General features: G+C 48.7%; 3 protein-coding genes across 26 annotated transcripts in view; all 3 read right to left on the reverse strand.

Moving 5' to 3' along the window:
* Positions 1 to 4,901: 4,901 nt before the first annotated feature.
* MACF1 (microtubule actin crosslinking factor 1) lies at positions 4,902 to 234,155 on the reverse strand. Of its 21 annotated transcripts, none has more exons than XM_039511257.1 (100): positions 233,972 to 234,141; positions 165,092 to 165,153; positions 161,529 to 161,618; positions 155,822 to 155,899; positions 153,600 to 153,692; positions 139,801 to 139,967; positions 138,593 to 138,705; positions 138,394 to 138,500; positions 137,584 to 137,703; positions 137,377 to 137,472; positions 136,825 to 136,952; positions 136,601 to 136,694; positions 135,264 to 135,418; positions 134,683 to 134,959; positions 134,009 to 134,137; positions 132,788 to 132,865; positions 132,085 to 132,246; positions 131,317 to 131,421; positions 130,582 to 130,677; positions 130,025 to 130,150; positions 127,438 to 127,590; positions 126,776 to 126,930; positions 125,424 to 125,550; positions 124,455 to 124,638; positions 123,881 to 124,050; positions 123,040 to 123,218; positions 122,277 to 122,415; positions 121,499 to 121,692; positions 120,770 to 120,932; positions 119,671 to 119,754; positions 119,022 to 119,129; positions 118,279 to 118,377; positions 116,532 to 116,684; positions 116,214 to 116,302; positions 115,264 to 115,399; positions 106,347 to 111,725; positions 105,699 to 105,848; positions 104,782 to 104,997; positions 104,513 to 104,662; positions 103,079 to 103,306; positions 101,444 to 101,593; positions 101,119 to 101,352; positions 100,256 to 100,483; positions 98,871 to 99,392; positions 98,080 to 98,256; positions 97,736 to 97,859; positions 96,762 to 96,970; positions 95,929 to 96,246; positions 95,057 to 95,223; positions 91,645 to 91,801; positions 90,443 to 90,560; positions 88,136 to 88,198; positions 87,128 to 87,369; positions 85,704 to 85,833; positions 84,686 to 84,885; positions 82,898 to 83,393; positions 80,798 to 82,269; positions 53,525 to 53,686; positions 53,154 to 53,324; positions 52,077 to 52,243; positions 50,389 to 50,548; positions 49,693 to 50,019; positions 48,346 to 48,430; positions 47,134 to 47,375; positions 45,190 to 45,396; positions 43,112 to 43,231; positions 40,426 to 40,533; positions 39,804 to 40,022; positions 38,548 to 38,751; positions 37,684 to 37,692; positions 36,274 to 36,505; positions 35,841 to 36,067; positions 34,673 to 34,795; positions 34,466 to 34,567; positions 33,851 to 33,952; positions 33,563 to 33,736; positions 33,292 to 33,447; positions 32,938 to 33,135; positions 32,098 to 32,226; positions 31,342 to 31,515; positions 30,318 to 30,473; positions 29,950 to 30,156; positions 29,686 to 29,805; positions 29,220 to 29,389; positions 28,690 to 28,849; positions 27,140 to 27,334; positions 25,957 to 26,085; positions 24,911 to 25,054; positions 24,297 to 24,485; positions 23,770 to 23,887; positions 22,936 to 23,099; positions 21,386 to 21,548; positions 20,828 to 20,982; positions 20,452 to 20,526; positions 19,154 to 19,171; positions 15,704 to 15,821; positions 10,194 to 10,405; positions 9,384 to 9,494; positions 6,010 to 6,133; positions 4,902 to 5,476 (listed from the first exon to the last, which is right to left on the reverse strand). In XM_039511257.1, exons 1-100 carry the CDS (start codon positions 234,063 to 234,065, stop codon positions 5,220 to 5,222), a joined length of 22,416 nt encoding a protein of 7,471 aa, XP_039367191.1. In that variant the 5' UTR covers positions 234,066 to 234,141; the 3' UTR covers positions 4,902 to 5,219. The 21 variants fall into 21 exon arrangements, with proteins under 21 accessions (XP_039367191.1, XP_039367190.1, XP_039367196.1 ...); XM_039511256.1 differs by having other exon boundaries at positions 103,073 to 103,306; XM_039511262.1 differs by lacking the exon at positions 233,972 to 234,141 and adding an exon at positions 210,590 to 210,656 and having other exon boundaries at positions 103,073 to 103,306.
* A 32,344-nt stretch (positions 234,156 to 266,499) lies between these two features.
* NDUFS5 (NADH:ubiquinone oxidoreductase subunit S5) lies at positions 266,500 to 273,866 on the reverse strand. The gene is made up of 3 exons (XM_039511960.1): positions 273,712 to 273,866; positions 269,088 to 269,305; positions 266,500 to 266,873 (listed from the first exon to the last, which is right to left on the reverse strand). The coding sequence occupies exons 2-3, from the start codon at positions 269,301 to 269,303 to the stop codon at positions 266,769 to 266,771; spliced, it is 321 nt and encodes a 106-aa protein (XP_039367894.1). The 5' UTR covers positions 269,304 to 269,305; positions 273,712 to 273,866; the 3' UTR covers positions 266,500 to 266,768.
* Positions 273,867 to 277,674: 3,808 nt separating this feature from the next.
* AZIN2 (antizyme inhibitor 2) overlaps positions 277,675 to 288,358 on the reverse strand; it is an 11,369-nt gene continuing 685 nt past the window's right edge. Inside the window, exons 3-11 of one of the 4 annotated variants that reach the window (XM_039511946.1) lie at positions 286,651 to 286,821; positions 284,832 to 285,005; positions 283,637 to 283,809; positions 283,228 to 283,362; positions 282,050 to 282,215; positions 281,724 to 281,886; positions 281,200 to 281,312; positions 278,373 to 278,578; positions 277,675 to 277,969 (exon numbers count right to left, since the gene is read on the reverse strand). In XM_039511946.1, coding sequence (XP_039367880.1) covers positions 277,825 to 277,969; positions 278,373 to 278,578; positions 281,200 to 281,312; positions 281,724 to 281,886; positions 282,050 to 282,215; positions 283,228 to 283,362; positions 283,637 to 283,809; positions 284,832 to 285,005; positions 286,651 to 286,749 — 1,374 coding nt within the window. In that variant the 5' untranslated portion in view covers positions 286,750 to 286,821 and the 3' untranslated portion in view covers positions 277,675 to 277,824. Of the gene's footprint in view, positions 277,970 to 278,372; positions 278,625 to 281,199; positions 281,313 to 281,723; positions 281,887 to 282,049; positions 282,216 to 283,227; positions 283,473 to 283,636; positions 283,810 to 284,831; positions 285,006 to 286,650; positions 286,822 to 288,358 lie in introns of those variants that run through there. The other 3 variants (XM_039511948.1, XM_039511949.1, XM_039511950.1) reach the window with 3 other exon arrangements.

Raw genomic sequence — 288,358 nt, forward strand, 5'->3', positions numbered from 1 at the left:
GAATTAGAGGGAGCTAAACATTTTTCCACCACAATTTTCTTACAAAAATGCAGATTTAGGGCATGCACTCATGCCAGCCACCCCTCCCCCTTCTTTTTTTTAAATCAAACCTTTTGGTCTGACGGTTTCAAAACAGAACATTTACAGTTTTTATTCAAAAGGGCTTGTTTAAAAAATATTTAAAAATTAAAAACCTCAGAATCAAACTGAAACATTAGGTTGAAATGAAGTTTCCGTCCTCCTGAAACAATTTAACAACAACAAAGAAATCGGTTTGCTGAAAGTTTTGCAAACATGGCTTTTTAGGTTGACTCAAAACAAAAGTTAGTTAGTTATTAGTACAAGCCTGCAACCAGAGGGGGAAAAGGTTATTTGCCCAGGTCTATATATAACGTAGTTCCAAACGAGAGAATGTGTAGGTGAGGCTACCAACGGTGAGCAATATGGTGCTTTTCAAGCCTACCAGCTGGTTGTCATAGGAAGAGTTCCTGGGAACCACTGGATTTCTGTCCGTGTGTGTGTTTTGTCTACAATGCGCACACAGGACAATCTGAAATGATGTGGTGCAAAGTTTCACCTGTAGAATAGTGTTCAAAAAGTGAACACTGGCCATATCCAAGATCAGAATCAATGGTTGTCTTAGACAAGCACATTTTGGATTGAACTGCAGCCTCGTTTTACATCCTGTTTCTGTTGCAGTGACCTTTGCTTAAATAAAGAGATTTTAAAAACGTGGCAGGTGGTAGTGACAGGTACTGCTGAATGCAACAACAGTCAATAGGCAAGGAACAACATTTAAAACACTAACAATTTCAAATCACCCCATTTTTTAAAAATATTGCTTTGCTTGTAGTATCCCTGACGCTCAGTAATGCAGCACTACTTATGCTATTGCACTGGTGGTAGGTATCTGAAGTGACAGACAGACACAACAGGGAAAAAATGCAGGTATGAAAATAGTAAACTTGAAAAGCCATTTCCCATTGCAACTTGTGTAGCATCAAGCACATTGTCACTTAAATAACAACATTTAGCAAACTTGGCTTCGAAGGGACAATGAGCACATTAACTGTGATATCGATGTAACAAACACTTCAAACTGGATTAGTTACATAGATTAGAGCAGGGTTCTCAAACTGGGGGTCGTGAGGTCATTACATGGGGAGGCAGGAGCTGTCAACCTCCACTCCAAACCCGGCTTGTCTCCAGCATTTGTAACAGTGTTAAATATATTAAAAAGGGTGTTTAATGTATTGGGGGGGGTCGCACTCAGAGGCTTGCGACGTGAAAGGGGTCACCAGTAAAGTTTGAGACCCGCTGGATTAGAGGAACTAGCCTGGAAGAATTCTGCTCGGTAGCTGCAGGCTCATGCAATCTAATGTACATTTTTACACACACTGACATCTGAAAATGAGTAGCAGGTCCCCAAAGGTTGAATTTAGGGAATTACTGAGTTTTCTGACAGCGCTAGCCAAACGTATTAATATTTTAGAGCCCATGTGTGCAAGGAGCCCCTCAGTTAACACTGAGCCACATCCCTGCCCCAGGAGTCTGTAATATAAATTATGGACCTGAGATATACTATAGGTGAGAATGTCACTTTCATTAGGAAGCACATAGGTTAGATATCACAGCCGATGTAGCAAACAACTTTGATGCAGGTACACTGCAGGTGCAGTGAGCTCTATGATGGGGCAGGATCTTGGAGTTCTCAAATATTCCCTTGACAGAATTCACTTTAATTTTTTCCTTCAACACATTTTCCCCCTTATATGATAAACCTTTCGTACAATCTTTCTGCAGCACAACATAGCACAGATTTACATTCAGCTAGACAGTCCCTACATTCCAGTACAGCTGGAGATGTGGGAAGGAGAGTTGCAGTAAACTGAATGGCTCATGGAGTAGGATGCGTAGTCATTAGAGACAGGCCCTTCCAGGAAAGTCCAGGAATCAAGAGTGCCTTGTTCCTGTTTAGCTTAACCTGCTTTGAAAACGGGTTCAAATAAACAGGAACAAGTCACTTTTACTCCAGACTGAGCGCCCACAGCTGGAATTAGTCAAGAATAGCTATTGCACTTTAAATTTACACCCTACCTTAATCGAAAACCACTTTCACGCATAGACAAGCCCTTGAAATGAGATTTGACTATAGGAAACAAATTAGCCGGAATCAGGGGGTTGGGGGCAGATGTTAAAGGCAGCATTTGCTACTTGTGATGAGGAGAGAGAAGGAAGGAATCTGGTATTTGAGCACCACTGTAATGGGAGCATTAGAGAGCAGTTTGGAGAAATATTGCCCCTTTTCCTTCCCTACTAAATCCAGGGAAGGCCTTGGAGACTTTTGTACTAGAGTCGGTTGGAGGGGAAGCCAAGGAAGACTTGTGGGAAACAGGAGCAGTAAATTATACCATACTGAGCTCAAGAAACAAGCCAATTCCTTGGAAAGTAGGAATGACAGGCATTGGGAGACTACAGCAGGAAAACACGCTGGGGTGAGACAGGGTTAAAAGAAGTGAAAGGAGTTTTGAGTTGAGTGCACCTAAGCTCCTGCCACTAAGGGTAAATCTGGAATTGGGGGTGCGGTGGGGTGAAGTTTGGGATGAAGATGGTTTGGTTACGACAGATTTACCCCTGGCATTAGTTAATTCCCAGGCTTGTAGCAGCCACATGGTCAGCAACAGTGCATCTTACAAGCACCTGCACCACAGGGTCTCACTCCCTGCAGTGCAGGTGTAGGAAGAGGGAATGTGACAGGAAGGGGCAGAAAAAAACCTTGGTTTTCCAAGCCAACTTGATCTAGATTTTACTGTTTGCTCCCCTAGGGCTAGTACTGACTTTACACAGCTTGGGCTAGAGGGACTTCAAAATCCAGTACGTCCTACAGCAGGATCCAAAATGCATTATTTCCTCTGGTCACATGCAGCAGTATGGCCGAGTGAGACTCTTGGCAATGACAGGCACGTTAAGCCAGCACATTGCTTTACTTCCCATAGCACGGCCACATGCAGCTTTTAAACTGGAGCAGGGTTTGTCTGGACCAGCTGTCTAACCTTCGATTGCTCCACGCTGGTTCTTTTGCTTTGCGAGCCAATTTCCCAGAGCGTTCACTTTCTATGGCTCACTTTCTATTATTAAGCTGAGTCTTTAACGACTGCACGTTCTTATGTATTGCTCCACCGTGGAACCGACCACTTCTCTCTCCCCAGACAGTCCAGCATTACATAATAGAGTAGATTAGATTAGCCTGCTTCCCTGGGATATACATGTAAAATCCCCTGGAGAGGGAAAAAAAAAAAGAAATGGAACTAATAAGGATCTCAAGACCATCTTTTGCAAAGTAATTAAATAACCCAAACCATCAAACATCTTCCTACCTGGCAAGCAAGCAGCTCGTTCCTCTTAAATGTGGACCCTGCACCAGTTATCCAGACCCTCAGAAGCTCCAGGCTAAATTAGTGCAATGCACTTCACCTGGAGTTCACCCAGAAGCTCTTGGCAGTGCAGAGCACAGCTGCTTGCTTTGAGTGGTGGAGGATGGTGTGAATTCATAACCTATATCTGTCTCTGCACTGATTTCTATTCACTTGATACAAACTCGGTAGGTTGAGTGGTGGTTAGAGTCCTGATGTCTTATGCAATAGTTATTGGAGAACCCACCACAGCACGTGGTTTGATTGTGAAATGCCTAGATGGCAAAAGAATAGAAAGCACAGGAATTAAAGAGTGGTGAACCATAAATTCTAAGCCAATCTCTGACACGTTCTCTCAAAAGGCAACTTTTGCTGCATTATAGATCCATTCAAAATACATTTTTATACAGCCACGCTGCTTTTGCTTTGTAAGAAAATGTTTCACCTTTAATACGGATGTTTATAAAGCTAGCCCGGTGGAATAAAATAAAAAGCGAGGTGGTTATTACTGCAAGCAATTTTAATACAAAAAAACTGTTTTAAACAGTTCATTGGTTGAGCTTCAGTTTCTGCCTCAATTAAACCAATTGAGAGAATCACACAGCAATATGGTCAGAGCTGAAGAGGAACAATATTTAATAAATACAGGAAGTCCAGATAGCCCCTCCCCAGACCCACCCTCATGGTCACTTGGTCAGTTGATTTTATCACAAAGAAAAGTCGCATACAAAAGCGAGATAGGACTTGCTAGCAAGTGCGCTGGTGAGACTCATTTAAAGGACAAGCAACTGTGCATGTAAGTCCCAGGTTTCTTCTAGGAGTAGAGGTGACGTAAATCTCAGCCTGGTTTGAAGTAGAATGACCAGTCAAATAATAAATAGGAAAAGAGGTGCAGATAAATAGCAATTCTGTAACAAACAATGTGTGTCAGTCTCTTATGCGAACTGACTGGGTGGCCATCCTGAAGTGTCTTCTGACTTGTAGGACAGGAAGTGACAGAAGCACCTTTTTGTCCCATCCTCTAAAGGACGTATTTGTAGTGTTGCCAACCCAGTGCTCTCTTCTGGATGACTTTAAAGTTCTACCCCCAAAACCCATCACTCTTATTTGCTCGTTAAAAGCGTTAAGTGCTGGGACAGTATTTTAAAGACAGCATTTGTAATGAACCCCTTTACTGTAGCATGTGCAAATTTTATTAATTCAAACAAACTCCAATTTCTTCAGGTAAAATCACAGAACCTTTAAAAAAATGGAAGCAGACGCCCAAATCCCCTCACCTCACGTTTCTCTGTTTGAGGTATCCATGATTTACAAAAAAGAGTTCCTTGAACACTGTAGGATTCAGGGTTTTTTTGTTTTTTAAATATAATTTATCTCGCTGAGACAGCAAGTCAAGTTATAAAGATGCATTTAGGAACAATCCTAAAAGATAAAGCAGGTTCACACCCTGCACCGCGCAGAAATCCTATTTATAATTTTTTTCTTAACTTTTTTTTTTTTTTTTTTTACACTTTCACATCTTGACTTTTTTTCTTGCTTTCTCTCTCCCACATTTCAGTTTTCTGGGCCCCGTTGTGAATAGGGGTGACCAGGAGGCAAATTTTATCTACATAAATATTCACATGAAAATAGTAACTTACAAAAAAGAAAAAAAAACCCAAATAAGGCAGCTTCATAACACAATTGTTCTTTTACACTTTTAACAATATAATTTTTCCCGTTGAGAATAAATATACATCCAATGTACGTAGCAGGGTTAAAAATTGGACACAGGTTTGTTTTGTTTTAGGGGGTGTTGGGACAGTATTATCTCTTGGGGCCTGGAGTTTTGGGGGTGGCCGTGGTAGTTTTCTTGGACATGGTTGGGATTTTGGAAGGTTTCGCCAACCCCCGTCGCGAACTGCCTTGACCCCCTGCCGTGCTGCTTTCTGAAGTGTCCGAACAGGCTGACTGAGTTTCCAGAAGGTCAAAATCGGAGGCGTCGCTTCCCCGCCGGCTGCTGGCCCGACTCCCGGCCCGGCTCCCGGCGCGACTCGTGGGACGACTGGCTGTTTTTTTAGGATCTGAAATTAAATCCAGGTATTTGTGACCACGCTGAAGTATCTCCCCATTCTAACCCTTAGTAAATGGACCCCACCCTCCTTCAGTACCGCCACCAGTTTGCAGACCCAACGATAGCAGCAATGTTATTAGAAGACTGTGCAATAAATACAGGATCACTGGTCGCTCTATGATGACAGTGAGCAACTTTGCCTAAAACTTTAAGACTCACTGGAGAATTTCACAGCTTGTTTCTGGCTGTTTTCACTCCAGGCTCTGGGAGACAGAGGGTCTGTGGTATGAAGCTTTTATTCTGAACACAATTTAAAGGAAACCCCTCTTAAAATGCATCCCAAACTACTCAGGGTCAAGGCAATCCCTGAAACATCTCTACAACAAGTGGATAAACAGACCAGCCTGTAGAACGATGCCCTTTACAGATGGGCAGTTGCTTCTCCTTTCTCTTGATTGGAATCCATAGACAGGGACAGCTATGAGAGGAGGTAGCACTTATTTTAGCACCCATTACAGGTAAAACAGTCAGCTTAGGACTTACCAGCACGATTGGTTTTGGCACCTGTAGAGACGGGAGAGGAACTATTACTGGTATCACCCGCAAGAGAAGTTCGACTAGAGTGAAAAGTCGGTCGCTTCAGCTTGCTGCCTGCAGATGGCGTCACCTTTGGATAAAGAATGCACCGAGAGCCTTTTAGAGGTTATGGTATAATTCACTTCGTACTGGGTTAACATCAGAGGTAGATCCCGGCAACAGGATTCCAATATATAAATACCCCCATCATCGTAAAGGTCAAGGAGAACACACACAGGGATTGTTTTATTGCTAAACCAAAGCCTAGTCCCTGAAAACATTCACACCAGTGGTGGTTTTGGGCCTTCAGGATAGCACTACATGCTAGTGCTTTCCCCTTCAAACCCATTGTTAATTATTTTGTTTTGTTTGATATCTGTATCTATCCATCTCTGACTAAGCTATAGATCTATTTCAAAACACCTGCCAGCTGTAGTCCACCTTAAGGACCAAGTACTGGTTTGGGTCTAAAAGCCACACAAAAAGTCACATGAAATCCTGGGAAATGTTTAGTATTTAAGACGTCCAGAACAATTGTAAAGGTTAATTATTTTTTGGTGAAAATCTGTTGGGTTTTTTTTTTTTTTTTGGTGAGTGTGCCAAATTTCAGTCCCAAGTGACTTAATAGAGCCAAGGGATTTCAGCCTAATGTATAGAAATTGGGACAGACAACCAAGAAAGAGAATTTTAAATATTAAAAAAAAAAAATCCAAGACATTCGTTCAAGCACTAGTGGTGAATGAACACATGAAATGCAGGCCAGAAGGTCTCTATCATAACTGAAAGCTTCTCAGTGAAGCTTTAGATGCTACTCACACTCTGGTTTCTGTTACACTGTGTGTTCCGTGACCTTTACGATGTTGCAGATAAACATTAGAGGAAGCAACACAACACAAAGCTTTCTCCCACTGTTACTTCTCTTGCCACAGAAAGAGGGAACGGAAGAAAGCGTGACTAAGTCAGAATAACAGCTCTAATGAAGAGAGGACTCCTGAGTCCAACTGGAAAGAGCAGCTCCAAGTTTCTAAAATAAGCCTAGTGCTGGTTTTAAGACAACATAAAATAATTGCAGGAAAACAGCCACCCAAGGTTACAGCCAATCTCGCAGGTACTGGGATTCTGGCATTTTATGTAAGAACAGCCAGACTGGGTCAGACCAATTGTCCATCTAGCCCAGTATCCTGCCTTCTGACAGCGGCCAATGCCAGGTGCTTCAGAGGGAATGAACAGAACCAGTAATCATCAAGTGATCCATCCCATCGCCCATTCCCAGCTTCTGGCAAACAGAGGCTAGGGACACCATCCCTGCCCATCCTGACTAATAGCCATTGATGGACCTATCCTCCATGAACTTGTCTAGTTCCTTTTGGAACCCTGTTAAGAGTCTTGGCCTTCACAACATCCTCCAGCAACGAGTTCCACAGGTTGACTGCGTTGTGTGAAGAAATACTTCCTTTTGTTTGTTTTAAACTTGCTGCCCATTCATTTCATTTGGTGACCCCTAGTTCTTGTTATGAGGAGTAAATAACACTTCCTTATTTCCTTTCTCACCAGTCATAATTTTATAGACCTCTATCATATCCTCCCTTGGTGGTCTCTTTTCCAAGCTGAAAAGTCCCAGTCTTATTAATCTCTCCTCATATGGAAGCTGTTCCAGACTCCTAATAATTTTTGTTGCCCTTTTCTGAACCTTTTCAAATTCCAATATATCTTTTTTGAGATGGGGCGAGCACATCTGCACGCAGTATTCTAGATGTGGGCGTACCATGGATTTATATAGAGGCAATATGATATTTTCTGTCTTACTATCTATCCCTTTCCTAAAAATTCCCAACATTCTGTTTGCTTTTTTGACTGGTGCTGCACACTGAGTGGATATTTTCAGAGAACTATCCACAATAACTCCAAGATCTCTTTCTTGAGTGGTAACAGCTAATGTAGACCCCATCATTGTAAGTCTAGTTGTACGTCTAGTTGGGACTGTGTTCTCCAATGTGCATCACTTTGCATTGATCAACACTGAAATTTATCTGCCATGTTGTTGCCCAGTCACCCAGTTTTGTGAGTTTAACAGCACAAAGGGCAGACTGATTCAACAACAGCTGGACATCCTTTTGTAATTTTCAGTTCGTGTCACCGTAGAAAGAAATGCCTTTTAATAGTTGGAGAGTCGCTGTGGAATAAATCTTCTGACAAACAGCTGGAGAGAGATTTCCTCAAACTCCCTCTGATGTGAATTGGAGAGATTTTAATTTCTTTCTGTCTCGTGAAGCTACAGCAAAGGGAGAGGAAGCAAAGGGAAAGTCAAGAAAGAGGATGGAGGCCTCGTTGGCTACATGGCAGTTAAGTTCCATCAACACGTTTTAAAGCGCTGGACAAGCCTTTGAATAGGACCAAACGCAAACGGTGGAATGAGGTTTTAAGAAATTTGGAAGTTGCTCCCTCTACGTGCATTTCTCTCCGGCACTTTTTTGTTTTGAGAGTGACTCTTTTACATCGTCAGTAAATCCTGGAGCTTTTGATCTGGCCCTTGATCGGACTTTATAACAAAATTGCAGTATCTTCCCAACAGCTTCCCAAAGCCTTTCTTATGGCAACAAGTGGATCATTTTAAACATTTCAGGAATTATACCTCACTTTTTGATAACAAAACTTCAGAAACTATTTTCAAGGGAAGATCAAGTATGGGAGACGTGACAAATTGCCGGTAAGTTAAATCACCAAAATCTACATTAAAATTCTGAAGCACCACCAATTCCCAGAGATCAGAAAATTCTAAGTTCAGGCTGGAACTTCAGCCTCCAGCCTGAATTCACCCCGCTGTATCTGAGCATTGCAGCGGTCTCGCATCAGTGTGTGATGTTATCGGACATATCAGATATGCCGAAATACGCTGATGGGCATATGTACTTCAGAAAACTATGGCAAGAGTGGTTACTGTGCATGCGCTGTAGCTGATTTTCAAGTGCTAACTCGGCGATTTTATTCCTAGTTTTAATATTAAGAGGCCCTAGTTTTCATTATGGTCTTTTTTTGAATGCTAAAAAAAAAAGTGGCCGAAGCCAGGAAAAGTTATTGGGTTTTGCAATTGGATAAGTTACCGTTTTAAAATTGCTCAAAGGGGGGTAAAAATGGATTGCAGGCATCGTGCACGTTGAGTTTCATTCTCGTGTGAATTTCTTTTGAATCCGAGTTAGGACCCCCTGAAAAACGCCCACAGTCTTAGCGTTAGCTGTGCTAACAAGCGCTGCTATCATAAAAGAAAAGCATTCAGCAGACAAAGGAAGCAGCCGCGTTCCTTCCTTTTAACAGGTCCTTCGACTAGCAGAGCCATACTCTACCTCGGCGCTGGACAGGTGGGAGTCGGAATTATCGAAGCCCCTGTGAGGGGTGCCAGCTTTACTGTTTACCAACCAGGGTTTGTCATAACAGCGAGAGAAGTGATGTGGAGTCTGTGAAATGGAAAATCCAAAGGAAGGGGAGGGAGAAAGGAGGGAAGGGGGGGGGAGGGAAGAGGTGAAAAGTGAGTGAAAATGGAACAGAAAAGTATCCGAAATGGGAAAAACAAACAGAAAAATACATAAATTCTAAAAGAAACAGACGATAAAATAAAATGCACATTTGGCACGATGCGGTGAGAAGGAGACACAAAAAGGCAGCCACTTCCTCCTTCGTGCTAGCCGGCTGCTTGCGTGAACAGTGATGTCCGAAACAAGTCTGCTCCTATCGCACAGAGAGATGGGAGGGGAAATCCTGCCTTGTGGAAGACAGGAGAATCGGGAACGGTCCCATGTGAGAACATAAAAATAAAAACAACCTCCATAGGCAACTCAGCCTTTCCTGAGACGTGTTTATGTTCTCTCTACGAATGATCACCTACCTGCGGGTGCAGTGTGTACAAAGCGAGAAGAAGCTTGTAGCGTGAATGATTTAAAAATAGCGACTGTACAATCAATGGGTTTATCCCTGCCTCAAGTATCAGTTTAAACCAGGCTCTGCCATTCAGGTGTCCGCCAATGAAGCCTACATTAGCCTATTTTCTGAGTCCCCCCACAAAAACCTCTCCGACCTAATGCTTCAGCTCCTGGTCTCCTTGGAATGGGGTCTGAGTGGGTGTGAGCAGCAGGAGAGCAAAGGACTATCAGCCGTACCTTGGTTCCACTAGCAGGCGCTGCTGGAGAGGATGGCATAGAGGTGCAGCTGTGATTACTCTGGCTCGCACTAGAGCTGGACCGCGTTGGGGAGGCAGCCCGGGAGGAGGGTTTTGACCTTCGACCCCGCGACCGGAAAGGCGTCATTCCTTGCGAGGCCCCCTCTGGTAAAATAAACTTCTCTCTAAGTTCGAGGTTGGTCCTTCCTCGTGCTGAAAGAGGAAACAAAGCAACTCCTGAAAAAAACCCACAGTCCTGAGGAGTTTCACCCAACTCCTGCTTAGCCCCAGGAAGACATCCTTGCAACGTCTTGGAAACGCCACCTCTGACCTACAAAGGATGTCTTGCTCTCATCCCGCTCACTGCAGAGCGAGACCTGCGCAGCATTCTCGCTCTGTTGCGACGATGTCACTTTGCTGATTGGTTTTTGAAGACTTGTGATAGGCAAAAGAACCCTAGAGGTCCAGGAGTTCAAACAGAATTATGCAACTTTTTATGCATGTCCTGGGCCTATGATACAAGTCTAGTTAAAATTAGCACAAGCAGCTGATGACATTCTTAGGACAGTTTAAAAATGCTGAACAGAACTGCTCAGAAAGGTTGTACTCCTGCTCTCACACCCAGCACACAGCTATGTGGAGCATGATCCATTTCCCAAGCTACAACAGCTCATATCAGAGGGCAGATGTAAAATTTGGATCGGAAAGTCCCAGGAACTGGAGGGTTTCTCTGCAACGAGCCATGGGGTAACAATGCAGCTGGAAGTTCTATGTCCTGAGATAGTAAGATCAGCATAGGTCAGTATCTCAGAAACTCACCAAGTATATACAGAGAGCAAATTCATTAAGTAGGTCGGAGCAAGGCCATGCACAAAGCCTTACAGGACAAAGGAGCAACATTAGGTTCAATGTGTTAGACTTGAAAGACAAAGACGCAATTGCAGGGTTGTTCTCGGAACCCCCCGTAGCAAAGCATTAACAGTGGAGACGAAGCAGCAGCGTTGCACTAGTAAATTCAAGAGCTTACAGAAAGCAAGCAGCACCGCTTCCGAATCATGCTGATTTCGGCAACAAGGCCCAGGTGACAGAAGCAAAGAATATTTAGCACGAGCTTCAAAAGATAATCAAAAGCAATTAAGGTCTCAAAGACCACGCTGAGATCAAGGGGCGTATTGACTCCTACCCGACCTAACCTGTTTCACATAAGGAAGAGACTGTAGTGAGTAAGGCCTGTTAGACATTTCCTTTTTTCATTCTCCCAGAGGGCTGGGGTGCGGAAAGACCGTTTCCAGTCCCAGACCCCTCACACAGACACACACTTCACTCTCCCTGCCAAAGAAGTCCTTGTGTTGCATTTGCTTTCCTTCAATGGGCTGGAAGCGGTTCGCCTCTGGAGTCCCAACATGCATCAGTCACTGCTTCCCTTGGGAGAGGATTTCACATTCGAACAAGCCTTGTTCTTGGGAACTTGTTCTCAATACACACTCTCTATTTGCCTTTATATTTCTCCACTCGATTATGCCCTAAACAACCCTCCTCGCTCCTTGATGCTTACATCTTCTAAGCAATATACCTGCTTATTATGGCCCTTACTTAATCAAGATCAAGCTATCTTATTTTGTTAATTCCTTTCCTCACAAGTCAATTCTTCCAGCCCTTTAATCAGTTTTACTACTCTTCTATGAACTCCTTCCAGTGGGTTGACATCTATCTAATTACCAACATGCCCAGAACCACGTGGCATTTTACAGGTAGGCTCCTCGGTGGTGCATAGTGGAACTAACGCATCCCTCTTACAAGATACAATGTACCGCGGCCAAAAATATCATTGGCTTTTTTTTTGCTGCTATAGATTTATACGTTACAAAGGCCAGAAGGAACCACTGTGATTGTCTAGTCCGACCTCCTGTACAACACAGGCTGTCGGACTTCCCTGAATTGATTCCTGCTTGAACTAGAGCAGATCTTTTAGAGAAACATTCAGTCTTGATTTAAATGTTGCCAGTGACAGAGAATCCATCACAACCGTTGTTCCAATGGTTAATTACCCTCATTGTAAAACAAATACATGCTTGAATCCGAGTCTGAAACTGCATCTCACACTCAGTGGGGTGTGGCTCATTCCCCTTTCTGAGAATCCCAGGAGCCCAATGCTGGTCGCTGCCAGGCTTCACCGTGGGCCTCTCTCACTCCCCACACTGAGCTCTCCGGAAGAGGAAAAATGGAGAAAACAGTTCAAGTCCCACTTCAAGCAGCAGCACTATCTTTTAAACAGAGTTTTAGCGACATGTATCTCAACTGTTGCTCTGCATGATGTGGTTTCCGGTGGTAATGTGCAGACATTCATTGCTCTCAAAGGTCCTTTAGGACATTTGAAAGCCACAAGCGAGAATCACAGCAGAGATTCCTTTAGTCCACATGGGGAGTTCTCCAGCTTACGCAAAGAACACCAAAAAGAATAATGTAACGTGCCAAGGCAAAAAACACACCGGCAACAAAAAGGCCCAGGTTGACCGTACACAGACCTGGCCGTTCAGCTATAAAATACATGGGAGTCAGATTTTTGTCCTGAGAGAACATCCTTTATCCCTTGCAAAATTCTTCCTATCTTGAGGCTGGATTTAACACGTTTTCATTAACAAATCCGTCACGTAAGATGGTTGGCACTGGACTGGGAGACTCAGAAGACCTGGGGTCTATTCCCAGCTCTGCCACTGACTTGCTGTGTGACCTTGGGCAAGTCACTTTCCCCCTGGGCTTCTATTTCCAACCCTCCCGTTTGTTTTGTCTATTTAGGTTCGGGACAAGGACTGTATCTTTGTGCACTTGCATAGCACCTAGCATGTAGGAGTTTCTAGGCACTATTGTAATACAGATTATTTTTTTAACAGGAAGATGCCCTGAAATGATCTGTAAAAACGACTCACTGCAATTCACTTCAAGACAGGTAGCATCTGGCCATAGTACATTGTACACCACAATCACAAGCCGCTTCACTGTCTGCACAGAATAGCAATACATTCGGTACAAGGCTAGCTCCCAGGCTGATCTTCTACACAGGTATCTGAAAACTAAACCCAAGACAACCAAGTGTTTTCAAAACTCACTGTGGAGTGGGCTTTTGAAAGACCAGCCTCATGTACCATCCCCACAGTCCATTTTTACATCTAGAAACATCTACAAAGGAATAATGGGAGCTGATATACAGTATGGGGTGTTCAGGGCTTGGCATGGGAACGTCCATTATTTTATAAATAGAAATAACTATGTAAACTGAAGAATTGGTTTCATTTTATTAATTTCAAACGAAAGTCCCACATCAAGCCCAAATGGACTCTCTCTTTATCAAGACCTTTTAGAGAAGGACTGGCTGTGATTAACTCTGATCTTTTTCTACCACGAAAAAATACTGATCCAGGAGAAACTCTCACAGATGCAACATTTCAAAATGCAGAGAAAAATCACTGACTCCAATTTTTCCATGCAGTACATGGTTCAGTTTTCAGGTCATAAAAAATTTAAGCTTCCCTTGTTTATTTCCAAATGTTTCTGATAAAAAAAAATCAACTCTTTTTGGATAAACTGAAATAAGATCCCTGGGAGCTGAACTGAGTAAGCAAGGAAGGATGGCTCGGTGAGTAGGGCACTAGCTTCGGACTTAGGAGAGCTGGATTCAGTTCTCAGTATGGCCACAAATGCTCTGACACACCTTGGTCAACTCACTTAATCGATCTGCCTCAGTTTCTCATCTGTAATTGGGAATAATATATTTACTTGTGAGGTAATGTAGTAGTAAGATTGTGAGTGTTCAGATACTGCGGTAACAGAGGCCAGAATAGTATCTAAGAAAGCACAACGATCAATATGTCTAACTATGAATCTAAGCCCTGGTCTACACTGGCAGGGGGGGAACGATCTAAGTTACGCAAGTTCAGCTTCATGAATAACGTAGCTGAAGCTGACGTACTTAGATGGACTTACCATGGTGTCTTCACTGCGGTGAGCCGACTGCTGCCGCTCCCCCATCGACTCTGCCTGTGCTTCTCGCAGAGCTGGAGTACAGGAGTCGACGGGAGAGGGCTTGGGAGTCGATTTATCGCGGCTAGACTAGACGTGATAAATCGATCCCGGCGGGATGGATTGCTGCCCGCCAATCCGGCGGGTAGTGTAGACATACCCTGAGTTTGAACAGATTGTGATTGTGAGTGTGAGTGTGTTCCAGTTTCTGACCCGCCACTCGAGAGTTGGTTTAGTTAAAAACTGTTTTAAAATGTCTCGACCAGAAAATTCTTGATATTGTCAACACTGTGTCTCAGCATTCACAAAGGCAGCAGATGTGGTGGGGCAGGCAGGCTGGTTAAGAAGCAAAGCCATTCTTAATGATGGGGGGTGGGGAGGTTTGCCGGCAAGAGTGATAAAGTAAAAATAACGCCAACCTATCGGAGACTGACTGGCAATCGAAGAGCTGGAATCAGAGCGCTTTATTTTACTTCCAGGGTGGTGAACTAGAATAAAGAAAAACACACACATACAAGGAAACGGACAGAGCAGGAGAAAGCAGAAACTGGTCAAGAAAGAAATGCACAGTTGAAGAACAGCTCTTTTTCACCCCATGCGGCCCTGCCGTTTTGTTTGAGAGGTGGGGAAGGAGGAGTTGGTAACTGGAATCTTGCAGGACATTTTTTAGACACAGACACACACACACACACACACACCCCCTTCTGGAAACAGCACCATTGTCCCTAAAAATACAATGTGAGCATTTTCTTTATAGAGAGCGCAGCAGCACATTAGAATCACATTTATCAGCAAGAGAGATTATATTCTTGTCTAGAGGCGTCTTACATCTGATTTTGCCTACATTTGTATGGAATTGGAACAGTTTTTATTAGATTTCTCCAACACACTGGCCAACTATCAGCACACTGGGTTTGTAACACTAACACAGCGGAATCCACACTGACAACTGTTTGTTGTAAAAGACACACAAGTTCACGAAGGCTGGAGTTCTGCTGAAATCGGCACATGCCATCAACCCAAAGGAAAACACACACAAGACACCAGCTTTTGACCATCGCCAATGAGCGCAGACAACAAATGAGGGGTTTAAAATCAAAATGAGAGGTTTAAACTACAAAAAAGAATACACAGAGTTCTTTTTATTTGCTTTCTGATTTTTGAACCTTCAGGTGCACTCAGATCACATTTTCAAGCTTTTCTCAGCAACCAGGAGGGCAACAAACCTGTCTGTTTCCTTCGAAATGAAAATTGAGATTCTCACCTATTCACATGACTCCAGAAGCTGGGGCTTTAACCAAATATTGAGAGACTTGCAATAAAAATCACACTAAGTTTTTGGATTTTTTTTAGTTTCTATTTTCTCCAGATCTTCCTTTATTTGCACAAGCCCACAGATTGATGAGATCTGCTTCAATGAAGCATCTTGTGCTACTGGTGACTTCACGACTACTGTGGAGATGAAAGGTCCCTGAGAAACAGGTTCTTCCTTACCTCTGCAAGGGTCATTTTTCACTAAAAATTCATCCAGGGCCATCCATCCTCCTCCAACTCGAACCATGACAGTGCTGCGTAAAATACGGACCAGCCGCAACTGCTGGGAATCACCAAACTGTGGAATCAATAGAGAAGCAGTTCAAATAACAGGGCTATAAAATGGGGAGACTGCTCCTCTCCAAAACAGACTGCGCCAGGGTGAGTAATATCACTACACTGAAATGCTACCTGTAACCTGAAACATTTTCAAAGCTCTTATCAATGTTTAGGGCTTCTCCAAATATGTCAAAAAGTTACGTTATGTGGGAATCAATTCACTTTGGGGTCAATTTATGAGAATTTTTTCATCTAAAGAAACTTGCAGGACAATGCTATTAACAGGATTCTCTAGGGCTAATGCCAAAAAAAAAAAAAAAAAAAAAAAAAAAAAAAGCTGAGAAATTCAAATGCAGATCAAAGGATGGCCAGGTAGCAAATTATTTATATTTTGATCTTTTGAGGGTTTTACCCATAGAAACAGAATTTTATTGCTCTGCCTTTCATTTCATGAATACTACTACTTAGCTCTTACGTAGTGCTTTCATCAGTAGATCTCAAAGCACTTTACAAAGTGGGGGGAGCACAGCACCATTGTCCCCATTTTACAGATGAGGAAACTGAGGCCCAGGGAGAAGTGACTTGCCTCAGGTCACATAGCAGGCCAGTGGCAGAGCCAAGAGTAGAACCCAGCCACCGTAGTCCTGCTCCCAGTGCTCTATCCATTAGACCGCACTGCCCACTGACACTCCTGATGCAGTCCGCTTTGAAAAGAGACACCTGACATGTCACTGAAGGCTGGCATAGCAAACGCTAGCAGTGCAGCATCAGCACTGAGAATGAAACCTCTTTACCAAGTCTGAGGTGCAAGCATTTCACTGAGCCTCAACCAGCAAGAGAGCTCCTACAGGAGAGTCACCCCATTATAGTGAATCTAGAATGTAGAAATCCAAAGCTCAAGTCCCAGAACGTTTATTAGTGATTATAATGTTCATTTAGGAATTTAAAATCTCTCCAATTTCAAACAATTATCAAGTGTGTCCCTGAATCAACAAAATCACACAGCTCTTTCCAGTCCCCCCGTGCTATCATACATAACCATTGATTAAAAGTCTCCATCCACCGCCATGCACGTGCTTCTCTTCATATTTACATGACACTCAGACATCTAGCAGAACCCCACCTGGACTCCTGTGAACAGTACTCGGCCATAGAGCAGCAAAGATACCACCCTGTCTCAGGAGCTTAAGCAATGAGGGAGAACTAAGGAAACTGGGTTGACTGCCTTTGAAAAGGGGGATACTTCAACATGATCTAATAGAGGATTTCAGAATTATGAAGGCGTTGATAAGTGAGACCCTCTTTTTTTTTTTTTTTTTTTAAGATGGAGAAGGAATTAAAAAACCAGGAGACACAATGGAAACCTTAGGAAATGAGAAGTAACCAGGGGAAACTCGGGCAGAATTGTGCTAACGATGCTGAAAACAAGGGATAACTTACTGGGGAGGTAACTGAGGTAAGCAAAATGACAGATGAGTTCAAGACACACCTAGATTGATTTCTGCAGAAAGAGAGTGCTAGGGGGCACAGGGACAAAGCGGGATTAAGGGTTCCTTTTCCTGCCCCAAACATCTCATGTGCCCCCTTCTCTCCTGAGACTACCTCTCTCCCCTGTTATGCACAGCCCTTTCTCAAAGAGTTCCATGCATGAGCCTCTTTTCAGATGTCCCCTTTGCTATCGGGCGTGGGACCGAGCTGTGGGCATCTCTAGGGCTCTCTTTCAATCTGTAGCTGCAGGCAGCGTCTGTTCATGAAGGGATCCTGCTTCCATGCTCTCCCCAGCAAGTGGAGGCTGGAGTTTAGTTAGCTTTAGAGCGGTAGGATTCTCAGCTCTGCTTCCTGGAGAACCAATGAGCCACAGGATGGAAGATCTTTAGCGCTAAGCAGTCGGGGGCCGGAGTGCTCGAAAGGTGGGCTGTCTGGCTTTGGAGACAATGATTTTTGGTCTTGAAGTTTCTAGGCTAAATTCTCAGCTGCACCTAGTATGTGCTGCTGGGCACACCTGAGGCAACACTCCTCTCCTGGTGCAGCTGCTATGCCAACTACCTATAGCCAGAAAGAGCTATTTATGCCCGCTGTGGCTCACTGGAGGGCAAGGGCTCTCTGGCCATGCCCCTTCACTGCACTGGTTCTGTACTAACTGAGTAATTCCTCCATGCTAGGGGAATCCTCAGCTAGCTGGATACACTCATTTTGCAGCCCCTTCACTCCAACAAAGCAGAGTGGAGAATCTGGCCTCCATGGTAAAAATACAAGTTATACAACTTGCTCCAGTCTTGTAACATTAATTACAACTTTATTGTAATAATTAGATAGAGTTTTATAGTGCCCTTCAAAGATTTGTCTGTAGTCACCTAGCTAGAAAAAACGGGGAATTGGTTTCTAGCCTTTTCTTCACTCAAGAAATTCACATTTCCTTCTTTCATGGCACCACATTTAGAGTCCATCTCTTCAAGTTAAAAATCCTCAGTAGTTTAAATAAATGGATTTCCTTCATTGTTCAAATGGAGGCTGTATTCTTGTGATGAAAGACATCACTCCAGTCCCATTATCAATGGAATTCCTGTGTTCTAGTCAGCCTTCAGTTACCATAATGTAAGAGTAGGTACATGCAATTTTTCATGAACTTTCTTCCAGTTACGAGTTACTCAAAGTCGGTGAAGCAGGGGATGAGGGTTTAGTTATTGTTACCTAAGAGACTGATCATGTGAATACAGCATTTTCATTCCATAGTGACCGCGTTATAGTCAAACCTGTCCAGATCCTGGTATACAGTCTGTGTTCAGAAAATTTCAGCCTGTATATATTTTTGAGGAGTGTTACAATATAATACTTAGTCCTGCCTTGAGTGCAGGGGACTGGACTAGATGACCTCTCGAGGTCCCTTCCAGTCCTATGATTCTGTGATTCTATAATTCCTCCAGCAGTAGAGTCAGAATCGTGAGACAATGATCTTTTCAGACAATTCCACCATGAGCATGGGTTCCCCTGGTACCTTACATGGAACTTACGTGTTCCCTTTCACATGAATGATGCCATAACCTCTAATACCACTAGGGCATCAGAGGAAGAAGCAATTTGGAGGCTAAATCTCTCCATCTTTGTAGATTTCTGATTTTCCAATTAAACTTTTTACTTCTTTCTTCCAAGTAGTTTTGCCATTTGGTATCGCATTTCCAGGCAAACGTCACTCTGTATACCAGACTCTGCCAAGTAACACAACGAGCTCTAACACAGCATTCTTTAGATCACACCTTCCCACAGCAACAAGAGAAAGATTGGTATTATAAACACACACCAAGCCACGTTTGTTAAAAAGAATGAGAGACAGCATTGCAAGGCACACTGTACCTGATTGCCGAGGAAGAACTACGGAGAGAAAGAATTTGGGTGGGGAGAAGATCAGAAGGAGAGCAGAGGAAGAGGGGGAGAAAAACAAGAAAACATTTTATAGGATTTAACAATGCAACAATCATGAAAATCTTAGTTAACCACAGGTAGTTAAAAATCAGGGTACTTGATGTTATTGGACACACGAATGGTTCTTCTCTGTCCCTACAGCGGAAGTTGTAATTCATCGCTTCAAAAGTCACAAATAAGGGCTCATTTACACAACCGTGGGACAAAGCCACCCCCCGAGCGACGTAAGTTACATCGACCTGAGCGCTGTCCACACTGGTGCTATGTCAGTGGGAGACATAGCTTCTGCCTCTCATGGAGGTGGACTAATTACGACGATGGGAGAGCGCTCTCCGATGTAGCGCGGTAGTGTAGACTTGCCCTAAGTCTTATATTTTAATGTGTCTGATATTTGAATGTGCTCAAGTGTTGCTATTTTAACTCCTCCAAAATGCAAGTCTGCAGGTAACCTGGATGGTTTGCTGTCAGTCCATCCCAGTGAATAATTTGAAATGAAAACATGAAGTACCTTAAAACAGATCCATTACACAAATATTTTGCATACCTTTTTAGAAATGAGCTACATCAATTGAAGAAAATCATAGGTGTAAGGTACACACATAAAACTTTGAGGCCGTTACTGTCTATAGTATCTATAGATACAACATCTTCGACAGCGAGCAGGCCAAGCTCTCTCAGAACACTGCCACATCTATGTTTGTCTTGTCCTTGGGCTATTCGGCATATCCAAGATTTAATGCACCAGGAGAGCAAGCTCTCCATTACATGCTCATGTGATAGAGAAACCACTTGCAAGCTCTCCACCAATAGGATCATACAGTTATGATTACTATCAAGGAATCTGTGTGCTCCATTAATGGTATATTGCTGCAGTTTCCCCAGAAACTCTCGTCTCCAGAGACCCTCAGATCAACTTGGGGAAGAAGGAACTAATCTCTAAGATCTTCATGATATTCCCTCACTGCAGAGCCCAAGATAAATCTATGTCTCAGATTCCTGAGTGCATGTTATTGGTCTAATCTCTGGACTTAATTAACATCTCAGAAGGTAAGAGGCTAGCATAGGTAAAATTTCGGATTCACTCTTTTAAAGAGTAAAATCTCAGTATGACAGAATCAGATTGCTTCAGTAGAAGTTAAAACGGACACTTCTCCCTGGTAGGATCACACATGAGCTAGGAATTAAGAGAATTTGTGCTATTATGGCAAATGTGGATGTCTTCCTCTTACCCGATACTTATTCTCTCCAATCTGCTCCACTTGAAATCTCTTTGCACACTTACACTGGGCCACCTGCCTTGTGACCTGTTGCAAACAAGAGGGGCAGAGGTCAGGGATCAGTAGTTTGCATCTCTTGCACTGGATAGACAGGACACAGTATATTGCGCATAAAATACAGATTATAACAACCGTCACTTGAAAATGTTTTGAATATCCAAATACTTGAACACTGATCTCAGGTCAATACCGCTGTGATTCTCTGGGTGCTCATCATCAAAACATAGTTTTTCCTCCTTGGATAGGTATTTGAGAAATTGACCCATTGAAAAACTGAAGCCCTCCATAATACCCACTAAAATACCCCTCTCCTTAGAATCTCCTTTACCTCATCCTCAATTTTGTCGGCATCTGTGGTTGGCCGGTAAGCATCTTTGTTAGGATGGAGAGCAGCCACAAACTCATAGTAATCAATATAGCCATCCCCATCCCGGTCAAAGATGTCAGCCACAGCAGTCATCTCTAACTTAGTGGTGGGGAATTCTGGAATGAAAAGCAAAAACAAACAACGGAGATGTATTACAGTCTGAGAACAGAGAACTCTCACCATCTGTGCAAAGAGCACATATTCTCTATCGCCCCCTACCCACGCTTCCATACCTGGCATCTCCATCACAATAGTCACAGGAAAAGAAACAGGCTACATAATTACTTGATTTTCAAAGTATAATATAGATTCCAGGCCTCAAGCAACGACAGCTGCTTGGCATATTGCAACAACAGCAAATGTGTGGGGTGGGATTGCCATGCTATCAGTCCTCTCCTGACAGAGGTGCAAGAAATGTGCCTTTCATTTGCCTCGTAAAGAGTGGGAGCAAACAAAGTTTCTCGGAGATGGGTTTATTGGGTTTTGCGTTAGGATGGGATGAAACACATCAAGACTTACTAGATGCTAAGATTCCATCAATAAACTCCTGCCGGGTGATTTTTCCATCCTGATCTTTGTCGATGCGCCGGAAGAAGTCCATCACCCGTGATTTCTTGTGATTCATCCAGCGCATGTATTTCTTTCTCCAGATGTCAAAGTCAAAGTTTGCAAACTCCTTCAACTGGAAGAAGACCAATTAGAGTCAACGGGAGTTGAAAGTACAGACAGAAAACTTCCCCTGCTCTACAAAAGATCTTGCTGAACTAAGATTTCAGCGACTAAGTCAAATTGTGCATAGCCTTTGGGGGCTGTCACTTTCTCCTATTCCACACCTCTTTAAAGCAATACTTGGAAAAACAGGCATAACTAGGCCACTCCTCTTAAAACCATAGCCATGGACACAGAGTTTCCATAACAGAACAGGGGACACAACGCATCTGACAGCCACCATGTAGAATGTGTGTCACGCACTCAGACACAGAAAAAAGTGAAGTATCCTCCAAACTTTTAAACATACACGTATGCAGATATAACATAGACGTACACACACACACACACAGAGACACATACAAATATAATATCTTTTCAAGCATCTAAGAACAGGGTTCTCTCCCCAGGCTTGTCCTAAGGATGCCCCAGTGCCTTTATTTTTGAAACTCCGATTCCTTTCCCACTCTGCACATCTGCATTGTTCTAGCTAACTTTTTGCCTAAGCAGCTGAGAACAGAGCTCCTGCTTGGTTTCTTTCCAGGAAGGACAGCAGTTTCTCCTCTGAGGTGGACAGCAATGTTGCTCCATGGATAAACTAACAAGTAATGCTTATCCAGCAAAGTCAGCCTGCTTCCCCCCACGCACCAGCTTGACTCTTGATACATGACACCTCTGCGGATCCAAAAATGCTTCCAAATTCAGTTCTTTGGAACCGCAGTGCCGAGATTACACCAAGACTAGCTTAAATCACTGCTCATGAGAAGACTGTTCAGTTACGGAAGCTGAGGTTTAGCACATTTAGGACTGATTTTCAGGAGCCCTTCAGCTAAGAAGAGCTCAGAGTGACTCAAAGCAACAACATCTTAGTGCTTTTAAAAAAGCCCCCGAGTTAAAAGTAACAAAGAAAAACGTTCATACAGATAAACCGAACTGACCTACAGAAAAAGCAACAAAAAACAAAAACACTCACTTCTGGGCATAGCTGCTTTGTTAAGCATAAACAAAAACAAAAATCACATTAGAGGTTTCGAAAAAATATATACATAGTAGCACTATATTTTTAAGAATAGTATTACTACTCCCAACCAGGTCTGACCTTCATTAGCAACAGACGTACTGACTTTAGTAGCACAGAGCAGTCCGGTTAACCTGCAGTTACTATGGAATATGGTTTTCAGCCGCACAGTTTTAGTGGAGACGTTTCTTGTTGGGGTTTTTAGGACGAGGGCAGTCATTACCCATGACACGCACAATGCAGCTCAAGAGGCAGCTCTCTGCCTTTCTCTCTTGGGAGTCCAGTAAACGACACTTTTCCACCACAAACTACCCCTTGTTTAACAGCACAATGGGGTCCTTACCTCCTCCAGCCTATCCAGAGTGTCGTTGAGCTTCCGCTGGCGCTCCAGTGCCAGCAGCCACACCTGCTGCCAGCGTGCAGAGAGCTGGTTAATCCGGGGGTTCTTCGTTTCCGATTGGGAGAAAACTGGCATGGGAGGAGGGGCGGCGTGACTCAAGGATTTCCCTAGAGAAAGAAAAATATGCCACATGGGATATTGCAGGATGTGGGGTTGGGATGATCCAAAAAAGACAACAGCTTTTTGTTTGTTTCTCAAATAGAAAATCTCTCACAGGTTTTCCCATAAGGATTGAGCTGGCAGCTTTTAAAAAAGAAAATACGAGATTAAGAAATGTTCAGCACAACAGTACTGGCGGTTTTGCAGTTTTACAGACACCAGTAATCTGCAGTCCCCACCCCTAGCAACTCCTGTGTTCCTTTCCCCTTTGGTTTCATCTTCCTGAACTAGAGCGAACAGGGCTTTCTGCTGCAAGAATCATACATGAGGAAACGGTCACGCTAGAGCAACTAGAATCAGAACGGGAGCAGTTAACTACAGCACCAACTTTTCAGCACTCTGAAATAAGCAAAACCCGCTGTAAACTCAAATCAGAGCCATCAGGAGTCTTTGGATGGCAGAAAGGTGAAGAATAAATAATAATGGCATGTGTCAGCCACTACTGCAAATGCCACCTCATTCCCTGGCAATTCCCAGCCAATTCCAAGTGGTTGGCAAAGCAGGGTGTATTTCTAATTGAGAACTAGAGCCAGACTAATGAGTTTCCTGTGTGTTTTCCCCTCCATCTCAGAATGCATTCCTGCAGAGGATGCACATCGCAATAAGCTGCACACATACTGCTGCTGCGGGATTTCTCAATGAAAGGTCCATGAGCTGGTTCTGTGGCTTTCCTCTTGTACGTCTTAGTGACCCGGTCCACGTCCGGCTGTTTTCGTGTCATCTCCTCCATAAAGGACTGTTAAAAGGCAAAAGGGAGAAGAGACCTGTAACATTTATCATCTTCTCAACTTCAAGCTGCTGGCGCTCTAGATTCTTGCTGAGAAACTCCAAGCCCATAGCAGATGCACAAGTACATACTGAACACTAGCTATGTGGATTTGTGGTAAAGTTATTCCACACCTGTGGCTTTGATTTCCAGTCTGATATTTTGCTCCCTGAGCTGAGTGGAACACAGTTCCTAGACTTGTTTAAAAGTGACAGGTCTGGATGACTAACATGCGGCTGTAATAAAAGTAAACTCATCTTCTTCCCCAGAAAGGTGGTGGTTACAAAACGTTCAGCCTCCCTGCTGCCTGTCAGACCCGCAATCCCTGCCCCAGGAGCAGGGTAGACAGGAAGTTGGCGGATCTCAGCAATGGAGTTACCTGGTGTTCGGAGATGAGGGCTTTGACCTGCTCGATATTTTGTGGCATTGGTTCTTGATCCCGCTGGATCAGTGTGGTCTCAGCCCACTGAATCCACGCTAAGAGTTCCTCCAAGAGCTCCGCGTTCGCCACCAATTCTGAAAGCGCCGTCTCGAGCCTTTGCTGGTGCTGCTTTGCCCAAGTCAGAACCTGATGGAAACATCCACAAGACTAGCCATCAGCATGGGAAACAAAGGCACTTACTCCGTGACGCTCTCCCTCAGGAGAAGGAAACCAATACCCATAAGGAAAACAAGGCAGCCAGCACTCTTACTGGTTCACTGCCTGATGCACATTGACTTGAGAGAACTGATCCAAGCAGCCAGGACTAGGACATCTATAATTCAGGAGAGTAACCCATTTACATGTCCTGCTGTTTCATAGGTTCCAAGGCAGGAAGGTTCCACTGTGATCATCTTGTCTGCCCGCCTGTATAACACAGGCTGGAGAACTTCCCCACAGAGAAACGTCCAAAAGAAGACACTGATCATTGATTCTATTACTGGCCCGATTTCTCAGCAGTGATGAGAAAGACCTTCCCTCTGCTCAAGTAGACAGGGTCCTCTGTGACTCACCTCCTCGAACCTGGCTCGGATGATGGTGATCCAGTGTTTAATTGTGGTAATGCAGTCTGGGTGGCACGCAGCCAGGATAACTTCTCCCATCCCCACCGCCGCGTTCACATCCACTCTCTTTTCCTCCACTTTCTTCATGAACTCCTAGACAGCAGGATTCCACAGAAACAACAACGGCTGTCACGCCAACAGAGACAATCTGGTCCCTTTAACCCAACCCTTAAAATCCCCCCATTTAAACTCAAAAATAAAGTGATTTGAGAGTTTTGGATTAAAATTATTTTCATTCTAGGTGAATAGAACACAGGTAATTTTCCCTACCCACCAGTGCCTGGTATTACAACTCCAGCCCAACTCAGGCCATGTAGCTATTTAACAAGATCCAAATCTCTTGTTTGGAAAATATCCTGCCCAAACGTCTCACTCCTGCTGTCTAAGAGTGAGACGTTAGTTACCGCCCTTTGTTCCTGGCACACATCTCTTCATTAAGGGCCGCTCTGAATACATCAGCACAGCAGCGTAAGCCCAGGGTTTGAACTCAGGCTCAAGCCTAACCCCCATTCTGGTGACACACATATTGTGCGAACCCAGAGCTTGGACCCAGGACCCAACGGGGGAGCAGAGTCCAAGCCTGAGTCAAGCTGGGACCCAGGTTCAAGCCCTATTGCCCCGCAACACAGACACAGCCCCGCTGGACTCATGCTCTGGGAGTCTGCTAAGAGTATCCCCCAGTCGCACGGACTGACTTTCTTTGTCCTCTGGACAGTCAAGTTTTCCCACACTGCACCACAAAGAAAGGCTAGAGTAGCCACACCTTGGGAGGGCGCTAGGAAGTCTGGGATACTGGGGGATGGACTCGGGCCTGCATAACGTTGGAGCCCCAGAAAGGGTTCAGCAATTCCTAACCTGGGGTTACAAATGAGTGGAGAAGCTCAAGCCCTGGGTTAACAAAGCCAGGGTCTGCTAACTCGAAGCCCTGCTAACCCTGGCAGTGTCGACACACCCGCTAAGTCCACATGTTCTCACATTCCTGCGCGACTGGTTACCTTGTGTATGTCAATGAGTGACTGCAACGCTTCAGCATCATCAGGCAGAGCTCCCCTAAAGCGCAGGGTCTGTTCTGCCTCGGAAAGCCACTCCAACAGCATGTGGACTGCAGTCCGGAACTCCTCTGCCTGAAAGAGCACCAAGAGACGGATGCAATGAGTGACCCCTGGAATCTCCACACAGCCCGAGTCTCTACCCACCACTCAAGAAGCAAGGCACAGCAGTGTCTCTAATAGGAACAGAGGAAATAAAAGACCAGACTGTCTTTGCTTTGTGTTTGTACAGCACCTAGCACGACGAGATCCTGCTGCATGCCTGGGGCGTGTAGGCGCTGCAGTGACACAAACAAACAAAACAACTGGAGTTGGTCACGTAGTCTGTTCCCTTCCCTTTGTGTTAGCTGCACTGAAAAGGCAAAACTAACTCCCTTTTAAAAGCTATTCGTCTACTCTGCTCATTTTGTTACCTTTGGTCATTTATTCCATATACTAAGTACTATGGATCCAAATGCCACCTCAGCATCGTGTTATCCTTCCTAGCCTTAAGTTTAGCCCAACATCTCATATTGTTCATATAGCTCTGAATAGTTTCTTATCACCATTCCCTTCTGATTTGCCCACACTGCATATCAATGCAGCCCTTTCTCCAGCTCTGCTTTTCCAATCAAGGCTTTTATTCTTCTACTTTTTTCTTTCTGACTAACTGAGACCCTCAGAACAGCTCTCTCATTTTGACTGTTATCTGCTGGACCACTCCAGTTGCACAATAAACACTGGAGGTTGAGAATTCTAATGATCTGTACTCTCCCAGTGAGATGATCCCATGACAGTGACTCTAGATGTTAATTGATCCTCACAACATTCCCTGTGTGGTAGGGATGTACTATCCCAATTTTACAAAAGGGGAACTGAGACAGAGATTAAGTGATTTGCCACAGGTCACACAGGGTGTCTGTGGCAGAACTGGGAACTGTACCTAGATCTCCTGATCTAATCACAGTGGGGCAGAGATCGTGTCCTATAACATTTCCCCCCGGGAAGATGGCAAATGCTTGTACAGAGCTCCAGAACACAGATTTCTGGTTCATTTCTTGACAAGACTCACCCTTTAATTTGTACAGGTTCAGAGCCACATATAAAACCCTGAAAGCGAAAGTGAACTTGGAAGCCTCTTTCTCCGTACCTGCTTCAAGGCCTGCTCCAGCCGGGTTTGCTTGGACACAGACAGCTTACACACGGTGTCCCAACGATTGCTCAACTCTTGAAGCTGCCCTTTAACCCAGGTAGTGTCATCCCGGCTGTTCTCGATGAGCTCCCGGCCCGAGCGTTTGAGCACCTGCACGGTGCCCGTGCGCTTCCCCAGTTCCTTCTGGAAAACCTACCAAGGGAGAAGAGAAAGGTCCATCATGGGTCTTCGTATGGAGGGTTTTTCTCTTGTTCTCCACAGAAAAGGGGCAGCACAGGCTTGAAGCGTTTCAAGTCTGACAATACAGGATATATGAAGCTGAACTGGTGGTTGGCTTTCTTCCACCAAACCCCACTTGAAATGCTTCAATTTTGGCATTTTTCTTCTAGTATAATTTATTTTCCTTGAAACAGAATTGGTTATACATAGATTCATAGGCGCCGACTTCTGCTCCCACTGGTGGGTGCTCAACCCCCCTCTGCCCCCAGCCCCGCCCTGCCCCCTGCCCTGCCCCCATTCCAACACCTTCCCCAAAGTCCCTGCCCCAACTCTGCCCTATTCTGACTCCTTCATCAAATCCCCACCCCCGGCTCTTCGCGCTGTGTTCCTGCTCCTCCCCACCTCCCAGTGTGCTGCCAAAGAGCTGTTTGGTGGCAGCAAGGCGGAAGCACTGGGAGGTAGGCGGAGGAGTGGGGACATGCGCGTTCAGGGGAGAAGGCAGAGGAGGAGGTGGGGCGTGGGGGGGCTTGGCTGCAGGGCACCCATTAATTTTTCCCGGTGGGTGCTCCAGCCTCAGAGCACCCATGGAATCAGCGCCTATGCATAGATTATGTAGGCACCATAGATTATTGTAACCCACTGGTGAGTGTAAGTTACAGATCCACTCGCACTCAGGTTACACACGCACAGTGGGTTACACCATAACACACTCACACCGTCAGCAGTACACCACCCAAAGCTGGAGACAGCTGAGCTTGTTTTACTGAGACTGTCCGCCTGGATACCAAAGTTATCCTCTACTCTTTCTGAGAGCAGTATGGGAATCTTTAACTTGCATCTGGGCAACCATCAGAGTGTCGCAGAAGGAATCATGGTTTAATCTCTGACTTGAAGGATGGCATGTTTAATAGGACATCACCATTCACTCCAATACAGTAGCTGTTTGGAACAGGAGCCCAAGTTCTAGCCTGGGATTTGAACCTCTGACCTAACCCAGAAGTGAAAGCACTCACAGCTGAGACCTCCTGATGAATACTGCCAAAGGGGAGCTTACAGAAGCATAGAAACTTTACCCCCTTCTCGAAAATCCAAGGTGGAACAGAGCAGAACTGAAGGTTTATGTTACAATTCCAAAACAGCAATATCATTTTTCAAATCTGTCTCCCAGGCATTTACTCAATGGAAATCAAAGCTGCACAGCAGAGTATGCAGTGCTACAGCACACATCTTGCCGTGATGCTATAAGCCTGGTACTTCTGTTACGCAGTGGATGGGGAACTAAAGTTACTTTCACTTCCCAAAGGGCAGCTGGTAAACCCCACTCTTACCTTATGAGCATCCATCAAGTTCATGACCAGATCCAGATCACCATGGACTGGTTGGTCTTCAGCCAACTGGGGCTCCACCTTGTACAGCCAGTCCACCAAGGCCTGAAGCGCATCCATAAATTGACCAGAAAACAGCAGGGCTTCTTCCAGCTTGTGCTGCCTGCAAAGAGAGCACCAAAGGACATTTGTACGAACTTTCGGTCCAGAATATCCACGCTGCTTGCAGTTAAATTGGAAAGTGTTTCCTTTTCCGCCCATCTTTCTGATGTTATCATCATCATGGCAACTCCCCGAAAGACAAAGCCTCCTTGTAGATAAACATCACCTGGATCGATCTCCTTACGGAGGTCTGGCTAGACTTTCAGTTTACATTTCTGATGCCATTCCTGTCGTCATCTCTGCTCTGGGGCCTACGTTCATAGTCTCAACAGCACATTTACAGTATGTGATATAAATCAAGCTTCACAGGATCATCCCATTTCTGGTCCTTCACTGTTGCAACAGTATTTTGCAACAAATGTTCTTCTCACCTTTCCACAGATTTTCCGCAGACTGTGTCCCACTTGTCCCGCACTTCTCCAAGGAGGTTGTCCAGTTTCTGAGTGTCATCTGGCAACACAGCTTTTTCTTTGAGGGCTCTGCCCGTCCGGATCGTGGTATCGTAAACGGGCTGTTTTCCACCGAGGGTCTTTTGGAACTCCTGAGTTTTACAACCAGAGAAGGGCACAAAGGAAATGTCTTTAGAATGCATAAAAACTTGTGAGTTAATAGCTTAGTGGGTTAAATGCCTCTCTCGTACAACTTTGCAACTATGCTGCTGTAACGTTCAACTAAAGCGTGGAGTATGCCGTTCCTCTTACTGGATCATCTCTCCCCTCAGATTGTAAAAAAGTGACTGTGTTGCACTGCTTTGACTGAGAGGTGGTTTCTCTTCCCTTCCAACTAACCCACACTTGAGGGCATTCATCACAGCTGGCATGAAAACAAACTCTCTACCTTGTGCTTGGAGAGCTGCAGTTTGATTTTGTCTGGATCATTGGAAATCTCCAGCTCAGAGTCCAGGTGATTCTCTGCATCTTCCAGCCAATCAACCAGCTTTTTCCAAGCTTCGTGGAACTGAAATTGCACAAAAGGGGAGAGCAGTTAGAACTTGGTGTTTGTGTCTTCCAGGCCTTCTGAAGGCTTGAGACACTTGGGTTCTGAAAGCTAGAGGATAAGCAATATCGTCAGGTCCTCTACAACCGTTTTCACATCCCTCACCTGTTTAGCCCGTTTTCTTGCATCGTCAAGAGCTCGGCCTCTCTCCACGGAACGCTGGACGACTTTCTCCCAGCGGGACTGGACACTGACCAGCAGGTTCTTTATCAAAACCACATCTTGCTTTTGACTGAGGAACTTCAGGTGGTTCCCTGTTTGATCCAGCTCAATGATCTGGTCCCGGTGAGCATTGACTTCATTGGCAAAAACCTGGAGTAACGAAGATTTACTCTCATTTAAAGAAAAAAAACATAGAAATGTCTCCGAGTTTCTTCCATACTCAGAAAGCACTTCAGCGTGGCTTACAACAAACTTTTGCTTTGTAAAACAGTATCAGAGTGTGACACAGAACTCCAGCTCCCCCAAGTTACCTTGTGTTCATCTATCTGAGACAGCACGGTATTTAGGATAAGGCTGGGTGGAGTGGCAATGTTTAAACTCTGCTCTGCTAGGGTCAGCCAGTTAATGAAGTCCTGTAGGGAATTCTGGAACTCTGTTGCCTGGTTGAGAGCGTCTTCCAGCTTCGACTGCATTTTAATAAGGGGGGGGGGGAACACAAAGAGAGCACCAAGTTCACAATGTGAGGCTTTGCAGACAAAGATATGTATTGTACTCTAAGATGAAATGAGCTCTCTAATGGGAACTCATCAGTTCAAGCAAAGAACATGACTTGTTTACCAAGAAGAGGAGATTTTGGTGAAAGTGGCTGTTTCAGAATCAGCTTCTTCTGAAACAAACGGACAGGAATTGTACATGAAAGAGGAGACAGCTCGATAGTCAACACACAAGTGGCTGTGTCAGAGCTTCCTAGGAAACAAGTCTCCATGAGAGAAGCTGTTCTGCGGAAGGGAGACGACCCTTCAGTGGCGACAGCTGCAGAGCCAGAAATTCAGCCTGGGTAGAGGCCAGTCATTTTATGTGAGAACTTATCGCTGACCAAAGTACCAGTGCAATGGAATTAGGTCGGCAGAGAATTTGGCCTGCTGTCTCTTAAGAAGCAGTGTATCTTTGCTTTTCAGAACTGGATAATGCTCTTCATAGCTTCTTTTATTTCTTGTATAACAGCCTCTCTCTTATGTTCACTCACATTTAATTTTACTTTCATTTTGTCTCTAAGATTTACCCTGCTCTGGTAAGTAGCCATACAGTTAACACTTTGATATCAGACATCACTGATAACACCTATGTCAGAAGGCATGCTAAGCATATGTAATCAGGAGAGAAATTATCTAAAAGCACGGATCTTGGGTGTCTGAAGCACATTGCAGATTCGGCTTATTGCAATAAACCTGCGTTCTGGAGACAGCATTACTGCAGCAGGGAACTAATGGCATTTTACTTTCAAGCCATATCTTTCATAGTAAACATGGATCACATTTTGGCTCAAAACATTACCTTCCTCTCCTCCATCTTGGCGCTGACCAAGTTCCATTTCTGTTCCAACAGCGTGACGCTCTGCTCCGTCTTTGAGCCAGAGCCAGAATCATCGCGGCTTAGCAGGATCAATCGCCCCTTGGCCAACAGCTGACTGTAGACCTCTTCGTTGGCTTTGAGTTGGGCATACAGCTCCTACACCAAACCACCATCGAAACGTTAGAGACAGAGATACTGTATCGGGGATTTGCAGTTCCCTAGACTCCAAGTTTGTGGAGACACTGGGGTTAGGAGACACAGCAAACTGACAGTGAGATATTTATCATCATGCTATCAGTAGAGATGAGCAGTTCATTCATTAAGATAGTGTGAAATTCTGTCCATAGCCATCATCTGCAAACCTAATGGTCCTCTGTAACCCTGGAGAGAGAAGTGGCAAAAGAGACACTCATCCCATTCCCCATTAGACTACACCAGGGGTTCTCAAACTGGGGGTTGGGACCCCTCAGGGGGTCACGAGGTTATTACATGGGGGGGTCGCGAGCTGTCAGCCGCCACCCCAAACCCCACTTTTCCTCCAGCATTTATAATAGTGTTAAATATGTTAAAAGTGTTTTTAATTTATAAGGGGGGATGGACTCAGAGGCTTGCTATGTGAAAGGGGGCACCAGTACAAAAGTTTGAGACCCACTGGACTACACCATGCGGCACAGACATGTTTCTATGCTGACATTTCAGAGGGAAGTTAGTTGAATTAAAGGCATTTGAAATCTTTACCATATGGGCATTGAGTTGTTCACGGGCAGTTTCTGGCAAACCTCCTGTGGGTTTTGATGCAGACAGCTGGCTCTCCATTCTTGTTAGCCAGAGGAGGAAGTCTTCAATCTCGCCATGGAAACCCTGGGCCTGTTAAGGAACACAAGATCAGCCAGAGATCGGATGAGAGCAGCAACCATTGCCTGGCTTTCAGGTTTAACACTGGGGTTCCTGACATGGTGGATGAGGTGGCAGAGAAGAGTTTCACAAGGCCCTAAAAAGAGGGTGTATATTGTCATTTTTTTTAAACAATATAACCATTTCAGCAAGTTCACACACACAGCTGAGTTCTCAAAGAGAAAAGGCTCGTCCTAAAGAGCAGGACTTCCCCTCGGAACGAACACACCTTTGGTTTGGAAAGAAGTGACTTGCTATTTACAGACTGTTTGTGCCTCCCGTCTATGGCCTTGTCTTCGCGGCTGAAAAAGGCGTCCTTTTCACCGGGCTGGGGGTGGGGTAACTAATACGTGTGAGTTATCCCAAGGTTAAAAGACAGCAAAGATGAGGTACTTTATAGTTCCATCATGAGGTAAATGAGGCGAGGCTAATCCCAGGTGGGGGCATAGTGGTGTCCTCACCTAGTTTACCTCAACGTAAAACTAAAGAGCCCTGTCATCTTGGGACAGCTCACATGAGTTACTTACCCTGAGGTAGCACCACCTTTTCTAGCAGTGAAGACAAGACAATACATCACCTCCTCTACCCTTCACCCTGGAAAGAGACACCAAGCCAACTCGGACACCCTCTGCGGATCTCTTCTACAAGCATGAACATTTCTGTCTCCAGAACAAGCTCACCGACCTGCTGAAGCGTTGACTGCAGCTGCTGCTCCCTCTCCTCCGTTTTTTGCAGGACAGACTCCCAGCATGAATTCAGCTTCTCCAGCCGGTTCCGCAGGCTGCTCGCGTCGTCTCCTGCACTGGATTCCAGGAGCTCATTGCCGGCTTTATTTACTGTCTCCACCGTTGCTTGGTGAGCCAACACATCATTCTTAAGTACCTGCACAGCGTGGATTGGGTAACGTTACGACACATGCCTCTAAAATGTTCTGCTAACCCCAGCACTATCCCAAAGAAACAAATCAATGCAAATAACTTCCCGGGAGCCATCATCCCCTTTAAGGCCAGATGAAAAGGCAGAACAGAGACTACGTACGTGGTGTTTGGCAAGTTCTACTTCAATGACCCTTGGGTCACCATTGATTGGTCTTTGCGCATCTAACAACTCTTCCGTATGGGTCAGCCAGGCCATCAGTTCTGCTAATGCATGCTGGAACTGACCAAGTGCAAGCAGAGCAGTTTCTAACTTGTGCTGTTCAAAGGTAACAAAGAAAACGTTAATCAGGAGGGAGCAGGAAGAGGACGACAACGCTGACGACTTAGGTTTATTTTCAGCCCTGGGTATTGGCAGCCCACCCTCACCATACCTGTCTGTGAGCAATCTTCTCGCCCAAGTTCTCCCAGAGATGTTTCAGCTCTGTCAGCGGTTCCCTGATGATGTCTCTGTCTGTCTCATCCGTCGCTTTTTTTAGCATCAGTTCGCCTTGGTGATTAAGCTTCTCCATTTCAATCTGCTGCTGGTAAACCTCCATTTTAAACTCCTGCCAAAGCGTGGAGGGGGAAACAAAACAAAAAAATGAAACAAACAAACTGCAGAACTCTGCCTCCAACACAGAACAAGCCCTGGAGAACCGCGTCTAATGTAGACCGTTTACCTTCATCTCATTCAGCTGCTCCTTAACAGTGTTGAGGTCAGTGCCGACAGGTGGCATGTTGCACAGCTTAATCACAGTGTTATCCAGCCAATCAAACATTGCCTAAGAGGAACACATATACAATTAGGAGAACCAAACCTCCACAATCATTGGACAAGGCAAGCCACACCCGTTCCACAGGCCATCAGCCGAGCTTGGGGGCAGCCTGTGCCATGCTTGGACTAATCAACAGAACTTCTCTTTCAAGGCAAACAGATGGGTAGTTTTCATGCTCAACAAGCACACTGCTTAGTGATCTCCTTCCTTCCACCGACCGCAGCACAAGCAGCAGACTAGGATCAGACACATTTCCCCCAACCCTTGCCGCCCCCACCCAAAAATGTACAATTATTTGAGAGGGTGAACGCAGGCGGGGTCAATTTCAAATTGTCACAGGAGAAGCAGAAGAAATGCTGACTGAATGCTCTGCTTTCAGCAGGTCATTGGACACAGGGCCTAACTTAGATTGTCAGTTCTTTGGGGCAGTGACTATCTTTTTGTTCTGTACTCATGCAGCGCCTAGCACAATGGGCTGCTGGTCCACACCGTATGAATAACCACCAACAGCTGCCTCACCTGCAGCGTATCCTGATACTGCACAGCAGACTGCATAGCCTCCTCGAGTTTCTCTAGCCTCTCCTTCCAGGTTTTGTTTAGGTTTTCCCATGCATTGTTCATCTGCAAAACACAGGATTGCCCCCAAATTCAATACACTATTCCATCTGAACCAACACTGCCTTTCACGTGGCTTTTACCTGAGTTCTGAGCTGCTGGTTTTCCTACCTCATCAATGCTTTTCTTCACTTCTGGTTTCTCAGTTTCACCACAGGCCATAATCAATTCAGCTCCAAGCACACGAATAAACTCCAGTTCTTCATGCACGCCATCAGTTTCCTCTTTGATCGTCTATATTCAGAGAGTGCAATGAATTAAAAAATCGGTTTAGTAAATGCTATTCCAAAACTCCATTTGACGGTGCATGCCAGGGGAGCTAGAGTGCAGAGATTACACCCGTTAGCTAATGTTTTGCATTCTGGTTGAAGACAGAGACTAATTAGTCCTCAACCCAACAGGTGCATCACATAAAGAAGCAGGTATGTGTTTTCATTATCTACCAAGGTAACTGAATCCAATCCACACTTCTTACATTGTCTGATGCGTGGGATGCCGTCACCATTTGCAAACAGAGGGGAAAAACGAGGTAAAAACCACATCTGCATTTGTCTGAACTGGAAAGATGGTGACCCTATCTGCAAGTTATATAGTTTTCAGAGTGTTTTACGAAACCAGGAATTAAACAGGCTGTCAGAGAGCCAGTATTTCTAAACCAAAGTCAGACTAGTTATAACGTGGGAGTGGCACGTACAAGTACACCGGGGTGAGATGTATACATACTAAAAAAAACCCTGAGTCAAACTACGGTCAACTATGCAAACATCCAAAATGGACTCTACCACGTGATTCCAAATAGAGATGAGTGTTGCTGTCCATCCACTATTATCGTTTTATTCTACAGTAGCTTTCAGTCGAACTGGAATGTAATCTGCATCTCACAATCTAGACAGGTCCAGCCCACATTAGGAGCAGCACCATGGGAACAATTATGCGCTAAACAGGGTGGCGGACATCTCTGAACACTGGCTTGACAAGAGTTTTCCCCAGCGTAGTTGCAGCTAAGATGATTTTAGCACCGTTTCAGTCTCTGATAAAGGCCATTATTTTTTCCACTTGAAACAAAACAGTATCTTGAAATACTCTCCCCGATCCCCACCAAATCATGGCTCTCCCATGGCTTCCAAACAAAACGACAGCATGATTTGTAACCATGTCGGGTGCTCACAAAGCTGGGGTACAACAACATTTGGCCACATCTTCATTTGAGACCCAAACACGGTTACAAGCTGTAGCACCAACGGGGCCTATGTGGAATGACACGTCCACAAGTCCTCACCTCTGCTGCCTCCACCTGCTGCTTGATGATTGATGGGTCAATGCCTGGGCTCTCCAGGTCGTGAACAATATCCTGTGTCTCTTTGACAGTAGTCAGGAGGGTTGCCATTTCGTACCAGAATTTCTCTGCGAGCTCCAGGACATCGAGGAACTTACTTTCACGTCCCTCTGCCTGAGCCTTGATGTCTTCCCAGAAAAACACCATCTGATTCAGCTTATCCTGGATTTCTGGAGGCAGGAAAGAAACAAGTCAGGACTCTTTATTCTTACCCTGTTCTGACGGCAAATGCGCCTTATTGCTCTATCAATACCAATCCCCCGATAAACAAGACACATTGTGGTTATGAGAGAAACTTGCCATCCCAGATACGCTAAATATAACCAACTGCCTCTCTGAGCGGACGTGAGACGTCTCCGGCACCTCCGTGCGATACCTTTGGCTGCCAGGTCCTTGTCTGCCCCCTGCGATCGCCCGATCAGCTCTTCCCCACGGCGTTTCAGCGCCTCGAAGGTTGGCTGCAGTTTTTCCAGCTCCATGGTGGAATTTTTGTTTTCACTGATGCACTCCCTGATTTTATCAACTTCGGCTGGGATCACAGGCGGCATGCGCAGGCGGGAGGAAAGGTTCTCCAGCGTCTCCAGCATAGGCTCGATCTTATCATGGAACTGAACAAAAGCAAGTCCATCAGGCAGGTTAGAGGACTGTACAGTACTGAATTACTCCAATGTATGCAGCACAATGTTAAGCGCATGCGAAGTGCTCTCTTTTGCTAAAGAGAATTAATGTTTCCTAGAATGCCCATTACACCTGCAGCCTCCAATCTGATGTCTGTCACTGGGTTTTGTCACTAACAACTGCATTCTGGTTGCAGGAGTTTGCAGTTAGCGAAGCCTACAGAGAGGGCACAGGAAACCGCGAACCAAATGCAGCAGCGGCTTGTTATTGTACCCAAACCCACAAAATTCAAGTTTGACTGACATCCCCTTCCCTCCAAAGGGCAGTGCCACAGAATGGGCATAGGAAGACTCAGTCACACTAGTCCTGATCCAGGTGCCAACACATTAGCTGTAACCTGCGTGGGTTTGGCTCCACTGGGGCCTCAGCTCAGGGGAGCCTGGCACAGAAACCATCTCAACTCCCAACCCGACTGCAACCACCTGGTGGAAAGCACGTGTGTCTAGGAAAGGAGAGAGAATGGGGCACTGTGCTGCTTGAGCGTCAGGTTTCTGCTGTGGCTTTGGCTAATCTTGCTGCTAAAGGAAGGAGATCTGGCATTGTTAAAGTTAGCATTAAAGATAATCTAGTGTTTACAAGACAGAATGAAGGGCAATAAGGGAAAGTTTGTTATAACCAGATGTCTGCCCACGGAACTGGACCTGCTACTCTCGCACAGTAAGAGAGGCTCTTGTTTCCACTGAGTTTCACATTATAACGGCAGAGAAAAAGGAAATAGATTCTAGGTGCAAACTCTATCGTCACTAGACTGTCTTAAAACTAACAAACGTGGGTGAACCAACCACTCACACCTGCTAAGGCAGGATATGCTTCAGCGTAGATCCCTTTTATAGTAAAATGTTTTTTCCCTACAGAACACTTTAATTCTAAGCAGAAGCTCACTAGAAAGTGGAACTTCAATTTGCACATTGCAATAAAACGAAAGAGTTAAGGACTTTAATTCCTCAACCGAAATGGAATTTCACTGTGTCTGAGTTTGTTCTTAACAGGTTCCATTGAACTGCATACAGAAATATAATACAGTAGAAATCTGGGTATCAAATGAATCAAGACTCATCTAGCCCAAAGAATGAGAATGTAAACAAACAGCTAACGTGGGGAGGCTTACCTCTGCGATCTGCAATGGCGGGGCGCGGTCAACACAACAATGAAATGGGACCATGTGGGGAAGACAGGAACAGGCAGCAACACACAAAGATAACACATTCCACAATGTGAGTGAGAGATGAGACGGAAGGTGTGTGTGGGGGGGAAAAACTTGGAGTTAATACAAGTGCAAACCAAGAGAAGTGACTAAACAACGCAGGAATAAATAACCCAGACGTGACGACAAAACTGTGCTGCGGTAAATATTAGCTGAAGTGAAACATAGCTACAAACGCTAATCCCAATTGCATGCATCAGAAGTTCTTCACATCCTTTCTCCACTTCAATATGTACAATCTCTGCCCTTCCTTTCACATAGGTCTTCCCTTTTAGGACTCCTCCACAGAGTCTATATACAAGGGAAGATGATTAACTCTCCCATGTAAATGATCTTGTAGTTGTTCATTATATGTACAGTAGTTTCCTGCTTATCGGAACAAGATCCAGTTCTCTAAGTGCTACTCAGTCTCGCCAGACCTGTCCATCATGGGCAGATGCCAAAAAGCCCTTTTAATGAGGAACATTATTAAGACTGTGAACATTTATTACCCTGTTTACATCAGGATTCAATCTCTTTCTGTACCGCTTTTGCAAATCTATCAGCACCAGCCTTCCCAGACGCCCCTGAACAGGCAAGCACTATGCAGCTCAACCCACTACACACCAGCCTGCCAGCAAATGGCTTCCTAGAACAGATCTGAACAGTAATGGGGTTTTAGTTATAAGAAACGGTACAGAAGTAAACTTCAGAGCCCGCCGTCCCCAGGGAGCTGTGATAAACACGAACACAAAACTGCGGCTTCTTTGTGCGCAAGGAGAAATGTACCTGAGTGGATTGTGAAACAGCCTCATCTAGTGCCAGTGCTCGCTGGCGCACCTCCTCTTTAATTCTGGCATACATGGTCTCGGCAGTCAAATATTTCTCCTGTACCATCGCCCCTTCCTCAGGGTTGAGCTCCTTCAGCTGCGGTCCAATTTTCAGCAGCTTGTCAATATGAGGCTTATGTTCTGCTATAGACTCTCTTAGTTGCTATAGGATGGAAAAAATAGATGTGCATTCAAATTCACAGCGTATTTAAGTCATGCCATCAATTTCCCAGGCATCTCTTGGACCACAGGAAGGCTTTCCCACTGACCTTAGCAGTATTTCTCCACCTTCAAACCAATCCCCCAAGGAGCTGATATTCCCACCCCCCCAAGGTGATAATTCTGATAAAGAGCTGCTCTTTCTTTGCGCATCTGTTCTTTTAAGGAGAACACACACGCCCCCTATGGCATCATTACACCCAGAGGACAAATATAAAGACAATCAATCTCCCATGGGTTTACATTCAAAATTTCTATTTAAAATACAAACTCTTAGGGGTGTGACAAGTACCTGATCTGGATTAGATTTCTACAGATGTCATTGTGACAGACAGGTGGAAACTCCAAAAACTGGAGAGTTTAGATAGCTGCCTGCCACCTAGAGGTCTCCAAACTACACTCATCAGTATGGCTAAGGTTTTGTTACAGAGGTCATGGAAGTCATGGAATCTGTGACTCCAGAGACCACCGTGACATTTTTGCTCCTGATGCAGTGGAGTTGGAGTTGTCAGCTGGAGGGGCCTCCCTGCAACTCCCAGTCACTGCAGGCAGCGAGAACCCCTGCAGCTCCCAGCTGCTGCCGGCAGGTGCCAGCTGCTGTCGCAGGTGGATCCCGCAGCTCCCAGCCGGCACAGGTGATCCTGCAGCTTCCAGCCACCATGGGCAGATCCCACAGTTCCAAGGTGCTGCGGAGGCAGGGGGGACCCCGTGCTCTCAGCCACCATGGGTGGGGAGAACCCTGGAGCCCGCAGCAGCGGTGGGTGCTGGACCTTTTTCTTTCCCCATTTCGTCACAGTTATTTTTAATAAGTCAGGGACAGGTCACTGGCTTCCGTGAATTTTTGGTTATTGCCCGTGACCTTCTGGGACTTAAAATACCCGTCACAAAATCTTAGCCTTATTCATCGGCCCTTTTAGCACGAAGCCTCCATTTTGTAGAGGGCGGAATCAATTCTACCTGGTGCAAATGATGCAAACGAAAACCTCTCCCCCTTACCCTCATATCCTCTTGCTGCTGCTTGAGCTGCTCATGATCAATAGCTGGAGGCGGTAACTGTGCTATAAGTGCCTGTGTTTCTTCAATCCACGGGCTGAGCTCTTCGTACGTCTCCCAGAACTGGTTCACCAAGACCTGGGCCCGCTCCAAGCAGGCGTAGCGCTCCGAGTTGAGTTGGCTAACAGCATCATACTGCTTCACAAGCGATTCCGTTTTCTCCTAGAGGGAACAGGAGGAGGGTGTGGAGTTGGTGACGGACGCAAGGGCAGAGCAAATGAGCCAGCCGCATGCTGTGAACGGAAACAGTGGAGTCCCGCGACTGCACGCTGTAACGCCCGCCAAAATGGTATCTGAGATCCCAACAACTTTCCCCTTATAAACACTGCAACAAAAACTAAAAAGTTAATAAATGGGAAACAACTCCCCTGGGTATTACTGATTGGCACGATTAGAGACGGAATAATTTTAAATCAAGGAGAAAGATACAAGGAAACAGACGGATGCAGGAAATGTGCATGCTGCTTTTCTCCCTCCCGTATTTAATCCATTACTTGCCAGGAGGAGCTCTGCTGTGTAAGACTCTCTCTCATGAGGTGTACATGTATCAAAGACATGGAGATACCTGGAGCAAAGCTTTCTGTTCTTCTCCACATGTGCCAAAGATCTCATTACGCTGGCTGAACAGCTCATCCATAGAATCTTTGTGTCGAATGATGTCTATGGAGAAAGCCTGTAGGAAGGAAACGTTAAGAATGAGAAAAATCAGGATTATCTCCAAGCCACAAAGCTTCTTGTCTTCCCACAGAGCTTGTACTGAGGGGAATGGATTTCTGAAACTCTCCCCAAATGGTCAGATGACAGGTGAAAATGACCACCAGGTGGTGAAGTAAACCAGAGACACTAAACACTCAATCAAATATCCTGGGACACATCCTTGTAATCTGACTTCACCTGCAGCTTATTGCGTTTTCTTCTCAACTGTGTTTTGGAATTTCACTCTTAATAAATTAACGTCTCTTTCAGAAGCCTGGGAAAAGCCAGTTGAAATTAGAGACTGGTTCAGACTTGGAGCAGCTCACACATCAAGTTCATTTTTACTGTTCATGAACCCAGCAGCGCCTCACTCCTTACACACAAACTCCAAGATGGCGACAGAACCAGTAGCAATAGACCAGCCTTTGCACCCTACAGAAAAGTTAGGGAACTATTCCAAGCATAGGTGCTGACTCCGTGGGGGCTCCAGCCAAAACTGGTGGGTGCTCTGCACCCACTGGGAGCTCCCCCCCGCCCCAGCTCACCTCCCCTTCCCCTGAGCGCAGCGCCATGTCCTGCTTCTCCCCCCTCCCTCCCAGCGCTTGCGCCACGAAAGGGCAAGCCTGGGAGGGAGGGGGACGAGGGGAACGCGGCTTGCTTGGGGGAGGAGGTGGGGCCGGGGCAGGGATTTGGGGAGGGGCCCAATAGGGGCAGGGAGGGGCGGAGTTTGGGCGGGGACTTTGGGGCAGGGATGGAGTCAGGGCGGGGCTGCGAGCACTCACCAGTGCAGAAAAAAGTTGGCACCTGTGATTCCAAGTTCTGCCACTAATTTGCTGTGTGACTTTAGGCAAATCACTTCCCCAGATCTGTCCCTCGGTTTCCCCACCTACTACTGACCCACTTCACAAGGGTGTTGTGAGGCTGAATTACATTTAAAGCACTTTGAGACAAGACTGTTGATGAAAGGTGCTGTAATGCAACTATAATTTATTTTCCAAACGGCCATATGATTAACAATAGACCTACAATAGCTAAATGCCAAGCTTAGCTCGATGTAACTTCACATGTGACGGTTCACTTCCTCTCTTTATGACAACACTCATTTTTTCTTTCCTTTTTTTTTTTTGCAAAAGCCAATGAGACTTTCTATTTCTATTGCTGTCGAGTCTGGGGAAGGATACTAAACTCTTTATTTAAAGCTCCACCGGAGGCAGCTGTTGTTAGCTTATTTATCAATCAAGTCTTTTTTCCTTTGCAATCTTTGTATGACCTCAATTGTGTTGTAGTGGCCAGCTCTTATCAACGATACAAAATCCAGTACGTTTTTGCCCCAATTATGGTCACCAGGAGGGAAACCAAGGACACCAAAGATGATTTTCCACTGAAGGGAACAGTCAATGATATGCAGATCTAAAGTATTTACAGGTGGCCTTGTTATTTGAAGTTCACTCTTCTCTAACGGCATTAACTTTGCAGTGTTTCACGGCATTCATTCTTAGAATGCCCAGGTGGTTATGTCTATGCTAGAAGCTCCAAACTGACTTGTGTGTTGACAGAAGCTTAGAAGCCACCATGATCTAACCATGATTTTTAACGTTGGGCACCCAAAACCAAGTGGTGACTAAGATGTCTAAACACTCTGAACTCACAGCTCAGGAGTATGAGCTGGCACCAGACTGACCATGTAAAATTTACAGTACATGGTATCAAATCTAAGCTAGATCTGAGAATGTGCAAAAGGAAAAAACCTATTCCACGTTCAGGTGAGAAAATGTTTGCTAGCAAAACTGTGGAAGGGGATGGAAACTGGCTACATATACCTACACGAACTAATTACAGCTATGATTTAAGGTGGGCGACAAGGGAATCTAATAAACCAATGAAGAAAATGTGGGGAAAATCATAGCTTCTAAGACATCTAAAAACATGGATGTCTAAACAACTGAAAATTAGCCTAAAGTGGAGCTGGAGTGCTGGCAGGCCTGCAGTTAGAGGGCTAGATACCTTGATATGAAGAGTTGTTTGTCTGTCTAATTCAGCCACATTTTAAACATGCAGCTCTTGTGGTATCTTGAAAATTCAGGCATATCTTGTCCTGGAGGGATCATTCTTAACTCACCACCTCAGTGTCTCTCTGACTTAAAAGCCCAGCTGAACTGCTGTTCTCTGGATAGGTCCAGTCTCGGCTCTATAAAACTCACGCGCCTCCCTAGAGAAAGATCGTGCTGTACCCTAACCAAGAAACTCTCCATCCCCTCACCCAAACGACTCACCCCCATGACTGAGCTTTACCCGTCCTACTCTAGCTCATCACAGCCATCTGCAGCTCAATCCAAGCGAATAAATTACCACCTTCCTCTCCTACACGACCAATGATTTGCCCTACTCCAGGCAAATGAATTAATATCACCTTGACATACCAATTAGCTGTTCCACTTCACTCATCACCTCTATTCAAGGAGCGATTTTCTTCTCCCCGCTGCTCCAGACAACGAGTAAGGTCTTGCCCATCCTTTTACCCAACAAGCAAAGTAGTGCATGCATATTGCACGTACCTTTTGGACCTGCAGCTGGGCTGTTGTCTGGTCTTGCTCCAGACGAATTGGACCAAGTGCCATCAATTTCCGTTTGGTCTCAGCAACCCAGGCTAATTCTGCATCAGCAGCTTGCTCATACTAGCGGATAGGGAGAGGAGACCGAGCGCGACAAGTTAGCGACACACACAGAGCAAGGACAGCATTTACACAGATGCACAAACCAACACGCCAGCAACAGCGACACACACACACACACAGATACACACACGGACAATGGTCTCATAGATACATATCTCCATACTCCAGACAGCAATGTGGACTCACAACTGGAACAAGGGAAATGCACAGCAATGTGCAAAGGTGATAGGCAGAGACCCAACAGGCCCGAGGCTACACATAGCCAAGGCCAAAGCCGACCCAAGGAAGATACAGCCAGACAATGAGACGCAGTGACACACGTACAAAGACAGACACGGGAAAACAACATAACCTTAACGCCAACACACACCAGCAGCTCTTATTCCACGTTTGATTTGAGGAAAATTACCAGGTTGTTTTTTCGGATTTTTTTAAAAGAAGCTCCCCCCCACCCCATCCCCAAATTGAAAACAATTGCAGTTCTGCTCAGAGTAATGTGGCAATAATTGCTCAACAATCTGGAGGCAACATTTCCACAGAGATGCCTAGGAATAGGCTTAGCAGAATTCACTTTTTTAATAACGTTGAGGGATAACATCTATGTTTATTTTTAAGCAATTATGGGGAAAGGGTCAGGCAAGAATTATTTAATGACCGTAGACGTTGAGATGTATAAAGTGAAGGATTTAAAACTTACAACACAAACGGTCAACATCGAATACAGATGAAGTAAACAGCCTTAAATCTCCCTCTGATCAATTCCGAGGCAGAATTTTTCTTCCTTTGCTTATCTTAAATTTTGATGCTCATGGATGGAAATAGTCTTCATCAGTTTGGGTGCAGGGTGAAATTGACGTTTGCTGACATTTACGAATAAAAATCTAATCCTTCCAAGCCTACCTATGCAGCAGCAGATAGCTGTCCTAAGGGACACCATCCCTTTCAACGGCTATCTGCTCTGGCTCGGTGGCGACCCCAGCAGAGAACACACTCTTTTTTACATGGTGAAAGTGAAACGACAAGCTACATCTCCCCCGCTTTTAGCAAACATTTAAAGAGACCGTACCCTTTTCTGCAAGAGAAATAAAAACAGCCCTGGGTTTTATACGCAGGACTCCTATGAAACAGGCCAGCAGTGGAAAGAGCTAAACAGACACATGTATCTGAATACTCATGGGATTTAAAGCGTACATTCTCAACTTCGCTAACCATGGACCGATACGTTGGTCAGCGTAGTCCATTACACGCTGGGTGTTGACGAATAGCTGCCATCCGTTGACATGATTAACACATCATTGCCTGGAAGAGGGTACTGGCTTCTTCAGCAGGTTTTAAAGCACAGAGCAGCATTGCAACTAGCAAATTTAGCGCTACAGAGTATAATGAAGCAAGCCCCTTAAATGCCCTTTCTGTCCACAGGAAAAGAGACCTCTCGTTCACACCACAGTTTTGTTTGGATGAGTTCTGCTTGTGCTACCTGTGCTCAAAGCTTTAGGTGAAAAGTTTAGCTACTCACTATCCTCCTCGATCCCCAAAGAATAAGGTTTTAGGAAGATTCTTATTCTGGAATAAATCCGCGGGCTGGCAGAATTATGGATTACGTTTCTGGGCCTGAGAGTTCACCTGTCACCAGTTTTAGACACAATCCACTAGTGCCGTAACCCAAAAGCCAGGAGCACTAAGTTAATACAGAAATTCTCTAAGAGGCACCGAACTATCACCAAAACCATTATAAAATCAGACTGTTCAGAAACCAGCTAGACTCGATCCCCAATTCTATCACACAAATTCCCCAAACTGGTCATTTCTCAGCATTAGTCGGTGCTTCCTCACCATGCGATTCTCATGTCTAAAGCCATAGTTATGCTGCTGCTTAGAGGGAAGCAGCGGTGAATCGGCTGGCATGCAGTCCCCGCCAAACCCTCTCCTGAGCGAGGCACAAGAGATTACAAGGTTACCTGTTGTGACCTTTGTATAGCAGCATCTATTTCGTCCACTCTCTGCCTGATAGTGTCACTGACCATCTTGTACTGTTCGTTGGTATCCGACACGAGTTTGTCCAGCCCTTCGCGGGCTCGCCAGGGCACCAGTTCCAAGAGGGCACGGCTCACCTCATTGACAGTATCCAGAACAAGCCTGTGCTCCATAACCTCCTTCTTAAGCTCCTGAGGAAGACACATAGCGAGAGTACAACTCAGTTAACATGCTCGATACATTGTTGGCAACAGTCCCTTCCTGCATCTGAATCGTTAATGGTCCTGCGGCCAAGTTCCCTTCATTCTTTTCACTGGTACAAGATCCCCAGTGGAGCTGTTCACCAGCATATGAGTAACGGTTGCCGTTCAGCAGGAATGCCCCGTTTGCCAGGTACTGTTTGAACCCACAGGGGATAAGGCAGCACTCCTAAGAAGGCAGATACATGCAATAGCGAGGTGCACGTCTTGATGGGTCCAAGTAATTTGAAAGGGCTTTTTCAGCGGAAGGCTGGCATCCTTGGGGGAAACTGCCAGGGACAACATGAGAAGAGACAAAAAAGATTAGAGTCTGAAGATCTCTTGATGCAGTGTGCAGGTCAAAAAAAGAAAAGCAAACAGGAACAGGGGAATAGGAAAAATTAAAGAGAAATAGAGAAGAAGACTAATAGCTTATATATATTATAAATCCCTTATCCCCATGTATCGATACCTGTGTGTATGATGTGGTCTCACCTCAAAAAAAAAAAAAAAATCTAAAAAAGGCAAAAAAAAAGAAAAAAAAAAGAGAAAAAGAGAGGGTTTAGAGAGGGAGGAGAGAGAAAGAAAGAAGAGAGGAAAGGAAAAAAAAGAGAAGAAAAAGGGGGACATGATAGAGGTATATAAAATCATGAGTGATGTTGAGAAAGGTGAAGGAGAAAAAAGAAAGTTATTTACTTATTCCCATAATACAACACCAATAGACCAAAGGGGAAAAAAATGGGCAGCAGGTTTAAAAAAAAAAAAAAAAGTTCTTCTTCTTTGGCGCACAGTCAACTTGTCAAACTCCTTACACCTGAGGAGAGAGGAGGAGGCTACTACTATAACTATTTAAATGACTAAATAAATTCATGGTGGCTAAGTCCATAAATAAATGGCTAGCCAGTAAGGGGTAAGAATGGTGTCCTAAGTCTCTGTTCCTCTAGGAGGGAGGATGATGGGAGAGAGAGAGAGAGATCATTGCCTGTTTGATCTTCACTCCCTCAGGGGCACTGGCATTGGGCCACACGGTAGACAGGAGACTGGGGGGCAGATGGACCTTGGGTCTGACCTGCACGCCTTTCTTATGTTCTTATGAGAAGAGACAAGAGTGGAGGAGCAAGGAGGAGCAGCTGTGAAGGGCATTGAAGGCAAGGCTTGAATCTGATGGGGTGAAAACCGGGGAGTCAGTCAATAAGAAGGATTCAAAGGGGGAGCAATGGGGTCAAAGTGAGGGCAGGGAAGATGAACTTGACATCTGTATTTTGTATGGAGGGGAGGGGGATGATGTGGGTGCTAGGGAGATTACAAGCACCATGTTACCTTCTGCTTTGTTAATATATTTTTAATCTTTAAATGAGCTTTGAGATTTCTGAGTTGCAGCCTCCCATAAGCCGAAAAAGGACGGTGCCTCATCTGCTTCTTAAAGTGAAATATTGTTGCTATTATTTGCATTACTGTGGTGCCGAAGAGCCCTCGTCACGGACCAGACAGATATTTTCCCTTCCGTTATCCCCTGCTTTAGGCATTATGCTTTAAGAGCAAATTCTCTCCTATACTCTCCACTATACCCTCCGCAGTTCACTCTTAATGCAATGCGCAAGGTCCCACGGCTCATTGGCTCTAGTGCATTCCCTTGTAAAGATCCACCCCAGCTTTTGCCACTGAGCTCAGTATTTCACAAGTTCTGACCTTCTGCCTCTGCTGGAACTGGGGTATCTGTTCTCCAACAGGTGACTGCGCCCCACTGGACATCAGCTCCTCCTCCACCTCACTCATCCAGCTGGTTAGTTCCTCATGTGTAGACTGGAACTTGCTGGCCAGCTGCCGAGCCTGCTCTAATGTCCTGAGAGCCTTCGAGCTAGTGGCTGTGATGTCCGAGTAACGAGTCTTGATGCCATCCAGTTTCTCTTGGATTAGCAACACCTCTTCCCCTGTGAGATGGAGACGCAGTTAGTTATGCATGTCCTAGGTTGGTTTTCTTTTAAAGCAGCCTGTTTCCCTGCTTTCTGATTTAAATGGCTACTTTCTGAATCCCTTTTTGTCAAGTCAATGCAAGCAAGAAGCCGTTTTCGCAACCATGGAGCTACTTTTGCAACTGATATTTTCCTTCCAGCCAGGGAAAATTCCTCCTTCTTCCCACCATGGAAATGAAACCAGCAACAAAGTCTTTTCTGCTTGAGGTTCCGAAAAAACCCTGAAGTTACCAGTGCTTTGTTCTTGACTAACGTGAGACACCGCTGAGAAAGAGGGAGCCATTTCTGAGAGGACAGGAAACCAAGGAACTGGTTTTTGTTATATCAACTTTTCTAGAACATTTGTTCATAATGCAAACTACCTCTTAGTAAACAGACTGCCTTAAGCACCACTTCTCCTCCCACTCACGAACGGCTGACATCCACATGGCAACTGCAGCAATTGCTTACATGGAAAGGAATATTAGGGAAGTGCTTGGCGTATTTTTAGCCTCTTTTAATGTGATTTAGCAGCTGGAAAGGAGGAGTAGAGCCTGTGCTGGGTTGCAAGCCAGGTCTGTGGAGACCACTGAAAAGTGAACCACACAGACCTCTATTTGGGAACTTCTGCTCGACAGCAGTCGGCATGTTTAAGGGGAGGGGCGCGTCTACTGCTCTGTGTTTGTACTGTGCCTACACAGCGGGTTGACCCTTAGGCACCACCATAATAAACATATTAAATACTAACTCATAGTCTACTACGCAGAATGAAAGTGCGTGGAACATCATCCGGCTCTGCAGCATCTTAAGAGTAGCCAAGATCAACCGCCTGCTCTGCACAAATTATTGCAATCAACAACAACCAGGCGTCTCAGCTAGTCCAAAGCTTGGCTGAGGGGAAGTGCCTTTATCAGACCAGGCCTAGCAGCCTGTTCGTCTCTTCCGATACCTGTGGTTTGTTTCAGAAGCGCTTGCCCGTTTTTAATGGCTTGGTCCACATTCTTCTTTCTGTTCACGATCTCCTCGTTCAGGGCCTGAATGGAAAGAACCAACAGCAGTTACCATCTCCATGAAGGAGGCCCTTCAGCTGTGCAGGCAACCAAGTGCAGGAGAGAGAGGAGACGGACCCCAGGGGAAGCCTAACTTTCTCTCTCTATTCCCCAGGGATCGGAACCAAGTATGTGGCATGTCCTTCCTGCTCCCCCACCACTACACTTCCCTGCACGGCTTAAGGTCTTGTATCTCAGGGCTAAGCACATTTCTTTACCACCCTCTGCCTTTGGATCTGTATTAATGAAGAATCCACTCTTGTATTAGAAATTAACCAATGCATAATAAACGAGCTAATTTAGACTCACTTGAGAGTCTTGTTACAGGCTGCGGAGCTGAAATCACTAATACCTGTGGGACAGTGTTTCTATTGCAAGAGACTGTCCAGTGTGCACCAGCAGAGAGGCTCCCGCTCTAGCAGCTGAAATCACTGAGAGCTGTGTCAAGAGCGGCGAGGGAGCAGCTGGCAAAGACTGGCGGGTAGCAATCGATCTATCGAGGATCGATCTATCGTGTCTTGTCCAGACACAATACATCGATCCCCGAACGCGCTCCCGTCGACTCCGGAACTCCACCAGGGCGAGCAGCGGAAGCAAAGTCGACGGGGGAGCCATGGCCGTTGATCCCGCGCGGTGAGGACGGGAGGTAAGTCGAAATAAGATACATCGACTTCAGCTACGCTATTCCCGTAGCTAAAGTTGCATATCTTACATCGACCCCCCCCCGCCCAGTGTAGACCAAGCCTCCCAGACAAAACCCTGTCAGCATATGCTGCATCCACACTGGAGGGCTTTGCTGACATGGCCTATGTCTACACTACAGAGCTTATGTATGAGTGGAAATGGACGTTGCCTCTCAGAAGAGGTGTTCAATGCTGGAATACGGCACGTTCCCTGGCTCTTTAAATTCACTCATTCCAGTGAGAAAGACTGGAAGGTCTAAAGAAAAATCCTGGCTGCTCTGGTTTACTTAGTCTAGGAGTTGGATGCAAAGCATCTGAATAATTTACCATCTATGGGACACCAGAACACCTTTTCTGGGGGGTGGGTGGGAGGGATTTGAGGGGAGGAGAGTTGTTTTTAATAAATGAAAGAAGTTTATTTTCTCCAACCTGAGAAAAGAGAGGCCTGTTTTGATGTTGGTTAAAATTAAAGTCAAACAGAAACAAAAATGGAGCAAAACAGTTGCTATATAGCTAAATAAACAAACAAACAAATAAATATGAAAGAACAGAAAATGGCAATACCAGCTGGTCGGCATGCTGCTTTTGCAGGACGTCCCGTTTATAATCCTTTACGAATACCAAGCTGAGCTTGTCCTCAACCTCGGCCAGCCAGTTGAGCACTTCCACCTCATCCTCCCCAAAGAGCCTAGCGTTGGACAACGCCTGATCAAGCAGGGCTGCCTTCCGGCAGCACCGATCTTGAACCTCGCTGTACCGGGCCCGCAGCGAGTCTAGCTTCTCTGCCAGCAAGCCCTGTTCAGCTATGCAACTCAGGGAGGTGAGAGACTGCCCAAGACTGACCGCCTGATTCACGGCAGTCGCGCGACTCTCTATGTCTTCCGCTAGTGCCTGAAAATCCAGGGTGACAAAATGGACAACAGAAACAAATGGTTGAAAATGGAATAAAACGGAGGGGGGGGGAACTTAAAGAATGAATTTAATTCATGATCAAACAAAGTAAAGACAAAACCTACCAAGAAGGGCACATGCTATATCAAATAAAAGGTTTAAGTTGGTTGCAAAAAGCAAAAGACACAACTGCTACATTATGGCCAGAAGCAAACAATGGGCCACCCATGTTGTGATTTCTCACGTTCTCTATTTCAAAAGTCTGTGACAGCTGTCCCCATCGCCATGCAGACAGCTTTCTGCACCCTATGTGTAACAATGGCCGTCTTCCATGGACAGGGCTGTGTTTGCTTGGGGACCATTTCCTACCTTGTGACGGGTGATCTGCTGCTGGATTTTAACTGTCTGAGTACCAATGGGCTCAGAATTTGCCAGTTTCTTCTCCGTCAAAGATAGCCAGTCTGAAATAGGCTCAGTGGTCTCATGGAATTGTTTAGCCAGAACCAGGATATCTTCCAGTTGTTTTTGCCTACATCATGATAACAACAAAGCTGCTAATTAGGCGTTAGGTCTTTTTTTTTTTTAATTAGGACAGTTAAGCAACGTAATGTTTGAGTGCCACCTTAACCATAAAGATTGTATTGCACTCTGAAGCTTTTAACATGCTGCAGTAGCTAAAGGTCTGAGTGCAAATGCCTTTAAACAAAGCCATAGAAAGAAGGAATAGACACCTGGACTGAAAAGAGGTGTTTAACATCTAGTCAGGCAACCAGGAAATGCAAACACACACGTTCCCTAGCAACTGCAGAACAATGCCCTTTTCACTGATGTTGTGTAAGGGTCGAAGACAACTCCCACTTAAGTCAATAAAAAAGGCTTCCGTTCTACACTGTTAGATTTTCGGCCATCAACAGCACTATCATAGAAATCTCCTGAAACGATAAGGGGCATTGCTAAAATCCTTGAATGTCAGGTTTGTAAGGACCATTAGGTGCTGGTGAAAGGTTCCAGACTGACAGTCCTTGAGACTGCGGCCCATTGATTCAGCTGGAATTTCAAATACAGTAAACTGAGGTTGGCCCTTATGGGTGGCTCGACACATCATTATACGAACTAGACCATGCAGCAAACTGCATCTTGTAAATGAGATTCGTGCAGCAGAAAGGTGCAAACAGTACTCTGGAGCTGAAGCTGAAAGTCAAACTAGGAGGAATAAAAATAAACCCACACTGTGAAGAGAATTAATTTCATCTAAGCATCTCCACAGCATTACAAAACTGTGCCATCTGTTTCACCCTCCCAACGCACATTTTAGTTTCGCGTGTTTTCGGTTGACACTTGCTGTTTCCAGGATATTCCAGTAAAGGAATCTCGCTGAACTTCCCAAGTGTTGCTATCTGACGATTACTAACAGCCCACAACAGCGTCCAGTGGATTAACACTGGCTGCAAACCTGAAGTGCTGTACTAGCAAGAACTATTCTAAAGATCTGATTGACTGACTGCTGGATGGCCAACCAACGCATACTGAAAACAGTTTAAAAACACACGCACAAATGCTTCCGTCAGTCAGAAAGCAGCTTGTAAGTGTACAGTGTAATACAAACTTAAACAATAATAAACTGGTCTTTGTCTAAAGTACACAGGGCAGTGAGCTCTGTAAACAACTCCAAAATACTGATCATTGATGGACATGGGAGAAATTGCCACTACACTTTGCCAATGTGCCAATAAGATGATGAAACAGATCATTGCGTGACTGGTAAACAGTATAAGCCAAAGTCTGGGCCTATTACATGGCTTTACAATGAAGGAGGAAAATCACAGATTCTCAGGCTGGAAGGGACCACTGTGATCATCGAGTCTAGAGCAGAAAAGAAATTCAGAAGTTTTCCAGTGACAATATGTTTACTGCTTGTTCTCCACCCTTAAACAGGCAGCATATTCAACCAGATACATTGGTGCAAAGAACACGTTTCCTGCTGGGCACAGAGGAATTTCTCCGCTTTCAAAGCTGAGAGAAAATGAAGTCACTTCCTTCCCACTTCTCTTCCTTACCTGGCTGCTGCCCTGCCAAGCAGTCCTGACCACCTATTTTCAAGACTCTCCAGCTGGCAAACAATCTTCTCTCGGTCCGTCGGCTCGGCCGACTGCGCTATTCTTCCGCCCTCTGCCTGAATCATCTCGACAGTGGCCTTGCGATCATCCAAGAGCCGCTGGAGCAGCTTTTGCACAAACATTAAAACAAAGATAAAAAGTTACCAAACTGAGTCAGCAGAGTTACTTCTGCCTCCCAACACACCAACCCTCTAATTGTGTTTGAAAACCATTAATAAACACTGGGCTGCATCCAAACCCAGCTGAGCAAATCAACAACAAGATTTTTTTTCCTCCCAAACTCGAAAGACAATAAAAATGCCTCAAACAAATCCAAAACACTTGATTCAACAGAGAAACCTGAAACTTGCTCCACAAATTGTAAAAATTATGTTTTAACGTTCGCTCGACTCTCCTACTAAAAAAAAAAAAACTCACCGTATGTGATGAAGTCTTGGGGTTTTTTTAAAACTTTGTTTTACCATTATTAACATGTATGAACGTTCCATCCGTTAACAAGTCTGATTCATAACCTGTCCGTGTTACTTAAAGACCAATTTGTGTTTGGCCAACCCTCTTCTCTGCGTTTTTATTTTGTTCAAATTCCAAAACTGAAACCATACGCTACAAAATCTATTTGATCCTGATACAAAATAGCTGTCAGCATGAGAAAAACCAAATGTGCTGTTGTTGAAGAAAAATAAACTGGCAGCTAATTTCAAGACAGTACGATAGCAAAATAATACGTGAGTTGTACAGCTAATCTGCCCACTCATTATTAGCCTGCTAAGATGGCAGGTATGGGTAACAAGACCAGAACCCATACAGTATAATGGTAGAATATAAGAAAGTCGGAGCTGCAGAATGGTTGCCGTAAACTAGTAGAATTACATGAAATCACAGTTGTTATTTATATTTTTAAATGATCCAAATGGAGCAGAGACACTTGTTCGGCTACTAGCAGTGCACTGTGCTCGTGGCCTCTACATCCTTCCCTCCTGGATATTGTCCAGCCTCCACTATGTCCAGCTCACTTACCTTCTGTTCTTGGATCTGAGCTTTCACCACTTTGTATTCAGCCGAGGGAGGTTTCTGATTGGAGATGAGCTCCTCTGTGTCTACCAACCAGCTCAGCAATGGCTCCAACGCATCCTGAAACTTCCCACAATGCAACAGGGCCTCTTGTAGCTGTGCGACTCTCTGTGCCACCTGCGGTGAACATAGACACACATCACTAGAGGCGCAGTGTTCTCAAGTTACACTAGGTGACAACAGAGCAACTGCTCATCGTCTTTGGCACTGTTACAGTGTCAATGGCTCTGCTTCAACTATAGATTCGGCTCCCTTTACGTCAGCTGCCTCACCTGAGCCAAGATAACGTCTTACTGCATCAAGCAAGGGAGGCTCACCTTTTTGTTGAGAGTGTTCCATCGGGCGTTGATCTCCTCCATGTCATGTTCCAATCCCTGCACATCGCAATTTTTTCCTGCGCTCTGGATGAGTCCCTGGCCCAGCCCGTTTACTTGCTGCAGTTTTACCTGAATGGGATCCACTTGCTCCTTTTGAAACATCTGAACAAGAAGGGGGAATTGATTTATAACCTTCAGTTCTCTTGCGCAGTACCGCCCCATCTGCTAATGGATACACTTTAGACTACAGTTCCCAACCTTCTCCAAAGAGCAAGCAGAACATTTTCCTTTTGCTTCTTCTGGTGCAGTTATTTTTATTATTTTTTAAAGGAGTTTTTTTTTGGTTAGTTTAAATCTCTCATCTGCCCATATCCAGTACAGTCATAGAATCATAGTTACTGGAAGGGACCTCCAGAGGTCATCTCGTTCAGTCCCCTGCACTCATGGCAAGACTAAATATTATCTAGACCAGAGGTAGGCAACCTATGGCATGTGTGCCGAAGGCGGCACGGGAGTTGATTTTCAGTGGCACTCACACTGCCCGGGTCCTGGCCACCGGTCCGGGGGCTCTGCATTTTAATTTATTTTTAAATGAAGCTTCTTAAACATTCTGAAACCTTATTTACTTTACATACAACAACAGTTTAGTTATATATTATAGACTTATAGAAAGAGACCTAAAAACGTTAAAATTACCGGCACACGAAACCTTAAATCAGAGTGAATAAATGAAGACTCGGCACAGCACTTCTGAAAGGTTGCCAACCCCTGATCTAGACCATCCCTGACAGGTGTTTGTCTAACCTGCTCTTAAAAATCTCAAGTGATGAGCGCTTCAAGTATCTGCTAGTCTCAGGTATAGATTAGGTCTCAGATGCAGCCATATATGCTTTTTTAATCTGTAAATCCCGTGGAGAAGCCCCACCTAGATAGCCAAACTGTGACTTGCACCAAGCCCCAGTCAGATGCTCAGTAACAGAAATCAAAGCAAATCTTATCATGGCAGGTGTTGAATTGGGATGGGCAATACACCACATGAGTTTTATCAAACGATTGAAACTTTAGACACTGGGAAGCATACTGCAATTGTAAAGACCAAGGGAACAAGAGAAAGGCGACGGAAGATTAATGTGTTAGCTGTTTATCTGAGATCATCCCACGTATTTGGCACAATCCTAGTCTGCAAGTCCTGTGAGGGAAGCATTCCAACCAAAAAAGGGGTTTTGGAAATGAAGGAAGGAACCTTGCTGTTGAGAGGAAAAACAACAGGGAAAATCCTGGTTTTTGAGGCGGTAAGTGCCTTTATCAAAGACTCAAATCTCTGTAATTAGCTGATGACAAGCCAGACCCTAGCAGTCTGTATTCATTTCCTTTCCACCACAATAGTGTCATTCAGCCTCAGAGACAAGGCAGCCAACCAAGGCCACATTGTGCAGGAAACACTGGAACATGAAAAGCAAATTCTGAGCAAAATCCAAGAGGTAGAATCAGCTCTGCTTCAACATAATGAAGAATACAATCCAAAACAGGGATGGATACATTGTTTATACAGGGCCTTGGGCTGCTGGCTAGCACAGATCATAGGTCAAATGCTGACAAATAGAAGAACAGGAAAGATTATCGTGCTCTCTCTGTATCTCCCTCGGAAGGGAGCAGGAGATAAATGCAAAAAACCTCTCTCTTTCTTTTTCAAGTATGCTTGAAAAAAAACCATGTAACCAAGGACATGGAAATTGACAAAATCTAAACATTTCATTTCAGATAGACTTGTGCCAAAAACTCCTGAGAAGCAAGCACTGGAGTAATGTTTGGAAAAGGTTTCTGGTATCAGACAATTGCTTTATCTCTGAAGGGATGAAATTCAGTAACACTCTGCCTGGGAAAGACTGCCTACCTTCTGGCGCTTTGTCCCATTTTCAAAGAAAAAATCTTTTCCTCCCCACTGAAGTTCAGCAGCTTGTCTACACAGTGGGACTATGCCAGGAATATTAACTCAAGAGCGCTGGAAGACACAGTCCAGAGCTATATGCTTGTGCAGAATTACTCTATGGTTATAAGAAGTGATGGTGACATGAAATAGCTAATTCTCCAAACACTTCTGTTACTGCTCTTATATGGAGTTGGCTGCGCAAGGCAGCCAAACACATAAAAGGACCAGACTGATAAGTCAGGCATGCAAGCATTTGACTGGAGCACAGTGCCTCTTCCAGTGCACTCTGAACTGAGCCTTAAACATAAAACTGGACTTTAAAAAAACAAAAACACTAGAAGCTTTAAAACTTCTTTTTTGCAGGATCCAAATGCACAGCTGCTGACCCCCGACAATGAATATCTGTAAGGTACCTACGCACAATCCAGAAACCAAAGCCCATTTCACGAGGATCATTTAAAACGCAATCACATGCATAATCGCATTAAGAGTGAATACTTCTAACACAATTATTCTCCAAAGCCAGTATGCATACACAAGACTCCAATGTTTTAATTCATTAACCTTCACTGGGACTCAAATTTGAAACAAATATTTAATGTGCAATCTATCTGTTACATAGGAAAACGTGATGAGTGAGGTTTCTGAAAAGCTGTATTTGGTGAACTGCATGGACTGCCATTCTCGACTAAAGGCACTGGATCTGTTTGGGTACCTCCCTCTCATTTTGAGAACCACCTTCCAATGACTCTCTTTAAATTCTACTTTGTTCCTATCATGGATGACTGCATCCTGTGATCTCACTCCACTTCTTAACCCTTTTATTGCTGAACACAATACAGCCATCATTTGCTGATTTCTGTAGAAGTGCCAGCATGCTGTTGGAACAAATAGTTCAGAGGGAACGTATGAGAATGTGTGTTGCAACATTGGAAGTACATTTTTGCTTCATGCTCCTGGTACGTTAGACATAACTCAGCTGGTTAATATTAAGACACTCAAGTTACAAGGCAGTTTCCTGATGCAAACCTAAACCTATCAATGGCTCGAGGCATCACTGGTTCCAAAGGGTTAATAACTAGAAACATTTAATATAAAATACAGTCCCAATAGAGAGGCAACAATGAAACGGAAGCAGTAAATCCCAGATAATAGCCACATGAAGTCAGTACCTTGATGTCTATTTTTCTTTCCTAATTTACTGACTGGAACTTGGTTTGGTAGTGAAGGCTGCACTTTAAGCAAAAACTCAGTATAAACGGATTGCTCTCGCCTTGTGTTCCCCTCCATTTCAAAGCAGTTCTCTGACACTGAGGTGGCTGTGGGTTTTTTAAATGGGTGGCATAGCGCAAAGGATGAGTAATTGCCACTGAATCGGGTTTATGTGCTGGGCAACTGGTAATGTCTTCCCAATGACTGTTCTTCTAACCTAAATGGCTGATCAATTAGGAATCAGATATGGAAATACCATGCATTAAAGAAAACCCAACTGATACTCTTTATAGCACTTTTCAAATTTTCTTAATACAAATGTTGTTAGTAAAATACTGAAAAGAATTACACTTATTTTTCTCCTGATATTTCAGAACATCTTTGCCCCTCTTTCTCATTTATGAAAACCTTAAATGAGTGGTTATTGTATCGCATGTATGCATTGTGTTCACTCAATTTGCTTTACAGATTCTCTTTAGTAAACAGCATTTTGTATTTGAAATGGTGGATCTACTCCAGCAAGAAAAATCCTCCCATAGCAACCTCTAATTTACTTTTGAGTAAGCGTAATGTATTTGAATAAGTAAGTCACCTGAAAAGTTTAGGGAAAGATTTTCCATAATCTAACCATTGTCATATTTTACCTCCCATGCTTGCAAAAATACTTATTTCCCACCCCCAAAGCACTGGCCTACAAAATTCAACTCTTTTTAATTGGGAGAAGACAGAAAACTGATATGACAGAGGGGAAAATTAGTGCCGTTGTACAAACGTGTGAGCAAATTGTCAGCTAGGTAGGAGTCAGGACTTCCTCTCCCCACCCCCACAAACGAAGGGATTTCCTGTCTGACACACTTGGAGTAAGTAACTGAGTAACAAATACCTCATTATCTGGAACAAATCCATCTGATACAGCAGGAGCCCCTTCCGCCACAAGAACTGTGATAGGAGACCCTTCTGTGTCAGTCATTGTGCTAGCCAACGCTTTCACTCCAGATGCTGTAGAAGATAGTTCTTTTGCTAGGAGGTGTGAGAGAGGAGGGGGGTCTTCCATTTCCAACACAGCTGCAGGAAGCATCTGTGTGCTATGCTCTGAGGCACATGATGATCTGGGTGCCTGGCCAGAGGCAACGGGCTCCTTCAGGCCAGATGATGCAGTAGCAAGCTCCTCCATGCTGCATGGCAAGGCCGTGGCCAGCTCTTCCATCTCTTGTGGGGATGCAGCATGCTCCTTTGTGCTGGAAATTACAGCAGTGTTAAACTCTTCTGGTCTGGCTGCTGTAAGGGCAGGAAACCCTTCCATACCTGGAGTGTCAGTGGGAAGTTCCTCCACGCTGGATGCCATGGCAATGGTAGCATGTTCCTCGGTATCTGGCAGTGCTAGTACAGGCTCCTTTGCAGCTGGCGGCGCGGCATCGGCGACTGGCTCCTCCGCAGCTGGCGGCGCGGCATCGGCGACTGGCTCCTCCGCAGCTGGCGGCGCGGCATCGGCGACTGGCTCCTCCGCAGCTAGCGGCGCGGCATCGGCAACTGGCTCCTCCGCAGCTGGCGGCGCGGCATCGGCAACTGGCTCCTCCGCAGCTGGCAATGCTGTAGGGAGCGTCTTCGTGCTATCTAGATCAGTGGGGGCTAGCTGCTCTATACTAAATGGAGCGGTGATGGCTGCAAGCTCCTCCTCAGCGGTTGTGACCACGGAAGCACGCTCCTCTGCACCAGCACACACGGGTTCCACGCAAACTGGAGAGCGAGTATTTCCACGCACAAACTGTACACCAGTGACACAACTCATTAAGTTATCTGCCCAGCTGTGTTCAAACAGCCAGGCCAGGTCTCCTGGTTCCCAGATATCGGCCTCCCCTGTGGAAACATCCAGCATTACCTGTCCAACCATTTCTGGCACGTCCTCCTGAACAACGTGGGCACTTGGGAACTCTTCAACAGGAGTAATCCCTTCCACATGCAGCAGCTGACCCAGAGGCACTGTTTCTTCTGACCGCAGGTCCTCAATGGACTCTGTGGACTCCACCCATGCCTCAGAGCCCTGCTCGGATATAGAATCATTTGGAAAAGGTGCTTGAGAAAAACAGTGAGTATCTAAATGTTCAGTTCCATGAATCTGGCCCTCCAATCGATTGCTCTCTTTGTCCAAGTCCGTGACTTCATCCTCAGACGCTAGTTCTGAGACACCCCAGTTTGAGAATTCAGTCCTTTCAGACAGTGGATGCTCATTATTTTCAGAACTATTAGTCCCCTCAGCACTGACCTCATTTTTCAGCCAGTAAAAATCCTGCTGGGAATGCAGTTCCTTAGCACTTGTGGCAGGAACGAATGGCTGACAGTGGAACGAATGGCTTGAGGACACTCTCCTTGTATACTCTTCAGAGGTCCACTCCACTTTACTGTAGGTTTCCAATGAGGCTTGATCTTCTTGCGGCATTAACAAACAATGATGAGGATGAGGAAACGTTCCTTCACAACAGGACATTTCACTTGTATTTGCCTCAGGAGACACTGTCCCTTCACAGCTCAGTATTGCTCCTACTAAACAATCTTCCACTGGCTCTTGATCTGTCAGCAGGTCAATTTCACATCCTTCAGCATCCTCTAAGTGACTTATTGGCAAGAGCTGCTGTGGTGATATTGTCTCCTCTGCAACCCTGGGACTGGAAACCCCCACTTCTTCAGAGTCTGTCTGGGTGACAGAGGAGGTTTCCTTTTCAGAGTAAGGTTCTGTAGTGGGTTCTATTGTACTCACCACCTGAGAACTGTATGTGACATCAAAGTCCTCAAGATCTGACACAATAGCAGAGTCTGCAGCACTGACTTCAAAAGGAGCTGTCTGCTGACACTCTTCTGTTTCAGCCTCTACAAGCTTTTCTGAGTCTGTTTGTGGGTCCAGCCCTTCTGAGCAGGTCCCAGAGACCGGACCCTCTAGATCCACTGAAGAAGCTCCATCTCCTTCTTCACTCAAACACTGCTTTTCTAGTTCAAGGAACATCTGCACGGAATCTGTGTCAGAGAACTGCTCTGGGACAACAGGACTGACACCGCACTCTGAATTTGGAGTGAAGTCCTCAGCTTCAAATTGAACTGATATGTCTTCAGTATCACATATGTTATCTGTAAAAGCGCAGTTTAAATCCTGGTATGTTTCCTGGGGAACAGAAGCTGAGCAGTTATCATGCAGCTGTGAGTCATCACAGTGCACTGGGTGGTGAACTGGGTGGTTAGAGGTCCCCAGGACACCAGCAGAAGAGTCTGTTGTCTCTATTGTCACTGCTGTAGCAGTTAATTGTTCCCTTTCTTCAGAAATATCTGCCAAGCAACAGTTCCTTTTCTCATCTGTCAATAGAACAGTCTTTCCTCCCTCTGACAGCATCTCCTCCTCCCACTCCTCCTCAGCCTCCATCATTATCCATCTCTCATCCTCTTCAAATCGCAGCTCAGACTCAGTTTTTTCTCTAAGGCTGGGGGTGATGAGAATATTCATTCCTGAATCTAGCATCTCTTCACTTAGGCAGGGAGATAGCTGTACGGTTTCTACAGTGCAGTCTGCTTGGGTCGCTTCCAATGTTTCATGATGCCCATCACTAAGGCTTCCTTTGATAACATTTCTCCTTGCTCTTGGCCATGTTGCACTTGAGAGTTTCTGGTCCCGTGTGATAACCATGGATGTTGCAGGTGTATCTTCTGGTTTCAGAAGGGGTTGGCATTCATCCTGGAAACAGTCTTCACTTAGCTGTTTCGCCTCCTGAACTTCTGGAATGCCAGACGATTTGGAGACATGTTCCAAAGTTAGCGATTCTGACATAGGTTCCCTGTGGTCTAAATGTCCAGAGTTCTCAGCTAACATGGCACCTGACTCCCTTTTTTCTTGTAAAGAAGAATTTGATGCACCAGCTTCTGAGACCTCACTCAAGGAGGCCTCAATCCTTTCTGCAAATTCAGGAAAGTTTGGTGGCATAAAAGATTTCCACGATCTCCTGTTTACATTCTCTTTTCTTTCCGGGTTTGGCCTTCTTCTGGGTGGAGCTGGTGCTGACTTTGAGACATCACTGCTGAGTTTCAGCGCATCAAAAATTACTCTTTCATCTAACTTTTTACTTTCCGGTGCCCTTGATTCAAAGACATTGGATGCTCCTAAAGTCCCGTTGCTAGATATAGTACTGGCATCCACCTTATCTATAGTGCTTTTGGAAGGCTGATTAAGTTTAGATCCCTGATCAATCTGTTCATTTATTCTCATTGTGTCATATATAGACCTCTGGGGGACATAGCAGTCCTCTATATACCCATCCTCTTCCTCCCCTTTCCCCAGGCAAGTGGGATTCTGCCGTAAACAGTCTGGCCTGCTTAGTGGCTTGCCCATACTTCCTTAATACAGGAAGAAACAACCTTGTTAACTTTTTATCCACAACAAAAAGAAACGCATTCTGTGCAAGTTAAAATCCCTTTCGATTTTAGACTGTAATCCTAAAAAGAACTCTGACGCTGAAATTTGTATTCCACAGGAGTCAAATGGCAATCCACACAGAAGCAAATCTCCATTGTAGTAAGGCTCCCACAAAGTCGCATTCCATAGCCCCTCCCGTAATCCTGGTGGACCCAAACTGATAAACAGCACATCTCTTTAAAAAAATCACTAGCCAAATAATTCCTTCTAGGGGTTGCTTTTAAGGTAAGGTTCCTTTCTCCTGGCAACTCTGTCAGCAAAAACCATCCGAGTATGACAGTTTCTATTCAATAAATACTCCCAATCATTATTTCCGACAGAAGCTGCAGATGAGTTTGAAGCTGTTAATTTATACCGAGCGTGCCCTTCTTTAATAACAAAGGCAATGCTTCTCCAGTCTCTTCATGTATTGCAGCCCAGGCGCCAACAGATTCCTCTCATTTTCTTCCCAGCTCTAGTCCTGTAAAGTCCAGCTGGTCTGAATTAGCCTCTCCCTCCACAACTCTAGTGTTTTCATTTGAATTAAGCTTGTGAGCGGATATTCCTGCAAGTTTAAACACAGGAAGTTCTTCATTCAGGGCAAACTCTGGGTCTTCCTGTCTCAAAACCATGATGGCACTGCTGTTCCTTTTACTCAATAGGGCTGATCAAGCCATAACTATCTGAATCAAAGAAAATGACCCAAAAAACAGCTTATCGGTGCAACATACACGGCAGATTCCTTCATCGGCAGCAGCTTTTTATTTTTTAAAATGGCTTTAAAATGCACCAAACACGGAAAGGGGGTGGACTCAGCAGATCTGCAAAGATTTCCCAAGTTCCCGACAGCAAACGAGGAATATTTGGGGGATCCTCCCCAGGAAGGAAAGCGAACAGCAGAGAGGCCAAAGGGACTAACTTTCCCAGCTCCTGCCGATAGCAGCCCATGGCTTTCCCAGTTTCCTCTCGGTTCCCGGAGAGACTCCCTTCGGGTTTCCCATGCTGCGTTCCCGGGGAGGCTCTGGAGAGGAATCCCAGCTGCAGAGCCACACAATCCCCTCTAGTATCCCAACTCGGGGGACCGGGGACTTTCTCTCCTCCCCTCCCCCGAATGCAGGTGGCCGCTTTGGAGAGGGGGCTGCGGACAAGTCTCCAGGAAGTTAGTTTCCTCTCCTCCCTCTCGCCTTTTGTGTGGTTCAGCTCTGGCTGGTGCGGCGGCGGCGGCGGCCGGGCTGCGAGCGGAAAGCGCCCCGCCTCCCCCTCTGCGAGTCCCCGGCCAGCGCTGCTCCTCGCCGCCGCTCCGTGGGATGCATGTCAAGCAGCCGCCGCTATTCTCCTCCTCCTGCCTTGCCCAGAGTGGAGGCTGCAGCTGTCACGGGCCTTTGCGCACAAACTTCTTGCCGGGGGAACAAAAGGCTTCGCGGGAAGGCCGGGGCTCGCCGGCAGCCCCCACTCGCCCTCTCGGCGGGTGGGTTCAGGGAGCCTCGGGAGCCATTTCTCCCCCCCCCCGCTCCCGGGGCAAAGCCGCGACCGCCCCCTCGGAGCCCGGCTCCTGCGGCAGCTCCCCGGTGCGCGGGGCTGGAGACGGCGCTGAAAGATCGCGGCTCCCAGCGAGCTGCCAACTCTGGCGAGGGGGCGGGGGGCTGGCTGGGAGGGGGGCGGGGACCAGCGGGGTGGGAAGGACAGGCCGGGAGACGGGAAGGGAAGGCGGGGACGCGGGGAGGGGCCGGCGGGGAAGGGAAGGCGGGGAGGAGGGTGGCCCGAGCGCGCACCGGGCTTGGAGACGGGGGGTGGCCCGAGCGCGCACCGGGCTTGGAGACGGGGGGTGGCCCGAGCGCGCACCGGGGGAAGAAAGAAACGCGGCTCGGTAGCCAGATAAAGGCGAACCCTTCCCGCGGGGCTGGGGGCGAAGCTGCGGCCGCTCGTCGGGGCTCCCGGGGCCACCGTGGGCTGAAGGCGACGCCGGGCTGGGCTGGGGCAAAGCGACACGGCGGGTTTAGCGCCGGCTCCCGCGGAGGAAAATCCCAGGCGCTCCCCCCCTTCCCTTCCCTCCTCTCCCCCTGCCTTGTCTCGGGTAGCTCCTCCTCTCGGGGGGAGGGGGCACAGTGCAAATCCCCCGACAAAGAGAAGCAACGCCCTGTCTCTGTGCCTGTGGCTGGGCCCGGGCATCCCCCTTCCCCAGCCCCGGCGCGCACGGCACGGCAAGGCACGGCACGGCGCGCCCCGCCAGCCCCTCTCCCGCTCCGGCCAGGGGTCCTGCCCACCGGCGCCGGGAGAGGGAATGCGCGCCTGGGGGGGGGGGGACTGCCATGAAACCCGAGCCCAGCCCAGAGCCATTCCTCGGGGGTCCCTTCGCACGGCACAGGAGTGTCCCGCCCAGCCTCCAGGTGCAGCCATCACCTCCCGTGACCACCGTGCACCGTCCCGGCCTCGGGGATTCCCTGGCCTGCCCCTAGCCGCTGAGCTGCACCATGGCTCGGGAAGCCTCCCACACGCACCATGCGAGCGAGCGCTGGGAAACACCCACTGTGCTGCACCCAGCTGCCCTGGGGAGCCAGGCGAGGTGACCCACGAGGTCTGCTCCAGTATTGTCGTTCTCTCCAGGCTCACCCTCAGCCCCCCCCCCCCCGCCCCTTGACTGTAAGGGTCGGAGCACACGTTGTTGCATCTGCTCCCCCCACAGGGGAGGGGGGAGGATCCCTGGTACAAGTAAATCTGTTGGACCCACAGGTTTGTGCCATCTCCCCGTGGACCATTTGAAAGGTTTTAATTGCTGGCTGGCTGGATTTTGGCAGAAGAGGACCAGAGGGGATTTAATGCTCTTACAGACCCCCTCGATAGTTTATTACAAGATGTCACTGGGGAATCTTGCAACCTAACTGTTCAATAAACTGCGGTGAGATCTTGGCACACCACCACAGAACCCACTTCTTGTTTACTGACATGCATTAAAAAAAATGCTATCAGCGCGTCTTCATTAACAACAAGAGGCTAATCAGACTATATATTTCCCCGTAATTATTTTATGAGCCACTTTATATTAAAGTTATAGTCATATTTTCATTTCAGGTTACCCTGAAACAGCATTCAGTTCCCAGCACTACTAGCTTTCATTCCAAAAACCTGTGAAGTTTGTCAGTACTGGGTTTAGGCTGCTTAATCCTAAAAAAAAAAAAATGACATCATATGTTTTTCATTTTTTTTCTTGAGATTATGGATTCCTGCTCCACAACCTTTGCATCACAGGTTGACCCCACCCTCCCTCTTTCGTTCTTATTTTAATTTTTGATTTAAAATGGTTAAATGGGGCAAATTTAAAAAGTCCTCTGAGGGGTTGAGAGGGAGGTAAGCTGAATGTGTGACTCACTTAAGGTGACCAGACAGCAAGTGTGAAAAATCAGGACAAGGGTTGGGGGTAATAGGAGCCTATATAAGAAAAAGCTCCAAATATCAGGACTGTCCCTATAAAATTGGGACATCTGGTCACCCTAGACTCACTAAGGAGAGGCCTGCTAAGAGATGTGGCAGGCTTTGAGAGAAAACAAGAGAGTTCTGAAAAAGCTTCAACACAGTTCTCAGCAACATCCAACAACCCAGCTAAGGCCTGGCAACCCCACAAGACACACGTCCTTCTGGGTTTTATGGATAACTTAGAAAATGGCCTAGAAATTAGAACATGGCGATACTAACAACAGGGGGTGGGAGGACACCAATGCTACTAAACTATATTTTATATAGGTCTATTGCATTCTACTTACTTACACCCATCACCATGGTATCAGAGCTTCACAAACATTCACATACTCATAATGCCCTGGTGAGCAATCACCATTTTACAGAGGAGAAACCGACGCAAACATTTTCAGAATTTCTGCACACCCACTAACCACCGAGACCAGACAGAGCTGTAGGTGTCCTGCTGAAAACATCTGGACTTGCCCAAAGTCAAAGAGACAGCTTGTGGCAGGGCTGTGAGTTGAACTCAGATCTCTAGCCCCATACTTTAAACACGCCTCCATCTTTCCACTTTGACTGAGGAAGTGGCACCCCCTCTTTTCGAGCAGACCCACATGTCTAACACTTGTCCTCGTCTCCCAAGCAAAAGTCTATAAACAATCCTTAGCGCGAAGGCTAAATGACAACGAACACCAACTGCATAAATCATCCTAGGAAACCATCCGCAAGAACTTGTTCTCCTTCTGAAAAATGAACGCGCATTTTGCAAGGGTAAGTTTTCCACATTTATGAACATCAAAAACTTGTTACATAAGAACATAAGAAAGGCCGTACCGGGTCAGACCAAAGGTCCATCTAGCCCAATATCTGTCTACCGACAGTGGCCAATGCCAGGTGCCCCAGAGGGAGTCAACCTAAGAGGCAATGATCAAGTGATCTCTCTCCTGCCATCCATCTCCATCCTCTGACGAACAGAGGCTAGGGACACCATTCTTACCTAACCTGGCTAATAGCCATTTATGGACTTAGCCACCATGAATGTATCCAGTTCCCTTTTAAACATTGTTATAGTCCTAGCCTTCACAACCTCCTCAGGTAGTTCCACAAGTTGACTGTGCGCTGCGTGAAGAAGAACTTCCTTTTATTTGTTTTAAACCTGCTGCCTATTAATTTAATTTGGTGACCCCTAGTTCTTGTATTATGGGAATAAGTAAATAACTTTTCCTTATCCACTTTCTCCACATCACTCATAATTTTATATACCTCTATCATATCCCCCCTTACATTTCCTATACTGTCCAGTTGAGTTGGGTAGAGATGAAAGAAGCCTTTGGGGGAAAAAAGTTATTTCCATTCATAAAATAGGTCTAAGTATCATTCTGAGAAGAGGGGGAAGGAGACCTGACAGCCAAACCATGTCTGAACCTTGTGCAGACAAGACACCCTACTATGGATGTAGTTGGCAATCTGAATTAATCACCCAAGAGCTCCTTTAAGGAGCAGAATATATCCTGGGCTGCACCATTCACTCAAAAATATCAACCCTCCGACATAGACCTCCAGAGAATTAATATGGTTGGCACACATCTTGTACCCAGCTTGGTCTGCCAGTATTTTTTCTCTCTCTCTCTCTCTCTCACACACATTCCAAGACCGATCTAGCCCATCTCTGGCTCTGTGCGTAAGCACAGATTTTACAGTTAAGGGAGAGCAGGTCTTGGTTTACTTTAATAATTCAACCCAGCTAAAACAACACAAGAAAGGCCGGCCCCACCGTTTCACCAATAAACCCACTTTCCCGCCCCCCCACCTTCACTGTGCAAACTCTCTCTGAGTGGGACCGTTACATACTTAAGGGCCCCATCTGCAGGAGGAATTCTAGGAATCCAGGCTGGGGGTGCTGAGGGTTTTTGTTCCATTATAAAGAATGATCTCGATGTGGAACTGCCAGCTTCAGAGCCAGAAATTCTTTTCCTATTTCCTCACCAAGTCACGTGCCCAAAGCAGGTCAGTTATCCTCCATCACATCCCCTATCTCTAAAACCAGTAGAAAATCAGACAGGTATTAAAGCAGATGCAGCTGACTACAAACCCACCATACTGAGCTTTCAACGGAGGTTTGGGCTCAAATATTATCAGGTCCTCAAAAGTCATAATCAGACTGATCCCGAAAAGACTCTAAAGCAAGGCTTGACAGGTTCCCGAGTGTCATGCAGTCGGGAGTAGTCCTGGAGTTGAAGAGTCCTAACTGAGAGAGACAGCATTTCCTAACTCCAATGGCCCTCCTCCAATTTTATATTTGTTATGTGGTATGTGAAGGGGAGGGAGCCTCTGGTCCTCTGTCTGAATTTTTGTCCTTTCAGATTTCTCTCAATGGTTTTGGTATGTGGAGACCTGCCAGCAGCAATCTCTGTTACTGAAATAAACATCTGATAGAGCTTCCAGACTCTACCCCAGAGCTCAAAAAAAAAAAAAAAAAAAAAGGGGGTGGGGGTGGGGGAGGCGGTGTTCATTTCACAGCTAGCTGGGACCTACAGCCTGTTTTTTAAAGAAAATGTAGCAGAGATGGACTGGGAGGAACCTGAAATGTGATGTTGGTTTAATTAGCAAATCTGCTTTTACCTGCCCCACTAGGAACACGCATCTTAGCCAATTACAAAATCAGTTTCCAGGCAGCAGGTGAACAAGGAGTATTCATCATCATCATTCATGCCCGTCACCCCAACCGGGGTATGGGCCGCCAACCACAGATCTCCAGAGTATGTTCTTTGTGAATTCCTAGAGAGGAAGAGGGTGACCAGATGTCCCAATTTTATAGGGACAGTCCCGATTTTTGGGTCTTTTTCTTATATAGGCTCCTATTACCCCTCCAGCCCCAGCCCCATTTTTCACATTTGCTGTCTGGTCACCCTAGAGAGGAATGAGATGCCAACTCTCCCTTCAGTGACCCTGCCCTCAAAAGACGAGCCAGTCGGGGTATATTAGCCCTCTTCTGCCCGCTCCCTGCGACAAAGCCCAATAGGACATTACCCAACCCTACCCAAAGTCATGGCAGCTCTTGGTATGAGTATGGGGCGCTGGGGTACAGAGCAATGCCAGTGCTCAGGCACTGATCAGTAGCTAAGAATTTACGTTACAGGTTTGCTTTATGCTTAATTCTTCTCAAAATGTTTTGTCCTCCCCTTCAAGACCTTTTGCAACCAAGCTTCCACCTACATCTCTGCCCATTTTCTCCTCCTCTCCCCACCCCTTCACTCAGGATATTCCTCCCAATCTTCTCTTCATTGCCACTTTTCTCTCGTCCTCCTCCTCTCATTGAACCTGTCCCCTGGGTTTGGATCAGTCTCACACTTCCTTCCCACCAAGTGTTCCCTTTTTCTTTCAAATCCCTCGAAGACCATTCTACGTGGTAGATATCTGAGAGCACCCAAGCTGAGCAAGGTGCGGTGAAGGCCCGCTGCTCTGAATTACCGCTTTTTCCTTACTGCTGAGTCCTCTTCCCGATTTTCCTTACCCACGTTGCTCTGTGCTTTGTCTAGTCTTTATTATTAAATTGCAATGCACTCTCGATATTCTGTGAAGCATCATGCGCGCTGGCAGTGCTGTATAATGATAATTTCCTACTAAGAAATGATCTCTGCTAAAATTCATTCTGAGGGTTGTTTCAGACTTACCGAGAAACAGCTGTGTTTAAAAAAAAAAAACAGCTTTGCCAAGAGCCTCGTCTGAAGCGGGAGCACCTGCTTTTGGGACTTTAGGTCTGTGGTTCTCCAACCTTGCTAACACGGACTGCATTTTCTCATGGACCACCTACCTTCTCGTTCACAATTGCATGGGTTCCATCGCCCGATTTTGCAACTGCATACCCTCCCTCTGGCAACTACAGAACTTGCTTATGTGAAAAAGTAACATTAGGAAGGTGTTTAGTATATTTTTAGCTGTCTTTTAATGTAATTTAGCAGCTGGAAATAAAGAGTGCATCATACGACCAGCTAGCTCGCTGTCGACCCCCAAGTTGGCCACCTATCAGCTTGAGACTCTCTGATCCAATGAGCCCAGAGTACAGTCTTTGAGAGATTTTCTCCTGCTCCTTTACCAGACTCCTTTCCTCTCCTCCACCTCAGCCTGCTAGTTCCCTCCTGCCCCCACTATTCAAGCCCTTTTCTATGCTGGTTGGTTTCTTTCATTCGCTCACTTCCTGGCCGAAGCGGGGAGCTGAGTGCAATCCAGGGAACGCTCCTTGCTCTAGTATGTGAGCACTCCTCTGAGATGTACTTGGCTCCCCACGCTGGCCACATGTTTCGGGCAGAGCAGGGTGATGACTGGATTAACTGAGGGAGAGGAATGAGCCAATGGATAGAGGATGGTCCAGTAGTCAGGGAATTAGCTTGGTATTTGGGAAACTTGGATTACATCCCTTGCTGTGCCACAGACTTACCGTGTGACCTTGGGCACGTTATCTAGCCTCTCTGTGCCTCAGTTCCCCATGTGTGCAATGGGGATAATAGCATTGCCCTACCTCCTGGGGATGTGCTGAAGATGCACACATTACAGACTGTGAAAGGCACTCAGATACTACAGTGATGGGGGGGAGAGCAAGCAGCATTCCTATAAAGCCACCAGGACTGGAAGGAAGGATACAGGTTCAGAGAGAGCAGGAAAGAAAGCAAAGTCGGAGGACCAAAATGCAAGCCTCCCTCCGGGATTGTGCAAACTTCCTATAACCTTCTTCCTGGAACTTGGCAACCAGGGCCAGCTTTAGGAAGTGCAGGGCCCAATTCGAACAGTTTTGACGGGGCCCCGGCAGGGATGACTATTAAAAAAATATATATATATATGTGTAAAAAAAACACATGGGGCTTGTACTCACCTGGCGGTGCTCCGAGTCTTCGGCGGCGGGTCCTTCACTCATTCCAGGTCTTCGGCAGCACTGAAGGACCCGCCGCCGAAGTGCTGCCGAAGACCCGGAGCGCCGCCAGGTGAGTAAAAATTAAAAAGGTGCCTCTAGCCAGGAAAGGGATTCTCACTGGGCGTGGGGCCCTCTTAGGCGCGGGGCCCGATTCGGGGGAATTGGTGGAATTGGCCTAAAGCCGGCCCTGTTGGCAGCTCTGTCGTTTTGAAATGATTCATCTTTTTGTGGGTCTTATCCTGTCCCGATGGACAGACTTCATTCAGGAAATTCAGCAGCAAGAAATCTGGCTCCAAACCTGCAGTGGAGAAGGCAAGTTCAATTCCTCCTGCAGGTACTGGTAGCTGCACATCACCACTCTGTGCGGGGTGTTCGGGAAGAGCTGTGGTCTCAGGGTAAAAGTGCTGTATAAATGAATTACACTATTTCCAACTTTACCCTACACTGCTGCTCTAGGTGTTGACAGGATTTTTATGGTGGGGTTTTTAGGCTTCCTCCCACCCCCAACCAAAATCCTAGGGGATTTAGTTATCTCTACTCCATTGCTGCCTCTTTCCTCCTAGATTCACTGGTTTCCCCAAATCTTGGAGACTGACATTTCTGTGTGTTGCAAGTTTAGTGGCTCTGTGTGGTTAAACCCTATACTTGGAGCACGTTGTAGACAAAAGCTGTGGGGATAATCTGATCCAACTGTGCTGTGGTGGTTGTTCTTTTATCCACTTGGCTTACAGCTGACTTCAAACTGATTTCAAGTCGGACCTCAGCCAGCAAACAACCCCACTCTTCAAATCAGAAAAGCTGGTTCCATTTATAAAACAGGGAGATGGTCCCACCAAAGCACCTATGCTAGAACGTACATCCCCCTGAGAATGCAGCCTCTAACACCTCTACATTTCCTATCAAAGTTTGCAAGTTCCATTTTAACTATTTATTTGCATGGCAGCTAACAAGGATCTGGCTAAATTCTTCTTTTAAAAAAAAAAATAGAGCCAATAGCCTACACAGTATAGCAGCGATTAATGTGCCAAATACCATGGCACTTCTGTGCTTAATCATTGCGAGAACTGGCGCTCCCACAATGCACTATTAATCTTCCCACCTCCTTCTGTGGGTGAAGACACACCCTGAAACAGGCATAAGAATAAACCTCCTATTTAAAATGGCAGGTTCAAGGTAAAAATCCACCTGCTGGAATGGTATGTCTCGATGGCTGGGAGGGCGCTTATTTTTATAAAAACTTGCCAAATGCCATTTTTGTATATAACAACCGCCCAGCTCCCCACAAAACCTCCTGCTCGGCTCACAGGGAATCTCTTTGTTCCAAAGTGCATACGCAGCATACAGGACTGAACAGAGATTTTAGTCTGTCTGACAAAACAACACCGAGACCTCTTCACTATAAACAACTCCTGCTCCCAGCTGCTGACAAGGCCCATGCCATTCTGTAACACGCCCTGCAGGAAGCCGCCCAGCTAAACAGCTGATTGATTGTCACAGCAGGAGAGGCACAGCGGGGTGTGGTAGAAAAGGGCCAGGCAGCAACCAAGTATCCCACTTATAGAGGCTCCGTTTAGGGTGATCTGAACAGTGTCCACTCGGGGGTCCCAAATCTAGACACAACAAAGGTACTACCACTTTTCCCCTGGAGATCTCAACTCTCCTTAATAAATCACCCTGGAAGGTACATAGGTATTAACCCTATTTAACAAACAGAGAAACTAAATTACTTGCTCAGTCACATAGTGAGTCAGCAACTTAGCAGGAGCCCCAAAGAGATGGGGCACTATTAGCTGCCAGCAACTTTCTTGAGACTCTAGGAAGTGAGGTAACGGTATTACGGGGATCCTTTGGCTGGACGGAGGATTGGAAGGTCATTCGCTTCCTTTTAGTTAGGAGTGGTAGTTAGTGGTGGTTGTTCTTTAAGTGCCAGGGATAAATCAACTAAAATATCATCAGCTGCTCTACAATACTGAGTCTTCTACTGGCGACCGTCACACGCACCCTTTCCCTTGCAAATCTAATAAGTACCACTGTTTTTTTGAACCGTCAGATCACACAAAGTATTGTGGGAGAACGCAGTCAGAGATGGCATGATGAACACACACATGCATGTAACTAAGTACATGCTCGATCTCACACTTCTCCATGCATCTGCACAGCGCTGGCAAACGGAGAAGCAAATCTATCCTCCAGACCAGCAATGCCCAACACCTTCCTTTTCTGCTCTGCCAGTTTTAGACAAACCTCACCCCCTTCTCCCTCCCTTCTCAAAGAGCCCAACATTCCTGGTATTAGTGGAAGTTGGTATTTTTAGCACCCCCTGGATCAGGGATGGACCATGGATGCAGAGTGTTTCATTTCAAGTATCAATACAACCAGGTTAGGAATATTCCTTTGAAAGGGAGACATCCCATGGCAGTGCTTCCCAGAACAGGACAGCTGAGGCCCGGCACACTGATTAGTTTACACAGCATGTGTGAGTGGGAGGGTTTGGAACAGTGACCCAAGCTGACTCCCAAAAGGGACTCACTTTATTACTGAACCAACAAGCCAATTACGACAAAACCACCTCAATATTACTCGATTGCATCTCTCAGCAGCTTGCAGTTCAATTACTCCACTCTCAGCTTTCACTTGCACATGATGTTCTGCTCAAGAGAGACCAAAATGCTTTCCCGACTTTCCACTGACCGGTCAAGGTCACTGCTATTCAGTTGTTTTTAGATGAACAATTGCAAGCCAGTTCTGCTCCAAGTATCTCTAGTACTCTGAGTACCTATTTGCTCCTCCTCTGCTCATGAGGAATGAGAACATTGACCAACACAAGGGCCCCGAAGACTCACGTGTCTCTCTCTGCAAACAGATTTATTTACAATACTCTCAGATTACCAAATCAGAAGTACACAAGAGCTATGATACTTCTCCACTACCCTCCAGCACCTCAACCAAGGCTGGTCTTACTCCCCTAGTAACGATTACCATAGATTTGTAACCATCAGCTCTTACCTGTCATGTTGAAGTCTACAACGTGCAAGGCACGAAGCTTATCTGAGCTTTCTTCCTAGTTTTCTTGTTCCCCAATCTAATATCACTTCCCCTCAACGGAGACGTTGTGCCTTTAAGATGATTTAACAGCTGTGAAAGAGGAGGCATTTTTGCTTGTGTTGCTGGTGCTCAAAATACTAGCCAGCAATGCTTTAAGCAGGTCTGGAAAGTGTTCAACCAGGAGAAAGCATTGCCCTCCCTCCCACCCCATCCCCACCCAGCTGCTCGGAGAAATATAACTGTAAGGAGCCACAGGCATTCCTTTGGGGTCACATAAGGGTTAAAAATACCACCAGCTGGACTGTGAGATGAGCCAAGGCAGGAGAACGAGACAGATTGTCCCCTCCCCGTTCCATTAAAGATACCGCATTCTGATGGGACATTCATACAGGAAGTTTACCTCCCCTGTCCACCCACATCCCAAAGCCACTGACCAGCGAGGCACGCTACAACTTGAGTCCAAAGTTATGCTGGGGCTCCAGCAAACGATCAGGTGCTGAACCATCATCACAACAGCTCGCAGACTAGCACAGGAGGAGGCTCTGAGGTTGGGCTCTGGAGATGGTATCTTCAAGCACAGAAGCACATTCATATATGGGGTGCTGCTGCTAACACGCTACCTCAAAATAATATTCACAGTACGTTGCATAAATATTTTGACTCATCATCTAACAAACTCATTTCTGTTCTCGGGTTAAGACTTGCAATCCTGAAAGGGGTGTTGATTTTCCTTTCCAGTGCACACCCGTAAACCATCCTGGAGATAAGGGCTAAAACCAGCTCATAAAGAACTAGAGAGCAAATCCTGCTGCTAATACTTAAGGGGTGAAGAAAGAGTGCAGATGTCATCCTTGTGAGATGGGGAACCCTCTTCTGCATGCTACCGTAGAGAGTTTATTCAATAAAGGTGATAATCAATAGCAGAATAGGCAATAGGGGTGAGGAAACACCAAGATTCAATCTTTCTGCAGGTCATGTCACTGAAATGCTATTTTACACTGTTACTGAACGGTACTTACAATCGATCAACTCCCCCCATCTAGTCCCTTTCACTCTGTTCACCATAACAGCAGCTTTACTGGGTAACAGTTTCCCCTTCCTCTCCCAAGCATGGCTTCCCTTTGCATTCGCATGCACCTGATGCAATGTTGGTGCAGTCAGGTATGCAACAGGACCTTTCTATTCAAAAATTCACCCTTTCACACATTGCTATTTTGACAGTGGCACGCTTTCCGGCTACGGGGAGACAGTGAGCTACCTTTTTGGAGACTGTCTTCTGTGTTGCACTTAATCTTCCAAGCCACATAGTGCAGTACTGGTGCTAAAACATCTAGAAAGCATCATAGTGACGTTTACCTGCAGCTTTCAGACAGGTGTCTTGGGCATGGACTACACTATAAAGATTTGTCAGCAAAGCTGTCGGGTAGGAGTGTGAAAAAAAAAAATCACACCCACAGCTGACTTTGCTATGCCGGCAACCCCCTCACTGTAGGCACAACTATTACATCAGAAGAGTGATTCTGCTGGCGTAGCTAATGTCATTTGGAGAGGTAATCATAGAATCATAGAGTTCTGGGTTGGAAGAGACCTCAGGAGGTCATCTAGTCCAATCCCCGGCTCAAAGCAGCACTAACACCAACTACATCGTGATGTAGCTATGCCAGTGCAGTCCGGCTTACGTCTAGGGGGCTGGACCAGCAAAGGCTCCATAGTGTCGACATGGCCTTGATCTACAGTAAATGCTAACTCCTTTGGGTGCCAAAATCCAAATCCCTACACTTGCATGAGTCTTCTCTCTCTATAAAACAGCATCATCTTGGGCAGTGGTCCTCAAACTAAGACCTACCGTATGACATCTAAAACTCAGAAAGTTCTAGGTATGCCACCTTCCTGATTCTAATCAGTGCAGTTATAACAGATTCTTCCTCGAATACTACAGTTTAATCCAATCTACATACCACTTGGTTGTGGCTCTCATGCCACCAGTGCCACGGATTGAGATCCTCTGGTCTGTGGCACCAAGCACAGGGCTAAAAAACCAGACCCAGATTAGAATTCAGGCATGCTTGCTGGAGAATTCACTTAACCTCTATAAAAAGAACAGGAGTACTTGTGGCACCTTAGAGACTAACAAATACGAATACAAAAACGAGGACTCCTGTTCTTTTTGCGGATACAGACTAACACGGCTGCTACTTTTAACCTCTATGTGGCTCTGCTTCCTTGTTTTTAAAATGAGGAGGCTGGGGAGGGGGGAGTAAGGGAGCTATTCCTACTTATTCACTTCTGGGGGGGGGGGTCACAAGGGCTAGTAAATGTGTGTATTGCACTTGGTATAAAAGTGCAAAATATTCTTATAAACAGTGGTGCTGTTGACAGTGTCATGGAATCAGTCACCCTCCCCAAAAGTTGAGAGAATAATACAAAGAAAACCACCACTCTTTTCACCAAAAGCAGGTTTGTGGAGTATTTTGTGGGGGGCGGGGGGGAGGTTTCCTTGATGTGTTACAATGACAGATTTGGCAAATATCTCCCTTTACACAGGGCAAGGGGGAGGTATTAGAAAGAGCAGCCTCTGAGTGAAAAGGTGACTGGAATGGTTTTATTCACTCCCTCTGAGTGCATCATGAATCCTTCTGGGGTTTTTACAGCCAGAGAGGGTGCCAGAGCCATGAAGGATCTGTGAGCCTCTGCTCTGTAAAATAAAATCAAGCTGTTGCTTTAGTTATTTCTGTCTAGGGATTTCTCTCTGTCTCTCACATGCTCAAGTTCAAGATAATTTTTGGCCTGAAAAGTAAGTATTGCCGAAGTTAAAGAATACAGGATATTGGGAAACTTGGGTTTCAAATAACCCATCACAAGGATTTATTCCATGAGGACAAAAGTTACAGAGGACGTTTTTAGGGATTCACACAATAGTGTTTAGATTTACCCTAAAATATAGTCTGATTATTATAATTTTATCTACAAAATTTGAAAATAGGTGGCAGAAGTCCCATCCCTAATGCTCCGCCAATTCAGAACTCAAGGGCTGTACTCTTGCCATGATTGACAAGTGACAGGCGCCAATGGCAGCATGTCATTTTTGGCTCTTTTTCTTTGCTTTTCCCACCCCGAGCTTAATTCCTCTAGTGCTCACTGTGCCTTTACAGGAACTGTTCACGGCAGGCTGGCATTCCAGGTCTAGGTACCCTTCGTTTGCAGTCTTACACTACAGATTAGGGGGGTTTGCATGAAATAATGTAGCTTTCAGCTTCTTTAATCTACGCACCTTGGTCTCTTGCCTAGTTTTTGGGTGGAAAGTTTGCAATTCAGGATCCTTTCAGTTTTGGACTGCTGGTGCCTGAGGGTGCACAAAGAAAAAACCATGACCTGTTCAGTATGTTTCCTGCATCTCCAGTGTGCAAGTCTGGAATGACTCGCCCTGAAGAATCCGCTGCTTGTTAAAGCTTAGCTAGATCAACTGTTCTGTTTATCGACGTTTTAACGAGCGCTTGTTTGAGTTCAATCGTTAGCATTAATACTACGGAAAGTTTCATCTGAGAAACCCGAGCTGACAGCAGAAAGAGCCGAGGAAAAATGCCAATAACTGAAAGCTCATATCAGCAGCTGCCATTGGTGGATGTTTCCTGTCAATCTTCCTGTTGAAAGAGTGCAACCCATCAGTTTCACACTGGTGGAACTGGAATGCAGAAAAGATATTAACAGGTTGCAAAGTCTCTTCAGAATGAAGAAAATGGACTCCACAGAGAGGCTGGGCGTGATTCTGCCAAGCGGGTCTGCCCTTCTCTAAAGTAGATTCATCCACTGTGTTTTCCTAATGCTGTGCTCAAACCTTTTAGACAGGGCTGATGTTTGTTTGCCCTTTACAAGATGGCCACAAACTTCCATCACGCTCATGTGCTAGACGCGATATAGTTATTATAATATGAATGATGAATCAGCTGTGTCCGTATGTTCACAGACTCGTGACACCACAGATCTGAAGACACAATTCTCTAAGCTAAGGGTATGTCTTCATTGAAGCGGGACGGCGTAATTTCCAGCTCGAGCAGACATACCTGCACTAGCTCTGATTGAGCTACAACCCTAAAAACAGAGCACAGCAGCAGTGGCAGGACTGGCTAGCTGCCCCAAAGACAGTCCCATCTGAAACCCTAGGCACACGCACCGGCAGCTAGCCAGTTCTGCCACCATGCCTACACTTCTAACTTTAGTGTGCTGGTGTGATCAGAGCAACCGTTCCTTCAAGCTGGAAACGACATCTCCTGCCGTAGAGCAGACATACCCTGAGTCTCCACTTTCTTCTTTCGAAGAAAGAAGGCCTGTTCGTAGCTACCATCAAAGGATGCTAGTGACACGAATAATTCCGAAAGTTGGGAAATACTCACAAAGATGACCTTTGGTGCCTTCAGTCCTCTATTCCAATCTCCCTCCCTCACCCCACCAAAAATACTTCTGTGGTAAACAGCAATTCCTTCGGTCAAGATCTGGCAGGCGCTTTTCAGCTTCTTTACTGGATTTAAAACAATCTGGAAATGCTGCATTCAGATTAATCTCTCCTAACTCCTATGTTGGTTGTGGTGTGAAACTGGCAAAGGATAGAACAAAATGGACAAGGAGCACGGGGACTGGAAAGCAGCAGCATTACAAGTTTTTTTGCAGCCAGTTCTCTTTTTGAACAGGTTTGGTGGATGTTTGTTGGGAAAAAAAACCTTGGGAAGCCTCAGGTGTAAACCTTCGTTTGAACCACCTGTATGAGGTCCCTGAAAGTCAGATTTCAATATCTCTTGTTCCTTATTGGAACCACTCTAGCCCTGGCCACACTGGGGTCTGGAGTGCCTGCCTTTGAAACAACATGGGCTGTGCTGGCAACCTGCCTGGAGACCACAGGCAGATCATTTACATAGATGTTAATAAAATTAATGCATTCAGACATATCTGCTTGTACTTGTGTCTTCTGGACAGATAAATAAAAAGTGTTTCTTGGTGCTCCAGCAATCAAACCCTGTAAGCGATCAGCTTTGTTCTCTACATTCAGGAGCCATCTGGCGGCATTATTTCATGATGCTAAAGGCTGCCTCTGGCCCCCAGGCCACACACTGCACATCTCTCTGGTCTCCAGTCCAGAGGTGAGAGACTGGTTTGATATTGTGCATTGAAAGACTGCAGCCTGTTTTAAGCACCAAAAAAACAAACAAACATTTTTTCCCCCAAATTGCGCGCACACGTTTCTGGCTTCCACCTGAGCACCTCTAAGAGAGCATTTTCAACAGACTCTCCTGCAGTCAGACCAAACCTCTCTGTTTTCTGTTTGTTAGAAGCTGAGGCAGCCTTATGATGCGTGACCCCACCACGAAGCTCTGGGTGTGAGTGCAGATAAATCTGCCATGCACTTCACGTTGCATTTTAGCTCAGGAACTAAACTCTTGACCCATGGAAATGAACCAAAATATTGTTACTCGGTCTTGAGAATGGGGCCCGAAGAGATTTCCCTTCCCTGACCCTCTAGGGTGTAAATATGGCTGACGCACTCAGATTCTTTCCTTTCATTGTTTTAGCTTCCCATGAGCTCAGCAAAAGCTGGACCCGTAGATCACCCTTCCCCCGCTGCAAAGTCTGGCTCCAAATCACAACAACATCAGCAAGCTAGGAACTTTCAAAAGGTTTGCTAGTGCTGTAGAAGTTTCTAGTTTGGCTACACCACTCTCTCCCCAAAAGGGAACATTCACGACTTCAGCTCAATTGTCTGCGCTGTTTTACAGATCAGCTGTGGGGCAGGCGTCCAGGTTCATTTCTTTCTGCTCAGTTCACACGGACTGGATCACGGGGCAGGGTGTGCACTCTCTCATCCCCCCCTGCCAAGTTCTGTAAAGCCTTGAGGGAGGAAGGACACTCAACGCTGCAATGTGAACGGACAATTTATGACACATTTTCCTAAAAGCTTGCTCTGGACAACCTGATCCTCTCTTCCCAATTCCCATTACGGATGCACAAGCCAGGATGTGTCATTACTCACTCCAGTTGGTGCACGTTTAATGACCTAGAATGTTTATGCCTGTGAGATCATTCAGTGTCCAGGCTGACACGTGGGACATCTCTTTTCCTTAGAGGCAAATCATAACGTTAGGCTTGAAAATGTCTGCCATGCAGTAGTCACCGTCGATGCCAATACCATTGGTTCTTTAGATCAGGGGTTTGCAATCTTTTTCTTTCTGAGCCCTCTTCCAAACATGCTATAAGCCACGGCCCACCTGTGCCACAACAACTGGTTTTCTGCATATAAACGCCGGGGGGTAAAAGTGTTAGGGGGTAGCAAGCAGGGCACTTGCCCAGGGCCCCACGCCACAGGGCTCCTTGTGGAGCTACATTACTCAGGCTTTAGCTGCAGTCCAGGTGGGGCTTCAGCTTTCTGCCCTGGACCCCAGTGAGTCTAACGGTGGCCATGCTTGGCGGCTCCCTGAAACCTGCTCATGGCCCCCCAGGGTCCCCGGACTCCTGATTGAGAACCACTGCTTTAGGTGAACAGTTTATAGGAAGAGTTTCCTCTATGTAACTATGGTTTCTCCACCAGCCTTCATTCCCCACACTCCCCAGCTTTCTTCTCTTTTAATTTTTACACAGAAGAAAGCTAAAATAATTCCTGCAACTTTCATTTTTAAAGAAAGCTTCTGCAAGCAGATATTCCAGCCCAACAGAGTCCCAGGGACTATGAGAACAATCAAGGACTCCTGATAAGGATGCTTATTTCCTTCTGTTGCAGTACCTTTGGCTTTGTTCTGTAGCAGCCACAGATGTCTGGGAGGGCTATCTTCAAAGTCATTGAGATGCGGACCATTGATAACTAAATATCCTCTTACCACCACCGTTCCAGGCTATCCATGCCAGTCAGGACATTCCATTTGAGCTCAGTTTCACTCCATGCATCTGATGAAGTGGGTTATAGCCCATGAAAGCTTATGCCCAAATAAATGTGTTAGTCTCTAAGGTGCCACAAGACTCCTCATTGTTTTTGCTGATACAGACTAACACGGCGACCCCTCTGAAACCTTTCTAATCAAAGTGATTCAGCCAGAAGTAATGTCTTCACTATAGGAAAGTTTTACCAGTTACACAGGTACAGTTTTACCGGGTCTAACCTTCCTTATGGACATTCTTATTCCAGGATACAAGTGGCTTTTTTAGGATTAGCTTAAACCCTTTCCCAAGTGACATAAACTAAACCAAAAAAGCCACTCTTACCCTGGAATAAAAGTGTCCACACAAGGGTTATACCAGCATGACTAGATTGGTTTAAGTTCACACCTCAGGTTATACTGATGAGGCCCAGGGGATTGAGAGGACCATAATACTGCGATGGTGTAACAGAGGCATTAACTGCCTGAATGAGATCAATTAGCTATGTGATGAAAAGTAAATGGTTCACCCTCTTATTGCTAGTCACCGAGCAGCAAAATGTAAATCAGACCAATCGCTAGCAGTGGAGCGCATCAGCAATGGAGGTTTCACAGCATCATCATCTCTAAGCAGTACTAATGTCATTAACGTAGTGGAACAGCATGCCCTGACACCACAACACTACATACAATTTAAACACCTTGAAAACCTTCTCTTTTTGGGCTCAGTTAAAAGTTTTGCGCACATATCTTGATGGTCTCCAGCGTTTCTCCACTGGTAATGTGAAAATCCTGTAGCAAAAAACTGATAAGACAAAGGGAATGACATGCCCCCACCCCCAGCCCCAGCTGTAACAGTTTAATACTATCTATAATTTTATCCAAGACCCAAAAACTGGAGTGATGCATCAGAGCCCAAGGTTCCTGAAAGACAGCTGGGGTTCTGGGGTTGAGCAGACAGGCCTGCTTAGCGGATACACTGATGGATCTGCACTGGACATCTCAGGAGATACTGAAAATCATGATTTAGATAAGGTTAAGGAGCGAAAACACCCCTCTTCCCTAAAAAGTACTGTACTGAAAAAGCCAAGAGAAGTTCTGATAGTCTAATATTGTGTGCAGTATGGGGAGTCGGGGGTAGGGGAGACGAGGAACTTTTCAAACCTGACCATGAGAGTTATCAACTCTACCTTCCAGGTACTCAACTCTTAAACGGCAGAGACCATCTCTGTATCAAACAGCACGAAGCACCCTGACGGCATTTCAGCAATAAAGTTATATGAATTCTGCAAGGAACGCACTGCTTAGAATAGCACAAGAGATCAGGTCAAACTGAAGATGAACCTTTAACCAGCAAATGCCACTTAAACAACCCCGCAACAGGCGCGCTCACCTTGAAGTCTGCCAACTGCTGGTTGATGGTTTCCACCTCTGTCCCTACAATCCATTGCAGGGCCTCATTCTCCTCTGCTGCACTGGACATGTGATTCAGCTCCTTCAGTTTGCTGTAAAAGTCTTCGACTCGAGAGAGTGTCGTTTCTACTTGCTCTTGGCGATTTTTGCCCCTTTCCGTCAGCTTGCTGCACTGTTTATTTAGAGTCTCTAGTTCACGTTTCAGTCCTAACAAGTCAGGGCTTCCTTCATCCTCCAGCATGTGCCTGCATTCCTCTTCAGAGGCTTCAATGTCTGACTTCAGCCCCTGAAGTCTGCCCAGGAATGTACGAACATCCTCGGCTTGAGATTGGAGGCTGTCAATGTCTCTCCCGATGGCACCCATACCATCAAGTTCATCGTCTAGATCTGCCAGTTGAGAGAACATCTCCCGGACGTGGTTATTAAACTGGCCGATTCCTTCAAGCTTGGTCTCCATCAGCGTACAGCATTCGTTTACTTTTTGTTTCACTATTTTAAAGTCCTGCTGAGAATCCTCAGCTTGCTGTAAGAGCTGGGAGCAGTCAGACCCATCTGGAGCATCTTCCACCAGACCTTGTGTGAAGTTCTTCAGATAATCCACCTGCGGCTCCAGGGCCTGGAGCACTTCCTGCTGAGCCCTCAACTTCTCCAAGTTCTTATTGCTGCAGGCTTGAGGTCCTAGAGCATCATAGATTTCTAGCTGATGCTTTGCCCCTTCCAGCTTCTTCTCAATGTTCTTAAAGTTTTCTTGGAACTCCTTCAGCCTTTGTGACATTTCTTCAATGCACCCAGTCTTGGCTTGCAGCTCTTCTGTAATGGCATCCATCTTCTGATTGATGCCTGCTTTCTCATCCCGAACCTCATCCTCGTCAGTTTGACAAGCATCTATCAAGATGTCAGCAGCACTGTTCAGCATCTCCAGAAGGGAGCGGCGCTTCTCCACATCACTGAGCATAGCCTTTGACCTCAGAAGGGCTGCCTCCAACTGCACAGGGTCCAGAGTTACGTCCAACTCTGACATCTTCGCCCTGCAGTCCTCTACCCAAGGAAGGAGGTCTTCCATGTGCCGCTGGTATTTCTGGGCCTTCTGCAAACAGTCCTTGAGTCTTGAGTTTCTGTCTGTGACCTGCTTGCTGAGCTCATCCCAATGTGTTTTGAGGCCGACCAGCTGGCTTTGCAGGGCAGTCTTCTCCTCCCCAGGCTGAACCGAAAGAAGCAGAGACTCTCCCTCAGCCACAATCATCTCATAGGAGCCACTATGCTGGTTGAGACTCTTCTGGAACTCTTCTTGCTCCTGGATTTGACACTGCAGCCTCTCCAGTTTAGCAGAAATAGGCCGGCTCTGGGCCTGCTGGCACAGTTTGTCATCCAGCCAGGTCCTAAGCTCGTCAAACATGTGCTGGAACTGCTGGGAGCTAGCGAGCGCAGTCTGCAGTCGATTCATCCGGTCAGCTGAAATGGAAATAAGATTAGAATGTAACAATTAAGTTGGAATCTAATAAACGAGGTGAAATTGTTTTTTAAAAAAATCTTGAATGCGCAAGATGCATTCTGATTAACAGGAACGAATTCCTCCCCTGGCACATCAGCAGCCTTTTGCTCATCGGGTCATGAATAACTTCAGAACAGAGTTAGGAGACAGTAACAAAACAGAGAGGTGGTTTTTTTTGGCTATGAGGCCTCTATATGCAACCCACTTGGGGAGCGAAGATGCCACTCAGATGCCCACTCTCCTCTTCCTAGATAGGAGACTGGGGCCAGATTCTTTTCAGACCCCGTCAACACCACTCTTAAAATCGGAGAGCATAGGGTGCTGAAGGGCAAAATGAGCCCTACCCTTGTAATTAACGGTCACCCCTCTGCTCAACCTCCAGCCCTTGGTGGGAATCAAAACTATACCACACGCTTGGCACTGCTCAAGGCACTTCTAACTAGGCCCTTTCCGGAATGGTTTTCAAATTTAAAAAACACGGGAGATCCCTTCCTTGCTATTCTTAAAAACACAGTGACCGCATAACTCTTTCTTAAACAGGAGGCAGAGAAGCTGAACTCCACAACCAGCTGCTTCATGGCATCTCACCTGCGAGGTCTTCCAAGCCTTTGAGAGGGAGAGCCACCGTCTCCAGGCGCTTTCTCAGCTCATCCTTGAGGTACTGCTCCCCAATCAGAACAGACAGCTCATCACACAGCGTCTGAGCCTCCATGATCTCCTCTTCCAACTGCCCCAGGTCAGACCGGATCTCGCTGGTTTCCTCCAGCTGCTGCTTCACGGCATCTGGCTGGGTGCTGACGGCAGATTGGCTGCTGAGTCTCTGCCCAACTGCCTTAACTTTCTCAGATAAGTCCTGCAGCAGCTCTTGGTATTGGGTGCTCTTGACAATGGCTTGGTCGATCTGGCTGGAGCGGGAGTTGAGTCTTTCCGTTAACTCGGTCCATTTCTGATTCACACCTTGGAGCTCGTCCCACACCTGGTTTGATGATGGAGAACCATCTCCAGGGCTGGTTAGTATCCCCTGAGCTGCCTGGTTCAGCTGTTCGTGCTGCTGCCTGCGAGCTTCAAATTCTTTCAGCATAAACTGGAACAGAAATAACACAGAAGTGTTTGTATAAGAGTGACAGCACCGAATACACATCGTCAAAACAAAACCGAGCTCCAGTAGCTTTAAACTATCCACAAAATCACTGGAAACAAACCAGGAAATCCCTGGGACAGGACTACAAGTAGACTGCAAAGATCTGTTCATCATAACATTTCAGCTTAACAAAATTTGGAAGCATCTGTGATTACATCCATAAAGTATTTTGCTTCTCTCCCTTATTTGTCCTATTAGTGTTCAACACAGTGTAAACCAGTGACACAAAGAGGTATAATTATATTAACTGGGATATTTTATTTTGTGGTTTTGCTGGTCACAGACATATCAGCAATCTGATTTGTAACTAGAGGTAGACACACAGGGAGGAGGTAGATCGGAAGGTTCTCATGCAACATTAACAGGACCTGTATAGTATTAACATAGGTCTTTGTAGAGAGTGGAATTGATTTTTTTTTTTTTTTTAACAAAGGAGTCGATACTGCAACCCTGTGCACAGAACAGAGATAAAAAATTACACCAGTTTCAGTTAGGTGGAGTAGTAGCCACACCCAACATGTTCTGACATCTCTGTGAGAAGAGGGGTTAGACCAATGTAGTTGTACAATGTGGTGTGTGCAGGGCATTTCTGCTACATCTCTACCCCGATATAACGCTGTCCTCGGGAGCCAAAAAATCTTACCGTGTTATAGGGGAAACCGCGTTATATCGAACTTGCTTTGATCCGCAGCCCCGCACTCCGCGGAACGCTGCTTTACCACCTTATATCCGAATTCGTGTTATATCGGGTCACGTTATATCGGGGTAGAGGTGAACAAACGAAATGAGTTTCAGACAAGGGCTTGTCTACATGAACATTTAGACTTCAGCACGCTGGGGTGTAAAACTACCCCAAACTCGCCTGCCTTGCACTAAGCATCTGTGTGGACTCCACTGATGTAGACAAGCGCACTTTGATCTCCCCAGCTTTGAAACAGGACTAGATCAGAGCACACTCAGGGATCATTAGTGCCTGTCAGCAAAGTCCACACAGCCGCTTAGTGCCTGGCATGCTAGCACAGGGTAGATTTACAGCCCAGCTTGTTTGCACAGACAAGCTCTAAGGGAGCATGTTCGGTAGCAGGAGAGTGTACACACAGACACAAACAGGCTCCTTGTAGAAACTATACACAAGAATTTATCCATCACAACAGGAGTTGTGCACAAACTGGAACTGCCCAGGCCTCCTCGTCCTTTAACCTACAAAGGAGGCACAGATGCAGCCCCTTTCTCACCTGGACCTGCTGCTTTTGCGCATTCAGCATGTTGGGGTCAATGGAAAGGGGTCCCAGCACGCTCATCATTAGCTCCTTCTCCATCAGCCAGGGGCGCAGCTGGGCTTCAGCTGCCTGGAAGCTGGCCAGTTGGTTCGCTGATTTCTCCAGCTTCTGCTGGCGCTCTGCTGTCACCTGATTGGCTCTTGCCCACCTGGAGTCTGAAGACGGGAAATGAAATAGCCGGTAATTTTACTGCTATTAGGAAACCTGCCACTTGATTTTGCTGCTGTTTTTTCGTTTCCTTATTACTAATTTATCAATGGAAATCTCCCCAGCTTTAACTGAGGACTCTAATGCGATAGACCAGTGTAATGTTTGATACACACTCAGTCTAGTAATATATTTTCCATTTTTAACTACTATGGTACTGTGGTTAGGACAGGAAATGTGGAATCAAGCCATCTACATCTAGTTGCAATTGTCACAGTCTTGCCTGTCCCTCGGGCAAGTCATTTAACTTCTCTCTGCTTCGGATTCCATCTTTCAAACAAAAATAACATAACGCGTATCAATTTTTGTCAAGTACTTTGAGAGCTTTGGATGGAGAAACCCTGTACACGCACTTTATTTCTAGCAAGTTTTGAAATTTTCTTTTTTAAATACACAAGCTTGTTTAATCATGTAAGTAACTAAAGTATTTTAAGTAATTATTAGAATTTTACTTTGACCAAGGAAGCTTTTACTCAAAAAAAAGCAATCAACTGATTTTATTGCAGGGTATTTTTTTAAGGTAACTGAAGAAAGCAAAGTCTCTGAAACATAGAGCCATCATGCAGACGTCATTAACTGAAACAATGCTCATCCTGAAAACATCCTAGCATGCCAGACAGTTTGAAGGCATGGTCTCTATTTCCTGAATTCAATTACATGTAACTCTGCTTCACTCTGACTTTTGGAATTGTCCTGGAAACTGGAATCATCCTCAAGGGATGTTTAGAGACATCTAAAAATCACGCTAAGTCCCTAGGGAACTTACTGAGATCATCCAGCATCTTCTTCCAGTTTGCTGCTTCTGGAGAGTCAGGACACTTCTCCAGCAAGCCAGAAAGTGCTTCCTTTACTTTCTGGATCTTCCCTGAATTCTGTTCCAACTCAGCCAGGAATGCCTAGGAAGAAGAACATTTTGGACATGCTGAGACATACAACAGAAGATGTAGGGTTGTGAGTTCAATCCTTGAGGGGGTCATTTGGGGATTGGTCCTGCTTTGAGCAGGGGGTTGGACTAGATGATCTCTTGAGGTCCCTTCCAACCCTAATAATCTATGATTCTATGTAATTCAAGCACAAGAGCGATACTGAAATGGGCGACAGTTTGAAGGAAGAAAGTAGCTACACTTGGAGTTGCATAAGGCTTTGTCTTTGGCCTTTCATGCAATCATTTCATCTAGTTACTAATACTTAGAGCTCCCTTGGGCCTTATGAATAGAAGAAATGAAAAGTTCACCTTTCTCAGTGTAACATTAAACTGCGCGTTGCTTTCCCAATGAATTTGGAATGACCTAAGAATTGGTGCTAAACATTATCAGCTTTTTTCTCTGAGACTACTGCCTATACAGGATAGGTCTAAAATATCTAAAAGGGTGAAGCTCACCACAGACTCATAGAATCACAGAAAGTAGGTGGGGAAGCGACCTCAAGAGGTCATCTAGTCCATTCCCCCCACGCTGAGGCAAGATTAAGAATACTAGACCGTCCCTGACAGATGTTTATCTCGCCTATTCTTCAAAACCTCCAATGCCTGGGATTCAAGAACATCCCCAGGTCACCTGTCCCAGGGCTTAGCTATCCTTATAGTTACAATGTTCTTCCTAATACCCAACCTAAATCTTCCTTGCTGCAAACTGAAAGGTATGTCTACACTTAAAATGTTACAGTGGCAGAGCTGCGCCACGGTAGCACTTCAGTCTGGACACTACCCACACTGACAGAATGGAGTCTCCCATCAGCATAGGTAATCGACCTCCCTGAGCGGCAGTAAGTTGATGGAAGAATTCTTCCCTTGGCCTAGTGCTGTCTATATGGGGACGTAGGTCGGTTTTATGCCACTCAGGGGTGTGGATTTCTCACAGTGACTTAGCTATGCTGTCCTAATCTAGCGCGGACCAGGCCTTCGTCGCTTCCTTCTCGTCCTACCCTTGGTGGACATGGAGAACAACTGAGCACAGTTCTCTTCATAACAAACTTTGACATGTCTGAAGACGTATGTCCCCCCTCAGTCTTCCCTACACCGTGCTTGTTCATACTACATTGAACCACTTGCACTCCCAAAATGAAATACTCTCTTTAGAAACAGGCTATCGTTGGTTCCTCCCAACCTAGTGCAGTAAAAGCACGTCTCAGAGAATGACCTAGTCACTATGATAAACTCGGCCCTTATTCCTGCTCAGAGAGACAAGTTACCTTGTTATGCTCAGCCTGGGCTCTCATGGTCTCCGTTTTTGTAGGCGAGGAAGAAGCTTCGAGTGCTGACAAGGTCCGTTCCTTTGACTCCAGCCACTTCAACACTGAACTTGCCTCCTCTTGGACTTCTAGCATCTTCTCCAGCATGGCTGACAGCTGCTCCTGGCGTTCCCGCAAGGCCATCCCAAGTCCCTCGTACTGCTGGTTCACATCAGACATGTCGCACTGGATCTCAGTCAAATCTAATGACAAAGAAACAAACCTGAGCGGAAGGACGGCAACACGCCTCCTACATAGGCTGCTGGCACTGAGAATTCTGGGCAACCCTCCCGCAGGCTGCGAGTGTCAGGGTACCAGAGGCTACGATCACTGTCCTTCCATCTACTGAAGACCCTAAGGTGTCAGGTTATCACCACCTGTCCTGCCAGAGACTTCCTCCGTTGCATCACATATGAAGTTTGGCAGTTTGCCCAACAAAGCAAGTCACTTCCCATTAAATCAGCCTCCTGCATGTTGTACCCCCATATTAACAGTATCATATTTAATCCACCTCTCACAGTTTGAGTTCAACTTTTTACATCTGTTATCTCGTTGAACCAATGAACTCACAGCAGCTAACGAGTGATTTAAGTCACACTTAAAATTCCAGGTTAAGATGGTGTCAGAATCTTCAGAACTAATAACCTTCATTGCATTTCTTAAAACAATCTCCCACTTATCAGCTCTCTAACACCAGCTGATTGGGGTCAAGCTATTGTCACTTCTGGAAGCTGGATTCCCCTCCTGCCATTTCTGTCCTACATCACAATCAGCTGCCCATCCCATGGCCCCATTACTACACAGTGCTGCAGAGAAATAGGGTTTGCTATAGGATTCCGACAGTGTCACATTGCAATTTTTATCTCCGGGGGGAACATCCGTACAGACTGCTGTTATCACGCACTGATGGAAACATAAATGAACACACAGACACCACTTTCTATTGCAACACGGAGTTGGTGATCTCACCTTTGCAGGTGTGGTATCCATTTACACTGCCTACTGACACTCCTAGAGCGGGCAGCACAGAACCTGAGCAAGGAACAGAGAGACAAACAAAGGCCAAGACAAACATGTTAGGAATACAGACATATTACCAACGAACGTACGCACTCAGCACGGACCCAGCCGTTTCCGGCTGTCCACTGTCGACGACAAATCCTGAGCATGAGCAAATGAACACAGCACAAGACAACAGAGCTCTCCACAAGACGAACCACGTCAACCACCACGCACATACATGTCATTTTGAAGTGGCTTATTCTTTTCATCCCAATAAATCCGCAGACCCTCTTAATGCTAAGGGATCGGCACCAGGAATTCCCCACTCCTCACATCTCAGTGCCCAGCTGGGACTCCCAATCAATTTTGCTTTTAATCTGTTTATTTTACCTCACTCTCTTCTAATTCCAAATAGCTGAAACCAGAAGAGCTGTGAGTCCCTGCAGCCAACACCCCCCTTTTCCATTTCTTCCAGCCACTCCTACAGGGACAGTTTAGAAGTAGCTTAGCAGTTTAGGAGTAGCTGTGCAGTTCCCCAGAGCCCACAACAGTAACTCCGCTTGTGGGCACGAAGTAGATACCAGCTCCCCACCTCACACAGCAAGCCCGTGACCACTGTATATATTTTGCATTCGGTGGAGGTACCAGCATTCCCACAGGAGAACTAATATCCATGAGAATCATATTTAGAATAGAGATTGATATTGCAAGAGCCAAAAGACCTTTACTGAAGATATTAACTTCCTTATATTCTTCTTTTCTTATGGAATGAAGCTCTTAAAAGAAACAGACCTAAAAAAATAAACATCTTTTCTATGCAACTGGGCCCTGAAAATTATTCCTCAGAAAATCCTTCTCTTGGAATTCATTTTGGGATGATCCCAAGTCCATCCACATTCAAACCCGAATTCCCTGGAGATGTTATAGATCAGGTTTCGCATTTGCTAAGCAGCCCGAAACAGTCAGCATCATAATCATTATAATGTCCATTTATATAGGAGATTGCAACATGAGAACCTCTCAAAATCTTTCACCGGGTATGTACAAGGGACTGCTCTCCTATTACTTACATTCAGCTACCTCTCAGGAGGAACAGAGTAGCTATTCTGTGTCAGCAACACTATACAACATGTTTGAGGATGGGAAGCAAAGGTTAATGTCTCCAGATGAAATGCCTGTCAAGGTGTTAGGTAATTCCCAATTTAGAATTTAGTCCAGAAGTTGGAATTAAGGTCCCTAACTCTTGCCCTGGGATCTTAAATGGCCAGAAAAGCAGTCGACACATCCAATGAGCATCGTATGTGAAAGCGAGCATCCTCCAGCATTGTCCTAGCACCATGGCGGTGAACTGGTTCAGTCCCGATTCTTGGGCTAGGTCTACACTCTGAGCGAGGGGCGGGTCGAACTAGCGCGAGTATAAATAGCAGCGTAGCTGCGGCAGCAGGCTAGTGGCAGCGGACAAACGGCCGAGCCACGCAGAGCATAAACCCGCCTGAAACAGTGGGTATGTACTCGGCACGGCTGAGCCAGGCCTCCCCCTGAAACAGTGGGTATGTACTCGGCACGGCTGAGCCGGGCCTCCCCCTGAAACAGTGGGTATGTACTCGGCACGGCTGAGCCGGGCCTCCCCCTGAAACAGTGGGTATGTACTCGGCAGGGCTGAGCCGGGCCTCCCCTCTTGCTCCCTGTGTTACTGCAGCCGCCCTGCTACTGACACTCAAAGCAGCTCAACGAGAGCTACTGTAGGAGCAGGGGAACCACACCCCTAGCTCGCAGGGTAGATGTAGCCTTAGAGTGCCACCTGCTGAAGCATCAGGACTACAGCCTGCAGCCTTCTCCTAGGCGGTTTCCCGTCCAAACGCTAACCAGGCTAATAACCCTGCTTCGTTTAGGGGCTGCGATCGCACGTGGGTGGCTGTTCGCTGAAGTGCTAACGGCACATCCTCAACAGGAGTCAGTCTCGCAAGTTGGAAAAGAGCCGGTTGGTATTTATGTTCATTTCCATATCAGACAGACAGACAGACAATCTCGCCAGAGGCTGAGCCCTCAGCCCCTAAATGCCTTGGAGCAAGGCTAAGCTACACAGCCTATTGCTGGCTCCTTGACTTTTGTTTTGTAACAAGTTTAAAGCCATTTTCTATTTGATGATGGTTTAAATAAAAGTACCTAAAGAACAACAAAAGCGAACGGAGTGCAGAAAGTCACAGGGCTCCTCTACTCCTCCTTCTCCAAGGACACTCCAGGTGTCCTCTGGGCAGCACGGCTGGAACTCACCTGTCTTTGACTGAGCATCAGGGGCTGTGATTTCTACAATCAAATTCTCTAATGCAGTCCCTTTGCGATTGATTTCCTCCACCTGGGCCCCCTTTCCTGTCCATTCCTCCAGGAGAACCTATTAAAAAACCAGGATCAGATACCAGCATCCTACATTATATATTTCCGACACCAGAGGGCCTATGATTGAAACAAAGTGTCACTGCTGCTTATGCTCAAACACATTCTGCCGCTGAGAATGCCGGGTGTGCGTTTGTGTGTCTGCTGTCTAGGCACTATGAGTCCTCCTCTAATACCCATGTAGGATTCAGCTTTAGCATGCTCAGCTGTCTAATTCACAGGGTGGCTCACCGACTCCCAAAGAATAAACTGAATTATGGTTAAACAGCAGATTAAGAGAGTATCTCTATACTGGGTCAAAGAGGGAGGTTTCTTTATAATGAACCACTTACAGAGCATCAAGCAGGAAATTAACATTGCCGAACTAGTGGGTCTCTCTTCAAACTAAGGTTCTGAGGACCCTCCTTCCTAGCTATACCCCCAGCCCCCTACGGTATCCAGCACGCTATACTTGCCATGTGGACCTTGTATATATCAATAGCTCGGAGAGCTGCTATATTTCTGTCTGAGATAAGACAGCTCCAGGTGAGCGAACAGGACGTTGCACTCTCTCTGAATCACAGCCCTTGACACATCTTGATTTAAGATGTCATTTACCCCAGAGAAGAATGAGAGCGCTCAAGTGACCGGATGTAACCCCTGATGTCCAGCACAGGGAATTTCACTGCATTCGAAATAGACTAGCACATGGGGGTTCCCCCTCCCAAATTCCTCTGAAAAGCAGAGGAGCATTTAAAAATGAATACAAGACTGCACAGATTTCACTATGCATTGAAAGTTTGAGAGCCCACAGCTAACAGTGATGTGTATGATTGCTAGCACTGTCTCTCGACAGTCCCACGCAGACAGGGGCTTCAGACCTTCAGCGGTGCCGTTTTCAGAGCAGGAAAAGGCTCACTTATGAGAAACCATTGCACGGACATACAGCACTGCACCCCTGCACGTGAGCACAGGGAAGCCCAGGCGTAGCTGGATTAATACAAGCATAAAACAGTTCCCAGTATACCACGTCCTGCAAGTCATGACATGCTCCTTTGGTTTCCACACCAACTCCTCAGAGCGTTTCAGCTTTCCCCGCCCACCTTGATTTGCTGCATGCGCTTCTCCAGTTCTTGGGTACCCAGGGAGGTCTCTGCAGATGGCACATTCCCTTCGCTTTCTTTCAGCCACTTCTTCACAGCTCCGACCAACTTTCGGAACTCGTCCAATTGTTCCTGGCAAGATGATGCATCCCTTTCTCTAAGAGTGAAAAGGTGGAGAGAGTTAGCAGCTCGTGCTTCGCTTTGCAATTACCATACCCTGAATTGAGGACACCAGGGTCTCTGTGATCTTGTTTTTTGTTGTTGTTGCTTAGCAACAGCACTCACTAGTAGCCAAAAACGTGGCAATAGCTATGCTGCATCCCTGCTTGCTGGTAAAGCGTGCTTAGTCAATGACCTTGGTGCACAAGTTCAGTGTCATCTTGTGCCCTAGAGACCTAGATTCACATTCTTGGTAAAAGCGGCAGAGAGTTCTGTGGCACCTTATAGACTAACAAACGCATTGGAGCATGAGCTTTCGTGGGTAAATACCCACTTTGTCGGATGCACCCACGAAAGCTCATGTTCCAATACGTTTGTTAGTCTATAAGGTGCCACAGGACTCTTTGCCGCTTTTACAGATCCAGACTAACACAGCTGTCCCTCTGATATTCTTGGTAAAGTCCCGGTTAGCAGCTCTGAAACAACTATCCGCACAGAGCACTTGTTAGCAGCCTGTAGCGAGCTGGCAGGTCACAGGGTGGTTGGATTCACTTCCTTGCTATCAGATACTTGGACAAAGGTTCAGGCTCATCATTGGAAAGAAGAGCCTGGATGTTTGCAAAAACAGCTGGAAAAAAGGAGGAAGAGTTTGCCTATCTACTTCTACCAGCAGCCACTGCTCCATAAGAGAATAAGGAGCAACACTCAGGGACAGAGATACTAAGAAACAGCTACAAATAATCAAATGCTTTGGGACACAAAGGCACCTTGGCAATGGGTGCCCAGGTCTCTGCAAACAACTCTCATCTCAGACCTGACAAACTCACTACATCAAATACATTGCTCCTAGGGTATCTATGCAGACTGGGTAACATGTAAGGTCTCTACTGAAAGCTTGCAATTTATCAACATTCATAATCATGGAGTGATGTGCGTACACTGACGGAATAAGGTCGCTATACTGACGTTTTGCCCTTAGGGTCTTACAGTTAAGGGGAGTCACCAGGGATTAGCTACCTGGTGGCAGTTTAATTCATGCAGGAGGGAGTTGCTCTCTCTCCTTGGTTAGCTGGTGATGTCATGCAAGGTTCAATTGTCTCGCTCTGCCCTATCACAGATCAGTCAATGGAACACCAAAGAATACACGTGCAAACAATTGAAACCACTTGGAACAGGCAGGGTATCACCCTGTCTGTGAACAGAGACAACAGACTTTCAGTACAACACTGAGAGGGGAGAGGCCTCTGCATCCATTCACTCAGGAGACATCTTGTGGAGCAGGGGTGTTTTCATGACAGTTTGGATCCTGGTTTCTGTGAAGCCAGCAAGCTCTGCAACAGACTGACATTTTTTGGGGGGGGAAACTATTATTATTAGGTAGGAAAAGGAACTATTAATAAGCGTAGGCCCTAGTTCAGGTTTTATGATTTTGTTTGCATCGTAACCATTTGTTTTCACCACGCTCCCTTGTTCCTGGTTGAATCTCTATTCTTTCTTAACTAAACCGACTTCTTTCTTAATGGCAGCGCTCACATGTGCTGTGCGTTATACAGGAGCGGTGGTTTAAGGTAAAACTAGCAAACTCATAGACTCATAGACTTTAAGGTCAGAAGGGACCATTATGATAATCTAGTCTGACCTCCTGCACAACGCAGTACCCGGCTCCTTCGGGAGCAGAGGCTCTGGGATTACTGCGAGTAGCCGACGTTGGGGCTGGGAGTCGCAGGGGAATAGTTCAAAGGGACTTGAGGAGCAGCTCTTGGTCAGCTGCAAGGCAAAGACAGGGAGCTAACAGCCAGCGGCCAAATCCACCTCTCACTACAGCCAGGGGGTAACAAGGTGACCCTCATTCCTGGGTACCCCGAGAACCGCCACATGCTTCCTTTAATACTTCTCTTCCACTGTTGTGCCGTCACCATTGGCATGTTGCATGCTAATGAATGGAAGGGCAGATAATCCCTGTGGTCAGATATGCCACATGATCATGACTGGGAGAGGAGGCTGAGGAGAGAGACACTATTAATCTGTGGCCCACCCCATGACTTCCTGGCATGGGGAAGCAGAGCGGTCGGGAAAGTGGAGCTCGTTCATATTGCTCTTGACCTTGTAACAATCACTTCTTGCTCCCTCCTCCGAGAACAGCTCGCGTTCAGGGAAAGCGGGGAAGCTCGGCAGGCTTAGGGTACGTCTACATGGCAATCACGGGGCGCGACGGTCGCTCGTACAGACAGAGCTGAGCTAGTGCTAACCAGCGCGGGTACTAGAGCAGTGAAGGCCCACTTGGAACCCTGGGTAATTACTCGGGCAGCGGCTTCATTGCTCCCGTTCTTGAGCTAGTGACATTCAAGCTCGCTCAGGTATGTTTACACAAGTGCAATCAGACGCCCCACGGCTGCAGTGAAGGCAGACCTTACCCCTGCCTACCACGTCACCAGGAGCAACACGTGGCGGGATTTCTGTGGGAGGCGGTTACAACAGCACGCACTTGCAGTGGCTCCCTATGTGCAGTGCTGCGTAACCCATGAAATCCATTGCCTTCTTCGCTGCCCTTACGGCAGTGCTGAAATCACGGTGGAACTTGAAGACAGGAGACGGCCTCACACTTTAGAAGACAGCTGCGGTTCCTGGGCGTTCTGCTATTCTGTCAGGCACCATCCGAACGGGAGTGAGGCTTATAACATCGTGTAGCAGTTTATTTCACCCATCTCGCCGCTCTCCATTGTGAACGAGGTCTCATGAACCCTCTTTAACTTAACCCTGTTTTAAATGCTGCCTGGTCTCTGTAGACAGACCCTGCATTGTGTGACACTGACACACACACACCCCCCTAGGAAAAACGAAGAGGCTCCTTCTGCAGCTATTATCTGTCGCTCCTTCGCTAGCCAATGAGCCTCTGCCACAATACAGCGATCTGCTCCTCGGGGGGAGCAGGAGTGGGTTTGATTCGTGGCAGCCCCTGCATGCTGAGAAAGCACGAGGCAGAGGCTCTTGCAGCACACCAATTTTCACAACGCCTCCGGCCGTGCTTTTTTAAAATGTCAGTGAGAGATGACGGCATTAAGTTGTGTGGTGTAGGAGGACAGCAGAGGTAGACGTTAACGTATGGTCCCCAAAGCAAAAACGAACCTTAGTAGGCTCTCTCCCAATTGCTAAGTAACTTCCATCATCGGTGAGAAGCACATCCTCCAATTTTTAAGAGCTGTCTCCACCATCCAGCCCCTGAAGGACTGGAACAGGTGATCTCAGGTCTTACCTCTCCTTTGCTGCCTTCTGCAGCTGCACAAAATCCTGTTTTAGGCTGTCAACCTTCTCTTGGTGCTGAGAGGAGCCTACTGGAAAACCAAAGGAGCTCAGCTCTGTGGTCAGACCCTCTAAAGTATCCAGGTCCTCTTGGTGCTGCCGCATTTCTAAATTCAGCTCCTGCCAGGACAAACAAGAGCGGGGATGAAGTTCCTGTGTTTGTTCAAACACAGACACAGCCCTTGATACTGACTAGGCACGTAGTGCCCTCTACAGGGAAATAAGATGAATTATCCCTGAATCAGATCAACTTCTGAAACTCCCACACATCAGAATTGGTAGAAGGGCTGCGGGGAGGATCTAGGGCAGATACTGTTCCCAGCTAACAGGAACCCTGGTGTCTCCATGAGACCACTATGATTTTGTCCCATCCAGTGCAATGGACCCAGCCCTGCTCCCTAAACCACTGTCCTAGGGTAGCGATTCCACTCACTGACACCCAGGCGTTTTGCAGTATTAACGGATGGGATTTTCAGCCAGTGAGGTCTTGCTATATTTGCACTGGGTCTCATCAAACTGGTCTGAGTTCACTGCTTTAGTTCGCCGCCGCCAGCCAGCTGGACTGGGCAGAATTGTCTTTCTAGTCTAGCACTGCTGCTAGACTGTTCACACAGGGCAGTGAAACAGCAATGAGCTGCAAAGCCCCCATCTTCTTCCCTTTCTCCAATGGCGGAGCAAACAGCTACTGTAAGTGCAGGTCCCAATGGCCTAGGGGGTTATTTACTCTGCACAAATCCCTCCACTCTGCCTGCAAAGGGCTCCTCACAAAAGCTTCATAGTCTGGGCCTCCTTCCTTTTTTAGGCACAAAAACCCCTGCTTCTCACCTGGATCTGCTGGGAGAAGTGAGCGATGTCACGATCCGGCTGGTTTCCAGAAGCCAGCATGCGAGCTCTGCTCTCCGTGAACTGCTGCAGCTTCTCGGAGAGGTGCTCATACTGCTCCACCTTCGGAAGGAGGCCCTTCAGCCCGTTCTCCTTCTCCTGCTGCTGCCGGCACAGCTTGTTGAAATGCTCCGTCACCTCGGCCAACTTGCGCTGCAGGGCTGAGGCTGTGGCACTGTCGGCCGTTTCCATGAATCGAGTCACCATTTCTCGGGTGGCTTCTAGGCTGCTCTTCTGCCTGGCAATGTCCTGCTTCAACTTCTGTTGTTAGAACGTACCCCGAGAAAAGCAAAGTGGCATGAGTTGGCTGGGGTGACCTTTGGAACTAGACCTCTTAAAGCAAATGACATTTCTAGATAACCAGAAACATTCACATGGATTATTTTCACCCCCCAGTCCCTCCCTGTGCCTTCCTTCCCCACTGTGTCTGACTTTGGCTTTTCCCTGCCTCTGCTCATGCTTAACTGTCAGTCTATCCTCGTCCACTGCTTCTGGACAGGGATTTCCTCCCCAGGCTACGTTAACGTCTCTCAACGCTGCTCATTAGCTGAGGAGGCAGGTAAGCAGTTTCAGTGGCTCTATTTCCTAGTTCAGCGAATTCAGGTAAAGGATGGATTTAATGCTCCCTTTTTAAATGGGTTTACTGACTTGAGCATTCAGTACAATTAAAGCACAGACTGTTTTAGGACGTCTGCACAATTCAGACATTGGCGAGACACAGAGGAACGGTCTACCAAATGCAGACTCTAGGGAAGGCGGTTAAGTGAACATCTCACAGTGTTCGTGGCGAGTGACTCCTGGATGGAGAGAGACGAGAGGGAAGACAGCTGCTCTCCTTCCAGGCTCTTCTCAATCTCAGCCATCGACTGCAGAAGATTCTCCAGTCCTTCTTGAACGCTCTGGGACTGGGCGATGGACTTCTGCAGCAGGTCCGAGCGCTCTGCCATCTGACTAGAAAGGCTCTGAAAACGGCTCACGATGGAATCTGGGGAATTCAGCACAGGCTAAAATAAATGACCAATAGGGGACGAGTGATTGTCACCTCTGGGATTATCCCCAACTCAATATCTAGCCAAATCACCCAGAGGGGCAGGAGCTGCGAAGGTTAGATTACCGAACTCTTTAGCGAGAACAGGAAAAACCTCACCAGGGAAACAAAAGAGAAAGCAGCAGCACAGGAACTGACCCAAGCTCCATCTATTCCAGTGTCCTGTCGGCGACAGTGGCCCACACCAGATGCTACGCGGGAACGTGTAAGAACCCTGCAGTAGCAGGGGTGGGGTAATCTGCTCCCACTCTAGAGTTGAGAGACGTGGGTACAGGCTAACCAGAAACATAAACGAAAACACAGAACCATGGTCACCCAGGAGGGCTATGATAAGACCATTTCAGTGGGGTCTACTGTATTGTCTCGACATTAAAAACAACAGGTCTCTTTTCGCTACTTCAGGCAGAAGCTGCCTGTTGCTCAAGACGTCCCTCCTCCCTTGTCTTCTCAACAGAAGCAGAAGTGGGGATCCTCCAAAGGAGACAAGCAGCCTCAGGAGGTGTCTGGGAAGATGGTTAACTGCCCTATTGGCATGTGCGTGCGCACCCAGGGATTGCAGACAAGTTGCTATTACTGCAGTAGCTCCTCTGCTTTGATCCCGTTCTCCCGAACTCGTCTGACTTGGGGACTTACGTCCCTTTTCAACTGTGGTCTGTCTTCACACTCGCACATGCGAATGGACACAGCTGCTTTGCCCAGTACCTGTGGTTTCCTGAATGCGACTGCGATCGGGGGCTGGCTCTCCTCCTATCTCCAGCAGGGAACGTGCTGCTTTCTGCAGCTTCTCCACAGGCACCTGATGCTCAGCAAGATCTTCCTGTAGATGCTGCTCCAACACAAGACCAGACCACTAATGTCAGCAATAATATACACCAAAGAGACTGCGACACACTGGTGAACTGGTCTAGCAGGTTCCATCCTTAATTTAAACAGGCCCCATGTAACCCATATGACAGGAGATCGAAATCAGGATTTTTAGGGTGAGGTGTCTGGCCCATGAGGGACATACTCTCAGCCTGGAGAAAGACAGTCTGAAGGTCCTTTACCTTGGCATTGGTGAGCTGCTTCTGCAGAACCGCTGGGTCTGAGGAAACTGTCTCAGAGAGGACTTTTGCTACAGCTGCTTCACTCTCCTGCAGCCACGACCTGAGAGTTTCTGCCACTTCCTGGAATTGTTGGTAGCGATCCAGCAAGGCGTTCAGATGGGACCCAAGCGTGGCACACTACACAGGGAAATAAAATCCAAGACAAGGATATGAACTATCACGGTCCATGGCCTGCTCTTCCATGCCCCCTTTATTTGAAGAAAGTGGGGGAGAATTCACCGAGGGCTTGTCTACACCGCAGGTTAGTGCATGGCAAGCACGGGCGTGAACGAACAGAGCGCTCGCCTGCCATACACGAACTTGCGACGTGGATGCTACTATCGTGCAGTAACGATTCCAGTTTCGAAGGGGAATATGTCAAAGTGCACTAGAGAACTTTCAGCGCATTACAGCGAGTTAGCAGACCGCAAGCTAGTGTGCTGTAGATTCACGCCCGGCCTGCCACGCACCAACTTGCCATGGAGCCAAGCCCCGAGGGAGAATTCAATGGGTGGAAGAACCATATAACACGGTCCCTGCCCTTTTCTGAGCTCACACCTTTAAGGTGTTCGAACAGTGTAAGTGTTCCTGATGTAGGAAGGTGGAGAACGGTCAGAGAGACGGTAATAGGGCAGATCTGACAGATAAATTCCCAGTTACCTGCAGTACCAGCTCCCACCATCTCTACAGTGCCTCACAGAGTAAACGCCCTAACAGTGTTATCCTGTGGAGCTGGAAAGTGTTTCCTGTACCTTTGAGTGGAGAGCAGTGTATCTTTTTGTTGCATCATCCAGTTTGCTCTTGACTAAGTTTCCTGAGGCTAACGGCTCAGGCCCTTCTTCCTTGGCCGCTCTCTCTGCGTCCAGCACCTTCTGTCCTGACATGGTAACAAACCGCAAATCCCCCTTGTGGGAGATCACATCTTCCGAGAAGCTTCCCTGCCGGAGAAGCATTGGTCTCAGCGATTCAGGGTCGCTGTCCCCTTTGTGCATCCGCTCCAGCTCCTGCTCCGCCTGCTCTAGCCAGGCTTCAAACTCCCCGTGATCCCGCAGAAATTTCTGCAGCTCATCCCGCAGCACCTGCACTTGCTTCAGCTGCTTCTCCGACTGTGACAGGTTGGCTGCGTATTGCTCCTTCAGCTCTGCCAGCCTCCCCTGAAGCCTCTGCCTCTCCTCCGGTGCTAGGTTGTGGCCCTGTTTGTCCAGGAAGGCCTGTGCTGTCTGTGTAGCTAGAATGACATCTTGCTGTTGGGAGAGCAGCTCCTGATGGCGTGCCTGAAACACACACACAACGAACATGCTGCCTTGTGACCAATCTAATGTCTCTAAGGACTCATCTACCTGGGGGGGAAGCCCTCAGTAGCTGGTGTGGACTAGCGACTCCGCACTAACTCCCAGTGCGGACACAGAGAAGGCCTCTGGGCACTTTGTTGTATGCTGTAGCTGTGTCGGTCCCAGGATACTGGAGGGACAAGGTGGGTGAGGTAATACCTTTTACTGGACTCAAGCTTGTCTCTCTCCCCGACAGACGTCGGTCCAATAAAAGAGATTACTTGCCCACCTTGTCTTTGCGCACGAGCTTAATGCACTTTGGAAGTGTGCTAAGCTAAACTGCCTGGGGGCATTCATAGTGCGCAGGAAGTGTTCACCTGGGGAGTGGGTGTGGAGTCAGGAGTGCACTTTACATTTACTCCTAGCTCACTCGGCACTAACTTCCCCATGCAGACAAGCCCTTCGCACCAGAACTACTGACAGATCCCTCTTCGCTGTGCTGGCAAACAACTAACCCCTCCCCTGTGTGTTACCCTGCCAGCATCATCTTGCAACCCTGAACGTAAAGTGCTCTGTATTACGGATCACACCACTAATAAATTCACAGCTGAGGCAGACAAAACACACGCCTCTCTCCACTTTCACATCTCCATGTCCTCCCGTTTGCTGCGCCAGGAGGATCCCGCAAGTTCCAGGGTCTCCCCTTTTAGAGCAGCTGAGCAATGATGCCCGGTTACACTGGAACACAACTGCGTGGCAAGGTGAACACACCCATGCCTTCAGCGCCACTTCCGGGTGGCAGGGTCGCCGTGCTTGGCAGCACTAAGATCTAAGGCAATATCGGCCAGACATGGCGGCATTCTAACCTTCAGCCTCTCATACTGCCGATCGAGGTTCTCTTCCACTCTGTCCACTTCCACTAAGTGACCGTCGAGAATGTCCTGGGCGCTTTTCCCCTCGAGTGCTCCCAGAGCTTGTTCCACTGGGCGAGCTCTGTGCTCAGAGAGCCCCCCCGTCCGTTCTAATGATGTCACCCAGTTCAGAAGCGACTCAATCTTACTCCTGTTCTCCTCCAATTCTTTGGCAGCTTTCACCTGAAAAACAACAAATATTCCGGATGAGGAGGGCTGTTCCCTTTGTATTTGTATAAGCTGCTGTATCAGGCGAGGGAGAATCCTGGCATCTGATTGATTTTGTGAGTCTCAGCCCAGCACCACACATAGTCCATAGTTTTACTCAGCCAATACACGCCCCAAATTGGGCTTCTGATATAGAGTGCGTGTACGTGCACACGGGTGGCTCCTTGAGGTACACCCCTGCGGCTTATCTGGGGAGGCTGAGACACTGCTGGATTTTCAGAGGCACCAACTTACTTCAAAAGGTTGCCCTGGAAGCTGATTACCAATTCCTGACATCAGAGCAAGGCTCCTTTACTCTGCCCTGTGCTACTTTACATTACTACGATTATTGTATTAGTACTATAAATACCCAGCACTTCTAATCCATAGCTCTCCAAGTGCTTTACGGAGGAGTCACTACCATCATTTTACAGATGGGGAAACCGAGGCACAGAGTGGCGACACGACTTACCCAAGGTCACCAAGCAAAAACAGTTGCAGGGCCAGGAACAGAACCCAGGTTTCCCAACTCCCAGTCCAGTGGCGTACCCACTAGGCCATGCTTCCCCCCCCATTAAAAGTCCCCCCTCCGTTCGTTCTTCATGTGTTACCTTTTCCGTCTTCTGTTGTACTGCAGCAGTCACTGCACTCTCCAGTTCTTTCTGGGCCACTTCAGTCCTCTCCTGCAGAGACTGGAACTGCTCCTTTGCGAGGCGGAGTTTCTCTTGCAGGGCTGCCAGCTCCCCGGGGTTCATCTTGGCCCTGTTCTCCTCTAAGAACTCTTCGGTTGCTTTCAAGACACCCGCGAAAGAGGCGGCCCGGTTCTGAATGTTCCTCTGCAGGTCCTATGAGCATTATGGAAGAATCGTACAACTTTTCTGTGCCATCTGGGCAGCTGGCACCTCTTTTGCCCCCCACAACTATCCTAGCACTGACCTTCACGTCACTTTGCCTCTGCTGCAGCATAGGTAGGTCCCCTTCATTGGTTGCTCTCTGCTGATCTGTCAGCGTGTTCTCCACCTGGCCCAGCCAGGTGCAGAGCTCCTCCAGCTTCTGACTGCGCATTGCTTGCTGCTCCTGGAGAGTCTGTGTTGCGGGGAAGAGGAGAGAGGAGGCAGTTTAATGCACATCATTCAGCCAATGCCACCATGTCTCTGAAAAGCAACGCAGAAGAGTTACATCTGAGCACCTGACGGGATAGGAGGCAGCACAGAAAACACCTTTTGACGCCCTCTGCTCTCAGTCAGTCAGACAGGCTGCATGAATGTGTATCAGAGCCCAACAGTATTTGAAGGAAGGGAATCTCTTTAAATACACATTTTTCTATAATTCAAGCTGTCTTCTCTCCTCTCCTCTTAGATGGGAGACCATGCCACAAGTGTTTAACAATTCCATAAACCCTCCTTGGTACAATTAACCAAAAGTTGCTCTGGCTTTTTCCTTGCTCTCAACCTCCAGAAATTTAAAATATACCAGCAAGCCGCATAATGCCATCTCTAGAAAGGCTGGCCATGCGTAACAAGATGGCATCATGCAGCGCTGCAGCTTTGGAGCATTGACTGACCCAAGTCAGGTTTATTTTTGACACCGGGGTTGGCGTGAGAGCCTAGGGGAGACAAAGTGTTTCTGTCACTGATCCAATTCCTAAGGTTTGCCACTAGTGCACAATACAGAAGCGCCTGTTTGAGCAATTGAGCATGATGTGTGACCCTGACAGTCCTCACAAAAAACTTCTCTTTGCCAGCAGGGGAAAAAAAAGTTTCTTCTGATGCTGTAGCAACTAAACATACAAACTTGTGCAAAATGCTGCGGTCATTTCTTTCACTCTTTAAGATAAACAACAGAAGCAATTCAAAAGAGCGCTCTTAAGAGCTCTTCAGCTGCAAAGCGAGATCTTCCTGGGTTAGGATGGGTGCACACTGAATCTGAAAAAGCAAAGCAAACTGGTTAATACACACAAAGAGACGGCATAGGCAGAGTGTTATTGAGAGCAACTGTTAATAAAAACATTACAGTATTAATAGTGTCTGGAGTGAAAAGGTCCATGCGGTTATGTGGGCTGCAGGAATACAGCAGAGAACCAGGAGCTTGTGTGGGTGGCTGCTGTGTGCCGCGACATTTACATATTATTCAAAGGGCTGTTCTGGTGTCTACAGACCATTAACTGTGCAAGGAAAATGAGAAACCAGCAATGCTGGTTATCATTTGGGTTGAACACTGCCAGTTTGTGCAGTTATTTTCTGATGTGGACCTTATAGGAGCTAGGTTGAGTCCACTAAACCCATGCATGTGTGATCTCAGCTAGACTCAGGCAGGTTCCAGAGCTGAAGGCCAAAGGGATTGACTAGAGCCCTCCAGAGGGAAGGCAGAAACTCACTCCCTTGAAAGATGGGATGGGCAGGGTAATAGAAAGGAGCAATGGAGTCTTTTGAAGAAACTCCTGCTGTGCCACGAATCATTACAAAGGCACGCACCCAATACCGGACCCCAGAACAGCAAGTGTTTCACTGCATGTTCTTAAGGTTGAAAACATCTCAGTTAACAAAGCACAACCGGCCTCATGACCTTCACCTCATCCGTCTGCTCCACTTGCCGGAGACAGACCTGCAGGACCTCCACCTGAGCTGCCACACGCTCAGAAAGGTCCCGGAAAGACTTCTGCAGTTCGTTGAGCAGCCTCAGCAGCTGCCGGCTCTGTTGGGGAGTCAAGTCCTGAGCGTGCTCAGAGATAAAGAACTGAATGTCGAAAGCGGTTGCATCGAGCTCAGATTTGGTGTGAGCAAGGGGCAGTTTCAACTCCTGAACAGAAGAGAGAAAAAGCTCATCAGTGAAGTGCCTCTTGTCTGTGTGCACTTTCCTACGCTGCTGGCTTTGGACAAGATCCATGGGCAAAGTGAATCCTACGGCTCGGAAGCAGAGAGATTCCAGCCAGATCTCCATCAAGAGAACAAGATAGTTCAGGCACCCAAGTAGACACTAAGAGCTTGTCTATATGAACACTTTGTTCGCGGCATGCTGGGGTGTAAAACTACCCTGCACTAGCCTGCTGCACACAGTGTCCACGTGAAGCCTCCTGCCAGGCCCTAGATGTTCTGTACTGTGCTTTAATCTACTCCCGTTCCAAAGCGGCTTAGATCAAAGTGCACAGGCAATTTTTAGCATGCGGCAGGAGGGTCCACACAGACACTTAGTGCATGGCAGGCTAGTGCGAGGGAGATGTACACCCCAGCTTGCCACCACGTAAGTGTTTGTGCAGAGAAGCCCTAACAGAAGCACGTACAACAGCACATGAGTAACACGGTGTGTGGAAAGCACTGTTTTCCCAAGTCTCCTCCTTTCTCTTTATACCCGATCTCCCAACGGCTTTGGAAAAAACCCAACCTCCTGTCATTGGCATCCTAGTCACAGACCCAGTTTCTCTCAGCGTGTGCGGTCCAGCGCTGGAGATGTACCCAGATTCAGAAGCGACTGTTTATATGCCAATCACCCCTCTCCAGCTTCCTTGTTCTGCAGATCATGTTGGAGAAGCAAAAGCCTCTCCTGGAGCTACCTCTTCTCCCAAGCCCTTTCCCCCGCCCCGCACTGCTGGGGTCTCAGATGCAGAGCTCTGGGAGCCGTGAGCACAGCCTCCACTGCCCAGTCCGAGCCCCACTCCCAAGAGACTGTGGCGCTCTGTAACGGCTCCAGGTAGCGCCCTGGAGGAGATCGCTACTTATTTTTGTATTTATTTCCCAATGGTCTTTGAAGGGCTGAGCAGCAATACGACGTTTTACTTGTTGCTGAGACAAAACGGGGAAAAAAAACCTTGGCTCTTTTCATTAGTACTCATGCTCCCAAGAGCACAAGGACTAAAAAACCAGCTAGAATATCGGCTTCTCCTTGCACAATAATCGACAAAGGGAAAGCCACAAAGAATCGAGAAAGGCTGGATGAAAAGCACCACCTCCCTTCCCTGGAGGAGGCCACAATTTTATCTGTCAGGATTAGGGGTGTTGCTATGGCTACCTTATAGTGTTGGAGGCAGCGATTCAAGCTGTTCCCGTCAGTTGCATTGTGGTAATCGCTGCTGTCCAGAGATAATGTGGTATCGCAGACCCAATTCTGCAGCTCTTCCAGTTTGCCCTCAAGCCTTTTATGCCGTGTTAAGACTTTAGCCTTAAAATGAAAAGTACACCAATTAAAACCAGGACACTAACGAAGGAATGAATGCAGAGATCCCTCAGTATAGGGCTGAAGCAGCATAGGGAGGACAAAAGTCTGTTTGTGAGTTGTACCTTTTCAGTTTCTGCAGCACTGCGCAGGTTTAGCAGCCAGGCCTCCAAGGCATCGCTCACTGAGCTAAAAGACTTCTGGAGGTTCTTCGCATCTTTCTCCAAGGCTTTCAGCAATTGTTCAGGGACTTCTTGGGGCCGGTTGGCCACAATCCACTTGACAGATTCCAGCTCCTGATTCACTGGAGAGGACAGATTCTTCAGTTCCACATCCAGGACCTGAGGCAAGAGAGTGTCATTAAGTCCAAGACCCAGTGATTTCATACTCTCACTGCCAGCATTCACAGGGTACGCCTACACTGGGAAAAAAAAAAGACGATGACTCAAGCCACTGAGTCTCAGACCCTGGGTCAACTGACTCATGCTGCGGGGACTAAAAATAGCAGTGTAGACATTTGGGCTCAGGCTGGAGCGAGGGTCTCAGAGCCTGGCTCCAGTCCTAACCCAAATGTCTACATTGCCCGAGTCAACTGACCTAGGCTTTGGGACTCCATGCCGTGGGTTTTTTCTTTGTGGCGGACACATAGCCACAGTAACACAAAGGCTGGAAGAAACTGGATTCAAACAATATGTCTGTCTGCTATAATGATTCATTACCATCCACCAATTCCTCCAACTATTCTCATCTGGCCAGGTTACAACAATTCATTCCAGACAGCAAACCTAACTGTGAATTAAATGAATGTCTTGTCTAAGCACGGACAAAGACCTGAGCCAGAAAGAAAGTTGGAGAGACAGACGCTCTGTGTTTGCATTTCAATATCTTTTGGATCCCAGACTAAAGTTCCTCGTTGTGCTCACACGAGACAGTGAGCAGCTGCTAAAGCCCAGTGACCCTGTGCATAAACCACCCTAAAAGAACTAACCCGGAGAGCAGAGCATTGCTGCTGGACTCATTTTAGTACAGTGGACCCCCTGACCTCAGCCTGATGCAGCAGGTCTTGCAGCGCTTCTAAGTTCAGCTCCGCAGGTTGAACCTGTTTAATTTTCATCTCAATATCTCGGAGCATGGACAGATAAGACACCAGCTTCTCATCGTGTTCCAGGCACAGCTGTTTGCTGACCACAGCCTGTGGAGTCAAAAGACAAAACATACTTCAGATTTTGAGAGCAAAGTAAATCAGAATGAGATCTTTTAAAGGAATCTCAGCATTCTCTCTCTCCGCAATTTTCCACATTAGGGCCGGCTCACTTGCTAATCTTATCTACAAGATTTACAACGGAGAAATAAAACGTACTCTTTTCCCAACAAAACTTAAAAATAGCAACGAATCTGCAGTGTTATCATCCAACTGCTAAACAATGGGCTTATGGATCTGTCATTTGTAAGTAATGTTCGCATAAAATATAACTGAGATTCAAATGTTTCCCCCAATACGTCACAGTTTCATTTGCCAAGTCAATTCCAGTTACTACGTTCTGGGGCAGCAACTCCCAATAGGTGCCCGACATTCACTACATTTATCCTTCTTGCTGTCAACTTTGTCCAACATCATGCTCATTTATATCAAATATACATAAATACCCAGAAATTAAAAAAAAAAACAACAACAACAAAAACCATTTACCTTGGCTGGTTTTGTAGATTCTCTTGAAGGTTCTTGCCATCTCTCCCTGTCTGCCATAGTTAAGCGTGATTCTTGATCACCGATGCTGTCCTCTCTGGTTATTTCCTGGGGTGTCTTTCCTTCTGATTTGAAGGTTGTAGAGGACCCTGCTTCATCCATGGTGAACTCTGTGGTTGTTTCTTTCAGAGTCTGTTTCTCTAGTTCAGGGATTACAGAGGATTCTAGATCACCTGTGGATTCCTCTCTGGTAATTAACTCTGGTGGTTTTTTCTCTGCGATACATACTGTGGGGGATACCAGATCTCTGGTTTCCTCTTTGGTGATTGCTTGGGGGATCTTTTCCTCCGATTTATCTATTACAGAGGTTGCCTCGCCATTTCTGACCTCCTCTCCGATTGTCTCTTGGAGTGCATCTCTCTTTGGGGCAATGCTGAATTTCTGATCATCTTTGATATTCTTTTTCAGGCCCAATGCAGTTGCTTCCTTTTCTCTTTCAGGAACCTGTTTCTCGCTAATCTCTTTTTGCTTTTGTTCAGCTACACCGCTCAGCAACCCACCAGCTGTTTCACACACTGATTCCTGAATACTTGAGATCAATTCCTCCTTGATCTTTCTCATCAAAGTTTCTTTGGAATCTGGGATAGGAAGAGACTGTTTTTCCTTGGAAGATTTCCCTAGTTTAGTGGTTTCTCCTGGGATACTGATCTGCTTTGACTTCTTTATCTCAGTTTTCTTCTTTCCCATGGGTTTTAGATCAGCCTCACTCAACATTTCTGGAGCACCAAGACTTCTGATCTCAGTAATTTTTGCCTCTGGTCTCTGTGGTGTAGTTTCAGTATGCGTCACTGTTATTTCATCTACGGATTTGTCTTCAATATGCTTATCACCAACTGGGAGCCTGAAGGATTCCTTAGCATTTATGGAGACTATTCCTTCCTCTCTTTGATCCACAGACACTGATTCTTTTGATGCTGCCTCTATTGCTTTTGATCCCTCCGTTCTCTCATCTAAGCTTCTCTGACCTACTTCAGAAGCCGTTGCCTTAGCTTCTGTCTTTCCCAGAACCCCATCTTCACTGAAAAAGGCTCTCTCTATTCCTTCTTTGTCCCCAACACGTTGATGCATCATTTCACCAGCAAATGATTGATCTCTCCCTACCTCCAGTCTCTCTCTTTCCTCTTCTGTCTCCTCAGCTACTTCTACTCTCTCCCTCAATTCCTCTTTCCAGGGTTCCTGTGATCTGCTTTGCCTGATCTTTTTTTTCTGGGTCTTAAATGCTGCATCTGGAGATACAGGTATTGTGCCTAATACTAAGGGAGGTTCGGGGGACAATACAGCCTCTCCTAAGAGTTGACCCACTACACCGTCCTCTGAAGTTTCAAGAGGAAGTGATTTCAGCACCTCTTCTTTCATTATACTCATTGTCTTATGGGATCGGTCAGAATCAGCATCTGCAGCATCTCCTGCTGCGCTGTAGCCCATTGCTTCGCGTCTAGCTTTGTGTTCATCATCATCATCATCAGTCATCTCCGTGGCAGGACTATGCATGGCCAAGCTTTCCTCTTTGGGTGCTGCATTTTGCAGTAGCTGCTGGGAGTGGCGTTTATATTCTCTCCACTCTTCAGGATCAGATTTGTCATTGAGTATCCAAACGCCTTCCTGCATGGCCACAGCTAATTTTTGGCTGACTGATCCTCTTTCAACAGCTTCCTTTAAAGTCACTCTCTCCCCACTATTAGTGTCAACAATCCCTCCAGCCATCATCTGGTTCGATGCAATGATTCTCACCATTTCTTCATCCACCACTTCCTGTTCCAAAGCAGACATCAGAGACAGTCTTTTGCCCGTGGCACCATCCATTATGCCACCAGTGTCTGCTTGAGCCTGCAGTACTCTCAAGGTGGGCAACAGGTCTACCTCCCCCAGCTTCACAGCCTGAGCACACGTCAGAGCATCCCCTGTCACCTTGTCCTTGATTGCTTGAAAGGGAACGAGCTCCAGATACCTTTGTCCAGATTCAATGTCAATTTTACATTTCTTTATAAATTCTGAATAGGGAATGATCATACAGCTCTCAGGATCTACAATTCCGTGTTTCATTTCGGAAGACAACACTGCCTTTTCCACAACTGTCTCAGATAACAATCCTTCCTTTACAGCTTTAGACAAAGCCATCCTCTGGCCGGAAACAGGGTCAATAATGCTTCCACTCAAAGCCTGTATTTCTTGGACTTCATCATGAAAGTCCAAGTTAATTGGCCCTAATGACACTGCCGTGGGTAAGGATACAAGTTCCTTTCTTTCTGGATCAACACACTGGTGCAGACACACACTTTCAGACTTTATGAGTTCTTTGCACAAGTCTTGATCAATCAATCCATGTTTCATTGCATTATTTACTGAAAGCCTCATTCCAGACATGTGGTGAATAATTCCTCCGTCTGCTACCTGTTTGGTCAAGAGTTGAAGGGCTTTCCCCTTACTGAGAAGCCCTTTTTCCACCAACTGGACAATAGTTAAAGGTTCTTTGGTTTTAGGATCCATAATTCCACTTGTTTCAGCCTGTAATCCAATGAGCTTCTGTCTAGTTTCATCTTCAGCATCTTTTCCTTTAGAAGCTTTCTCTAACTTTATCAGTTCCTCTTGACTGGAGGGCTCGACCAAGCCAAGATTTGAAGCCAAAGTGACTGATATTTTTTTGCCTCGTTTCAAGTCAACAATTCCTCCAGTAACTACTTGTCCTTCTAAAATTCTCAATGCTGTTTCCTCATCTAGTAGGCCAACCTCAGCCGCATCCTTGACTGAGTAGACAGTATTACTACGTGGGTCGAGAACACCACTGATAGCTTTATCAGATGTGAGTACCTTGTGCAGAAGTTTCTCATCCATCAGACCTTCACTAATGACTTCTTCAGTGGTTAACGATTCGCATGTGTGAGAGTCAAAGAAGCCATTGAACATTTTCATTTTCTCCATCAGTTTAACAGCTGTGTGGCTGGACACTACACCACAAGCTATGGCTTCATTCAGAAGAAGATTCTTGCCGGTCTGCTCATGGTATATACCCCCACCTTGGAGTTGAGCCACCAGCATTGTTAAAGTGCAGTCTTCTCCCAGTTCCATGGAATGTTTGGGTAGCATAGAAGTTTCACTAATACTGAAATCAACTGATAAATCTTTCACATCCCTTTCTTCTACTTCCAATACTCTTGCACTTTCAGTTTTTTCTGTTTCTCTTTCTTCCATTTGCTCCTCGTCTCCAGTTTTAAGAGGCACAATTTCCTCTCTTTTCACTGATCTGTTCTTAGCTTTTTCCTTATTCAACGAATTCTTATCCGTAACAGCTTTTCTCTCTACTTCAGATTCCACCCTTCTCGGAGTTTTCTCTTGCATGATTTGTGGTTTCTCTGTATTCTCTGATTCATCCATAGATATGTAGGTTTCTTTTCTCACACCATCTCTTACCATTTCAGGTGTTCTATCTTTGACTTCGCCTATTAAAAGTTTAGCAGCACTGGAATCTATCCCCATCTCCATCAGCATTTCCTTTGCTTCTCTGGGCTTTAGCTCAAAGCTGATTCTAAGGGGGTCATTCACAGATTCTCGCCTAGACAATTGTATTTGATTTCCATTCCTGGTTACAGTCAGCCTTTGTTCTGTTGCAGATTCAGCATCAATTTCACTCAGAATGGGAGCTCGCTTTGCAGAAATCTCTTTCGGTTCCTTCAGATTCAGAGTTTTTTCTTTATACTTTGATGGAAAACTTCCAATTTGTATCACTGGATTTTTGTCATCTCGAGAAGTATTTTCTGGCACTTCTTTCTCTTCTTCCAAAGAGGCAAATTGAAACTCAAGTTGCTTCAAAGCCAAATCATTACAGGGCTCCCTTTCAGTACTTGCACTCTCCCAGTCTTCTATCTCCTCAAGAACTTCCAGACCTTTGTAACCATCCTTGTTAACATCCAACAGGTGAGTACTTGAGCCATTTTCTTGAGCTTGTAGAACGGCTTTAGTGAGATCATTTAACTCCCCATCTACTAGGAGCAGCTTGTGGCCATTGTGGATGTTGATATAGCTGTGGGTCATCAAATGGAATATCAGCCTATCATCATCACTCCTTAGGAGAGGGTGACTTTGGTCTTCATGACTCCTTCCTGCAGAGCCCATGCTCAGTTTGCTTCTGGCGGCAGAGCCTGCCAGCTTCATACTGGGCATCACATCAGGTATGACGGTAGATTTTAGCTTCTTGGCAACATCTCTCTCCAAGATGCCATGCTCTGCTGCTTTCTTCCAGGTCAAGACCTCTGTGGTTTCTGGTATGAAGAGAGCCTTGATGAGTTGCCTGTTACTAAGAATCTTATGAGCCAATTCAGTGGACAGAATGCCCTGCTCTAGGGCATCTGCAACTGGGAGGATCTCGCCTGATTCAGGCCACAACAGCCCCATAAAGGACCAAAGGGATTCCAGGATCACCAGCGCAATCCTCGAGGCTACTAAATCTCTCTTTACTGCTTCATCTATTGTCAGTCTCTCTCCCGTGACAGTATCTATAATGCCACCTGTCTGAAGTTGTCGGATCAAGAGTGCACACGCCATATCCTGGTCAATCAAATTATGTCTCACTGCCTCGTCCACCGTCAGTCTGTGCCCCGTTCTGGGGTCTACAATCCCGCCAGCAAAAAGCTGGGCTTCCAATAGCCGCACAGTCACTTGCCTATCTATTAGCCCCTCCTGGACAGCACGGAAGATGCTCACTTTCCTCCCTGATTTCAGGCTCACCATCCCACCTGCCAGCTGCTTGACGGGCAGCAACCTCAGGCCAGTCTCTTGGTGAATGATACATCGCTGCATTAGCTCGGTCAGGCTGATTTTCTTGGCTGTGTTGGGGTCAATCAAATTCCTGCAAGATCTCAGGCGAGATGCCAGTTTTGAATGAAGCTGAGTAGTTATGAGGCCTTCTTGAACAGCCTTTTCCAAGCTGATGCAGCCCTGACTTGAAGGGTCTCTAAAACCCCCTGTAACAAGGTGAACTTCTAAAATCTTCAGTCCAACTTCCTCACTGATCTTTCCCTCTTCTATTGCTGAAACAGTGGGCAGAAACCGTTTTCCTTCAAAGCTCATTTGACGTATCAGAAGAAGGGTATCCTGCAGCTCCTGCAACACCTGGAGAGTCCTGGGATCCAGGATGTTTCTTGCCAGGCCTTCTGCCAAAGAGAGCTTCTCGTTGGTCTCCGGAACGACTAGGCCAGACGTGATAACCTGAGCCTCCAGCAGTACAAGGCCTGTGTCCTGGTCTATGAGACCTTTCTGCATGGCACCCAAGATAGGGAATATTTCCATTGTGCCCAAGTCTATCACTCCCGCAACTGTGTCACATCCCTAAAAATGGAGAGAGAAAATAAAAATCAGATCAGAACCACAGAGGCTGCTAAAAGCAAACCATCATTTCGAGTAACTACAGCGCATCAAGTCTAGGGATGTCTCAGTTTCCAGGGCCCAACGGGTATGACATGCAACTCCGAGTGCATCTGAGTGAGACGTTCATGTAAACAGCTCTATATTTTCTAACTTGCATGTTGTTTTAGAGCTCATCTAGTCTCCCGGGTGGCAGCACTGAGACATTTCTGACACCCATCATTACAATAACGCAGCAAAGCGGCAAGCAGCAAAACCCCAGGTTTCTAATGTCCCACTGAACGACCAACAGAGAGAGAGAGACACACATTTAGACAAACATGCACTTTAGCCTTTCAACATTTCAATGCAAAAGGGGACGGACAATACAAACCCCATTTTGTGCTCCCTACGAGGCAAAAGGACAAAAGAAAAAGCACCCCCAGTGATTCAGAAATCTCCCACTGGTGTACTTGCTCCCACAGTGCCTGCCATGCAGATCTGCAGTGCCAGCCACCAATAGGAAAGAGGAAACCCCGTGGCAGATACCAGCTCACCAGCAACAGCAGACCAGCCATGCACCAAAGGGCAGGGAAGTCGCCTCTGCCCATGCAAGTAGGCTCCAGTGCAGCGTTCTCTGGCACCGCCACCACAACTTCCCTCCCTGGAGTATTTCAGAAATGACCAACTCTCCAGTAGCTAAGACCAGGCCTCGGGAAAAACAGAGCTCTAGACTACACTAGGTGCCAGGGTGGAAAGCAACAGGATCAGGACCGAGGCTCCGAGAATAGCACCCGCCTCAGGTATTTCTGGGAGGTCTTTTTCTTGGTGTTATTAGCGCAAGCAGGGGAACGCTGAGGAGGGAGCAGGATTCTCAAAGATGATGAAATGGGAATAAGCATCCCCTACAGTACGTACACCAGAGCTGCTGGTTTCTACACTCCCGTTGCTCAGGTACGAGAGCCTGGGATACTGGGAGATACCCCAGAGGGAATCCTACACAGAGGGGAAATATGGGAACCTGGATTTTGTGAATACTACAATCAATTCAGTTCAAGACGCTCAAATTTCTCTTTGCAAATGTGTCACGAGAACGTTCCACAGGACGTGGCAGCTTGGATATGGTGCCCACAAAACACCCAACTTCCAGCGAGTTGGTCTGGATTTACCCTCATGCTCTTTTTTACAGGGTGGAACTGGAAGGCTGGCAGAACCCAGCATGCACGTTCCATACTGAACAAGCCACAGAAAGACAGAGGAAGAGAGAGGGGACATAAAAGGCTTTTACTTACCAGAGTTGCAGGGTGTGCCCGGAGCAGTTAAAGACAGAGCCTTATGGAGCAGCTCAGCCGTGTCACACACACAGTGTAAAGCTTGGTGTTAGCGTCCAGCATGCGACTGTTTTGTTTTTTGCAAAAAAGAACCCCACACGCAGGTCGTCCTCTTTTCGCTTTGCGTGGGGGTTTGTGTTTAAAATTCCGGAGGGTTAGTTAAACTTGTAAGCAAGGATGTCAGTTAATCGTAACAATACTTGACATGAAACACAAACTGTACAGGGACACATCATGCTCAAAATAGCGCGAGCTGCAGTTTTGCTTTGGTTTCCTCTTTTTAATTTGATACCCTTGCACTGAGTCTCGGATGTTTCCAGCAAGCAAATGTTAACACTTTTTCATGTGCTCCCTTCTACAATGAAGCAACCGTACCATGACGCTATGATAGCCCCAAAGATACTCCCTCATACGAGCCAAGTGTCCATAATAGAAACCCTAAAGTAGCCTCGTATAAAGAGTTCTAATCCCATCCCACTTCTGGGCTTCACAGAGAGTGCCAGCGACTCTGCTCTCCGTGCTAATCTCGGTTAGCTGAGAGGCCACAAATCTGGGGGCCTGTCGTAATTAGGAAGCAAAATACACCCCTTTCTGCAAAACAGAACTGTAAAAGGAAACTGACACCCCCAACATATTTTCATGCTGTATAAATAAAACACAGCGAACTGTAGGGAAGACTTTTGCATGAAAGCATTTTCCTTTCTGTGGGAGGAGCAGGGAAAGGAAAGAATGGGCATCCCACACGCTTTGGACCTGCAGGGCCATTTTTAGCTTCTTTTCTGGCAGCAGTGAGGTAGGTGGCATTAATGACATGACAATGAACTGGGGAGATTGCTACCTCTAAGCTTGGAGTTGTTGCTGTAATGTCAGCATGAGTTTTCTGCTGCTGGCAAGTGTGATAAAATGACCTGCACTTAAAAAAAAAAAATCACTGGGCCGAGACACCTGAACCATGATAGCAATACGTCTCTTTCGATAGAAATAGGTATGCTTTATTTTTATGCATACAGCACTGAAAGGTTGGGAGTTTAAATGCAATGGCCTTGCCATCCTTTTCTCTTGATCCGCTGGACTGGGATTTCACTCCCTGACCCAATTTCAGTTTTGGCTATCATAAAATCATGTCCAACTTGGTCAGTGCTTCAAAATACAGGGAGCTAGCAAGCAAACACACAGATATATCCATTGGACACATATATATACATTTACATACACATACAGGTATATCCATGAATGACTGAAGACAGCTAACACCAATAACAGAGGTGATAGGAAGGAACTTCAACCCTTCCCACCTAGCGCATGAGTGTAACATGAAACGGAGATTGACAGGAACATTATCGGATGCAAATGGGAGATGGACAGGGGTCCAGCTACTCAGTCAGTGAAGGTCTCGCAGATTAGCTGAGGGTCTATCAAGGTGATGATGCAGGGCTGCATTCCACACAGAGAGGAACTTAATTTCCTACCATTCTAGGAAAGTCTATTTCTCACTAGTGCATTCCACAATTTACGCATGGAGGTGTGAATAAAGTTGCCCATACACCAGTGTCTATGCAGCTGATCTTCTGGCAAGAGATGCAATCAAAATATCCTTGCAGGCAGTGCTTAATGTGTGTCAGGACTGAGCCCTGGCACCTCTAGGCTTGGCAGTTCAGAGCCCCGGCACCTCTGGCGCTTGCTGCATCAGTTATGCTAGAGCCCTGCCACCGAATTGCTTGAGCCCTGGCACCTCTCGTTACAAATTAAGCACCGCTTGCAGGTCTCACCCAGGTCCTACATGACTGTGGTCTGTCTATTTTAAAAAATTGAAAGGACACCCCATGGCCACTCTGTCTCCTTATTAGATCAGATGTCCACCTCCCTTCTTTCCCATTACAAGATTAAGTCAACTCTGTAGCCTGGGGAGCAGCCCTGATTAACAGCACAGCAGAGGAGAACCATCCCTTAACAACCTGGAACAGAATACAAAAACCTCTTCTACTTGGCCTCCAATGACCAACTCAGCCTGGACCCCCGAGTGCAATGTATGGGACAGCATGGAAGAGTGGCTGATCACGTGAGATTGAGGACAAAGCAAACAGGCTGTGAATGGCTGGTGGTCATGAGACACGCAACCAAGCAAAGCCTCTTTCACGCTCTGAGGAAAGGTAACTCAGATCTATGCGAGAGATGGGATGGGAAAAAGGTACCTTATGCTCCGTCTCCTGGGCCAGATGGCTCTGAAGCTGTTGGAGCTGTTCCGCAGAATCGCTGCAGAGCTGATGGTAAGTCTCCTTTAGGGCACTGAGTTGGGTGGAAATTTGTTCCTTCTCCTGGTCAGAAAGCCTGCAAGACAGGACAGGAAATCTCTTCATGGAGTCCGAGAAAGTGACATGCAGCTCCATGTATTTCAGATTTTCTTCGCCAGACACAAAATGGCAAGCGCACAATGGAATCCCCTCCTCACACTGCTCATGTCTCAGCTGAAGGGTTAAGTGCACTGTCATGCCAGTCACCCTGTGCCGAGCGCAGTGACTGAATCCGGAATGAAACTAAGCAAAATAGCTGAGGTCGTAAATTAGCAGGATGGGGTGAAACAGTTACAACAAAATTAACTGGTTTTGCATTCCATTTCCAATTCACAAAAATGGTTCCATTTTAGGGAAAAAGTGAAAGTATGTCGGTTTCCTATGCAAAAATGGGCCTGTTTTCATTCACATGGTCCAATTTTCAAGCTAAAATCCACTAAATTATCAAAGCTCCTAAATTCTGTTCTGACTGAGATGCATTTGTATATTTAAACACACAAGATTTGAATTTTCATGCTTCGGGGCAAAACTGGTCATTTTAGCCAAAAGCAAAAGTTTCTGGGTTGTAAAATCACCTGGAACAAAATTGGGAATCTCTATTGGGGCGAATTTTTGGCGATAAAGCTTGCCATTTTCACATGCACCTGGTCACTATTTAAATGGTCACCTGGATTCAAAGAGATCCTGCCCACCAATGGAATCTCAGCAGTGTGGTCGAGTAATCTGGCCATTAGAATAACTTGAGGTTAATTTTCTTTGTATTTATCGTCACCTTCTCTTCTGACAAAGAGGTGTAACTACCCCTCCCCAATCTCCTCTCCCTTATTCACCACTACTTGTACTGTACTCACTTGTGGCTATGTTTTGCAAGGAAGATCTGTGCAGTTTTGATGGCCTCTGAGACCTGCTCTTTCCTTGCAGCCAGTTCCTCATTTAGAGCCTGTTGAGAACAAGAGGAAAGCTAAATTCCAGGCTGGAAAGAAAGGAAGCAATTCCCCTGAGGTTACAGCACATGCTCAGTGTTACACAGGAGGCATCAAGGTTGCTCTCCTTTTGGAAAGCTCAGTTAGAACTAGCAGGACAAGTATAACAGCAGTATGAAAATTCCTATGTGCGTGGTACTTGTACCTATCAGAGAGAGGGGGAGGGACACAGGCCTCTGGATTTACCTGCTGCTCCGAGATGGATTTCTCAATGTCTCCCAGCTCTTTGCTCTTGAGTGGCCCAGTCCTGACTTGCGTGCTCTGTTTCAAACCAGAGACCCAGCCCAGGAGTTCTTTCACCTTGTCCACGTGCTCCTGCTTCTCTTCCTCTACTGCTTTCTACACATAGGGGAGACAGGAACGCATCCCGCATTAATGTACTGAGGGGCCCAGAATTACCGCAGCCAGAGCCCAGCACCATTCAGTGGAAGGAACTGAAATATGCTCTAACCAGGAAATGGGAAAGGGGTCTGAAGCAGAGGAAGAATCACTGGCAGAAACTGACGACTGGGCCTGGGAGTTCTGAATGTGCTAATTATGAATTCAGAATCACAGAATCATAGGGCTGGAAGGGACCTCGCGAGGTCTTCTAGTCCGGTCCCCTGCACTCAAGGCAGGACTAAGTATTATCTAGATCATCCCTAACAAGTGTTTGTTTAACCTGCTCTTAAAAATCTCCAAGGATGGCGATTCCACAACCTCCCTGGGCAATTTATTCCAGTGCTTCATCATCCTGACAGTTAGGAAGTTTTTCCTAATGTCCAACCTAAACCTCCCTTGCTGCAATTTAAGCCCACTGCTTCTTGTCCTGTACTCAGAAGTTAGGGAGAACAATTTTTCACCCTCCTCCATGTAACAACATTTTATGTACTTGAAAACTGTTGTCATGTCCCCTCTCAGTCTTCTCTGCTCCAGACTAAACAACCCAATTTTTTCAGCCTTCCCTCAGAGGTAATTTTCTAGACCTTGAATCATTTTTGTTGCTCTTCTCTGGACTTTCTCCAATTTGTCCACATCTTTCCTGAAATGTGACACCCAGAACTGGACACAATACTCCAGTTGAGGCCTAATCAGCGTGAAGTAGAGCGGAAGAATTACTTCTCCTGTCTTACTTACAATACTCCTGCTAATACATCCCAGAATGAAGTGTTGGGTTTTTTTGGTTTGTTTGTTTGGCTTTTTTTGGCAATAGTGTTACACTTTCATTCACCTTTAGCTTATGATCCACTATCACCCCAAGATCCCTTTCTGCAGTACTCCTTCCTAGGCAATCGTTTCCTATTTTGTACTCCACTGATTGTTCCTTCCTAAGCATTTGTCCTTATAGAATTTCATCCTATTTTCTTCAGACCATTTCTTCAGTTTGTCCAGATCATTTTGAATTTTAATCTGATCCTCCAAAGCACCTGCAGCCCCTCCCAGCTTGGTATCGTCTGCAAACTTTATAAGTGTACTCTGTATGCCATTATCTAAATCACTGATGAAGATATTGAACAGAACTGGACTCAGAAGCTATGCCTGCGGGATCCCACTAATTATGCCCTTCCAGCTTGATTGTGAACCACTGATAAGTACTCTCTGGGAATGGTTTTCCAACCAGTCATGCACCCAGTGTATGGTAGCTCCATTTGGTTGTATTTTCCTAGTTTCTTTATGAGAAGGTCATGAGAGACAGTATCAAAAGCCTTACTAAAGTCAAGCTATACCACATCTCTGCTTCCCGCCCTCACCCACCCCCCATCCACATGTCAAAGAAAGCTATTAGGTTGGTTTGCCAGGATTTGTTCTTGACAAATCCATGCTGACTGTTATTTATCACCTTATGGTCTTCTAAATGCTTGCAAATTGATTGCTTAATTATTTGCTTCATTGTTTTTCCGGGTACTGAAATGAAGCAGACTGGTCTAATTCCCTGGCTATAAAATATCCTTACTTCTTCTTCCTCCAGCCGCCGGAGAGCATCACTGATGTACTTTACGTGCTGTGTGGTTAACGTCACCAACGCCGTATAGCGAGTCCGTAGATCCATGAACTAAAAACAAAAAACAGAAGAAACCAAAGCCCCATGCGTCAGTTGGAACTCTGGCTGACACAAGCACAGTACTTTACAGGGTGAGAAATGGATACAGCACCTCTCATTGGGCAAGATTCCCCAAGCACTTCACAGACTAGATACGTTACAGCACCACTGAAATGCAGCAACTCGGAGACGGAGGGTGGCAGCCACCTGACGCACGGCATGCTGCACAACAGTCGGGAGGGAGGGGAAGGTTTGGTCGAGGACACTGGGGCAAACCTTCTACTCTTATAAAAACACCATGGGATCTTTAATATCCACATGGAGCAGACAGGACCTTGGTTTTTACAGGTCTCATCCAAAAGATCCACACACAGTATACTGCATGGTACTCTGTTTATTTACCTTGGAAGGCTGAAGGGCTGAGTCGACCCTGTTGGGATTTGAACCTGTGGTTCCAAGGAGTCTAGGTATTTCATACCTGATGCTTAGAGCACTAAGCCATCCTCTCTGGCTAATAAAAAAAACAGTGAGGGTGGAAATTTTTATATAAGAGTTCAGCAGAAAGGAGCTTGTCTGTCTTCTAGGAGCAGAGGAACCTCTCCCCACTCCTCTCCCATGCAAGGCCAGGCAGGCAGGCAGGCAGGCAGGCTGCTTACCTCTTGGGTGATCGCATCCGAGGAGGAAAGCATGCGTCTGCGTTTCATGGGAGATTTCTGCTGTGATTCCACAAACGCCCTGTATGTCATGAGCTGCAGCTCATAGTCCTGGAAATAAAAGAAGGCAGGGTGTGTGTGTGGGGGGAAGGATTTTGAATCGTTACCTATTTATTCTAAGATTGGCATTTTCAGGTCTCTTAGGGTACGGCTATACTACCCGCCGGATCAGCGGGTAGTGTTCGATGTATCGGGGATCGGTTTATCGCGTCTCGTCTGGACGCGATAAATCGATCCGCTAATCGACGCCCATACTCCACCTCGGCAGGAGGAGTAAGCGCAGTCAACGGGGGCGCCGCGGCAGTCGACTTGCTGCCGTGAGGACGGCCAGGTAAGTTGAACTAAGATACTTCGACTTCAGCTACGCAAATAGCGTAGCTGAAGTTGCGTATCTTAGTTCGAACTCCCCTCAGTGTAGACCAGCCCTTAGCTGCTAATTCCCGCTCTCCACATATAAAGCCAGAACCACCAAAGCCGACAACAGAGGAGTTTTGCCTCTCTCCTGGCTTAGGAGAACGGAAGATGCAGGCAAGGACTGTGCACTTGACACCGAGCCCTGTGTTCGCCTCGGATTTAAGATTTGTGTCATTACCTTGACAGCAGCGGAGTATTGCTGTGAGAATTTCTGACACTGGTCCAGCTTGGCCTGATTTCTGTCGATTACCACAACCAAAGCCTTTGACAAAAAACAAAAGAAAAAAAGATTTTTCCCCTGCCTTTTAAATGAAATTTTCCTCTTATTTCTCTTTGACTCATGACCATGTCACTTTCATATTTAACTTGTTCTCTAGAGACCCTGAGCAACAGAACAGGTCACATTCCTGCTCTTCCATCTGCCCATATGTTAAAGAGACACTATGCAAGGTTTGTGATCCTCTAAGACTGACCTCCCGTATAACAGACCATAGAACTTCCCTAAAACAATTCCCTGAGCAGATCTTTTGGTAAAACAGCCAGTCTTGATCTTAAGCTTCTCCCACAACGTCCCACCAACATGCCTCAGCACCTCCAGGAGTGGAGAAGATAACTCAGCCTCTGTGGCCGTTTTACGGAGATGAGAAGGGAGTATTATCTAGATCTCTCTCTTCCTTAAGTACTGTATGTAGTATGAGCGCGTCACGGTCTTTAATGCATTTATTCTCAGCACGCCCCTGTGAGGCAGGACAGTGCTACTATCCCCATTGTGGGGATGGGGAACTGAAGCACAGAGAGGCTAAGGCCCAGATTAAAAAAAATATGTAAACCCCTAACTCCACTGAAATCAATGGAAGTTACGCACCTAAATACCTTCAGAAATCTGGGCCTAAGTGACTTCACCAAGGTCACCCAGGCAATCTGTGGTGGAGCAGAGGCTTGTACCCAGGTCTCCCATGTTCCAGGCTAGCACCCTAACCACTGGCCCTTTGTTCCTCAGTGCCTCTGATGGGACCACTAGGTGCTACCAGGAGACCAAAGGTGAATGAACTGCTGACAGTGGTAACATTCAGTTATTACCCTTCTGAGGTGCATCTGCTCTGGTAAGCTACAGGTGAATGCACATACCTTATTGCAAATCTCATGAGTCATTCAGTCCTTAAAAGAATAATGATTTGAAGCTTGCGAGACAAAACATTTATTTAAAAAAAAAAAAACTTGTCCAACTCCTTTCAACAACCCTATTCCAGTTAGAAGAGTGCCATTTTCTCTCTTACCGTCTGCTGGCTCAGCTGTTCAGAGAGCACCCTGCTGTCCTCTGCTTGCCCAGGTTTCATCAATTCCTGCTGGGCAGTGGTCTCCTCAATCCACTGGATCAGCTCTCCGTGACACTCCCGGTAATCCCTCAGCACCTCCTGGATACTCTCCAGATCTGAACAGCTGAAAGGACCAATGCAAAAAGGAAACCATCACCAAACTCAAATCATCGTGTCAAAACAATGGTTCAAGACCCAGCCACATGCAGAGAAACCGCTAAAGCCGATGCTTCCCTGGGGACATTTACAGAAGCCACACGTCCAGCTCTGCCGGACAGGGAGCATGAGGGGGTGTTTCCAGCCAAGTTATGGTTTGTTAAGGGTGGTAATGTCTGCAACCAGTAAAGATCCAAAGATCCAGATCAGAACTGAAAGGCGTTCCATAGAATCAGCCTGGTAAAGGTTAGCAGCTGCTAAGGGAGCCTGTAGAATAGGCAGGGGGTGTTAAAGCAGAGAAAAGGAGTCAAGAACTCAAAAGATGGTGTTGGAGGAGGAGGAGAGAGAAAGAGAATGAAGTTCTGCCATTCCCTCAAATGGGAATAGTTCCTATATTTAATGGTGGCATTTGTCACCCTGGCTGCTAGCAGAAGTTACAGCTGGAAAAATGCCATTGCTAGTTCCAAGCCTGGCACAAGCTTCCATCAGAGGCCCTGCCGGCAGAGCAGCAAGAACAAGAAGGGAGTGTCTCACCGAGTTTCAATCTGAGAGCCAACTCTCTGCCAGCGATCCCACAGCTGGGCTCCCTTCTCCTGGTACCGCTCTAGATCTATGCTGCGCTCCTGCTTCAGACGATACAGCTGCTCGCCCATGCCTTTAGCCTTTGCCATATCCTCTTCCAACGTAGAGAACACAGCGTCCTTGTTCTTCGCATCACTGAGCCATTGCTTTAACACACAACAAGACAGCTAAATTCATATCACCAAGACCAGAAAGTTTAGCTGAAGTTGCTGGTGGGCATATACAACATGGAATTCTCCAATCAAACGTAAGCATCTAAAAGTACAGAACAGTTAAGACAGGACAGACAAATATCTAGCTCCGCCTTGCATTGCCCTGTGGAGTTTAGGAACAATTATCAGCTCCATAATCTCCACCATCTGGCTGAATCTAGGACCAGGAGGTGCAAAACGTAGGGATCTGTAGCCCAGCTCAGAGCAAGTCATGATGGTGCATTCAGCATCGCCGAGTTACGCACGCTGCGGCTGCCAAGTGCAATGAGCATCAGCCGTGCAAAAAAGCAGAAGCGACGGTGCCTGCCAAGGCAGCTGTTCTACCTACAGTTCACAAAGCAGTAAGGATCATGTCGACTCAATTAAAGCCTCCAATCACTCACCAGCGAGCAGAGGGGATGGACCATAACGCAAATTCAGTAAGGAAAGGGGCGACTCCAGTTCAACGAATGCCAGAGCTCATGCCTGGAGTGATTCTCGTTTCTACTGGATGCTACTGGAAGCATAATGTTACCAACCTGTAACGTAGCTCTGTGAGACTGAATAGCTGTTAGATCCGCAGGGACTGCCTCCTCTTGGCTCAGTTTCACTTCATATCCTTTGACCAGGGACTCTGCTCCTTGGGTACTACGAACAATAACATCCACCGTCTTTAACCTGTCGTGTAAAGACAAGAAGAAAATGTGACTTCTCGAACCGAGGACCTTCTGCCTTGTAAAGTCATTTGGAGCATAAGCAGCGGAGAGGAACAGAACAGATCGCTCTGGCTCATACCCAACGTTCACATTTGAGCAGCAGGAAGAAAAGGCCGTAATGGAATCTAGATTCTGAGGGGAGAAGCCTGTAAACATAAGCCCCTATATATGCCCCTGAAATTCTAAAACACCTTCAATTAAAATGGAAGGGATCAAACAGAACTGAACACAGAAGCAGCATAATCTAGTGGTCTGAGTTCTAGAATGAGAGACTGGAATACCAGCGTTTAACCCCAGTTCTAACAGCAACTCCAACAAGTCACTTCATCTTGGCGTTCCCATCCCCAAAGTGGGAATAATTAGTCACCTCAACACTAACACTCAAATATTCTGGAGCACCACAGCCTGGCACCTCTTGGAGCTCTTGAATTTACAGCATCTCCTAGACATTCCTAAGCCCCCTTAAGAAGCATGAGAGCAATTCCTACCCTCACCCAGTTTCAGAGAGGGTAGCCATGCAGCATAGCTAATTCTGCCCATATAGAATTCTCTCTCAACTCCAGAAAATAGGCATGTTCTGACTCACTTATCCAGGTAGATGGAAGAGAGTCCATACACGTGATCCATCTTCTCTACCAGTAGACTGAGCTCAGAACGCAGGTGTGGGGCACTGGACCCTGTTGGAGACTTGTGTAGGAAGCTGTCACATCTCTCAGAAATGTCGTGCAAGTCAGACTTCAGCTGCCGTAAATCCTCCTGCATGCGCTGTGTGGAGGCAGAGAATTAACATCAGAATAAAGTGCAGACACCCAGGAGACGGAAGCAAACGTGAACAGGATAAGATGCAAGGAGCGCCCGGTATCAGACATTTCCAGCTTAAAAGTCTATTTAGCAGAATCATTTGAAGTCTAAATGGGGCTTGTAAATTCTGCAGATTTCACCATTTTCTTCGTTCCTTTCCATTATCAGATCGGGATGCTCTGGTCTCAGTGGTGGCAAAGGCCACCTGCAATCAGTGCTTTGGGAACTGTTGCTTCTTATAACTTTTTATTCAGATTTCAAGAAGGAACACTTTCTGCAATGGACGTTTGCCCAGCCAGCCTGGGAAAAAGGCAATATGTGCTAGTCTCAGTGGATTGAGGGATAGGCTCAGGCTATATGACAATAGACATTTTCCCCTTGGGGATCTGAAGCGAGGAGACATCATGGGGTGGGCGAAGGTATAAAATGCAAAAAGGCGGCGAGGCAAGAGAACAAAGATACCTTCATTGTCTTTCTGACCTAAGAGTAAAAGGTTCCCTCTATGGGATTGCTACGTGAAGCAGCTGAGTTCCCTATATAAGATTTATGCCAGGGTATCAATGCCCTGTGAAGCAGCTCTCTTTAGACCAACAGTGGGTTCCCTCAAACCTGCAGGAAGTACTGACCTCCTGCTCTGCAATGCGGAAGGTGTTCTCCTGGATAGTATCACCGTCTGTTCTGGTGCTGCCTGGGGCCTGGATTCGCCTCACTAGTCTCTGTTCGCACTCCTCCAGGCGCAGACGGATGTTCTTTAGCTCAGAGAGATATGTCCTGGCAACAGTCTCATCTTTGTCCTCTGTTAAGTCACAAACATACCAAAAAAAAACCACCTAGGATCAGTCTCAATTAGGAACCATAGACCCAAGTGGCTGCACTCTTCTGCCCAGAGAAAAGCGAACACAGAGCTCTCTGCTCAGATGGAAACCAAATTTGCCCAAGTCCAGTCAAGAGCTGTGAGGACCTAACGTTTAACCACTGGCAGCAGAGCAAGGACCCCGCTACCCAGACCTAATCGGCACCATTTGCCAGCACTATTTCTCCTCAACAAAGGCCGCATTTTCGAATGAACAGCAGGGAAGAGAACAGCCATTTGCAAAGCTAACACTCACAACCTCGTCTAAAAATTAAGAGCACCTGTAGATCCCACATCTCTATCAGCCCCAACAGCTCCACATTAGTCTATTACCCCTCCCAGCTCACCGTTCTCCATGGACTCCAGCAGCTGTTGGAAGTGCTCCTTGCTGGACTTCACTTCGTCCTCCAAGCGCAGCCGATCGGCCCCAGAGAAGAGCTCCGAGTCCCGGCTGTCCTGCAGGAAGTCCTCATAGTGCGCCTGGAGGCTCTTCATGGCTTGCTGGCACTCTCCTTGGGCCAGAGATCTGAGCTGTGGAAAAGCAAAGACTAACAATAAGGAACCCTGCACCAAACTGCCCTGACCAAGGTCCCAGTTACTGCGAATTACCCAGCTGCGTCTCCCATTTCTCACGCACACCTGTAAGCATTAATTCACACGCTCCTTTCCTAGCAAGACACCCGTTTTTTCAAGGGTGACCACCACTGCCAGGAGGCAGATTCTAGTGAGTCTCCCCTTCTCGGACAGGACAGCTCTTTTGGTCACGCTATGACGCAGCACTGCCTTTAGGGGCCAGCCGTCGTCTTGCCTGGGTTTTTATCTCGCTCCCCCCATTACAATAATCTTTATTGCCTGAACAGAGCTCTCCCACGCTTTCAAGGAAAGAGGAATGACATTATGAGGCGTTTGGCTTCCCTGGATCTTTCCTCCCCTTCCTCATTCCACTCACCTCCACCTCTGTTCACTCCTAAGTAAAAAGGAGCGTCAATCCTACGACACCTGAGCTGATTATAGCTCAGGAGCAAACAACTGATGCCAGGGTCACTGCACCTCTCTTTCTTCGCTCTGAACCCCCCAGAGCTCAGACTGTCTCAGACTGTGCCCCTCAGGCTGATCCCTCGGTCGACCTAACCCTTCACCCTTGAATCATCTCTTACCATTTTCCTTGTATTCCCTACCCAGGCGAGGAAGCCTTGGCATCATTTCCAACTCCAACCAGGCAGCCAAAGCAAGTGAGCTTTTCCATTGCTGGAGAAGACCAGCCTACACTGCAGTGACCCGGACAGGTGGATTTGTTGGGAAGCTTTGTACAGTACCTTCTCCATATTCCAGCCTTGCACCAGGGCAATGTCCTTCCGCAGGTAGTTCCAGGAGATCAGGCTCTTCGTGTTCACATGGAGCTGGTGCCAGAGGGCCATCACCTTCTGGTACAGCTGTTCGACCCTATGAAAGGACAGCAGTTCCATGACAGCCCAGGTCCCCCAGCATTCTCAGTTACAGCATGGAGCCAGGCATGTGCATATTCAAATTCAGCCTTTAACTTTTAGTTCATTATGATAACAACCCAAGGTCAAGCCTAACTGAGTAGAGCCAACGGTAAGGCTTGCAGAATGCCCTGATCAGAATCAGACAGGAGCCTTATCTCTCTCCCATTCACATGCATTAGATCCCCACTGGGGAATCCCCTCTCCTGCGAGCTGCCATCTCCAACCATCCAGAAATATAACATCAAACGTTCTTGTGAAGTCAGCAGCAGGAGCACTGCAAGAGCCGCCTCCTCCGCCAGGCAGGCCAGCCAGACCCAGGAGGCCCCAGGCCCCTCTCCAGGCAGGGCAGCCACACCAGGACATTTGAGCAGCCAGAAGGGGCGTTCAGGTTTTTCCCCATTCCCATTAATTTCATTGTTTGTGAAGTTACCAGTCTGGAAGCACTAAAAAACAACTCCTTGTTAGCCACACAACAAGCTGGGCAAGGGAACCAGCCCTACCTAGAGACCAGAGGGTAGTTCAGTTTCCAGACCCACTTAGACCTTGTCCACCCTGGGTTTTTTGCACTGGTGTGCACGGCATTGGCGCAACCCCCCCGTGAGGAAATGCTGCACCGTGAGTTTGATCGTTTGAAGCCAAGATAAGCAGCACAAGTCATGATTTATAGTGGTGCAGGCACGTCTAACACCAGAGACTTGCACTAGTGCAAAAAGCTAGACAGTCTAGACGGGGCACCCTTGGTCTCCCTGCTGATACTGTCACAAGGGAGTCAATCACAGGAACAGGTTTCGTGACGTTGGTCCACTGGGAACTGAAACAGCAAACCCAACAGCCACCAGACTAAGGACTTCTGGGTACAGCTCACCAAGCCTGGATTGCAGCTCGTGACCAGAAGGCTCCATACCACCACCACCAATCCCCTGAACCTTCCCCATCACCTGTAACTGAGCCCCACCACAACAACGAGCTAGCCACCTGTTGCAATTAATATTAACAACATGAAGCCCCAACTCCCAGCAAGGATGAGGGGTTAAACTTTTCCCCAAGCAAAACAGATCTGGATGGTCTCAGTATAAATAACCCAGAACATAACGAACAGCTAGAGGCATCTCTTGGTCATTCTAGCTTTGGAATTCCAACCCACAATGAGCAGCAAGCAGTGAATTGCAATGCTTAGTTACCTGTTAGCAATGTCAATTGCCTCTTTGTTAGGAGGGGGGATCAGGAAGCACACAGATGGGACCATGGCCTCATTGCCAGTAGGGCTGATCACCTTCCATTTGGTCCTCTGGGAATTATCTTCCAGCACACACTCATCATTCTTACAGATGGTGATCTACGTAGGCAACAAAAAAAAATTGCAATCCAACACCTGACCCACCAGTGCCTTCTGTTGTGGCCAGATCCCTTTCTGGGAGACTCCAGTAGGGCTACTTGAGGAAAGGAGGCTTTCCGCCAACTCACTTTAAAATCGAGCAAAAGTGAAGTAAATTGCAAATCACCTCAGAGAGCTGTCTGGAGAGGAAGGGAGGAGAAATTCAGTGATGCTAGGATGCTACCCGGGCAAGTCTTTGGCTAGAAGGTATGGGAATGGAACCTTTGCTACTGCTCAGACAAAGATCAGGACCATTGGAGAAGCTATTTCAGAAGAGGCAATTGTTCCATCCGCCTCCTTATACATCCCCTCCCTACCTCGCTGTTGTTTCTTACAGTCAAGTACTATAGAAGTGATCCAAGTTTCTCTGTTTTCTGCTTCCCCACTATTCCCCCAACCCTCTGCACAAGCCTGGATTCTTCTCCTCCCTTCGCTCCGAAGCCTGCAGGCTCCTTGCCGTCAGCTCACCTCGATCTGGCGATAGTCACAAACAGCCTTGACTGAGATGGTGCTCTTCAGAACATGGTCCGGATTTCGTGGCTTTAGCTGAACGATGGTTTTGGACCGCCCAACCAAGCTGGCGACGGAGCTCTTCGACTGAATAAGCTGCTCCTTTTCATCCTGGCGAGAATGAAAGCAAAGCGCTGCTAGTGCAGGTGGCAAAAGAGAACCACTAAATCCCTTAGAGTTGTTGCAAAATCCCTCTTTCCCCCGGAAAGGTGAGGGTCTTCCAGGTCTGGACTGGGCTCTCAAGGGCTGACTGGATATGCCAAGAGAGTCCCTCTCACCCCAGCTGTGAGGGAACACACCCCAAATCAGGGCTGGAACCTTCCCTTTCATTTTTGTGCCATTCCAGACCACTCACTTGCTTCCCCCACCCCCACCAAGCTGCATGCAGAGCATTAATTTCTTTTGCTCTTAGAGACAAGAAAATAACAGTCTTCTAAAAAATGTAAATTGCAGTGTGTATAAACCAGTGACCAGCAGGACACACCCTCACTGAGGAGACCTTTCTTTTTTGCTGCTTTGGGAAGGCTGCAGAACCCTGTTGCATTCCTCACTTTTCTAAAGCAAGGAATGAAGGCATGTTTAAAAACAACACTCAGGATGTAGGTGCAAAGAGTTAAGAAGATAAAACATCCCAGAGAAATGGCTCAGAAACATCTCTTCACCTAAGAGACTTCTTTCCACTACGGTGAGTGGTGAAGCGATCAGAGTTATTAGATATTTTGATAGAAATTTGCCAGGTGGGGTAAATGATATTGCATAATTGGTTTCTATCAGTCACTGCTGGTCTGATGCTCTGAGATCACAGTGGTTCTCCATTTTCAGAGCATCCTCAAAACAATCTACAGCCATTCCAGTGTAGAAGTGTGGGTATCGTTACATAAATCACAGCCTGAATAATTTATTATGGTCCAGCCCACTTTGACTTATGAAGTTAAAAAAAAACATCCAACAGAGAACTTTAACACTCATGCTTTTCACTCTGAGCCCATTAAAGGGTCAATTAGTGCACTAGGAAGGGTGAACGGTCTCAGTTATTTAATGGTTAAAAAAAAAAAAAAAGAATAAGTGCTTAAATAAACTACCTGTGCCTGTCCCAGGGAGCATGATTGGAAGAAATACAACTTTAACTCATTAATTACCAAAGAATAAGAGCATATGTCAGGGAGATAACTGGACTTCACCATTCCTGAGATGTTGGCTACTTTTCAAAACAAGGAGTGAACCACTATCATGCCAGAATCCTAGTACTTGTGGATATAGCTCTAAGAACCTGCAGCGAGTACAGCTGGATTACGAAGAGCCAGACAACCTGACACTGGGAGAAGGGAATGCGACACTCGGACCCTTAAGAAGAGAGGATAACGAGTCCAGAGGATTTACCCTGCCTGACTGCCCAATACCAGCACCCACGTTTTTGCTGCAGAACCTCTGGGACCAAAAGAACTCCATAAGAAAGAGATTGCATATGACAATGGGATTTCATGCATCTGAGTTTGTGAACCTCCACTAATAGGTTCGTACTTAATCAGTCCAATCTGAAGTACTGAACGAGTGTATAAATGTTAACATTTAAAAGGCTTTGATTAGCATCTGGCCACTAATCTTTATCAGAGGATTAGCAGTTAAATACGTAGGTAAACCCGCACTCATTAGATATGCCAGATCAGTAGCTGGTTGACACTTCACTCCTTTTCTTATTGTGCCAATTTGCCCTGAGTGGTTATAAAGTTATCTTATTGTTTGGACTGCTCTATATTATTCCAGTTGCATCAGGTCATGTGACTTAAAGATTAATCTGCCAAAGTTCAGCCTACTACTGCTGTCTTGATTACTGAATATAGACATACACAATTATCCATCCACTCGCTGCTTTGATTTTATCATTAGCCACCTTGTAGACCTGGCATAACAGATTAATGACAGATTTGATCTGGATTAAGAGTGGGCATTTCCTGCCATCCTTCCCTGCACCAGCTAAGCAACCAACTGGATGCAGCCTCCAGCTGCATTTGACCAGATCAGAATAACCATCTCGGACAACAAAACTCACCCATCACCGTATTTCTACGCACAGAAAGATAGTGTGGTAGATAGTGATGGTGAAGAATCAACTCTGGACTTCATTTTCCTGTGGTACACAAGGTCTCTAGCCAGTCTTTTTGCACAGCCGGCTCCTCTTCCCTTCAGCAAGGGTGCAGGGATACAGAGAGAGCATTGTGCTCTATAAGAGTCCTTTACTGCAGTCACTGATCTTCCATTATCGCTATTAAATTAAAATCAGATTAGTGTAGACAGTGTTAAATCAACAGAAAGCGACACAGTAAAGGTCACGCAGCCTGCACTCCGACACACACAATCAAAATGCAAGGAGTGGCCTGAGACAGGATAGGCAAAGAACATTCAGCTTAACTGGGCTGTTGTAGGAACAAACAAATATACCCATTTTCCCTTGTGACGCAAAAGCCAGCAAGCAGTGCCGCTCCACGGTATTGATTGTGCATTGCACCCAGAGCCCATGATGTTGGGGCTTATACAGAACACCCACCATGGAATCCTGCAGCAGATCTTCCAGGCGGGTCAGGCTGGTGTTCTGGTCACAAGAATACTTCCGTTTGATCGAGTCCTGGAGATTCCGCAGGTACGTTTCTGACTCTCGGGCGTCGCTGAAGAACTGCAAAGCCAAAAAGCATTACAGAAAGCTGTGTGATACAACACACCACAGGCTATTCATTGCCACAGGCAACACTGCAAGGGACCCACCAAAAACCTCATTGGGCAAGTTTCTTCCACATTTCTCTCCATCTTTGTGCTGCTGGAGCGGTAAAGCACCACCACAGGCTTGGCCTGGGCTATCACGAGAAATCACATCCCACCATATAAAGTGCACAGGGGACACGGCAAAAGGGAAAGAAACAAATGAGGAAAAACTCAGAAGTCCTTCATTTAAAGCTGTGTTCAGGATAAAGCCTCTATTGCCCTGCAAAAGGACAAGCACGTTGTGGGTCAGTTGATGCTATACCATAACCACGGTGCACAACCAGGTGTGGGTCTCTGAACCATAGGTCAGGGACAGAAACGCAGGACTGTCCCTCCCTACTATACCTGGAAGTAAGCCGCATTCTCCTTCACATGCTGGTCTACACATAAGCAGAGCTGTTTGATCCACTGCCACTGGGACTGGACAGCTGCGCTATACGCCTGGAAAATACACGTATGCAAAGAAAACCACGAGTTACAACAACAAAGGAACAAGGTGCATCTGCCAACAAAGGGGGTTGAGTCAGTGTTCAGCCAGTTCACTCAACTAGCTGACAATGGTCACATGAGGAGGAAGGATTTGGCTGCAATGAGATGTCGTGGGGAAGTGTCCTGGAATAGAGGCCAAAGGAAATACATTAAAGAAAGGAAGCACTTCAAGAGGCACTTCCAAGGTAGTTTCCTTCCACCCCCTGGAATTGGTGGAGGGGCTTGTCAGTAAAAAAAAACCCTGCCCCGATAACCCTTTGCTCCACAGACATGTTTGCTCCATCAGCCTCATAGCCATGAATAATTCAAAGAAAGCTCAGGGCCACTGGCTCTCTTATCTTCCCACGGGACCTTGGGTCTGGGCCTCTCCACACAAACATTTCTCTTTATCATCTTGGGAAGGGCACGCGTAGAAGTGTCTCCCTTGTCCTTCCCAAGAAAGCTGTTTGCAACGACTTGGAGTTGGTAAGAGCAGTTCAGGGTGGAGGTGGATGTGTGGCCGTCTATAGCTTGTCTCCCAATGATATTTCTTCAAGGGGGTAACTGGGCGTGAAACCCCCCAGCGTATACGCCCTTCCACCGATCAGTTACCTCTACAGTCTGTTTGGCTGGGTGATTCTCCAATGAGAGCAGCTCTGCTGTATCTTGTAGAGACCGGAACACATCCTGTTTCTCTTCCAGTTCCATTGTCAGCTCCTGAGTAGCAGACACCAGCAAAGACTCAAATCAAAATCAGTCGTACATTTCTGGGGTAGCTGTACTTGAGTCATTACGTCTCCAGGCCAGGCTGAAGAGGAGCAGGGATGTGGGGCAGGGTTGAAGCTGGCGTTGGAAACGGCACTGAGCATTTCTTCAGTTCCGCAGGTAGGTTTCGAATGAGATCACCTTATTACTACTGTCTGAAGGGCAGTCTCCTTAACCTTAACTGAGAATTTCTGCTTTGCAATGTCCTTAATTCTGAATGGCTACAGACATAAACAAACCCTTATTCAGAAGGTTACCATTCAAAGCCTAGATGCTAGGAACTGAGGGAATTCTCAGCCAAGTGTTCAACTCCAGCTTTAACCCTGCCCCACGGTATGTTTATTACACGCTCACAAAACTGGAAAACCTGCTAAACAGATTTAGCTTTTCCCTTTGCATTCTACTCAAGCCACAGTTCATCAGTGGTGATCGTGACTGCGGCAAGCGCTGCAGGCTGAGCTGTAGGAGCTCAGAGTCCTGGGAAGCCTTAATTTGAGAGCTTTTAAGCCAGCTGGAGGTTTCACAGCAATTTAAAAGCAATACCAGTATAATCAGTGGAGCTTGTAACTAGGCAGCCCTGTTCAGACGGGTGCCCTGTGCCTGCACTATACTCACTGAGAAGTAATTCCTTTTGGCTGCAATATTGGGGTTGTTATCACTCCAGTCATACGCCAGCTCCTCTTCCTCCTTTTCATTCAGCCAGATTAACTCAGCGGTGGCTCGGGACACAAACCCGTACAGGCTCTGGAGATGCCGCAATCGGAAGCTCGATGTTTCCTGCATACAGTGAAATAACCACCCCTCTCGTGAGCCATAAATGGATGCTTCCCAGACGCTTCTCTCTTCCAGTGCCCCTGAAAGGAGCTGTTACGAAGAAGTCTGAAAAGTGTGTAAGTGAAAACCACCCGCCCCCTGAGAGGATGACTCCAGCCGTGACGAGTTGCTCCAAACTGGGAAACTTTCTCATGGTGTGTAAGTCAAGCAGATAAGAATAATGAGAACGGCTTAGGAAATTCAGACCCTTTGCCTTGTACACTCTGGGTAAAGCCATGGCCTCCATAGCACACAGGCCAACCTTGCCAAAAGAACCTGGTTTGCCATGAACAGGTTTCCTCTGAATTCTGAGGAAGACACTAATAACGTGGCTGCTCTTCTCTCCGCTCTCAATGATTGCTACTGTTCCCTCTCCCCATCCTCAGCACCAGCAGAGTATGGACCCCGTATTCTGCGGCCTGTGCCAGGGGAATATGGTGCTGGGCAGAGGGGCGGGACTCTCAGGCAGCAGAGCATGCTGGGGCCGTGGGTAATGCCTACTCACCATCAGCTTGCAGTACTGTGTCTCCAGCTTGCCGAGCGTTTCTGTGTAGCTAGTGCGGAAATTCTGAGACATTTTACCCTAAGAAGGAAAAATGGTTCACGTTGCCAGTATATAGCTTCAATTTCGGAGTATCGCACCCCATTCCAGCCACTTCCCCTGAGTTTTCCATGAGCAGTAAGAACCAGAAGCGGAATGCTAGCCGTGGCAAGTGGTCTCTTCTCTGGATCGGGGGGAGGGAGGGAGGGTAATCAGGCAGGGGGGAGAAAGAATCTTCCACTCTCAGTGAAGGAATTGGGCTCCAAGAGAAAATAAAAGGAACAATTTACAAGAAATTGGGCTTCACACAACAAATCAATGGGGATCAAATCTGGAGAGTAGCCGCAGCACTTAAGCCTCTTTGTCTTGAGCTTTGCCTGCAGAATAAGCTAATGGTGATACATTAAAATCCTGGTTCAATGGGACACACGTTAGATTCACAGATTCTAAGGGCAGAGGGGACCATTGGGATCATCTAGTCTGACGTCCTGTACAGCACAGGTCACAGAACTTCCCCAAAGGAATTCCTAGAGCAGAGCTTTTAGAGACACACCCAGCCTTGATTTAACAATTGTCAGAGATGTGGAATTCACCGTGACTCTTGGTAAATTATTCCAATGTTAATTACTCACACTGGTAAAACGACACTGCCTAGCTTCAGTTCCCAGTCATTGGATCGTGTTAGCCCTTTCTCAGCTCCCCTGAAGAGCCCATTATTAAATGTTTGCTCCCCATGCAGATAGTTATGGACTCTATTCAAGTGACCCCTCTTTATTAAGCTTAATAGCTTGAGCTCTTTGAGCCTATCACGAGAAGGCAGGTTTTCTAATCCTTTAATCATTCTCGGGGCTCTGCTCTGAACCCTCTCGAATTTATCAACACCCTTTGGCTTGTGGGCATCAGAACTGGACACGCTATTCCAGCAGCAGTCACACCAGTGCCAAATACAGAGGTAACATAACCTCTCTATTCCTACTTTTAACGAGTCTTGATAGTTCAGAGTGCTGGGAGAGCCTGCTGCACCATACACCTTCAAAGGTGCCTCACTGCAGCAGCCTCAAGTATATTCACCCTCCAAAGCCACCAAACACTCACAGGATCTGATGTCCTGCTCCTCCTCATCACCCCGAGCCTTGGAAAACTCTAGTGCCCTCAGGTCTTCTATCAAGTCTGTGTCCCCCTCACCTCGTACATCCTGGCCTCCTTCACGCTGGCGCCCAGATCCTCCACGCTGGAGTGGACGTGCCGCTGCGTCTCCAGCTGAGATTCCACACTCGGCAAATCACTGCCCCACTCCGCCCGCTCCAGCTTCATCTGAAACAGCCACCAATAGGCACAGTCAATGTTCGCCATCCGAAAGAGCATGCTCAAAAGCACAGGGTCCTGGAGGTGACGGCACCTCCTAGCTCACTACTGAAGCAAGAGATGCAAAGCGCAGCCCCGGTGCAGTGTGCTCGTTAAGAGACTGACCCTAACGGTGCTCGGGTCAATGTCCAAACTCACATTGACTTCAGGGGCAGCTGGCTCGAGCCCTATGCTCATGTCAAACAGGAGGAGCTCGTCAGGCTGAATTAGTCTGGAGCTCTGCTTTGGAGACACCCTTCCATTATTCCCTGCAAACAGCAGGAGCACCGTATGGGAAACCAAACCCAGCTCAGGACAAGAGGGACTTCTCAGACACAATGGCATTCCCTGAGCACCAGGGACCAGTTGCACCATCACAATGTTTGTGGTTTAAAGAAAAAAGACAGAACCCCCCCCACACACACATTTTTCAGTTTTCTGACTTTTTTTTTAGTGCCAATACATGCAGCTGAGTCAGCCTGTAGAGCTGGTTAAAGCCCAGGGCATGCACCCACCTGCATCTCTTCCACCCAAGACAGCAGCTCATACACAAATCGGAGGTTGCCTTCATCTTCAGAAGAGGAGATGGCCACCAGCTCCGCCCGGGTCATGGGCTTCCGGAACCAGGAGGCAGAGGAGGTGTGCGTGCCCTTTGTCAAGGGCTCTGCCTTCAAGTGTGTAGTGGTCAGGGTGGACGGTTGTACCAGCTCCAAGGTAGAGAAGTGACCCTTCCGGTACAGGTTAGTGCATTCCAGCCTCAGCGTGACCAGCTCATCTTGCAGTCGGACGATCCTGGAGCAGAGAGGGGGAGGGAAGACAGAAGCCTAGTTACTGATGTCTGGACTCCAGCAGATATATGGAACGACACCTGTTCTCCACAACGATCCTGCTTATCAGGGGTTTGTCTATCTTCTTCTATAACCCAAACTGAAGGAATCCCACCTCACAGGAAGCACATGGAGAGCAGGACACACTCAGCTAGGGCAGAGCCATTACCACCAGGACTCGCATACCTTGCTACTTAATGCAGCATATTCATGTGTCTCGGTCCATATCCCCCAGTCAGTGACGCTTTCTCATACACACAGCCCCTCACCTGAAGACCAGCTCCTCCAGCTGGTAGTAATTCTCGTCTCGGAGGATCTGCACATCCACCTGCAGCTGCCGGATGAGCCCCTCGCACTCCTGCAGGTACATGACCACATCGGATTCGTACTGAACTGGCTGGCCAGACTCCAGGTGAGCAGCATCCTGCAGCGAGAGGTCAGAGTTACCAGGGAGATGTGTCATCCCCACTGTACTGTAAGGGACACGCAAGGCAAGAGGAGTGTGTTCTGGTTCAGCCGTCAAAGGAGTCATAGACGTTACGGCCAGAAGGGACCAGTTATGATCATCTAGCCTGACCTCCCGCGTAACACAAGCCAAAGAACCTCACCTACTGGCTTGTGCATCAAGCCCTTAACTTCTGTTTGAGCCAGTGCAATGTCTTTTAGGAAGACATCCAGTCTCGCTATAAAGACTCCAAGTGATGGAGAACCCACCCACCCCTAGGCAAGTTATTCAAATATTTAGTTACCCTCACTTTAAAACGTGCACCTTGCTTCCAATCTGAATATGTCCCGCTTCAACCACTGGCTCTGGTTACGTCTTTCCCTGCTAGCTTAAAGGGCCGTCAATGATCAGAAATCATTTCCCGCATAGGTACCTATACACTTTAGGTAGGTCTACAGTGCAATTGGATTGTGACTGCAGCATGCGGAGACAAACCCGAGCTAGGTCTGAACCAGCTCAAACGACAACAGCAGCGAGACCGCAGCAGAACAGGCTATTCAACCAATCCAGGCCCCTGCATGCGTACTCCAGCAGCTAACCTGTGCTGCCACAGCGTAACTGCTATTGTTATTCAAGCTAGCTAGACCAAAGCCAGCTTGGATATCTCACACTTCTGATTCCACTGCAGACATACCATATCAAGTCACCTCAGAACCTTCTCTTGGAGCAACAGAATAGATTGAACCTCTTAAGACTCATTATAAGGCAGGTTTTCCAGACTGAATCCTTCTCGTAGCTCTATGCTGAACCCTTTCCAATTTTTCAGCATCCCTTTGGAAGCATGAACACCTGATTGGACACAATGGCTAGTAAGGATCTCATCGATGCCATACACAAAAGTAACACAACCTCCACACTCCTCCTTGATGTTCCCCTGCTAATACATCCAACGACCGCGTTCACCTTCTTAGCTACAGCACAGCACTGGGAGCTCCTGTTCCACCATGAACCCCACGCCCTATTCAGAATAAGCTCAACATCCCAAGGGTGAGGTGCTGAGGTCTAAGCAGAAAGGCAGCTATGCCAGGCTATAGAGGCGGGTTCGAGGGAAGGAAAGAGGACAATAGACATGAGACATGGGAGACTAACACCAACACTCACGGCTTGCAGTGTGTTCCTTGCCAGAGTGAGTTTTTCTTCACAGCTCAGAGCACCATTCTGAATTTTGTTAGCGATTTGTAGCAGCAATTCCAGCCTGCGACAAACGAAATAAAATCAGAGACACGAGCCTCTCCGGGACACCTTCGGCCCCCATAGTGGTGGCAGAAGAGAAAATTCTCAACAGGGACCCAGTAAGCTCTGCGTTCCCACAGTTCAGTACCAACCTCTCCACTGCTGGCCGCAACGACTTCTCACGCTCCAGCATCTCTACGATCAGCTTGCCCCACTCCTCCTCCACGTCATTGGGGTGGTAACCTTGGGGCAGCTTGATGCGGCCGAATTCAATCCAGGCCTGGAAACACAGTAGCAGAACAGCTTCTCTTACCCTGCTCTATTACACGGCTGACAGCAGCTGAGTGACTTATTCCACTGACATCTATTGGGAGAGGAGGGCACCGGTCTTCTTGGCTATAACTCTGCATACCCCTAACCTGAATGGAGCTTCCTCAACGCCGTCCTGAGAGTGGCTGCCTCTGTCCTCAGACCACCCTCTCTGAACCACGCAGCCAAGGGGCTAACACACTGCTGGAAGGTGCTTGGATACCACAGTGATCGGAGCAGCGGAAGAGCTGCTCAGCAATGCTGCCTGCTTTATGATATACCCTCAGGGTGATTTTTGTTTCTCTGTTTCAAAACAAATCCAAACTGAACGTACGGTAAAGCTTGAAAAACAAAATGTTCCCAGCGACCAGTCACGCAGCTGAGAAGTCTCTTACCTCTAGTAGTTTATACAGCTCCTCTATCCTCCCTTTTTCTTGTTCTTTTGTTGGGATTTCTGTTTCTTTGAAGTGTATGTACTGATTATAAAGTGCCTGCAATGGGAGACAGCTGTATCAGCACACAGCCCTCGGCACCACCTTGTGCTACCACCAGTTAAGCCCAAAGCCAACAACTGGCACCAGACACGCCAAGGAAACCCTCACCTTTAGCTCAACGGGGTTCTGGGGGAAGGATGTGTCTGACATCAGTATCGTGTGCTGTTTGATCCAGGGGATGAGGGAGTCCACGCGGTTCTGGTACTCTAGCCACCTTGAATCCACCTCCTGGGAGGAAAAGGGGGAGCCATTTGAAGGGCTAATACTGGAAAGCAGCTACAAAAAGCAACAGGCAAAATATCGCAGCTGGGCCCCAACACGTTGCCAGCCAAAGCAGGGGAGAGAACAAACAGAACGTGCATCACTGCGACTCAGAGTGGCAACATCTGCCGCACAACCCAAGCTGAAAGCGCCTCCCCTTCTTGTGATGCAGTTTCACCGGCACAGAGGGGACAGCAGGACCTTGCTATAAGCTCCTATCTCCAGGGCACCACAGAGCTCTGTTACGCCGCTGCCCAGAGCGGAGAATTCAGTGCACCGTCTCAGGCTGCTCAGAGAACCAAGGGACTTTGATGGTGCACAGGAGAATTAAAGGGCAGCCCCACCTTACTAGGGAAGCTGTAAATTGCTCCACGCTGCTCCAGCAGTGGCAAGTGACATGAGCTCCAATCCCCACTTCTCTCTCCTGATTCCAGTGGACCCTCAATGCCTGCTAAGCAGCACAAACCTCCACTGCCTTTTTTTGGGAGGGGGTAGGGGGGAGATACCACCTGTTGTAGCTGGAGACGGAAGCCTCCAAACTTTTCTCCTGGAGATAAGGCACACAACTCACACCACCCCCAGTCACGACACAAGGTGCCTACAGACCAGCCTTCCATAGAATTAGGGTCAGAAGGTGTAAAAAGCGGCAGTTCTTACTATCGCACTGATCCCGTCTCCTCCCTCGGGGACCTTGGGAAAGGCATCGTAGATTGAAGACACATAAGTTATCACAGACTTCTCATCTGGAGATGGGACATCCACATCTGGGGCAAGGGGACAAAGAAACCCAAGTCAGAGGGGCGAGGGGGGAGAGGTAATCTTCTACCCAGCTGGGTCAATCACCATCATCTCTTACCTTCCGCATCCAGCAACCGGGTGACTCCAAGCCTCTCTGCAACCTCAAAGGCCTGTTCCAGATTCTCCCGGTTACTCTGTATCTGCACCCGCTCCATGTCCACCATATCCGGCCTGTAAGACACACCCAACAGCTCAGAGACAGCCACCTTCACACCTAACCAAGGTGACACTCTGCTTCTGGTACCGCACCGTGCGTTCACAGCCAGACACCGCTAACCACACACGATACACAGGTACATGGAGACCAAGGAAGAGGAGGGAGGCTCTTAATACTACAAAGGGGGTCCCAAGTGATTCCCCCAAGGTGCCAGGAACAAGCACTGTTAATGTAACTGGGTACGCAATTCTGCAACAGGACATGAAATGCAAATGAGGATTAGGTCCAGAAGATCTTCACATTCAAGGCAAGAAAAGCAGAGACTTCCTGGCTAGCTCTTTGAATCTGCTACACCCAGCTCAGTGCTGGGGGTACACACTCCTAACCCCACAAATAGTTACCCCCACCCCCCACTTTTCCATCTTCAAGGGGGGCATTTTGGCATGAGATTTCCAATTCCTTCTGCAGAGTGCTCATGACCCCACTCCTTTCCATTTGGGGGTTGCCCATGGTCAGTCAGTCACTGCCTGACAAAGGGTAACCCAGGTGACAGATGCTGTCTGGAGACATTTTATGATGCGTTGACCTTAGTGACAATTTTTGCTCATCTCCTTCACCCTCAGCAGTGTGGTCTAGTGGTCAAAGCCAGGTGTCAGCCCTGCTGAGTTCTAATCCCAGCTCTGCACCAACTCAATGTGCCGCCGGGAGAGAGAGATAAAACCACTTGCCTAGCTGCTCACAAGGAGTTTTGTCCGAGGCTTAATTGCTGCTTCAAGAGAGCCTGGAGATGCTCAGATGGAAGGTGCCACTGAAGTGCTAAGTATTATTAGTCACTGAGAGCAAAGTGGGAACTCACAACGTTAACGGCACAGCAGCACCTCCATAATCTGGTTTTAAAGCTTTTCTCCCCCCTTGCTAAAAGGCCAACACTCCTTGCAACTGTGCATGTGCTCAGCCTTTTCTGCTGCATGGGGCCTGGAGCAGAGCGCCCCTCCTCCATTATTCTGTGTTGGGCAGAACTAGGATTTCAAGGTGCAGACTTTTAATGCAAAGAGAGAACAAGGAGCCTTAACCTCTCCCGTAGCCACGCCAGACTCCTCTCTGCGCACCTGTATCTGTGAATGAGAGCATTGAACATCTTCCCGTCGCTCCAGCACGAAGAGAAGTTGGTGCACTTCACTCCCACGTAACCTGCAGTCACCTTCTGCGTCCACAGAAGCAGCTTCTCCTTAGCGGACATGTCCCCTGACTCCCCACTGATGTAGATATCAGAGATCTGTAAAGACATGGTATCGCTGGTTACACGGCACTTTGGAAGCAGGAAGAACCCTGTTGGGCAAATTATGCAGATTTTATTTCTATATATACACATTGTACGTGGGGTCTCAGGAGCCAGTCTCATATGAAAAGTCCAAGCCAGGGATCCATATCTAAAGACAGGTTTCAGAGTGGTTGCCGTGTTACTCTGTATCAGCAAAAACAACGTGGAGTCCTTGTGACACCCTAGAGGCTAACAAATTTATTTGGGCATAAGGTTTCGTGGGCTAGAACCCACTTCATCAGAGTGGAAAATACAGTAGCAGGTGTATGTATACACACACACACACACACATATACATGAAAAGATGGGAGTTGCTTTACCAAGTGGAGGGTGAAGTGCATCTGATGAAGTGGGTTCCATCCCACGAAAGCTTATGCCCAAATAAATTTGTTCGTTTCTAAGGTGCCACAAGGACTCCTCGTTATATCTAAAGACAGGTCACATGAGTACAGCACCTCTATTTTTACTGCCACAATTGCTAGGATCGGTGCAGACTCAAACAAACTGAAAGCTGAGGGCAGGGCAAATTCAGAGTAACTGCATGTAACTCGGCTGAAGGCTTTTCAGAGCAAAGGAAGTTTGATTAAAGGGATGCTATAGCCTGGGAGTTTTGAAATGGACTAATATTGCCTCCTGGGATGCATAACCAGGGGAATCTCGAGTAGGAGTAGAGAGGTTAGTTTACCTCTGTATTTGGTACTGGTGCAACTGCTGCTGAAATACTCTGTCCCGTTCTAGTGCCCACAATCCAAGAAGGAGGTTGACAAATTGGAGAGGGTTCAGAGAAGAGCCACGAGAATGATTAAAGGATTACAAAACCTGCCTTCTAGTGATAAACTAAATAGATGGAGCGCTTTGAGTCTCACAAAGAGAAGGTTAAGGAGTCACATGATTATAGCCGATAAGTACCTACATGGGGAACAACTATTTAATAACGGGCTCTTCAGTCTAGCAGAGAAACGTCTAACACGATCCAGTGGCTGGAAGTTGAAGCTAAACAAATTCAGACCGGCAATAAGGTGTACATTTTTGACAGTGAGGATACTTAACCATTGGAACGACTGACCAAGGATCACGGTGGATTCTCCATGACTGACACTTTTGGAATCAAGATTGGCTGTTTCTCTAAAAGATCTGCTCTACGAATTATTTCAGGGCAGTTCTCTGGCGAATCAGCTAACCATAGTGGTCCCTTCTGGCACTGGAATCTATGACTATGGAGCATTCCAATTTTTACCACCACCCCTCCCCATCCCCTTTAAATAGTCTCTCCTGAAATGCTTTCATGTCTTTTTTTTTTTTTTAATTTTAAAAAAGTTAAAGTTTTTTTGGCTCCCCTGGTGAGGTTTAGTTGCGTCTTCTGGGCAGCCCCATCAATGACACTAGCTCAGGCCCCGCCCTCCTTTCTCTGTACACACCCCTGGCTGCTGTTCCTCCAGTTTCAGCTTTGCTGCTTCTGTTATGGGGGGAAGGGTTAAGGGTAAACACCGACAACTGCGAAACTGACAATGCACAAAGGGCTGTCACATGCACAAAGCGAACAACATGAAAAAAGGCAAAAAAAAGATATTTTTCCTTTAAGCTCTTTCAGTTATTGTGATTTTTAGAGGTTATCTGCAACAATGGTAGGTGCGACATTTTCAGCTGGAAATTGTAATTTTTCCCTTTAATTCATTCAGCCAGTCAATACAGCCTACCTACAAGTCATCTTTTCTGCACTTCTCCCAGAAAGCACCACAAGAGAGCACCCCCAGATAACCACAGTGGTGAGCGCTTTGGAAAGACAGACAGGGCAGTGGGGTGAAGGCACTGAAGACAGAGAGAAAAATGCCCTTCATTTGCTCCTGTGTTTAAGAGCCAGACACCACATACTGTTAGCTCCTCCTGGTGATTTACACTGTGCCCTTTGAAATTTATCTTTCTGAGGGACGTGCATGGAGAATAAATAGCAATACTCCAGAAAAACAAACCAATTCCAGGGCATTAGCAGCAGGTGGAGATGGGAGATGCCTCTAAACCCTGGTCTTAGAAAGATTTTCCTACCAGAACAAAGTCCTGCTTGGCTAGGTGGCTGTATACCAAGGCCAGCTAGAGTCAGATTGCAGATAACATCTTCCAACAGACTCTGCCAATCAGAGCATCTCTGCCTCCTGTGATGACTACAGACGGCTTATCAGAACAGCTTTTCCTCCCATGCTGAATTCAGAGAAATCGTGTCTGGCTGAGCACTCTGGGGTAAAGTACTGGTGCATGGACTGGACCCATCTACTGCCAGGAGACTGCAGAAATGGGCCTGTTCTTACAATCTAGCTGCGCTCCCTCTGTGCTGCTGAAGATTCCCAGGCTCGGCTCAGCGTAAGAGTCACCCAAGCTGCGACAGCAACGCCCCTGCTTTTGCCTAACAATGAATGTCTTCGTTCTAAATAAATCCAAGACACAGAGCTCGAGCCAGAGTCCCCCGGAATGGAGGCTACTAAACTGAAGTGTTACTGGCTAGACATTGCCAGGGGTCAGGGTTTCTCGTTAGCATCACCTTGAACACACAGCACCTCCAGCTGACCTCCGACCCCTTGTTTACCCTGCCTGCCCTCCTCCCATCCCCTACTCACTTATTTGTCCAGCCACCCCTTAGGTATACTCTGTTTAGGCTGTAAACCAGGGACTGTCACTGGCTGTATGTCTGCGCTGTGCCTAGCGTGGCAGACAGGGCAGCTTTGCACCATATCTTTGGAAAACTGTATTGTATTAAATGTATGGCCAGTTTGCGTCTCATTGTGAGCCAGGGACTGTGTTCACTCCACGGATGATGACCCAGCACGGTGTTCGTTTTAAGAACACTTTCAGTGCAAATTTGACAAAATGCAAAGAAGGTCCCAATGTGAGATTTCTAAAGATAGCTACAGCACTCGCCCCAAGGTTTAAGAATCTGAAGTGCCTTCCAAAATCTGAGAGGGACGAGGTGTGGAGCTTTCAGAGGTCTTAAAAGAGCAACGCTCTGATACGGAAACTACAGAACCCAAACTGCCAAAAAAAGAAAAATCAACCTTCTGCTGGTGGCATCTGACCAGGGCCGTCCTTACCCATACGCAAAGTACGCAGCTGTGTGGTGCCCTATGCAGCGTGTGCTGCTCCAGCCCCCGCCCTGCCCCAGTCCACCCCTTCCCCAAGCCCCCACCCCTGCTCCTCCCCACCCTGCCTCTTCCCGCTCCAGCCCCACCCCGAGGACTGCAGCAGGGCTGAGCCTGCACTCACCAGTGGCAGGAAGTACAGCAGCCCAGACTCAGCCACGCCACCGGTGAGTGCTGGGGGATGTTCCCTTCTGTCCCCCAAGACAGCCCCACCACCCCCCACATGGAGGCCTGGTGCCCCCCACACACACACCCGCGGAAGGCTGTGCAGAATAGCTGGGGCCAGCTCTGCATCTGACTCAGATAATGAAAATGAACATGCATTGGTCCGCACTGCTTTGGATCGTTATCTAGCAGAACCCGTCATCAGCATGGACACGTCCTCTGGAATGGTGGTTGAAGCATCAAGGGACATATGAATCTTTAGCGCATCTGGCATGTAACTATCTTGCAACGCCTACAACAGTGCCTGTTCTCACTTTCAGGTGCTATTGTAAACTAAAAGCTGGCAGCATTATCTTCTGGAAATGTAAAACAAACTTGTTTGTTTCAGCGATTGGCTGAACAAGAAGTAGGACTGATTGGACTTGTAGGCTCTAAAGTTTTACACTGGTTTGTTTTTGAATGCGGGAGGGGGGGTTTTGTACATAATTCTACATTTGTAAGTTCAACTTCCATGATAAAGAGACTGCACTACAGTACTTGTATTAGGGGAATTGAAAAATACTATTTGTTTTGTTTTTTACAGTGCAAATACTTGTAATCAAAAATCAATATAAAGTGAGCACTGGACACTTTGTATTCTGTGTTGTAATTGAAATAAATAGATTTGAACATTCCAGACCCAAAATATTTACAAATGGGGTATTTGTATTTTACATGGTGTTCGGTTACTGTTTAACAGTGCGACTGAGATAATTTTTTTAATCGCTTGACAGCCCCTATTTTCACCTGGCTCCTACTGCTCATGGTGTCCAGCTCCAGTGACGATTCCCCTTGCAGGGAAGGGAAAGGATGCTGCAGGGCTCGAGGCAAAGGACCCTCCCTCCCCCCAGACGTCTGAGGAGGACTCTGCAGAAGCACAAAGAGGAGTGGCAGCAGTGTAATTGGTATGCCGCTGCTCACCTCCCTCTCTGGAGTCTGACACGCTTATCGCACACAAAACTGCTCTTTGTCGGTTGCTGCCACACAGCCGGCTTTGGCGTTAACTCTTCCGGACCCAAACCAGGGATTTCCTTAGAGCAATGGGCTGATAGACCGACAGGATCACATGACACAGCAGCTTGCGAGGCACCAGGGCCATAACAAATGCACGATGCACTTTGCAGACCATCTAAATAACTAACGACATAGGCGTCCGTCCCCAGATAACTGGGCCTTTCCCTGCCCCACTCCCCAGGCTGGAGGAAGGGACAGAAAATGTAGCTACATCCGCAGGATCCCCACATGCCCCATATATGGGATGGATGCTCCACTGTACTACTAATACTGAGGGGTGGCACTGCCTCCTCCTTTAAAAGCCTGCTCTTGGGATAAAGGAATCAGAGAAGGGGGTGATGAGCATATGGAACCCGGAGCTCCAGCACAGAACCCTCCTTACTCATGCATCAGCTCACAAAATTCCTCTGCATTTTTTTTTTCAAAGATCAACCACTTTTACCAGGACAGCAGTGCTCTGCTCCCACTGACCTTGGTGTCTAAATACAGAGCTGCCTTCTCCCGTACATCAAGGTAATGGCCTTGGCCCAGCAAGCCAAAATATTCAGCATCATGCTCCTTTTGCCTACTGATCCCTACATCTCATTGGCCAAGCCCCATCCCCAGCAGCCCAAACGGCGCTGAGAATCTGGACTGAGGGACTCCAGTCCATCACAAATCAGAGGAGGCCCTTCCGCTCCCCAAATTGCACAGAATAGTGACGCCCTCCTCTGAAGCAACCCCCAAAACAAACGCAGCGTCTTCTGCCACCCACCACTCCAAATACAGACACAAGAGACCTCTGCCACAAGTCCAAAATACAAGGAGACAATTTCACTGCCCCCAAAGCATAACATGCAATAAGCAAATCTCTTCCAGCAACCCCTCCTATATCACCTGGCCTTGAGTCAAAAAACCCAGCGTAGACTCATCTAGCCCTTCCCAGGCCAAAATACATCCCACTAGCCGATGCCCACCCAACCCCTTTGACTATCGAGGCACAGCACTCCTTCCAATTGCTCCATTTCCACAAACAGCATTGCTGCTCCAGGGCAGGAGTCTATTGCCCGAGAGGAGATGGACTCGGACTGGCTGAGTTCCCCTTCACCCCAGAGGAGTGAGGCCGCTTTTCCTCTTTGGAATCACACTGGGTTGCCAGGAACTAGACAGGACACCTGTAACACAAGCTCCTTCCCTCTATCCGCTGATGCTTCTCTGTTTGAATTGCTCTCTGCCCTGCCATGCTACAGGTTTGAGGCTGAATCAGGGGGTGTCTCCCACCATTTCAATCGTGTTCCCTATACACTCTAGGCTCTTCCGGTCTCTGCCCCCTTTCCACCCCACAGATTGACAGCAGCCAACAAAAGTACTTGGTAAGTCATCAGTGATGCCAGTTTCAACTCTTCCCCCCCACTGACAAATGCTAGAAAATGCTACTACAGCCAGGGACGTCACTACTGAATGTTGCTGCCTGGCCCTGTCTGGCTGCAATGCACCCGCCCATTTTTAGGACCATTCTCACAAGCCTCCTTCCTAACCAACACACTTTGCAATACGGCCCCTTCCCCCACTTTTAATTAGTGCCAACGTTTCACCGAAATGTTAAATGCATGCAAAGGGGGGAGCGTGCACGCCACACAAGTGTCAGAAGGGAGGGAATGTGCTGTGAGCAACCCCTTGAAAGTGGGTGAACATGCTAACTACAGTCAGTGCATCTCGAGTGACACACAGGCAATTACACCTAAAACACAAGTAATTGCCTTCCCACATCCTCCTGCTTCTACTTCGAGTGCTGTTCCCGCTCTCGACCTGCACACTCTAGGCAGATTACAGGGTAGAGGCAGCAAAGTACAAACAGGGTCAGTCTACAAGCCCATGCACCCCCTGCTCTCCTAATCTGACATTCCTAACAGATCTCCATGCAAATCACACCTGTGGGCTACCAGAGCCATGCAGCTCCTCAGGGTGGAGACAGATGCTTAACCCGCCACTTCTCCGTGTGTGGCTGTAATTCACAGCGCTAGACACAGGGCTAAGCAGACTGGAGTCAACTGGGAAATGGAGGGCTGGGCTGGCTCACTGATATTCAGGACAGCATTTCCCCCCCCCCCCCCCGTCTCTGAAAGAAATAAATACAAGCACTGACCTTTCCTCCAGAAGGCTTCATGGCCTTCTCCGTCCTGCCCCTCTGAACCTGGCTGTCCTCTTGTGCAAGGGGTGTGCAGCCATCTTCCAAGATGGACCCCGAGATCTGAGTGGCTACAATATCCCTGGTGGGCTGATGGGACGAGTCACTCCCATATCCTGAGGAGCGCTGGGCAGTGCTGGTGGTTGGCCCGCTGAACGAAGAGTCACTCTGAGAGGCAGGTAGTTTAGTGCCAGGCTGGGTCCAGGAGCCCTCTCCCCCCTTGAGGGCAGGTTTCTCTCGTGACAATGACAGCCTTTGGGACTTCTCAAAGCCTTGGTTTTCCACCTGGTCCACCATGGGCGATGGCGTGGACAATTCTGAGATGGTGCCTGGCTCTACGAACCATGAACCTGTCCACGTGGCACTTGAAATACTTTCATTCCTTTCTTCTGTATCCCAGGCCTCCGGAGACCTGCCAGCCTCCACCAAAGCTGCAGGCTTCTCTGGCCCTCGTCCGCCCGCTGGCTCCTCTCTAGACACCGCGTTACACCTGGACACGAGCTGGTCTTCATCCCTCCTCTTGTCGTCTTTGACTGCAGTCTCCCTTTGTAAAGGCAACAGCACAGCTCTGCTGCTGCCAGCTCCTGTCCTTTGAAATTCAACCAGCCTGCTCACAGCCTTCTCACAGTTCTCCTCCGCAGGGTTGTCTAGCAGGCGTGCAATGACTGTGGTGCCCTCCTCAGGGAAACCCCTCCTGCCCCCAGACCCTGAGGGCCAGTGCTCAACCACCAGCTGAGCCTTCTGGACTTCCCCTTGAAATCTCTCTTTCACCTGTACAAGGAGACCCTGAGGCAGTGCCTCTGGAGTTGAGCTGGGATTAGGATCCGGGGGCTGTGAAGTGCCTTGGTGCAGGGTCTTGGCAATTTCCTCTCCTCCCTCCTGCTGAGGCTGTACTTTGAACTTCTCCAGTGCCTCATCATCTTCAGCAATCTCCCCGCCAGGCAAGGGCTGCTCCTTGGGATTTGCCTCTGGCACCGTTCTCTTCTTCTTCCCCCTCCGCTTCCGTTTAAAACGAATCCTTTTGGGGGGAGACAGAGGAGCCTTTCCTGGGCCAGCAGCCTGTTCTTTCGGTTCCTTAACGCAGCCCAGAGAATTCCCCATCTCCTCCGAGCAGAAAATGCCAGCAATAATGCAGCTAAGCTGGTCCCAGGCTCCTGGATAAATCCTGACCTTAGCTTCATCAGCTTAGATGCACATTTTAAAACACGCAGCACTGCGGGCAATCCCCCATATTCTCTCTCTCACCCTCACTCACACACACGGAGTCACTCCCAGCTGCTGCTGTTCCAGACAGCCATCTTACAGACTAGGAGCTGCAACAAGACAAATTCAAAGCATCTCACTGCAGTTCAGAAATCACTTGACCTAAAAGCAGACAGAGACCGGATTGGCTGCAGCTTTCTCTCTCCAAATATGAGGTAATTGGAGCACTGCCCTCAGTAACACAAACAGAAAGCAAGAACCAGACAGAAATCGGGGGAGAGGGAGGGAAGGAGAGGCTGGGGGAGGATTGGGGAGGGAGAAAGGAGGGTGGGAAGTCAGAAAAAGGAAGATTGAGCAAAGGTAGCATAAAGAAAAGGGTGGGGAGAAGTAGGGGGAAGCACGGAGGAGACGGGGAGACTCAGCCTGCAGACCAACGGGAAATCCCATGGCCAACGCTGTGTGGGAAACCCACAAATTCCTGCCCCTACACAGAAACAGATTCCTCCGGGCTACGGTCAAGGTGTTTCGGAGGGTCTGCTCACACTGCCTGATGTTTACTCTGAGTCTGTATTCCTGACGGTTGTCAAATAAACAGCCTCCGCCTGCTCCACTCTGGCTATAGGCAGGCTCCTTTTCCTCCAATCACAGCGGAGGAGCATACGGCGGGAGTGGAACCTCCCCAAAGGGTTAACCGTCCTTCTCGCCGCACAGGCCGGCCGAGGAATCCAGAGCAGCTCGGGCACCGTGAGAGAAGGGGAGTCGCTGGGTGCTGAAACGTTAGGTCAGCAGCACACACCCTAGCGTGATTTCCGATGGCGGAGCATAGAGTGCACTTAGTGCCCATCCTCCCTTCTTCCCGCATCCCCAAGGTGAACTCAAGCTCCTCTGCCCAGTGCTGCCACGGGGAGGTCACACCAGCACCCTTCCACCCTAGGCAGAGTCACACGATGGGGACCAGAGCATCTCCACAACACACACACGCACTTTGTGACTAAAACCTGGCACCCTGCCTGCCCCACCCCTCCCCAGAGAGTGGGGAATTGGCTGGGTTGGAATAGGGAGCTCTGACCGTTCCCTTCCTTGTAGCAAAATGCACGTCACGCACTAGACACCTGCAGCAGCCACCCCGCCCTCTGCCCGCCAAACAGACCCCAATGGCAGAGCAGCAAACAGCAGAGTGGCCAACTGCAGCTTCCCAAACCCAGAGACACCAGCTCCTAGGGCTGCTCCCTCCTAGTGCCCCTGAGCTGAGGTTTCATGCGTTTCCTTCCAAGCCCCCTCTCAACCAGCAAGGGGCTTGTTGGTGTCAAGAGAAAAGGGAAAACAAACTACGGGCCCACCTCTCCCGTGCAGAGTTTGCACCAGCCCCCCAGCAAACGGGGAGACGAGTCATGGTCGCTAGGCCTGCAGCGCAGGAATCGCACCAGCAGCTCGAAGCACAGGACGCTGCACTGCCCCTCAGCTGTTTCTTTGCAGCAGTGGGCTACGGACTTTCAAATATGGAGGACATGAACGAGATTAAGGGGTTAGCAACAGAGCTACATCCCTAGAAGAAATCTCCTTATTCCAGGCAGAGAGGCAATGTAAGCCCAGGGAGCAGGCCCAGCTGTAAGCGCTTAATCTGCCTGGGCCAGACCAGCTTCCCTCAGCAAATCCCCACGGCTGGTAGGTTGTCACATCTTGACTGGGGAGGGAGCAAGCCCGAATCAGCTCCAGGACAGTGCCGCCGGGTGGCTCCTGCACTCCCATCCGTCTGCCTCAGAACTGCAGGACACTCCCTTGGAAACCCAGCCCTGTCCTTCAGCCCCACTGCAGTGCAGCAGCACCACCTAGCGTCCCCCGAGACATCCGAAACGAGCCGAAAAAACAGGAACCATGGGGGAGATTTCGGCAAGGGCCCCTTTCTATCCTTGCCTCTGAATGTTGGCACCTCACTTTGTAGGGTCTTAGGAAATAGGGAGAGGAGGTGGCCACATACAGACAAGGACAGTTCATTCACCTTCTGCTTAGGGCTTGAATTCACTCATGTTGTTTCTCAGTGCTGGAGTGTGATCCGGGCTCGAGTTGATGGTGACACAGGAGTAAGAAATAATTATGGCCGAAAAATAACATGAGGCCGAATACCTCACGCCCGTAAGAGTTATCAGTCTGCTTTGCGTTCTGACCCTGCTCAACTCTTACGGCTTCCAACGCCCACAGCACTCACTCTAGTGAGAGTCTAGTCGACACATTTAGGCCCAGATTTATAGATACACTCATGCATCCAATTTAGGGAGTGCAGATCTGCCATCGGGGTGGCCTGAGGCCAGACCCCTAAAAGCCAAGTTCCCAAGAGTTAACCAAGTTAACCAATAGGCGCTTGAAGGGAATATATTAAAATCTTCACAACATTGCAGCCCTGGCTGTGCACCCTTGTGGACTCTGACTAGAGATGAGTGTGAAAACCTCAAACTTTGCAAAGCCCATCTCAGCGGCGGCCCATCTATTTCTTCCCAGCAAACAGAAAGGGCGTCATTCAGAACAGAGAGCTGGCAACAGAAATGTGGGTGGATGCTCCAGCTCTTACCCCCTTGTACCAGCCAGGAGGGTTTCACTCTAAAAGAGGGAGCAGGATTTTCACAAGTAACTAGTGACTCCTTCAACTTGAGGTCCCGATTGTTTAGACCCCAGGCTAACACTTCCAAAAGGAGATTAGTGATTTCGGGCACCCAACTTAAGGTCCCGTAAAGGGGCAGGGCCTGGTTTTCAGGAAGTGCTGAGCACTTGCCCTCTGAAAATCAAGCCCCCTTTCAGATGTCTCAAACTGAGCACCTAAAATCACTAGTCTCTTTTCAGTGCATTTGCTAGGAGTCTCCCCAGTGGGTTCACTGAATGGAGCAGTTCTCAGGAATTTGTTCGCACGGGAACGGAGACGGCAGCGAAGGTCTCTTGGTCTCACACTACACGCCTCTAGCCAGGTGCTGGGGGCCCCCTCAGGAAGCAGACAAATGCACCAAAACAGGCAGACACTTGTACTGACAATGAAGGCAAGCGACTGATGAAGTGGTGTTAATTCCTCATCAACATACAGCCTCTCACCTCCACCCATTGCAGAAGCAGGGAGCCGACCAGTGTATTATAAACACACCGTGCCCTAGAGAGCTGCCCAGGCTTAGCCAAACCACCAAACAAGAACACAGCCACAAGACAGGCAAAAACTCAATCACAATCTGTATCCACAGGCAGAAATGCAAAAATTAGCCAAGTCAGTGACCCCAACACAGCTCCAGAGCACCCTGCATCACAGAAGTGCAACAGCTGCCAAGGGAGACTGGCAAGGAATGCTCAGGACAGGCTAATACACGCCACCCGGACTTGCATATACGCACAGAGAACGGGGAGCAAAACTGGTTTGGTTACAGGCGGCTCCAGGGTGCTGGATTCAGAGAGGCCTGCTCAGTGAAAATCTTCGGCTTCCTCCCAGGCAGCTGTGGCCACTGGGCTGCCACCAACGAATAAAACTCCCCAGAACCAAATTATTCTTCAGTCAGCTGGCGCTGGGATTGCCCTCGCGGAGCAGAATGATGTAGTTCCTGTCAGGGGTCTGGATTACCCCTATTACATGCGTGTGGGTCTAGCACTCCCGTGAACAATGGTCACCCACGGCGAGAGGAGCTCTGCAGTGAGGAATGCCACTCAGAAACTCATCTGTCCACCCAAAGAGCCGCGGTGAGGAAAACTCAAATCCTGTGGAGAACAGCTGCCAACAAAGGGCAGGAAGCACAGGAGCTCCCCAGGCCACCTTGTGGCGCTGGCATTCCCTCTCTCCCGACTCCACCAGCCTGCCATTGCTGTGCCTGACAGCACCCCGGCGCTCTGACATTGAGTGTCTTGGGTGGAGCTGCAATCACACCAAATCTCACTGCCAGCACTCAAGGCAGCAGCTCGCATGCCTGGCACCCCCACGTTCCTGCTCAGCCTCAAACACGGCGATCCAAGCCGAGACAGAACCAACGCACGAGCATGACGTTAAGGGCCCTGTGCTGTCGCACGTGCTGCCTTTCTGCTGCCATCTAAGACTGATGTCCTGACGGCCTGTGGCATTAGAGACCCTGGGACGTGTTTTGTAAGAACAGGGGTGCGAATCTCAGCGTCATGGTCAACTCCCACCTGGGCAATTACACTCTGTCAACCTCCTGCAACCTCAGCTGGATGGGCTGGTCCCGTCCACTCACATCCTGAACTGCCGAGTTGCATTGCCACGCGGCTGCTGTCTTCCACATGAGAGAAAGGAGCTGCGGTTACTAACTGACTGTACAAACGATACATAGAGGAGAGTGTGTGAAGGACAGAGAGCTTTTGGAAGGAAGGCTGCTGTATAAACGTGAGATCACTGTAACCGAATGCACCCCTATATTCAAACCCAACACACTACCATAATAATCCTTGTACACAATATGCCTTGTATTGTGAAAACTAGTAACTCACTGGTCAACACCATCAAGGTGAAATGTGTGTAGCAGCATTATATGTAAAATTATGAATTTCCCAAATGATGTTGGCAGCACATGTTCAAACTCACTTTGCCCCAATCAGGCAGAAGTGATTAAGCAGGCCTATCTTAAACAAAGGAATGTGTGTTTACCTCAATTTACATATAAGTAGTAAACAAGGTCCTTGAGACAGCAAAGGGGCAGGAACAGACCGGTCTGCATGTTAGCAAACAGCAGCATGGAACCTCTTTCACTACCAGAAAGTCTCTCTCTTCCCGGCTGGAATGAACTTTACCTAGGGGTAACCCTCAGGAAAATGCATTTCAAAGGGTGACTGGCCTGGTATCTCTGCCTATCCAGCTCTCTCTCTCTTTCATCAAAGAAGACAAAAGAAACCAGCCCTTTGGGGGCAGATCCGGACTTGGGAATGTTCTCAGCAATGTTGCTGGGAACCTGTGGTAAGAATTTACCTTGAACCAAGTCTAGTTTGTTACGTTTCGTTACTGGAAAGTTTCTCTTCATTTCTCTTGTAACCATTTCGGACTTTAGTGCCTCGAACTTCCACTCACATAAAATCTTTCTCCTTGTAATTAAATAAACTTGTTTTATTCTTCAATCAAAACGAAGCTGGTGTTGCCTTTGAACTGAACTGTGACGGTATCTCCATTTAGGGTAGGAAACTGTTGTACATTGACCCCGTACGTGGGCAATGGACCTCCAATATCTGGACTGTCCAGGAGAGGGCTGGACAATGCAGAACACACGTTTGGGGGAGGAAATCTGGGACTGGGAGTATGTTGGGGTCACTGCAGGTGGTAACCAAGGCTGGTGGAAGTCGGAGGGTGACTGGAATGTGCTGGAAGGCTGCAGCTATACACAGACAATCCGGGGGTGACCTGCATTCTATTTGGCTGTTTGCAAGGAGCCCAGGTTGGGACTTAAAGCAGCAAAGCATTGCAAGGCACCCGAGGGTGCAGGGCAAGTGGGGTCCCAGCTCCGCACTGGTCTGGACTGCATCCTGGAATGTCAGTCACACACTCCCCAGACACGCTTCTCCAAATTTACTCTCCTTTTTCCCCTGCTTAATGCGCTGAAGAGCCCTGGAGGGCTCAGCTTTCCAGCTCAGCTGAGCAAACAGCAACTGCCAATAACCTTGGTGCCAATCAAAGGGCCACAGCACACACAATCCATCATTAGTGATTTAATTATGTAAATGACCAGAGAAGGGAATTCTTATTCTCTGCTGGCCTAGTCTCCATGACACTGCTATATATGCTAATCCTCCAGACCAATCTGTATGACGGCATTATCATTAAATATACTCATGTTCTCCAGACAGATGCCAGAGCAAACACGTCCCCCTTTCCGCTCCATGCCCTTCAACAAGTCACATCCCTACCTGAAAGTGGAGAATAATGGTCCATATGAGCCCCAGGGTCAGCTTCGGGTTGCCATCTGTAATGTCATCATTGCGAATGTTCACCAGCTTCACCTGTAGGGAAGCACCAGGGACTGTCAAAACTTCAAACCAGATGCTTCAACAAAGAGAGAAGGGACTTCTCTCCAATCAGCTCACCACCACCCTGCCCTCCCCAAACCAGTCACGTGCACCTAGCTGGTGCAATCTATTGGCCAGAGAATGGGACAGGGTCTCAAGGCTCCAGCATTCTATTCCCAGCCCTGCCGGTGACTCGCTGCGTGATGAGGAGCAAAAATCAATCCATGACTTTTCTGTAAAAGAAGGATTGAAATAACCATTTTTCAATTCCCTAGTGCCTCCCACTGAAGGACCTTCAAATGCTTTACTAGCATTGTCTTATTTCGGTTTCTACAAAGAGTGCCTTGCCCCCACATTCCCAGGCACTTGTGCATAATTTAAAATCTACAAAGCACATCACGTAGCTAGGAGAGCACACCCGAACTCAATCACCCCCACCCATACCACAAAAATCAATCCGCGCAGGAATTAAGCCCGAGATCACAACACCCTTGAGAGGCAGGCAAGCACGTGTGATCCCCAGGTTTGCAGCTGGAGAGACGGGAGAGGTGAAGTGCCTTGTTCAAGGTGACATGGGAACCCCATTCTTGATACCCAAACCTGTGCCTAAACTGGGATTATACCTGCCCATCTCACAGGAGCCTTCTGAGGGGGAACCAGTGTGTGTAGCTAAGATCCCCAGCATAAAAGATGCCATAAATACACAAAGCATCACCACCATCTGCAGAGCTACCAGCAAACAGAAACCTGGGTGGGCACTGGTATGTCTGAAACCAGAAGGAGGGGTGTCTCGGAGGGAGCGGGGGAGGAGAGGCGGGAGGGGGGGTAATGCTCCCCACTTCCAGGCACAGGATCTCAGCAACGAGAGCCTGCGACACTGGCAGATCTTCTCCACCCACCCCCAAACTCTGCACCTTTGACATTCCAGGGCATCACTAAGAGAGCATTCTGGGTAAGGCGTATCCCAGCATGCACTCTGCTGTGATGCTGTAGCACTTCAGAGGTGTGTGTGTGTGTGTGTGTGTGTGTGTGTGTGTGTGTGTGTGTGTGTGTGTGTGTGTGTGTGTGTAAACATGCTAGCACCTCTGGCAAAACATCTCTACCAAGAAGCTAGGGAGCATTTAAGTTACGTGCCCTCCCTAGGGAGGGTAGGTGGGCAGGTCTATTCAGCACCCCTCGGTTAGCCAGAGGAGTAAATCTCTGCTTCGGCACAACCGATGCAATTCAGCATCGTCACTCATCATGAGTGTGTCGTGACCGAGGACTGACAGAACAGGCAGGACAGGACTCCCCCCGCCCCGTGAGCAGCAGGCATTTCACCTGCAAACAGCAGGAACCGCTGGAAACATCCCTCTGCTTAGGGGTTGTGAGTTCTGGCTGGTTATAAGGAGGGTCTATTACATCCACTTGAGGAACTGCCCGACAGAGACCAGACTCAGGGGCCCAGCACTTCCTGAACGCTGGGAAGGGGGAGAAACATAGGACAGAAAGGGACCTCCTGTGTCACGGGATCTAGCCCCTAGTTATCTCAGGCAACCCCGACATAAAACTCACCAAGCTCCATCTTCAAACTAGTTTGGTTGGCTCAAAATACTCCCACTGAGAGGCCGTTCCAGAACCTCACTCCGGCAATGGCTAGAAACCGTCTTCTCACTGCTAGGCTAAATCTATTCATGGCCAGGTCACACCCATCTGTTCCTGGGCCAACATTATCCTAAGGGCACCAGAGGAGCTTCCAAGCCTACACTGCACTCGGAGCTGACCAAGACAAAGTCTTTGGGACACAGGAACCCGGTGGGGTCTAGGGGTTGTATCCATCTGAGACACTTGCAAATGCTTCCTGGGAAAAAAAGAGTCCTAACGCCTCATTCTGATCCCCTCTCTCCAGGCGGCGTGAATGGCCCTGAGCACTCTCAACACCCACAAGGGAAGGGACACTCTGCAGTGCTGCCACTGACTGGTATCTAGATGCCCTAGGGATGAAATACAGGGATCGTGCTTCGTGACGCCCCTGGCACAAGCTGCAGCGGGAATCAGAGCACACCCCACAGGTGGCGCAGTGAGAACACGCAGAACACGATCAGAACTGGAGCGTGACCTGTGAGCATCAGCCCGGCTCTTACCTGTCGCTGCTTCAGGAAGTCCAGAGCAATCTGCACATTCTGTAACCTGTGGAAACGCATCCTGCCCTTCTCACGTGGCTGCAAAACAGAGGCAGTACGTCAGTCCAGCCAGCCCATGGCAGCAGAACTAGGGTGCCTTTGATACACATGCACGGACCCACTTCCACCCCTTCCCCCAGGTGCACTTCCTAAGCCTCCTACAGGACGTATCAGAACCCACAGAGACCCTCCCTCTCGCTGAGGACTGGGGGAGCTCACTTGATTCCAAGCACCAGCCTAATTATGTTCCCTCTAAGTCTGAGCAAAGACCATGACATTCAATACACTTGCTTGGCCTAACGTGCACTCAATGTGCCACCTAGCACGGCCATCTCCTCCTCTCTCAGCCCCAACCTAACAGCTGAGGCACCGACAGATCTGAGCAGGAGACAATAATTCACTCCCAGAGTGTGTCGCCATAACAGCAAAGCAAGGGCCTAAAGGAGGAAGCCTAGAAAGACGCAGATCACAAAGATTCATGGATACGGTGAACACACTTCACCAACATGCGCCCGTCTTTCCTGCTAATACACTGCCGTGGCCTCTTGCCCCCTTTTCTGGCTGCTTAACACTGTCCTGCTCTATGCAGGGGAGTCTTTATTATCCCACAAATCCCCTATGCTGGGGCGTGGAGCTAGGACCCTCCAGTAACTATCTCCTGCTCCCAAGCCCACCCATCGACCCACGGACCTGACCACAGACACCGACTTGGCCGCTCTACTTGCGACCTCAACATCTGCCCCTAGTTTCAGCATCACGCTTTGTTCCCTTGCCTCTGCCCACGCAGAGCTAAACCAGAAACAGCCACAGGCACTGAGGGCTCACGCGGTCAGGCCAGCCTGCTCCGCCACAGGGGTGTGTTTGGGTGTACGCCCTACGCTCAGCTACCAGCACAACCGCATGGACAGGGGAGAGGACAGTTTGAACTAAAGTGAGCCGCCTTGCTGCCAACCTGCCCTGTAGGCCCAGGTGAGAGCAAGAGCGGCCTTGTGATTTGCCAGGTGTGTAGTGCAATAGCGAGTAGACTGCTGGGGCAGGGACTCCACCCGGGAGGAGAAAGCACAGGCTTCAGCACCAGCTGTGTCTGTTTCACTACTACATGGACTTCAGTGCTTTCTGTCTCCAAGGGAGCTGACCAATCACAGTCAGGCTACTGGCCAATGTTCGCAGCAGCATCCACGCTGGGCTACTGCCCTGAATCTCTCGCTAACGCACAAGGAGGGGCGGCTGCTCTGCATCTGAAGAAGTGAGATTTTTTTACCCACGAAAGCTTATGCCCATATACATCTGTTAGTCTTTAAGGTGCCACTGGACTCCTTGTGGTTTTTGCTCCAGTGAGAGTCTGTGATCCATCCAGGAGCAAACAGTCCCGTTCAACCACCAGCCCCACCCAGCTCCAACATCTACGTTTAATCTGATTCATTTACAAATAGCAACTCTGGGCTGAACAAGGGCTTGGGGCAGGGGTAGGAGTTCTGAACAGTGGATCGTGTGCAGAAACTCAGAGCCAGCCCACAAACCCAGCTCTGCACTGAATCAATTAGGAAAGGGAGGCAGGTGGGGGTGGGAAACTCAAAAGAAGCAATGGCTTCTAAATACAAAAACGAGAGGTGGCAATTGTCTGAGGAATCAGTAGCAGCAAAGAGACTCTCTGGGCCAGCAAAGACAAAGCACATTTCATTCCTCGTTTGAGGAGGAAAGCCACAGGAAGGTCTGCCTATGCTCCAGCCCCTGGCAGAGAGGTGCAACACGCTAGTCATTTCCTGTGCCATGCCACTGCAGCTGCCAGAGTGGCTCGGGAGGGGGAGCAGAGAAGAGAGCTGTAGAGAAGGAAGGCACAGCCCAGCTCGAGAGGGTTGGTAAGAAATGGGATCATTTCTACCAGCCAGAATGCTCTGGTTCTTCCTTCGGGGAGGTGCAATCCCCTTTGGCTTAATCCTTGGCTTGGGTAAGGTTGGGCCTGCCTGGAGCTGGGGCCGCTCCACATCAGAAACACTGAGAATATGTTGCTTAAAAACAGATCTGTTATCATGCAAGGTTAATCCCTGCTGTCTGCCAGCAAAGCCACTGTACCCAGTGCACGTGGGTGTGGTACACAAGGCAGAGCATCCCCATGCAGTGAGAACGGTTAGCAAACATCAGATGATTCATCCTGAAGGTTGTTTGCTCCATGTGAGTGGAGAGAACAAGCGTCCCATCCGAGAGCGTGCAGGACCCCAGTGGTTTTATCTGGGGGTGCGTGAGAGGCAGGGGTTCATCTAGGAGCGTGCTCCCCCTCCCCTCCCCCGTGTATAGACAGATTTCATGCTCTCACAGCAAGTGGGTCAGCATTCTCACACTGCAGACCACCAACACTGTAATGCACGCTCAGATAATCCAGTTAACTTTACCACCGCACTGTCCAGAAGGAATATGGGATTAGCTGCCTTTTTGTTTTCGCTCTCCTCTTCCCCGGTACACACCCCACACATCGCTCCTCTAGTCAAATGTGCTTCTGGGAAATTTATTAGCCGTGATCAAGAACCAGCTGCTAGTGGAAAGGAGCTATAGCGAATTCTCCATTAACCCACCTGAACCTGAGGATGGGGAAGGTCAGAGGCCACTATGGTATGTCTACACAGCAACTAGGCACCACGGCTCAGGCTCGTGGGGCTCGGGCTGGGGGCTGTTTCGTTGCTGCGTAGATGTCAGGGCTCTAGGACCCTGAGAGGTTGGAGGGTCACAGAGCTCGGGCTCCAGCCTGAACCCAGAGGCCTACACAGCAACGAAACAGCCCCTGGCACAGGCCAGCCGCGGGTTTCTCTTTGCTGTGTAGACATACCCTGTGTGCCCTATGCAAAGCTTGGTTACAGCTGGACTATCTGATGGCACTCCAGTGTCAGTCTGTATTACATTGCTCCCAGGAGGGAGTCAACCTACTGCATCACCATCCTCCTCCTCCTCCTGCTCTTCACTGCTCGTGCGACGCCAGGAGGGCGCTTTTGCCAGGCGGAGGGTCTTCTGGCCTGAAGGGTCCTTTTGCTAACAAACGTGGCACAGACAACACCAGTGGGATAGTCACAGAAAAACAGAAAGGAACTAAAAATGCAGCACATGGGAAAAGAAAAAGAAACACATTGCTCGCCGGCCTCCCTCCCCTGAAAAGGAACGTGAAGACTAGCTGGTTATCCTGGATACTGCCTGCGTCTCCCCTGGGAACGCTACTGGGGCTTGATTCACACTAGCGAGGTAGACACAATGGCAAGAGCTAAAGTAGATTTTGAAAGAGCTGGAAACTCAGAGACAACACGTTTTAGATCAAATACTTGTTCCTGGGCTGCTCTGAGGAGTAACTGGATGAATTCTATGGCCTGTATTATAGAGGAGGTCAGACTAGATGGTCATATGTAATGGTCCCTTCTGGCCTTAAAGCCTATGAGACAGTGCCATCAACATTTAGGGCAGAATAGTCTAAGATTTCCTCCTGTCTTAGCTGCAGCAAACGATACCACAGTATCTATAACAGTCCAACCACTTCTGCCTACCTACATGTGATTTACAGTATAGGCTGCCTAAGCAGAGATTTCCCTAGGATAAAACTCACTCCAAAAGTCAAAAATGTTGTGGGGATGGTAGTGATAGGCCTTTGAAGCATCTAAATCCAACACCCACAAAGTGTAGTTTGGCATTTCAGGAGGGCAGCTGAGTAAGTTACACAGATTCTATTTTAGGGGTTACTACAATAATTCCCTCTGAGCTGCACCAAAAATTATCTTCCAAGAGCTAACTAGGCTTTTTGGTCTAAAAAGGGGCAAGTGATTCTACTCTGCCCCAGGTGCCAGAGAAGGTGTCTGCCATCCTGAAGAACTATCTACCTCTACAGATCCAGCTCGTAGAGTGGTTGCTAAGCACATGACAGGAAAGCCTAACATGCTCCTGAAGAAAATAGATGGAAAAGCGTGGACACGAGAAACCTACAAATGTTGGTGTCTAAATTGAGAACGAGCACAAGCAGGAAACTCCAAACCGGCAGTTTAAATGGCTCAAGACAAGTTTATCTGCAGCTGCACGGACGCATCTAACCCCGCTGATTTTCAACATTTAGGCAATTCTTGTAAGACTCTGCAAAGGCCTGTCTTTGGATGTGTCTGGCGCCGCACTCAGCTTTCCTGCTAGAATGGTCATGTGGACATCTCTGAAAGAGCATGGCTCACACAGCTCTCATCTGCTGAATGAAGGGACTGTCTTTAAACATCATGCCAGCTAAAAATCATCTAGTGTGGCCCTCCAGTGTGCCTACAACCCCGCGGCAGCAGGTCTCTGAGCCCACGTCAAGTGACTTGAGCTCACTGCGCTTGTGCTGTGGGGATAAAGACAGCAGGGTAGATGTTCGGGCCAGGGCTGGCGCCGGGGCTCTGAAACCCAGCGAGGACGTAGGGTCTCAAAGCTCAGGCTCCAGCCCAAGTGGGGACGTCTATTCTGCTATTTTTAGCGAGAGCCTGAGTCAGTTGCTCCAAAAATGTGTTCTGCCAAGACAGGGAGTAGCACAGAATAAGAGTGTGAATCAGTTTTGCCCCTTCCACACAAGCTGGACAAACCGTGTTAAAAACAGTTTCAGCTAGAATCACCATCGTCCTTTGTTATTTAAATACACAGAGATGCACTGCAGCAGTATTTAAGCACGGTTTCCGAATAAGTTGGGCAGTCCCAAGGAGGTGGGAGAAGCTGGTCAGATTGTCTCAGTTCTCCTCCTCGATTCATAGGGTAGGTCTACACAGCAACACCACCACCAACAAAAAAGTGAATCTCCACACCTAGGTCAACTGACTTGGGCTCTCGCTACAAGGCTGAAAGTAGCAGAACAGACGTTCCCTCTAAAGCTACAGCCTGAGCGCCGAGATCCTACCTCCTAGCTGGATTTCAGAGCCCAGGTGCCAGCCCCAGCCCCAACACTGCTGTCTTAAGCCCTGTAGCACAAGTACAGTGAGCTCAAGCCACTTGACCTGGGCTCAGAGACTCTTGCTGCAGGTTTGGGTTGTTTTTTTTTTTTTTTTTGCTATGTAGCTGTACCCACAGACAGAAAGGCTCAGATCCATCCCTGCTTGTGCACCACTGAGGTTAATGGACTTAACACCGGGAAAGATTTGGACACGATGGGTAAAGTTTTCAAAAGCACCTACCCGGCGTAGGCACCTAAGCCTCACAGAAACTCAGTGAGATTTAGGTTGCTTAGCACCTAGGTCATTTCTGAAAATGGGACTCCGGTTCCTACGTCATTTAGGCACTTTTGAAAATGTTAACCAATGCCTCTAAAATGAGACTAACAAATATTTAGAGAGGTCTAGTGTGAAAATCAGCAGGAAGCGCTGGAGAGGAGAAAGTGACGCCAAACCTGCCCCTTTGTATTCACACAGTGTATTGAGTAGATTGTGAGGCTCATATGCATTTGGGACTAAGAGAGTGAATGCACCCATATCCTAGGCACCTTTAACCTAATCCCATAGTGAGGTGTTATCCAGGAAACCAGCATGATGAAGATGTAAAAAAATTAATTTAAAACAAAACCAAGGATGTGACAAGGAATGCTGATCGCCCTAGCACGGCAGGAGGCAGTGAGGAGGAGAAGGCAGGATCCAGTCTCTGATGGTGAAAGCCACAGCAGCGTTCCTAAGCAAACTTGGAAACTCACCAGTTTCACTCCTGACAGAACCTCCAGCAGAGAGATCAGGTTATGCCCATCTCGCAGGTCTTCATACAGGTCATTGATGTGCTTGCGCACCTGTGGAGCAGAGGAGGAGGATGAATTTTCAGGGATTTCATTAATTTAAAGTGGTTATTCCCACATTCTCTCTATGGGAATCGGGCTCCCATTTCCAAAGGGCCCCAGCAGATCACTATAAAGCCAGCCTTACTCCACGCAATTCTAACATGTTCCCATGCAGCCACTTTGCTATAAAGCAAGGTGATGAGGGCAAATGGCAGCTTTGAACAGGATTGGGTCTTGTGAAATGGCAGTTTTCACATTAACAGCAGGAGTATCCTGTTAAAAAGACAGCAAAAGGAGCCAATTTTTCCTATTTCTTCCATGATAAACCACTCTTCACAAAACTCACTGGCAACCAAATGTTTACCTTTGCCACTCACAGACAGACTCTGGGTTCAACTCCAGCTCTGCCACAGATTTTCTTCATGCCGTTGGGCTAGTTACTTAGCCTCTCTGTGTGTCAGTTTCCCCATCTATAAAATGGGGTCATGAACCTTCCCTTCCCCCTCCCTTTGTCTTGTCTGTTTACAAGGTAAACTCTGAGGCAGGGATGTACACCACCACCTAGCACAAGGGGACCCCCAAATCTCAGTTGGGTCCCCATGTGCTACTGTCATCCTAATAGCAATAATAAATAATGCAGTGATTCTCAAACGCAATTTTTTTAACACATTACCGCACCAGCTTATATTATCCTCCAGGAATGTCACACGGCATTTGCCTTCCGTTAAGGGCAGGCAGGTGTTTTTCCATTTGCTTGCCCGGGGAGGTGACTGTGTCTCTTTAACTAATGTATTAGGCACTGGCTACAGGTCAGTAGAGACTTGACTCCCACCGTGCCTTCTGTACCCATCAAGTTTTGGAGAGGGAGACGTGTAGCTTAAAGATTAGTGCACAGACCTGCAGCTTCCCTGGCCTCACCACAGTCCAGAGCAGGCTGAAAAGTACAGTGGCAACACCTTTAAAGTCCAAGCCAAAAACTTTCAGTTGATGGAAAACATTAATTAAAAAATACCTGGCAGTTAATCAAGACGACTGGGAGGCACCTCAAAACACTGCATTAATCCTGCTTAGCTACTCAAGGTACAAACCTCCCATTGCAGACAACACGCAAGAGACCAGCCCCGCTGCACAGGATATAGCAGATGGACACTCCTGGATTCACACCCCGCAGTCTTTCATGGCAGAACTGGCTGCGTTAAGCTATCTAGATCAGGGGTGGTCAAACTACGTCCCAGGGGCCACATCCGTCCCTTCAGACGTTTTAATCCAGCCCTCAAACTCCCGCCGGAGAGCAGGGTCGGGGGCTTGCTCCGCTCTGTGCATGCTGTGGCTCTGCGCGGCTCCTGGAAACGGCAGCATGTACCCCCTCCGGCTCCTACACGGAGGGGAGGCCGGGGGGCTCCACACACTGCCCCTGCCCCCCAGAGCCCTCGCCCCCTCCTGCACCCCAGCCCCCAATTTTGTGAGCACTCATGGCCCGCCATGCAATTTCCATACCCAGATGTGGCCCTCAGGCCAAAAAGTTTGCCAACCCCTGATCTAGATCCTGGTCCTGATCCAGTTCACATGAATGTAAGTGCATAGAGATGTGTATCCCGTCAGTGATGGGCAGACAGGCAGAGCTGCCTGGAGTCTCCTGGAAGGCCACAGGCTCTGGACAGGTAATTTGATGCACAGTGAAGGCAGAGATCCCAGAAAGCAACTGAAGGTTTGCGTGTGGGCTCCAGGAACTTTCATCTGGAGTTCTGAGGGACTAGGGCATCCATGGTGAATGGTAAATCAGGGGGCTCCGGTGACTTGGCACCAGTGGGTGGGAAAAGGGACCGGATTCTCACCAGAAAAGATCTTCCAAGCCTCCTGAACGTTAAAAACAAAATCATCAATTACGTGGCTGGCTCAGAATAAAATCGGACACAACCATGTTTGTGGAGTTGCTGGAGTTACTGACTTGGCTGGCTAATAGCTCTGATCTCAGCTGCAAGCCCCGGGCCCTGCTGCAGAGGTGCGCAGCTGGAAAATGGACACAACTAAGGAAACAGGCTCTTCACTCTTCTTTGCGAAAAACATTTTTCTTTTAAAAGACAGAGATTATTCGCTGCCCTGAGCCGCGCGCTGCTGGGTCACCAGAGTCGCTGCTCTGTTCAGATTTGTACTGGACACCTTCCAACAGGCAGGATCCCAGTAGGTTTACAATGCCATCGCCAACCAGTAAGGCAGCCTGCCTGGATACAGAACCCCTGAGCCCCTTCCCTCCTCACTCTTTTACACACAGAGCCCACTGCAACTCCCTGGTTCTCAAACTACCACTTAGAAACCAGCATCCGCTTTTGCTGGTGCAACAAGCAGCAGGGTCTGTGAAACAGCAGTACGGCCCCAAGGACTGAAAAGATCCAGGAGTTGAGCACATCAACTTAGATCCTCATCTTTCACGCCGGAGCAAGAGTCCCTGCCTCTGAAATCCTTCATTGTGTTGTGGGATCTCTGTCTCCCCAGCGCCTCCTGGGTCACCCCTCATTGGCATCTGATGGAGGTCTACAGAATTCTAATAGTACCCCAGCCTCGGCAAACGCCAACCAGGAGCCCGGCTGCCTCTAGAAAGCGGGAAAAGGGTGTACGGCAGGAAAGGAGAGACAGACACAAGAGAGGGGAATGGTGGAAAGAGATCTGATTGGTAGAGACTTGTCCAAAGGCAGCTTTCTGTCACTTCTCTGCTAAGAGACAGAGAAAGAGACTCTGCTCTGGATAAAAGCAGAAATCTGGCCGGCCTCCCACCATTAACAATGACACAATGTGTTCTGCTGGTCTCCCTCTCTCACAGTGTTTTGCCATCAGGGAGGTTCAGGGAAGGATCTGACAGGCAGCACCAGCTTGCACTGAGCGGCAGCCACCAAAGAACTTCTTGTTCAAGCAAGACAGACCTTCAAGCTAGGTGGGCTCAGGGCCCAAACACAGAAGAACCGGGGTCTACGCTCAAGGAAGGAGCGGCCCCTCCCCTGAAAGAGGGAAAGTGCCTCCTTCTGGGAAAGGCAGGGTGGCAGCGGAACAATACAATACAGCTCTATGAATAAAGGGGAACAAGCGGGCTTGGGAGTGGAAGGGGGAGCAGTCACTCTCATCCCCCCATGCATGGTAACCCCTGAAACACCCCCTCACCACGGGATTGCAGGGAGACGTGGGGTTCTCTTACACGGTGTTATTGCCAAGAGTTTTACATGCCCTTTTCTGGAGCAAACGATTTTTCAATTCAGAGATTAATGAAATGGTGGGTGACTGTTTGCTTGATGCTTTAGCACAGTCCCAGGAAGTCGCCGTAACATCCAATTCTGCCCCTGGGGGTCACATCAAGCCAAGATTCCAGTGCCTCTAAACCCCTTTAGAACGCGATTCCAAGGCCAAAGCAACGCCAGCTGGTTCCGGTTCGGAACAGGCAAGGCCGGAGCACAGCAAGTTAGGAAATCGTTCCAAGTAACACACGTGACTCTCACCTTCATCAGGTGCTTATTGACCCACTTGGTGAAAGTTTTCTTCTGGACTCGGTCCCGTTCATCTGTTAAGAGAACACACAGATGGGTCTCGGTTAGTGTTGTGCAGGTGAAATCTCACCGACTGGCCACACACACGTTCCCCATTCAGCCCAATTCTCCCGCCTTCAGGAATCCCTGTCGGATCCCACCACATCCTTCTAACGGCCTCCTTCCATGTTCTGCCGGGACTCCAGGAACCCGCAGGACAGTGGTGCAAGTAAGCGGGTACGGGCATATTTATCGCCGGGCGCCGTCCCAGAAAGACACATTTTCAGAACTACAGGGCTCTCCTGGGAACCGCACAGAACGTAGGGCCGTCACTCCCAGAAGCCACTGCCCTGCACCAGCACCTCCTCCAGCACAGCTGTACCAGTACCACCCCCCAGCCCTGTCCTCCAGCGCGGCTGTACCACTCCCCATCCCAGCCCCCAGCCCTGTCCTCTGACAGACCCCAGACAGGAGAGGTAACTGCGTGGCAGGGCTGAGGGCGGTACAGTCGCACCGGAGGAGCTGCTGGCGTGGGGCCACCTGGCGGCCCCACATTCTGCTCCTTTTGCCACTGCAGCTCCCGGGAGAGCCCTGTGGTTCACAAATCGGTATCCAGCACAGCAGGAGGACAGAGGGGCCCCACCAAGGTAACGTGGGATGGGGAGGGGACAGGGAGGTCATGGGGGGCCCCAGGCTGGAAGGACTCACCTGGGGAGCCACATGGGGGGGGGAATCACGTGACCCCCTTTAGCTGGTGCCTCCCTTTGTGTTTCAGAGGGGTAAAAACAAGTTCGATTTGAACAGACATTGTCCAAGTTGCTACAATGGGAATAACCACTAAGCACATCTCCTCCGCCTGAGACAGGGCCTCTTACCCGCACAGCACGGGCACAAGGCTCTTCCGAAAGGGCCTGTAAAGAATTTCTAGCCCCTAACTGGGAAATTCCTTTAAGGAATCCACCTACAGTATCTGCTCGGTCACTTACAGAGGTTCCCTAAGCAAACATGACCGTAGAAGAGGACGAGAAGCTATAGGAATAAGACTCTCCCTTAATAATCCAACAGAAAGGCTCACTAGCTACTGCCACATGACAACAGAGAAACACACAGGCAGCATCAGAGGAATAGGAGAACCTGGCATGGCCCAGGCCTGTGGGATGACACCCCAACACCAGCATAGCACAGAGAAACCGGTAGGAGACTTTGTGAGACTACCAGACCCAGAAATCTCGTTGTCCTTCATGTGACATGCTGAACCCACCACAAACCTCCTGAAGACAGTAGGCAAGAGGCACCCTCACCCCCCACATTAGTGAGGGGATACTGGGGTTCATTAGGAAAGGGAAGAAAGGGTCCTTCCAATACTGAGTCACTGGACCCCTTGCCAGTAGAAGCACACCCTCTCCTCAACTCTCCTGGGAGGGTGAGTTGTAATGGGCCTGTGTTATGCAGGTCAAACTACGTGGTCCCTTCTGGCTTTAGGATCTGAACAGGTTTCAGAGTAGCAGCCGTGTTAGTCTTTATCTGCAAAAAGAACAGGAGTACTTGTTCTTTTTGCAGATACAGACTAACACGGCTGCTACTCTGAAACCTGTCATTATGCAAGGCACTGCATTTAGCCGTCTGGAGTGGAAATCCATCAACTTCATGAAAAAACTCGTACAGATACAGACAGACATCATCAACCGATGTACAGTTACATCAAAAACCACAGAGATCTGCTCAAAGGCCCTGCTTGGGTCTGCCAATATATGCAATTAGCAGCTTATTCTTTCACTGTATTTTTGGTTCATTGGCTTTTAAAGATTTAATGCTTATTTCAGTCGCTGAGCTCAGCTGGGGACACCCTGGCTGGGTCCCTGAGAGCTTTAACGTCCCAACAGTTAACAGGAGCAGCTGGCTCATATCCCCCACACACACACACACGACACCGAACGATTCACTTCTCAATGCAGTTCCTCGTAGCGGGACATCCGACAAGTCCGTCTCACGGACCATCCCCCTTCCCTCCACAAGGGCCACAGCACTAATGAGCTCTGAGACCGTCAAGACTTCTGCAAACAAACCTCTGAGAGGTTAACTGGTTCTGAGGCCCAGGTGCTCTTCCCACGAGGGTGCTGGGAAATTGCGGCTGGATCAAACGTCAAATGGAAACATGGAGGGGAGACGTCTGGCAGGTTTTGTTCTGCCAGTTCTCAGTGAAAAGATACATTCAACGAAGGGGAGAACAATCAAGGAGATAGATCCTGGCACAAGTCTAAGAACCGGCCAGCGGGAGCCACCCTTTGCTGCTTCAGGGAGGGGGAGAATAAACGGAGAGTGGACGATATTTGGAAAACTCTTGCGAGCAGACTCTGGCAATCCCAGTGACCAGGGAACGAGATCTCCTGGGTGTATATTGAGATCCAGCCACATTCCTCCAGACCAGGGGTCCTCAACCTGTGCTGCAACTAGTTGTTTTGTTTTGTGTTTGCATATAAAAGCCAGGGCTGCATTAGGTGATAGCAAGCAGGACAACTGCCCCAGGGCCGTACACCACGGGGAGATGGGGGGGGGGGGGGGTCCTGCCAAGCTAAACTGCTCAGGCTTTGGAACCAGCCTCAGGTGGCGGGACCCTGGGCTTCAGCCTTGCATGGGGGGGCTCTGGCTTTCTGCCCTGGGCTCCAGTAAGTCTAATGTTGGTCCTGCATGGCGCCCCACCCCCACCCCAAACCCACTCATGGTCCCTCAGGGGGTCCTGGACCCCTGGTTGAGAACTAGTGCTCTAGTCTAGACAAAACACTCTCCTCCCTTCCCCTCTCTCTGTCACACCTGTAAAGAAGAAAGGGATCAGGGTAATCCCCTCAGCAGCTCTGCCAGCTCCTGCCTGAAATGGGATTTTCTGGTTTTAACAGCTTAATCTGGAGAGAAAGATGGCGCCTCCGTACTGGACCAGAAGGGTGCTTGCTTCACCGTCTCTGCAGCGTGAGACATTCCCCGTGTTCTGCTTTACTGAAACACCATGAACAGGCAGCAATAATGATACGTAGCATTTTTTATCAGTAGAGCTCAAAGAGCTTTAACAAAGGTCAGTAGTATTAGCCCCATTCTACAAATGGGGAAACTGGGGCACAGAGAAGTGAAGTGACTTCCCCAAGGTCACCCAGGAAGCCAGTGGCAGAGCTGGGAACAGCACTGAGGTCTTTGAGGTTCCCCAGGCCAGTGCTCTCTCCACTAGGCCACAATGCCTCTCCTACAATGTTCTGCATTGCACCAAGGAAATCTCTGGCAGACAATTAGATTCCTGAGTGGTTGAATCTTATCTACTGATAAGGTTCATAATGCTTCAGGCAATCAGAACTAGATTACCCTCTCCCATGGCCCTGACCAGGTCTCTTCCCTACCCCAATCCCTCCCCTGGCTTCCACAGCTTTCCAGCATCAGCTTCAAGCTATCCACTTCCACAGCTGTGCAAAAATCCACCCCTGCCTGCACCTCCGTTCTCAACTTCACCTACACCTCTCTGCAAATGCTCCCTTCGTCTCCTTCACCCCATCCCTTCTTTCCCAATACCCCTAATGCTTACAAGACCCTCCCAGTTAAGGTTCTCCAAGCATTCCCCAAGTCCTCTTCCAAAAACTCCTGAAAACCCCCTTGTACACCTTGAAGCATCCCAGCTACAAAGACCAAACCCCACTCTGCCTTCTGCTCAAAAGCATGGGCACCGGTATTGTTTTCCAGCACCCTTCTCTTTGTAGGTGTTTATACTGTGCGCATCACCATGGTCTCTGAGAGTCTCAGATGCGTCATGAACATCGCCAGCACGCTCGACTTTTCTAGACTCACCGCAGATAGAAATATTCCTTCATCACCCCCCACACACACACTCCCTGGACATTTCACGATTGCTCCCAAGACTTGGTCCTGCCTTGTTTTAAAATTCCAAAGAGATAGGACTTCCACCACTTTCCTTAGGCACCATTAATATTTGTTTCAGAGTGAGGAGAACGAGGAGTCCAGTGGCACCTTAGAGACTAACAAATGTATTTGGGCATAAGCTTTCGGGGGCTAAAACCCACTTTGTGTTACAATAGCACGTAGAGGCCCCAGTCCTGGTTGCCATCCCATGGGACGGGCACTGGACAATCTAACCCAATGACAGAGATGAATCACTGCGTTGTTGAGGCACATTTATCTGTTGGGCAGCCCAAATCCCACTGAAGCTGCTCACTAGTGATAAGACGGGTTGAGTAACACTGCACTAGTGATGTTTACATGTCTGGAGGCACCTCTCCCCCTGAAGGTGCTGCACCAACTACACAAATACAGCAGCAGCTGAAAGGCACATGATGCAGTGGGGGTTGGGGGGAGGGGAATTTAAATGTTAGGCAATACAAAAGCAAATCCCTACTCTTACAAAAAGTGCCAGCGACCATTAGCATAAATAACCCCAGGTTTTTAAGGTCTCAATTATTTGGTATCCTAAACCTAGGGTTGCCAACCCTCCAGGGTCGTCCTGGGGTCTCCAGGAATTGAAGATTAATCTTTAATTAAAGATTACGTCATGTGATGAAACCTCCAGGAATCCATCCAACCAAAATTGGCAACCCTAATTCCAGAGAATAAGCTGGCGAAAGGCCAGTTCTTGAAGATCCACTTTGCCCGTTCTGAAAACGTACGCCCATTTTACCACCGAACTGAGAGTGGGAGACTATTGTCATCACTTTCTGTTCCAGCCGAGCTCAGACCTCTGTCAGACCCCCAGTCTGAATCAATCTACACAAACAGCAACGCACACTGAGTTTATATCCTCTGTAAACAACAAAATGGGCAGTGCCCGCGTGAAAAGAGTGTATGCATACTCGTGGGTCTGCACAAGTGCGTGAACAGTGCAAGTTTCAGCCCTAGCCCCCAGTGTTCGCATCCAGTGACCCCACGGGGTGCACATGACCCTTGGCCTCCCTGCTGGCAAGGGGGTGGGGAAGGGAAGAAGGCTCGTAGGCCTCTACAATTCACTTTGACTTGTGGTCATCCTCACTACTCTCAGTAACTGCTCCAGGCCCCTTAATGGGTCCTGTACTGATTTCTGAGCATCCACAGATTCAAACCTGACAGGTTTCAGAGTGTGGCCATGTTAGTCTGTATCAGCAAAAACAAGGAGGAGTCCTTGTGGCACCTTAGAGACTAACACATGTATTTGGGCATAAGCTGTGACACCCAGGGGAGGAGGAGGGACAGTCAGTTCCTTTAGCTCTCTGCGGAGAGATCTGACTGATATCCAGGAAGCCAGTTCTGAACGCAAGGAAGAGACCAAACACTGGTTTAAGAAGAGGGGCAAACTGTTTCTCAAAGACAGAAAGAAAAAAGCAAGCAAGCATCTCCCTCCCTTTAAATTCCTCCAGACACAGCAGACAATTTGTGAGCTGCCTGATTTGCATCTTGTCTGGACAGTACCCAGAGGCCTCTATACTATTTCGTCTCTTCCGGGGTCCCAGCACCTGACACAGCCACAGAGCCAAGGCCCTGAGATTTTGGAGGCAGCCCCACAAGCCCGAGAAACCTCATCCCATCCCCCCCCAAAAAAGGCTGGATCTAGGCAGGTCTGTAAGCACCATCTTCATCTTTTAATCTCCTTTCCCTTCCCACACTCCAACCAGCTGCACAGTCTGTTCTTGTGCCAGTGACTGACTATATACCCCCAGGACATCCCCATTCCTTTTAAACCTGGTCAGTAACACGCCGTCCCCTATGGAATACCTCCTGCCTTCTTTATGCCCTATTTTTTCTGGGGATTGCCGTGAGAAAATCCAACGGCACTGCAATGTCACTGTAGCTGGGTCCGAGAGGGAATCCTCCAGGCATTTTACCCCTCTGAACTACTCCTCCCCTTGCAGCACAGCCAGGAAATCAGGAGCTGAAAACAGCCAACGGTCTGTTCAAAATACAGCCCTGCCCTTGCCATGTGAGATTATTGCTTAAGCATGGCTTCCTGGTAAAGCAGCAGGCACTGTACCGAAGCATACGGACCCAGAAGAGGGAAGCTAACAAGCAGCGGAGTCCCACTCCTGCGATATAAAACCGAGTCACTATCCTCTCCCCACTGCTCAAAATGCCACCCTTCTCCCAAAGCCCAGCCCTGAGCCCCACTTCTCTTCCTGCCTGCCCTACACTACATGCTATCAAGACCTTGAAGATAACGCAGGCTGGTTAAAGCATGAGAAGGTGCCTGTGTTATAGCAAAAAGAACAGGAGGACTTGTGGCACCTTAGAGACTAACAACTTTATTTCAGCATAAGCTTTCGTGGGCTACAGCCCACTTCTTCGGATGCACAGAGTGGAACATATAGTGAGGAGATATATATACATGGAAAGCATGAAAAGGTGGGAGTTGTCTTACTTAATTGGCCTCTGAGAATTAGTAAGAGAAAAAACTTTTGAAGTGATAATCGAGATAGCCCAAAGTCTCTAAGGTGCCACAAGTACCCCTGTTCTTTTTGCGGATACAAACTAACACGGCTGCTACTCTGAAACCTGTGTTATAGCAGATTCCTCCCTGTGAGTCAGAGGAGAGCAATGCATTTCGGATTCTCTCCAGCCCGCCAGGCATTAACAAAGTAGACTCAAGATACTAACCGATGCAGCACATCCGGCACACCAAGTGTGCGTTCAGCTCCCTCTCCCCCCTGTAGATGTGCCACATCTCCACCGCTTGCTCTCGGCGTCAGCAGAGCTAGGTCCTCAGCGTGCCACGGGGCTTTTGCACTAGCATCCTCCACAACCGAAACAGGAAAAGTATCTTCAAGTCAGTCTTGCGTGTGCTGGCTGGGTCTGTCCCAAGCAAATGTCTCTTCAGGTCTCCACTGGGGCTCCGCCCACCATTTCCTACCGCCTGCTTTAAGACACAGCTCCCTTTCAGGACCTCGTTCCAGAAACCCATCCAAATGTAAACGGTTCTCCTCACCCCGTGGAGAGGAGTTCTCCCCTCACCAACAGGAGAGCGCAGGCGCTGTCACTCTTCCAGCCGCTCCCAGCTAGGAATGGCAGGGGAAGCACCAAGACCCAGAAGCAAAGGGGACCGACTGCCTGGTAGAACAACTTTACATAGCCACTGGGCACAACGGGCCTGCACCTGCCCGCTGGGGCGGTTAAAGTTACCACTGGTCATTCAGAATCAGCCCAGACATTGGCTCATATCCTGCTGAGCCATGCATTAGGCTAGTCCTCATGACAAGTGGCAACATCCTGTGTGAAGCAGCCACGGTCCCCAGTGTCTTCTCTGACCCAGGCAGATGCAGACTAGAACCCCTCGCAGAAGGGGGCTTCAATCAACGTGAAAATTCAGTGCCCAAATCCTGCGGACAAAGCTCCCTGACGTGTCAAGCCGAGGCTATTCTTCCACGCAACAAGGAAAAAGAAAGTTACTCTCCACTCCAAGGTTCCTGGAAACATGCAAGGGGCATTCCACAGAACAGCACAGCTCCAGGGCATAACAGAAAGGCAGAGAGGGTAGCTCACAATGCAGGTCACACTGACTCCAGGTACCTGGGAGGAGATTTTCCAGTATATCCGCTTTGCATCTGAAAGCCCAACAGGTCCAGCTTACTGTCCCACCATGCCTGAGAGCAGCACCCTGAATGCAGCAAGGCCCAGTCTCTGCACTAACCCGGCACACAGGCTGTTGGTTTGTTTTTCCAACTTGTTTTTCAGTTCTTGGTTAATTGCACCAGTCTCACAAACGGTGACGTGAGAGAACAATAAAGGGCTTTTTCATCCACGCTGGCCAGCCAGCAGCTTCTTCACAAATGAGTTCCCCTGCCTCGAAGTTCCAGAGCTCAGCATCAAACCCTGTGGCTGCAGGCTGTGATCTCGGAACGGCCGCAGGAGAGATAACGGGAGCTGCTTCGCCGCTGCGCTTTCCTTTCTTCTTCTAAATATAATTCCTCTTCAGACCTTAGGCTGGTCTGAGCCCTGCCATCCTCTCCAGAGAGGAAAAGACGCTTTGCCCAAGAGCCAGATCCAGCATGCCCCGGGCAGACCAGCCCAGGCAGGGCAAGTCAAACTTTAGATTTTCTTCTCCTGTGAAGTGTTTGCAGGGGGCAGCTTCAGGGACCTTCCCTTGGAGATTTCTGCAGGCAAGTAGCTCCTGAGCAGGCTCTCTCAGCGCTTTCGTAATTTCACACAGAAGATTCTTTTGCCCTGTTTTACCACCTCCCGGTGGTTCTTTAATTCTAATTACATTACACGTCCCCCACCCCGACTACCCCAGGAGCTAATAATAATGCCCTGTTACTTCTTGCTAACAATATTAAGTCATTGTAAGCTTATCTCTCACTGGCTAATCTTTTCCAGAGTCACCCTGATAAGCGACCTGTTACAGCTCCCCCTCCATTCCTCTCAGTTCTCCCTCCTGCCTAACAGAGGCTCTCTGGCTGGCTTTCCTCTGGCCACCCCCTCACCACCCAGAAGATACCCAATCAACGGGCCTGGCATTCCAGACGAGAATAGCGGACAGGGGCAAAGCAACGCTGCTATTGTCGGCGACCTGGCCGGCATGCAGGGGAAGGACGAGAGCAGAACGACTCCAGCAGCAGAGAAGTGTCATACAGGACACCAGTCACGACCAAGGAAACTAACGAGACAGATTCTGGCGCTGAGTCTAGACTAGTAAACTTAGATAGCCTGAATTCATCCGGAATATAACGGTCAAAATCGTAGAGAGGGAAAGGAGGGGTCAGCGGGTAGGGACCCAGCTTAGGACTTGGCAGATGTCGGGTCAAGTCCCTGCTCCACATGTGACATTGGTCAAGTCACTCATCCACTCTGTGTCTCAGCTGCATGTCGATAAAACGGGTCAACAGCACTTCCCTGCCTCACGGGAGTGTGATGTGCACAGATACATTCAGAATCAGGAGGCATTCAGATACTGAGATATCAGAGGCCATGTAAATACCCAAGTTAGAGCGTATCCTTAGCACACAGCACACTCAGCCAGACAGGGTCAGACACTCTGGTAAAAGGGCCTGTATCCTGTCTCTGCTGCATGCTGGTGGAGCCGCACTGGTGCAGAAAAACTCTTTCAGGTGTGTATTTCATGTATAATGCTTTATAATGAGCCCTTCCACACCAACCACGCCTGGATCAGAACCAGACTAGCTTCAAGCACAGTTGCACAACAGTTTACCTCGCTGGCATGGACAAGGATTTTTTGTTTGTTTGTAACAATCTATAATATAATTGGCTGGCACAGCTGTGAGCCCACTGTGGACAGAACCTGAGAGAAACTCCTGACAAGTGTCACAGCAGATATAATCTGGGCTAAATGTGCATCAAGCAACAATTCCAGGAAACAAATCCATGCTGCGCCATGTACTAACTGGGCTTGGCTTGGCAGTTTGTTCTGGAGGTCAGAGCCTTTGCAGGACCAAGCACTCTTGTCCTGCTGATCATTTAACACATTACACCCTGCTGCCATGGCCAGGGCCGCCTCCTCTCTGCCTTTTCTACATCAAATCTCACTCCGCTGACATTCCAAAGAAGGTGCTAAGATGAAGATCAAAGACAAGTCAGAGGCACCATCTGTTCACCTCTGCAGGCATCCTTAGTGCGGGCAGCTCTACCAGTCACCAGAAATAACAGAGGTTGGGGAGGGGAGATGATCGCCCTTAAGGAAGGAAGGCGTTTAGTTCCACTGTCAGTCACTGATGCCAAACCCAGCCAGAGAGAGAACCTGGGCTGCTCTAAAATGGAGCTTCTTTGGGTACAGTGTGGGAAAGCAAGAGGAAAGGTTTCTCCTCTCTCCCTAGCAATGGAGTCTAGCTGGGACAGTCAAAGCTAAACTTCCCTCTCACCCCAGACGAGGGCCCTGCCTTCCAGGATGGGGTTGGTGGAGTGATATAGGGAGAAGACCAAGACTGAAACGAACAGGGTGAATTCCTTTTCACATCCTCCCCGCAACCGAGCCACCTCCAGGTCAAGGTGACTACAGCCCTACCTGGATACAAAATTTGTATCCGCATCCGATCTCCGATCTGCTAAAATGGTCTGCGGATATTGGCGGATTTTCAGGGCTCTAGTTGTGACCAGTACGCCAGTCATCTGCCACAAGGAGACGAGCCTAGATCCAGTTGCATTCCCAACACAAAGCCAAGCCACCGATCCGGGGGCAGAGACCCATCCAATGGAGCAGCAGCAGAGTCTGCACCATTGGGGGCTGCACAGACAGTAATTCTGCACTGGCAAAGAAAGGCCTGCGGCCCATTCTCCCTACCAGAAGCAATTCATAACTAGCCTCTTCTAAGCTGTTGCGCCCCACATCGGCTTTTCCCCATTTGTTTCAGAGAAACGCCTTTCAAGCCTGCCAGATTTCACCTGGCTTCTTTCAAGTACTGATGACAACCTGAGGAGGAGTCTCACCCTCCCTGGACGGAGGGGAGCTCGGGGCAGTTGTATTCATCAGTCAGGTCAATTTTCAAAATTTGGCCAGTTTGGAGAAATCCACTGAGTACCTGGGCAGGCAGGTGATTTTATTAAAGGAGATGTGAACAGGAATTTTAAACTTCAGCTTGTCCTTTCGGGCTTCTTTATCAAGGAGAAAGAAGGCCTGAAACGTACGCAGAGGTGCTTCTTTCTAATCTTAAAAATATCAGGGACATCAAGTCTGCTCTCCCCTAGCTTCACTGGAGCATCTCTCAGAGGCCCCAAGGATGGCTATTGACTGACAACTCCTTAGCTGAAGGAGTGGTGGTGTTGACTAACTTCAGTGACCCAAGGAAGTTTTTCTTAAATAGATGTCCATAAAACAACAGAAGTTTTAAACGTCTGACTAAAAATCCCATCTCCTCTCAATTGCTCCAGTGTTACTCTGGATCTGGATGGTGTCACCATTTCACTAGTTCTCCAGTTACCATATTTTTCAGTCTAGAGGATTTGAATTACTAAGGTAAAAAACAAGCAAGAAGAAGAAATACTTTGGGGGAAAAACTGCTGCCTTTCTGTATAAAGTCATTTTAAAGGGGCATACAGTACAGTCTTTTTTGCAGGTCACCTTCTATACACCTTTTAATTGTTCTGGAATATGGGGGAAATGGAATGGCTCAGGAATACAGGGTGATTCAAATCTGTGTTTGCTACTAATTTGAACGGTGGCATGAACACCACTGAAAGCAGAGAGCTAAATGAAGAGGATATAGAGTTTAGAAATATGGATGGGAAATAATGTGACTCAACCTGGAAAAATGCCTGTAAACATATCTGGTGGAAAACCAACAAAGAGAGAGAGATGCCAGAGAGACACGAGCTGGAAGGCGTGTACAGTAACTGTACGGCAGAAGATGTAAATGCAACTGAGGTGTTTATTTATACCAGGTAAGCTACTATGAGATTACCCTGATCTTCCTGCATGCTTGAAAGGGAGCGCGTTTGCAATATGCAGAGCTAGGGGAGGATAAGACATGAGCTATACCAAAAAGGGAAAATTAGGCTATTTACTCCATGGATCGGGTGGGGTTCACTTTTTCCATCACCTACAGTGCAATAGTTTTTCAAGAGGAGGAACAAGTTCCGCAGATACACCAAAGACTGGAGGTTGCTGGGTTATGCTGGGAGGCTGGGAACAGACAGTATCTCTAAAGCAATTAAATCCCCACGTGATGCGGAGACAAACATACCACCAAGCAAATCTGTCTGAGGCAGCTTTGACATTGAAGAGATTAAGTGGGGCCGGGGGACTGGGTTAACTAGAGGCATTACAGCTAATGCTCTGTTTAGAGGCATATACTGTATAGTGTATAAAAGACGCATAACAGCATCTTTGTCCCACTACATTCACCCCAAGGAGTCCAAACCAACCCATATGGTGGTTCCCCTCTGGAGTCAGTATCTTCACCCATCTGGTTTGGGAAATGGCCTTTTAGGTTTAATTTTTAGAAGAAACAATAAAATACTGTTGCCTGTGCTTGGCAGGAGGTCAGACTAGATGATCATAATGGTCCCTTCTGACCTTAAAGTCTATGAGTCTATGTTACCAGAAGGGTTGGGGAACTGCAAAACGCCGGGTGAGACAAAACTATCCCCCAGCCGTTGGCTCCCGGACCACAGCCTAGAGCCAACGCGCAGCTTTTGAAGAAGCAACAAAAGAAAAAGACTCCAGGTGGGCAAACCTAGCGAAATGAGGCTGCACGTTGTAGCCGATGCTTCAGCTGCATGGATGCAACAAAACAGGCCCAAGCAAGAACGTGACAATTCTAGTCAATCCCAGAGCACCATCAACAAGGATGTTTGAGGAGAAAAGCAGGGCTGCACCTTTTAACTCCAGTGAAATACATGGGACTGGAAGAGAGGGAAAGGGACAGGAGAAACCTGGGAACAGCTGGCGTGTTTGGATAAAAAGCTAAAATAGACCCAGTGTGTGGGGAGAACATGGGCCGTATTATTATTACTGTTTATCGTTCTAGCATTTCCATGTCTAGGTGCAGAAAAGAAAACACACCCTGTTCTCGTAATAAAATATCCATTTGACTAGCAGCAAGGACTATCACTCACCATCCCCAGCCATTAGCTAGAGCTGCTCTCTGGTTGCTCCACTGCCTCCCAGGCAGGTACAGGGCTGTCGCTCTATACTGCTCTACCTGGTGACCTGCCCATGAGAGATCACCAAACAGCTGGGGCATGGTAGCCACAGAGGGAACAAGGAAGGGTAGGTAGCCTCTTCCCCACCTCCCAGAGTGTGGGGAGTCCTTTTGGGTAGCCTCCCAGACATGCTGACTGCAGAGAATGTAGGAGTGATGCTCTGTACCTTGGGGGAACACCCTACACCCCCATGCTCATCTTTATAAAATGATTGTGTGGGATCCAACGCAAAGTTTGTCAGGCTGGGTGTCATAATGCACTGAGCATGGTTGCTATAGTGATGTTACAGTAATTGTTGCAGTGATGTTATTGTGAGGTCATAGATTATAATTTCATGTATATAGTTATGAGGCTGAAGATGTATCCTTGTGGCTTAAAGCAAGCCCAGGCAAAAACCCTCCAAGAACAGAGAGGCAGTTCACACCTCATCAGGGCATGGATGGAACAAACCCAGCCCAGCCTCACAGGAACAACGGACACTGGCTTTGCCATGCAACAAAAGAACGGGTTAGGCCCTGGAGGGAGTCACCCCCTTCCTTTGGGCAGTTTGGGACTGTGGTGAGGTAATGCTCACCTGACTCTGAAGGGGGGGTGGGCAAAGCCAGAAGGGAAGAAAGGACATGATAAAAGGGAGAGACATTTTGCCTACATCTACAGACACCACCACCACCACCAAGCGACTGAACCACTGATCTGAAGAAGTGGGTTTTTTTACCCACGAAAGCTTATGCCCAAATAAATCTGTTAGTCTTTAAAGTGCCACCGGACTTCTTGGGTTTTTTTTGTGGCTACAGACTAACACAGCTACCCCTTGATACTGATCAAAGGGGAGAGCCTGGCTGAAGAGCAGCCGGCCTGTGGTGAGAAGAATCTGTATTTTCCACTGCATGCATCCGATGAAGTGGGGTTTAGCCCACGAAAGCTTATGCTCAAATAAATGTGTTAGTCTCTAAGGTGCCACAAGTACTCCTGTTCTTTTTGCTGATACAGACTAACACGGCTGCCATTCTGAAACCTGTAAGTTTGTAAGGACACTGAAAGTGTTAAGATCAGCTTAGAATGCGCTTTGCTTTTGTTTCACTTGACCAAATCTGACTTCTTGTCCTTTGACTTAGAATCACTTAAATCTACCTTTATAGTTAATAAATCTGTTTGTTTATTCCACCTGAAGCAGTGCGTTTGGTTTGCAGTGTGTCAGAGACTCCCCTTGGGGTAACAAGCCTGGTACATATCAATTTCTTTGTTAAACTGACAAACTTATATAAGCTTGCAGTGTCCAGTGGGCATAACTGGACACTGCAAGACGGAGGTTCCTAGGGTTGTGTCTGGGATCGGAGATATTGGCTGGTGTCATTCACTTGCAAGCAGCTGGGAACAGCTTACGCGCCAGAGGCTGTGCGTGAGCAGCCCGGGAGTGGGGGTTCTCACAGCACAGCAGGGTGAGGCTGGCTCCCAGAGTCGAGGATTGCAGTGACTTAGCAGATCCCCGGTCCAGACAACACCAGAGGGGAATGTCACAGCAAGTGAGAGAGGAAGTCCAATTTTCTTGGAGGGGTAAGAAATATAAATGGGCAAGAACAAAAGCTGAAGGAGTGGGGGGAAGGATGGGAGACAGAGATACGGACTGGAGGGGAGAGAAAACAGGAAACCATCCAGAAAGAAAGAGATTGGGTTGGAGTGAAAAAGACAGTGTGGAAGTGCAAGATAGGATAATATTTAGCACTTGTCTAAGGCTTTACATTTCCGAAGTGCTTTATCATCAGCTGATGAATCCTCATGGCCATGTGACATGGGCACACATAATCCCTATTTTGGGAAACTGAGGCAGGCAGCCTTAAAGCTGCACAGTGAGTCAGTGGCAGAACACAGACTAAAAACCGGGAGTCCTGCCAGAGCTGTGTATCCACCACAGGACTGTGCTCTATGTGTATGTTCTGACAAACGTAGATTTTATTGTAACAAAGGGCTCTGGAATGGATTGTCTGTAAAAGAAAATGACACAAGAACCCAACACAGAACTGGCTGCTGAAAATTTTGAGCATGCCCCCACGGCCCCTTCCCTTCCCTCCCCATCCACCCCCTCCACACCAAGGCTCCCCAGAGACCCTCACTCTTTTCGAAGTGCTTCCAAGCAACCCCCTCTCCTGCGCCTCTCACACCCAAGCAAAGAGACCAGAAGAAAGTTTAGTAACAATTATTTAGTCATCTCTGTGCCCGGACTCTCAACAGTGCCAGCCCTGCCTCCATCCCACGGCAGGAGGAGATGCTGCTCCTCTCAAGGGGAGAAGAGAGCAGAAAGTGAGAAATTCAGAGTAATTCCCTGTGTTGGGAGAGATCAGAAGCAGCAGCTAGTACAGAAAGTGCGTGCACTCTTGTACCAAAGCTGTGGCTCCCAGATGATGTTGGACCCCACACGGGGCTGCAGAACCCAGCCCTGTCTCTCAAATGACAGCAGGAATCACCACCTGGAGGAAGGAACAAAATCCGTACACCTTTAACAAGTGGACGACAGCCATCTTGGTTCCTCGCTCTGCCCCTCCTGCAGGCACATGCCACATGACCACCCACCCCCTTCACACTTCGGGGGACTTCCTGGACTCTGCTCACAGCCAAAGCGTGACGAAGGGAGGCAGGAGGTATGAACCCGATACTCTAAGGGCAGGAAGAACGGTACCTTCTCTCCTCCGTCTCCTCAAGTACAAGATCCCAGCGATGCCAAGAACGTGACTCAGAACAAAGACCGTGGGCGGCAGAAAGGTCCCATCCAAAAGAGGCATTGTCACCTCTCCCCAACCTGGGGCCTCCGTCCCGTTTCCACAAGCCCTGGGCTCTGGGTCCGGCTCTAAGTTCCTTTCTGCTGAGGTTACAGCTGCATGGTTCGAGCAGCACAAGGGACAGGCAGCGAGAGGCAGGCGCGGCGCTCACAGAAAGCCATCACCCGCAGTAACTACAGAAACTTCCTGTCGGTTTATACCAGGCAACTCTCCCTCTTGAGAGCTCCAGAGCCCGTCACCCTCTCCCCCTCCCTAGGCAGGCCCAGTTACAGCTGAAGTATCAGATAAACCCCCGGATCTCTCCACACAGGGCTCAGCGAGAGGGAGAGAGAAAGTGAGTGTCAGGCTGACTCAAACATCTTTCCTTGGCATCCACTGACGTGCTGAAGTGATCTGACTTCAACCCCCCTTCAAGAGAGGGACGTCATGCTCCTAAATTCCCATACCTAAGCCCATCGGAATGCCTGCTCTCCACGAACACGGGCCTAGCCAGGGAAAGAGGAGGGACTCTGCCAGAACAGTGAGCAGCATCTGCCAGGGGGATACAGCCTTTAAGGCCTGAGGCCTGTCTCAGTGGCCTTGTCAGAAACTGTCCCTTCTCCTGGACCAGAGACTCAAGTTCAAGAGGAGAAAGGGGGAGGAAACACACCGTTATTAGATCACTTTTAAACATTTCCAGGCATGCTGAATGCAGGCATCGGGCTGATTCCATCACTGGAGTAGGCTGGGGTGAGTCCTCTGACTTCCACGGAACTGCACCCTGCTTACATCAGCACTGAATTTGGCCCATCGTGTTCCCAAACCTTTGTCTTAAAGATAAACTCTCTCACGCCGATTGGCTGTAGGACAAACCCAGTTTGCTGCGGCTCTGGGGCCAGCACTGAACAAAGAGCAGCTGATTCAGAAACGAAGGTAGCAGTTTGGTATCTTTCAAAGACAATGGAGGCACACTGCACCCTTTGTTTGCACTGGCTACTCCAAGTCACCAGGCAGATTCGCCATCTGAAATCGGTGCCAGGCAAGTTATGAGACAGCGCACCATTGTTTCAAATAACTTGGTTTGAAGCCCACTAGAGTTCGTTTGTGTCTTTTAAGGACATCTCCTGGACATGAACAGGAAACAACCGAGATCTGATAATTTTAGTGTCAGGACATCCTGCTCCAAGCAACAGTAACATAAGCGGTGAAGCAGTTGCCGCTTCATTTGAAGTTCTCACGCACACACAAAAATACCAGGTTGGGTAGCCTGGCTCTCCACTGTTCCTCTCTTCTGCCTACGATTCTCACCATGTTCACTGGGACCCTCTCCCTCATCATCCATTATGTAGAAGTGATGGTGCCTTTCACACCGCAGGGTTGGACAATGAGCTGAGAGAGGACTAACCCTACAGGCCGTAGTTTTAGGGAGGGATTTATTGTTTGGAGGAGTCATTTGCAGTCCACACATTTCCTGTTTAATCTTGTACATTTGGGACAACTTCCAGAAAGATACATGAACCAGGAAGGAAAATACAGAGCACACCACGCCGGTGTTAAACCTCTCCACGAATAAAAATGGGGACAGACCACTTATCCAGATTGGTTGGATAAGCTGCCCAATAGGGAACAAATGGAAAAGAGAGGAAACAGCTGGGAGAAATGTAATCCATAGAGATGGGCCAAAGAGACTGGAGTTTGGGTTTGCAAAGTCACATGGGTGGATCAAGCTTTACGGTTGTACCAGCAGGGCGAGGTTTCAATCTCGGTTCAGTTTAATCAGAAACCCCAAAGTTCCGGGCAGGGCTTCAGATAAGAGCTGGGGTTTCCTCCATCTCTGTAACAGAATCTGCAGTGATTCTGGTTCTGCAACACCAGAAGTCGGGTTTTGTCCGGATGTAGGTTCCATTTTATCTGGACCATGAAAGGCTTAGAGGGAAGAGTGTTTGGATAAAAGGTTCCAGTTTGGAGCAGCAATATGGGAACAAGCACACATGGCCTCATTTTAGCTCTCGTATTACTCATAGTGCTCCCAGCTATTTTAGTAGTTGACCATAGCTAGCATTTAACTGGGTCTCTCTGATGTCCAATTTGCCATGAATGCAAAATGAGACGCATCATTCTGTGCAGAAGTCATTCTATTTAAAAAAAAACAACAAGGAGTCCTTGCGGCATCTTAGAGAGTAACAAATTTATTTGGGCATAAGCTTTCGTGGGCTAGAGCCCACTTCATCAGATGCATGAAGTGAAAAATACTGAAGCAGGTATAAATACATGAACGGATGAGAGTTGCTTTACCAAGTATGAGATCAGTCTATCGAGATAAATCAATTAACAGCAGGATAACATTTGTCAACTATGTGTAATGGCCACTCTCTTACCACTTCAAAAGTTATTTTTCCTCCCTTGGTATCCTGCTAATTGATTTATCTCAGTAGACTGATCTCACACTTGGTAAAGCAACCCCCATCCTTTCATGTATTTATACCTGTCTACTGTATTTTTCACTTCATGCATCTGATGAAGTGGGCTGTAGCCCACAAAAGCTTATGCCCAAATAAATTTGTTAGTCTCTAAGGTGCCACAAGGACTTCATGTTGTTTTTGCTGATACAGACTAACCCGGCTACCATTCTATTAAGAGCAGCAGAGAGTCCTGTGGCACCTTGTAGACTAACAGACGTTTTGGAGCATGAGCTTTCGTGGGTGAATACCCACTTCGTCGGGTGAATACCCACCTGCGTCCGATGAAGTGGGTATTCACCCACGAAAGCTCATGGTCCAAAATGTCTGTTAGTCTATAAGGTGCCACAGGACTCTTTGCTGCTTTTACAGATCCAGACTAACACAGCTACCCCCTCCGATACCATTCCATTAAGAGTTAGTATCTAACAATGTGCTGTGGTTACTTGAGGTCTCATTGCGCCTTCGCTTTGCACAGGTGCTATTTGGGACAGAGAATCCCAAATAGCCCAGCCTCAAGAACAAGCTGCACATCGGGGTCCTATTTCAAATCCTGATGCCCCAATATTTAAGCTCTCACAGATCATTAATCTTTGGAAGCACAGGCAGAGAGAATGGAGAGACCCAATTCTGGGATACAGCTCAATTTCCCACCCCCATGTTCATGGTCATACACTCTGATATCCAATTGTTCCAACCTCACTCCAGTAAAGGCACCCTCTCTCCAAAGTCTACTGGACACATGACCCTTTAAGCAACTAATTTCTTTTTCAATGTGGATTTTCTGTTTGGGGGGGGGGGTGGAAACAGATTCAAGCTCTGTTCTGAGATGCAGCTTGAATGAAGTGATCTGATGACAACAACAGCAGTTGATCCTTCTGAAGAATTTTCGTACTGAAGGGGAGAGCCCTCACCACCCCATTAGCATGCAAGCCTGTTCCTTGTAAGCAGGAAACAGTGCATGAAAGAGACCACTAACTCAGCCTGCTCTCGCCTACAACTTCATTGAGACAGGAACTTCTGCTCACTAAGACCGAGAATTGAGAGCTTCCCACATGGTCAGAATCTGTCTCAGGTTTGATTCAATCAGCCAAAGTGACAATGCTGGACATAACTGGTAAACCAAAAGAGCCTCAAATCCAATGTAACACCCTCAAGTAAGGCCAGAGGCCAGCCAGCCCAACAGCACTTCAACCTCAAACCCTCACTGTGCTGCCAAAGCCGGGAAAACCCTTATTCTGTATTACACAGAGTAGCAGCATTTCAGTCATACATAGCAACACAGAGACAGGGAAACTTGCATGCGTTAGACGCTTGGAACTTCCCTGAATCAAAACGTGGGCTCACCTCCTCCTACCCACTTAATGTGGAGACCCACCACGGGGCAACAGGTTCATTCCTGCTGTGGGATGTTTTCTAGAGCTTTGTTCTGTCTGACTTCAACTATCCCAAGAGACACTCCCAGAGGGGCTATTCCACAGTGTCTGTGATTGTCCTTTTTTACAGGGCTGGGTGTTTTCGGAGGAACAACTTGTCCGAACGTCTTCCTCATCTTCAGTCTATGTTGTCGCTTTAATTCCAGCCTACTGCTAGCTCTCTGTGCCACCCTAAACAAACCCGCTTCCTCCTCGGTGATGCTACACCCACCTCTTACTTCCGAGGTACTGGGTGGCCCCTTTTCTGCCATGGCCAAACTACACAGATTGAGCTGTTTTAGGCTCTCCCGCGTTGCTATCACCCCCCATTGGAGGTGGGCAAGGAACACGGTGCTCATCCAGGCACTGTCCGGATGATGCTGTCAGTCTCTTGGACAGAGGGCAGAGAAAACAGGAACACAAGCGCGTACACCTTGACGTACACGATTTAAACATCAATTTGATGGACCCCCTCTATAGTTAAGACTCAAAATGGGTGCAGGCGCACAGCAGCTGTCCAAGGTGACAGGCAGTGTCTGAAAGCAGCAACATTGATGCATCTAAAAGAAACCCCTGCAATTCTCTCACCTCCTGTTGATTTATACACAGCTGGGTCAATAAGCCTGGCCTCAGGCAGGTGCAATTAGGCTACAGAATCACCTGGCCAGGACTAGCCGTGCTCTCTTTGCCCAGGAGAGCAGAGCCTCCATATGGACTGGAAACGGCAAGCTTCTGGCACCTGGTAGAGGAGAAACAGAACGGGAAGGTGCTCACCAAAGGCTAGAAATGGAAAGAGGGAAAGGCAGGTGCAGTGAGAGGAGGGAAAGACAACTCTAGCCCCCAGGTTCTGTTCTTCCGGAGAGCTGAGCTCCATCTACGTGCCCCCCAACGTCCCTGAGGGCGACGGAGCCCGCAGTCCAAGCCGTAGGGAACAAAGGAGACACCCGGAGAATTTAGGCAGCTCATAGGATCCCACCTGAACAGCTGGAACAGGAGCGTGGCAGAGAAACAGCCACCACGTCAACAGAAATTCACTCTGTGTAACGCAGAGAAAAGGCTGCAATGGAGACAATTGCACAGACTTCTAGGAGGCCTTCCCACGGGCTGAGTTAGGGCCCATGTGTGTGCATCCCTATGGCACTGTTCACAAACAACCAGACTGCCAACCCCCGGCTTTTCAAAATCTGAGTCAGACGGCCCAAAATCATGACATTGGCTTAAAAGCCCTGATACTTTTCAAAATAACCCCCGGTGGGTTCTTTTTATTCATCGTCTAGTGTCTGGGTCATGTTTTCAAGGGTTTCTCTGCAAGCACGAGGCCTAGAAACTTACTTTTTTTAAAACACATTGAAGCGGAGGTTCTCATGTGACCAGCTGCAGCTCCCCAAGAAACACCAAATGCGAGACTCACATGAAAACGGTGAGAACGGGCCACGCTGGCTTAATAACCACAGAGCTGAGAATGTACAGGAAGACAGAGCGCGGCACGAGTAGAAAGGTAGGGAAGGACCAGGTGGCGAGGAAGAGAAAGGGAAAGATGGAGGAGGGAATAAGAGAGAAAAGGGCAATAGCAGAAGCAATAAGGTAACGGATGCAGGGAGTAAAGGAGGGAGGCGGCAGCCGGCTGCAGGGAGGGAGAGCTCTGTCTCTTTGCTATGGTGTGTAATTAACTGCTCCAGCACCTAGGGATGTAGACAATACAGTAAGTAGATACTGTGTGCTGTGCCACCCCCGGCCACTTCCAGTTCCCCAGTGGCCCTGCCACCTGCAGCAGAGATGGCATTGACCAAGCACAGCGCCAGAGGGCACAGAAGGGCACCAGTTCAAGTCCTGGATCCTCCAGCCATGCCGTCTTGTCCCCCTGCAGTGGGCAGAGCACCTATGTTTCTGGAGCGACCCAGCTCTCTCAGCTCACCGCAGCCTCATGGGAACAGCCAGGCCAGATTTGAAAGAGACAGGCTGATTGAGCCGCCAATCGGGTTTCAGAGGGAGGACCAGCCCTAGCAGACGTATCAGTCGATGTGAACATTTAATCTGCTAACCCCTTGTGTCCTTTATTTGAAGCCTGCAGCAAGTCGCCTGCCTCAGCTGATCCATGTCCAGAACAGGCCCTTACAGCCAGCACGGGTAGCGCAGCGCAGAGGAATGAGTTATGCCCTTAAGGGGGCAGTGCACTCTTCTGCAGACTCTGGAGCGAGGGACAATGCCGGTTATCAGGAGCACGGCTCGCCAGGGCTATGTCTGGAGCGGGCGTACTGCATGGAGCTGAGTGAAAGGACCAGAGTGCACTTAATTCCACTCAATTTAACTCCATTTCTTTTTTCTCTTTTAATAAAATAAAAATATCGACTGCATTCAGCATAAGCGAGTTTCAAGCATTTCTGGCTGCTGCGAGAAACCGATAACGGGCTGTAATTCATCCGGCTGCGGATGACGCAGGAAATATTGGGAAGTCGCAGAAATCTTATCTTTCACTGCGCTGTCACAGCTCGGGAGGCTCCGGAAATGCCAGCCGGACGCTCCAGGCTCTATTCTGAGCCCGGCAGTAGCGCCCGGACGGTGGCAGTGATAGGAGCCATGCCAGACAGGGCCCTTCTTACACTGCCCAGCCATGGAAACCGTTCTACACATACAAAAACAGACAGCTAATTTTAGGTGCCTTCACGGCGGCTTCTCAGGCCGAGACGGCGGTTGTACTACTGGAAAGGAAATGGATGGGGGAAGAATGTGCATCTTAGAATGAAGCAAGAACCCGGGGAGAAGAGAGAGACGTTGACTCCACACATGGGATTGTTCTGCGCTTACAGCGTTGTCTAAAACAGGCCCAGAGCAAACCAACCCAGGAGCCGCAGCTGGGTTCTGTCACCACAGTCATAGCCACAAGGGTCCTGTGCTTCTCAGCAGGGCCTGATAGCTTACTTTATACCCTGCATATCCCTTCTCTGAGGCAGAACCCTATCTCACCCAAAGAACCAACATTAACAAGTGCAGCCCCTCCTACCGCGCCCTGTCCTCCAGCTGCCCCTTTTCTCCCCTGTTGTGGCCCTACTCCCCAGGGATTTTCAAGCCACAGCTGCAACACATCTTTTTTCTCCATGGGTAGTCTCTTAATTTCTCCCTCTACTAGCCCTAGGTGGAGTTTCTATATTATACAGTGTTCTGCAACCGCTGGCTCGGTTCCCGAGTTCTGTCATGATACACATCCGTAATGCAGTGTGATTAATCGAAAACCAATCCTACTCTGCCTGAAAACACCGCCTTTCATCAGAGCACCTCAGCACGCTTCACCAGTCCCACTCTGACCCACAGGGAGCCAGGGCTGGGCTTTTAAGGAGGACACGTACCCCACAAGCACAAGCCACCACCACAGCCCCCCCAACTGCTGTTTGTGTTTTTCATCCCTAGCTCTTCAAGCGTTTTACAAAGGAGGGTAGTCTCTCTCCCCATTGTACAGATGAGGGAACTGAGGCACAGCACTGAGACATGACTCACTCAGCCAGGCCAGTGGCAGAGCTGGGAACAGAACCCAGGCCGGCTGAGCCCCAGTCCAGTGTTCTGTCTACGGCACAACACTGCCTCCCATCCATCCCCTATGGACCAGGGCGTGAGGCAGTGCCCAGTGAATTCAATGGGCGCATTTCCATTCATTTCAATGGGCTTTGGATTGAAGGCCCTAACATAAATAGACAGTGGGGACGCTCCCAACCGAGGGCCTTGTCTCATGCACAAACACAAGACAAACCCATTTCCCGCTCTGCCCCTCTGCGCACGGCACAGGATTTAGCAGAGCAGCAATTCTGGGTGAAGGTCGCATTATCCCCATTTTACAGAAGGAGTAACTGAGGCACAGAGAGGTGAAGAGACTTGTCCAAGGCCACACGCTGAGGCAGCGGCAGAGATGGGAACGGAGCTCGAGTGTCCCCTCTCGCCGCCATCACCACCAGACCACGCAGCATGTCGCACGGATAATTCCAGCGCTCTCCTGGGTTTCTAACATCACTGTTTCTGACCCCGAGGCACTTCCAGCTCATAGCAGGGGATGACGGCAGTCCAGTTACGGAGCGGGCCTGTGCCCAGCCACGTTATCCCTGCCTCACAGTGCCGCCTACAGGGAAAGACTGGGACAGCTGACCAGGTATCCCAGGCTTCAGCCATCACTGGACCAGTACATCCAAACTGGGGACAGCAGCAATCTCTACAGATAGGAGCCTCACTTCAGACTAATTTTCCTCCCGGCTCCCATCATCCCCCTGGCCTCCATTGCCAGCACATCCAAACCACAAGACGGCAGCACTGCGGCCAGGAAAGGGAATACCGGCAAAGGGAACCGTATGCCACACCGCTGCCTGAACTATGCTGCCATCTCACCCCCTGTCGGTCTTTGCAAGAGCCGGGTCCCCCCACAGCACAGCTTCCTCTGCGCCCTCGAGAGAGAGCGGGCAACCACCGGCCTCCCCTTCCACTGAACAATCCCCTGCCCTAGTGCAGTCTTTCCATTCCAGAGCAGAGTCAGGCCTTGGCTCAGGCCAAGTCTTCCCCCTTTCCTGGGTGTTTTCCTGGTGAGTAATGCTTCCCCGTCGCATTCCCGCAGTGACTGCCAGCTTACTCAGCATCACATCTCCTTATATGACTCGGCACTGGTTGGGGTGACGGGCATGAATGATGATGAATGAGAAAACAATCACTACCCTGACAAAAGAGGGGCTCTGCTCCCAGCCCCTCACACAGAGAGGGGGCAGATGTTCCATAGCCCCTAACCCCTCCTGCCCACCTTTCTGCATGCCAAAGGATGGCCCCAGGAGCCAGGGCTGCTGTAACAAGGGTCTACATCAGCGGTCGGCAACCTCTGGCACGCGGCTCACCAGGGTAGGCACCCTGGCGGGCCGGGCCAGTTTGTTTACCTGCCGCGTCGGCAGGTTCGGCGGACAGCAGCTCCCACTGGCCGCGGTTCGCTGTCCCAGGCCAATGGGGGCAGCGGGAAACGCTGTGAGCCGAGGGATGTGCTGGCCGCAGCTTCCCGTCTCCTGCATTGGCCTGGGACGGCGACCTGCAGCCAGTGGGAGCTGTGGTCCACTGAACCTGCCGACGCAGCAGGTAAACAAACTGCCCCGAGCCCAGGGCAGCTGTAATGAGCTCTCTCTATAAACCATATTCTCTGCTGCAAACAGTTGGTGGTCCCCAACCTCCGGCTGCAGCGGACTCACTTCCCGGCCGGTACGCCGCATGGGGAAGGGACCCAGGTGCATTCTCAGCCCAAGGCAGCTGTAGCAGGTTCCCGCCCAACCTAGTGTCAAACACAGGAGGTGACCCCAGGCCTGATGGGTGCAGAAGCCCCGGGCTCTATCCCCCTCCCGAGCATGGAAAAAGATGTAAACAAATGTATATTAATACAATACAGAAAGGGATCCCAATCCCCACGCGCTCAGCGCATTCCCTCCCACGGCCGCCAGGTGGCACGGCAGAAACACCAAAACCCAAAGCATCTCTGACTCAGGGAAACCGTCAGACAACAGCTCCTGCTTCTGGATGGCGACAAGAGAGACCAGAACTAGCACAGAAGCCGAAAGATTCAGCCTAGTTTCCAGGTCCGACACATTTGCACAATGGCTGGCGCCTGGCTAGCAGCGGAGCTGCATATTAAATGGCTGGAGGTGGAAAGAAAACCCCACCAAAGATGATCAAGGGGCTGCAGCACAGCTCCCATCAGAGCCAGTTACTCCGGTAACCCCTCCTCCCCCCCTCAGCTCTTGATCTCAGTTCTGCAGCACCCTGGGAACACAACGGCTCTTTTCAATAAGCACAACCAGTCGAGACTATAGAAAAAGGCTCCATCTCCTCCAGTGTATCATGCTGAACATAAAACCAGCCACGAATACACTAGGGAAATTCTTGTCCCTTGCCCGGGAAGGCGGCGATGATACGGATGCTGCTGCATTCAATTGACAGGGGAGTTTCACTACACAGAACAATGGAGAGGAATCACACACAGCTGAGTCATTCCACGGCTTGCCCAGAGAATACTCGCTTCACCATTCAGTCTGGCATCTCTGCGAGGGAGCCGTTTAAACAAAATCATCTAACGCAGGATGTTGTGTTTTGCAAAAGCCTGTGTCTCAAACAAACACCACAATGGCTCCTGCTTTCCCAAGGCGCTACCAGGTATCCCTGTAACCGGTCCTCTGTGTACAAACGCTTTCCTGTTTCATTCCAGGAAGCCAGCCTGGGTCGCAGGAAGGGCCGTGGGCAGCCGCTGTATGATGAGCCACCAGCACAAGGGCAGATTCCAACTCATGTCTCCTGACTCAGCTCTCCTCCGGCATCTTTTCCACACCCCCCCAGGCCTTTTTTTAATCTTGACACTGCAATGGCGCTGACTGGAGATGTAACTCGTGACTGTCTGGACAGAACGACACGGTTTGGAGACACCAGCAGGCTTCCCATGCGTAAAGAGCCTCTCTTTCCTTTCCCTGGACAGCTCTCTCCTCTGGCGGGTTTGGGGCATTTTGAGAGTCTCTGCCATTTTACGGCAGCTGGTCAGAACCGCCAAGGGACACAGGATGGAAGGCGCCACTTGAGATCGGGCATGCCCAGCTCATCCTGGAAGAGCGACACCATTTCACTTCTCAGAAGCCTTCCCTGGAAGCAAGCAAGGGCCAAGTTAACCCTGAGAAACAAAGCAGCCTGGGCCAGTTGTGTTTTTCAGGGCTTTGCCCCTCAGCATTCAGGGGTCACTGGACAGAAGCACACGCCTTACACAGGCACAGGGGAAAAAAATCAGTTCTCTGCATAACTCACCAACATGGCAACCCGACCACCTGATCCATTCCAGGACTCCAAACCTTCACTAACACACATGAAAAGCCCTGGAATCTGATCTCTTCCCTGCATGACTGCACCTCTCCACTCCTGTAGACTTCATCCTCAGGCAGACCGGTAACCCAGCTACCCTCCTGCCCTCAGGGTTTCTCGTTAGCACTGTGGGAATGAGGAAGGAAGCCCAGCCGGCTGACTGAGGTACCAGACTCAGCTGGGATTTGCTTTATCCCCAGGACCATGCGCCCACTGCCACGGCCCAGGCAGAGATGCTGAGGGGAGCAGCCCTGGACCGTGTCAGCAGAGCAGAGTCCCTCTGGCTTGGGCTTCTAAATATCTCAGTAGGCTGCAGTAACTAAACATGAGTAAAGGCAAACACCGCACCTCCACAGCAACTGTCATTAGAAACAGGTAAACAATGGGGCAGCCAGAGCTAGCAAGACAAAGAAACACCTCCATGAACAAGAGACAAAGCACCCTTGGAAAGGCAGGCTCTCTCTCTCTCTCTCACACACACACACACACACACACAGCAGCAAACCATCTGGCACAAACACAGGCTCTCTCTGACACACACACTACACCCTCCTGCAAGCAGAGACAGGACTGTGAGCCATTCCAAGGCACGCGAGCCATCATCACCCCTGGCACCCATACCGGGAGTTATCGGAAAGAAAATGAAGAGAACAAAGCTGACATTCCCTATGATCTATGTTGTTAAACGGGAGATGAGCTAGTCTGGCAGCTACCCACCAGTGCATTCTCTTTGAAATTCCTTTTACTGCAGGTGAATCACCAATTCCTACATGCACAGACAAAAATTCTGTCTTCCTCCACTTACGTCACCACCTACCAAACACGAAGGAAAGAGCGCAAAGGAGCAAGGTGTGGCCTACCTCCGACTCCAGATGCATTCTCCCGGCAGCCTTACCTACACTGGAATAAATGCCTAACACACACAGTTGCTACCCCTAGTTCTGTCCGAGTGACAGCACCAACACTGAAGCACTAGTTTCATTAAGGTGCCAGAGACCACCGTGTGGTGCAGACCTGCTCTGAGCCACATTAGATGACAGAGTGCAGAATACCCAGAGGCCTTGCCATGCTAGCGTTCTCATCATCGCTACAACTGCCTGAGCCAAAGCTACAGGTAGAAAAGCAAATTTTAAGGGCGGGGATGGGGGAGCTCTTCCCAGTATAGATGGGAATTATGCACCTCGGTGCAGTGACCTTGCAGACCCAGGGCTCAGATGCAGACTCTCTTTCAGAATCTTGGCCCAGCTGTAACTGCGGGCGTTTGTGAAACCACAAAGCTTCTCACAACTTTTCGCATTTCTCAGCAAAAATCCAAGCTACAAGGCATTCATTCGCCCCCACTCTCTTTCTGGTTGCTGCTTTAGGTAGCACTGGGCAGGGTTTACCTGTGGTAGGAGCAGAGGAAAAACCGTTTCAGGAGGCACCAGACATTTTTTACTAACCGCTTATAAGCTTTTAAATTGAATGTTCCGCTCCACTGCGAGACCATTAGGAGTGAATGTTTAACTGCAAGGATCCCTACACAGGGCCAGCGGAAGGGCTGCAGTTCCACCAGCAAAGGCCAACCAGGTAGAAAGCAAAACACCCTCCACAGCAGGAAATATTTAAAAGCACCACACAGTGAATTCTCCCTCCCACAAGTCTGAGCAGCCCACCGTGCTCTGAACTGAGCAGCAACGTCAGCCCTCGGACACTAAACCTGCCAGCTGTCCAACAGGCGGTTAACATTAAAAAAAAACCTGAACTCAGAGGAACTCTGGCAGGGAAGTTCCTGGAAATAAGGACTGACACACTTAGCATCAATTCCTCTTTTCAACAGGTGCTTGGCACCAAAATAATGATTATATTTTTAAAAGCCTTCCCTTTCCAACATGAAACTGACCAGTCTACACACACACAAACTGCAGCGCCTTAACCACAGGTGCAATGTTGCATTGGTTTAACTACATCAGTGCAACAGCCAGGGCGCGTGCGCGCGCGCGCCCTTCCCCGCGCCCGGCTCCTCCCCGCCCCCCCCGCCCTGCTCCGCTGCGCGGCAGGTCCAGAGACGGACCGGGCGGCGCGGCCTGCCCGCGGGCCGGCTGGAGCTCCAGGCACCGGGGCGGGCGAACCTCCCGAACGGCCCGCGCGCGGCGCGGACGGCCCGCGCGGGTCCCGCTTCAGCTGCCAGCGCATGCCTGCCCGGAGGGTCAGCTGCCGCCGGCCGACAGGCGCCCAGGCAGCAGGCATGACCGCGCAGGTCTCGTCCGCCGTCGTCCGTGACCTCCCGCAGGCATGACTACGGCAGGTCCACCGGACCCGCCTGCCGCCCCCTAGATTTGGCCGCCCTAGGCAACAGCTTGCTTTGCTGGTGCCTAGAGCCGCCCCTGGCAACAGCCCACCTTTACTTAAGCCAGTGCGACTCTGGCTACACCCCCACTTCGAACTGGAGCTGAAACTTCCAGCTCGAAGAGACACATGTGCTAGCTCTGATCAGGCTAGTGCACCAAATACAGAAGCAGAGCTGGGGCGGCGCGAGCAGGGGGAGGGCTAGCTGCCCAAATACGATGCTGTCCGAGACTCTAGACACATGCTCAGGTTGTCAGCTCTCACACCACTGCAGCTACACTTCGGTGTTTAGCACGCCAGCTCAGAGTGCAGCGGTCTCTCCGCACGCTGGACATGTAGACACACAAGAGAAATATGAAGGAAAGGGTAGGTCCTTAAAAAGCAGGGATGGAGAGCTAAAAACAGACATCAAGAAGGCTGAGGTGTTTGATGCCTATTTTGCTTCAGTCTTCACTAAAAAAAAATTAATGGGGACCAGATATTCAACACAACTATCAGGGGGAAGGAACGGGTTAAAGAATATTTAGATAAGTTAGATGCATTCAAGTTGGCAGGGTCTGATGAAATTCATCCTAGGGTGCATCAGGAACTAGCTGAAGCAATCTTAGAACTCTTAGCAATTATCTTCAAGAACTCATGGAGGACGGGTGAGGTCGCAGAGGACTGGAGAAGGGCAAACACAGAACCTAGCTTGTAAAAGAGGAACAAAGAGGACCTGGGGAATTATAGACTAGTCAGCATAACTTCAATACCAGACAGATACCGGAACAAATTATTAAACCACCAATTTGTAAGCACCTAGAGGATAATAGTGTTATAAGGAATAGCCAGCATGGATTTGTCAAGAACAGATCATGCTGAACTGACGTAATTTTCCTCTTTGGCAGCATTACTGGCCTAGCGGACAGAGGAAACCTGTCGATGTGACATATCTTGATGCCAGTAAGGCTTCTGACACACTCCCACATTACTTTCTCATAAGTAAACTAGGGACATGTGATCTAGATGAAATTACTGTAAGGTGGGTGTAAAACTGGTTGAAAGTGTAGTTATCAACAGTTTGCTGTCAAACTGGGAGGGTGTATTTAGTGGGGTTCCACAGGGATCAGTCCTGGATCCAGGACTAGTCAATATTCTCATTAATGACTTGGATAACAGAATGGAGAGTACGCTTATAAAATCTGTGGATGACACAAAGCTGGAAGGTGTTGCAAGCACTCTGGAGGACAGGATCAGACTTCAAAACAACCTTAACAAATTGGAGAATTGGTCTGAATTCAGCAAGATTCAATTCAATAAAGACAAGTGCAAAGTACTTCACTTAGGAACAAAAAAATCAAATGCACAACTCAGAATGGGGACTAACTGGCTAGGCAGTAGTGCTGCCGGAAAGGCTCTGCGGGTTATAGTGGATCGCAAATTGACCATGAGTCAATACATGATGCAGCTGCGAAAAAGGTGAACATCATTCTGGGGTGTATTAACCGCAGTGTCGGAGGTAGGACACGGGAGGTCATCGTCCCACTCTGCTTGGTAATGGTGAGGCGTCAGATGGAGGAGTGCCGTGTCCAACTCCCGGCAACACATTTTAGGAAAGATTTGGAGAGCGGCCAGCGGAGGGCAACAAAAATGATAAAAGGCTCAGAAAACCTGACCTCTGAGGAAAGGTTAAAAAAACCAAACTGGTCATGTTTAGTCTGGAGAAAAGAAGACTGAGGGCAGAGCTGATAACAGTTTTCAAATATGTTAACGGCTGTGACACAGAGGATGGGAATCAACTGTTCTCTGTGTCCACTGAGGGTAGGACCAAAAGTAAGGGGCTTAATCTGTAGGTCAGGAGATGTAGGTTAGATATTAGGAAAATTAGTTAAGCTCTGGGACAGGCTTCCAAGGGAGGCTGTGGAATCCCCACACTGGCAGTTTTTAAGAACAGGTTGGACAAACACCTGTCAGAGACGATCTAGGTTTCCTTGGTCCTGCTTCAGTGCAGGGGGCTGGATGACTTCTCGAGGTCCCTTCCAGCCCTACTTTTCTATTGCTCTAACCCTCACTAGTGAGACAGAGACGGATCAGGGGGCAAGAGGTCTGGAGCTATCCCAGTGCGGCGGGGCACTGGGAGATTGGGGTACAGAGGCAGCTCACTCCCAGAGTAGGGCAAAGGGATTCCCGTGGGACAGTTTCCTGGTGGCCGTTACCCCCTGGGCTGGACCTGAAATGAAGCAATAAGTGAAACTGATTTCTGCATGATGGTGTAACAAGTCAACAAGGTCTTTCCCTCACATTCCTCCAGCTGCCGCAATTCCGGCTACCCTTCCGGAGCACCCCTACGTGAGACCAGCCCCCACACCACCTACAAACAGCCAGGACAGGGCTGATCTGAGCCACAAAGGGATGTGGAAGGACAGCATTGCCCTCCAACGAGGTTCACCTTGCGGCTGAAAAGAAAGGGAAGGTAGGCGGCCCAGGGCTGGAGAGATAAAATGGTTTGTGTTAAAGCTGGAAACAAACATTATTCCTGATGATTTTCATTCCACAAAGCAAACAGCAAAGCTGAGCCACCACCTGGACACGGCTTAATCATTCTCTAAAAACAAAACTTGCCGTTAACCCTTCATCTGACCACTCCGGCAGCAACGGTACTGGACAGCCAGAGCAGACAAGGGAGCTCTCGGGGTTCCTAGGAAGGAGACAGTGTCAAGACCAGGAGGGATTTCTACCCTGGGCAGATATCAGCTTGTACTGTCTTTAATCCCAGCGACACCTGTGTCCTGTCTCATGCCAATAGGTCGACCGGGCTGAAGTGCCTGGCCTTTGTCTGGCCACACTGGAAATGTACCATACTGGCCATCACTGCCAGCGCTTAAAGTGGTCTGAAAAAAAGTGGGAGATCTCTCTTAATCTGCAGCAACCGCTTTGGTAAGATAGTGCATAAAGTGCACCCTTCCGCGACCCGGCTTGATTTAAAAGAACCGCTGCCGGGCCTGTGACCCTTCGTGACCCCCACACACTTTAAGCACTGCCCACTGCGACTTCCATCTCAACGTCTCCTCCCTGCTCCCTACAGAGCCAGTGGGAACTGGTTGTTCTGTTAGGGTAGGTGCTGTATGGCAGAATCCTGCTCCAAAGACCTTACAGTCTAAAGGACACGCTACAAACGAAAGGCAAGGGGGAAGGTATCCAGCCCGTGAGCAAAGGCGTCAGGATGACTGGCACGTGCTGCGTTTTGTTTGTGGAACACACACAGATGCCCTTGGTGAGCTCTTTGTTGCAGGGGCCCATGGCAGATGTGGCTGGGACTTACAGGAAGAGGGGTGTGGCCTGGTGTAGCAGCTCAAGAAGGCTGTTCCGGGAACAGCGTGGAGATGGCCGGGGGACAGTCCTGCTGGCCGCTCTTTCAGGACAGCCAGAATATTCGCAATCAGGGCTGGCAGCTGAAGCCTCCAGCAGGGGAATTTACAACGGTTCTATGTATCTGGGATGCACAGAGCTAAGAGGAGGAGAAATCCCTAAGCACATGAGTGAGGATTTCCAATTGAGAGGTTTATGGGAATGTGAAATCCAGACTGGAGCTGTCTGGATGGTCCTGTTCTGTAGCTTGTGATCTCACAGAGGCAGGGGGGCAGGAGCCTGAAAAGTGGGAAGGATTGGCCAGACAAGCTTCTGAAAATGAGCTTTGGAAACACTGGCTGTATTTCCTATTCTACCCAGAGAACATATAACCAGGCAGCACCTGTAACGGGCCATGCAGCCGGAGAGAGCCCAGTGACGCCCATAGCTTAGCTTGGCACACAGAGCAGCATGGCAAGCCATGGGATAGTAGCAACCACTACAAATCCACCCGCCTTCCCAGCGGCCTAGAAAGGAAGAGGAGGATCCAGCCCACTAGCATGCAGGGCTGTGAATGGCTGCACAGCCCAACCACTTCCAGAAGTCCCCACTGGGGACGCACCACTCCCCCTCGGGGGTCTCTGCAGTTACGGCTGCAATACGGCCTTCTCTTCCCCTGGAAGATGCCTACCCTCGCAGTACAAGGATGACTCTCCCTGCAGACAGCTGCTCACCTCTCCGAGCGCTTTCCCCTTAGTCATACCTCTCACGAGTGACCCCACAGCCACAGGAAGTGTTAAAATAACTTGGCAGGGCCCTGTTTTCCTTATCGAAAGCAACACAAAGGGAACTCTTCTGAAGGCCCGTCGGGAAAATCCACCCAGTCCCCAGCACCCTGCAGCTTGTAAACTGGAGCACACACACAAGAGGAGCCAACATCCCCTGAGGCGCCAGGATGCTGCTCAAACCTCCTTTTCTTGGGGAAACTTGCTCTTCCGTGACCTAGATTCTTTAGGCTTCCAAGGGGCTGTCTCAGCGTCAACTGCAGCAGCGCAGCGCCATGACAGACATGGTGCAAGTACAGACCCCGGAGCCAGCATGCTTCATCCCCAGGCAGCTCCCTGCACGCCCTTTCCTTTCAGAGCTTTAACGTCTTTGGTGCTCGAGGGGAGCCACTGGGAAAACAGTCTGCAAATGAAACGTCAGTCACTGCCCAAAGACCTCCAGGTGCTCACCCCGCCTTGGCACAGAAGTGCCTCCCCCCACACCCGTGCCTCACATACAACATAGAGAGCCTCTCCGGGATCCCTGCATACGGCTTGCATCTCTCCCAAGCCAGGACTTGGGTCGTCATCTCTCCAACTGCAAAGGCCTTGCAAATTGTTCCTAGCCACAAACCCTGCACCATCCCAGATTACTGCACAGGGGTTAGGAGAAATGCAGGATGGTCATCTCACTTTGGGTCCCCTCTGAAATCGCAGGGGCCTCAACCCTCACCCTCCAGCATGAAATGTAATGCTCTGCGCTACACAGGAATCCAGGCTAGATGAGCAAATGGTCCCTTTCTGGATTCAAACTCCATGAGCTCTGCAGCACCCCAGATTACCACATAGAACCATTCGATTTCTGCTGATGCAGGAGCTCAGTCTTCATTCCTAAGCCCTTTTGTATCTCCCAAGCCGCCTCTTCTTCCTTAGATCTGACAATGCTCTGAGCTGGCAGGAAGTCACGTGGTGTGTCTGCCCATCAAATAGTATCAAGGAACTCCTGGCTATTCACCCCAGGTCTCCATCTACTCCCTGGAATCACAAAGAAAGGTCAGGGGAAGTTGGCTTCCAACCCAATGAACTGAGCTGAGGAAGAAGGGGAGGGGGAGTCCTCTGTGCACACAGGGATAGAGAGAAAGCAGCAGGTTGAGAAAAAGAGACAGCAAAGAAGTGAAGGAGCTCTGGACCCAGAGGGAGACGTGGAGTGACAGAGAGAGGAGGAGGGAGGGCTGGATGCAGACAGTAATACAGAGATGCGGGATGACAGTGAGCAAGAAGAGGCGAGAACATGCTGAGGAGGAGGAGTACAGCAAGATGCACGCTATGGGGGAGAGAAAGAGTGAAGGAGCTCGGATGCACAGAGGAATACAGAAAAATGCAGGCTGATGGGGGAGGGAAGGGTAGTGCCAGAATCTGGAGACAAGAGGGACGCAGACTGACAGGGAATTAATTAAGTTCCGAGAAAGCGGCAGCAAAGTCTGATCCTTTGTGTGGCTCTCAGAGGCCTCGATCTCCAGAAACTAATCGCAGCTTTCACCAGAGCTTTGAAAGCTGCCAGCTTGGGGGGGGTCTCTGTGGAAGGCAGGAGGTCTGAGACCAGCCACTTGTGCTATTTTCAATGCTTCAGCGTAGTTCCTCCTGCCTCAATTAAGTGAGTTTACGATAATAATGCTCCCACTTGTGGGGTTTGTGAGCTCATCCATCCTGCTGAGCAAAAAAGCACCCACAGGAGGCTGCACTGAGCACCCACTTGCACAAGGCCGTGCCACACACGTGTGCACAGCAACGCACATAGGGCACCCACAGCTCTCCTAGTGCTCCTGCTACTGTGGTTGGCTCAATCTCTCTCCTGGAGGTGGGAAAGGAGGAAGCACGGGACTTTTCCAGAGGCACCTCCCGTGTTTTCAATCCACACCGTAACAAAGATATTACTACTTAGCATTGATCTAGCACTTGGGCTTCAAAACACCGTGCAGATATTGGCCAATTAATCCCCACCAGGCCCCTGCCAGGCCCAGATGGAAAAAAATGATGCAAAAGTAGAGAAGTGACTTGTTCACAGCCACAGAGGGAGTCAGGGCCAGAGCCAGGGTTAGAACGTGGGAGTTCTTGGCGTTCAGCCCTGTGCTCAGAATATTAGCACAAAGACAGATCACCACCAGGTTCAGTTAACAGCCCCCTCGCTGGACTCTGCTGCTTCCGCCATGCGGCCAGCTAAGATGGGGAAACTGATCCAAACTCAGCCCAAAGCATCCCCGTTTCCATCCAGGTCCAGAAACGCACATTCAGGTCAAACAACAGAGAGAAAATGGTGCCTCCCCGAACACCCTTCTGGCCGACCAAGGACCTTCACACTGGCGGGTCCTATCTGAACTGTTCCCAATGAGTATCGTAATCCCCCTTGTCTTGGGGGAGAAGAAGCCAGACCCCCTTCTTGAGGACAAGGCTTTAGATATCCAATCCAGACCTCTGCACTCTGGCAGCCAGGAGCAGGTAGACTTGAGGAATCTCAAAGAAAGACAGTCCCACTTTCAACTTGTTCCCTCTCTATCCTCCCTCCACCCCAACAGGGTTGAATGAACTGGCAAGTAATGTCAGGCCGCTTCCCTCTCTCCCCATGATATCCAGACAGCGTCTCTCAATGCAGGATCTTCAGAGGTCGCCCAGAGCCAGGCTTTCCACAGCAACCTTCCCACAGGAGCTTAGGAAACAGGAAAGCCAGGAGAAAGAGCGAGCCTGCTTGAATCAAAACCCCTTTTCTGCTGGCTAACAAAAGGCCTGGTGTCTGCACAAACAGGCCTGTTATTCTAATGCCGACCAAAGGCTTCTTGGCAGCGAAAGAAATATGAAAATGTTAGGCTTGTGGGAACTATCTGCACTTTGTTTTGGGTGCGTTTGTGCCTTTGTATATTTATACTGCGCTCCACACAGGAAGCCCACTTCAGCCAGAACACACAGGGCACTTCGGCGAGTCAAAAATCACTTCTGCCTCTTTACAAAATTACACTGCCCTGCAACAACTGTTTGTGCTGTATCCTCCTCCAGCTCCAGCAGAACCTTCTCTCCTTGCCCACCTCTCAGACAAGAGAGTAGCACTTGCAGTTGGTTTGGAAACACTGGTGCAATGTAACAAGTGAAGAGAGCGTGTGTGGGCCTGCATGTGCTTGTGTGTGTTTTTAAGGGACCTACCAACAAAGGTCTCCCATAACAGGCAGAACATCATTAACTCCATCACTGCCCTTCCACCAGCTCCAACTGTGAATCCTAAAACGGGGACCGAGCAGAGGGTTTGAGGGAAGCATCCATAAAACCTTGAGCTGTGATCTCATTAGACCTCAGAAGCTAAGCAGTGTCCAACCTGGTTACTACTTCAGTGGGAGACCTGCAGGAAGATGCTGGTGATTTAATAGGCGGCACTCTTCTCTTTGAGTCAGTACTGAACCAATAGGCTAGCAAGGAGCACCGGAATCACAAAAGAAAGCAGGCCACTCTTGGAAGAGCAGGTGTCAAAACTCGAAGGCCTGGCCAAATTCTGTTGCATCTGTGACTGATTGGAATGTTGTGCTCTTCTTCACTTCAGGTATGTCTACACTGTGCACTAAGCCTGGACTGTGACTTGGGTTTGAGCCCAAGCCCCATTCTAACCACACACAAATCTGTCTAACTCAGGTCAGCAAGCAATCAAGATCCATGTTTTAGGACTGGTTGGGCGGTGGGTCAGAGCCTGAGTCCCACTGGGACTGGAGTCCAAGCCCCGTCATTTTGCAGTGTGGACACAGGTCAAGTTGCAGACCCGAGTCAGAAGGTCTTCGTAGGGCTGTAGGTATGGGCTTGGAGCCAGCGAGTCCATAAGGCCAGGTCCCACAGGCCAAGGCTTAGTCTGCAGTATAGACATACCCTTTGCGTCCTGCGCTGGTGTGTGGGGACACTGTTAAACAGCTGCTGCGTCCCAGAGGTGGCAAAGCCAGTTCTGTATACACAGTACGTAACAGCTTTGGCTTCAAAAAGGGTTCTCTAAATGCAGGGCATCTGCACATTTGGCATCTGACTGATAGATGCCAGTTAAAGGTTCAGACTCTTGCATCATCCCGGACTGAAATGGAAAGTCCTGTTCTTTCCACACTTGTTCTCCAGGAGCAGAAACATGCCCGCTTTGAGCATGTGCTGCTCAGCTTGGGCGTCACTTATTACTTCACAGCAAATTTTCAACTGTATTTAATCTCCAGATGCTATAGTCAGCTCCTCTCTGAACTGGGCCTTGAAGTGTCATGGCAGCGAGGAATTTGAGAATAAATAAAAAGGGTTGAAATCTCTGCTCCCTGGAGAGCTGCTCTCCCGCAGAGAAACTTAATCCCCATTAAAAAACAAAATTAAATAATCTAGTTGCTAACATTTCCTTGCCTGTTTTGTCCGAGCACCAGTGCAGCAACATTCATTAGAGCGGCACCGGCTGATCCGGTCCCCCTTGCCCCAGTCCAGAACATGGCACATTCCTGCAGGGCTCAGTCAGACCCTTCCAGGGTGCGCACATCCTCCCCACCTGGAGCATTTACACCAGGGATCCAGAGTATCACCAAGGTTTCTCTGGAACCCAGACACCGTGAGCACCTTGCCAGGAACACAGGAGCCTGCAGAGTGCCGTCATGGAGCACACTCACACCTTCCAGGGCCTGTGAAGGATGGAAATTAACCCACACAATGCTGGATAAACCGTAATAAAAGCTCAAAGTCACTCTGAGATTTCACCTCCACCTGCATCCAAGCCCCCATCACTTTATCGCCTCCCCACAAAAAAGAAAACACCCAGTGTGGCACAGGGGACATCTGTTAGGTTCGGTCCAAAATACCAGACACCAAGCAAGTGACTCAGCTCCTTCCTCAGTCACATGAGGTGAATTTTTCCTGCATCAACTATTTGTCCCGTTTTTACACGAAAGGCGCTCAGATACTACGGTGAGGGGTGACAGCAAGCGACTGAGCCGCCAGCCAGCCAGCCAGGACAACGTCCCCTGAGCTGATGGGCATCGGCTTCCGCCTAGCCGCAGCAAGCAGTCGAATTCACGCTTCTCTCTCGCCCGCTCTTCCCCAATCAGAACGCTAGATGGGGGTTATACTCGACACTCCTGCATAACGCCCAATCCCACCAGTACACAATGCTGGGGTGGAACGAGCCGGAACTGCGCGCCATGTTTCAGGGAAAAAAGGGCCCCACCCACTGCTGGCTCGGAGAGATCTCCAGCTCAGACCTCTTATCACTCGCAGGCACCTTGGGTGGCTCAAATGCAGCCCCAGGACCAGCGCTCCTAGTGGAGGAAGCTATCACATGACCAGCCCAACGTAAACACTGATGGGAACACCAGACGCAGGGGAGATGGCCTGACCTGCCCCCTGCCACTCTCTTGCCCCCTTCTCCCCTCCCCATTTGCCAGCCACTCTGCGAGCGTCACTGCTCCCTTTCTGGGGCTTTCAGTGGCTGAATTCAGTGCCAAGTCAGAATACGACTTCTCGCTGCATGTCAGGATCAGAGTGGCCCAGACACAGGATTCCACGCTCCCTTTTTTCCCCTCCACTAAGGCACTAAGATAAAGAAAATGTTTTTCACAGAAGAAACCGAATGGGTGACTCAGTTCAGTTCCCAAGAGGCTACTGCAGCATACACTGCCTACGACGTCCTAGTGCTTCAACCAGCCTACTGGTCAGTGCCCAAAGGATGAGGCTTCCACCACTTCCCTTTATTCTCCAATCAGATACAGGGGTAGGCAACCTATGGCACGGGTGCCGAAGGCGGCACGCGAGCTGATTTTCAGTGGCACTCACACCGCCCGGGTCCTGGCCATCGGTGCGGGGGGCTCTGCATTTTAAATTAATTTTAAATGAAGCTTCTTAAACATTTTAAAACCTTATTTACCTTACATTCAACAATAGTTTAGTTATATATATATATATAGACTTATAGAAAGAGACCGTCCAAAAACGTTAAAATGTATGACTGGCACGCAAAACCTTAAATTAGGGTGAATAAATGAAGACTTGGCACAGCACTTCCGAAAGGTTGCCGACCCCTGGGACAGCTATTAGCAGACCCAGGAACACCCTCCTCATGCTGGATTCACAATTCCCACATTTCCACACTCCCAGAATGAGCAAGAGACTCCTAAGAAGCCTCGGCGCTCCAAATCACAGCCACGCGGCCGGCCCGTCACATCGCTAGGCTCGCTTGCAGCCAGGACATGCAAGACTAATCAGTGCTATTGTCACCCATTACCCCGAGCCTTGAGCATGACACACAACTGAGGCCTATTGCAGGAGGGCCACTTCTGGAAGGTCAGCTTTGAGCGGATGAGTTGCTGGAAACAAGAGGAGCAAGTCCAACCAAGTAGCTGTTTGGTGTGAATAGCTGATGTTGTTGGCCCAATGGGTAGAGCACTGGACTGGGACTCAGGAGACCTCGGTTTTATTCCCAGCTCTGCTGGGTGACCTTGAGCAAGTCATTTCATGGCTCTGTGCCTCAGTTTCCCCTTCTGTAAAATGGGGTAATGATACTTATCTCCTTTGGCCAGGTGCTCTGAGACCTGCTGGTCTAGGTACTATTACTCTCTCCTTCCACAGAGATGGATCTGGGGGAAAGCAGGATTCTGCAGTGCCTGACAACTAGGCTTGTAAAGGAAACACCATGTTGAACATATGGTGCTGTCGCCAGAGAACAGATGGGGGGTTTCATCACCCATGACTTCAAAGCAATGACAGCAGATTCATCGCAGAACCCTGAATCGCAGAGGGGAGCTGCTACTGGCCCCCTCCAGCATCACTCCGAGCATCTAGCAGTCTCCTCTTCCGGGTTAACGAGGACACCTAAACAGAGCAAGTGACTCTCATCAGAAACTACCAGTTACCTTTCTGACCCCTCTCCAGCACTACAGGGCACAGAAGATTTAGCAGCATTGCAGCAGGACTGAAAGCAGCAGATTGGCAGAGGCACAGGGACACATTTTATATAAGAATTCTTTTGTCACTCGAATCACCCCTCCGGGGGTGGGGAGGAGGAGGAGAAGAGCAGCTCTCGCTCTGAAGAACATGCAGGTTCGACTGTGACCTTAGATCCCACTCAGGCAGAGGATAAAAAAGTGCCGTGCAAGGGGACCTGAAGAGGAGAGATGGAGCCTTTCACCTCTCAGTCCTCGGGTCAAATCCAGCTCGCGGCAATGAAGTCATGACCATCTGCAGGCTGTTTGGTGGCTTCTGTGAAACTGGCTCGAGGGTCTCAAGCCAGAGTCTAGTGGACGAGATCCCAGTTACAACACAAACCACCACCAATGCCTCCCTTTGCTATCAGCCTCAGCCAGAGGCAGATTAGGGGTTTGTGGGGTTCTGGGCCAGAACAAGTGGGGGGCCCTCCCCACCCCTTCCGCCTGCAGTCCCCCCGGCCGGTAATCCTGCTGGGGAGTGGGGTCAGGGCATGGGGGCTTCCCCCACCTGCCCAACACTCCTGCTGGGGAGTGGGGTCAAGGCGTGGGGGCTTGCCCTGTTCCACCCACCATGCGCTCCTGCCGGGGAGCTGGGTTAGGGCGTGGGTGCTTCCCCCACCTGCCCAAAGCTCCTGCTGGGGAACCGGGTCAGGGTGGGTGGGCGAAGTGGGTCGGAGTGCGGGAGCCCCCCATTTGGCCAGGGGCCCCCAGATACGGGCCCCATTCACCCAGGGACTAATCCGCCACTGGCCTCAGCAGAGAGAGAGAGGGCTGGGCAGGCCACGGAGACCAGTACATCTCCATCCAAGAGATGGTCCCCTCCAGGACAGGATGAAGCACACTGGTAGGGGAGCCTTGTATGCATTGTAGACGGGCGGCGGTCTCCAGGCAATGTCATTCTGGCAATTTTTACAAAACACTAAAACTTTGGACTGTCAGTGCCATTCAGCTGTCCCCAGTGCCAGCCCCATCGCTGCTCAGGTGTGAGTGGACTGCGTATGTGCACACCCCAGCATGACCCTAATTCCACGTTTGGGTGGCTAGTCGTGGGAAAAAAAAATCAGAAACTTTCCTGGGCCAGCAATTGCCGCCCACCACCCTGGGCCTGTCCGTCCGTGGATGACAGATTAAGTGAGGAAGTTATTCGGACAATTCCCAAGGCATGTTGGGTAAGGCCAGGACGGTGCCTGTTTACATTTGGCTGCCAGCAAGCCACAAGCTTCTGAGAAAGTGAAACTGCTGCTGGTGACATCAGAGATAAAATTAACCCTGCAATAAATTCGGAGTCAGCCTCCCTGAGCTAAGTCTGTGGCATCAGTCACCTTGGGGCAGCGTCAATCTGCAGCACTGGGAAATCTGAGACAGGACATTTTCAGGGAAGGCTCCTTGACCTATGCATTATCCAATCCGCTCTCCAAAACAACCTCCAGTCTGAGAGCAAACAAGGCTATTAAAGGAAAATCTGTTTCCTCCGGTCCCCTGTTCCACGGAGGGAAGGAAACAGGACACTGCAGGCTCAGAGGGACAGCCCATCTCTTCCACCTTTCCTGAAAGGCAGGGCTCCCTCTCCCCTCCCAGGCAGAGAAGGCTGACAGCTGGATGCATTTCAAAAAGCACCAAATCCAAACAGCTAACCCAGGGGACACTGCAGTGGCTGCGAGGGCAGAGGGCTCATCCCGGTTCTGCATGACTCCAAGCTGTCAAGGAACAGGCATCCATCGTCCCCAGCGGGGCGGGAATGGAGCCATTCTTCGATAAGGGAGCTGGCAGTGCCACTACCACCAGCATCTCTCCAGGCCAGGCAGCCCCTGGGTCTCAGAGGAGAGGGGAAGCGTTCCAGCCCTTTGCTCAAACTCTGCATCACCGAGAGCCGCGCTGGCAACTTGCCCGGGGTCAGGGAACTGCACTCACGGACATTTACATATGAAATGCTCCCAACCCCAATATCCGCTGCTGCTCGTACCTCCCTGGCAGATGAATAGAGATGGTGGAGCTCACCAGCAATAAAAACTTGCTTTTCACCAGCTTTGTCCCAACTCTGCAGCCTCAGGAAGAGGCTGAGGGCTGCGTTTCAGCACAATGGGAGTATTTGGTCACTGAGCACCCAGGCACTACACCTAGATACCATGGCGATGGGTGCGTGACAAATATCTGGGAGTAGGCAGACAGGAAGACTCTGGGTACTAACAAACAAAATAGCTACAGTAAGACAAGTACGTGTCTGTATCTGTCCTCTTAGGTACTTCTAAGGGCCCCATCACCATGGCACCTGAATACAGAACAACAGTAAAGCATTGAGCACAACCACAAAGGAAATTCTTTCACTTTCCTAATGGATTCTTTATAGTCATCCTTTATTCTTCACCTCCTCCTCTCAGCCTTTGTGGGGATCTTCACATCTATCTGTTCCTCAAACTGGCATGAACATCTCTAGAGGATGATGGGAGAACAAGGCACAGTAAAAACAAGGGTAGTGATTATGGTGCGTTTGTTACCCTCCTGGGAGCAGGGCTGGGCAGACACTGCACACGAAACAGGCAGACGCTTGTTGGAATAAGAACTCCAGATCTGCTCTGTGCAGGATTCTTGACCCTTTTCATTTCCGCGCGTACAAGCACATTTTGGTTTGCAAAAGCGAGGTTTGTGGAAAGAGGAAAGCGCGGTGCGTTCCTGTGCACACATGAATCTGCGCCACTGCTCACGCATGAAGCAGTAGTACAGTTACCTTGAAAGCTTCCTGCGGATTTGGGAGTCATCTGATCAAGGCGCTGAAATATTGTGAGCCCTTGGCGATCAATCACGCTGCCTGAATAGCAAATATTCGAAACAGCAGCCTTGCTGAGTGGTTTGTGAGCAGCCCAGAGGCTGAATTATGTCTGTGAAATAGCTGAATACTTCCCAGCAACCAACAAATTTGTTTTAACGTTTTTTTTATATATTTTTTTAAATCTATGTTCGCATGCAATTCTCCCACACAAATGGGCTAAATTTGACAAATCAATTGTATGTTTCGCCCTGCTCTAATCAGGAGACGGAGAACAAGATCTGAGGATCAGAGCGTGTTTAGCAGTGAGCCCCAGAACAAGGATGGAAACACAACTTGCTGACTTGAGCTCCGCCGAAGTATCCTCCACTTCTCTATCTGCACCGTGCTCCAAGGACAGGCTGCAAGGTTCTACAGGACAATGCTCCACTGAAACAAACTGGAAGGGCCTTGGACAGAAGTAACCTGACAGAGGCCTGATCCTCCCCCAAAACTCAGCAGGAACCCCACTACCTTTCCCAACTGTATTCTGCAGCTCAGAGGCAGCAGCAGCCAGGCTTAGGAGAAGGGGAGAGGCTCAGTACGCAAAGGAACGCGATAGCGAAGAAGGAGAACCCCCCCCCTACACACCCACACTCCCAAAAGAACGACCTAAGAACTCAAGGCAGCCAGCGGAAGCCGACAGCAAGGCAGCACCCTGGCCCAGCCCAACGCCCATTTGTGCTACAGCTGCTTAAGCGCTCAAGAATGGGCGGAAACGCGCTGGCCACGGGGGGTGGGAGCCGGAGCCAGAGCCAGCTAGGAGTCCGCCCGTTGCCTCAGCTGCAGCGCCCCCTCGCTCAGCCGCTAGCAGTACGGGGTTCGTTTTACATGGATTCCCAATGCCAGCCGCAGAGAGGAGAACGAGAAATTCATGATGGACACTGCGCCAGCATAAAAAAGTGCATTCCGTTACTCCTGGACATTGTAACTCAGGCAGCTGTCGCAGCACGAAGGGGGTTGGATTTACCCCCTCGTGAGATCAACATCAACCGCTCGCCGTTGTAGGCGTAGAGCCTGTACAGCCAAGCAAGGGAAAGCAGGTGAGGATACCGAGAGCCTGTGCAGTGACGTCTCCCTTGGCTCCCTGCTAAGTTAAACATGGAATTCACTCACCCTTGTTACACAAGGCCCCCAGATCAGCTGGGAAAACCCAGAAGTAGAGGAAGTGCTGTAAAGGGAGAAGCCAATAAAACCGCCACTGGCTGACAGGCACCTGAATCCCACAGGAATTGTTCCCCTCTCTCTGGTTAAATCCCCAGGCCCATCCACACCCTCCTGCTTAGTGCCACAAAGCTCAGAGCGCAGCTACCGTCACAACCCACCCAACTGCCCATAGCTGGAATAAAGACAAGGTGACGACACAGCCCCAGCTATAGGACTCTGCTTTGCCACAGAATCCCGCTGGGTGCTGTCCCTCTGCCCACACCCAGTCAGCAGGCAATGGAGCGGAGGGAGAGTAAAGCACACATCTGCTGCTGGCTCCAGAGAGAGATGCCCGGGTTATTCCCCTGGCCAGACTACGCTGCTGAGACAGGGTGATGCCCCAGCTGTATCGTGACTGACATGCAGGAGGGAGCTGCTGTAGGTGAAGAAGCCAAGGATAAGCTGCAGTTCCTACAGGAACTGGCAAAAACTCGTCAACTCCATCCAAGTGCAGGCGGACATCCTGAATCCCAGGTACCGCCTCCATGCCCCGCCCTCAATTCATAGACTACGAACCACCACCATCACCTGGAGAGCCACCACAAACACAGCCACCTCTCCCTCATCTTTCCTTTCACTTGTAGGCTGGGTTGCTTCATCAGGCGCTTTCTCTCTCTCTGGGGAACTGCATCTCTTGCTGCCTATCAGCCACCTGCTGTCAGAGGCCACAGAGAGCGTGATCAAATATCCAGTTAACGGATTCCTTTCCCAGCCTCCCCATTCAACCTTGGGATGATTAGAAACAGAGCTGAAAGTCAGTCAGTGGCTGAATGAAAAGGGAAGTTGAGTGTTCTGCCCTGTGCAGGTTGGAAAGGGAAAATCACAACATCCAGGCGTCTCTGGGGAAGGAGGAAGGATGGCCCAGTGGTTAGGGTGCTAGTCGGAGACTTGGAAGACCCAGCGTCAATTCCTTGCTCCACCCCCAATGCCTTTGTGACTTGGTGCAGGTCACTTGGGCTCTCTGTCCCCACCTGTAAAATGGGGTAATGGCACTGTCCTGCCTCCCACGGACGCTGGGAGGAGAAACACATGACAGATTGTGAGGCGCTCAAATACTACAGTAACGGGGCCGTACCAGTCCAGATAGGAAGTGAACGGAACAAGAGCGGGTGCCAAATTGCAAATCCAGGGCTCCTGTTTCCTCCCTTTGCCAGCCATGCTCTGATTCAGAGCTTGACACATCCCCTAACCACACCAAGATGCAATCACACACATACAGGCGCCTGGTTAACACATCCTCAGCCAGCAGAAGACACAAAGCCACAGGTTGTATAAACCGCCTTGAGTGCAGCAGGGGACTCTGCGGAACCTCTGCTAACTAACTCCCTTCTGTCTGCACTCCACAGCCAACTCGCCACAGAGTTACCATAATAGAGCTTTTTTTGTGTGTGTGTGGCTGTGTTATTTCTAACGTAGCCTCTGCTTGTCTCTGCCAGTGGACTGCTCCATGTTTCAACTCTGACGCACTGCTCACTAAAACAACGAGGAGTCATCGGGGCACCTTAGACACTAACAAATGTATTTGGGCATAAGCTTTCGTGGGCTAAAACCCACTTCATCAGATGCATCAACTGCTAACTAAGAACCAATACAAGGGACAGACACAAGAAATAAGACAGGGCCACAGGTTTATGCACAGTAAGGCCTTTGCTTGCTTCCTATGGTCAGAGAATGCACAGCTGCCTTAATCCGAGGCCAGAAAGTCCCTAGTCTCCCTGGAGGACTGGCTTTCCCCAATGCATGCCAGAGAGCAGGTGGCCCGACACTGCCAGGCACCCAGGGAATACACTAGAGCCGCCAGAACTCCTTATGCTCTGCTCCCCCTCCTACAATCCTGTTCATTAGCGGTTTGTCTTCTATCCAGCCCCAAGAACACCGGTGGCAAACACCCCCTAGCCCTGCAAGTGAAAGGACCAGACAGTCCGACACTCAGTGGGTGCTGGTGCAGCTGCCTCTTCCCGTCTGCATGCCCAGCAGGGAGGTCTACAAATACCTTTCAGGTTGTTGAGCCCATCCAGGAACTTCCTGTACTTCTCCGCATTCATCGCCCTGCCGAGCCTGCCCCGTTCAGCTGTAAGGAGTTGGGAGCATAGTGCCACAGCGCCGAGAACGCAGAGACCCCGATTTGTCCCGGATCCTCCTCTGCTCTGCATCCACAGCCAGTCAGTCACACAAGAATTGCACTTTGACCACCCTTCAGTGGTGATGTCACCAAAGCGCCTCACTGCATTTCAGCCCTTAGTGGCTCCTTATTTGATGAAGTGCATTAAAACCTCCCCCACCTAAGCCAGCCCCCTTTGTGCAAATTAGCCATGAAAACTACAGACCAACCTTCTGCATGTAACTGGCTGGCTCTGGCTCTAGCCCCTACCCCATCCACCTCTCTCTTTCTCTCTCCTCTCCCACATACAGGCATTGGATTTCAAGGACCATCTGTACTGGAGATCTTGCACACAAGAGCACAGCTGACTGATAAGTGGGACTGGGGAGAAGTTTCCTTATTTTATTTTTATCTGTCTGTATAGATCTATAGAAAGGACAGCAGAACTCATGGGCGCAATGTCCTAGAGAGGAGGAGGAGGGAGGGAGGGAATGCACTTATTAGTCAGAACACAGGGCTTCTGGGTTCTAGTCTCAGTGACTGCAAGACCAATGGTTGCAAAACCATGGGAAAGACACTTTGGCTCTCAGTGCGTCAGTAAAATGGCAATAAGGGCCCCTGGCTAACAGGGAATAAGAATGACAAATGTTTATAAAGTGCTAAGAAAGCGCTGGATGTGAAGCGTGTCATCCAAGGGCCGAAGTATTGTAATAAAGAAGCACATTAAACGCTTGCCAGTTGCTATCTTCTCCTGTCTTGTGCGTCGTGGATGGAAATCCGATAAGGCCCCACCGCTAACCATATGCTTCAGGGAGATGCTCCCTCGTGCACGGATGGCGAAAGAGTTACAAAATCAAAAAGGAGATTTACTTGTTTTCGAAGAATTTTGGCAACAAAGAATAGCCCGGAGTGATCTGAGTGGAATGCGACTGAGTGTAAGCTCTGGAGCGTGCCACACGCTCCCCTTTCGTAACTCGACGCCCTCAGCAGAACAGAGGCCAGAGTGGAGCTGTACAGGAGAACTCTGATCAAATATAAACTCAGCCAAAAGCAAAACAATCAAATGAAACCCACCCTGAGAGAGACGGAGAGAACGAACCCGCGATCGTTTGCTGAAGAGCCCTGAAGCGCAGGGCAGAAGGAATGAGATGGAATCGAAAAACCCACCCTGTGCACCAGAAACTTTCATACCCTCCCTAAACTGCTCCCACTCCTTACCGCTCCCCTCATCCTACTCAGCCTTACACCTTCCTGCATGCAGCCCTTGCACTCGGAATAGTCTCCCGCTCCTCCCCATCACCTGCTCCTTCCAGAAAGTCTCTCCTTAGCAAGGACGGCCACAATCTTTTGCCTGTGTTAGTTTCTGAGTTAGTCTGTAAACTCTTCAGGGCAGGGACCTTGCCCGCTTACTCAGGTTGTAAATACCAAGTCCCTTCACAGAATGACACAATAACCAGCATTTCAGGACCGGGATGGACTGAGCTTAGCTCTGGTAGTTATGCGGTCAGCGCCACACCTCCTTGTCCATAGCCATTGGTGCTGTAGGTTCACGACTCACTGCAGAGTAACAGACTATTTTTACACACTGAAATGAGTGGTGTCCCAAGTCACTGGATGCTGGTTTGTCACTTGCTTCATATTTCCTCCCAATTCCTTTCCAAAGGATTTTGTCAGATTAAACAACGGCAAAACACAGCTGTTGAGCGGTCCGGTCCTGGCGAGTCTACTTTTATCAACCACAAAACCCTTCTCTGAGATTACAGCAATAGACGACCCCTCTCCCATCTTTCCTCAAGCCATGCAAAGCAAGAGACCCTTGAACAACTGGGTCAGAGAACAATGCACCCACTCAGCGGCCGGCTGCCCCATCACTAGAGGGCAGGATGAACCTCTAGGGCTCCCTCCTGCAGGGTGCAATGCAAGACACCTGTGTGCAGAACATTGGTTCAGGCGGAAAAGAATGTGTGTTCTGCCCTTCCGCTGTTTCTGCTGCTTTGAGTTGTTCTTACTTGTTTGTCTTCAACGCTGTCACTGCCTGTTATTCTTTAGCAACAGACATGATGTGCGGGATACCACAAGAGATGGGCACATGAATAAATGCTGTAGCCAGACAGGTATTCAGAAGTCACAGAGGGCTCTCCTCGAAGTGACGGACTCCAGGAGCTCAAACTATTTAGCTCAACAAAGAGAAGGTTCAGGGGTGACTTGAGCACAGTCTATAAGTACTTACACGAGAAACAAACATTTAATAACGGGCTCTTCTACCTAGCAGGGGAAGGTCTGGCATGACCCAATGGCTGGAAGTTGAAACTAGACAAATTCAGACTGGAAATAAGGCGTACCCTTTTAACACTAAGAGTAATGAACCATTGGAACAATTTACCAAGGGTCACGGTGGATTCTCCATCACTGACCATTTTTTAAAGCAAGACTGGATGTTCTTCTAAAAGCTCTGCCCTAGGAATTATTTTGGGGGCGTTCTCTGGCCTGTGCTGTACAGGGGGTCAGACTAGATGATCCCAATGGTCCCTCCTGGCCTTAGAATTATGAAACTTCACACATCCCAGATCTGCACCCCCCACAAGCATGACTGCTCCATCCCAGTTTATAGCAGAAGCCAAAAAGATTGCAGGGCTGGCTTGGGTGAAAAGGGTCTGGTGAGTTGGCATTCACCCAGGGGGTACACACTGAAAGCATCAGCCCCAGTGACACTACCCCACGTGTCTCTCTGCAGCACAAATCAGTAGGCAGGTCAGCACAGCACACACCACAGCAGAGAAGGGGCTATTCATAACAGTGGGATCTAACCACACAGCAGGTCGGGATGCTTCCTCCCCCTTAAACAAACCTGTGTGATATATTTCACTCTGAGCAGCGAGTTATTCAGTTTGGAGTTGGAGTAAAATCAGTTCCCTCTGGTACAAATTTTACCAACAGAGGAAAAGGCAGTGACAAAGCACAACATAGTACAACAGAGGAATTCGCAGTGGAAGTTAGTCCCTGTCCTTCTGGCAGCCACAGCTCCAACAGGGATAGGACCGACTCGCCTCCCTCCTCAATCCACAACCCAGCTGGGATCATCACAGGCTCCCAAGCAGCCTAGGCAGAGACAGACACACGCAGACCATATCAGTTTCATTTGAAATGGAACAAATCCCGGAGGCCAGTTGCCACTTTCGCCCCTTAACAGCTGTTTGTCCAGGAACGGATGAGCCAAAATTGCTCCAGCGCCTCTAAAAACCACAGTGACAAAAGCAGGTGTTACGTTAACAGGCCATTTGTTCTACAGCAATGATCCCTCCCCCCAACCATTGTCTGGGGTGCAGGCAGGAATGTCATACGGAGCAGATGGAGGGGTTGAATTACACCTTGTCCCTCTGGTCTGCTGAAGGGAAAGCAAGTTTTCAGCATGGAGAGGGAGGCCCACCTCCCTCTGGGACTGGAAAGCAGAACGGACGGGAGGCAAAACCATAACATCTCCAGCCTTCACAGCTAGCTTAGGAAATGACTTTACAGATTCTCTAACAACTGGTTCTTTGTGAGAGTTTCTGCAGCTCACACCGGCCTGGTAGGCAGAGGCCAGCCCTGAACCTCTGACCCCTGGAAACATGGCTCAGCCACCAGCCCCTGTGCATGCTTCACACTGATTTGTTACCCATCCAAACTGCCCCTGTCTTGCAGTCTCCCAGACTTCAGAAGAGCACGTGCTTTCAGCTGGAGGCTGACCTGGCAGCCTGGCTTACTGTTTTCAACACTGCACTTGATAACTGCACAGGCTTGTGATGTTTTGGTTTGCATTACATGTGTGAAAGGTAAAGGAGCAGCCCTCTGACCTCGAAGCACAGATTATTACTTGCACAGCAGTAGAACCATAGGAGTCACGGACCCGGACCCCATTGCGCTAGGCACTGTACGGACACAGAACAAAACAGTCCAGGCAGGGAGGCACAGAAGATACTGTCGCATTTGGACAACGATTCCCATCTGCAAATGCCCAAGAAATGCACAGGCCCCTGCTTGACTTGCATCTCCCACTCGAAAGCACAGCTGGAGTCGTCCATCCTCTCCCGGCACAAGCTTCTAATACAGCGTTTGGCATCCCCTAATGTACAAGTTAATGCAAAGTTGTCCCTTGTGGGGTTTACACACCTTCCTCTAGCATCCGGTACTGGCCAGTGCTGGAGATGGGATTAGACAAAGCCACTGGTGTGACCCTGTATCGCAATTCCGATGCTCCTGCATGTGCAGGTCAGACAGCCAGTCTGCACCACTCCCTCTACGCCTCCTTTGCACTGGGAAGAAGCAAAGTGAACCCCACCCTCTTCCCCCAAAAATGTTACTTTGAGTCCAAAGACAGAGGAAGGCTCACAGAAACCACAGCCCAGTATCAGGGCGACACAGCTTTTAAGATCTGCTGCACAGGAAGGGAAGCTGCCCTAACAGAGGGATTGATTTATTGATCTGCAGCAGTAGGGGATGGAATTAATTCATTTTCATGAGCGAGAGCAGACCTGAGCGCTCGCGAGTGGCCATGTGGAACAGGGAATAGAGCAACTGCTGCAGGCCCCAGGCAGCCAGGGATACGTCATTTATCCCCCTTTCCACCAGGACATAGTGAATTTATACCTCAAAAGCACTGGAGAGAGGTGCCTAAGGCACACAATACTCAGACACAGTTATAACTACTGAAATGCAGCGGCCTCGGCCCTGTCCCCCTAACCTTCAATGACACCTCCCCCCATTCTCCCTCCAAGAGGCCCTCAGCTCCCGGCAACATTCCTCCATTGCCTCTAGGCAGAGGAAGGAGGAAAAATAAGTTATTGCAAGAAGCCAAGTTACCACTAAAAATAGAACAATGGAATTTTCCTCTGCAAAGCTGCTTCTCGCTAGCAAAGTTGCTTCCATTACAATAAAGAAGGAACCTGAGAAGTGACAACACAGACGGGTTGGAGAGCAGGGGGAACAAAGAGACAAGACGGGAGGCCACAGCGCAAATTGGAGAAGGAGGTTTCCTTCTCCAGGTCTCCCAGGATTCCTCAGACCCTGCTCAGATACCCTCATTTCCATATGCAGCTAGGCTCTAAACCTCAACACCCCACTTCAAGAAAAATGTTGCTCCCCAGAGGTTTGGGAAGCCATCCAACCCATTATCCCCACACCAGCAGCAGGCTACACGCTTCATTCTGTCCCCGCCTCCTGACCAAGAGAGAGGTGTTCGCAAACGAGGGAAGCAGAGGGCTCGTTAACTACAACAACAATTACTGACCTAGAGGGAGAGAGAAACTTGGCTGAGTTCTTTGCTTTTATCGATGACCCGAACCAGGACTTGGCTACCACAGTTACTGGTGCCCTCAGCCCGCTTTTCTCCTGGGCCCTGTTGAACACTAACGCTGTGCCCCGCGGAACGATAAAAAGTAACTCTACACGTTCCAGTGTGGCTTCACTTTCCCCTCCTCCTGCTCACAAACACTCGATTGTAACAGGAAAATAGGTCAGTGGTTTGCAGAACAACTGCTGAGAATTCTCCAGCACAGCCCCCGTCCTCAGGCTCCCACAGGCCAGGGGGAAGGCAAAATATCGCCTAGGAGACCTAACGCAAGGAATGAGCCCAGGCTTGCACAGTTCCAAACAGGTGACGCCAAGAGGCCAGAGGGCAGGTTTCCATCCACCACTTGGGTTCAGGTCTCTCCCATCTTCATCTCCTGAAGGGTCCTAAGCCCATTTTCACAAAGACCAGAGGGAACCCTGCTAGCTAAACCCCATAGATCCGTGTCATTACCCTTCGCGTTCAGTATTTGCTCTCTCACTCCAGACAGAGCAATGAAATGCACAAGTCTGCTGTCGGTAGGAACGTGAGGCTCGGATGAGAGCTAGATGGTTGGGACTTAGTCTGGCCTGGACGGACACCACATTAGAGGAGACAGAGTTGGCAGAACTTAAAGCAGCGCCCAATTCAGAGAGTGCGACTGCCATTTACAAGAGAGACAAGGTGGGGGAGGTAATAGCCAGAGCCCTGCGTGGATACAACATGTGTATCCGCATCCAATCTGCAATCCGCAAAACACAGTCCGCGGATATCAAGTGGATATCCACAGATCTGCAGGGCTCTCGTAATATATGTTACGAGAGAGACAAGCTTGGTCCAATAAAAGATATTACCTCACCCACCTTGTCCCTCTAACATCCCAGGACCGACACAGCGACACAACTCTGCATATTTACCAGACACGCATGCAACTCAGGCTACCAATAAGCTTTCAGGTAGAACTCAAGGTGTGGGTGTTAACCCATAAAGCCCCACACCGTTTGGGAGAGGTTTGTGTAGGAGATGCCCATCGTCCGAGGCCATATGGCCGCAGCCAGCCAATACTCTCAAACTGGAGCTCCCGCCTTAGGAACAGGAGGGAGCTGGGGTCTCACACCTTCTGCTGGTCTGACTGAGCAGGGTTAGTCAACATGACGGGGGGACGGCCACGGCTGTTGCACACTAGAGCTCCCACCACTGGGTCTGACCAGCTAGTGGGAGACATACACTCTGTACCTCCCCCAGTTCTGCTCATGCACTGGGTGCCCATGCTCAGAGGGAGCAGCTGACCTACCTAAAGCCAGGCAGTGCTCCAGCAGGGTGAGTGAATGAGTCAGCACCGAGTGCCAGCTCAAAGCGCGGCACGACCATGCTCGGGCGCAACCGGGTTCAAAAACAGCTTGAAACAGAGCGACGAGCACTCGTAGGAACAGGATTTTCATGGCCACAGGGAGAGGTGGGGTGCTAGCTCAGCTGTGAGGCTACGTGAGTAGAGGGAAAGGGATGAGAACTGAACTCCTTCCCCCGCCCAATCCCTTATGGGGGTGCAAGAGGACACTGCTGGACTCTTCCCCACTCTTTACTCTGCCCTCACATTTCCCAGCCAAGCCAGGACACCCCAGTTCTCTGAGAGGGTTCAAACAACTCATCTGGCGCATTCGAGTCACTTTCTATGAGCTGGGTTTGTGCCTTCCCGTCCGAGGGAAAGGGTGTTTGCTCCCATCTGGTCCGGAAAGAGTTAACGGAGCCTGCCAGATCCCATTCATAAGCACAGACACCCTCTCCGAGCAAGGGAGCATCTGAAATTCCAGGGCTGGGAGAGATTGCTCCAGCTGCCTTTGGAAAGCTGCGGCCGATTCCATGCGGAGGATATTATGGCCTGCTCAGAGTCGGAGAGGCTGGAAGGAGAGGGATGAGGAGAGATGGGAAAGGAGCCTGTAGGCTTCTGGAATAGCTACTGTACACCCAGCTGTCTGCCTGCCTGTGGAATCCCAAGATCTCCCAGCCCGACAACTGCCCTCCACAGCAAGAATTAAAAGCATCTGAAACAGCCGGTGAGGATGAAATATCCCAATCCACTGACACTGGCTCCAATGGAGCCACTCGCAAAATCCCCTGAGTGATCACAACGATCTTGAATCCACTGACCTTGCTTGACAGGTGACACTTGGAAGCAGCCTAGGTGCTGTTTATCTCTAGAGGCCCAAAGTCACCTTTAAGGGTCGGGATACTGCAGCAAGGATGGATTTAACCCATTAGTCACTTCCCTGATTTAGCACCAATGACATTGTCACCCGTGGTGAGCGACACAGCTCCTGGGGAAAGGCTCACAGTAAGCACGCTGCAGAGGGCTTCCTCTGAACCTAGGGCGGAGACAAGCAAACCCCAGAGCAGAGAGGGAAGCTTGAGCCTTGTCTACATGAGGAGGGGATAGTCACAGTGGTATAGTTTGAACACTGTTGTGCTGGTGTAAAAGGGTTTATGCTGGAACTGCTTAGCAATTATGTTGGTTTCCCCTAACTGGGGTAAGCACAGTTATAATGGTATAACAGTGTCTACACCAGGGTTTTTACCGACATAGCTGTGGCGGTAAAAGAAATCACGCCTCTAACCAACATAGATCCAAGTGTGGGCCAGGCCCTAGACTACACTAGAGAAGATTTGTTGGTATGGCTGCACCAGCATAGCTATACGGCCCCAGGGTCGCATCTGAGGCTGGAAGGGGAGGAGGGAGAGGAAAAGTTATACCAATATGGCTGTACTGACAAAGCCTCCTAGTGTAGGTGCCACCTATACTGGCAGGAGCGGCGCCCTAGGCAGCAGCGCTCCTCCTCTGAGCATTTGGCGGCGGGGGGGGGTCCTTCCGCTCTGCGTCTTCGGGGCACTTCGGCGGCAGGTCCCGGAGCGAGTGAAGGACCCGCCGCCGAATTTCCGCCGAAGACCCGGAGTGGAAGGACACCCCGCCGCCGAATTTCCGCCGAGGGCGGCACAATGCCGCCCCGCAAATCCTGCTGCCCTAGGCGACTGCCTAGGGTCGTCTAGTGGAAGCGCCGGCCTTGCACACTGGTAAAAGTACTAAACCAGCAGTAGCACATCTACCAGTTCCCTGAATGAAATAAGCTGCAGCAGCCAAAGCACTTTTATGCCAGTATAAATAATTGCGTCTACATTAAGGCTTTTGCCGGTATAGAAACGCTGTATTAAAAAAAAAAAAAAAACACATCCCACTAACTGTAGTGGCACAAGATTCTGACACAGACCTGGCCTGAGGTCTTGCAGAACCAGCTTGAGAAGGAGGGTGGGGAAGTGAAAGAAAAGGAGACTCGCCTCTGGGGCGGAGGGGGAAGCATGATCCTGTGAATAGGGACCTGGACTGGGACTAAGGAAATCTGGTTTCTAGTCCCAGCTCTGTCGCGGACCCTGCGCAAGTCATTTCCCTGTCTGGGCTTCTGCATTTGCCCTCTATGAAATGGGGCAAGCGATAGTGAGGTCACTTCCCTTCCTTTGTAAAAAATCCCTTTCAGGTCTGTGGCGGAAGGAATAACTCACTCTGCTCACTTGCACCTGGCTCAGACTCTAGGCAGTGGGGAAGGGAGGCGCATACTGAGTTTGGGAGAGGCTGAGATGGGGAGGGGGACGGGGTAGGGAAGAATAGGGCAAACCGAGCCCTGGGGAGGAGGGAAGAGACAGAGGGATGGAGAGAGAAGTAGCTCAGAACAGAGAGGCTCTCTCAGGCTCTGCTCCTGGCCCCAGTGCAGTGACTGTCAGTATAAAAACCATCCTGGCCCACAGGCCTTTGCACTTTGCTGTGTGTGAAGAATTTGGGAAGGAGACCGTCTTATCACAGCCATACTCAGGCCCTGCCAAGGCAGAGCGGATTGTGCAGCTAACAGACGCCCCATGGAACTCCAGTCCGCCAACCCCACAAACACACCGTACCACAGCCAAAGCTGGCCACAAATCATGAGCCCGCAGGAGACGGACCAGGGCCACGGCTAGTATTTCCTTATTCCACCTTCCCTGGTCTCACTCCTGTCACAGACACACAGGCAGCAAAGGAACAAGCCAGGAAAAGAACTTCTTAAATATTCATTAGAGAGTCATTCGATACGCCACTAAACTTACCATCCAGCCCCTTAGGTTCGCTAACGAGAGAACTCCAGACAAACAGGAGGAAAGCAGTAGAGACGCGAGATGAGAAGCAAAGGCAGTGGAAGGGGGGATCGACACAGGAAAGTTAGTTAGTGCAAACAGCCGTCCCTGCTCACCCAAGGGGCTCAGCGTGCTTTACCAACATAGCTGACACATGCCGCATAACCCTTGCCAGGTGGAAATTCGACTCATTTTGTAGATGGGGAAACTGAGGCAGAGATAGGTGCTGTGACTTGCTCAAGATCATACAGCCAGTCAGTGGCAGAGCTGACACAACTCAGGGGTCCCCTGCTGTTCATTTGAAGCACCAACATCTCTCTCCATTGTGCAATGCAGCACTTTGACACATCCCAGTGACCCCGAACTCTTGCTTGCAGCATCAGAGGGGCAGGAAGTGCCAGTGGGGATAAGGTATGTTTCACAGGTGCCAAGCTGCCCCAGAAAGTGGAGGAGCAGAGAGGAGTATAAGCAAGTCTCCCCGGGCACGGCCAGACCCTGAAGGTCTCTAGCAGGGCATTCTGAGTTCATTGAAGGGAAACAGAATCACCTAGGAAATGGAAAAACAGCTACATTTCATTCACAGAAAAAATTAATTATGCCTCCTAAGTGACACAGCCCAGCAGCCCAGAATGAGCTGATCAGGCTCTCTGACAAGCAGAGGAAATTACAGGGCAGATATGAATTTTATACAGTCCCGTGAGTTCATATAAAATCCTCACTCGCTAGGACACAGAAAAAAACAGAAGCCAGCCTCACCCAAAACCCACATCAGACTCACTCGTGCCCTCACAGCTTGTGTCCACAGATCCAAGCTCTCCATCCCCAATGTCAGAGCCCACCACAGTTCTGTGTCTACCTGCATCTCTGCACTAGTGTCCTCCCACTTGCCCACTCTCCTGCTTCCTCAGTCTCCCCTTCTACCACTCTCGGCTTCACACCTTCTAGCCCTTATGCTTGGAACAGCCACTCACTTCTCATCTGCCAAACATTCCCCGTCTCGCCTTCAAATCCATCTTAAAACCCTTCTGCCCAGAAATCTTGTCCCCCTTGCGCCTCTCGCCACACCCTTCCTACCTACAGTTAGCTAGTGGCCCATCGAGCTTAGACTGAAACGTCTTTGGGACGGGGAACAGGCCTAACTTCACATTTTGCAGAATGCCTTGTAAGTCTGCACCTTCGCCAGGAATCCAAAGCCTGGAAGGAATTCACATACCAAAAAAACAACAAACTTTTATTAAAGTGGAGTGGAAGTTCCCAGCTGATTAACACAAACATTTGCCCTGCTCAGCAAGTGCTCAATGGGTGCCTGATGGAGAGAACAGTCTCCCTAGGACTCTCTCTTTAGGGGGGTTCTCTCTTTAGGGGTTCAGCCTTCAGAACGTCTCTGAAGGCTGGCAACAATCCCAGCCCACAAGCCAGCCCGCCAGACAAGCAAGGGCAATTCTAGGAGTCAGAGCAGCAGTCTTCCAGCAATGCCCAGAGACAATCATCTGGAACCAAAGCGAGCTCAAGGTCAGCTCCTAAAGAACCCACTGCACTCAGCAAGCCCAGCTCCTCAAGCTCAAAGGATAATGCTTTTACAGATAGAACGAATCAAAAGGAGAGAGATGAAGGGAAACAAATCTGAGGACTAGCCCCGAGGTTGCTATGGATCCTCCCTATTCCAGGAGCCAAATTTGCACCCTGTGGGCTGGAGTTGACATGATCCCATCAGGACAGACACACCAGTCAGCTCTGCCCAAACACCCACTGCAATGTGCATTCTTTACAGGAGAGGTACAGCACTGAACAATGACTGCTCCCAAGGAGCTCCCCTCAACCCACCTTCAGCAGGTGCAAACCAGGAAGAATTCCCACAAGAGGTCTCATAATAACCCCTTTATTAGGGAAGCCAAACCTTCTAGCATCAGCAGCTCTAGTTCCAGAGACAATGGAGAACACATGGACTGTGTGTTCCCCAGAATTACTCCCCCCACCCCAAAAGGAACAGCTCAGATGTCCCAGTAACCTGGCACTTGTGCTATTAAGGCAGTATTACTCTTTAGCACGTCTCAATCCAAACAGCTGCCTTGCTCTGAGAGGTAGCTAAGTTTTAGGCCCATTTTACAGATGGGGAAACCGAGGCATGGCCATTAAATAACTCTCAAGGCCATACGGTGACAGAACTCCAATTAAAACCCATGTGTGCTGCCATGCTGAGGACAGGAGTTTACCCCCCCCCCCAAAAAAAAGTCTCATGCTCCCTGAACTGCTGGCAATGACCCCTTCTTGCTGAATGGGAAGTGACAGAGTGGGGTCTGGAGAGAGCTCCGCTGAGGCCTTTAGGCTGGAGTATGTTCTTGAGTGAAAATGCTGCTGACGCACAGGCCCACGGGCTCTGCAACGGTAGGAGCAGGTGGCAATCACTGAGGAAGCCGATATTCCCTCTGCATGCAGGGAAGAGTCTGCTCTGCATCTCACCACACCCTCCAGATCCCACTGACAGCCCAGGAACCTGGCAGCTGGTGACGATCACCTCCCCACTGAATAATCACACGGGACAAAAGCAGCCATGGCTGGTGCAATTTTGCTGCAGGTGGGAAAGGCACTAACAACCAGTTGCTGGTAGGAAAGAAGCTGGTTTTGTCTGGCCAGCCTGCGCGGCTCACAATGCCTCCCGGTTAGGTCACTGCACAGTACAGAAGGCTCTCAGCCCAGGACACCTTCAAGAGGGCTCTTCACAAGGGCCCAGCTCAGCAGAATAGGCTGGAACCAGCCCATGTAATTACAGCTCCCACTGCCGTCCCCGCCCTGTTCCACTCCCAGCGAGTCGCCTTCCCCCACCCCAAGGTGTGCACCGTACGCTATCATTACCCCAACCGCTGCTCCTCTTTACTGCACACCCCGCCCTGACCGGCAGCCAGCGATTGCCTCAGCCGCCTTGGAAAGCTCAGCTGGCATAGGACAGGATCCGCTCCCCGCTGCAGAACTTCACGCGGCAGCAGCGTGCCAAATGAGGCAAACGAAGTGCGCTGCGGAGAGGAGCCTGAGACGTGTTTAGAGGCAGAGCAGACAGACTGAGACAGGGATGAGCAGAGGGGCTGGGCTGATATTCAATTAAAGGAGACAGGCCCCCGTCAAGCATGTCCAGGAAAAGCACAAAGCTTGTGCACCACTGTGCACTGGGGCTGCCCACACCCCCCTCGCCCCGATGCACCATTTAGAAGCAATCCTGAGAGGAGCACCGGCTGCAGAGAAGGCTTTGTTAATCCCATCCCTAGGTGCTGCTTTCATGTGTGTTTCCTGGGGAATATTTGCCAGGGTGCTAGAAAGACAGACAGACCGAAAAAGAACGTCTAAGCTTTATTCCAGAAAAGCCCTGGACCATCTGCAACGGACAGGGCATGAGCAATTCCCTGTAATCATCCTCAGGCAAAGACATTTGACTGATGGAAAACAAAGCCAGACCAATCACTAATCTTCCCCCACAGAGCTGGGCACCATCGCCCTGTGCACCTCCCCCACCCCACCCCAAGCCTGGCATTCACAGAATACATCTACATGGGGATTAATCTTCCTCCTGGAACAGAGGCCTGGATTATCCAGCCGCCTCAATTCTCCGCACGACAACAGCCCCAGCAACCCTCGCTCCAGCATCTGCTTTGCTAACAGGGCCCTAAACGCTGTAAGGGAAATTGCCCGGTTCAGGTTCAACCGGCACCACATTGTATCACAAGCTAATTTATTCCAGCGCTAGGTTCAATGGTTTAACCTCTGGCAGGACCCAGCACCTCTGAGGCTCCTTTCAGGTGAAAGCTCCGAAGAACCTAGTTGCCTGGAGAAGGGCAGTAATGCTGGTACAATCCATGTGCTACTCTCTCCTTCCACGTTCTTTACTTACTGCTTTGTCTCTTTAACCCACTCTCCTGCCACCTTCCTTTGAAGGGCTTCCCCTCCCCTTGCTCTCAGGCAGGTGGGACTTGAAAACCGAAGGCCCTGACACGTATAACAGACACAGAACAGCTCAATAACATTTCAGCCTCGCTAGTCTATAGCTGGGCTGAATCGTACGGCTTTAACGCTACTCAGAAAGGTGGGTGGAGAAAGGAGAGCGTCCCTAAAAGTTGCAGCCGAACAGCTGTGTGCGGCGAATGACGCGATCCCAACAGACACGGCTGCTTTTTGAGGAAGTTATGTGATTCTTCTTAAGTGACCCGAGTTGCTCAAATCAGCGTTGGTACAGTGATTTGCCAGCCACGCTGACTGCTGCTTTCAGGGACTTAAGCTGCTCCCTTGTTCCTAGAGAATGGTTCGTCCCTTTGCCACAATGCGCTGCTTAGAGTGAAACCGTCCCTCACTTCCAATAACCAACCCGCTTGCCATATCCCCCAGGATTTCCAATCCAGTTTTGTCCAGTCTATACCGAAGACCCACTCCACCCTTCCTCCTCCCCCCCAGTTCTCATGGGTAGCTGCTTACGATGGACTTTGCTGTGACCCGCCAAAGCCAACAGGAAAGACCATGTTCGATGACCTCACTGCAGTCAGACACACCTGCTCCAGTTATAAATCTTTCGGCACTCAAAGCCTGGGAATGCAAGTGGTGGCTCAGGTGCTCTGGTATGCAGCTCCGGCTGTGCTCACAGGTGGGGTGTGTGAATCCCAACCCTATTGCCTCACAATGCATTCAGAGGCACTAATCAGCCGGAGCAGAATTGAGACGCACATCAGATTAGCTTGCAGACCTGGGAGAAAGAGATTGAAAAGGAGGCTGCACCTAAGGGATGGAGCACGTCATCTTTCTGCACAAGCCAAAGGAAAAATGAGGGACAGGCTTCAGAGGACCCGTTGTGCGTGGACAGAGGGGATTTTACTGGGGCTGCCAAGGAGCATTATATTAACCAGAGCAACCAGAAAGTTGCTTACTGCATGGAGTATTCTTTTTTTGGCTGCAACTTCCTCCCCTAATCCTGCCCTCCTGTCCCCGGCCCATGCTTGCCTGCGCTCTATGACACAGCAGCTTGCGCTCGTGTTGGCAGGGGAACACTGCCCCATACAGGAACCAGCTTGGCAGCAGTAGAGGCCCACTCAGGCACATGCCGCCACTCACCAGGGTCATCAGATACTCTCCTGACCCCGGAGAGGGGATCCAAAAGCCTCCTCAAAACAGGGGAGCCCTCCAAAGCTTTCACAATACTGGGGGTGCAACAGGGCTAATGATGCTTTCCAAAGAGCCCTGTTCATGAAACCTGCTGGGATTCCTCTGAACAAAAATTACGCCAGCCACAGTAAGTGGAACTGGTTTAACAGGGTCCTTTCCCTCTTCCCTTTAACACCATTGTTCTCACACAGACCTCTGTGAAGGCCAGCACTGCTGCCTGCTCAGATTTTGCAGTGTGCCAATGTTTACAGCAAAACTGGGATGAGCCTCCTTAAATTGCATCCCACACAGAGAAGAGAGGTCTCAGGGTTCTACTCCATGCACTCCTGAGGCAGCTGCGGCTGGAAACTGAAATCGCCTGCTGCAGCCACAAGCTGGCGTTATCCATTTTAGATATTTATACAGCGCCTATCACCGTGGTATCAAAACAGTGGAGTTATAAGCACTTGCAGGAGTCAGCGAAAAGATTCCTTTCATGCTCACCTCTTAAGAGAGGCTGAAGTGATTTCTTCATCATGTTGGCTTCTGTCCTGGTATCTCCAGGGCAACCTAAACAGAACTGACCTAAATGCGACTAGCTTGTGAGGAGAATGGTCAGAAACTAGCAGATTAGGGGCATCAAAGATCTCCACATTATCCTGAAGTGTGGGATGAAGGGGAAAGGCCCAGATGAGAAGTCACACACGCATACAATGCTACACCACCTAAAAAGGAGTGACGAAACTCAACAGGACAAGCCATTTCTAAACACTTTGGTTGCCAGCAATCTATTAAATCAGCCACTAAAGAGAGATTAAAGATTTTCTGAATCAGCTACTCGCAACGCACCTTCCACTCCCAGCATGAGTCATGCCAAGTCTATCTGCCTCAGAATCTAAACCTGCTGTCTGAGCAGAGGGAGGCAAATAGGTTCACCGTGACCATCGTGAAGGCACCTGATACGCAGACCGAACGCACAGACGTGACGTGAGTCAGTGGGTCTCAGTCCAGTTTCTAGAGGACACAGAAACCACCTCAACTGGCAGCAATCGGACTGAACAGGTCCTACAGAGTGGGCACTGCTTTGGACCCCTCAAGGTGATCTCTGCAGATCAGGGTTGAGGCAGCTGGGTGAAGCAATGTGAAAGTAACCAACTCCCACTCCCGCCACCGGAATTGTACCAGTTCCATGGCTAAAGACAGACCTGCAGGCTTTAGGGCTGACAATCTGGCACTTTTCATCAGGCCTAAATACACACACACACACACTCACTCTCTCTCTCTCTCTCACACACACACACACACACAACAGGAGAAACTGTGTCTAGAGACATCAGAACTCAGGGACATGATCCTCCCTCAAACAGGTGCTGATTGTACTGGGAAGGCAGCAGGAACTTGGGGAGGCAAGGCAGGGTGGATCCCCATCACGAGAACAAACCACAACAGTTATCGCCTTGGCCAAAACAAACAAGAGTAAAGCAGCGTCTTTCAGAGACGCTTCAAAGTTCCATCCTGAGTAAAAATAAAAGCCACACATATGCTCACACCCCAGCACAAAGCCACACGTTGCTGTCACCCCTGATTCAGCAAACAGCCCGGGCCGCACAGCCATACCAGAGTCACACAGAACCTCAAAGACGCTGCGTCCGCCCTGAAGTCCCTCAATCCGCTGTCCCTCCACACTGGAGCATTGTCACCCTCGTAATTCTGGGCTGCAGGTGGTTACCAAGTTCAACACAAGGGCTGGATTTAAAGAAAGGGGCTAGACAATTGTGTGGCCACGTACAGCATTGCACAACTACCTAAGGAGATAGGTCTTTCTCTGAAGCATCAGGCAGTGCCTGCTACTGGGGGACAGGGTACTAAACTCAAGGAGGCAATGGTCTGATCTGTTATAGCAAATCCCCTACCACGGCTACTGGTGGGAAAGCATGGCTGCCCCTACCGGGATAGGAACATGCAATACAGCTGCCACAACTATTTCTGCATGTTCAACACAGGGTCTCAACACACCCACTAAGGCGGGGGTGGGGAGAAGAGATTTCAGCTCAGTCTTCAATGCTCAGCCACCTCTACCTGTGTGGTAGAGCCAGGAAAACCACCACTCCCCATCCAGGGGAGGGGAGCATTGCCACATGGCCAGCCCACTCTTGCAGGCTCCTGAGAATACCCACAATCAAGACGGTCCTTTCATCACCACAAAGGGACTGTGTTTATCTTTGCAGGAGAAAATAATCATGACTACAGCTATTCCAGAGTCAGGAGCCGAATGCAAGCAGCTAGGCCGCCCTCCCCCTAGTCCAGACTGGAGGAGCCGAGTGACCCATCCGCCTCTGCAGAGAGGCCTCAAAATCCAAATGCCCTGGTCCTGCAGTGTCAAGGCGAGACCCCAGCACAGGGTTCTCTCTCTCACAGCTGATTTATGGGTGTCAAGAGAGACAGGGTCACATACAGGGTACGGCAGCAGCCCACTGGAAAGAACACGTGAGCACCAGGAGAGGGGCAGGGTGAGGCTAAGGGCCTTAGGCATTCCTCAGTGTATCTGAAACCTATGTATGTCTCCTCCAGTATCAGCCCGTGCAATCCTTTCCCCAGGCAGGCAGTACTGGGCATTGCAGCCCCTAACGATGAAGGGTCCTTATTGGAACCATCTGCCTCCCCTCGAAGGGATCCCCACGCCACAGGGAGACTGCCACCGCCTGACAAAGCAGCCAGGGAGGAGGGGTTAGGCAACTGAGGTGCCCATGTCATCACCTCTCCTACCAGTCCAAACGGCTGTAATTAAAGCATCAACACCCCGCAGGCAAAGATCAGCCTCACTGACCTTCCTAGCAGAGGGCGTTCCAAAGCTCCTTCCAGTCGATGGCAGAACAGTTCTTGGTGCTACCGAGCCTACGATACTAGCGCTGCCTGGAGCGCTGCCCGGGGTAACTGGGAGCAATGCAAGTGAAAAACCAATGTATGGCTGCCGCAGAACAGAGGCAATGACAGCAAGAAACACAGCATCGAATAAAGCATGGAGAGAAATGGCTTCACTAGGAACAGAGGGCTGGAAACCCCCAAGTTCTAATCCTGACTCCAACACAGATTCATTCTGTGGCCTTGGGGAAGTCACTTGCCCCATCTGCCTCAGTTTCCCCATCTGCAAAATTCAGCTAATGATAGTTACCTCCAGTGTACAATCTAGTGGAGATTAATTAGCTAATATTTAAAATGCTTGGAACAGGAAAAGCACTGTATACCTGCTAATGATGTTTAATGCTGAATGGTACTAGGTGTGCAATAACATGAATCATGACTCTCTGGGCCAACCTGGGACCGTAACTAGCGTTTTTGCATTTGCAGCACTTTTCTTCACGCTGCAACACTTCTCTTCATTTCTTCAAACATCTAACTGAGAGTTAAGCACTGGAACAGGTGACTTAGGCAGGTTGTGGAATCCCTGTCCCTGAAGGTTTTTAAGCTTGGGTTTACTCCTAAGGGCATTCTGTGCCAAAAGATTAAAAATTCTGCGCACAATATTGTAAAATTTTGCAAGTTTTATTTGTCAAGAAATAAATGCAGAGGCTCCAGCATGGCAGTGCACGAAGGTGGGAGATCACCCTGCAGCCTCCCCATCCTGGGGACACGGACTCAGTGGTGAGGCTGCACCCGACCCTGGCACAGCATAAGGCCTGGGGCCCTGCTCCTCTGCGCCAGGCGCACCAGGTGTGGGGCACGCAGGCAGGCTCAACCAGGCAGGGACAAATGTGTGGAGGGGATCAGTGTGGGGTGATCCAGGTGTGGGGTGAGAGGATTCTGTGTGGGACAACCTGGGTGCAGGCAATTCAGTGGTGGGTCTAGGTGTGGGGGCGGGATCTGGATGCCCAGAGGCTTGTTGTGGGGTTTCCAGGTGCAGGGGCAATGGGACTCTGCAAGGGCTTCCAAGTGAAAGTGGTTGGGGGTCAGCGGAGGGGTCTGGGCAAGGGAGTCTCAGCAGGGGGATCTGGGTGCTGGGCAAGTGGGGCTTGGTGGGGTGGGGGTCTGGGTGCAGCTAACTGGGGTCAGTGGCATGGAGGTCTGGATGTGGGGGCTCAGGATGGTGCAGGGGTGTGGGGCTCATCAGAGTGGGGGTTTGAGTGCAGGGAGCTCAGTGAGGGGTGGTCTTGGTGCAAGGGTGGGGGTCTGGAGGCAGGGGGTCTGGGCACAGGGGACTCCAGATGCAGGGGTTGAGGTTCAGTGGGATGGGGTTTGGGTATGGAGGGGATAGGGGTGTTCTGTGTGTATGGGGTGATGTCTGGGTATGGCAGATCTGGATGCACGGGGGTTGGGTGGATGGGGGCACAGCTGAGAAGCGATGAGGGCAGGAAGCAGGGGATGATGCTGCGCTTCGTGCAGCTGGGGGAGGTTTCTGAGGGTGGGTCTGACACAAACCCAGCCACTCCTTCCGAGGGAAGAGGAAGTCCCATCCTTTCCTGCTTCCAGCCCAGCCGGGATTAGCAGCTGATCCTGGCTCAGGGTAGGAGCCACTGTCTGGGATGTCCCCAGCCCTGCAGTGATTTACTTCTCCACTGGCTGCATGAAACGATGTATCTGTGCAGCTAGGGAGTGGTGTGTGACTGCTCTTGCAGCTTCCCTGTCAGAAAGTCATTCTTCTGCGGGGAAGCAAGAAATCTTCGGGGGATATGAATTCTGCACACATGCAGTGGCGCAGAATTCCCCCAGGAGTATGGGTTAGACAAACATGTTAGAGGTGGTCTAGGTATACTTAATCTTGTCTCACTGTGAGGGTAATGGACTATAGGACCTCTTGAGGTCCCTTCCAACCCTGCGTTTCTAGGATTCAAGGATAACATTTTGGTATCAAAGTCCCATTTCCTCCTTCCAACACGACTCTGATTTTGAATCAGAACACAGAATCCACTCTGCTCTGCACTTGTACATTTGTGTTGCATTACCTCAAATAGTTCATTGCTGGCTGGTTAGACTGCAGCAGCAGATCTCCACAGACACCGCCTAGTTCACATGCATAATATTTTATTATGTTGGCCAAAACTTCCCTTTTCTCTGAAAACTACCTCTCTGGTTTTCTATGCCACTTCAGATTCATGGCATCAGCATCCAAAGAGAGTAATTCATGGACAAAGAGCTACTACATCTCTCAATGCCTTGGCTCAGGGGTGTGACACGTGGAGCTCCGTATTGGAGCCCAGAACTGCTTTCATCATTATCATGGACACATGGCCTGCAGAAGCTACCCGGCCCAGCATGTGGTGCTCCATCTTGATCTGGGTAGCCAAGCAATGAAACACGGGTGGCTGAAATCTGCCCCTCTCTGTGCATATTAGGTATGGTCCTGGGGCTCCTAAGAAATCGCTCACGCAGCTCTCAGTTGGGCAACGTATTGGCACCTCTGGGTTAGGCAAGTCACTCACCTCTCAGTATCATGCGAACTTTTAACTGGTCTGAATCTAGGGGCTTTTGTTCTCCATTATGGCCAAGCTGAGCAATTCCTCACATGGACGAGACCTTTGGGACCATTTTAGTAGAAGGTGACTGGCTTCAAAGGTGCAGCTCTGAATTCAGAGCCCTGGGATGCAAGGACACAAGAGGACGAAGGCAATGGGAACTAACATACACAACACAGCAGGGTGGAACCTGGGCCTTGTCATCCTCTGCCAGTCATTTCCCCTCCTCAACACTCCCACCTGCCATGCTGCAGGCTAACCACCCCTGCCGGTGTCATCATAATGCCTTCAGTTCACACCTCCGCTCAGTGACACATTTCTCCCACTACTATATGGATACCACCACCCACAACAGACCAGGAACCAAACAGACGCAGGTTAAAGCGGTACAGGCTTTGACTCGACTGACTCAACACGCAGCGCAAATCACGTCACCTTCCATCAGCCGTGCTCACAGACTCACACCTTGTTGTGTAAACTAGATTTTTAGCCACGGGTGCAAACCCCTAGCGAAAAAGTGTTGGACGCTGGAGTAGCAGAGTTACTAGGGAAGCAAAAACCCGGTGCCAACAAGCCCTAGGTCTGTCCATCTGAGCTGTTTTCATCAGTCTACAACGAAAGGCTTGTAAAGTAATAGATCACAGAAACTGCAACCTGATGGACCCAAGCTACCCAGATAAAGGCAAGGTTTGTAAATGGGATGAAAGCACCCGAAACGTCCATCCCAGGGAGGATACACACACATAGGGACCCTTTGTACTCCAGAGCTCACTGCACCCAGACTTGCCCAGTCTTGCTCCTTGAATGGAAGGTGCTGAGGTTGAGATTAATTTTAATAGCAGTTTTTAAAGTACCACTGTTGTTATGAAAGATTTCTCTGAGTGATTCAACCCAGCATTTACACTGTCAGCTTGAACAATGTCAGGTGTCCTTCTTCCCTGCTGTCCAAGGAGAAGAATCACAGCCACTGAACCGTGGGGTCAGTTGCTCCCAGAGAGCCCATAGGGGTCAGAGCCTGTTCACTGACTCTGTGGAACTATAATCTCATCAGCTGCTCCACCCTGCAGGCCGGATGACACAGAACAACCTCAAATATGCTCTAGAATCATCCACTCTCAAACATTCACACTCTCAATTCACATTTCAGCAAGAATTCTCCACGGGAGGAAGGGGCTACTGGAAACCTTGGTTCTGGCCAGGAGAAGTTGAATTGTTTATCGCCAAGTTGGGGGGTGGGTGGGAATGAATGGAAAGAAGTGAGAGAACAGGCCCTACGACTCTCCCGTGTGAATGTAACTGCCTGACCTTCATTCTCGTGCCCAGCCCCCACAGGCAAGCACTGAACGCCATGCTGAAAAAAGGCCATGTTACAGTTTAAACGTTAATTTCCCTTCATCGAGCAGGCATCGTAAACAGGATTATTCCCACATGGATTCGGTCACTCTCCAGCACTGACAATTCCTGCCGAGGTGGCTGTTGGCTTTCATTAGCCAGCAAGCCAACCACACTAGCCCTAAGCGGGGCTTTCATCTTTGCCAGGAAAGTCTCAGGATGTCCACTAAATGGAGCAATTTACAGTTTGAGCATGAGAGCTAACTAATGGGGTGGGGTGAGCAGTCGCCTCTCCCCGGATTATCAACCTTCACTAGCAGGTCTGAGTCAGACCAGAGCAGGCAGAGGTAGCCTTGTGATTTTATTTTCCCTTTGCAACATAATAGTCTGTACAAAGTGATAGGGGTTATTCATATTAAAGTCAAGACTCCGTGGTTCTGGTCCCAGATCGGCCACTGGCTCTCTCCAACACCAAACAAGTTCTCTGGGCCTCAGTTTCCCTACCCAACAAACAGTTCACTGCATTTATTCCACTGCGGTTGCAGGGCTTTATTAATGAATACGTGTAATGCACTGAGATCCTCAGATTCCATTATTAAACCCCTTTCTGGGAGGATACTCCCAGACGCTATACAAGGCTTTTATTCCCGGAGCCCTGTGAAGCACAGACACTGGAGCTGTGTTTTCCTCACCTCTGGAATTTTTGAATGGCACCCCTTGAATTGGAGGACTGGAGAATCAATTATATCCCAGCCTCAGCATGCAACGAGGAAACGGAAGCATATGCTGTTAGTGCCTGGCTCCTCTGGACGGGACAGTTCCCATTTCAAGAGACTTGGCTGCAAAACTTACAAAACAAAAACACTGTGATAGGAGCCCTGTGGGGCAGAAATCTGGGCTCACAGACAAGTCTATCTCTGCGGAAAAAAATAAAAACCGGCACAACAAGAAGTCCAATGATCTACATCAAAACTGCACACTCACTGCCTGTGCCATACACCCCCGGCAGCTGCCGAAAAGATGCAGGCACCAGCTTCAGAGACCCACGGCCCTCACATCAGCATCCACACACTCACTAGCGACTGCGCGGAGTGGGAGAACAACCCTCCTTTTAAAAAGCCCTTAAACGAAGCTACCTTAGTAACAGCCCCTCTGGGTGGGAAGTAAATGATTTAGGGTTACCGGTGCCACCTCTAACCCCCTCCCCAGCTAAGCACAGCATCGCTGCTGGAATGTAGCCAAGCACGGATCTCTGATAAACAAACTGACCAGAGCCACACAAAGTGAGACCCTGTTTATGACAATCACCCATCAAGTGTTTATGGCTTTAGATTCCCCCAGACAAGCCTCTGGCTGGCTTTGCGCCATCACCACCTCCTAGGAGATGCTCATGGGAGGTGTGCGAGCCTACAAGCGAAAGGCAGATCTCAGGGGGGCCAGCCACCCTCCCCCAATGATGCGACTGTGTGTGTGGAGGGCTGAGTAATAACAACAGGAGACACTGATCCAGCCGGGGGAGCTGCCCCCCCCCAATGCCCATTACTATGGGGCGGGGGGGGGGGGGGGAGACAAACAAGCCGCCGAGGCTCGAGTCCCTGTGGGAGGCAGGGGCCGAGCTGGGGGCTACATCCTGCTCCCTCCCCAGCCCGGCCTTTGCCCATGGATCCTCCCAGCCGGGACAGGCCCATCCCGGGGCAAGGGGCGGAAACTGCTCCATGGATCCGTGTCCCCGCAGCGGGAGCCGCCGGCAAAGGCTGCAGCGGGCCGGGCGGGGGGGGGGGGCGCTCCCTCCACCCCCGGGTGGGAACCGGGCGCTGCGCAGGGCCCCTCCCAGGGCCCCCGCTGCCCCCCGGCCCAGGCCGTTCGCCCTCCGGCTGCCCCAGCCCCGGGGCTCCCTCGCCCCGCCGCCGCCGCTACCTTTGTACCGCTCCAGCACGTCCTCGTACGCCTGCACGAACTCCTTCTCCTGGCTGCGGGTGGCCGGGAGCAGCCCGGGCACGTAGCCGGCCATGGCGCTGCCCTGCCGGGCCTCGGTGCGGGCTGGCTCCGGCTCCGGCTCCGCGCGCTGCAGCGGCCAGGGCCGGTGTCCGCGGCTCCCGTTTCCGCCTCGCCTCTTCCCTCCGCCCGGCCGGCGGCGGCGGCGGCTCCTCCCGCTGTCAGCCGCGGCTCGGCCCCAGCCCCCGGCCCACCCCCGCCGGCCGAGCGGCGGCGACACCCGGCGGCCGGCCGGGGAACTGCGGGGGCAAGGCCGGGCCAGAGGCAGGAGGGGGCGGCGGAGCTGGAGCTGGGTGTGGGGCTGCGGGGGCTGCCCAGGAGATGGAAGCTGGGGGGGCGGGGTTTGATGCTGTGCCTACGGGCCGGGAAAGGACATCAGATCCGGATCAGAACCTGGGAGAGGAAAGAGGCACCAGATCCGGATCAGATCCCAGGAGAGGAGAGAGGCACCAGATCAGAGGCACCAGATCCAGATCAGAACCTGGGAGAGGAGAGAGGCACCAGATCCGGATCAGAACCCGGGAGAGGAGAGAGGCACCAGATCAGAGGCACCAGATCCAGATCAGAACCTGGGAGAGGAGAGAGGCACCAGATCCAGATCAGATCCCAGGAGAGGAGAGAGGCACCAGATCTGGATCAGAACCTGGGAAATGAGAGAGGCACCAGATCCAGATCAGAACCAGGGAGAGGAGAGGCACCAGAGACTGGGAGCTGCAGGTCCAAAACAGAAGGGCCTTGAAAAGGGAGGAGAGAAAGGGATCAGAACCTGAACTTAGGGGGACTCCACTTCTGGAATCAGAAATGGAGACGGGAGAGAACTGGACCAAGATCCAGCCGCTGTCACAGGGGTAAGTACTGGAATCAAGCCGGAACATACAGCACAGACCAAAGCCAGAGAAGGAACTGCAGCTATGTAAAAACAAGAACAGAACAGAGCACACAAGCGCTTTGAGTATCCAGACTCTCAGTGGAGAGTTAAGGAGAAATGATGAGAGAGGCATGGACCAAAACAGGATGCTGAAGCTGAGAGAAGCGGTAAGGAGAAAGGAACAGACACTGCATCAGAGTCAGAGCCTGTGAGTTTGGCCTGAGAAACAGGAGTACTTTAAAGAGAGCCTGGCTGAAATCTGAGGGTCAGCAGCTGGGACAGAACAAAGATCCTAGAGTCACACTGGAGCAGAGTTTCTGTCTGCTGAAAATCCCCAGAGGAACTTGGGTTCAGATTAGCAATTTTCCATTTCCCTACACTTCTTAAATAGGCCCAATCCTGCAATCAGATCCGTGTAGGTAGAGCCTTGTGCCTGGGCACAACGATTCATCCATGCAGATCAGAGATCCTACAAAGACATAAACATGCTTAACTTTACATAGTGTGTGTGAAATTCTGGCTTCGTTGCAGTAAATGGCAAAAGTGGGGAGGGGGCATGGATCAGCATTCACATTGCACTTCCCATCCGTACCCGGCACCAAGCCAGGGAAACTAATGATCCAACTAGCGGACCAAATTCAGTGTGAATCCTGGTCATGTGTCATCTGATGCACATTGCGCATATGCTAAGAAGAATGGCAAAAGCCACACTGACTGCAAGGGAGCCAGGATTTCACCCTGACAATACTCCCCTTGACTTCCCTGGAATTACTCACTGGTCAAACTCCTTGGTGTAAGGACCTTCTGAACTATATGTTGTGTGAAGCGCTGGCCACATTTTCAGTGCTTAACAAATAAATTAATACCTGTACCAATGGTGTAGTAGTTTTTCATGCAATTATTCTGCCCCCGTTGGTTTCAAATTTACTTTCAGGATTATGGTGCCACCTGAATTAAACAGAAAAATGATGATTCTGGTGATATTTTGCACCTCAAATCTGTGGATCATTCAAGTGACATTTTAACCTTGACAGAACAGGGAACTTTAAGCCAGTTTTGCAGGTATATGCAAATTAAGCTAATCATGGCACAATAGCAGGTGTGAAGGCCTCAACATTAGCACACTTCATGCACCAAACTGGGATTTAGGCTTTCATTCCCTAGCTCAGTGCTTCTCTGCAAACTTTAACAAGAGGCCACCAACTGTGGGTGCCTCCAGTTTTGGGTGATAACCAAACTGAGATAACTTGGGTCTAACTTTCAAGAGTGCTAAGCACCCAAACATTCATCTGAAGTCATGGGAGATGTTGGTGCTCAGCACCTTCTCAAAATCAATCCCATGGTGCCTCAAATTTCATCACCCAAAAATGGAGGCATCAAAAATTAGAGGCTAGCTGTGAAAATGTAGCTGCATGCTGCCCAGCACCCCCTTCCACATGGTTTGTACGTAAGATTGAAGCAGTACCCATATGCCTTATCAAATCGAAACATCTGTATTGGCATTACATATTCTACAAGTCTTGCCAAAGTGTAAGTGACAGTAATAAGGCAGATTTGTCAGGAGATAGTTTAATAGATCAGGTATCATACCAGCGGAGGGTTTCACATTAAATAAGCAGTGTGACAGGTAAGTCCTGTCTGGGATGGCTGGTGTGCTAAGAACCCAGCACAGAAAAATAAGGAGTGGAGGAAAAACAAGCAGCAGATAATCAATGATTTTCAATTTAAAAGTGCCTTAACTCTAGATGAGTGTTTGTTTGGTAGATGGCCTGGTCTTAATAACATTAGTATCAAAATGGCCCAGGTTGGCTTTGAAATTAACACCTCCGTAAGATAAATGGGTAAGCAGAGGTCAGATTTGTTACTGATACTTTTATTTACCTTTGAGTCTTGGAAGCTATTTGTGTAACCGAAGAGTGTAGGAACTAGCAATTGGAAAAACACCAGAGGAGTTGGTTTTGCAAAACCTCCCCGGTCTTGGATTGATTTTGAAATAGTTCGTCAATCCGGATTTGATTTTGCAAAATCAAAAACCAGGGTGGGGTGTGAATCCATGTCAGATCATCACTGATGCAAAACCTCCACATTCAGCCTTTGGGTTTTGTCCCACAGCCTAATTAGACTAGTATAATATGCAGCAAAACCCCAAAGTCACAGGATCTCTGAGTTCCTTGTGGCTCTGTTTTCTGGAGCACACTTGCAAATCTCCGAAACATGGTTATTGTCACAATGCTTCTCTTCCCACACCCTCTGACTAACTCAGCAGGTGTGGAAAGAAAAAAGAAATGCAGTTTGAGTGGCACCTAGTGGGGAAAGTTGGGTGATGCAAGAAAACCCACCACCTGCTCTCTAGAGAAGCATGAGTGAACATAGAAGAGAGGCAGTTACAATCGTCAGAGGTCACTGGGGACAGGCAGGGGCGTTTTAGTTGCGCGCCGGAGCCGCGTCGCGCGCGCGGGAGGAGCGAGCGGAGCGGGGCATGGACTCCCGACCCGCTGGGATCGCTGGGACCCGCTGACTCTGGCTCGCGCGGCGACGCGCGGCGGACGGCGGCGGGTCCGGCGTGCGCCGTTTGCCTGCCGCCTGCGCCGTGCGTCAGGTCCGGTCCTCGGTGGACCGGACCTCCCGCAGGGCGGCGACTGCGCGGGTTCGCGCGCGCGCCGCTGCCCGCTAGATTTGGCCGCCTAGGCTAGCTTGTTTTTTTGCTGGTGGAGCCGCCCGCCCTGACTGGGGATTATGGGAGGCAGCTGGACAGTTCAGAAGGGTTGCCACTGAAACGTGGACAGGGCACAAGGCGATTGTGGAGGGATTTCTTCACTGGATTCCACATTTCCTCCTTCCTGGTGCTTTTGAGTTTTTGCACTGTAAAGTAAATGACATTCCTCCTACTCCTTACAGTAGAAAATGGAACCAACCCAGGCAGCTAGACATAGGATCTACTCCTACTTTTCCTGGGCAACACCAGCCCCCATCCCATCTCCTGGAAAGATCAGCTCCCACAACCATTCCTGGGCAGCCAAATGTGGGATTTCACACACACCTTCCTCTCTGGGCCTAATATGTAATCGAATTCCCTCTTTGCCCCAGCAGGCAGGTCTGGATTAACCAATGTGCACTGACTTGCACAGGGCTCCCATCTAAGGGGAGATCACAACCCTGGGGGACCCACCCATGCACAAAAGAACAAAAACAACTCGGGGCCAGGAAGGGGGCAGGGCAGGGCATCACAGGAGGAGGGCCCCGCCTGCATGCTATGGCCAGAGCCAACACGCCCAAGCAAGGAACCAAGCCAGCCCCACCCCATGGGACAGGAGCCGCTGCAGGGTGAGTGCAGGGCGGGATCAGTCCCCAACCCCCTCCCCGGGCCTCCCACCCACCCACTCCCCAGGGCAGGGAAGGTGGGGCCCCCCATTGCTGTAGTGCAACCCCCAACCCCTTCATTGGGTACCAAGGACTCTTCGCTAACTGCTGGCCTAGTTCCACACATGGGCTGTTGACCCCTTTCTCTCGTGGATAGGCACTTTGTGGCTGAGTCTGTGCCCGTCCTAGGCAGCTCCACAGACAACAATCCACCCTGAAATTGCTCCTGATCCCAGATCTCCCACTGGCCAGCAGAGCGCTCCCATCGCCAGCCTGCTCGCCACGCTGGTTTCCGAGATGAGATGGAGGAAATCAGTCTCCTGCCACTAGGCCGGGCCCCACCTCTTGGCCTGGCTCCGCTCGGCTAATCCACTTTCATCATTCATTTCATTCATGCCCCCACCCCACGGGGCAACAGCCAACAAATCTCCATAGCCCTCTCTCTTCCATCTGGCCATTCCATGCTGGTTCCAGGTATTTTTTATTTTTGCTATCAACCCTTTTGCCTGGCGCGTTTCCCAGGTATTTCTTGGGCCGCTTTCCGCCGCTTGCCTTGGGTTCTCTCTGTCTCCTCTGCTGCGCCTCTTTCCACATGGTCCTCGCGCACGGTTCCATCATCCCATGATGGTAATCCTCCTCCTGCAAAAAGCAAGGGTGAGGTGGCTTAGCGGCTTCCCTTCCACCACCACCCAGCCAGTCATGCATCTTGAAGACCCTTCTTTTCCTTTCCAAAAGTCTCTCTCTAACTCTATTGTATTTGTTTCTTCAGCAAGCTGATTTTTTTAGGTGGGTGGCTGGCCCCCGCCCCCCCTCCCTCCTCCTTTACCCTGACTTGGGACAGGCAGATGGCCCCAAAGGACCTCTCTGGTGGAGTTCTCCACTTTCATATGGCAGACTTTTCCCCTTCTTGTCAGATTCACCACTGCCCCGTCCCCAGCCAGGCCCCCTCATTCTGCCTCTCTGGACGGGTTTTGTGCCTTGACAGGAGGAGAAGGTTTCTGCTGGATCCAGACTCCTGCTCCAGAACTGGGAGTTGGAGAAATCCTGGTGGGTTTTTTTTGCCGCTGTAAGATTTGGCCTTCGCCTGTCAGAGACGCGCACGCCTTGTGACCGGGTGTCCCGGATGGGGGCAGGCAGCCCGGAGAGACATTCCCTGCTCGAGGGTTCTGTAACCCTGGCAACCAGCAGAACGGTTACTCAGACATCTGAGTTACCAAGGCAACGTGAAAAGCCGCCTTCCACTTCAATCCCTGTGGCTCTTTAAGCCACAGAGCAGACAATTTCCTTTTGCTTTCTGTGTTTGCCATGCAGGGAGCATCTCCAAGTGCGCTAATCCTTCCCTCGCAGAGCTGGGTGCCCTGTAATCCCTCCCTCGCTCCGAAATACACTCCCTGCTCTTAGAAGCTTAAACCTAGCACGAAACCTCTGAAGCAGCAAAGCCCCCAGCACTTGATTCATCAGCCCCTGAACCAGCTGAAAGAACAACAACTACATTTCACACTCAGAGCACCTCGGAAATACAAACGAGTCCTCACCCAGCCCACGCTTCTTTAGAGATGGGGAAACTGAGGCACAGAGCAGGGGCCTGACTAGCCCATGGCCACACAAGCAAGTCAGCGGCAGAGCTGAGAAAAGAACCCAGGAGATCCCGGCCCCACGTTTGTGGGTCAGATCACGCCCCTCTTGCGGGTCTAATCTCCAAGTCCCACCCAATAATGCAGTTGTTTCTAAAACTTAATCTTCATTAGCCAGGGGGACTAAATCCTCCGTGACGCCACAGAACAAATAGGGGAGGAGGAGAAGCAGAAGGAGGGTGCACTTGTGCCTACTCAGATTCCTCAAGTCTGAGTCTAGTGTACAGTAAATCTGCTCTCTGGTGGTAGTTCCAGTTGCAGTGCTTAGCACAGACAATGACTGTTGGACTACGTTACCCAGAACCCCTTACAGGAACTTGGGTGTGTCTCCTTTTGCAGAGTGAAAAATAGAGCTGGATGGTTTTTGTTAAGAGCAAACCTCATGGTGTCTGTTTTCCTTGCAAAATATTAATCACAGACATGAGTCTTCTCTGATGCAGATTTTACACTAAGCCAATTTTTTTTATTTATTTGCATCAACAAATGGCAGCTTTCACATCAAAACATGCAACCTTTTGGCACTTCAGTCTTCACTAGAAACAAGTGTTGAAATCCAAACTTCTGAAAATGTTGAGGTGTATGCTCTTGGGACCCAATGCATTAAAGCACATGCTTAAAGTTAAGATCACTGAGGGCAATGGGAGTACTCGTGCTTAAAGCCAGGTTTCAGAGTAGCTGCATGTGCTTAAGTCAGTGGTCCCCAAACTGTGGGGCATGCCCGGGGGCACAGAGAAATGTCGAGGGGGCCGCAGTGGGGCCTGAGCCAGGCCCCCGAGGGGGCAGGGAGAGAGCACCACCCAGCCCTGCTCTGCCTCCAGTTCCACGCCACTAGGGTTGCCAATTTTGGTTGGACATATTCCTGGTTTTATTACATGACATAATCTTTAATTAAAGGTTACTCTTTAAGTCCTTCTGACTCCAGGACAATCCTGGAGGGTTGGCAGCCTAATGCAGCCCCACCCCCGTTGCCAACCCCAGCCATAGCTACAGCTCCCACTCTCAGCCCCTGGCCCCCGCTCTTGGCCACCAGCGGTCGCTCCCGGCCAAGACTCCGCTTGCGGCCCAGGGAGGCACAGACACAGTCTGCTAAGAACATAAGAACCGCCATACTGGGTCAGGGCGAAGGTCCATCCAGCCCAGTATCCTGTCTACTGACAGTGACCAATGCCAGGTGCCCCAGAGGGAGTGAACCTAACAGGTAATGATCAAGTGATCTCTCTCCTGCCATCCGGAGGTGGGCGTGCAAGAGGAAAAGTTTGGGGACCACTGGCTTAAGTGCTTTGCTGCACTGGGACCCAAAATAGGACTCTGGCGTCTGAACGGAGCTAAGTGAATTTCACTCAGCTGTAATCTCTGTAGACTGTTTTTCTCTTAAGGAATCTTCCCCTAGAATCTGAGGCCCTTAATTTTTTTAAGAACCTTTCCAGTTCATCTTTGAAAGCACGTGGGCCGCGGCAGGCAAATTATAACGCTAACTAAAAGCTTGCTTTACCTTGCTGCTTTAATCAGCGAGGGTAATTAACACTGTATTCCGGTCTCGTGCACTGCTACATTGTGCCTCCCTCAGGGGAGGAGGTTTTAAATTCCGGAGATTATGATGGCACGAGGCAGCTCTTCATGCATTGGTGCTGCCGTCCTTGCAGCTAAATCTCTGGACGCCTTGTGTGCCCGCTGAGTAACGAAATACGACAACCGTCCATGACAAGCAAAATAACAACCACCCTGACAGATTTTCATTTAAATCAGCTCCTCTGGCTGCTCACAGCACAGACAAGAAATATCAGCTCTTCTCATATGAATTCTCTCCCCCCTTGCCTGTGGAAACCTGGCTCGCTCATCCTGCACAGCCACTCCCAGCAAGGAACGGGAAAGACCGTCTGTCCCTTTAGAACAGGCCAGATTTGTTGTTTGTCTCCCATCGGAAAGCGAGCTCTGATTTTAGAGGTGTATATGGAAATAGACTTATAGACAATTGAATTAAAAACAGTCACAAGGAAATGAAAAAGCTTTGCTTACTAGCTGGCTTTGTTTAATTCCACCTTGGGCATCTCCCGGCTGTTCAAAAGCTGCCATCTCCCTAACGCGAGGCAGAATTTGCATCTCACCAACCAGCAAAGAATAATCAGGTTTATTCCCACATCCCTGGGACTTGCATTCAAACCCGGTTTCTTTAATGTGTGTTAATTAAACAATGACTTTTGCTCTGGAAGGGGAGTGTATTGGAATGTCTTCAACCAAGCCACTCGGCTAAAGATTAAAACTGAACTTTGGAATGACAAAGGAGCCCAAATGTCACTGTGAATGTGGATGAAACATGGACCCTTGGAAAATACCAGCAGGGCCTCTCGTGTATCTGCCCGACTGCTGCCCTTGTCTGTCTTTAGGGTTGGTCTGCTCAATCCCAGCCCCGCGCCCTTCACGCAGATATTGGCTACATTCTGCTCTCTGGGCTAGATTCACAAATGTGCTTTGGTCATGCAATGCTTAGCACTGCAACGCCTCACTCCTAGGTGCCCCTGCCACCTTGTGCAATCCTCATCCCAGAGGCAGAACGTAAGAATGGCCATGCTGGGTCAGACCTGTGGTCCATCTAAACCAGTATCCTGCCTCTGACAGTGGCCAGCACCAGGTGCTTCAGAGGGGATGAACAGAACAGGGCAATTTATTGAGTAATACACCCCCTCTTGTCCAGTCCCAGCTTCTGGCAGTTGGAGGTTTAGGGACACCTGGAGCATGGGGTTCCAGCCCTGACCATCTTGGCTAGTAGCTGTTGATGGACCTGTCCTCCATGAACGTATCTAATTCCTTTTTGAACCCAGATATACTTTTGGTCTCCACATCATCCCCTGGCAATGAGTTTCACAGGTTGACTGTGCATTGTGTGAAGAACTACTTCCTTTTGTTTGCTTTAAACCTGCTGCCTATTCATTTTATCAGGTGACCACTAGTTCCTGTGTTACGTAAAGGAGTACATGACACTTCCTTATTCACTTTCTCCAAACCATTCATGATTTTAGACCTCCTTCATATCCCCCTTTAGTTGTCTCTTTTCTAAGCTGAACAGTCCCAATCTTTTTAATCTCTCCTTGTCTGGAAGCTGTTCCACACCCCCAATCACTTTTGTTGCTCTTCTCTGTATCTTTTCCAATACTAATATAGCTTTTTGAGATGGGGAGACCAGAACTGCACGCAGTATTCCAGGTGTGGCTGTACCATGGATTTATATTATGGCCTTATGATATTTTCTGTCTCATTATCTATCCCTTTCCTAATGGTTCCTAACACTCTGTTAGCTTTTTTGGCTGCTGCTGCACACTGAGTGGATGTTTGTAGGGAACTATCCACAATGACTCCAAGATCTCTTTCCTGAGTGGTAACCGCTAGTTTAGACCCTATCATTGTATAGGTCCCCAGGCGCCACATACAATCCATGGGGAGAGTTAGGCATCTAACAAAGATATTCCCGGAAGCCAGCAAGCTGAATGGGGAGCCACCTAAGCTAGCCAGGGAAGAAATGCAGAGAAAAGGGACAAGACTTAAGGCCCAGACTCTCAAAGGTGCCTAGGTATCTAACTCCGACTGACTCCAGACTGACAGGCCAGAGATAGCGCCTCCCACCAGTTGGGGTTCTCAGCTGTGAACCCTCTTCCGGAGGCAGTCGCCTCAGCCAGGTCAGCCCTTTCTTGCCAACAAACAGAGAGACACCCCCCACCCAGACCACTGCAGCGTGGAGATGGGAGACTCAGATTAAAATCCCAACTCCGCCTGAGTTAGAGCAGAGACTTGGGCCCAGGTGAAGGTCCTCGCCACCAGGTTATTGGCTCTCATGGGGCTGGCTGTCCCAGTCTCTCCTCTGGGAGCTGTTCCTCTTTGTCTAAATAATTCCATATTTACTGGGTGAGAGAGCGACTGACTGTAGCCCAGGGACCCGGGCGCTCACCTGGGAGATGGGAGACCTGGATTCAAATCCCTGCTCCAAATTATACAGTGTGGAGATGCAAATCAGTGTCTCCAACACCCCAGGGGAGTGCCCTAAGCACTGAGCTAATGGGTATTCTGGGCCCGCCCCTCCCGCTGTCTTTTGTGCAAAGCTCACTCCGCTAGGCATGCGCAGAGCCCGGATCAGGCCCTGCCGGGGACATAGGTGCAGGGAAGAACACCTAGTTTGAGAATGCTGCGGGGGCTCCCAGCAGTTTGTTAGCCGTGGGGCAGAGTCTGGACTTTGTTCACTTCTACCAGTGGAAAATTAGGCACCGGGGGACTTCAGGCAGCAGCTGAGCAGTGGCTTTGAGAATGTCGGTAGTGCCTAAATGTTGGACTTCGGCACCTAAGGAGGCAGTTCGGCCCTAAGTATATTCATAGCTCTAGCCCCCCCACTTAGTCCAGTGTAAATCCAGAGCTAATCCCCGGCAGGCAGTCTCTGGAGTTACTCCACAGGGATACCAGCAAACCTGAAATCAGAATATGGCCCACGGGCTGAGCAAGTCCAAACAGGTTTAGGATCAAAGGGTCTTTTCAATCCAAAGTAGAGCATCTGCTGCCATGAGCACGAGAATATGCCAAGCCAGTGAAAAAAGACACAGCAGCCTGGGCCAGAGGAGCGAATTGTAAAGGAAGTTAGGCTCTAAACCTGTCTCGTCTGAGGACCCCACATGAAGCCACTCCCAGCCACACCTCCACAGATAGGTACCAGAATCCTTTGCTCTACTTCCCGCTCCGGGTGGGAATGGGTGGGCGCTCAGGTTTACAAGCCACTCATGTGACCAGATGCTGCCAGGTGAGTGCCTGAAAGCTCATCGCCTTCAGTGGAATGTCGAGGTGTCCCGCACCGCGCAGGAAGCCCGACAGCAGCTGAGCAAACATGCTTCAGAGAAGAGAAGGGAACAGATTCACCCACACACCTCAAGTGCTGGGGACAGCCCTGAGGGTGAAGACCTGTTGCCTGAGAACTGCTGCACTCAAGGCTCCTGTCAAGTCTTTAAACAATAATCCCTCCTCCGCCCCCCCGACCGCCCAGCAAGACAGTTGCAAAAATGTAACTAACAAGCAATAAACCAAGTGACGCAAAGTCTGTGGCCTGCTCGGCACAGAAGCAGTGTCCGCCTCTAAGACTGTCTCCTAGCGTCTCCTGCCCATTGCCCCGTCCCCTACCCACCACAGCACGTTGTCATTTTGGTATGTTTCTGCTCACTGGGGCAGTGACTGTCCTTTTATTTCACCGATCCATAGATTGTAAGGCCAGAGGGGACCATTATGATCACCCCCTCGTCTGACCTCCCGCCTAGCACAGGCTTGAGAATTTCGCCCAGTGATTCCTTCTGCCAGCCCAATACACTGTGGTTGAACTAGAGTGTACCTTTTAGAAAGGCATCCGGTCTCTTTGTAGAGACTTCAAGTGACGGAGGATCCACCCCATCCCCGTAAAGTATCATGCACAGCGACTACACTAGAGATAGTTCATAATAATAATAATACTCTGTGCAGCAACACCATCTGCTATCTAAGTGCTCTATGAATAGGGATGGAATTAAACCTCACGGCACCCACCATGAGCTGGGGCCATACTAAGATCCCCCTTTTACAGATGGGTTAACAGCACAGCGCTAAAGTGAGGTGCTCAAAGACACAGCAAGTCTGTAACAAGAGCTGGGAAGAGACCCTGATTCCTGGCCCTCTGCCGTTGGAGCCCTGTGACATTGCCTTGCTTCATTAACAGAGGCATCTGGGGTGGAGCAAGCCACGCCCTGAGAGCTGCCCTGACACTGGGTTGGCTGATGGAAAGCTCTTTGTGATCCGTTCTCTGCTCTCTGCAGCGTGGGGAACAGAGTGCCAGTTCCAAGGCCCCGATTGTTTCGGGAGTGGGCCTCCCGTGCTCCCTAACAGAGAACGGGACACAGGAGCAGGATGGCGATGGGGAAGGCAATGGAAGAGAAGAGAAGAAAAGAGAACAAGGAGGAGGAGAGGTGGAGATAGAAGTCAAGAGGACACAAGTAGCAAGTAGCTGTGTTGTCCCTGAACCCAGAAATTCTTTTGGCCCAGACACTCATTCACTCCCCGCTGACATCACCTGTGAAATCCACAGAATCCAATATTTGATCCAGGACAATTCTGACTTCATCTCGTGACCCACCACAGCTGTAATACACCCTCGCTGTGCTCTCTTGGGTGGCTCAGGGTGTACTTAGCCCACTGGCGATGAGTACAAGCTTCTGTAGTCAGACTAAAGGAGTGGAATCCATACAAGTGCCGGGGGGGAGTTCTGTATTTCAGGGAGTTGATTCAACACCCCCTCCTCAAATGACCAATCCAGGGGTCCCAGTCATTGGTGGGGGCAGATAGGGACAGAGCTGCATCCTGGCACTAGTAATCTCCTTGTGAAATGAGCATGGGCTTCTTTAATGAGAGGCAGCTGTCTCTGTGTTAATGTGGTATTAGCTCCACCCTGATTGTACCAAGAGGTGCTCATTCTCACTGAAATAGCTAAAACAAAATTCCCTCCGATATCTGTCCCCGGGTCATGGCCCCAAGTGTGGATGGAAACCAGGCATCTGACACCATTCCAAACTGGCACCCATCCCAGGAAGATGTGGAGGTCACATCTCCTCGTGCTTTGGTGCAGCCTCCAGCAAAGATCCCAATAAATAATGTAAAAACCCATATCAATATTTCAACACATTTTCAAATCCAGTGACATGAAACTGCTTCCGACTCTTTCTTCCCTGCTGAGTGCAGTCTAGCTGCAACTCACAAGTTATTTTTAATGTGAAATCTGCATAAAAGCAGATTATATGACATTCCCTTCCCTTTAATCACGGGCTGGATCTACCCAGCGTGACGACAGACCCCGGCATTACAGAATGGAAGGAAAGATCAGAGCAAACTCACAGCTGGGAAAATAGCAGCATTTCTCATTTCTTCAGCTTGGACCCAAATCAGGACAACCCCCAACTCCACTGTGAATGGCAGGCGCTCGTCCCCTTGCAGGAGGGATCAGCACTCTGCAGGACCAGGCTTTTATTTCACATTGTAGGGAAGCAGATCAGGAACGCAGCGCTAGGCAGAATGCAATCCTGAGCAGTGCTGAGTCCACTGAGTTGTGGCTGCTCAGCGCCCCCCAGAATCAGGGCCACACTTTGCATCCTTTCTTCCAGCCATTTTCATATTCCAGCCTCCAAGGCCCAGTGTTTCTAGGACAGGGCTTTCCCACGCCCCTGCTACTTGATTTTACCTCCGGTCCCAGGCAGAGCATTTTTAAGAATGACCATTTTAATTGGCTGGTTCCTCCTGCCCGGGGACCCCCAGGCACCTGAACAGCATTTGCAAACAAAATGACAAACTCACACCATGAAGCAGCCTTCCAAGTGGGGCTGGGGAATTCTGCATCTCTCTCCCCAGAACAGAGATGGATTAACGCTTTCTGTTCCCCTGGGGCTGGTTAGTATCATTATTTATTATTCGTATTACAGTAACACCATGTGCAGCTGGTCGAAACTAGGAATTTTCATTTGGCAGGAAATGTTGATATTTGACCTTTCCCACCCAATGGAAATGTGCATTTTTTTTTCATTTTTGGAAAATTTTCATTTAGAAAAAAATTCAACATTTCATTTCAGGATAAAATTTTCGTTTCAAAACAAAATTTCACATTTTTTTCCTACACAATTTTTTTTCCATGGGAAATTTTGTCTAAATCGATAAACAAAAATCTTCCAATCTGCTCTACTGAGGAGCCCCAGTCATGGACCAGAGCCGGCTTGTACTAGGCGTGTACAGACCCAGATCACAGATGGTCTCTGCTCCAAAGTGTCTACAATCAAAGGCTGACATTAAAGCATGGTTCTATCCTGGACCTCACTTGGCCTTACAGGGCCAAGGTTGGCAAGAGCCAAATGGAAGTGATTTTATTTTAACTTGGGGGGTACTTTAGACCCTTCCTCACTGGATGTGAGGAATAAGCTCCACCCCTTGTTAATGACATCAAAGAGGGAATCCTCTAGGGTTTCCTCATGACAGCTGCTGTTTTCAGGGAGACAATCAGCACCAGACCCTTAAGGCCAACCTGGGGGCACTGTGACACACACATAGGGTGACCAGACAGCAAGTGTGAAAAATCAGGACTCGGGGTGGGCAGAGGGACCATATATAAGGGACCATTTGCTCATCTAGCCTGGATTCCTGTGTGGCGCAGACCATTACGTTTCATGCTGGAGGGTGAGGGTTGAGGCCTGTGCGATTTCAGGGGAGACCCAAAGTGAGATGACCATCTTGCATTTCTCCCAGGGTGACCAGACAGCAAATGTGAAAAATTGGGACAGGGCGTGGGGGGTAATAGAAGCCTATATCAGAAAAAGACCTAAAAACTGGGACTGTCCCTATAAAATGGGGACATCTGGTCATCCTACACACACACACACACACACACACACACCCTGAGGTACCCAGCACTAAGCCCCCCTCCTGCTCCGCCCCATCCCCAAGAGATAGGTAGGGCAGGTGGGTGGGACTGGAGTCACTTTCCCCAGCTGGGGGAGGAAGGACTGGGTGGTGGAGAGTGGGGCTAATCAGACATAGACCAAAGGGACTTGTGTCTTTGGGAGCCCAACCTGAGACACCTGAAAGGGGCCTGGATTTCAGGGGCAGGTGCTCAGCACTTTCTTCAAAGCAAGCCCCTTCAAGGTGTCTCGATTTGGTGCTCCAAAATCACCCATCACTTGGGACAATCTCAGTCCTACTTTCCATTTTCTCTCCCCTTCAGCAGATCAAAGGACCATCCAGCAGAGAGGAGAGAACCTGGCACCTACCCTGCCAGTGGAGTAGGGCGGGGACAGGAGACCAAAGGCTCTAGTAGCTGTTTCTTTTTTTCCCCAGGCAATGAAACCACCCCCCACACCATACTGCTCAGGGGGAAGGGGTTGTTTACCCCCAGGAACCCACACCGGCAGGCAGATATCTGGAAAAGGCCTATATACCTGCCCACATCTGCCTCTCTTTTTGTGGGAGTGGGAAGATACTTCCTTTGCTACTGGGAATCTGGGGCAGGAACTTTTCAGGAGTGCATTCTGCCCCCATTAGTGTTAACTGTGAGGGTCGGGAGCATGGCCCTGTCCCTATTCACTCCCCTCCCAGCCTGGCAGGTGCTGGTGCCATCTGCCCTACTACAGCTGTAGGGCTGCCTCCCTCCTGCTGCTGCCGGGAGAAAACACTAGGGGGCTCCCTCTCAAATGTCAGCAGCAGTGGGGCAGGAGCTTAATCCTCAGCCCAGGAGTGGAGCAGGGTCCCCCACAAACGTCCTAAAAACAAAATGTAAAAGTTACCCCCATATTGGGCCGTCCCTGACCCTGACACTTTGTATTTTTCATAAGTGAAGGTCCAGGGAGAAGCAGACCTATCAGCTCCTCTCCCCGGCCTGCTCGAACCCCCTGCAGGATACAGGACATGGGTGCGGAATTAGGGCCAGAAATTCAGGCATCTGCACAAATGTACTGGAAAGTGTCGGGGTGACACAAGATCAGCCAGCAGGCTCCCTCGGCTGCAATGTCTGGGTGACCAGAGACCGTCCCACAGGCCCCGGGGGACACAGTGTCCCGGGGATGTGAAAGCAGCCAGAGGATCACAGCAAAAGCCACGACTGAATCAAACTGGAATGAAACCAGAAACCTTCTGAACCACAAATCCCTCCCTGGGGTCAGGGCACTGACTTGAGGGGAGCTCTTCCACCAGGGATCCAGTCGGCCCTTTATTTGCGTATTTACTCATTTGGACTCAAACCAAGAGAAATGCTCCTGGTGCCCTGCCACCAATTAAACATATGGTCAAAAGGATACAAACAAAACAGCCACAAACCCTGCCCATAGAGAACCACCCAGCAGGAAAACCACTGCATGCCCGCCCTAGGCCCCTGCCCACACTTATGAGCGGATAGTTTCCACCTCTGCCCCCAAGGATGCCCCCTGAGCCACTACAAATGTTTCGATTCCTCCAATCCCCTTGCAAATGGCTCAGCTTGAACACTATCAACGAGGCAACACGGTGAGGGCAAGAGAACTCGCAACCCATCAAACCTGCCCCTTGCATTTCATTTCACATCCACTTGCCATGGACACCCAGCTGCATGTGACCCGGCAGACAAAGTAATTGTCATGAAACCATGATGCTGCATCTCAGAGGCTAGTCTTTGAGTCATGGAGGAGGCTGGCTCAGACACCTGGGTTTTGAATGGCCACGCAAGCCCAGCTCGTGGGAGATGGAGCAGACCTGTGCAAATCAGGAATCTCCCACGAATGAAGGGATGGGTGGCCACCTTATCCCAAAAAACAGCATTTTTACTTCCATATCCCCCTGTTCATTTAATTTCAGCACCAGACTCATGGCCCAGGGCTGAAGGAGAGAGTGAAAGGGCTCTTCCAATCAGTGGGGGCATTGAAGGACCATCATCATCTCCTAGCATTGCTATGGTAGAGTGCTTGAGCACTCTACCAGCCACGGAACTGAGGCTGTGTCTACACTGGCAGACAACGGGATACATGATTCCCTACTGGAGATGCTCCACCAGCGGCAGAAATGGTGGAAGATAGAGAGGAAATGTGGGGGGGGGGGAACATGCAGGCTCAGGCACTGAATTATCTAAACTGGCTTTGTAGTGAAAATACTCAAGCTCCGGGTACACTACATCTTCCACCACTGACACCCACAGTGGTAAAGACACCTGTGGTGGCCTGTCTACAGTATGGCTTCCACAGCTGGTGGAACTGCACAGATGGTGAATTATAGGTCCCATTTCTTCCAGAGCACAGGCGGCTTGAGAGACCTCAGGCCACTTTTGAACATGGGCCTTGTGTATCACCCTACACTGTGGCACTACCACTGACAGCAGCTAGGTTTCACTATCTTTCATTCAAATGATGGGGCGAGTCCAGTGCTCTAATGGCAGAACAAATCTGATTCTGGGTCCCTCACTCCCAGGGCTCGCAGGAGGCTTGGAGCGCTCCAGAGAAGCATGATCAGTCCTATGGGAGTGGGGCACTTGGGATGGCTCTTAGGCAGCCGTTCTGGGCTGATGGAAGGAGTGGCATGGACAAGCTCTAAAAGGCGGCATATCTGACCTTCCATAGAAGGATGGTGGCCTCATGCCGAGATTCAGGGGACAGTTATAAAGGAACCAATAGAGACATGGCTTTAATTCCTAGATACTGCATGTTTCCTTACCAGCTACTCTGACAACAGCTCTCTCTGCTGGGTCCAGCACTGAATCCTGGCTCTTCCGCTTCTTCTGCTCATGCAGGGGTAAATTCCAAGGTAAAGTGTCGCCCGGGGGGCAAGGAGACAGACTTCCCGACCTCTCGCTTCTGTAGGACCTCTCGCTCCGGCACGACCTCTCGCTCCGGCACGACCTCTCGCTGAGGGTCTCTTCATCAGAGGAAGACATGGCCGACACGAGAGGGATGTGCTACTCTTCAACAACAGCGATCTGTGGGTGGATAAAACAACACATGAAGTTCAGCTCCATGGGAAGATACTAGCAACCTTCTCTTGATTTTCCAAGCGGTCCTACCAATAGGTGGCCACTGGGTGGCTCAGGGGGTTGGCATTGCAATAGGGATCCTTTCCAGTCCAAGGCACCTGTTCCAGTTTGACACAGGCAGCTAATGAGTGCTGAGCACTTACGACCTAATGGCTGTTCAGCTGCCTACGGGAAATTAGTTGGTGTGGGCCCCCACTCAGGGTCCCTGTGGAAATGATGATCTCAGCAGAAAAGAGCAAAGGCTGAAATAGGCCTGGAGACCCTGAGGGATGTCACTCCAGGGCAGGTTTAAGGCAGGACGGTGCGAGTGGAAGCATACGCTGCTATCGCGTGTGATGTGTCTGTTCTGGGCATGAACAGCCCTTCACCCTTCCTCAGTTCTCATGACCCCACCAAAAGCCCTACCAGCACAGAGCTGCCCCCCAAGCCAGGCAGGAGGGCAACAGCTGGAGGGCCCTCGCACCAATGTCCAGAGAACGCTAGCTGGCACGGCAGCTTCCTCAAAGCAGAAACCTGCCGAGAGCACCCAGAATTCCAGCAGCGTGAGCTTCCTCACAGCAGTGCCAGCTGGCGTCTGCCGCAGCGTGAACTGCCTCACAGCAGGGCCCTGCAGTGCCAAGCAGAACAATCACTGTGTGAACCTACTCAGAACAGTGCCCTGTAAGTGCCAGCTACGATTCCTGGCCTATGAACTGCCTCCCAGAAGCTGTGAGCTTCCTCACAACAGTGCCCTGCCAGTGCCGTCTAGCACTCCCGGCCTATGAACTTCCCTCTAGAAGCTGTGAGCTTCCTCACAGCAGTGGCCTGTCGGCGCTAACTACAACAGCAGCCTCTTGATCTTTCGCACAGCAGTGCCCGACATACCATTGCCTCAGTTTCCCATTTTCTGTTACAGGATGACTTCAATCTAGGGCTCCGAATAGGAAGTCCAATAGCATCATCGTGTCTTGGCCACCAAAATATAGGTTGGTATCACTGGAGCAATATGCACCTTGCTCAGTTCAACAAAGCAAACTCCGATTTTTTTTTAATCTGACAGTAAGAAGGCTTAAAATCTAAACTACTAAGAAATATCCATTGTCCCCGATCTTCCCCAAAGTGGGAGCAGCTGTAAAAATCCACTTTATTAACCATTATAGGAAGAAATCGGTAGCGGCTTCCTATCCTAAGCAGCAAGTGAGTCTGTGTAAGGTACCTTCAGCGAGCAAATAAGCACTTTGCAATAAGACATATTTTAAATCACCCATATTTTATTCTCTAGAACCACTGGGAAAGAAATATGCCTGACTCCTAAACCCTGTAATGGAGGAGCCGCTGTCTCTATGGAGGACAGCCTTAGTAGTAGTAGTAGTACTGTCATCAGCGAAACAGGAACAAAGAGGAAAAAAATCAAGAGAAATAAATAATTTCATGAGTCATGCACCTCCCAATGATCAGCAAAAAAAAATTTGCTATGTTTATTCTCTAAAATATGGAGCTGCACATGTATATACTGCCCGCCTGCATCTGCCATGCTAAGAGAAATAGAGGGAAAATGTCTCTTCTCCCCATTTTCTTGGGAACACACCCACATCAGGGGCAGCCAGGAATAAGGACCGAAACCCTGTTTGCATAGCCGGGGAACGAGGCTGCTTTTCTGGGAGGGAATTGGGAGGCGGTCGGGGGGGTTAACAGTGGAATAGCGGGGCGATCATTGAGCTGATGTGTCCAGGCAGTGGCAGGTGCAAGGAGGGGAGCAATGTGCATGGACTGCAATGGCTTCGGTGCATGCCACGGGCAGATCGGGCCGGGGACAGGCTGCTTCTGCCGACAGCCCCCTCCCCACCCAGTCCCCAGCCTCGCCAGCTGCCCGTTAGCGACGGCAGAGCCATGGAGCGGCTGGTCCCCCGCGGCAAAGGACGGAGCCCTGCGAACGCCGCTCCCCGCCGGCACGGGGAGGGGCCGCCAGCGGTGCCCCTTGGCGCCGAGCATCTGCCACGGATCCAGCCGAGAGGAGCCCGCCCGCACCCCCCGGGCTCGCGGCACTTACCCCCGCGCCCGGCGGCGGCCTCCCGGGTCAGCGCCCCGCTCCGCGCCCGGCCCCTGGGGCGCTCACCCGGCAGTGGCTGGCTCCGGGGCGCTGCACAGGCAGGATGGAGAAAATAAATCCCCCCAAAGAATAGGAGCAGCCGAGCGTGTGCAGCCCATCGCCGCTCCCAGCCCCGCTCCGCGCTCCGAGCGCAGACACCTCCCCCTGCTCCGCCCGCCCCTCCCGGGAGCCAATGCAGGAGCGGGGGCTCCCCGCACCCCCGGCCCGGGAGCTGGGGCTCCCCGACCCCGGCCCGGGAGCCAATGCAGGAGCGGGGGCTCCCCGCACCCCCGGCCCGGGAGCCGGGCACGGAGCGGGGGGGCTCCCCGGACACGGAGCTCTCCCTACCGTACCCAGGGGGCAGGGGCTGGCTGTCCCTCATGCCCCCCGCCTTGTTTCCCTGGGACCCCTGCAGGGGGGGGCTTCACCTCTGCTTTGGCTCTTTGTAGGCGCTAGAGAAGCGGGGACAGGGAGTGTCAGCCTGGGGGAGAAGGCTGGGATCCGCTTCGCCCCCGCCCCGTGTCCATGGGGCAGGCAGAGTCCGAACCCTCCGCGGGCAGGGGAATAAGGCACCTCTGCCTCCCCCCTGGCCCCCCAAGAGCCAGCCAGTCTGGGTTACCGGCAGAAGCTGGAGCTGCCCCCAGGGCATGGTGCCCCCTGCTCTGTTCCCCTTCCCCGTCCCTTCCAGCATGTACCAGCACCCTCACCCCATTCATCCATCTCCCCCAACCATCTCCCCCCATTCATCCACCTTCACTCACCATCCCCCCACCCCATTCACCCACCATCTCCCCATTATCCACCATCCCCCATTCATCCACCTCCATTCACCATCCCCCCATTCATCCATCTTCCCCCCATTCATCCACCTCCACCCATCATCCCCCACTATCGCCCCACCCCATTCCTCCACCTCTGCCCGTCATCCCCCCATTATTCACCATCCCCCCATTCATGCACCTCCATTGACCATCCCCCCACCCCATTCATCCACCTCTTTTCACCATCCCCCCCACCATAGCCCCACCCCATTCATCCATCTCTATCCACCATTGCCCCATTCATCCACCTCAACACCCCTCCCTCCTTCCTCCATTCACCCAGTCCAACCCATCTCCCTTTCTCTATCGCCCTCAACCCACTGATCCACACTATCTCCTTTCATGCACTCCTAATTATCCACCCCATTCTCCCCACTGTCCGTAACTCTCTAGCCATGCAACAGTCCCCTCCATTCATCCCTTGTAATCAAATTCCCTAACCAACCAGCCAGCAACCCCTTCACACACTTGTATTTCAAAAGTTAAAACATTAATTTAAATCAAGCTAGTGGGGAAAGGGGGTAATTATATTATCTCCAGGACTTCACAGGATCCATTGATTCTGGTCAAGCGAAATGGACCCGGGACCAGACTGCTTCCCTGGAATGAGGGAGGTGGGGCGTGATTTGGAGAGCTAATGGAACAGCTGTACTTCAGGAGGGGGCTAGACCTGATCACACCACCCCTGTGAGGCAGCCTTCAACACTGGGGGAGAGAAAATACTGCCCAAGGCCTCACCTGGGAAATAATTTATCCTGACGTGGTTGTGAATTAATCAGGCTGGATCACACATATATACACCCATGGCAAGCACACCAGTCAAGCCAGTGGGAAAAACTCCATGGGGATGCCCTGGCAGAGATTCCCCAACATTGTTCTGCCAGAGGAGGGTAGAATAACCCGCTGGACCTGACCCTAAGCCCCACAGATCCCCCAGGACCCACGCAGGCCCCTGTGGATCAGTGAGAGGCTAGCGAGCGTCATCACCATGCTGGCCCCAGGCCTCTGCTGCAGCTCTGTGTCCTTATCAGCTCTCGGCCTGGCGCCGGGCAGTGGGGCTCAGCTGGAGCTGTGCCACCAGGCCTCTCTTGGCTGCAGTTACCCCAAGGACCCTCTTTAAAGGAGGATCCCCGCTGCGGAGTGGGCTTGGTGGGCAGGGGCGGCTCCAGGCACCAGCACGCCAAGCGCGTGCCTGGGGTGGAAAGCCGCGGGGGGGCGCTCTGCCGGTTGCCGCGAGGGCAGCAAGCAGGTTGCCTTCGGCGGCATGCCTGCGGAGGCAGGAGCGGCGCCAGGGTTTTTGGTGCCCTAGGCGCAGGGCCGGCTCTACCCATTTCGCCGCCAGTCCCGCAGCTCCGGTGGACCTGCCACAGGCGTGCCTGCGGATGCTCCACCGGAGCTGCAGGACCAGCGGATCCTCCACAGGCACGCCTGCGGCAGGTCCACTGGAGTCACCTGCTGCCCTCCTGGCAAAATGCCGCCCCCCCCCCAAATCCTGGCGCCCTAGGCGACTGCCTAGGTCGCCTAAATGGAAGCGCCGGCCCTGTACGGAGGGTCCGCTGGTTCCACGGCTTCAGCAGACCTCCCACAGGCTGCCGCCAAATTCGCGGGACCGGGGACCTCCCGCAGGCAAGCCGCCGAAGGCAGCCTGCCTGCCGTGCTTGGGGCGGCAAAATCCCTAGAGCCGCTCCTGTTGGTGGGAAAGGCAATAGACCCACCGGCCCGTTGTCTCTTATGATAAGCTCATCTGGGTGCAAGGGGAGACAATGTGTGTCCCTCCACTGGCCTGCCAATTCCTCCCCCAGCAGGTCCACTGCCTGCCTTTTCCATCAGTGCAGATCCCTGGACAAGTGAGGAGGTTTTTGGGAGGGCCGGGGGGTGCGGGAGGATGGGGACATGAGACAGCTGAGCCCCTACATTGGAGGGGAGAGCCGTGTGAAGAGGGTCCCCTCCACACATGGACCGAGCGGTACTGCCCCCCATCCTCCTATTTTTAGTCAATAAGAGGTCTGATGTTTTATAGATCCATTGTTCATCATTCCAAATCACCCTCCGCTTCCTTTAAAGTCTCATCGCACATGGTCCAGCCTGTCCCACCCCCTGTCTCTCTCTAGCCCCACCCCTGCCTTTCCGGCTGTCTCAGCACGCAGTGCCACCACTGCCGGCATGAGAGCCTTCTCCTGGGCAGTTCCTGTCCTCTGGAACAGCCTCCTTGTTATTCCTCTGCCTCATCTATTTTCAAATCTCAGCTGAAAATGGCCCTTTTCTTCTCCTGTGCTATATCATTTATTACCTGTCTCTGTCTGGGGAATACAGTGAAACAGGCTGCACAAAATAAAGCAATGGTACATGAGTATCGACAACCTGGGGAAAGGAACATGCCATAAAAGTGACACATTTTCTTGCAGATTTTTAACTGGAGGCTGATGGGAAGAGGGAGGGAGCAGTCAGTACAGAGGAGAGGAATCAAAATAATCAGACCCAAACAGAGCTACTGAAGATATGTAAAGTCGGAGGAAATTATATTAGCCACGTGTATGGGACCATTGAGGCGACACATACAATATTACATGACTTAACACTTACCTTCCAATATCTGAGAACCTGGCTTTCTCCCTGAGCCACAGTGGCTGTTGAAATCAGGTAGGTGCTCAGGTTAACTGTCCCGATATTCAATACTGAATGCCCGGGAGTTGAGGGCAGTGTTTTGTACAGCACCTTGCACAATGGAGGCCTGGTCCTGTTGCAGTCTTCGGGCACTACAGTGATACAAAGGAATAATAATTAATAATAATAACAAAGGGTGTTCTCAGGAGAGGGCCCTTGACTCTGGGATTCATTACTGTTACGGGCGAGGGACTCAAGTTTGTTAACCTCCAGGGTATGGCACAAGACCCCTCCCTTTTCCCAGACGTTGGCCTCGGGAGCAGGGCTGCTGCCTCTTTATTGGGAGGCATGTCATTTTCCTTTGTTAAAAATCTGCCTGTGCCCCGCGATGGGCGACCAAGCACATTACAGAACACTAACGGATACGCGGACATTATAAAAAGGCTCCGGGGAGGTCATGTGCTCAGGCTTACGGAGTGGGATGATGAATGTGCTACATCAGCACCCAGCATCCCCTATAAATAGAGAAGGTGGGGGTGGGGGGGTTGGGTCAGAGCACAGCAGGTGGTATTCTCATGTCTTAGCCACCTCACTAAAGAAAGCTAGATTTCCAAAGAATCAGATTTTCAAAGGTGCCAATAGGCAGGTGTTAGGATTTACAAAAGCACATGAGCACTCAAGGCACCAAACTTACTTTGCACTTTTGTAAAACCCATGAGGTGCCTTTGTAACACCAGCTCCAGGTCTTTCAACCGATTTTATTTTTGCTTTATTCTTTGGGAACTGCTCAGACTCCGCAGGGATGGCTGCTGTTATCAGACAGCTTTTTTATTTTCCTGCTAAGCTCTGTTCATTTCCTTACCTCATCCTTGCCTGCCTCATCTGTCTGTCTGTTTTGTCTGCCTGTCTCATCCAGCCTCACACTTAGACTGCAAGCTGTCTGGGGCAGGGAGCGTCTTCGTTATTATTTGTCTGTACAGCGCCTAGCACAATGGGTTCCTGAGTATGACTGTAATACAAATATTAACAACAATTATAAGATAGATAGCTAGATAGTTTGATCTCTCTGTAGAGCAGTTGGGCCTAGTCTGGCTTTCAACCTTTCCAGACAACTGTTCTCCTTTCAGGAGTCTGATTTGTCTTGCGTACCCCCCAAGTTTCATCTCACTTTAAAAACTACTTGCTTAAAAAATCAGACATAAGAATACAAAAGTGTCTCAGAAATCTATAAAGTCAGGACTGGTGCGGAGAAAGTGAATAGAATCCTTACCTCTATCATAGGGGGCTTGTCAGACTTAATTCACAAATGTCTGTAGAACCCTTTGAGACACTCGGCTGGCAGAATCATTACTAAGTAATACTGCAGCCGACTGCAAGTGATGTGGTGAGGAAATGACAAATTCAGTGTCTGTGCTGAACTCCAGGGGTCACATTCTCAGCTGGTGCAAATCAGCCTAGCCCTGTGGAGTTCGATAGAAATATACCAGTCGACACCAGCTGAGGATCTGTCCCCGGGGCTCTCTCGTTCATCACTTCACTAGGCTCCACATGATCAAACCTGCCTCTTTTTTTCCCCTTTCCCTTTGTATAAATTATTCATATTCGGTGAGTTGTTTGTTTTCTGTCTCAGAGGCAGATAGAAACTGAAGTGGCTGCTGGGAAGCCACAGACACATCTAGGAACACTAGTGCAGCTGCTTCTGGAGCAGGAGGAGTGTGTGAATTAAGCCAGAATGGCTCCCTCATGGGATTGATCCTTTATGGCCAGGTCAGAACGTACCTTATTTGTCAAAGGCAAGAGACACAAGTGGGTGCGCAGCTGGCAAAATACAGTGCCCCAAGGTCCCGGCGGGAGCCTGAGGTTCAAATGTTCCTACAAGTTCTCTGAACTAGTTCAGTCCTCGCTAGTTGTGAGATGAAGAAAGTGTATTCCATGTGGTTCCAGGTTCTAGAAAGTTAGTTGTGGATGACATCTAGTAACATAAAACCTACCCTACATGGTGTCAAACTGCAGAAAACCTGTCCTGAATGGTTCCATATCATGGAAAATCTGTTCCAGACAGTACTGGAGAACCTGATCTGAGAGCTTCCTAAGAACATAAGAATGGCCATGCTGGGTCAGACCAATGATCCATCTAGCCTAGAATCCTGTCCTCCAACAGCAGCTGGTGCCTGTTGCTTCAGAGGGAATGAACAGAACACGGCAATTATCAAGTGATCTATCCCTTGTCATCCAGTCCCAGATTCTGGCAGTCAGAGAGATGTAGGGACACCCAGAACGTGGGGTTGTGTTCCTGACCAGCATGGCTAAAAGCCATTGATGGACCTGTCCTCCATGAACTTATCTCATTCTTTTTTCAACCCAGTTATACTTTTGTCCTTCACAACATCCACTAGCAATGAGTTCCACAGGCTGACTGTGTATTGTGGGAAGAGGATTTCTTATGGTAGTTTTAAATCTGCTGCCTATTAATTTAATTGGGTGATCCCTGGTTCTTGTGTTATGTAAAAGGGTAAATGACACTTCCTTATTCACTTTCTCCACACCATTCATGATTTTATAGTCCTTGTAACTCAGCAAAGTATGCAGGGACTTGCCCATGTGACTCCAGACTCCATTTTGCTGTAATTTTCCACAGTAAGGACAAAGAGGTGTTCTTACACCTGGAAAAGGGGAAGGGATAGCTCAGTGGTTTGAGCATTGGCCTGCTAAACCAAGGGTTGTGAGCTCAATCCTTGAGGAGGCGATTTGGGGATTGGTCCTGCTTTGAGCAGGGGGTTGGACTAGATGACCTCCTGAGGTCCCTTCCAATTCTGTGGAAAGATGATACCTTGTCTTCAATCCTGCTTCTTACCTCTGGAGGGACTTTGCTTCAAGCTGAAGCTCTACACAAAGGACTGAATGACACATCCCACCAGGGGGCTGTACTCCAGAGACTTAATTTGAACCTGCAGTTTATTCTATCTCTGCTACAAGCCTGAACCAAGAACTGTATGTAATTGATTCCATTTAACCAATTCTAGCTCTCATCTATATCTTTTTCCCTTTATGAATATACCTTTAGATTCTAAAGGATTAGCAACAGCATGATTTGTGGGTAAGATCTGATTTGTATATTGACCTGGGTCTGGGGCTTGGTCCTTTGGGATCAGGAGAACCCTTTTTCTTTTACTGGGGCATTGGTTTCCATAACCATTCATCCCCATAACGAGTGGCCCTGGTGGTGATACTGGGAAACTGGAGTGTCTAAGGGAATTGCTTGTGTGACTTGTGGTTAGCCAGTGGGGTGAGACCGAAGTCCTCTCTGTCTGGCTGGTTTGGTTTGCCTTGGGATGGAACTGCCCTGCTTGAAGCAGTTTGTCCTGAATTGGCACTCTCAGGTGGGTCCCACCAAGACCAGCATCGTTACAGAGGGTTTGCCAGTAAGATAGACAGACTGCTGTAGTTATACCAGCAATTCCTCTCTAGTGTAGGCGAGGACTAGGACAAGGTAAATCTTTTCCATGGGTTTCTAGGGTTTCTCCATGAGCTGATTTCATGTGGCTAAGGACTTGGAAAAACTGGTCCCTAACATTCTGAGTATGTTATGTCCCTCATCCTCTGGGAATCCTCGTTGTGGATGGCTGGTATCCACATTAAGAGCTATAAAAGAAAAATCTCCAAGGATTTCGGATGGACCTCTGAGGACAGGTCTTTGTGCTGTCCTCACTCTCTGCCTTCCTTCTGGCTCTCTCTAGATTAGGTCTGGGGTTTCATACTTCAGGTTCAAGCCAATAAAATCCCAATGAAGCAAACACTGGAGAATAAGTTCATATAAAATATGCACTGAAAACATCCTCCTTTTAGGATTTTTCTTGTGACTTGCACAAGAAGCCGGGGGACTCTAAAGGTCCGGTTTGCCTGTTGGCGTTCAGCCAGGAGTTTCAGGGCCAACATTTTCCTGTCATTTAAGGAAACATACTTAAATTATGGCTGATCTTCACTCTTAGTATTTGTGTTTCAAAACAAACTTCCACAATGCTGCAACTAATCAGGAGATAAAGATGCTTTCTCCATCTTTCCAGGAATTGCCTGGGTGTATTTTGATCTTTCGCTGAACTGGGATTTTTCCCCAGGTTTCATTTATTTTGCTCATGAACCGAAATTTCAAATACAGCTGTAACCAGCACGAATGGTTCAGCCCTTCTTGCTTCTTGCTCTCACTACCGCTATCATTGCCACTAGCGCTCTGCTGCATGAACAGCTGTTGACAGAGCAATTCGATTGTGGAATGATCTAAAGAGCCACTTGGGAGACAGAAGTATTTAGATATATTTAACTATTTCCTTCGACGCCAGGACTAGCCTTGATTGCCACTGCTGACACTGCCAGGTCGTTGAGCTTTTTTTGCCTTTTAGACACATCTCTTCTCTTTCAGAGTCTGTCAGGACGTTTATTTAGCAAAGTAGCAATTATCACAGTCGCACCCGCCTGTTCCACTAGCACCACTCTAGTTATGAGTCAGTCGCAGTTGCTATTATATGCTCGGTTTTCTAGGGACTCGTGATGCAACTGATTGAATGAGCGCTGTGATGAAGATGCCATCAGAACAGTCATCAAGTGGGCCTCCCTCAAACCCCTGCTTGAAACCCACTCCTTTCCCCAAGCCTCCTATACTGGCCTCCTCACCAACTGTTTCTCTGCATCTTCTTGTGTTGGAATTATTGTCCTAAATGGTGTCTCTCTCTGTGTCCAACATTAAGCACCTCTGGACGAGGACCTTGTCTTTATGTTTCGCAAAGCACGGCTCACATCTATAGAGAAGGGCTCGTTGCATCATAAATCATCACCAATGAGGAAGATGTGATGGTCCCAAAATGAGATACAAGAGGGTTCTACGGGGACTGTCAGCCAGCTCCCCTGTCCCTGTCTTTTGAGCAGGGCTAGACAGAACGCCAGTGGCTAATAGCCAGTGGCTCACTGCAAAGCCATTGTTTGGAGCGCTGTCCCCTGCCCCTTATTTCTTTTTGGTGCCAGTTTGTCAAACAAATGGAATATCTCACGTGCAAGTCCTGGAGGATTTCTCCACACGATGGGATTTCTCTTTCTCGCATGTTGATTTCCAGACATGTGGGGGAGGTCAAGGTGGTAAGCTCAGGGACACTTTTACTTGTTTGTACAGCACCTAACACAATGAAGCCCCCGATCCTTCATTGGGGTTCCAAGACATTGCCATAATAGATATAACAATAGGCCAGCTGTGCCTATCTTGGTTTGGGGGGGGCTTTATAGCAAAATAGCTATCACTCCCCGACTCTGTTTCTCCAAAAAGCTTTCCCCCCTCCAATGTATTTAAACAGTCCCCTATTTTTCTCTCTAAATACCCCTATTTATAGTTTCTCAGTACTGCTAAATATGCAGCAGCTGGTGTGCCATGACCCATATTGAACACCCAGAATGTGCGACATGCATCACTACCCATGACACATCATCACCAGACCTCCAGGACATTGTAACTACTCCATCCAATGCAAATATTACACCAGGAGGGGGGGTGTGCGTGCGCTATTTGGTTTGCAGCACTGTGCTTTAGTGGTATGGTTCTTATTTGTTAAATGAACATAGTATGCTGAGCACCATAAGAGAGAGAGTCTCTGCCCAAGGAGCTTACAAACAACACAAAAAACACACTGGGAAGGTTCTACCTTAAAGCATTTTTTTTCTCATAGCTCTTTTAATGTCTGTTTCCTTGATCTCCATATGGAATCTTTCCCCACTCCTGCCTCTGTATCTGAGGCACAATAATCTACTTGGATGTCAGCACTATTATATAAGTTTCACCCCCTTTACGTGAAACCTGTTTAGTGAGGTTTTATGTTTGAAAACATCACACAGGAAAGTTCCTCTCTGGATTATCAGAATCTAATGCAATCTGACCGGGTAAAGCTTTCCTGTCTCTTACACTGAGCTTCCATACTCAGAGCCTGATTTGGATCTCACCATCAGTACAACTCCATTGAGTTCTGTGGATTTACTCCTCATTTAAGCTAGTGTAAATCATATCAGAATCTGGTCAGGACAGAATCAACATTACATTATTCTTCTCAGCAACCAGGTCACTGACAACAAAAAGGCTGAGAAATGCCAGATTTAATTCAAAACATTATTTTCAGACACAGTTCACGCTAAGGGGAGGCACAATCGCCACCATGTGAACTTAAGGAATGTGATGCTGAGCAAAAATAAGTGCTTCATCCTCAGGTGCCTTCGGGTCTGACCCCAAATTCCACATGCAGCCATCCCTGAGTTTTGGGCTGTTTGACATCCAGATCCAGCTCACGATCCAAATTTTGTGGGCTTGGGTCTCTCTCTGTTTGCATTCCATCATCCTAATGTTTCCCACTCCATTCGCCTTACAACCTGCCAGGGAGAAGCATGTCTCCATCCCACACCATGTGGATTATGGCAGAAATGAATCAGATTGAACAGTTAGCTGCAGAAATCCATCTGGGTTATAGAAATCAATCACAAACTCCTCCAGAAGGAAATTAAATGGAAAGATGTGTTTTGGAGGCAGCTGCTGGAGAAGAATTTCTATCAGGAAACCAGTAAGATCCTCGCTCCCCAAGTACCCTGCTTACTCACCTGAAAGTCACATGCTGCAGGGTTGACACCTGTTATGCTTTCACTCTGACAAACAAGTTTTTAATCAAGGTTCACAGAGAATATTGCTTATGTCAAGATTTGGGACGAAAAGTCCCTCCTTGCTGATTTATTAGTCCCAGCCCAAAGCTAGACCTGATAAGTAAAACAGCGCAGTCTAGTCCCTAGGGCACAGGGGCTAGGACTGTGGGGTCTATTCCCAGCCGAGTTTGACCACATGCAAGTAACTGAACATTGCTGTGAGTCAGTTACTCTGGCTATAAAAATCTATCGGTGCTACCCCAGAACAGGGAGGTCTTACAGAAAGGGCCTAATCTCTCCTCTCTACATGAATCTGGGATGCACAGAGCCCTAAGAACATGTTGGCCCAGTTGCACCTGCTTAAGCCAGGGCTGGCTTTGTCTGTGTGCATCACCTAAAGGGTTAAGCTTAGTCTCCCCAGCCCAATCAGCCCTTGGCCTCTCTGCTGAGACTGAGTTTTTGTGATGAGGGCATTTGTCCAGTAGCACCTGGTCTGAGCCCCCCAACTCATCTCACACCAACCACCCAACAGATTTCAGTGCAACAACTTTTTACCGTCCGCCGCATGAGCCAGGAGCCTGAAAGGAAAAGCTCTGCATCCCTGACTAATTCACTGATCTGTCCTGTTCCAATTAGGAGATTACCCAGTAACTGTTCCTCCAGCAACACTACCCACCCAGCCCCAGGATAGGTGCAGGTGTTTGAAGACAGTGATAATTAGCTGTTTGCTTTTCTCTGTAGGCAGCGAGGAGATTTACACATCCAGGCAAGCTACATTTTCTTGCTGACTTCACAGTGCGCAGTAGGAAGCTTTATTAACCATTCAATTTCATGTTGGAGGAAGAGCAGGACTGAGCCTCTCCCCTAACAGAGTTGTTTAGGGACCACACTGCTGGCTTAGTAGATGCTTCCTCATATCTTTATCTTTTGCTCGGTCTTCTCCCAAGCATTTCATGCCAGCTCCTTTACCAAGACTTGAAGTTTAGAAGGTTCATGGTCCAGCAAACGTAAGAAAATACCAGTTAAGCATAAATCAATTTACTCTGTGAGCTTGGAGTTCTTTTCCCCTTAAATGATTATTTAAGCCATTTCTGCAAGCAACAGATTCATGAGTCTCTTTTTTTTCCTCACCCATCTTTCATCAGCTTCTTTGAGACCAAGGAGCCTGTTCGTATCTCAATGCTAATGCACAAGGCTTAATATCCTGCTGAACAACAGACAAATGCAGGGATCAGCAAAGAGAGAATTAAAGAACAATAAATCCTCAATCAAAAATAATGAGACGCTTTTATCACCTTCTAAACAGCATTTTGGTCTGTCTGCAGTAATTGATAGTGTTTATATCATCATGCATCAACTTAGTTGTAGGTTTCTGAGAGGATCAAGAAATTCATAGACTCCATCTATCAAAGATTAAACATTAAAATCCCAGTCCCTAGGTATTAAAAACCCTAGATTAAAACAGACATTTCCCCTCTATGCTCTCAGGTACATATTTGCTTCAACCATTTTCCAAAACCAGTTAGGTGTTCAGGCCAATGAAGAACAAAAATAAAGCTTTCACATTTGCAAAGATAAGAAAGCCGAGTACCATGCCCCAGCTCCTAAGTGTTGAGCGGGAGCTGTCACCGTGCACAGAAGCCTAGAAGGTAGTAGAAAGTGGAATTGCCACAGACACTCAGAGCCAGCCTGGACGGTTGCCAGTCATCCATTAGGAGAGTCCAGAACACAATTGATTGGATTTATGGTGTTGCAGCCGTATTGGTCCCAGGATATGTGAGAGACAAGGCGGGTGATGGAATATTTTTTATTGGACCAACTTCTGTTGGTGAGAGAGAGAGAAGCTTTCAAGTGCCACAGAGCTCTTCTTCAGATTGACCAGACTGACACACAGGGTTTAAAGGCTAAAGTTTATTGCTGCTGAGCAAAAATCAAAATCATTGCAGGTGGTAGGCCAGGAGGAAATCTACACTGATAAACTATATTACCTCACTCATGCAGTGATCAACCACTTTCTGGATCTTAATGCAAATGTTGTATTTTACCATGAAGTTCTGTCACCCAGTTTTAATGTTCCAGGTCCCTGATATGTCCAATATATATACACTGATCCCACAGCATATGAAGCAACTGAGCAGGCTGTAAATGAACTGTCATTCCTGTCGTATATTTTGGACACGCTGAACCGCATGAGATGTGCGCACACACACACACACCTCAACAAAAAGGACCTGACTTCTGGAAGCTGTTCTAAATTCTGTAGTTTGGCTCCACGTTCCAGCTGCTGACACAAGATGATGAACCAATCAATCTTTCAGATTCCTTCTGACTCCAAATTTGTACTCGTGCTCCTCCTGCTGGGTCCAATTAACAGCACATGGAGAAAGCAGAGAGACAGGCCTGCCCCAGAATCCAAACGTCTGAACTTTAAAGGAAGTTTGGATCCAAATTTGACTTATTATTGGACTGGAGTTTAGGATTTGGGCACTGAAGCTTTATGGTAGAACTATGAATATGGAATAGAGCTGTGAAGATATTTCCGAAGGGAAGAATGTTGCTGATGGGTAGCGATCTCTTGGAATCACAGATAGAACAATGTGCAGATTCCCCGTTCTGTGTGACCAGACAGTCTAGTTTATGCTATACTAAGATATGTGGCAGGGGCTTTTAAAGGACACAGAAGTAACGAAGGGAAGGCAGATAGCTACAGCCTGATTTTCAGGGGTGCTGAGCGCTCCCAGCTCCCATTGACTCCAACTGAGTTGTGGGCAGCCAGTGTCTTTGCAGATCAGGCCCCAAATGTCAGCACAGGAGATTTTACAATGCATTTGTGAGCTGCTTTAGTGCCCTCTCAAACTTACGACACTAACCCATATGCCACTCCTGAGGGAAAAAAAGACAGAGCCGAGAGGAGGGTTCCCAAGGAGATATTTAATTTCTGAACTGATCAGTTAGAGACACTGGCATCACTTAATCTAAAAGATGACAGGTCCTTTATTCAGAACATATATACTCTGCATGGCTGGCCTGCAAGAGAGAGACAGCCAGCAGCTGAACAGCTGCACACAGGGTATAACTGGGCCAACTTTAACAGAGGAGTTTCATTCCCACAACACGTGCACAGAGGGTGATGCATGGTTAGCTCTGCTGTCAGAGGGACTCAATGTCACCAGCAGCAGATCAAGGCCTGGCCTCCGGTTCGCCACTGTGGTGCTCAGGTGGTGTGTATTTCCCTTCCTTTATCAGCTGCTTCTTCTGCGCCAAAATTGTTAGCATCCGCCTTATCTGCCAAAGACAAATGAGTTAAGGAATAGAGATTGTGTAGCAGGAAAAGAGGACACTAGAGAAGCAGCGGGAATAGAGAACCTTCCTTCAAAGCCTCACAGGTCAGGACCCTGGCACAAACGTGCTAGGACATTCTAGTTACAAGGTAAAAACAGTATTATCACATCCCCTCCCAACAAAGTATAACTGCAAAGAGAATCTATACAACGTGTGCATTGCTCCACTGGATGGAATGGAAACCTGAACTAAATGTAGCCATGTGTCCCAACAGTGGCTGCAACTGAAGGGGCTGTACACTACCACACGCATGCGTGAACTTTTCTTGGGTTACAGATTGTTATATTTTACTATCTGTCTTTTAATAGACATTATCAGAATTAAAAAATCTTTCCACTGTCATTTGTAATCACCCCCAGGCAAACTTTAAACTAGAATTTGTTTCCTTATCCATGTTACTTTGTCCCCTTCATCAGCCACACACACACTTATTACGGCTGTAAGAGCTGCATATAGTGTTTTAGGAGCACTGAGGGGGTTTTTTGTTATAAAAAAAAAGAAAAACCAATAAAAAAAAAGACAAAAATTACAAACAAGTAAGTAAAGTGAGCCGAAGTACGGGTGACATTTGAGTAACCCAGCATATTTTGCGTTGCAATGAAAACTGCGTCCTAATAGACTGCTCCATGAATGGAGTCACTAATATGCCTAAGTACAAGGCACCATGGGCACAGTTGCAACCACTAGAGAAAGTCTTGCCTTTACACTGTAACCCTTCAGGACAAGGATGGTCTTTTCTATGTTTGTACAGCCCCTAGCACAATGGGGCACCAGTCCCGACTGGGGTCTTTCAGCTACCAGATGATAAACATTTATTACTAAGAATCCCATGGTTTGAGTCAAGATACAACTTCCATAGAAACCACAGGGAGAATTCAGAGTTGAGAGTTCACCCCACAGCCTTTAACCTCATTTGTTATTTGCTTACAATGCTCTGAGTAAGCAACACTAAACTTCCTTCCACCTTACTCCTTCTCCTGAAGTCCCTTTCTGCCGTGCCCCCAAGAACTTGTCAATGATGGCCCCATTACACATAAGCTGCCCTTGTAATCTTATCTGTCACTGTGTTCCCATAAGAGCAGAGAGAATTAACCTTATTTAAGCAGCTTCAGCGGCGTAAGGGCTCATGTTCGTAAACTGTTTCGAAAATCTACAGTGCTACATAACCGCTAAATATCCTCCGAGGGAAACTATTTTTATAACATATGCTCAGTTACCTGTTACTAATTGATGTGCGTATCATCTTAATGGGCAACATTTTTGTTTATCACTCCTCCACGGTACAAGCACATTGCGACTACAGTAGGATTAGAGACCTTGCAGTCAGGAAACAGGGAAACAGTAAGCAACTGGGAAATATTACTCAGAATGGCCTGATATCCCTTGTTACTACAGTCCTTGGCATCCTTTTAAGAAGGCAGGTCTACCCATCAAAGATCCCAAATCCATGTTTTCCTTATTGAATCATGGATTATTGCATTGAGGAGCAGGAAGTTGAGTGAATCACAGCTGAAGTTCTTGGAAAGTAGACAGCATGCTGCAATGTTCCCCAAGCTCTGGGGCTCAGTAAGCCACGACAGGCATGTCACCTGACATACTGGGTTTCCTGCTGAGCTGATCTATCTGTTGCCTCAGCGTAAAAGAACTGAAGGGAGCATTTTTTGAGAGAGTCAGGTTTACAAATAAACACAAACACTGCCAAGGTTTGAAGAGTTCCACGTCTGAATTTAACAACAAGGTTATTTGCTCAGACTCTACAATGTACTCATCCCAACAATAGCTAGGTACTGACTAGGAACAAAATCTCCAAGAAAAAAAAAAAGTTTTGAGAGTCAGACGTAGGACTAATCCACTGATGATATTCTGCCCTGCTTTCTCTACAGAATACTAAATTTCTCACTGCATCCTAACCATGCATTTCTATGGTCGAATTCTGCTCTCAGGCTCCCACTGAAGTCACTAGGAATCACAGACGTTTATCTGGAGGCAGAAGTTGGGACCTAGGGGTTAGTGACAGGTGTATTGTTACTGCTCTTTGTACTGGACTGAAAATTTTGCATAGCCCTTATTATTTATCCCAGTGTTCACACTGTGTGTAATATACATTCCCTCTACCTCACTCCCTCCCCTGCCCATACCTAGCTCATATTTTCTTACCATCTTGCGCCTAGTAACACACTCTTCGAGGTCTTCATATTCTAGGTTGCATTCCTTGCGTGCACGAGTGCGCCCAATGCCACTGGCACACTCAATCCATTCCTTCTCAAAGGCATGGCACCGAGTTGCCCGCTTGTAGGGCTGCTCTGAGCTTTGCTGCACCATCCATTTGTCCACATTGACTCCCAGCTGCTCTTGGAGATTCCAAAATGGCATGGCTGAGCAGGAAGTGAGGAGGAAGATAAAGAATGGCGGTTATAGGATCAGTCTAGAGATTTAGCTCAGTAAAGCAGAAGCATATGAAAGCAGATATTTCAAATAAGGCTTTTTAGTGCACGATTTAATACTTTTTCCAAGTGATTCATTTAAGTTTTATTTTCACAAGAGCAGAAGCAAAAGTTAAATATTCATCCAACATATAGTATCTATTTTTTTGCAGGAAGACAGATAGAGATAATATAAGCTAACTTCTTTAGCATCTGAACAGAGAGAAAATGTTTTGGAATCATTTTTTAAAACAATAAAAATATCCACTCAATGGCATTTCTATGGATGGCTCCTGTTGTACACAAGGTTCATTCATAATAAAATGCATTGATAAAATAGTATTTAACACCAGACTCAGTTAAAGTAATACATGGACCCGTTTATATATACACACACGTATGCATGTACTCGCAGATATTTTTTATATATACAGACCTTTTGATTGTATGATCTTGGGGGTTATAATTCACAAGCCCTTGTAAATCTCTTAATTCTCCTTGTCTCTGATCTCCCAACTAGCGTAGCAGGCCAAAGGGCAATGCACTCAAAAGCGTTGGATAGGAGTTAAATGTACTTTATGATTGCATTTTTGCAACAGATCTCCATGAATTTTCAACACCTTTTCTATATGCAACATGTAGGAAGTTGGTACCTTCCTCTGTTTCCATTTCTCTGCATGTTCTTAGGTTTGCATGATTTTTAACAATTGTGATACTGTACCGTGTGGCTCAGGTCTGTAAAATAAGCCCTGTGTTCTTACCCAGTTTTTCTACTCCGGCTAAGCTTCCACTGAAGTCACAGGGGATTTAACCCAATAACGATTGCTGTATTTGGCCCCAGGTGTACATTCTATGTTTATTTACACTATTGGCTATTCAGGGAAGAGAGACTGTACTATAGACAGTCTAAATTTTACAATACACTGTCAATAACAGTGCAGCTACAGAAAACACAGCCACAGTTTTAATGCTTTATTTCTAACAGTAAGGCTGTGGAACTACCAGAATGAGGCAATAATGCTATGTATCAAATGTGGAATTTTTACGTCTGCATTTTCATCAACAAAGCAGTAAATCACTTTTTAAAATGTATAATTAATATGATATTGTCATCTACTTTATGTCCCAAATTTAGATTTTGTTAAAAAAAATCTATTAATGTTTTCAGTATATTTATAACTATATGTTTTAATTGAAATTTCAACACCCAACAATGTGGTTCGCGCAGTATGACACACAAAAATAAAGATTACCCCGCCATAGAAAGCTTATGGTCCAAGGCATGGTCTGTATTAGAAACTTTTGCCCGTATAGAATATTGCTTGAGGTGTGATTCTTTTTATGACATTTGCATACTGGCAAAAGCCCCAGTAGAGATAGTTATGCTAGCACAAAAGTGCTTTTGCTTATATAGTGTAGTAGGCAGTGCACTGAACTGGAACTCAGGAGACCTGGATTCTATTGACTCTTCTGACCCTGGCCTGCTGGGTGACCTTGGGCAAGTCACTTCTGTATCTCAAGTATCAGAGGGAGGAGCCGTGTTAGTCTGGATCTGTAAAAGCAGCAAAGAGTCCTGTGGCACCTTATAAACTAACTGTTAGTCTATAAGGTGCCACAGGACTCTTTGCTGCTTCTGTACCTCAGTTTCCCCATGTGTAAATCAAGGATAATTAAAACTTACCTCCTTTGTTAAATCTCAAGATGCTTTATAATGAAAAAAGTGCTGTGTAAGAGCTAGTTATTATGATAAAATATACAACCAAAAGCACTCTTACCTGTAAATACTGTATCTACACTAGGAGTGTTTGCCAACCTAGCCATACCAGCAATCCATTTTTAGTCTAGGCCAGACCTAAAATTCTAATCCTACTAACACTTAAGCATTCATTGACTTCTATAGGATTTCTGGTAAAACCTGTTGTACTTTTTGCTGGTGTGAATTCACTATCAAGCATGGAGGCAAAACTGACCTAATGCCGCACACCGGTAACAATGGACATAAGAAAAAGCACACATGCCAAAGGTATGACAAAATATTAACAAATTCTTTGTCTCTTAGTCTGAAGGTGACAGAACTGCAGCATGAGAAATTGCAATCATCTACCACATAGTTAACCACGGCCTTAGTTACAACAGCATACACTGTGGCAATAAGCTTGCTAGTGAAATGTTTCATGATTCAAATATTGTTAACAGTCTTGTGAAAGAATCAAGGCAGAGCTATTGGTGACCAATGTTTTGGCCCCAAAGTCCGTGAGGAATTGTTTACTGGATTTATTCCAGTGCCAACACAACAGCCCATGTACTTCTCTGTAGCAACTGATGCCTCAAATAAAAGGAAAAGAAAGATGTGATAAAGTATCCCAAGCACATTGGAAACATCAAATGGTGTTCAATGCAACTTGCTTGATTTTTATGAAGACAGTGATGAATGCCACTTGCAGATTCATCGTGCCATTAAAAACTGCCTAGAGAAACACCAGCTTAATATTAATTGTATTACTGCGTACTTGGCTGATAATACACCAAGCTGTGTTTGCCATAGTTCACAGATGCATCAGTTATTGCTGAAAATGACTGCATTCTGAAGGCAAACTACCTTGCACACACAACCCATGATACCTGCAAATGTGCTAGCAATCTGCTGTTAGTTGATGTAGAAATGATTGGTTGTAAATTTTCAACACTTTTTTGTGCCTGCAAAGTGAGGGGAGGAAGGTAAAGGTTTTTTCTGAGTTTCTTGAAACTGAACGGAAGGAAGTACTTGAAACATGTGAGTAGAAGATGGCTATCCCTTAACCCAGCAGTTGACCACCTTTTGAGAAACTGGCCTGCAATTAAGGCCTGTTTCAAGTCACTAGGTGATGCTTGCCCAGTAACTTCAAATAAAATTTTCACTGAAGATAGTGTGTATACCTGCACTGTGGAAATTTACAGGTGTTCTCCCCCTGCCCCCAAGTGTAACTTGTGTCGACAAACTTGTGAAGCATTTGGAAGAATCAAAGCTCTGCATTACTGATGTGTACACAAAGATGTACCATTTTAAAGATGAAGTAGCTAAATTGTAAAGAAGATTTTTTTTTAGATTCCACACCAAACAGATGGAAAACCACGACCAGAACAAAAAGCAAACATAAAGCAAGACTTCATTAAGATTTATGACTTAATGTTTTTGTATATTGATAACTAGTTTGATTTCTCTTCAGACAATGTAATGACGACTCCGAAGCCCATTGAGCTCTATGAGAAGCTTAGGGCTTGTCTTTACAGTGCTGCAAGTGTCTCGCTCGAGGTGTGAAAAAACACCCCCCTGAGCACAAGTTTCAGTGCTGTAAAGCACCAGTGTAGACAGTGCACTAGTGCTGGTAGCTATGCCCCTTGTGGAGATGGTTTTTTTAGGGTGCCAGGAGAGCTCTTTTCCAGCACTCTGCCACGACTACACAAGCCACGTTAAAGCACTACCACGGCAGTTGCTTTAGCATTGCCGGTGTAGACAAGCCCTTAGTTTCGCAGACTTTACGAACCTAATGGAAGCGCTCAAAATGAAGGAAATCATAAACACAGATCAGCTGCGTGAGTTCTGTACCAGTTGAGATGTGACTGAAATATCAAGACATTACACTTCCAAATCTGTCAGCAAAAAGTGGCTATGTTTCAGAAACATGGAAACAAAACCTGAAAAACACTTGTTCCCAACTGTCTTTTGTACCAGAAACAAAATGCCCTTGTAGACATAATTTTCTTCCTTAATGGGAAATAGATGGTTCGACAAACAGAACAGATGCAAGGTAGATTTAATTAAAATCAAACTCAATATGTGGATAAACTTCGTTATCCTGCAAAGATTTCTTCATCTCGGAACAACTGGATCAGAAGTTGCTGAGTGCTGCAAAAAGCAGCAAGAAATACCCCTAGCGAATGCAGGCAACCACTGCTAATTATTTATAATGGTAACAACCCACCCTAGCTTCACGGGCTGCCATCCCCGAAAAAGAGCCAACCCCTCTCCGCGATAGATGGGGGGGGGGGGCACTAAGAAACCTGTTTGGAGAAAACCCCTGGGTCAACCCCCTCCACGCCCCCCTGGGGGCGGAGGCAGGAGCTGGGGCAACCCGTGAGGCGACCCCCGGCTGCCCCACACCCCTGTTGGCGGGAGCGCGGGGCGGGGCCTGCAGCCCCCGGGCACCGCCCCCCCCCCCCACTCTGCGCGGGGCGGGGGGGAGGGAGAACCGGAGTCCGGCCGCGCAGCGCGGTGGCCCGGTCCCCCACAACTCGGGGAGATGAGGCTCCCCGCGAGCCAGAGGCCGGGCCCGACACCCCGGAACAGACCCGCCCCCCCTCCAACCCAGGAGCTTCACCTGCGAACCGCCGCTGCGCCCTACTCCTTCGTCCTCTCAGGGCTTTTACGACACTCGCTGCCGTAAACCGCTCCCTTTCGCACGCCACCCGCGCTGTGTTTTACGGCTCGGAGTCTCCTCACGGGGAAGGAATCATAGAGAAATAAAGAGAGAGCGTCTCTTGGGAACTGGAGGGGAACACGTCGTCTCCTCAGTACACCTCCAGCGCCACCTGCAGGCTGGGGGGTGACAGTTCCCCAATCCCACTGCAGGCTGAGGGGTGACATCTCCTGCAGACTAAAGGGATGACAGGGCCCTGGTGTCCCCTGCAAGCTGGGGGTGGGGGGGGGGGGATAATGAATGATCCACACCCTCCAGCCCTCTGTGTCTTTGTGGGGTATCATATTTCTCCCCTCCCTCCCCCAGTGGTCAGATGGGATGATCCTTAGACCTCTGATCCTTCCTGACATGATATAAGTGTATCCAGAAAATATCTAGCTCCCAGCTCACTGCTTTCTGTTTCCAACCTCTGAATCCCCAGTGGTTTTATTCTGGGCACACGGTATTCTACTGTCAGTCTGAGTTAGTTTTGTTGAACGTGATAGTTCTTAGCAATGTCCAAAGCCATGGTAATTGTCAGTTCAGGGCTGATCTCATTTCTGTTTGATACTCTTGGATCCCCTTCTGAGAGGAGTGATTAATCCCCTGGAAAGATCCTGCACCTTGATAAATCATTATTTAAATCAAGCAAATCAAGTCAGTCAGTGTCAGTCCCCCCCCAGCCCTCCCGGGGGGGCTGTCCACATTTATTTATTCAAGTGGTTATCATATGCATGCTATTGCATCATGTAACACAAAAACGCTCCTCCCCTCTCCTGGTGGTGGCTGGTGTATGCTGTGTGTAGAGAGAGATATACACAGCCGCTAATCTATGTGTCTCCTGACCGGAAGTGTGGGGGGGTGTGGGAACCACTTCAGCCGCTCTAAATCCGGGGGCGGCATTTCAACCCCCTTAGCGCTTAGGAAGTGAAAAAATTCCTACAATTATTGCTTAAACATAAAAACAGCCAGTGGAATGTTGTAGTCGCTGTTTAGCAAGGCATCAGCATTGATCTCCAATTTAAACTATGGAAGCGTTTCCTGTTTTGAGACTCAGATGGGGCTCCCCCATCCCTCAAGCCATGTGGGCTTAGAGAAGAAAGATTCCAGAACAAACCAAATCCAGGGCCCACAGCAACTCTCAAGTCAGCCTGAGCAGACAAGGAAGCAGCCTCAGTGGGTACTGCTGCATAGAGAGGGTAATAGGGAAAGATAGAACCCAGCCAGGGTTAATGCTCTGTGCCTGTTGCTATGCAGGGGTGACTCCCACCTTTTAGGTACTTAGGCCATTGCAGTGCCCCTCCAATCCACCAAGCCCTGCTGTGGGGAAGAAAAATTGCAGGAAGGAGCTAATCCTACCCCCCAGAGACCTGCAACTGTCAACATGGCAGGAGCAAACCCAGAAGCAGGATCAGCAGCAAGGATTCTGCTGATGTGACCATGCTGCTTTCTACAATTTTGACTCTGGAGAGTTCTCTCCCATGTGCTGATTAGCTGTTTGCTCCAGCCCCCTCCTTCAGTCCGTCCCTCACTTCAGCTTCACTCCACCAGCCCTGGGGCAGGCTGCCCAGCATACCCCTCCCCTTCCTTCCTCCTTTGTGCTACTCGCCTTCCCTCTGGTCAGCTAAACCCCACTACCACCTGTCATTCCGCTAATGTGTTACAGCCCTTTTCCACAGCTTTGTCTGTCTTGTCAGCATTTCAGAACAGCGACTGTCTATTACTCTATTTGTCCAGCACCTAGCACCTTGGGGCCCGGCTCTCCATAACCCCTTAAGCACAGCCATCATCAAAATAAAACCTAGTTTTAATGCAGAAGTGAGTTTCCCTGCAACTATGGTGGATTCCAGATGGTAGGATTCTATCTGCTAACAGGTCCCTTAAAAACTGACTTGCTTATGCTGCTGATCGAGGAGACTTATTGTCTACTGCAAGGGACCCCACCCACTCTCGATTTGTCATGGGTGGAAATGCTGTCTCTACAGCTGAGAGATCTTCTTTCATTAGTTTAATAAAAGAGATTGTCAATGGTCCTGTCTCCAGCCTTGAAGGGACCTGATTCTGCAGTGGCCATGGTAGTAGCATTGTAATGAATATCAGTGCGTATGCATCACCACTGCCCACTGTTGGTGGGACTCTGAACTGCTCAACTCTGTCATATGTCCAACACTCCTAGCCGCTGACTGAGAGTCTCCCTTAGCTAAAGTGCTAAGAATGTGCGCTTTTAGGACTGGGGGATTTGATTTTGATGCCTACTATTGCACAGAAATTCCAAGTAGACACGACATGTGGTTCCATGACAGATAGGAGTTTGCCACATATTTGTCACAAAAAATCAAACCTTGCATGGTATGTAGTTTTGTTATAGTGTTGAATATCTACAAGACAGCTCCCCCTATTCTTCTATTCAGCAGGACTACTCGTGTACTTAAAAGAGTTCCAGAACAGGGACTTAGAAAGGTATTACTGCTGCCAGTTCCTGTCCTACTTATAACAAGCAAAAATCACAGGTAGGCCCCAACCAAGCCATGAATGCTATGGGCCGGATTTTCAGACCAGTACAGCATCCAGCTGCTCCCATTGTCCAGTTAGGTGCCTAAATGGCAGCTAAGCTCTTTTGAACAATCTGTCTCTAAGAGGCGGCGGACCAGGATGAATCAACGGTTGATTTTAATCACTAATTGTTACCCCTCTCGTTACTTTCCCTAAAAAAAACTTGTTCTCATTGGTATGTTTGATAGCTCACCTTGCCTGGCTCAAGCAAAGCTGGCTCAGTGCTTTGTGCTGTTTTTTTTAAACATTTCATCATTAAAGGTTTAAAACCAGGGCCGGCTCCAGGCACCACCATTCCAAGCGCGTGCTTGGGGCGGCATGCCGCGGGGGCGCTCTGCCGGTTGCTGGAAGGGCGGCAGGCGGCTCCGGTGGACCTCCCGCAGGCGTGCCTGCGGCGAGTCCACTGGTCCCGCGGCTTCGGTGGAGCATCCGCAGGCGTGCCTGCGGTAGGTCCACCAGAGCCGCGGGACCAGCGGACCCTCCGCAGGGACGCCTGCGGGAGGTCCACCGGAGCCACGGGACCAACGAGCGGCAGAGTGCCCCCCGCGGCGTGCCACCGTGCTTGGGGCGGCGAAATTGCTAGAGCCAGCCCTGTTTAAAACCAGAAGTGGGTATAGGCTAGGGGTGACCAGATGGTAACTTGAAAAATATCGGGACCGCCGCAGCGGGGAGCGCCTTCGGCGGCAATTCAGTGGAGGGTCCTTCAGTCGCTGATGGTCTTTGGCAGCATTTCGGCGGCGGGTAATAAACCTTGCTGCCAAAGACAGAAGTACCTGCTGCCGAAATGTCGCCAAAGACCGTCAGCCACTGAAGGACCCTCTGCCAAATTGCTGCCGAAGACCCAGACGGGTGAGTGTAAAAAAAAAAAAAGCCCAAAACAAAATATCAGGACAACTGGCATCCCGACTGGGACAAACTGCTCGAAATCGGGACAGTTCCGATTTTATCGGGACGTCTGGTCACCCTAGAATAGGCTACAACCATTAAATATAACAATATACTGGGCATGCATTTGAGCTGGCCTATGATCTACCAGTAGATGGTGCCAGAGCAGTTTAAAATGCCATGCCTCTCTCCCTGGGAGCCTGGATTGGATGAACAGCACTACAATGTAGCTTGTACATGTCTCGATGACGCTCTATCTTAGAGACAAGCTGTGCTCTGCAAATCTCCCCTTAGCAGGAAGGGGAGGAAAATCCAACTGGTTATTTATAAAAAAAAACAATTTATTAGGATAACTTACAAAAATAATGTAAACCCAATCGGCATATAAACACCCACAAACCAAATGCTCTGCCCTTTGCGATGGCACACAGCAGGCAACACAACACAGGCAGGAGGAACAGGATTTATGTTGCATACTTAAAAAACCACAATGAATGTAAAACAGGTCCTACTTCAGGGCAGAAATCTAGGAGGGCATGAGAGTAGATGCAAGAGTCCTCTTGGTTAAGGATCTGCCCCCGTCACGGCTGGCGCTGCTCACGTGATTCTAGCTGGAGTGAAGACAGGGGTAATGCACAAGGTATCTGTGATTTCCCAGCCACAGGAAAGAGGAGTGCACATGCTCTCTCTATCCTCTTCTTCTGGTAGTGGCAGCTTCCCCTGAAGCAGCCGGACAGCTTCCCTGTAAGCAAGAAAAAGCCCAAACAAGCCTTTCTCTCTAGCCCCAGTTTTACACCCATCCCCAGAGAACAGGGAGTTCTGTTCTCACTCGTCTCCCCATTACACCACCCTGACTTCTGTATGGCCTGCTGCCAGACCTCAGCCTGGGATCACCCAAGGCAAGCTGGTTCGTGTCTAGATGGTGTTTGGACACAGAGTGAAATCCTAGCTATATGGAAGTTTTGCATTGGGCCAGGATTTAACCCTAAACTTCCAGATGCGGATGATTCCAGAAGTGGCACTTTTCCTTCAAAGCCTAGACCAACCCGACAGTCTGGCTCACAAGGGCAGTTAGTCATGAGCACTGATTCTCACCCCGCCTTTCCCTGGATGAGTGACAGGAAGTTCTCTTATCAGGCTCTTACCGGGACATGGTGTAGTTGATCCGTGGCTGCTGGTACCCATTAAATGAGGACGAGGCTGCTATGGTGTAGGCACCCATGTTCTCAAACGTCAGCCAGTCACCCACTTGCAGTTCTGGTAGCTCCAAGCCATCTGCAATGCAGTCCTGCCCATCACAAGAAGGACCCCAGAGGCTGCTGTTGAACAAGGGATGATGTGGGCCAGGTTTCTGTAGTGGTGGGGGGCAAAGGAGATGGACATCACAGGAGATCAAGCTAGTAAATTAAATAATGGTATTAAAGGGCAGATCCTCAGCTGGCATAAGTCAACACTTCTCCACTAATAGCAATGCAGCTACACTGATTTACAGTGGGGCTATGTGGATTTACACCAGCTGAAGATCTGGTCCTAAGACTGGAGTAACTCCATGGAAAACTAATCCAAATTGACCAGACTAGCCATCGACTAGTGCAGGCCCAAAATGTAGGCTGCGAAAAGTGAGTTTTATGGGGAAAAAAATGTTACTAGAAATGTTCATATTTTAATGACCTTAAGGGGGGAAAAAAAAAAAAAGGAGAGAGAGGAGAGAGCAGTTTGTTTGGATTTTAATCAATCCAGACATTGCAGCACTAGTACAGAAGCAGAAAGTTCTAGGGAGTTAAGGAACAGAAACGGAACTCGGTCTGTCTGGATTGTCTCCCCGAGCTAAAGGCAAGAATGAACTCGGTCAATGGCGACAGGTTTGTTTTAATGGTATATTCCAGTTTAATCAGCTCCATTGTTAGTCACATCTCTTAAAGCTATATTCATCGCTTGTGTCTGTCCCTTTAAATCCTTTCCTGAACACTCCTTGTGAGCAAACAGACACTGGGTGTGCCGCCACAGTCAGAGGTGTGACTGCAGCCCATGTAGACATCTCCGAATTAACTTTGATCTAGCTGGCTGTCCAGGCCCATCTGGGACCCTGGGACTTACTGTGCTGCCGGGGGTTTCACTGCTATTGTTATTGGAGTTAGCTCAGGTATGTCTACAGGTGCCAGAGTCACACCACTAATTGTGGTGTAGACATGCCCACTGTATGCATAGTTACACTCAGTGCTGCTAGTTAGCATATGGTTGACCCGTGGGGCAGATTCAGGTCTTGCTACAGCCCTGCTGCCATTCTGAAAACCCTGCAACTGGTTCTGAAGCTTTAAAAAACTCAGTTTTTGCTCTAAGATGCCTGGTTGATCAGAGAAGACACTCACTGGCATTTTAGAGCCAACACGTAGAGACCCACGGATTTGCAGTGATCCGCCTTACGTCCGCGGACCATTTCTGCAGATAGCAGCACGGATGCGGATACAAATTTTGTATCTGCGGAGGGCTCTGGTGGTAAGAGCCGGGAGGGCAACTGTGAGGAGCCACAGCCCGGATCCTCCACCTGCCCTGGGTGGGGGACCTGGGTGCAGGGACACTGGGCGGGGGCTGCTTGGGCCTCATGCCTAGGGCAGGTGGAGGGTCCGCTGTGGCTCCCCACAGCTGCCCGCCCAGCTCTCCCAGACCTGGCACTGGCCGAGAAGGGCGGCAGCTCGGAGCCGCTGCCCGGCCATGATAAAAGTCGGGCGGGCAGCTGTGCAGAGCCACGACGGACCCTCCATCTGCCCTGGGCGGGGGTCCCGAGCAGCTCCCAGGCAGCTCCACAGGTCTCCCCACTCACCTTGGCCAGGCCAACGTGGAGCCCACCCTGAGAGCCGTGGGGAGCCACGACGGACCCTCCACCTGCCCACAGCACGGGGGGGTGGGGGGGGTGAGAGCAGCCCTCGGCCGTGTCCCTGCCCTCCAGGCTCCCCACAGGGCAGGTGGAGGGTCCACGACTCCGTGCCGGCTGCCCACAGCTGCCCGCGGCTCTCCCCAGCCGGGCTCTGGCGGGGGATGCCTTGGACCTCAGCCCGGCCCCCACTCTAGAGCCCTGCAAATCCACAGACAGATGTGGATATCTGCAGATAATTTTTGCGGATAGCGGATCAGATGCAGACACACATTTGTGTATCCGTGCAGGGCTCTCCCGACACGGAAACTTGTTAACGACGCTTCAGAATAGGCGTCAAGGATTCAGCAGCGTGTTAAAAAGAACCACAGGTAGATCCAGAAAGTTACAGAAATTATAGATCTACCCAGTGTCTGTTGCACTGCTGCAGCCAATGCCAAGCTATCGATGGTCTGATACATTGGGGGGCTGATCTCTGGTGTCCAATCACTCTGAGGAGGGCATCTGGCAAAAGCCTTTGAAGATTTCATTTGTGGTTAAACTTGAGTTAGAAACTGTAGCCCAATGTCCTTCTGGGGGAAACCCCACTGATTTCCGTGGAGTCACACCCAGGATGAGTCACACCATACAACACATTCTGCCTTGCCTACATCATCCTCCGTATCACGGACAGGCTGAGCTCAGTGCAGAGCGGGATGGATGTGGGAGGGAGGCTAGGGCCATGCTGGGCACCTGGGCAGGCAGGAAGCAGCACCCTGACAGTGCCTCAGTCGCTCTCTAGTGAGGACAGACTAGGGAGGCATTGCAGGGAGTTACAGCCAAACGCTCTCACCAAAGAGCTCTGATACTCAGGGTGGGGGAAAGAAACCCCCGAGATCTTCCTGCAAACCATAGGAGGGGGCTTTATGCTGCAGCCAAGGCCTGAGCATGGGAACAGAGTGTACCGGAGGAAAGGCACGCAGTGCAGCTGGGGAGAATCCCAGAAGTGGATCAGGCCCCCCGCCGAGGGCTAAGTTATTTCTGGTCTATTGTTTCCCGCTTCCTCCAGGGAGAAGGGACAGTGACTGTGGCTCCCTCTTGGGTTGCACAGCCCTCCTCACCTTGTGCAGGACGGGGCTGGGGCAGGTGCGATCGAAGAAAATGCAGCTGAAGGATCCATAGATGCCATCGTTAATGTAATACAGGATGTTCTTCTTGCTGCTGGACTCTTCATCTGGGAGATGGGAGAGCAGGGAAGGCAGATTCAGGGAAGGGTCAATTCACATGTCAAGCTTAATACTTTCAGCTACTGGGACTGGACAAAGATGCCCCATTTGAGGGGACTTTGTCAGCCTGACGTGGCTTTTGAGGGGCGACCGGACACTGACCTGGCTGACGGCCACAGATAATGAGAACTGAGGCCTGAATCAACTCAAACCCAGTTTTTCTGCAGTCACGACTGCCGCCCAATATCAAAACACGTCCACTTGGGACTCATAGGGTCTGAACACTGAGCAGTTGTGTGCTGCTTTGCTTTCAACCCTCATCTTTCCTAGCAAAAGGCTTTTGGCCCACAGTTCAGTCACCCATCGCAGCAACTTGTTGCCTCCACAGGAAGAGGCATCATTCCACCTGCTCAACCTACCATCTGAGCCAGGCGGATCCAAGGGAACGTCCTGCTTGTCAATAACATTGACAGCCAAGGTAAAGGCGGAAGCTACATAGTATCGTCCTGGTTTGGCAATGATTTCCACCCCACAGCCTTCTGGGAAATACAAGTCCAAGGCGGAGTTTATCGTGGCTGCAATCTGATTGGTAGAGGGGGGGAAAAGAAACCACAAACACTTATTCCAACATTTATTAGTTAACCACCCTTTTAAAATAGAAGGCCAGAGATTCAAGCCCAGCTGCGATACGAGCTAGGACTCCCTCCCAGCTGCCGAAAGAGAACACAAACTGAAATCTTTATACCTCTTCAAACCGGACTTTCGAGTTTTCAGTGCCAGGGAATCCACCTCCAATGTCTAATAAGTGCATCTTGTAGCCCAGCTCTGCACCCATTTCAAACACCAGCCGAGCATCTGCTATGGACCGAGGGAAGGCTTGTAGGTCGAGGCAGCCGCTGCCAACATGAAAACTAAGGGGGAAGAATCCTTCATTTAGTCTGGGCTAAGCCCCGTCTCCCAACCTCCTCTAATCCCAGAGCATTGAGAGCAGACTTGGGGAAACAGTGCAAAACGTTATTCACAAATAATCAATCATTCTATAGGAGAGTTATGCTCTTCCCATACACCAAGAGGAGAGAGAGAGAGAGAGAGAGAGAGAGAGACTTAGTCAGAATAACCTTTCAGACTAAAGAAAAACAAAAATAAAGCCTCCAGTGGAGAGCGCAGTGTGTGTGATTTCTCCTAGACAGTCTGCCGTGAGTTGCACATAAAGTGACTCCAGCAAGGCTCTTAGATATCTAGGCTAGGAAATCAAAGAAGTTACGTCTCTATTTGCAATGACTTTCAATAGGAGCTGATCCTCTAACTCCCCTAGGAGCCTTTGAAAAATATCAGCCTTAAAGGTGCAATACATAGAAAGACAAGGCATGCATTACAGAGATTCACTCTTGTGATTAATTTAACTAATTTTGATCACACCCATGACCTTCTTGCATTTAATGGTAATAATTTAGTTTGAAATTTTTAGTTGCGAAACCAAAACCCCTGAGTGCAAATTTTTAGTTTTACACCCAGACATGCAATGCAAAGTTTGCTTGGTTATTGGTTAGCTCCCCAAGTCACCCAGTCAAGGAATAGAAACAATACCACGTGACTTGGAGACCCAACCAACAGTGTGAGTTTCCAACACTTGCACTTTGCAAACAATCTGTAAGCAGGAATCCTTGTCTGAAGAAGTTAGGGAAGCGTGTCATAATTAACGTGGAATTCTGCTGCCTGTTCATGGGCTATTTGTGACTAGAAATAGAGGAGAAATCCCTCCAGTGAATGCAGTAGGATGGATTTCCCCCAGGTTTGGCAATCAGACAGGCCCTCCCAGATCCACAAAGTTCAGCGCAAGTAAAGTTAGGATTCAGAGTCTGTGCTTATGTATGTCAGTTTAGGGAGAATCAGGCTTCATGGTATGAGGAGGCCACCCTGTACCTGATGCCAACGATCTCCACATTCATCTCCTTTGCAGTTTCTAGTAGGTGTCTGCAGGACTTAAGGGTGGCACCAAACTTCACGCTCAGAAAGGCAGAGGATCTTGGGTTGTCGGTGGCGATGCACAGAACCATCCTGTGGAATGAAGTTACACCAGGTCGGTGTCCCAGCTCTTCGTCTCCCACTCCCCAATTACCATGCAGGCCAAGGTACGCAATTTCTCCAACTCTTTACTGAAGCCAGCCCTAGTACATGGAACATGAACATGCTATGAAAATACATAAAAGCCCTGCCCATAAGAAATGTCACGTTCATCCTCTAGATGAGATTGAGAGACTGATCTTTGGTCCATCTCTGTTTCCAGCCTCAATAAACCTCCTTCTTCCATACCTAGAGTTTATATACGTACCTGGCATGTGGATGGCTCCTTGCCACTTTCCTGAGCTCCACTTCATTGTCAAAGGCCATCAGCTGCACCCCGTGGCTGGCTGCGTATTTGATCTGGGAGATCTGTTTGCAGGGGTTGGTGTAGATAATCTTGTCCGGTGGGACCCCGATGCTCTGAACTAATGCAATCTCCGTCTGCAACAAGGGCATTATTAGCAGGGTGTATGGATCAGCCCCTGGGGAACTCAGTGTTGTGGGATACAAGTTGTTATGGAATCAAGAGCTCCAGGCCTGGGACAGTCTAATGCATGTTGTGGGTTCACCAAGGGTAACTCACCAGGAGTCAGGCCTGGGATTCTCCTGGGAACCAGACACAGATGAAGAAAGGTGGGTTTGCCCACAGGGGTCATGGTGGACTGTGTCTGGAGCGAGAGACAGCAGTGACACACCGCTAGAAACACAAGCGCAAGGAAGGTAGGTCTGTAAGAGCAGGAGGCAAGCTGAATGGACCATGTTACCACAAGATATGTAATTAAAAAAAACCTCTAACCCTTATCCATTAGGCCAAACTGCTTCACATGGTGTAAGGAGGGAGGAAGGAGCATCTCTCCCCCTGCTAGTTGTTTAGAGCGTGTTCAGGCTGCGTGCAACTCCATTCATTGCCATGGCCTCTCGGGTTTTGTTGTTTTCCCTTAGGCTTTGTTCTTAAGACATATAAATACATGTCACCTTGGCAACCTGTTCCACTGAATCACAAAGAAATAAATAACCTTGCTTTGACCTACCCTGAAAAACCCATTAAATAAGACAAGAGGGAGCTTCTGACTCAGCCCAGTACCCATCTAAGAGTGGACCGTGGCCGCGTGTCCCAGAAAAACCAACACACTTAAGATGGATTCTGCTGTCCAGGAGACGTGTAAAACAAGGAAATTCAGGTGAAAGGGCATGATCACCTTCGAGTCTGGAACACCCGACTGCGGGAAGCAGATTTTCCAGGATGCACTATTACTGTTGTGCCAGAAGGGGGAAGACTCTCTCCAATGTAAATGCAGCATGGGACGCCTCAGGCTAAGCCTAGCAGGCTGCAAAGCTTGTTTAACCCTCGTGCTGTCACACCCTGCCTTGGCCGGTTCCCTCACCACCTTCCAAGGCACAGAGCTAGCCACCGCACCCCAAGGTCGTCGCGTCCCTGAGCTCTTCTTTCCCTTTGTTCCTACCTTGTTAGCACAGTCAAATCCTGCCCCCAGCGCAGCCAGCGTCCGCACCACTCCCTCGCTGCTGTTGCACTTAACCGCGTAGAAGGGTTTGACGTGGGGCAAGGCCTTCAGGAAACGCAGGTGTTTCTTCACTACATCCCCCAGGTCTGCCACAAAAAAGGCCCCTTTGTCGCTCTAGAGGGAAGAGACTGGAGTCAGCAGCAGTGGTCTCAGCGCCCCGCCCTCCCCCAAGGAAGGAGTGTTGCAGAGTCTTCATGGAGCAGCAAAGGCACCAGGCTCAAAACTAAGAGCCGGATTCTCCACTCACACCAGTGATGCCAGTGGAGTTGCTCCTGATTTACACCCACGTAAAGAAGGGGAGAATCAGGCCCTAAATGTCCAATGATCAAGGTCCCTCCAATCTGGGGGCTTGTTAAGAATCGATCTTTTTGTTACTGAAATCAGGGAAGTCTGCAAATGGTGCCCAATGACCAGGTCTTGCAACTGACGGCCAGTGGCGCACACCCCGCCCAGCTGATGTACGCTCCATTTGCATTGATACACCAGCAGAATGCCCAGCGTGATGAAGAACTCCTGGCTCACAGGTGCTTCACCGCGGCCAGCGCAGGGGTGGGCTTTGCTGTGCGTGGGGCGACTACATGACACCAAGGGGTGTAGCTTGAGGGCAGTTAGTGGTAACCTGCAATTGACGGACATCAGCACAAAGCCTCAGTTAGGAATTCAATAGGGTCTTCTCAGAGCTGCAGCGAGACTCTGGTGGGACTCAGTCCACCACTGGGAAGCACGGGCAGGAGCGCACCCCTGAGATGTGCCACGCAAAAAAAACCAAACAAAATAATCACATCGGCTCTTTTAATTTGAAGAGAAGCAAAGAGCTAAGAATGAGGCCCGGGAAGGAGCCCTACGAGACGTAAGCGAGGGGGAAAGTGGAACAGAGGAGATATTTTTAGACAAAAAGATTTTTAGAAATGTGATTTTCCTTCGTGTCTTTTCCCCCAGTCCACCGGCAAAATCACGATCTGTTCCCCCAAATCACAACGGTATCAAGCAGGGCAGGCAAGGAAACCCAGCGCTCATTAAGGTGCATTTTAGTCAGGGAATCACCCAAACCGTGGCCTGATTCTTAATGACACAAAGGCCCTTTGGCACCACTGTGGCAATGCAACGAGGGGTGTAAATGATGTTTATATCCACTTTAAAGCCCCTTCACGCTTCCAGCGCGGTAACTGAGAATTCAGGCCCTGGTCTCCGCAATGCAAGTCTCCTGTCCCCAGCAATACAAAGATTCCACTGCCCAGTTCCCTCCACTCTGGCCCTAAACCAGTGGTTCTCAACCTATTTACCACTGTGGGCCGCATATGCAACTTGCTATGTATTACGTGGACCACATCCACACAATATATGTACACACTACCGGTATGGCCATCAGGATGTCACATGGGCTGCAACTGTGTGCTGACTGGGCCGCAAATGGCCCTAAGTGAACAAAGACAGACAAGCCCAATGTATGCACATAAGCACATATGGCTAACTTATGAGCACATGCAAATCAGATATTTGTATGTGCATATGTCCAGTTAAGAATCTAGCCAGCCATTCACCCAGACGTGCATACAGAAAAACTGAAAACAAAATTCTGCCCCCTACCCTCCACTGTCCAGAAGATGTTAAGTGTTGTGAGAAATTGCACCAAAGTGTCTCAAATCCTAATGCTTCAGAGGAGAGCGACAATTAAATAGCCACCCTACAGTTAGATGCCACGTGACACCAGGGCCAGTGGATGGGAAGGAAGGGCCCATAGACGCTAAGTGCCACTTACCGTCTGGGAGACTTCCATGAGGAGGTTCTCAAGGAGGTCTCTGGTGGTGAAGCCCTCCTCCACCATCATAAACTCTGATTCATCCAAGTACCCACTCATCGTCCAGATCTAGGAGAATTGCTAGTTCTAAAGCCTCCTTCAGTAGGAAGTAGTTTCTAAGTATGCAACACACTGTAAGGAAGGAGGAAGAGCGTTAGTGGTGGGGTTCTTCTGAGTCCATCCCCAGAGACCATCCCCATCTGGCACTTTCTCTAAGACCACACAGACTTGTACTGTTGTAACTAAAGGTGTAATTTATACTGATTCAGGTAAACCACTGGAACTTTGTATGCGGACGCTCCTCTACAAAGCTGAGCAAGTAACAGGTTTTTTTTTTTTGGCGATTTCAAAAAGTTGAAGAATCATTTTGGGTCAAAAACATTTCATTTGGATTTTGAAAATTTGTAAATGTTTGATTTTTTTTTAAAGTTAGATGAGATTTTGAAACAAAAAAATCATTTCAAACCAAACAATTATAAAGATTTTGATTTTAGATTTTTTTTAAAAACAAAACAATTCATTGAAATTGACAAAGTCAGGAAACATTTCAGTTTTGCTGAACCTGTATTTTCAGCCCTCCCCCCCCACCCCAAAAAATATTTTGTGCAAAAATTGTCACCCAGCTGTACTCCTCTATGGCATTAAATCGAGTTTATATCAGTGTAGCTTGTGCCAGTAACTTCACAGGTGTGAGCTAAACTGATATAACCAGTTTTAAACAGACATGGGAGTCCACACACGAAAGCTGCATTTGGGATTTAAGTTAAATTTAAGTTGTGTATTTGAACAAGCCCAGAGCCTTGTCTCATAGCACAGACTTTTTGATGACTTATTTGACAGAACAAGGAGCAATGGTCTCAAGTTGCAGTGGGGGAGGTCTAGCTTGGATATGAGGAAAAACTTTTTCACTAGGAGGGTGGTGAAGCACTGGACTGGGTTCCCTAGGGAGGTGGTGAAATCTCCTTCCTTAGAGGTTTTTAAGGTCAAGCTTGACAAAGCCCTGGCTGGGATAATTTAGTTGGGGTTGGTCCTGCTTTGAGCAGGGGGTTGGACTAGATACCTCCTGAGGTCCCTTTCCAACCCTGATATTCTATGATTTATTACAGCAGTGATCCAGCTAATTAAGGTTGCCCATGTGTTCTCAGTTTCTTATAAAATTTCACATTTCAAGCTGAAATTAACAGTTTGGTCTCTGCTGGGAAATGACTTATTTTTTTGGGGGGTGGGAGATGAGTTTGAGTAAAATTAGTTAAGCTATTTGGAGTCTGATACACACATCTCTACCACTCTCCACTTTCCCCACTAAATTAAAAAAAAAAAAGTAGCTGGAAGATTTGCTTTTAAAAGACAGCTCTGGTCCCAGAACATCATTGTGTTTGTACAGTGCCTAGAACAATGGGGTCTTGGTCCGTGACTAGTGCAATACAAATAAATAATAATTGGGAAGAAAGTGTAAATCTGCAGGGAAATAATCCATACTGAGGAGATGTGCCGTTGAGTGAGTGGGTCAGGACTGGCTGCAGTCTGACGTCACTCTGTGCAGGACATTTTGCAAAGTTTAAAACACACTCAGTTAAGGAAGGCCAAACTGGCTAACTTCGATTCACAGTGAAAAATGGAGTGAGTGGTTTCTTCCCACTCAAACACATCAATGTCCTTCATCCCACCC

This window comes from Mauremys reevesii, linkage group 23 (genome assembly GCF_016161935.1).
Source record: "Mauremys reevesii isolate NIE-2019 linkage group 23, ASM1616193v1, whole genome shotgun sequence".
NCBI classification, from domain to species: domain Eukaryota; kingdom Metazoa; phylum Chordata; order Testudines; family Geoemydidae; genus Mauremys; species Mauremys reevesii.

What these genes read in the sequence shown, in the direction of transcription:
- NDUFS5 (XM_039511960.1), bottom strand. Translation starts at nt 269,303, where the DNA reads ATGCCATTTTGGAATCTCCAAGAGCAGCTGGGAGTCAATGTGGACAAA. An exon ending in GTGTTACTAGGCGCAAGATG is followed by an intron (nt 266,874 to 269,087) that starts GTAAGAAAATAT and finishes TGTCTTTGGCAG; the next exon opens with ATAAGGCGGATGCTAACAAT.
- MACF1 (XM_039511256.1), bottom strand. Translation starts at nt 234,065, where the DNA reads ATGGCCGGCTACGTGCCCGGGCTGCTCCCGGCCACCCGCAGCCAGGAG. An exon ending in TCGCATTCAGGAAACCACAG is followed by an intron (nt 96,971 to 97,735) that starts GTACTGGGCAAA and finishes TGAATTCCCCAG; the next exon opens with ATTCCATCGTGAGCCGTTTT. An exon ending in TGCAGCTCTCCAAGCACAAG is followed by an intron (nt 29,390 to 29,685) that starts GTAGAGAGTTTG and finishes TGTAAAACTCAG; the next exon opens with GAGTTCCAAAAGACCCTCGG.